Source organism: Scyliorhinus torazame, chromosome 1, assembly GCF_047496885.1.
Source record: "Scyliorhinus torazame isolate Kashiwa2021f chromosome 1, sScyTor2.1, whole genome shotgun sequence".
NCBI lineage: Eukaryota > Metazoa > Chordata > Chondrichthyes > Carcharhiniformes > Scyliorhinidae > Scyliorhinus > Scyliorhinus torazame.
Window position 1 is genome coordinate 169,729,459 of NC_092707.1, and position 288,358 is coordinate 170,017,816.

Here is a 288,358-nt window from a genome sequence, read left to right on the forward strand (position 1 = left end):
CCGCCCGTGAACTCTACCACATACAAGGCCAAGAGCAGCAGATGAATGGAAACAACACTACCTGCAAGTTCCCCTCCCAGTCACACACCATCCTAACTGGGAAATATATCGCCGGCCCTTCACTGTTGCTGGGTCAAAATCCTGGACCTCCCTTCCTAACAGCACTGTAGTTGTACCTACACCACGTGGACTGCAGCGGTTCAAGAAGGCGACTCCCCACAACCTTCGCAAGGACAATTAGGGATTTTCAATAAATGCTGGCCGAGCCCGTGGCATCCACATTCCATCAACATTCTTTCAGAACATCCAGCTGATGGATATTGATATCTAACTTGTTGTAGAAATACTAAATGAAGTCTCTGAGCGTTCATCAATTGGTAAACATTTTTCCATAGTGATGGGGAGGGGAAACTTGTCCCTTTTTAAGTGGATTTATTTGCATCAAGGTAACTTTAACAAAGGTTAAAAGGTACACCTCAGACCAACATGGAATGTTACTCTGGGGCTACAGCATTGAAGGCTAATAAACACCTGGGGCGGGGTTCTCGGGTCGCCGACGCCAAATCATGTTCTCCGATCGGCCAAAGAATACCCGTTTCCGACGAAACCGGGGGCAGTGCTGCTTTCGCGATGCAACGCTCCCTCCAAAGCGGTGTACTCTAGGAGTACGCCACACGCCATATCAACAGCCTCAGGATGGTGCCTGAGGCCCACCCCCCGATGCTCCGCCCCCGACTGGCCGAGTTTCCGATGGCGTTGGTTGCGTGTGCTATCATCCGTCCGGATCTCGGCGTGGCGGCTACGGACTCAGTCCAGCGCCGCCACAGTTGGGGGAGAGCCGATCGCGGGCAGGAGGGACATTGTCAGGGGGTGGCCCAGGGATTGCGAGCCGGCCAAAAGGGGGGCACTATTTTGCAGGCCGGGTCGGCGCGAGGCCGCCGCCGTGCACTTGCGCAGCCATGGACTTGACAATTCTCCGGGCCATATCGGCAGCTAGAGCCGGGTGCTCTACGCTGCCTTGATGCTAGTCCCCAGCCAAACGGAGGATCAGTGGTTGTTTTGCGCTGAATTTTCGGTTGTAAAACGCCACCGCTCCCACGCCAGCATCAGGACATAGCCTCAAAATTGGAGAATTCAGACCCTGTTGTTGCCCGCTAAAAGCCCTGTGGTTGTGCTTGCAAGACTCTGTACTGGAGATGTGTGTGTGAGGTGGTAGGCTCTGTTTGTTATTTGAGTTTGGTTTCTGTTACTTTAAGGCTCACATGAAGGAATAGTGAACTCTAGAAACTCTTCAGTGTTTTGCCCAGCTGTGATGGCCTTCCAACCGAATAAGCCATGGGCGGGATTCTTGGTCAGCTAATGCTGAAATCGGGGAAGGCGATTGGGCGGTGAAGCGGCCTTAACGCCAAAATTGGAGAAGGCGATTGGGCGGTGAGCGGCCTTAACGCCGAAATTGGAGAAGGCGATTGGGCGGTGAGCGGCCTTAACGCCGAAATTGGAGAAGGCGATTGGGCGGTGAGCGGCCTTAACGCCAGAATTGTGGCCAACACTGGGTTCACGCAAAATTGCAATTCACCAGTGACTCGACAGCGGCATTAATGCATTCCACTCTGCACATACAGTAAATGGCATTCGCATATCATTAGCAGGCCTATTCTCCGGGGCCTCTGTGACCCTCCGCCTCCACCAGGGGGAATTCCCGACGGCGAGGTTCTCTTGTACTTTCAAAAATCAGGAAACAGGCGCTGTGGCTGATGAGGGAGGGAGGAGGTAGGAGATGCAGAGGCACGACTGTGGGCTGCTGGTCCTGTCACTGGCCAGGCTGGCAGGGCAGAGGGGGTTGGTGATCAGGGGACCTGCTGTGGGGCTGTGGTGACCTTCCCCCTTGGGACCACGGCGGTGTCCAAGCACAGAACAGCATTGCCGCGGCCGGCATGGGAACCATCTTGCTGTGCACAACACTGACCATCCACCGTAGGCTATGGTTTTGCAGAGTGACCCAGCCATTTGGCTGCCCACAACCCACCACACCCTGCACCCCAGCCCCACCCCCACCCCCTGCTCCACCACCCCGCACCCCAATCCACCGCCCTCCACCTCACCACCCACACATTCCACTCCCCACCCATTACCCTGTCACCCCCCCACCCCACCCTCCGCCATAACACCTGGCCCCCCACAAACCAGCTGCCATCTGCCGGTGTGGCATCACGCGGCCCACCCAAGGGCAACACCCACAGTAGCCCCTACATGGAGGCGCCGGATGGAGGCCGTGCATTCTACCGCTGGCAAGGATTGCTCCAGCTGACGGTGTCACGGGCAGCAGGGACAGGCACCAGGGCCAGAGGCCCCCACGGTGCCGGACACCGACAGGGCCAGGGTTGAGGCAGATGGGAGGAGTGGGGGAGGGGAAAATGCGGGGGTAGGATCCGCTGTGCAAACCGGGGCCATCATGTAGCCCGGTGGACCTGGTCGGGCATGGGGGTACGCACCATGCTAACAAGTCGGCCTTTCACCCCCTGCAGACAATGGATATTGGATTTCAACCAGGAATAGGGCCTTCCTCCTAGTCGCGGCAGCCCTGGGAATGCCCTGCAGCTTTACGAGTGGGCACTGATCGAAGATGAGGACCATGTAACAGTGGAATCTGCCCCAGACGAATAGGAGGCAGCTGGTGAGCATAGGGAGCTGGCCATCCAACAGGCTGAAGAGGAGGTGGGAAGGAGGCACCGCAAGATCGCCTGTCATTCGAGGACCTGTCGGACCGGGTATGCTGTTGAAGACTCCAGCTGAGTAAGGGGACAGTGCAACATGTCTGCCAGACCATGGCACACCTGGCACCACGGGGGTATGGGGAGGACATCCGCTGCCGGTAGATGTCAAGGTGACGGTTGCCCTGAACGTTTACACCACAGGGTCCTTCCCGTCGCCAAGTGGGGACATATCTGGGATCTCAGAGAGCTCCGTGCACAGGTGCAGCCGCATCGTCATGGGAGGCCCTATATGTGTGGTGCCACCCTATTTTACCCATTGCCCACCAGATGCGCCAGGCACAAGGAGGGTGGGAGGAGGGTTGTCTGAGGTGCTGTGCTGTTCCGGCACCTCCCCTGTGGGAGTCACCGGCACGGCCCCAAAACCTCCTCCCTCCCTCATGGTGCCCTGTGGCCCCCGTGCTACTTCATTGAACGGGGGTGTGAGCAGAGCTACCTCCTGAGGCACCCCCGCCACCTGCCGCTGCCAGTCCTGGAGCCTTGTTCTGATTTCGACCAGTATCTGCATGCTGGCGGCCATGGAGCACAGGGGATGGACCACTGCCATCTGGGACTGTGACACATCACGCTGTGACCTTCTGGGTCTCTGCCACATCAGCCAGTGACTCCGCCATCTCCCTCTGGGACTGGGCCACCTCCCGCTGTGCCTGCGCCACGTCGCCCAGCATCTGGGCAATGCCACCGACGTTCTCAGCTTTGGCCCGCTGTGACTGGGCCACTCTCAGGAGCGCCGCTGTAATGCCCTGTCCTGGGTCTCGGCCAGCACCTGTACAGAATGTCCTTGGACTTGGACATACTGATCCACAGCCAAAGCCCTCACCCTCCCAAAGCCTCCACCGCAGACACCATCTGTGTGGTGTTGGCCTGGGTGCCATGCATGGTTGGCACTACCTCCTGCTCCTGCATGCGATTGGACACCTCCAACTGCACCTACACGTGCTGGATACTCGCTGACAAACGCTCATGTAGTCCCTGGCTCTGTGACTGCATCTCCACTGTAGATAGGACTGTCGTTCCAAAAGCTCGAAACCTGTCTGGACGGCAGCTCGTTCCTGAGGTCAGCCCACTCTCCGACCATCCGCCCCCTCGGGTATTCCTACCTCCACCTGATGTACTGGGTGGCACGGTAGCACAGTGGTTAGCACAGTTGCTTCACAGCTCCATGGTTCCAGGTTTGATTCCCGCCTTGGGTCACTGGCTGTGCGGAGTCTGCACGTTCTCCCCGTGTCTGCGTGGGTTTCCTCCGGCTGCTCCGGTTTCCTTCCACTGTCCAAAGATGTGCAGGTTAGGTAGATTGGCCACGCTAAATTGTCCTTAGTGTCCAAAAAGGGGTGGGGTTTCTGGGGTACAGGGATAGGGTGGAGGTGTGGGCTTGAGTAGAGTGCTCTTTCCAGGGGCCGGTGCCGGCTCGATGGCCCGAATAGCCTCCTTCTGCACTGTAGATTCTATGATTCTATGATATGATACCGGAGCAGCTGTGTGGTGCGCACCAGATAGTGCCCCAGGAGCCTCATCACTAAAGTGCCCAACCGAGTTGCGTGTCTCTGGAATGGTGGAGGGTGTTGGAGACAGCTGTGACGGGAAATCTGTGTCAATCCCGAACTCGAGCTCCAAGGTGTCTTGGGTCCCGCATCGAGGGCTCCCGTCCATGCTACTGTCCCCGTCGCTGCTCGGCACATGGGGAGGGCTCAGGCTGTGGCACTGGTTGGGGGTGGGGGATGCAAAACAGAAAACGACAGTGTTAGATAGTCTGATGCATGCAACCCTGGAGGTGGGTAGCTGGTGGCCTCAGTCGACAGGGCACCCGGCCATGGTGGCCAGTATGGGTCCCGGCCTGTGTTGCAGAGTGGGGGTTCTGCTGCCCTCCTGGTGGGGTAGGGGAGACGCGATGGGTGTTTGTGCCAGTTATTTCCTGCACTGCAGGCCGGTCTGGATGGTGGTCCTGGTGCCGCTGACCGCCTCTGCCACTTGCACCCAAGCACGGTGAACTTTGGCGGCTGACAGCCTCCTTTCCCGGCCGGGGTACAGGGCGGCTCGCCTCTCCTTCATGGCATCCAGGAGGGTCTTGAGATCAGCGTCTGTGAATCTTGGGGCCGCTCTCCTTGCTGCCACCTTGTTGGCTGGGATGGTGTGTGTGTAGGGAGTGCAGTGTGTACATGGGGCTTCAGCTTGTCAGCCTCCTGAGTGTCAATTGTGAAACCAGTGAATCGGCACCGTTTCTCATTGGAATCGATTGTGTTCCACGTGGTGCTGGTGCTAGACCCTTAACAGTTGCTGAATTGGTCCAGGTGTGATGCCAGTTTTGCTGTCAGGGAACTCCACGAATCCTGACCCAGCGTCAACACTGAGGGCTATGTCCGGAGAATGTGTCTAGTCTTACGCTGAAAAGGTCGGCGCGGCTGGCAGACGCGCCACGTAATACTCCCGGTGTTCCCGACAGAAACGGCCAGTGAATTGCCGGATCCGTGGCTGCGCATGCGCATGGTGACAATCTCCAGCGGTCACGCTGTACAACATGGCGCCGTCCGCGCGCAGATCTGGCCTGCCAGATAGTGCCCCTCTTAACCCCATTCGCCAGATAGTGCCTCCCTGTAACCCCCTGGACCACCCCCCACCAGTCCCCCCTGTCATAATATACACCAGTATATCATGGTGCAGATACACACACACTGATGGACACACAGGAAGACCAATCAACACACACAACACCGCAGCCAATCACCAGTTAGAGCACACTCACTATATAGACAGAGGGCATCAGAGTTCCCACTCATTCGAGCTGCAGCCTCCTAGTAGGACAGAGCTCACAGCTTACAGCACAGATCTTCACCATGTGATGAGTGCATAGACTGGTTAGGAAAAGGCATAGGTCTTTAGTTCAATCTAACATCGCGTTAACCCACAGTCAAAGTATGTTCAACAGTTTCTAACTTAATAAAATAGAGTTGTACTATTTTAAATGTTGGTGGCCTGTTTGTGTTCCACAGATCCAGAGCACCCAACACATCACCCCCAGCCCCTGCCGAAGCCCCCAGGCCAGCGGAATGCCCCCTCCCCCCCCCAGCTCCTGCCGAAGCCCCCGACGCCGCGGAATATCCCCCCCACCGCACTGTGGTGGCCCTGGACACAGTCTGCAGCCGCCATGAGAGGTTGATGAAAGCTGAGAGCACAAGTGATCCACACCGTCGGGAAGTCGGGCCATTGGGGGCGGAGCATCGGGGAGGGCCTTCAGGTAATGTCCTGAGGCCATCCCAAGGGTGTGCGGCGTACTTACCTATGATGCCGTTTTGGAGGGGGCGGAGCATCCGAAAACAGGCTGAGCCCCCACTTTCCGCGTTAAAATGGATTCTCTGCCCAATGGCCGAATGCGATTTCGGCATCGGCAATCAGAAAATCCCGCCCTTAGTCTCAGGAACAGAGAATCGAGCCGCTTGCCTTTATTTCACATTTCCAGCATCAGCAGTACTTTGGTTTTTTGCATTATTTGGGAATCTACATGAACAGGAAGTGGATGGAAAATGCTCCCAAAATGAGTTTCTTGCATTGAACGTGTTAAAAGGTGCTACTGTACGCAAAATAGTTTCCTATCTGACATTTTTTCTAAAAGGGGCAAGCTTTATGTTTGCAGTCAGTAGCCAGAATAATGATGAAAGCTTGGTGATCGAAGGAGGCAAACCATTTGCAATAAAAGCGTTCCCTCTGCAGGACAACTGCACACATTACACAAGATAAATAGACGGTGAGCTTTGAATTATATGTGCTGGTAAATATTTTCCAGTGCTTCCTACCCAGCTCAATAAAAAGTCAAACTAAAATTAATAACATCATTAAATCATTGAAAATAGTTACCTGTATTGGGAGGCAAATATTGTATGCACTGCTGCTGTAAAGGGAGACTACAAGAGCAGAGTGGGGCAACCACAAACTTTCGACAGGATGAATTAAACTCCATTTCCACGCATCATTTATTTATTTTACTTTCTTGTAATTGTACCCAAATGAATGTCTAGGTGGTAATTGCAACTGGTAAGTAAAAGCCAGTACATACTGCTGTGATTTGTGACACTTCAGACACTTTCAAAATATATTTATATTACTTCAAGAATCATTTCAGCAGTAACACAGAACCGTGGGGCTGTGGAATCCACCTCACTCAGGATGGGGCAGCACAGTGGTATACCATAAGACATAGGAGCAGAATTAGGACATTCGGCCCATCGAGTTTGCTCCGCCATTCAATCATGGCTGATATTTTTCTCACCCCCATTCTCCTGCCTTCTCCCCCTAACCCCCAATACGTTTATTGATCAAGAACCTATTTATTTCTGTCTTAATGACACTCAGTGACTTGGCCTCCACAGCCTTTTGCGGCAAGGATTTCCACAAATTCGCCACCCTCTGGCAGAAGAAATTCCTCCTCGCCTCTGTTTTAAAGGATCGTCCCTTCAGTCTGAGGCTGTGCCCTGGGGTTCCAGTTTCTCCTACTAGTGCAAACATCCTCTCCACGTTCATTGGGCTACTCAGCATTCTGTAAGTTTCAATGAGATCCCCCCCTCATCCTTCTAATCTCCATCGAATCCAGACCCAGAGTCCTCAACCACTCCTCATATGACAAGACCTTCATTCCGGGGATCTTGTGAAGTCAGGAGGGGGTTACACGAGGAGTTCTCAACATCAGTATGGACCTTATAAAGTCTCATGGCATCAGGTAATCAGCACCCCTGCTGATTATCGCCCCCTCCCTCCCCTCAGTAAGTGAATCAGTACTCCTCCATGTTGAAAACCACGTGGAGGGAGTACTGAGGGTGGCTAGGGCACAGAACATACTTGGGGTGGAGAACTCCAATATCTATCACCAAAAGTGGCTCAGTAGTAGCACTACTGATCCGAGCTGGCTGAGCCCTAAAGGACATAGCTGCGAGACGGGGTCTCCGGCAGGTAGTGAGAGAAGCAACAAGAGGGGAAAAACCTACTTGACCTTGACCTCACCAGCCTGCCTGCTGCAGATGTGTCTGTGCAAGATAGCATTGGTAGAAGTGACCACCACACTGCCCTTGTGGACATAAAGTCCCGTCTTCACATTGAGGATACCCGCCAACGTGTGGTATGGTACTATCATACCTATCATGACGTTTAAACTAATGCAGCAGGGGCATGGGAACCTGGATCGTAGTTTTAGGGTAAGGGAGAATGAGAGTATAGAGGTCAGGAGCACAGATTTGACGTCGCAGGAGGGGGCCAGTGTTCAGGTAGGTGGTTTGAAGTGTGTCTACTTCAATGCCAGGAGTATACGAAATAAGGTAGGGGAACTGGCAGCATGGGTTGGTACCTGGGATTTCGATGTTGTGGCCATTTCGGAGACATGGATAGAGCAGGGACAGGAATGGATGTTGCAGGTTCCGGGGTTTAAGCTCAGAGAAGGAGGCAAAAGAGGGGGAGGTGTGGCGCTGCTAGTCAAGAGCAGTATTACGGTGGCGGAGAGGATGCTAGATGGGGACTCATCTTCCGAGGTAGTATGGGCTGAGGTTAGAAACAGGAAAGGAGAGGTCACCCTGTTGGGAGTTTTCTATAGGCCTCCAAATAGTTCTAGGGATGTAGAGGAAAGGTTGGCGAGGATGATCCTGGATAAGAGCGAAAGTAACAGGGTAGTTATTATGGGAGACTTTAACTTTCCAAATATTGACTGGAAAGGATATAGTTCGAGTACATTAGATGGGTCGTTTTTTGTACAGTGTGTGCAGGAGGGTTTCCTGACACAATATGTTGACAGGCCAACAAGAGGCGAGGCCATGTTGGATTTGGTTTTGGGTAATGAACCAGGCCAGGTGTTGGATTTGGAGGTAGGAGAGTACTTTGGGGACAGTGACCACAATTCGGTGATGTTTACGTTAATGATGGAAAGGGATAAGTATACACCGCAGGGCAAGAGTTATAGCTGGGGGAAGGGCAATTATGATGCCATTAGACGTGACTTGGGGGGGGATAAGGTGGAGAAGTAGGCTGCAAGTGTTAGGCACACTGGATAAGTGGAGCTTGTTCAAGGATCAGCTACTGCGTGTTCATGATAAGTATGTACCGGTCAGGCAGGGAGGAAGGCGTAGAGCGAGGGAACCATGGTTTACCAAAGAAGTGGAATCTCTTGTTAAGAGGAAGAAGGAGGCCTATGTGAAGATGAGGTGTGAAGTTTCAGTTGGGGCGATGGATAGTTACAAGGTAGCGAGGAAGGATCTAAAGAGAGAGCTAAGACGAGCAAGGAGGGGACATGAGAAGTATTTGGCAGGTAGGATCAAGGAAAACCCAAAAGCTTTCTATATGTATGTCAGGAATAAGCGAATGACTAGGGAAAGAGTAGGACCAGTCAAGGACAGGGATGGGAAGTTGTGTGTGGAGTCTGAAGAGATAGGCGAGATACTAAATGAATATTTTTTGTCAGTATTCACTCAGGAACAAGATAATGTTGTGGAGGAGAATGCTGAGACCCAGGCTATTAGAATAGATGGCATGGAGGTACGTAGGGAAGAGGTGTTGGCAATTCTGGACAGGCTGAAAATAGATAAGTCCCCGGGGCCTGATGGCATTTATCCAAGGATTCTCTGGGAGGCCAGGGAAGAGATTGCTGGACCTTTGGCTTTGATTTTTATGTCATCATCGGCTACAGGAATAGTGCCAGAGGACTGGAGGATAGCAAATGTGGTCCCTTTGTTCAAAAAGGGGAGCAGAGACAACCCCGGCAACTATAGACCGGTGAGCCTCACGTCTGTAGTGGGTAAAGTCTTGGATGGGATTAACAGAGACAAGATTTATAATCATCTAGATAGGAATAATATGATCAGGGATAGTCAGCATGGCTTTGTAAAGGGTAGGTCATGCCTCACAAACCTTATCGAGTTCTTTGAGAAGGTGACTGAACAGGTAGACGAGGGTAGAGCAGTTGATGCGGTGTATATGGATTTCAGCAAAGCGTTTGATAAGGTTCCCCACGGTAGGCTATTGCAGAAAATACGGAGGCTGGGGATTGAGGGTGATTTAGAGATGTGGATCAGAAATTGGCTAGCTGAAAGAAGACAGAGGGTGGTGGTTGATGGGAAATGTTCAGAATGGAGTTCAGTTACAAGTGGAGTACCACAAGGATCTGTTCTGGGGCCATTGCTGTTTGTCATTTTTATCAATGACCTAGAGGAAGGCGCAGAAGGGTGGGTGAGTAAATTTGCAGACGATACTAAAGTCGGTGGTGTTGTCGACAGTGTGGAAGGATGTAGCAGGTTACAGAGGGATATAGATAAGCTGCAGAGCTGGGCTGAGAGGTGGCAAATGGAGTTTAATGTAGAGAAGTGTGAGGTGATTCACTTTGGAAGGAATAACAGGAATGCGGAATATTTGGCTAATGGTAAAGTTCTTGGAAGTGTGGATGAGCAGAGGGATCTAGGTTTCCATGTACATAGATCCCTGAAAGTTGCCACCCAGGTTGATAGGGTTGTGAAGAAGGCCTATGGAGTGTTGGCCTTTATTGGTAGAGGGATTGAGTTCCGAAGTCAGGAGGTCATGTTGCAGCTGTACAAAACTCTGGTACGGCCGCATTTGGAGTATTGCGTACAGTTCTGGTCACCGCATTATAGGAAGGACGTGGAGGCTTTGGAGCGGGTGCAGAGGAGATTTACCAGGATGTTGCCTGGTATGGAGGGAAAATCTTATGAGGAAAGGCTGATGGACTTGAGGTTGTTTTCGTTGGAGAGAAGAAGGTTAAGAGGAGACTTAATAGAGGCATACAAAATGATCAGGGGGTTGGTTAGGGTGGACAGTGAGAGCCTTCTGCCGCGGATGGAAATGGTTGGCACGAGGGGACATAGCTTTAAACTGAGGGGTAATAGATATAGGACAGAGGTCAGAGGTAGGTTCTTTACGCAAAGAGTAGTGAGGCCGTGGAATGCCCTACCTGCAACAGTAGTGAACTCACCAACATTGAGGGCATTTAAAAGTTTATTGGATAAACATATGGATGATAATGGCATAGTGTAGGTTAGATGGCTTTTGTTTTGGTGCAACATCGTGGGCCGAAGGGCCTGTACTGCGCTGTATCGTTCTATGTTCTATCATCACGTTAAATGGAATAGACTGCCAACAGATCTAGCAACTCAAAACTGGGCATCCATGAGGCGCTGTGGGCCATCAGCAGCAGCAGAATTGCATTCAACCATAATCTGTAACCTCAGGGCGTGGCATATCCTCCACACTACCATTACCACCAAGCCTGGGAATCAACCCAGGATCAATGAAGAGTACAGGAAAACATGCCAGGAGCAATACCAGGCATACGTAAAAATGAGACATTAACATTGTGAAGTCAGTGGTTCACAGAGCGCATCTGACGGGGGCGAGGTTGAGTAGGTTCTTTGGGGTAGAGGACAGATGTGAAAGATGTTCAGGGAGTCCGGCGAACCATGTCCATATGTTTTGGTCATGTCCGGCACTGGAGGGGTTCTGGAGAGGAGTGGCGGGAGCAATATCTCAGGTGGTGAAAGTCTGGGTCAAGCCAAGCTGGGGGCTAGCAATATTTGGAGTAGTGGATGAGCCGGGAGTGCAGGAGGCAAAAGAGGCCGGAATTCTGGCCTTTGCGTCCCTAGTAGCCCGGCGAAGGATCTTGCTAATGTGGAAGGAGGCAAAGCCCCCCAGCGTGGAGGCCTGGATAAGCGACATGGCGGGGTTCATAAAGCTGGAGAGGATTAAGTTAGCTTTGAGAACATGGGTGGGGGGATGGTAAGGTGTCAGATATATATAGGGAAATGAGGGACGAAGGGGAGACTATGGTAGATGAACTAAAAGGGAAATGGGAAGAAGAGCTGGGGGAGGAGATCGAGGAGGGGCTGTGGGCAGATGCCCTAAGCAGGGTAAACTCGTCGTCCTCGTGTGCCAGGCTAAGCCTGATTCAGTTTAAGGTATTACACAGGGCGCATATGACTGGAGCACGGCTCAGTAAATTTTTTGGGGTGGAGGATAGGTGTGCAAGGTGCTCGAGAAGCCCAGCGAATCATACCCATATGTTTTGGTCATGCCCGGCACTACAGGGGTTTTGGATGGGGGTGACAAAGGTGCTTTCAAAAGTAGTGGGGGTCCGGGTCAAACCAAGCTGGGGGTTGGCTATATTTGGGGTTGGCTATATTTGGGGTTGCACAAGAGCCGGGAGTGCAGGAGGCGAGAGAGGCCGATGTTTTGGCCTTTGCGTCCCTAGTAGCCCGGCGTAGGATATTGCTAATGTGGAAAGAAGCCAAGCCCCCGGGGGTGGAGACCTGGATAAATGACATGGCAGGGTTTATAAAGCTAGAGCGGATTAAGTTCGTCCTAAGGGAGTCGGCTCAAGGGTTCACCAGGCGGTGGCAACCGTTCGTCGAATACCTCACAGAAAGATAGATGGAATGGAAAAAAGAAGGCAGCAGCAGCAGCCCAGGATCGGGGGGGGGCGGGGGGGGGGAGGAGGAACCAGAAGGACCCTCAGGGTTGTTAATATATACTGTATAATATGTATAGGTCGTTGCTACAGATAATTATATATTGGACTGTTAAATTATATTTTTGGAGAGTGTTACTTGTGATAAGGCAGTTGCCAATTAGGGTTAGTTTTCATTTTTGTTATTTATTATTTATTCATTTTCTGTTTATAAAATAGGTCATTGTTATTTGTGTTGTTATAATATTGTGTAAAGGATGCACAATGTACTGTGTTGGTTGACCAAACATTTTCAATAAAATATTTTTTTTTTTAAAAGTTAGCTTTGAGAGGGTCTGCGCAGGGGTTCTACAGGCGGTGGCAACCATTCCAAGACTATCTCGCGGAGCGTTAGGGGAAGGTTGGTCAGTAGCAGCAGCAACCCTGGAGGGGGGGGGGGAACGAGAGATTGTTTGAGGGGATGGATGAGCGGGGGATGACATGGAGGGTGGGGGAAACTGGCACGTGCGGGCAAGAGCCAGTGTATAAAGCTATGTAAATATACCATTTTGCCATGTATATATCTTGCTCAGTGCGATTTTGTGTTATTTTGTTACGGGGGGGGGGGGGGGTGTATTGTTTGTAAGGGGAAAAAATTGTGTTGTTAAAAAACTTTAATAAATATATATTTTTAAAAAAACATTGTGAAGCCACACCACAGGACTACTTGTGTGCAAAACAACATAAGCAGCAAGTAATAGACAGAGCAAAGTGGTTGGACAATCAACAGATCAGATCTAAGCTTTGCAGTCCTGCCACATCCAGTCGTGAATGGCGATGGACAATGAAACAACTAACAGGAAGAGGCAGCTTCACAAATATCCCTACCCTCAATGATGGGGAACCCAGAACATCAGTACGAAAGACAAGCCTGGACCATTTACAAAAACCTTCAGCCAGAAGTGCTGAGTGGATGATATGTCCCCAGTATCACAGATGCCAGTCTTCAGCCAATACAATTAACTCCATGTGATTTCAAAAAACAGTTTAAAGCACTGAATACTGTGAAGGATATGCGCTCTGATAATGTTCCAGCAATAATACTGAAAACTTGTGCTGCAGAACTAGCTGCGCCCGCAGCCAAGCTGTTTCAGTACATCTACAACACTGGTATCTACCCAGTAGTCTGGAACATTGCCAGGTATGTCCCGTGCACAATAAACAGGACATATCCAACCCAGCCAATTACCAACCGTCTACTCTCGATTATCAGCAAAATGATGGAAGGAGTCATCAACAATGCTATCAAGTTGCACTTACTCAGAAACCACCTGCTCACTTTCGGTTAGTCCAGGGCCACTGAACCCCTTACCTCATTACAACCTTAACTGAACTCCAGAGGAGAGGTGAAAGTGGCTGCTTTTGACATGAAGGCCACATTTGACCGAGTGTAGCATTAAGGACCATAGCAAAACTGGAGTTAATAGGAATCAGCGGGGAAACTCTCCACTGGTTGGAGTCATACCTAACACAAAGGAAGATGGTGGTGATTGTCGGAGGTCAATCATCTCAGTTCCAGGACATCACTGCAGGAGATCCTCATGATAGTATCCTAACCACCTTCAGTTGCTTTATCTTTACCTTCCCTCCATCATACGGTCAAAGATGTGGTTGTTCGCTGATAATTGCACAATGTTCAGCACCATTCGCGACTCCTCAGATACTGAAGCAAACATGTCTATATCCAGTAAGACACAAGCAATATTCAGTCTTGGACTGATAAATGGCAAGCAACATTCGCACCAGGCAAATGCCAAGCAATGATCATCTCTAACAAGAGAAAATCAAGCCATCTCCCCTTGTCATTCAATGGCAATATGATTACTAAATACCCCCCCCCTCCCCGCCCCCCCCAACTATCAACATACTATAGGTGACCATTGACCAAAAACTGAACCGGACCTGCCGTATAAATAATGTGGCCACAAGATCAGGTCGGAGGCTGGCAATTATGTGATGAGTAACTCACCTCTTGACTCCCCAAAGTCTGTCCACCATTCAAAAGCAGATCACTTGAAAAACAGTGGCAGAAACAGAGATGGCACGGATTTACGAAAGGGAAATCACGCTTAACAAACCCACTGGAATTCTTCGAGGATGTAACTAGTAGATTTGATGAGGCGAAGCCAGTGATGTGGCTATTTGGACTTTCAGAAGGCTTTCGACAAAGTTCCACAAGAGATTAGCGTGTAAAATTAAAGCGCATGGGATTAGGATTGAGTGCATTGAACTGGATAGAAAACTGGTCGGCAGACAGGAAACAGAGTAGGAATAAATGGGTCTTTTTCCAAATGGCAAGAAGTGACTAGTGGAGAACTACAGGTATCAATGCGAGGACCGCAGCTATTCACACCATATATTAATGATTTAGATAAGAGAATTAAATGTAATATCTCCAAATTTGCAGATGTCACAAAGCTGGGTGGGAGGGTGAGCTGTGGGGGGTTGCAGGGATGCCTCAGTGTAATTTGGACAAGCCGAGTGAGTGGGTAAATTCATGGTAGATTCAGTACAATGTGGATAACTGTGAGGTTATCCACTTTGGTAGCAAAAACAGGAAGGCAGATTATTATCTGAATGGCCATAAATTGAGAGGGTGTAATGTGCAATAAGACTTGGGCGTCCTCGTACACCAGTCGTGGAAAATAAGCATGCAGGTACAGCAGGCGGTAAAGGCAGAAAATGGTATGTTGACCTTCATAGTGAGAGGATTAGAGTACAGGAGTACGACTATCTTGCTGCTATTATGTAGGGCCTTGCTGAGGCCACACCTGGAGTATTTATGTGCAGTTTTGGTCTCCTTATCAGTGTGCACCATACAAAAGATGCACTGCAGCAACTCACTAAGGCTCTGTCGTCAGTACATGTGACCATCTAGGACAGGGGCACCTGCAAGTTTCCCTCAAGGCACACACCAACCTGACTTCGAAATACATCGCCGTTCCTTCAGTCAGCGGGTCAAACTCCTGGAACTGCCTTGCAAAGAGCACTGTGGGTGCATCTACATGAACTGCAGGGGTCCAAGAAGGCAGTCCACCACCACCGACTCAAAGACAATTAGAGATGGGCAATAAATGTGTTGGCCTAGTTAGTGATGCCCATGTATGAATAAAAATCAATCTGGAGAGGACAAATTCCACAACCCTGATATAACAGAGAAACCACAGTGTCAAAAGATGGGGATGTGGGGTCATTTCAATCTTATTTTTTATAAATTTAGTGTACTCAATTCATTTTTTCTAATTAAAGGACAATTTGGCGTGGCCAATCCACCTAGCCTGCACATCTTTGGGTTGTGGGGGTGAAACCCACGCAAATACAGGGAGAATGTGCAAACTCCACACGGACAGTTACCCAGAGCCGGGATCGAACCTGGGACCTCGGCCCCGTGAAGCTGCAGGGCTAACCCATCGCACCACCGTGCTGCCCAGGGATCATTTCAATCTTAATTCATTATTTTATTTCTGGATTATTCATTACATTAGAACATACAAAATAGGGAAAGTAGGCTATTTGACCCCTCGAGCCTGTTCCGCTAATCAATATCATTGCTGATCTGTTGGTCTTTTCCCATCTACCCCTCATAACGATTGAGTCCCTTGCACAACAAGAATGAATCTACCTCCGCCTTAAAAAATATTCTATGACTACCCCCACCACCTTAACTGTGATGTTACAGGAGGTGCAAAACCACATTTCTGGCTTGTATAAAAATGCACAAAATAGGATAGCAATCACTCTCTGATCTAACTATATATATATATATATATATATACACAAAAAATATTATTCATTCATGGGGTATGGGCGTTGCTGGCTTGGCCAGGATTTATTGACCATCCCCAAGGGCTGTGTATCTGGAGTAACATGTAGGCCAGACCAGGTAAAGATGACAGGTTTCCTTCCCAAAAAGACATTAGTGAACCAGATGGGTTTTTATGACAATCGACAATGGCTGCATGATCATCAATAGACTTGTTAATTCCAGATTATTATGGAATTCAAGTTCTACCATGGTAGGATTCAAACCCAGGTGCCCAGAGTGTTCATAGAATCAGAATTTACAGTACAGGAGGCCATTCGGCCCATCGAGTCTGCACCGGTTCTTGGAAACAGCACCCTACCCAGGCCCACATCTCCACCCTATCCCTTTAACTCAGTAACCCCACCCAACACTATGCTATAGTGTTATCCTGGGCCTCTGGATTACTCATCCAGTGATAATACCACTAGCCATTGCCTCCCCCTATCTTGAAACCATCTCACTGACCTTGCAATACCAGTGGAATCAGGGAAGTTCTCAGCAACAACCTGATAAATGCTGAATTTATGTCTCTCTTTTAGCAAAATGGCCTCTAGTAATAGCATGCCCACACCTCCCCCAGACCTCTCTCTTCCAAACTAACAGCAATAGCTTCCTGAAAATAATTAGGAGCTGAAGGGGTAAGGACGATTATGCCTCCTATACTTACTGAACTTTCATATTGTCTTGAGCATAAGTAACCTTTCCCCAGTAATTTACTGGTAATATTCATTCACTTTCTACTCCATTAGGTTGTGCCAAACCTTATAATCGAGTGGGGAACACTGAAAAAAAAATCCATTGGCATCAATGGCCTCACTACCTTTTAATGTCCTGTAAACAGAACCCGTGTCTACACAGTGCATGTGAAGGCACTTCACACCTGTACAATCCACATTGACTGTCCAATTACTCATATACCAGCACATTCTGATTCATCATTGTCTTCCACATGAGCTCAGTAGCAGTGGTTCACAAATAACCTGTCCTTTAGATATATTTTTAAATGTCAGAATTTATTTATTTCAAATCTTTTTTTTTAAAATAGTCTTTATTGTCACAAGTAGGCTTACGTCAACACTGCAATGAAGTTACTGTGAAAATCCCCTAGTTGCTATGTTCCGGCGCCTGTTCGGGTACACGGAGGGAGAATTCAGAATGTCCAATTCACCTAACAGCACGTCTTTCGGGACTTGTGGGAGGAAACCGGAGCACCCGGCGGCAACCCACACAGACACCAGGAGAACGAGCAGACTCCGCACAGACTGTGACCCAAGCTGGGAATCGAACCTGGGACCTTGGCACTAATAACTTGTGACATTATATACTTTTATTATTTTCTTTTTTAAAGATCTAGACATCATCAGCTGTTAGGAGGTTTAGTTATAGTGTTTAAGTTTAATTTTGAATTTTTTTCGATTTGATTGTAATTTTTGATTTTGTACTCTTGCATTTTCACTGATTATGTAAAATCTCAATAAACACATTTTAAAAAAGCTTCCTACAGCAGTAACCTAAAAATTAAAGTCAATAGAGTATCTTTTGAAAGGAACTTCAATAGGTTTTAGCACTTCAAGAACAGTGATCCAATTTGTAACTGTTCCAAGCAAGTATCCACGTAGTATAAGCATGAACTAATTAAATAAAAATCCATGACACTAAAAAAAATTAAAAGACAGATAAAAAGTTAATTAAAATCAAAGTTATTTTAATTACAGATGGTGACTCACTTTAAAGGTGCATTCCAATAGACTGCACACCTCGGGCGGGATTCTTCCAGCCCTGGGACAGGCCGGAGAATCCCTGCGACTGGGCCACGCCACCCCGACGCCGGCAGGCGATTCAACGCAGAGCGGAGAATCGGCGCCATTGGCGCCGGCGTGGTTGGCCTCGTACCGGTCGCGGGCCGCTCTTCACGGTCCCCCCCCCCGCGATTCTTCGGCCTGGATGGGCTGAGCGGCCGTAAAAAAAGAGTCCCGTAGGCGCCATTTTAATCTGCTCTGAGCCGGCGGAACCTCGGCGTTGAAGGGTCAGCTGGCCGGCCTCTCTGGCTGGGGGTCTCCTTTCCTATGTTCCAGCCCCTGTAACCCTGCGCCATGTTGTGTTGGGGCCGGCACGCTGAAGGAGGCCACGGCGCATGCGCGGATCCCGCGGCATGCAGTTCGCACCGGGATTGCCAGCTGGAGCGGCGCCAACCGCTCCAACGCCGTGCTGGCCCCTGTAAGGGCCAGGGTTAGTCCTGGCAGCAGCCCGTTCACGCCATCATAAAATGCGACAGCGTTTATGACGGCGTGGACACACTGCCGCAGGATTAGAGAATCCCGCCCTTTACTTAAGCAAAATGCAGTACAGCTGCAATAACAAAAACTAAAATGTGCAGTCAGTTAGGAATACAGCTTTTTAAGTAGACAGAAGCCACATCAGTGGTTCACAACTAAGTAGCCTTTTCTGAGCCTGTTGTGTTCTACCTTCACATCTGCTTAAAGTAAAACATAGCCAATTGGCTGAGTTCAATAAATTACAGTAATGAGATCCTTAACTCTTATCAAATAGTCTGGAATTAGCTGAATATCTTTTGCATCTGTACAACTTCCAACATAATTACTCTGATTGCAATACTCCAGTGAGCTTCGAGATCAACAATCGATCAGAGTTGGAACTGCATAATTCTGCCCGTGTGTTTAGAAAATGCTGTTTAAGGTTCTTTTCTGATAACAGACCCAAAGTCCAGCGATCACTCCCTCGCTGAGCTATCATTCAGGAGCATAAATCTCACAAATGCGATTACTCATTATCTGATGAATTCAGTAAATGGCCATGGAAACAACTTAAATCATGTCTCAAAGAAAAAGTGTCATCGGTACCGTAGCTATTAAGAGTAAGGATTTTGAGAGTAAATGCATCCTAATTCAAACGGTTTGATAACATTGTTTACAGGGCTTGATTCCAAATTTGCAGTGTGACACATTGCGTAATTCAATATTTTAATACAAAAAAACAACTTCAAAGAAGCAAGAGCAGAATGCATCTGATGTTGCATTTTCCATCTCTCCATCCTATGCAACACAACCCATTCCTAAAAGGATGCTGGAATGGGCTGGTTTTGGAAAGCAGGAAATACGTGATTCAACGATAGATTTTCCCTTTTTTTCAGGAGAGAATGAATAGCAATTATAAAAACAAATTGTTAATTGAGGCATTGCTGTTACTAAAGTTTACTCAGCAAACTTTATGTTAGCATAACACAGTAATATAAACTGCATCAATAAAACAGAATTGCAACTGATCTCATAATGATTAATTTTCCTTCCTTCCACAAAAACTGCAAGTTCTCTTGTTGACAAGCTTATCTGAAGTTTTAGCTGTCCGAGATGTAAATGGCTTATTGAATGTGCACTGGTGGAGGTATACCCTTCAAACCAGACACTAATATGGAGCCCTCTCAGCTGGGTTAAAATAAATCCCACAGCACCATTTGAAGAATGCTCCCAGCGTCCTGGCCAATAGTTATCCCTCAATCAACACTTAAAAAGAATGATCTAGTTCATTACCACAGTTTTGTGATGTTGCTGTGCATAAATTAGCTGCGGCACTTCCTACAACAGTGACCATACAGCCTTCAAATCATTTTGAAGTGAAGTACTTTGACATTATAGTAATTCAGGTCCATCCTTCTTTGATTCTAAATCGTGATTTCGTAACAGTTCAGTTTTCCACAAACTGAAATGTGGGACTGCAGCCTCAAACATGTCAGGGACATGATTAAAAAACCCTCAGTATAGATAGTAAAGAGGCAGAGATATTTCTTCCTTTGCTTTATTTTTCTTGACTTCTCCCCTTCAAATAAGAACCCATTCATGCCCAATTCCACAATTTCTGGGAGGCGTGTGGTATCTTGCCTAAATGATTGGGCGGCACGGTGACACAGTGGTTAGCACTGCTGCCTCACAGCTCTAGGGTCTCAGGTTCAATTCAGGCCTCGGGTTACTGTCTGTGTGGAGTTTGCACTTTCGCCCCGTGTCTGAAGAGGTTCCTCCGAGTGCTCCGGTTTCCTCCCACTGTCCAAAGAAGTGCAGGTGGATTGGTCATAATAAATTGCCCTTAGTGTCCAAAAAGGTTAGGTGGGGTTACTGGGTTACGGAGATAGATTTATCATTAGTAAGGTGCTCTTTCCAAGGGACGGTAAATTCTATGATTCTTAGGGTGATAATCAACTGTTAACAGGCTATTCAACCAGCTAAGTTCAAAGTCACCTAATAAGAGTCAGGAATTGAAACACTGGCCAGTTTTTTCCCCAAATCTAGAGAATTATATTATAGTACCACCATGGTTGATCTGAGGCCAGCTAATCTCGCACAGTTTAAGAATTGTACATGAGACTACAAACTCGGGCAAATAAGCATGGCAAAGGTAAGTAGTGACTGACACAGTGCATTCAGATCTGATAATAACTGGTGCCATTTCAATGATATCCAGTAGGTGAAACGAAAGGTTCAATAATTTAAGTGCTGGACTGATTTTTATTTATAATGCTCGAAATCAAACGAGCACTTTGATAATAATAAGATTATGGTCTTGATTCTGATGGAGTTAGAGGTTAGAGCAATAAATGGAAGACTTGACAAGAGAACAAAGAAACGTACAGCACAGGAACAGGCCATTAGGCCCTCCAAGCCTGCGCCAACCATGATGCCCTTCTAACCTAAAACCTTTTGCACTTCTACGTTCTGTATCCCTGTATTCCCATCCTATTCATGTATTTGTCAAAACGCCACTTAAACATCACTATCGTACCTGCTTCCATCACCTCCTCTGGCAGCAAGTTCCAGGCACCCAAAGCCCTCTGTGTAAAAAAAACTTTCCTCGCACATCTCCTCTAAACTTTGCCCCTCGCACCTTAAAATTTATGCCCCCTAGTAATTGACTCTTCCACCCTGGGAAAACAATCTTTATTATTGTCACAAGTAGACTTACATTAACACTGCAATGAAGTTACTGTGAAAACCCCTAGTCGCCACACTCCGGCGCCTGTTCGGATACACAGAGGGAGAATTCGAATGTCCATTCACCTAACAGCCAGTCTTTCGGGACTTGTGGGAGGAAACCGGAGCAAACCTACGCAGACACGGGGAGAACGTGCAGACTCCACAGGCAGTGACCCAAGCTGGAATCGAACCTGGGACCCAGGCGCTGTGGAGCAATAGTGCTAACCACTGTGCTGCCCTGCCGTCCACGCCCCAAATAATTTTGTAGACTTCTATCAGGTGGCCCCTCAACCTGCATCATTCCAGCAAGAACAAACCGAGTTTATCTATCCTCTCCTCATAGTTAATGCCCTTCATACCAGGCAACATCCTGGTAAATCTTTTCTGTACCCTCTCCAAAGCCTCATTTTTCTGATGGTGTGGTGACCAGAATTGAACACTATATTCCAAATGTAGCCTAAGGTTCTATATAGCTGCAGTATGACTTGCCAATTTTTATACTCAATGCCCTGTTCGATGAAGGCAAACATGCTGTGTGCCTTCTTGACTACCTTCTCCACATGCGTTGCCTCTTTCAGTGACCTGTGGACTTGAACACCAAGGTCCCTCTGCCTGTCATTACTCTTAAAGGTTCTGCCATAAAATGTTTCTGTATTAGACCTTCCAAAATACATTACCTCGCATTTGTCCGGATTAAACTCCATCTGCCATCTCTCCGCCCAAGTCTCTAACCGATCTACATCCTCATCGCTATCTGCAATTCCACCAACCTTTGTGTCGTCCACAAACTTACTAATCAGACCAGTTACATTTTCCTCCAAATCATTTATATATGCTAAAAACAGCAAAGGTCCAAGCACTGATTCCTGTGGAACACCACTAGTCACAACCCTCAATTCAGAAAAGCATCATTCCACTGCTATCCTCTGTCTTATATGACCAAGCCAGTTCTGTATCCATCTTACCAGCTCACCTCTGATCCCTGTGACTTCACCTTCTGAACCAGTCTGTCATGAGGGACTTTGTCAAAGGCCTTACTGAAGTCACAACATCCACTGCCCTACCTTCATCAATCATCTTCGTCACTTCCTTAAAAAACATAATCACATTAGTGAGACACGACCTCCTCTTCACAAAACCATGCTGCCTCTCGCTAATACATCCACTTGCTTCCAAATGGGAGTAAATCGTGCCTCGAAGAATCCTTTCCAATAATTTCCCTACCACTGACGTAAGGGTCACCGGCCTGTAATTTCCTGGATTATCCTTGCTACCCTTCTTAAACAAAGGAACAACATTAGCTAGACTCCAGTCCTTTGGGACCTCACCTGTAGCCAGTGAGGATACAAAGGTTCCAGTCAAGGCCCCAGAAATTTCCTCCCATGCCCCCCTCAGTATTCTGGGGTAGATTCCATCAGGCCCTGAGGACTTATCTACCGTAATGTTTTCCAAGATGCCCAACACCTTTTTGATCTCAATATGACCCAGACTATCTACACATCCTTCCCCAGACTCATCATCCACCAAGTCCTTCGCTTTGGTGAATACTGATGCAAAGTATTCATTTAGTACCTCAACCATTTTCTCTGGCTCCATGCATAGATTCCCTCCCGTCCTTGAATGGGCCCTTTCCCTGGTTACCCTCTTACTCTCTATATATAAAAAGCCTTGGGATTTTCCTTAATCCTGTTTGCCGATGTATTTTCGTGACCCCTTTTAACCCTCCTGCCTCGTTTTTTAAGTTCCTTCTTACTTTCCTTGTATTCCTCATGGTCTTCATCTGCTCCCAGTCTTCTAGGCCTTACCAATGCTTCCTTTTTCTTTTTGACTAGGCTCACAATATTCCTTGTTATCCAAGGTTCCCGAAACTTGCCATTTATCCTTCTTCCTCACAGGTACATGCTGGTCCTGAATTCCTATCAACTGACATTTGAAAGCCTCCCACATGCCAGATGTTGATTTACCCTCAAACATCTGCCCCAATTCTAGATTCCTCAGTTCCTGCCTAATATTATTATAATTAGCCTTCCCTCAATTTAGCACCTTCACCCGAGGACTACTCCTATCTTTATCCAACAGTACCTTGAAACTTACTGAATTATGGTCACTGTTCCCGAAATACTCCCCTACTGAAACGTCAACCACTTGGCCGGGCTTATTCCCCAATACCAGGTTCAGTATGGTCCCTTCCCTAGTTGGACAATTTAGATATTGTTTCAAGAAGCCCTCCTGGATGCTCCTTATAAACTCTGCCCCATCCACGCCCCTAGCACTACGTGAGCCCCAGTCAATATAGAAGTTAAAATCACCCACCATAACAACCATGTTGCTTTTACACCTTTCCAAAGTCTGCCTACATATCTGCTCCTCTATCTCCCACTGGCTGTTGGGAGGCCTGTAGTAAACCCCCAACATTGTGACTGCACCCTTCCTATTCCTAAGCTCTACCCATATTGCCTTGCTGCACAAGCCCTCTGAAATGTCCTTCCACAGTACGTGTGATACTCTCCTTGACCAGTAGCGCAATTCCCCCACCCCTTTTACATCCCCCTCTATCCCATCTGAAACATTTAAATCCTGAAACGTTGACCTGCCAATCCGGTCCCTCCCTCAACCAAGTCTCCGTAATGGCAAGATCATAGTTCCAAGTACTAATCCAAGCTCCAAGTTCATCTTCCTTACCGGTTATACCTCTCGCATTGTATCAAATGCACTTCAGACCATCAGTCTGAAACAAAGAAGCTACATCAATTAAATGTCCTTCCAAATTAGATAAACGTATTTTCAATTTGATTTCCTGTTGATACAATAGTCTCAAGTAATCTGGAGTATTCAGTATGCCTCTTCCAATAATCAGATCATCAATCGCCCCAGAGTGAGAGTAACCTTCGAGGGGAAAATAGATTTTACTTAATGCTGGTGAATTAGGAATTGTTTCCTCTGGAGAGAGATTAGTGGATACCAGCAGTTTTCATGGAGAAAGAAGCAACTAATTTTTCCAGATCCCTCTGTCTATAGATGATGGGAAATTAGAAGGTGTGTGTGTGGGGGGGGGGGGGGGGGGGGGGGGGGGGGGGGGGCGCCTGTAGAATGATTAGCTTTTACCTGGACATAAACGGGATCCTAAATGACATAGTAGAGCCGAATGTCTCACATTTTGTGTTATGGATATTGAGGCTATGGAAGCTTGTACATCCAATAAGCTACCACTGGAGTTTTTCCTTCAAATTGTAAAGTCACATGAAAAAACAAAATGTGTCCTTAATCTGAACTTCAAATAATATTATAAAAATATTAAAATTCAGTAGCAAAATATTTCAAGGTAAGAATTAAAGACTACAATGTGAGTTTTTATTCTTTATTTATAAGATGATGCCAATTTGTAAGCAGACTTTTGTAAAATGTTTAATTCTCTCACACTTCTGGATACTTGTAGGGCTCCTTGTAGCTGTTCAGATTTATACAAAGGTAGCTTAAAACAATGTACTGGGTCTTGCAATCTTCTCAAAGTACATTTATTCATCTATCATATTTTCTTTAATCATCAGGGAACTATTTTATTTGTCTATCCTTTTTGGACAAGTCCTAAAATAACTTTCACCGATCGTTTTTTCCTCAACTGGTTGAGAAAAAGAAACCTTTTTGACAAAAGATTCAAGTGCGGAACCGTCCCCAAAGATCAAAACTGTTGGTATAATATCATGATCAAACTAATGATGTTTAAGAGTACCACAAACATCTTAACTGCAACCTGCTTTAAACAAAAGTTCCTTTCTCAGAGGTACAAAGCCAATGCGCAAACTGGATGGGGCAAGCGCTTAATTCATCTCCTTGCTTGCTCCAAAAACCAATTCAAATTCAAATTGAATCCAATTCATGGTCCCCACGAAAGAGACAAACTAGATGCACGCTGACATGAACAGGCATTACACCGGACCTCCGGCGTGATCTTAGCCAGAATGCCGAGAACCTGTTTTATAAAGAGAACTGTACTCTGTACTGGAACTGGAGGTGCCCCAATTACCTTGCTTGGCTAACATCTATTTAGTACACATCTTACATAATTAACCTTTGATGAGGAGTATTCGATGAAATAACTTAAAGTAGAAATTGGACAGTGTTTGCCTGGACTTCCCATCTGGACAAACAATCTATAAAGATACATTTAAACAATCCTAGTGACCATAGTGGAGGCTGGGAACTGCGATCTAGATATTCTGCATGTCGTTCAAATACAGCAATGGGACTTACTGGCAGATAATGTTGTACGTTAGAGATGATGGCACCAAAACTGAGGAAGCGCCAAACAAATCCTCTGGGCGCAATTCTCACAAAAGGGAACAAAGTCTCCTAGCAAGCACATTTAGCCGCGTGTTTCCTGGCACTTGCTGTACCGAGAAACATGTGGCTATTCAATGCAACGCGTGTTGAATAAGGGGCCTGAACAGGGAATGTGCTGCCGAGGCTGCACATAGCCCCATTTTGTATAGTGGGGTGCTCCACTTGCCGCTGCTCCCCATTGTGCGAGAGAGGGTGTCCCTGATCTCCGAGGCCCCTGAAACAATCCCAGACTTACCCCAGCACGAACGCAATAGGAATCTCCCTCCCACCAACACCCATGCCTGGCAACTCCGACCCAATCGCGCACGTGCTAAAAATGTCAGCTTGGCAGTGCCAACCTGACAGTGTTCATGCCAGCTGGCAGTGCCAGGTTGGTACCCAGGTGGCTGTCTGGGTGCCCAGGTGGCACCAGCAGTGCCAAGGCACCATCCTGCCCAAAGGGCATGCATCTGGTGGTCTCCGATCCCGAACCCCCACGAGTTCCGTTCCGTCTGCTACCCGTTTGTGGGGACCATTGCTGAATGGCACTCAACCGAGGTCTCTGAGGCGAAGGGGTTGAATCCCAAAGCCTCAGATACCTCAGGCCGTCTCCCTCGCTCTAATATGCAGATTTGCTAAAACGTGATCCTGCCCAATGTGGGCGGGATTCACATCACAAAGTCTCGCAAGATTGCATTGAATCTCGCGAGGCGTTGCAAGTCGGACATATCCCAGAAACGGGGTCTCCCGGCTTAAACGGCCACGCTGTGCTGTGACGAGCTGCTTTTCGGGTGCAGCATGGCCGTTGATCACGCCCTTTTGTTCTCATTCGAGGGGCAATGATGTGCAGTTTGGTAATGCTCGTGTGTGGTATTCCTGACTGCTCCATTGTTTTTTTCAATTTACCTGTGGTACATATTAGAATTCAGCCTAGAATACTCCACTGCACAGAATGTCCTCCAAAATAAGACTACGCATTAAACAATGGTAACCTTGCGATATAAAACAGTCCCGTTGATTACATACATCGTGCTAACTTGAACCACACATGATACAAGATTATGAGCAGTTGAAAGATTAAACATTTTCCAGTATAAAAACACCTGAAAATTGAATGGCTCATTTATTGGCAGAAAAGAGAATTTCAAAGCAGGGCATACTAGATTTTATCCAGATCGCAGTACGAAGACTAACACTCTTTAATAAAAAAATGCAGTTACAGACATGAATTCATACAAAACAAATTTTACATCAAGTTTCAAATTTGGCTCAATCAGAAATATTTGGTTGACACAATTTAATGAAAGGAGACCATAGCTTTAAAATAATTGTTTTGAAGCAGTTTCAATAGAACCAGGGCAAATACACGAATGCTAAATTTAATAGCTGTTCTCAACCCTGAACCTCCATTTTCTATATCCCTGTCATCCATCTTTTTTCAGGACTGATTAAAATGTTTTAATTGTTAATTCTCAATTTACCTTCCATTCGTTTAGCACAGGGCAAAATAGCTGGCTTGCAATGCAGAATAATGCCAGCAGTGCGGGTTCAATTCCCGTACCGGCCTCTTCGAACAGGTGCGGAATGTGACGACAAGGGGCTTCTCACAGTAACTTCATTGAAGTCTACTTGTGACAATAAGCGATTATTATTATTCAGTGTGTTATTTTCAAATCACAACAAGCCAGCGACCTTTGCTGAGAAAGAGAGGGCTAAATTTTATGTGTCCCCGGCAAACATGTTCCTGCTGTATGTGTGTGTGGGAGTGGAGGGAGGGGGGGGAGCAAGTAAATTAGGACAGGGCCCATCCCAACTACCCTTGAGTTAGCCCCGATAATACCTTGGGGCAGGCAGGTACCAAAGTCGACAACCCGCCCACCATATTTAAATGAATAATTGAGGGTCAATTAGGTTCGTTATCAAGCCAATTGAACCGGATATGCTGCCCACGCCATAAAAGGTTTAGCATGGCCAGCCAGGCAGAAGCAGGAAGCCTGATTTTTAAAATTAGATGCTTCACTCTCGGGGGGCTGCCCATTGCAGATCACTGAGCAGTCCCCTCAGGTTGAACCCCCCCCCTCCCTACGTTCCTCTATCCACTCCCTCCCTTGAACCCTCAGCCTCAACACGGCTCTCCAAAGCCCCTCTCCTTAACCTACCCAAATCTTCCTGGCCCAAGTCTTACCTGCTCCTGAAATCCATGGGCCTTGATCATCTTCTCCTGCTGTAGTCCTGGCAGTTGCCACTGGTACTACCAGGACTGATGGAGCTGATGATCAAACAAATTGGCTAGCAGCTTCAGTGGGTGGGACATCTGCCCCAGTGAGGGGGGGGTTAAGTCTGCCCAGCACCACTTTGTGGGGCAGATCAGTGTTGATCATGTCTATCCACGGCGGGGGGAGGGGTGCCACCTCTGCCCCCTATCCCTCGTATTATTCAGCTGTAATGTACTGATAAAATAAGAAATCTGGGTTTAATTGAATTAAGTCATGTGCGATAACTATGTTTTTAAGCTTCTGGCTTAAATTTTATGAGATGTTTCACTCTATACAAATGATGCAATATAATGATGCAATATTTCTATTGAATAAAAGTCTATTGGTATCTAAACAGCCAATGGACAACAAAACCTTTGATTGCTGCATGCAAGTAAGAAATGTTTTAAACTAGAAAAATACAGTTTTACAGCACAGAAAGAGGCCCTTCGGTTCATCATGTCTGCGCCGGCCATCAAGCAATTATCTATTCAAATCTCATTTTCCAGCACTTGGTCTGTAGCCTTCTATGCAGAAATCCAATAGGTGGCTAATGACAGCAGTCATTTTTTAAAAATCAGTAGCAGTCTTAAGAACATTTGGACAACTGGGTACAACATAATAAAAAATGGGAAATTAAGGGTTAGAAAGTTCTGAAATTTGGCTTTCACGTGTAATGTGGATTTCTTTGCAATTGTCGCAGTTCCATTCAACCTGCCTCAAACAATTAAAAAAATTAGCTTTAGGCATCAAAACCGTTCACGAAGATCGTTAATTCCTTTACTAGCATGAGCCTTTACATGAGTCTGACAAAATGTTGCTGGAATATGATGTTAAAATCTATTTCCTCGACCCTTTATACAAATAACATAGGGTAGAATTCTACCCTTTCATCTTTGCATAGACCATCTAAATTAATGAGGGAATGGAGTACTGTTACCGAGATATAAATTTAGTACCGATGCACATCTATACTTAAAAAAAAAAATCAATACCCAGGCAAAAAGAAAATTCTGTGGAGAATGTCAGCTATCAGCGCAGCCAAACTCAATATCTCCACATGCGAGGTTGAGTGGATAATCTTTATTGTCATCCCTCATGAGATATTATTTGTATGACGGGCAGCATGGGAGTACAGTGGTTAGCACAGTTGCTTCACAACTCCAGGGTCCCAGGTTCGATTCCCAGCTTGGGTCACTGTCTGTTGCAGTTTGTACGTTCTCCCAGTGTCTGCGTGGGTTTCCTCCGGGTGCTCTGGTTTCCTCCCGCAGTCCAACTATGTGCAGGTTAGGTCAATTGGCCATGCTAAATTGCCCTTAGTGTCCAAAAAGGTTAGGTGGGGTTACTGGGTTCCAGGGATAGGGTGGAGGTGTGGGGTGTTTTTTCCAAGGGCTTGTGCAGACTCGATGGGTGAATGGCCCCCTTCTGCACTGTAAATTCTATGACAGGCCACAACATATATATTGGAAAATAATTTTGATAATTCATAATGAAAACATTAATAAATTGAAATCAAATGACAAGGCATCAAGATGGCATTTTACTGGAAAATTCAATCCACAATCCGCTGTTATTTCCCCATAACATTATGCAATGTCACATCAATCAGGCCTTGCTGGATGCCTGCTCAGTAAACATAAAATGCCAATGAAGGAGCTAACCATTTCTAAAAATTAAAACAGATGTTTTTTAGTTTTGGAAAATAAACCTCAGGCATTGGCAAAATTTAACTATTTGAGAGCTTGTTACTTTAAAAAAAAAATCCTTACTTTAACTGATCAGCTGCTTATTCCCAGAAACTAGCCAATTACTTTTGAAAGCACAACTTGTGCTTCACGGAACAAAAAACCCGCTGAGCTCAGTCAAATTTCTCCAGTGACAGACGCTGGTGCATAGTGCAACTATCCAATACAATGTAATGCTATACACAAAATGGTGAACGATACAATTGTTGTCATTCCATACAACGGTGTAAATTTACTCGATGCATATATGCAATGAATGGTTAATTCCCAAGTATCCCTTTTAGTGCAAGTTTACTTTCATGTACATGGGTTCAGATACTGGGTGTTCAAGAGTACTTCATGATCACCATTCCATCTCTCCAAGTGAAATACAAAAGACTTTACTTCAAATCTGGTTGGGTGTGAATTTTCGTGAAATATCTACATGCCCATAAGACTAATTTCCCGCAAGTTTACTGTAAAATGATAAGTGCTGTTCAAAAAAAAAAAAAAAAAATTTGTCCAAATGTCCTACATCTGCTGGAAAAACGATAAATGGACTGATGTCTTTCTGTGCTACTCTGTGGCTTACTCAAAGGGGTGTTTCATATAAAGGATGAGAAGGTTCAATGCTAATCTGTTAGCCAATTCAAACTGCTCTCCCATCAACCCCACCTGGAGAAAAGCTATTTCTGGTAACTTGGTAGAGGATGAATACAAATAATTGTGGTTTGCTATATCCCACTAAATTTAATCAATTAAAACGTATATTTCATATAGGTCTGCTAGTTACCTTCTTCAGGCATGTGCTAAATCAAAGTACAAATTTGTTTTGAAACTATTGATCCACTTCTTCCCGCCCACACTTAATGGTAAACGGATAGCAGTGCTGCCAACCATGGCTCAAAAGACATTCCAGAGAATTGAGGACAGAATTAGCCCAGACACATCAGTACAGTGCTGACCGAGTGCTGTACTGTCAAGGATGCCATCTTTTAGATGCGTTTTTAAACTAAAGTCCCACCTGCCCCTCAAGTTGTGTAAAAGATAATACAGCATTTTGTGATGATAAGCAGAGTTCTCCTAAATCTGAATATTTATCTCATCAATATATTTTTTTCATTAAAAATTTTTTCCCCCAAGACTACAGGATGAAAAGCTTTGATAACCGGTCTCTCATTTGGTTCCAGTTCTGTAATACCAAGTAGCAATTTATCCCATTGTTGTTTTGTGATACGTATTTGTGGACAATTGGCTGGCAATGTTTCCCCATACTACAACGGTGTGTGCACTGGAAAAATATTAAATTGACCATGAAAGTGCTTTGGGACATCAAGTTAATGAAAGTTCTTTCCATCCTAAATATTAGTTTCTAGGCCTTCTCTCATTGCACTCAATTGCCACAGAAAGATGAACAATAGCAGGCTTGGGTGACCAGTTCATTGAAATTTCCTCCTGAGCATGCATTGTTTCCTGAAGTCAATGAATCATGTTATAATATAATTCAATTGATGCCAGCAACCTTTTGGGTATATTACTCAGGTAGCCATTTGTTATGCACAAGCAGGCTACACGACAGCTCAAGGTATCATCGCTAAGTTCAGTCCAATCAATACATATGTGCTTTTCCAGCAGGAATGAATGCTTGGATAATTTTCCCTTTCCCAGAAGGTAACTTAGGCAAGTTTTCACAAGAACTGGAATATCAGTAGCACACCACTTGATGCATTTAATTCGCTAAGCCTGCATGAACCCCACCCATGTCTTTTTAAACCAGCTGAGCAGCTTAGTGCATAGATGCTCCAAAAATTCTGCAAATATGCCCAAAAGGCATTGATATCAGATTCTGAATTTGGTTTCAATTTTTCTTCGAGAGAGTACGTCACTCACTATTATAATTCAGACACAATCCAATTTACATCATTATTTTTACAGGAATTGTTTTAGCATGCAATTCTTTTGGGTATATTACCCTGAAATAATTGCTAGAATGTTTACTTACAGCAGTACCCAGTAACATTTAAAAAAATGATAATACAGCATGAGAAAACTTGGCTGCTTGTAGTCCTTATTTAATAGTGCAGTCTTGCCAATGATGAAAGATCAGATTGACAAAATTATTTAAAGGTTTTTTTTTTGCTTTTGGACACATTATCGAAAACTGATCCAGTTATCAAATTTTTCAATGTTTTGCCATTTTAAATTATGGTACGTAGTTCCTTTAAAACCTTTTTTATTTAATTATCAGTAGCACAGCATTTTGCTTTGCTCGTGGACAACAGATACATTTCAAAAACGGTTAAAATATTTCTATTTCTGGAAGGCACTAGGCGGGGGAAGGGGCGGGAGGTGTCGCTAACACCTTGCTCATTACACCATTTATTTGTCATATTAAATTATCACCAATTGGACCGTTCACCAGTATCAAGATATGAAGTCAGGTGCTAGAGTATTTAAAAGGAAGACACTGTTTTTAATAAAGGAAAAACAAATCAGCAACAGATAAAGACCTACATTCAGTGGAAGGGAATCACATTGCAAAGCAGTTCATTCCCAAAGAATAAATTAAAAACACCCAATTAATACTTCACACTAATAAAAGGTTTTAAACCAACACATTCCCAATATTAATACACAAAAAAAAAATCAGTAGTGAGAATTATTTTTTTATAAAACTAAAATGATCCAGGGTCATCACTGGATGTGGAACATTTCTGCACAGGAGTCAACTCACTCTAAATAACAACAGGCGAGGACCAAAAAATCCCTTTGTGTCCACCTGCATGACAATTCTTCAACAGGAGAAAGGTAGACGTTCTTCACAACATTTCCAGAATTATAGGTCAGTGCTTAGTTTCACAGTATTCAGCTTTCCATGGGTTTCAGCAGATTTATACAGTTGCTGAACTGAAGGAAATGGTCATATCCAAGCCTCAGGTAAAATGGTAAAAGTTCACAAGACATCCAGTGTGTTCCCACATCACATTTTTGGCTTCAAGATTTTTAAAAAAAGATTTCCCGTGGACATCTGACAGGAAACACAGGACGTCAGAACCACAATACTGCAGACAGGGCTGCACTCGATGCTTCAGCTTTCCAAATTAATGAATGCAAAGTTATATTTTGGCCAATTTGCACCCCTCCCGAGTCTCTTTTTTGGCCTTCAAGTGAGGAACCAGTTCCGATAATCTCACACAAGTGGAACAGTTTAAGCATGAGACTGCTGAACTGACTCATTTCACGAGGATTGTGTACACTCTGCATGCAGCACAACAGTCACTATTGCTTCAGATCAATCTTCATTTTACTGTGCAGAGATAATACTGGGAGACGGTTTCTCCCCTAGATCTATAGCTTCTACAAATCTGGCAGCTAGGTTCCAGTTATAGGATTTCTTCCCTTTGCTTCTTGATTTTCTGAACGACCTGGCCATTGTGAATTGATCCATTCTGGTTTCGCAGTAACTTCCCTTTCTCTCTGTCTGGCCAAGTGAAGATAGCTTCATCACTGTCAAGTTCAGATTCTGAAACCATTAAGCTGGTGTTCTGTGCTGGAGCTTTCAGCCTGCCAACTACAATGAAACATTTATCAGCAATACTGCAATTCAGAGTGGGGATGGAAGTATCAGCTTGAAAGAACCACCCTGAAAGAACATCTTAGTCGGCAATTGGTGTAATTGCCATTAGTTTGATGATAACACTTACTTGGTAATGGAAAATAGAATTTTAGAAATTTAAGCAAAGTAACTACCACACCAAGGTCACAGTTTAACAGTCAGCAGCTGCATTTTCCTATTCGCCGACAGCCTAGCCCCATTTTGTAGATAACGTGATGTCAGTGACAAATTCACTATTATCTGTGTTCCTTTGGCTGATCAGCTGAAGTAGGAATGCACTATAGTAAATCTGAATATATCAACAAAGACTCTGAACGTTGAACGTTCATTAAGAATAATAAATGACCAAAATGAATATAGGAGGAGCATCTTCATGTTTATAAGAGCAAAATTTAAGAGCCCCAGCTCCTGAGGGCATAAACAAATGTAACAAAATAATCTGAAGAAGGGACTCAACTTGATATATGCGCATTATTATAATAGACATTTTACACATCAAGTATTTGCCCTGCAATTCAATTCAAATACCAGGATCCCCCGTATTTGTGGATAGTTAAATTTTCTTTATCCCTGTTAAATATTGAATATTTCAGAGGTTGGGAAAGGCTCAAATCCCATTTTTGTGTGGATGGAGGTGGGGAAGAGAACTTATTAAATAGGCTGGAATGCTGTTCCACTGGGCTTCTACCTTGTTTAGACTAGACCTTATAGCCCAGTCAGGGAGGGCTAGAGAAATATATTTTGCACACCCCAAATATCAATGGCACAAATTGGGGAAGCAGAGTTCCCTGGGACAGCCCGCCGTGCATGTCCATAAAAGGCCTTCGCAGTCAAGACCAGGTATAAATCCCTTCTGAAATTTCCAACCCATAGTTTATGGCCCATGCAATAAAGGCCTATCACCCCTCCAATAGACCCCTCTTGTTGGCCAGTATTTCTTATTGAACTACACCGTTCACATTCTATTTGACTTGTGATGAATGTAAGAAATTGATATTTCATAGATTATCATAGATTATATTTCATAGATTATCATAGAATTTACAGTGCAGGAGGCCATTCGGCCCATCGAGTCTGCACCGGCTCTTGGAGAGAGCACCCTACCCAAGGTCAACATCTCCACCCCATCCCCATAACCCAGTAACCCCACCCAACACTATGGGCAATTTTGGACACTAAGGGCAATTTATCATGGCCAATCCACCTAACCTGCACATCTTTGGACTGTGGGGGGAAACCGGAGCACCCGGAGGAAACCCACGCACACACGGGGAAGATGTGCAGACTCCGCACAGACAGTGACCCAAGCTGGAATCGAACCTGGGACCCTGGAGCTGTGAAGCAATTGTGCTATCCACAATGCTACTGTGCTGCCCCTATACAACAATTTATATTTATGTAGCAAATTTTATGTAATAAAACATCCCAAAGCACCTCACAGGAACAGTAAAACAAAACAAGATACCAAGCCCAAGCCACCCAAGGAGACATTGTCAGATAAACAAATGTTTGCTTAATTGGAGTTAGTAGCAGATATAGACGCAAGTTCACATTTTCGTTTTGTTTAAGAACTGTTTAACTGATAATGGTAAAGCTATTTCTTTAATGTTAATGTGGTTAATTTGGTGTTTAAATTAAAGCATGTTTTAACATACAAGATATCGATTGGTCAGAGTCATCACTCCTGGGGTGAAGTGTCCTTTCCTCTCAGTTTTACAAATTGAACAAAAACGTTTGGGGTTCTTGTCTGGTATCCTAACAGACTCCTGAGTTTAGCTTCCAAACACAATCTCTTCATCAAAAAACTTAATCTGGGGCAATGTCAGTTTTTGCACTGTTTTAACCCAACTACCGAAACCCTAATCTATGCCTCAGTCATGCCTCGACTTATTTGGCCTCCCAGTTCCCAAAACTCCAAATTTAAAATTCTCATCTTTGTATTGCATCCAAATGCTTTTATATCAAATCACCCATCATTATCCCTGTAATCCTCTCATCCTCCAACCTAACGTGAATTTTGTTTTCCTCCAGTACTATGTGCTGCTTCTTTCACCTCAGTATTGTTGGCTACACTTTCATGTGTCTCAGCCCGAAGCTCTGGAACTCCCACCCTAAGCCCTACCTCCCCTCCATTAAGATTCTTAAAGTTCAACTTCTTATCAAAGCCATTAATCAACACCCGGATGTCTTTTTCTTTGGCTTGGTATCAGTTTTTGCTTGATTAAGTTTCTGTGAAGCAGCTTGGATGTTTTTCTACTGTAAAGGCAATATATAAAATGCTAGTTGTTATAAGTAAAGTAATTCTCTTGGGCCTAGTGGCTTGAGTCAGAGCCAAAGATTATAAATTTGTTTCAAACTCGCTGATTACAGCCTTAGTGGGATTTCAGGCAGAGCGATCAGGTACTGCTATGTCCCAAAACAATGAAGTGGCTCAGACTGAATCAGCTGCTGCTTAAACATCCTTGCCAATACCATAAACCTGTCCCATATATTGTTCCTGTGATTGGGTAAAGGCAGGAAGGATTTCCCAGATCTGTATCTTAGTAATGCTGAAAGGTCATCAACTTGAAATATTAACTTTGTTTCTTTCTCCCTATATTCTGCCAAACTGCTGAGTATTCCCAGCATTTTTGTCTACATTTCAGATTTCCAGCATCTACAGTATTTTATTTCTGAATCTTTTTTTTTTTTTTAATTTAGAGTACCCAATGTACTTTTTCCAATTAAGGGACAATTTTACCGTGGTCAATCCACCAAGCCTGCATATCTTTGGGTTGTGGGGGTGAAACCCACGCAGACACGGGGAGAATGTGCAAACTCCACACGGACAGTGACCCAGAGCCGGGATCGAACCTGGGACTTTGGCGCCGTGAGGCAGTGGGGTTAACCATTGCACCACCGTGCTGATTTTTATTTCTGAATCTTAATTCTGCCTTGTTCCAGCTGAAATGATTGTCCATGGAGTTCTGGCCTCAGCAAAAATACACCAATCAGTTTAACTGTGATCAGTTTAATTTGCTTTTTCATTGAGTACAGTAGGTGCAACAACAGCTAGTCAACCCATTAATGACAGGAAATCTGCTATGTGCTCTTGTTTCTGTACCTTTATCCATTTAAAAATAAGGGAAGAATGTATAACTTTTAAATGGGGATTAAATGATGTTTGCATGCTGCTTTGATCCAAGATCAGATTCCCAAAATTTGTCAGTATGATCCTTTTTTGTTTAAAGTAGACAAACTAATAGAAAAAGCCACAAGATTCTACAAATTTTGAACAAACAAAATAAACTTTACTACATCAGGTTAGAAAGTTAAAACAATTTACAATATCATATTCTCATATAATGAGAGATACATGTGAAGTTACAGGCAGATTGTGGTCAAACACACCACACTGCACAATTAATCGCAAATGTGACCAAGACAGAGTCTGCAGATTTCTCAACAACCCACCCAGATGTCAGTAACACAGTCAACCAATCTCAATGCTACTCTTCGTCTCGCTCTCTCACAAGAGATTCTAGTCTTCACCTTTGAAGATTTTGTCTTGGAACTCACTCCACTCCAACTTGGAGGGCATCAACAATGGTCCAACTAACAGAGTTTCAATTTCACCTCCTGGGATTCCGTTCCCCTGGATTCCCGAGTATGCACTCAAAGTACCAAATCACAAGCACAATTTCAGATCTTCTGCCACGTCGAGCAAAACACACTGCTCCAAAGGAAGTGCCTTTGGCCCAATGGCCACCGCACAGGGTCACCGACCTTCCGCTGCCTTCTCGTATTTCCACAGCTTCTCCTGCGCCATCTTCTATTATCAGACTCTGACGGCACCAGCGATGGCCCACCTTACAGGGTTTCAATATCGTCGCCCAAGATTCCATTCACCTGGATTGCCGAGTATGCATTCAAACACCAAATCACAAGCAAAACTTCAGATAACCTGCTGTGTTGAGTCGAATGCTACTGCTCAATCCTTGCCCCAATGGTGTGCGGTCACTAACCCGTTTCACTTAAAGTCTGCTCCTTGCAGCCCTGTGTGTGTTTGGAGCCAATTTCTCTCCTCTCTTTTAACCGAACGATGACTTGTAATTATGGTATTAGTACATTAGAAAGGGATTACCTAGGTTCAGGAAACCAGGATGTAGAAGCAGTTTGGGTTGAGATAAGAATCGTTGGGCAAATGTTCCAGGGCTAGTTTGCTGCAGGCGCAAATCCTGTTATGGCTGCTAACTCTCACGAGAGGCAAAAAACGGGATTTGCACTGGTGAGATTTCAGATTGTGATGTTCCCAGGCCTCCCTCGATGACACACAATCAGATTAACGCCCTGATCAGAGAACCTGATTTGAATGCCATTAGTGAGGTGAACGTCAAATTCACAGAATCTAACCGCCCATCAACGTGATGTCACTTGGGTGCAAATTACTACCTTTAAAAACAGGGGCCTGGCACCATTGACTCAGAGGGAGGAAGGAGGTGAGTATCCCTCTCCATGTTGTACCTCAGTTAACAAGGGGAAAGTATCCGCTAGCCAGCTGCAGGGGGGTCCCGTTCAGAGGTCTTGGGGGTCTTCTTCTTTCTTCTGCTGTGGCCGCATTTGGAGTATTGCGTGAAATTCTGGTCGCCGCATTATAGGAAGGATGTGGAAGCATTGGAAAGGGTGCAGAGGAGATTTATCAGAATATTGCCTGGTATGGAGGGAAGATCTTATGTGGAAAGGCTGAGAGACTTGAGGCTGTTTTCGTTAGAGAGAAGGTCAAGAGGTGACTTAATTGAGGCATACAAGATGATCAGAGGATTAGATAGGGTGGACAGTGAGAGCCTTTTTCCTCGGATGGTGGTCTAGCTCGAGGAGACATAGCTTTAAATTGAGGGGAGATAGATATAAGACAGATGTCAGAGGTAGGTTCTTTACTCAGAGAGTAGTAAGGGCGTGGAATGCCCTGTCTGCAATAGTAGTGGACTCGCCAACACTAAGGGCATTCAAATGGTCATTGGAAAGACATATGGATGATAAGGGACTAGTGTAGATGGGCTTTAGAGTGGTTTCACAGGTCGGCGCAACATCAAGTGCCGAAGGGCCTGTACTGCGCTGTAATGTTCTATGTTCACCTGTCTTCTCCCATTCCCTTCTGTTGTGGGCTATCTTCTCCTGTGGGACATACAAGGGAACATTGTGAGCTGGATTGAAGACAACTGGCGTTCATGGGTACCACGTCTAGGCAGAAAAGGGTTGTGATAAGGAGTGTTGTGGGACTTTGAGGAGGATGCTGGAAGGATGGGAGGCTGCGAGGTGGAAGCAAGTGGGTTGGCAGTGACTTTCTGGGGTGACAGAAGACATGTATGCCGGGAGAGACAGGCGGTAACTCACCCATGTAGGAGGTCATTCATCTTTTTTTAGTACTGTTTGCACTCTCAGCTGCTGCAACCACCTCCCAGGAGGTATTGGTGACATTGCTCAGGGGTCACTTGCCAACACGTGGGTACATAGTGGCTCACCTCTCCTCCATGACATCATTAAGACTGGTGAGGGCCGCCTCCGCGAACCGAGGATTGGGTCTTCTTCCTGCCATCCTCCTAGCTTGACTGAAAGGGAGTACTGAGAATCCATTTAAATGTAGTGCCCCAGTGATTGCTGTGCATAGCTGTCCCTCACCAGTACGAATAAGATGCCTGGCAACTCAGGTGTGGCGTGTTTCAGGTGTAGAGAAAATTGTTTTACTAAATGGCTGAAGATCGCGATCCAGATCACACCACTGTGTGCCATCACAAATATCACCAATTTTCTCACCCAAAATGAGTCATTTTGGGGGAAAATCCCACCACCCAATAAAGACACGTCGTCTTGGGATAGTTTCGTAAAACAGCACGTTCTGGAGCCAACGAGAGAGCAAGCTCTACTAGACCCGGTATTCTATGACGAGATAGGAGTAATTGATAGTCTCAGTGAAGGCACCCCTAGGTGGCAGCGATCAAAATATGATTGAATTTTATATTCAGTTTGAGGAAAAGGTGAGTGGGTCCAAGACTACTCTATTAAACTTAAAAATGGCAATTATGAGGGCATGAAAGCGGAGCTAGCTAAAGTAAATTGGCAAATAAAGTTGAGGGATAGGTCAATTGAGATGCAGTGGCCGAGATTTAAAAGGATATTTTAGAGTACATGGAATTTTTCTTTCTCATTGGAATATATCTATTCAAAGGGAGGACTACCATCCATGGTTAACTAAAAAAGTTAAAGACTGTATCAAACTTAAAGAAAAAGCATATAATTGTAAAAAGACAGGTGACCGGTCAGAAAATTGATCAGAGAATAAAAAACAGCAAAGAATGACAAGATTAAGAAGGGGGTGAGGGGAAATTAGAGTATGAGAGAATGCTGGCATGAAATTTAGAGACGGATAGTGAGAGTATCTGTAGATAATTAAATAAGAAAAGTTAACAAAATGAGCGTTGGTCCTATAGAAGGGGTTGGGGGAATTAATAATGGAAATTGAGGAGATGACAGATTAATTGAACAGGTATTTTGCTTCAGTCTTCACCACAGAGGATATAAGCAACATCCCAGAAATACCTGTAAATCAGGAAATGGAAAGGAGGGAGGAATTCAGGAAAATTACAATCACCAGGGAACTGGTATTGAGCAAATTGATGGAGCAGTGGGCTGACAAATCACTGGTCCTGATGAACCTCATCCTGGGGTCTTAAAGAAGTGGCTGGTGAGATAGTTGATGCATTGATTTTTCAAAATTCCCTAGATTCGGGACGGTTTCATTAGATTGGAAAATAGCAAATGTAACTCCTTTATTCAAAAGGGAGGGAGACAGAGAGCAGGAACTACAGGCCAGTTAGGCTAACATCTATGATAAGGAAAATGTTATAAGCTATTATTAAAGATGCTATAACAAGGTATTTAGAAAAATTCAAGGTAATCAGTCAGAATTACTGATTATGGTTTTATGAAACGGAAATAGTGTCGTCAATTTATTGGTGTTCTTTTGAAGGAGTCACATATGCTGTGGATTAAGGGGAACTGATGGATGTACTGTATTTGGATTACCAGAAGGAAGTTGATAAGATACCACATCAAAGGTTATTGCGGAAAATAAAAGCTCATGGTGGAAGGGGGTAACATTATAGGCATGGACAGAACGTTGGCTAGCTAACAGGAGAGAGCATCATTTTCTGATTGGTAGGATGTAATGAATGGTGAGCAAAGAGTGCTGGGCCCTCAACCTTTTACAATTTATATAAATGATTTGAATGAGTGGACTGAGGTATGGTTGCTAAATTTTCAGATGACAAAGGTAGGGTAAGAAAGTAAATTGTGAAGAGGACAAAATAAGGCTATAATTAGATATAGTTTGGTTGTGAATGGGCAAAGATATGGGAAAATGCAAAATTGTCCATCTTGGCAGGAAGAACAAAAAAACAGCATGGTTTCTAAACAGAGCTCAGAATCAGTGGGATCTGGGTGTTCGAATGCATGAATCACAAAAGGCTTGTATGTAGGTACAGCAAGTAATTAATAAAGTTAATAGAAAGTTGTTGTTTATTGTGGAGGGGAGGGATGAAATACAAAAGGAGGGAGATTATGCTTCAGTTGTACAGAACACTGATGAGGCCACATCTGGAGGACTGCGTACAGTATTGGTCTCCTTATTCGAGGAGGATGTAAATATGTTGGAAGCATTTCAGAGACGATTCACTCGACTAATATCAGGAATGGGTGGGTTGTCTTATGAGGGAAGGTTCAACAGGCGAGGCTTGTATCCACTAGAGTTTAAAAGAGTAAGAGGTGACTTGATTGAAACTTTTAAGATCCTGAGAGGTCTTGACAGATGGATATGGACAGGATGTTTCCCTTTATTGGAGAATCTAGAATTAGGGGTCACTTTAAAAATAAGGAGTCACTCAGAGATGAGGAGAAATGTTTTCTCTCAAGAGGGTCATGAGTTTTTGGAACTCTCTTCCCCAAAAGGTAGTGGAAGCAGAGTTTTGAATATTTTTAAGGCAGAGCTAGATAAATTCTTGATAAGCAAGGAGGGCAGTGAATAGTTATCAGGGTAGGCAAAAATGTGTGTTGAGGGTACAACCAGATCAGCCATGATCTAATTGAATGATGGAAAAGGCTCGAGGGGCCTTTACTCCTAATTTCTATCTTCGTTTGACCTATTCCTCGCCCTTTGGAACCTTATCCTGTTGCCTGTATCACTGGCCTTCCATGCACTCAGGTTTTCACACAGTTTTTCCTTCCCCACAGGTGCACCAGGCCTAAGGAACATGAAAATACCGATCTCTGCATGTGTAGCCCACTCCCAGTCTACGCAAAAGCAAAAGTCCCGAGGTCCGTCGAGAATTGAAGTTCCTGCTCTCAATAAGTATAGTTTTCATTAAAAAGGCTCTGGTCCAAATATCACCTGGCCTTTAGAACGACTACACTTGGTTCTCATGTAGCATAATAGCTAACTGATTAATATATTTAATAGTTAAGGTAAATCCTGGATATTACTTTGAAATGAGACAAAATTGCCGCATAGGTTAGAAGTGCAAACTTCTGCATATCAATCTAGATAAGATAACAGGAGGAATTCTCGCAGTGTTTTATATAATCTGAACTATATTGACGTGGCTGCAGACTGTCGACTATTCAAATGAAGGTTTTAAAAATTATTTCATGGGATGTGGGTGGCACACTATCCCCGATTGCACTTGAACTGTCCTTTTTTAAAAACATAATCTTTATTGTGACAAGTAGGCTTACATTAACACTGCAATGACGTTACGAAAAGCCCCTAGTCGCCACATTCCGGCGCCTGTTCGGGTACAGAATGTCCAAATTACCTAACAGCACATCTTTTGGTACTTCAGAGCAATTTCAGAGCGCAGTTAAGAGTCAACCATATTGCTGTGGATCTGGATTCACATGTAGGCCAGACTAGATAAGGATGACAGATTTCCTCCTCTAGAAGGAAACAATCGATGATCGTTGCCACAGTCACCATCACTGGTGATCAGTTTTATATTCCAGGATAATTGAATTTAAATTTCACCAGCTGTGGTGGGATTTGAACCTCTGTCTCAAGAGTATTTGCCTCTGGCTCTCTGAATTACTAGTCCGGTGACATTATCACTATACCACTGTCTCCTCACCTGATAAGAGTATTTGAGAGATGTGTGTTGATGAGACATCTACCTATTCCTGTCTAAATCTTATTATCGGCAACAAAAAAAACCCTCTACAGAATAAGTTGCAGTAATTCCTTATTCCAAACAGGGCTGTAACTAATGCTGTAAATTCTGGCACGGGATAGCAAATTTTCTTTGAATATACATCCTGGTGTACAAAGAAACTGAAGGAAACAAACTCACTGTCTACACCAATTCTATATTTTGGATCTGCAATGCAAGCTTTATAAAGTAGGTGAAAGCTGCTGCTCCTGCCAGCCAGCTGAGTAAGCCAATTGAGATTTGCAAACTATTGTCCGTATTTCAGATTTTCTCATCCCTGCTGTGCACATTTTTTAATCAAGGTAGCTCTGACCAATAGTTGCCTCACTGAAAAATATTTTTAAATGGAAAAGTTTTGATGCTGTCATTCAAAATATTTAATTTTACAGATGATCAGCAACACACATTTATGCCGGTAAGGGCAGATGCAGAGCAACACTGTATTCTATCCCAAAAATGTGCCTTATCCTAATTTCAGAAGAGCATCTCAATGTGATGACATTTCAATTTTTCATTCCATCTATCATTCTGGACTGAGGATGGCAATTTATGTTGTAGAGCTATATCCATTAGAATTTGGTTCTCATTCTTCAACATATCACTCAGCATTTTTACAATTAGCACAGAATAGCCTTTTATTACCGTAGTCTGGGCTATTATTGAACTGAAGAACAAAGAGATGAGGGGGCAGTGAAACGTCAATGCCTGCTCTTCACATGTTAAATAATGAAGCTCTATTCTAATAAATGAGTCCAGCTCGTCAAAGTGTGGAGAACCGGCACAACAGATTCATGGAGTTCAGAATTTGCAATGGAAACTAGGGTCAGCTCCACTAAGAGCTGACTCAAGTACATCATTTCTGAGATCGCAGTGGGCACTAGGGCTCAGTAAAACAAAATATTATGTGAATGAGGGGCAGAACCAAATTATCTTTGTAATTTCTGCAGTGTTGCAAGACTAAAATGCTTCTTGTCTGTATACATTGGAATTCCAACATGATGTATCATTCAGTGAGAGCAGAAAAGATCTGGCTCTGTCACCCCATGTTACAGAATGGCTTTGGTCGAATACTAAGAGTAGGAAGGCATCCTACTAGTCATGAAGGATGCCAAATGATTTGGCAAGGCTCAAGAAGAAATAAAAAATTAGTCAACCCCTGAAAGTCAAAGTCTTAACGCTTCTTTCGCATCCCAATACCTGGCTTGGAGCTAGACTTCAATTCCAGACTTTCATGATCATCTGTAGCATCTAGTATTTTATATCTGCTTTTTCTTCTAGGTTTTCCTTTGCGTCTGAAACAACAATCCATAATATTTAGAAAATTATGTCAACGGAGTTGCGTACCAATATTACAGATATAATACAGAAGAAATAACATTGACAGATAGATCATGCATTCATAAGAGTGATATTTCCTGGTTAGTATCCCCGCCTGTCACGTGGGAGATCGGGGTTCAATTCCCCGACGGGGAGCTTTGTAGCTGTCCGGAAGCTCCACTGGAATCTTGGGCGGCACGGTAGCACAATGGGTAGTACTGTTGCTTCACAGAGCCAGAGTCTCAGGTTAGATCCCTGGCTTGGGGCACTGCCTGTGCGGAGTCTGCAAGTTCTCCCCGTGTCTGTGTGGGTTTCCTCCGGGTGCGCCGGTTTCCTCCCACAGGTCCCGAAAGACGTGCTGTTAGGTAAATTGGACATTCTGAGTTCTCCCTCTGTGTACCCAAACAGGTGCCAGAATGTGGCGACTAGGGGCTTTTCACAGTGGCTTCATTGCAGTGTTAATGTAAGCCTACTTGTGACAATAAAGATTATTATTTTTATCATTTGTCCCCACTTCACTCCAAAGCTTAATATTTCAGACTTCGCTTTAAGTGATGTGTCGCTCAACAATGTCCTCCCACATCTCCTATTTTTATTGCAAGAAATCAATTGATTCAAATAAATAGATTACCAAGCTGAAACAAGCAAATTGGCAAACATTTAACAGATGATGATCTTGCAGGAGTAAAATATTAAAAAACAATTTTCTTTTAAAAAGTGTTGAGAAGATACACTGATAGCCTGCTTTTACACACTTGTTTCAGGTCCAAGTGGACATATGATGAAACCAATACAGATGGACAATGGGACCCATAGGTAGTTTCAATCCCTCCAAGGTTATTTCTTGTGTACATCTAGGAGGCACAGGTAGTGTATGCTCACTAATATTAACCAGTACCTTCCTACATTTTGGTTCTCTTTCTCTGTCTATAATTTCCCATATAGATGACTGATAGTATAAATGAATGGGAAAATGTTTTCTGTTCTCCTCCCCCACAGAAATCAAATATTTTTCTTAACTCCAAAAACAGATATCCTTGCATTTGTATACAGTACTGTGGTGCCTTTGTATACTGTAGGTCCTTTTATGGAATCTCAAAACACTTTAAAACCAATTAAGTACATTAAAAATGTAGTCACTGTGTTTTGTAATGTAGGAAATATACAGTGCAGAAGGAGGCATTTGGCCTGCCGTGTCTGCGTCCACTCCCTCGCAACCCCACCTAACTTGCACATCTTTGGGCTCGTAAGGGGTAAATTAGCTTGGCCAAGCCACCTAACCTGCACATCTTTGGATTGTAGGAGGAAACCCACGGAAAGAACACACACAGTCACCGGGTTCATGGTGCTGTGAGGGAGCTGTGAACCAGTGAGCCAGCGTGCCTGCAAAACTAAAGACATTAAATCAAAATGTACTTGATGCATTGGTCACACTGGCGGCTTGGGTTAAATCAGCTGCACAGTATTGATTCTGAAATGGAGATATTCAAGAATTCATTCCTTGTAGTGAACAGTTGGGGTTTAGCAGCCCACCAGAAGAAACTATGCACTAATGCAAATATTGATGCTCAATCACGATGGCAAAAGAGAAGGATGTTGCACTTCTCAGTATTCTACTCTCGAAAGCCAGATGGTAAAGATTAGAACTGGACCCTAATCTTTATACAGTATTAAAGTTTTTATTTAGAAATACACATTATAAATATACACCACCAAACCTAACAACCACAGTTTGTCTGCATCAACATATACCCTTTTGAATAAACAATTGTACTCTTTTGAGCTGCATCTACAGAAAGGAACACAAGTGTTAATGTCCAATACCTCAATATAGTTAAAGACTAAATTCATATACAATCAACACATGGAACCCCTCCCTCAACCTAATGAACACTAAACTTCTTCTACGTTAAAGAAAAATTAAATTACTACCATTGGATCTGTAATTTCAGGAAAATATTGAACTGCAATTTTTGATACAAACTACAATTCCCTATAACAGATCTAGCACCCTGCCCTCCCCCAGCCACCTTTTCACACTAAAGCAGACGGTGGGAAATTTGGTCTTTCACTGAATTGCAGAACAGATTTGATGGGTAAACAACCTACTCTTGTTTCTCAAAGAGACATTAGGGGCAATTCTCTGGGGCCTTTAGCCCTAGCCAGGATTCCTGCTGCCCCGCTGAATCGGACATGAGGCCCAAAATGGAATTCTCGCCAGGTGTCAAACCCGTCGCGAGTCTCCTGGCCCGCTCCCCATGGCGAGATCAGATTCTCGCCCAGAAACGATGAGAACCTGATCAGAACAAATCAGCATCCATTTCAACCCCCGCCCCCCCCCCCCCGCCCCGACAAATCACTACTGATCCCCAAAAGTGGGATCAAGTGAGAGCAAAGGGGTGAGTACACTCTTTAGACTACCGCCAAGGTGGTGAGAGGGGGTTCTTCAGGGGAGGTGGAAGTTGGGACGGTTAGGGGGGTGTGGGGGGAGGCTTCGGGGTCATGTGGCAAATCTTTCATGTGTAGCCTTGTAAATATTTAACTCTCTTATAGCATGTCAATTTCAATGATCTGTCAGATTAAGGTGAAAGTATTTCCCTCTGTAGCCCTAAAAGCTTTTGATGTCTCTCACAGCATTTCAAGTTCAAAGATCTGTCAGGTGAAGGTAAAATTCTTCCATTGAATGTGTTGGAAACCTTGCTTTTTTTCACAATCACCTTCATTCCCCTTTAACTTTTTCAAGCCTCTGGGACTCCTGAGAAGTCTAAGAGCTTTGAACCTCATTGTTTACATTAAATTTCACCTTTTACAAGCCTCTTGATTGACAAGTGCAGGCTATTTCAAAGGAGGGATTAGCTTTGTTTGTTTTCATAGCTCTTTACAATACATTAACTCAGTTCAAAGGGTTAGGTGGATTGGCCATGCTGAATTGCACTTAGGGGGTGGCACAGTGGCTAGCACTGCTGCCTATGGTGCCGAGGACCCGGGTTCGATCCCGGCCCCGGGTCACTGTCTGCGTGGAGTTTGCACATTCTCCCAGTGTCTGCGTGGGTTCCTCAAAGATGTGCAGGTTAGGTGGACTGCCCCTTAAATGGAAAAAAATAATCGGGTACTGTAAATGTAAAAAGAAAAAAAAAAAGAAAAAAATCACCCCTTGGTGTCCAGGGATGTGCAGGTTAGCTTACCTTATGGGGCCTTATGGGGATAGGGCAGGGTGGACATGGGCAGGAGTGCTCATTCAAAGGGTCGGTGCAGACTCGATGGGCCGAATGGCCTCCTCGTACAGTGTAGGAATTCTAAATGCTTCCTCTTTTGAGCAGACGTTGTTTCTAACTGCAGCTTGTTCAGAGGTGTTTTCTTTGTTCAAATGTGTTTCCTAGAAAGGCCTGCTGTTATTTCTAGCTGGCGTCTCCTCTGTTCTGAAGTTCTTCCTGGAAAGACGAAGTCTGAAGTGCAGGTTGGCACTGCCGAGGGGTGGGCCAGAAGGCAGGAGGGCCTGAAGGGGGAAGGAGCTTGACGGTGGGGACGAGCGAGGCCTTTGGCAAAACCATAGCAGGGTGTCGCTCACTTGGGGGGCCTGGCCAGTGTTTGGAGGGAGTGGTCGCCTTGCCAGTGATTGGGGGGGCAGCCTTGCCAGCAATTTGCAGGGGAGGGGGGGGGGGGGGGGGGGTGTTGCTCAAGTATAGTCTGAGATCGGGGCACGCTTTGGCACCCCGATCTCAGAGGTTCCGGCCTTGCCAACTTCTTCAGATCACACAGCGCGAATCCCCTCAGCTCCAAAAACATTTCTAAGTGTGGGTGGACTGCGATCTGGATTGCGTGGATTCACCTGGTGGGAATCACACCTTATTCATTGCCTGCCTGATGACCACAGTTAGAATTGTTTAAGGCAAATTGCGCCCATTATATCTTGCCATGAAAAGCATGCATGGATAAAAATGAGATTAATGAGGCCCAGTCAACAAACCAACACTTTTTGTTTGGAGCATCAAGGAGCTATTCATCTTGCCCTACATTAAGACTGCATTTTCATGGATGAGCTTGGAAGAACAACGGAAATGTTGTGGGAAAGAGGAAAGGTTACTTACTTTGAACGAGATGTGGGCTGTGAAGAAATAACCAAAAAAAAGGCTAGGGAAAAAGCTCATTTAGATTTGCAGAGTATTCCTGATCATTTACCTTTTACAGAAGCAGAGGACCATCCAAACTAGAATTCCAATGGTGACCAATATGATAAATGCAGCTATCACAACATACAGAACACTCCATTCTAAAGGGAAAAGCAAAAAGCCAGGAATACATTCTTAGTTGCTTCATAATGGAAAATAATTTGTTTGTTAGTGCTCGGCACATCACATAAACAACAATTGACTAACTCCATTATGGTGATGAAAATGTAGACTCCAACTAAAAGATATTGCCCACACACTGTATACATAACTTACAAGGCAAGTTTCTGTATTTGAAATAAAAACAAAGTGCTGGAAAATCTCAGCAGGTCTGGCAGTATCTGTGACGAAGGAAACAGAGTTAATATTTAACGTAACATTATGACTCTTCTTGGGAGCTGAACAACAGAGCCAGTTCTGAAGAGGAGTCATATTAGACTCAAAACGTTAACTCTGTTTTACTCTCCACAGATGCTGCCAGACCTTCCGAGAATTTCCAGCACTTTTTAAAAATTTCATCAGATCTCCAGCTTCCACAATATTTTATTTAAGATCCTGTATTAAGCTTGTTTGAGCCTGGCTAACTCTGGTGTCCTTAAATAAAATAGTGGTGAATCATTTCCAATGATATCAGCTAATAAATTGTGTGAATTTTATGTCACTGGTATTAATTAGTTCAGCATCTATTCAGATTGATTGTAATATATTATCCTCCCTCTGCCAAAATATTTGAGGCAATTTTGCACCCTACAAACAAAATCTCAGTGGTAACAGAAGGGCAACATAAAGATGGCTCAGTGGACAGGAAACATATACATCAATGACAGTAACTGAAAGTGTTTTGAGGGGATCTGTTTCTAAATGGCAAGCATTGAAATAGCCCACTCCCCACATGGTTAACCAATGAGAGCATCCTTGTCAAATTGCCCAGCTCCACTGGGATGGTCCATCCATCTTCAAACAGCTGTCTGCAACAGCAGCCTCTTTTCTAGTTTCTGCATGGTCACCTCCAACATTTCTCCGCGGATACATCCTGGACTCTCTCATCTTTGCCTATATACTGCTCCTCAGTGACATGATATGCAGCACGGGATCAGGTGCCAAATGTGTTGATAACCATCCCTCTTTCACTTCCCTCTACCAACTCTGCCCGTCCATCAGTTATTGATTCCCACAATGTGAATGTTGGAAGGATCAAAGCCATTATTTCGACCCCTCATCATAGTCTTTGGCTCAATCCCACAATTCCTATCCCACTCTACTGATTGCTCAAGATGCGCACACCCTTCATTTTATTCAATGCAGAGCTGAGCTTTACATAACCTCTCAGCAAGACCACACTTACGTCAAACCCCTCTTGTCCAACCCCACTTACTGTAGAAACCCTCATCCATGCTTTCATCACTAAAATCCATTTTCATAAGTACATTGGTTCACTATCCCTCAAAACACTGAATTTAAAACCCTAAATTTCCCTTATTCCACCCACCCCAGCTCTGCAAACTTCTCCAATTCTCAGATCATTTCCAATCTTTCTCATCTAACCGCTCGAACATTGGTAGCCAAACAGTTTGCTACTTTGGATCTATGCTCTAGAACTAGCTTTCTTTAATATTTCACCTCGTTACTCTTTAACCCATCTTAGGGGCTTTTCACAGTAACTTCATTTGAAGCCTACTTGTGACAATAAGCGATTTTCATTTCATTTCATTAGTCTTATTTTCAACTATGTTTGCAAGCACCTTTTGTGACCCTCCCCTACCCACCCCGAAAACCGGACGTTTAAAAAAAATCTGCCAAGACCTGAACTTTCCCTCCCCAATGACACATTTGGTCTAACTGCATGGCTGGGAAATTTCTTGGAACTGCTCCCGCTCCACCACCAGCACTTCATTGAAATGCAGTGGGATTTAGAAATACTTAACATAATCAAACAGAGTCAGCATGGCTTAATGAAGGGGAAATCATGCCTGACAAATTTGTTAGAATTCTTTGAGGTGGTAATAAGTAGGATAAAGGGGAACCAGCAGATGTGATACGCTTGTATTTCCGAAAAGCGTTCGAGAAGTTATTGCACAAAAGGCTACTTAATAAGAGAAGAGCGCATGGTATAGAACATAGAACATACAGTGCAGGAGGCCATTCGGCCCATCAAGTCTGCACCGACCCACTTAAGCCCTCACTTCCACCCTATCCCCATAACCCAATAACCCCCCCTAACCTTTTTGGTCACCATGGGCAATTTATCATGGCCAATCCATCTAACCTGCACGTCTTGGAATGTGGGAGGAAACCGGAGCACCCGGAGGAAAAGCACGCAGACACGGGGAGAACGTGCAGACACCGCACAGACAGTGACCCAGCGGGGAATTGAACCTGGGACCCTGGAGCTGTGAAGCCACAGTGCTTGCCACTTGTGCTACCGTGCTGCCCAATTGGGGGTAGCACTTTAGCATTGATAGAGGATTGGCTAACTAATAGAAGACAAGAGGGCGAATTCTTACCAAAACTGGCCAATTGTCAGGTCCGGCAAGAAAAACGGTGTGAATCCCACCAATCGAGTCAAGGGGCTCTCTCACGGAATTTTCAGCCTCTTAAAGAAAAATGATTTTCTCCATGTGAATCATGCTGCCCTCTTGGCAGCCTCCCAGTGATTTGCTCGTCCCGGGGAAATGTAATCACTGCAATGACTGGGGAGCTCCATTTAAACACCTCCCCAGCATCCTGGGACCACTGGAAGGCTGGCAGCCAGGAAGCCTGTGCCAAGATTCTCAGAGGGATCCCTAATCAGACTTCTGCATGGAGTGCAACAGAGGCAGGATGTCCTGTCTCAGCATCCTAGGAAGCGTCCCACCAGCAAGGTGACCACCCCCGCCTCGGAGGTTTTAGCTGCAATAGTGAGTGCCAGATCACTCCAGAAGAGGATGGGGCAGCAGTGTAGGAAGAAGATGAATGAACTTCAAATGGCCTGGGTAAATCTGCCACCTCCTGGCTCTCACTGTACCCCTTTACCCACCACTCGCACCTCCAAGGTGACCTCTCACCCAGCCATCTTGTGGGTTGCCTACCTATCACAAGGCCATCTTCCCCACTCCACCCCTACCAATCCATGCATTAGATGACAGGATAGTTGAATGAAGGCATGGGACCCATGCGCGCATCCGCATGGGGCACCTCAAAGACACCCCCCGTCATGACCGATAACGGGGTGAGTAAAGAGAAACATCAACCATGAAGCAGTGCATTGGGGTTTACATGAATGAATCCTGTGTGATATTAATTCTTGTGACATTAACTCTTGTATGAGCATAGAGTTCAATGTTTGTGACTCAACTATTTTGATGGAAACCAAATAAACTTAATTTATTAAACTGAGGGACAAATTAAAAGGGGCAGCTCCTTAAATGAATATCTTAAACAAAAACAAATGAAGCTTAAAACGTCAAACTTAAAATGTGGTTAAAAGGGTCAATAAAGCACCCTAGTCCCTGCAGGGCCCAGCGTGCAAGGAAGGCCTCGATGATTGGGTTGTTAAGTATGTTCAAGTCTGAGATAGACACATTTTTAATCAGTAAGGGAATCAAGGGTTATGGGGATAAATTGATAAAGTGGAGTTGAGGATTATCATAACAGATCACACAAGATCCCATTGAATGGCAGAGAGGACTCGATGGCCTACCTCTGCTCCTATGGTCTTATGAACCCTATTTACATGCATAAACACAGCTTCTATCAAGATTCCGGCAAATTAACTGTGAGGGATCGGAAACAGTTCCAAAGCATTTCCTGTATTATCTTGCAGCATTGTCTCCATTTCATTTAAAACTGACCGTTGCAATTCTTACTTGAAAAACATGCCCTCAGCATGCAACATGCCTAATCTGGCCCAAACCGCTCGACCTGAAAACCGGCAAGTTCTGAATTCCAGCATGGTCTCAGTCCCAAATACTACACCTGATTTTATGCTGCAAGTTGGTTTGGTATATGCTTCTTTCCCAAATATTTTTAAAAACCTATTTAATGTTACGACTGCAGTGTCTGTTGGGCCAGCACATATTTATAATTCAAGTTATAGATATTTTTAAAAGGCTTTTTGTCCAGAAAACATGGAGATGTTATACGTGATAACTTAGACACAAGTTTATAAAGTATAATTTTTTTTTAAACACCAAATTTTGTCTGCAACCCATTCCCAAAAACATTTATACATATTCTGTTACGTATATTATGCATAAAATGTATATTATGTTCTGTTTAGATTTCGTTAAAATGGGCAATTTGATTTGTTTTAATAATAATTTTCTTCAACTTACCACAGTTCCTTTCTCCATCTCCCAGCTGAACTCGAATGAAGTTCTCCATCCAGAATGGGTCACACAGACAACGCTTATTGAAAGAATCACACCGACCATGGTCTGAGCAATTCAGTTGACAGACTTTAATCAGGAGACAGCAGAATAGAAGTGAAGGAGATTAGTAACTGTTAGCTGTAAAGACATATTTCTAAACTCTAATGCCTTGCGAGTTATGTTGCAAACAAGTACCAGATCATTCCTCCACCACCACTTTTCTCCCCCCACGTACAAACACACAAAATGTAAGCACGAGTGCCTGTTAAAGATTCTCGATATTTTTCATTCCTCAGGTCAAAGTAACGGGTGTTCATGAAAATGGCCAAGCCACTTGTGCGACCATAAGAACTTTATCTTGATTTAAATGCAAAATCAATGAGGATGTGTAGTCCCCATCTGAAGTAGCTCAATACTTAAGTGAGAATACCATCACAGAAGGTATGATTCCCTGAATTTCAATCTATTTCTAATTATTGGCAGGAAACAGGTATGATGACAAAGCAAGGAGCCTCAACAACTATGTACATGGCATTCTCAAAAGAGGGATAAAAAATAGTCAAATTGCAAAGTGAATTGATGGATGGTAATAAATAATTTTATGCAAGGAAGAGAAATGAGAGAATGAGGTTCTTCCCCATTAAAGGCAACTCTTTGTGATAAACTGACATATGGAAGAGGAAGAATTCCCCTTTTTTCCACTAAGCTGAGAAAACAGTATGATGGCCATAATGGACATTAAACAACTTTAAACAATTTTCACAGTTGTTTATGGACAGTTTGAAAAGACTTACCTGAAAATGCTATAAGCTATTTTGTCTCGAGAACAAAAAACATAATTTATGTTGATACACTCGAGACTGAAATAGTTCCCTGCAAATAGAAATGATATAACGTTCTATTCTCAAATCTGTAAGGATAGGAAATGTGTGACAGAATCGTCATCAGCATAATCAGTCGATGTAGACATCTGAAATGAGCAGACCTGAAAAATGAATGCCTGAATTGTTCAAAGCACAGATTCCTACCAAAAGGCTGTAATATTGCGTGGATAACAAAAAGTTTATAAACTTTAATAAAAGGTTAATAAATGGATTTAATTTTTGAAAGTTTTTCCAATATGAGCATTTTTTTAACTTTGTGAAAGAAAGTAATTCTAGTAGGCTTTGAATAGAACCATCTTGCACAATTTTAAAAGAATGAAATCACATACATCCTCTTGGCCATGATGAGGCTAGACCTGTCAAGCTGTTTTTCCTTCTTGATAACTGGTAGAGCGAAATAAATGGATTCTAAAATTTATTCTACGCTGTTCATTTGTAACACAAGCACAAGACAGTATAGATGCTAAAGCCACCCAACCCATAAAGTAAATGCAAATGTTTTTGGCTATAGCTACCATTAGAGGTAATATGCATGCAGTAACAAAATATACCAGTCCAGTCAGACTTTCTTTTTAAAGAAAGAACTTGACACAAATCAAACTTATAAACTACTGTAAAAAAAAAAAAAAAAGGTTGTGGGGGAGCCTTATGCAAGCTCCACAGCTGGGATAATTCCATGACATTGAGGTGTCAACCTGATGATGCGACAACACAGGGCGACTTGTGTGCCAAACAGAATAAACAGCAAGAAATAGATAGAGCTTTTAAAAATAAATTTAGAGTACCCAATTATTATTTTCTGATTAAGCGGCAATCTAGCGTGGCCAATCCATGTAACCTGCATATCTTTGCGTTGTGGAAGTTAAACCCACGCAGGCATAGGAAGAATGTGCTAATGTGCAAACTCCACACGGGAGAGGGACCCAGAGCCGGGATCGAACCCGGGTCCTCAGTGCCATAGGCAGCAATGCTGAAGTAATAGACAGAGCTAGCGATTCCACAACGAACGCATCAGATATAAGCTTTGCAGTCCTGCCACATTCAGCTGTGAATGGTGGTGGACAATTGAACAATTCACTGGAGGAGGAAGCTCCACAAATATCCCCATCCTCAATAATAGAGAAACCCAACACAAAAGGGCAAAAGACAAGCCAGAAGTGCCGAGTGGATGATCCATCTCGGTCTTCTCTGGAGGTCCCCAGCATCACAGGTGTCAGTCTGCAGCCAATACGATTCACTCCACATGATATTAAGAAATGGCTGGAGGCACTGGATACTGCAAAGGCTATGGGCCCTGACAATATTTCAGCAATAGTACTGAAGATTTGTGCTCCAGAACTTGCCGCGTGCCTAGCCAAGCTGTTCCAGTACAACTAAAACACTGGCATCTACCCAGCAATGTGGAAAATTGCCCAGGTGTGTCCTGTACACAAAAAGAACAAATGCAACCCAGCCAATTACCGCCCGATCAGTCTACTGTCTATCATCAGCAAAGTGATGGAAGAGGTCATCAACAGTGCTATAAAGAGGAACTTACTCAGCAAAAACCTGCTTAGGGATGCTCATTTTTGGTTCTGCCAGGGTCACTCAGCTCCTGACCTCAATACAGCATTGGTTCAAATAAAGACAAAAGTGCTGAATTCCAGAGGTGAGATGAGAGTGACTGCCCTTGACATCAAGGCAGCATTTGACCGAGTACGACATCGAGGAGCCCTAGCTAAACTTGAGTCAATGGGACTCGGAGAGAAAACTCTCCGCTGGTTGGAGTCATACTTGGCACAAAGGAAGATGGTTGTGGTGGTTGGAGGTCAATCATCTCAACTCCAGGACTGCAGGAGTTCCTCAGGAACATGTCCTAGGCTCAACCATCTTCAGTTGCTTCATCAATGACCTGCCCTCCATCATAAGGACAGAAGTGAGGATGTTTGTGGATGACTGCACAATGCCAGTGTCATGATATTCAAACACACACATCATGATAGACACACCAACAGACAAATCAGAACACACAACACCACAACCAATCACAGAAAGATATAAAAGCACAAACACGACACCTGGTGGTCAGTATTAGCTGGAGACAAGGACAAGGACAGACCTGCTACATGACACACTCAGGGAGACAGCACGTGCAGAGTATCCAGAACAAACTGTATACAAGAGTTAAAATAAAATAGAGTTGTACCACATACAACTGTGTTGGCTCATCTGTGCACCAGAGCACCCAACACCACAGCCAGCATCATTTGCGACTCCTCAGGTAATGAAGCAGTCCATTTCCAAATGCAGCAAGTCCTGGACAATATCCAGGCTTGGACTGACAACTGGAAAGTTACATTCACGCCTCACAAGTGCCAGGCAATGACTATCTCGACAAGAGAGGATCTAACCACCATTCCTTGACATTCAATGGCATTACCACCACTGAATCCCCCACAATCAACATTTTGGGGTTTCCACTGATCAAACTGAACTGGACTAGCCATATCAATACTGTGGCTACCAGGGTAGGTCAAAAGCCAGGAATCCTACGGTGAGTAACTCACCTCTCGACATCTCAAAGCCTGTCCACCATTTACAAGTCACAAGTCAGGAGTGCAATGGCATACTCTCCACTTGCACTCCAGGAGTGCAGCTCCAACAACAGTCAAGAAGCTCGACACCATCCAGGACAAAGCAGCCCACTTGATTACTCCCCCTTCCACAAACATTCAAACCCTCCACCACCGATGAACAGTGATAGCATGTGTACCATCTACAAGCAGCATCTTCCAAACCAACGACCATTACCATCTCGAAGGACGACAGCAGCAGATACCTGGGAACCCCACCACCTGAAGGTTCCCCTCCAAGTCACTCACCACCCTGACTTGGGAATATATTGCCGTTCCTTCACCGTCGCTGGTGAACATCCTGGAAGTCCATCCCTAACAGCACAGTGGGTATACCTACACCTCAAGGACTGCAACGGTTCAAGAAGGCAACTCACCATCACCTTTTGAAGGGCAACTAGGGATCGGCCTGACCATCGACGCCCACATAAACAATTAAAAAAAAAAAAATGACCAATACAGATCTGGTACCAGAATAAATGCTAGTGCACAGCATTAACAGAATTAGACATCTGCTTTTCTTGCCTTAGTATCCACAATACTCATATCTAGTCTATGCAGCAACCTTTAGGTGGCGATTTGAGTTAAAAAAGGCACTTGAAAAAGCAAATCATGAGGCATACAACTTCATCTGCTGCATTACAACAGGCAGTGCCTTATCCCAGTCTTTAAATCACAAGAGTATGTTTGCACATACGTGGGAGTGGAAATAAGCAAAAGTCTAGAAAATCTATACAATAACAACCAAGTAAAGCGAATATGAATTCCTTTACAAATAAATGATGTGCTTCACGATGACCTCATCGGTTAGTGCAAAGAAGCTACAATGATAGTTCTGGAGGAATATTCACGAAAGAATCAGCATCAAGAATATTACTCTTAACTGTGACCCATTAGACAAAAAGAACAAGATGATGAATGGCTAGACTTGTCATGGTCAATTATCTGAAAGTTTTAGAATCATAGGTGTTTACAGCATGGAAACAGGCCCTTCGGCCCAGCTTGTCCTTGCTGCCCAGTTTCTATCACTAAGCTAGTCCCACTTGCCCGCATTTGGCCCATATCCCTTTATACCCACCCTGCCCATGTAACTGTCTAACTGCTTTTTTAAAGGAAAAAATTGTACCCATCTCTACCACTGCCTCTGGCAGCCATTTCCAGACGCTCACCACCCTCTGTGCGAAAGAATTTCCCCTTTGGTCTCTTTTGTATCCCTCCCCTCTCGCCTTAAAACTATGCCCTCTAGTTCTAGATTCCTCTACCTTTGGGAAAAGACTATCCAACTTATCTATGCTCATTATTTTATAGACTTCTATAAGATCACCCCTAAGCCTCCTACGCTCCAGGGTAAAAAAGTCTCAGCCTATCCAGCCTCTCCTTATAACTCAGACCATCAATTCCTGGTAGCAGCCTCGTAAATCTCCTCTGCACTCTTTCTAGTTCAATAATATCCTTCCTTTAATAGGGTGACCAGAACTGAACACAGTATTCCATTTGTGGTCTTACCAATGTCTTCTACAACTTCAAGAAGACGTCCCAGCTCCTGTATTCAATATTCTAACCAATAAAGCCTAGCATTCTGAATGCCTTCTTCACTACCCTGTCCACCTGCAACTCCTGCTTCAAGGAGCTATGAACCTGTACTCTTAGATCTCTTTGTTCTGTAACTCTCCCCAACTTTCTCCCATTAACGGAAAAGGTCCTGCCCTGATTTGGTCTACCAAAATGCATCACTTCACATTTATCCAAATTAAACTCCATCTGCCATTCATCGGCCCACTGGCCAATTGGCCAAGATCCTGTTGCAATCTTATATAACCTTCTTCACAACTCATTATGCCACTAATCTTGGTGTCATCTGCAAACTTACTAACCATGCCTCCCACATTCTCATCCAAACCATTAATATATATAACAAATAACAGTGGACCCAGCACCGATCCCTGAGGCACACCGCTGGTCACAAAAACAATCCCCCACAACCACCTTTTGCCTTTGAACGTCAAGCCAATTTTGTATCCAATGGGCTACTTCACCCTGAATTCCGTGAGATTTAACCCTTTGCAACAACCTATCAGGCGGTAACTTGTCAAAGGCCATGTAGACAACGTCAACTGCACTGCCCATATCTACCTTCTTGGTTACCCCTTCAAAAAGCTCAATCAAATTCGTGAGACATAACTTTCCCCTTACAAAGCCATGCTGACTTTCCCTAATTAGCCCTTGCCTATCTAAATGCCTGTAGATCCTGTCCCTCAGAATACTCTCCAACAACTTACCCACTACAGAAGGCAGACTGATTGGTCTGTAGTTCCCAGGTTTATCCCTACAGCCCTTCTTAAACAAGGGCACAACATTTGCTACCCTCCAATGTTCAGGCACCTCTCCTGTGGCTGTCAATGATTCAAATATCTCAGTTAAGGGGCCGGCAATTTCCTCCCTAGCCTCCCACAACGTCCTGGGATACATTTCATCAGGTCCCGGAGATTTATCTATCTTGGTGCGCTTTAATACCTCCAGTACCTCCTTCTCTGCAATATGTACATTCCTCAATACATCACCTGTTATTTCCCCAATTTTCGTGCCTTTCGCAACAGTAAATCTGACAAGAAATATTTGTTTCAATTCTCTCACATCCCTTGCGGATCTGCAGATAGATGACCTTGTTTATCCTTAAGAGGCCCTATCCTCTCCCTAGTCACTCTTTTACCCTTTATGTATCTGTAATGCCATAAGAATACCAAATGTATAAGTAGAATTCAGTTATTCATACTCTTTCTGTTTAAAAGCATTCCACAGGGGAATAGACAGGAAAAGGAGACATTTTAAGGCAAGGGGGATTTTTAATGAGAATTTTGAAAACTGGGAGGCAATGAGTACAATTCAGCAGACTGGAGTTAAAGTCCGCTTAAAGGTGCATTTAGCGGAGTATATCTCGGCTCCTGCAGTGCAGAGAAACATCGTGCATTTCAACGGTACTTCGCCGTTTCTTTTGGCCTCAGGAAGTTTCTCTTAGAGGATTTCCTGCGGGCAGGTTTGGCTGCCCCAATCTTCTTCTCCCCCCCCCCCCCGCATCCTTGGCGAGAATCACAGGAACGGCCCCCCCCCCCTCCCCACTCTACCTGGTAAAGCCCCCCTGGGCCCGATCACTGGCAGTGCCAACCTGGGGTACCCAGGCATCCTGACACTGCCAGACTGGCAGTGTCACTCAGCAACCAGGGTGTCCAGGTGGCACTGCCAAGGTGGCAGAGCCCATATGCCCAGGTGACAGAGGGAGAGGCAGGGTGCTACCCAGCCATGTACCAATGGCCTGGGAGACCCCCTGGGTGGCTTCACCATTATTCCAGGTTTGTGTGGACCAGTACTAAATGGTGCCCTGGTGAGGTCTCCCAAGCATAGCCAGTGAGTCCCGGCCGCTGTGTGAAATCAGCGAACGTAGACTTAAATGCTCTGTATGGCTCATTTAAATACGCTGATCTGGATCATGTCCAGTGAGGGAGAGATCCAGATCGCGAGGTCTCTCGAAATTCCGTTGAATCTTGGAAGATGTTTTGGCCATGCAAATCTTGTGAGCGGCCTCAAGCCAGATTCCTTGTCCTGATACCAAGACGGGCGCGATGAGGCCGCTGAATTGCGCCCAATATTTTTTTCTCTTCCTAACAATGTTATTAAGGGAAACATTTTGACTTGAAGAGCACGCACTGTTGAGGATGGATTTGGTGTTCTGCCAATAATAATTCACCTGTCGTATAGATACCAGTGAATAGGGTTCAGCAGGTATGTGAAATACACATGAACACAACTCAAGGCATTCAGTAAAAGCCAACATGTTATCTGCATGTCTCCTCCATTAAGAGATAAAAACTTGCATGGGAATGGATTTTCGTGGAAGTTTCACCCTCTTATCCCAGAACTTCTCCCAGTTAGGGTTGGCTGCACCTCAATCTCTGTCCTTCTAAATTAAAGCCTTGGAGGGGCTCTTTGCAAGCCTGGAGGAGCTTGGTGGTGGGTGGGGGGGGGGAAAGAGAGAGAGAGAGAGAGAGAGAGAGAGAGAGAGAGAGAGAGAGAGAGAGAGAGAGAGAGAGAGAGAGAGAGAGTATGGGCTCCAGCTTGAGAAGGGTTTCAGGTATATGTAGGTGCGGAATTTTGCAAGAAAGGTCTTCCCCAACATTCCGGTGGCACTGTCCCCCTCATTGTTGGAGGAGGCGCTGTTGGTGGGCGGGTGTGGGCGGCAGGAGAGTGCGATTGTTTTGGTGATCCACAGTAGGATTATGGGGGACAAGGTGTCCATGGAAGGGATTAAGACCAAGTTTGGGGGGGGGGGGGGGGGGGGGGGGGAAGAGTTGGGGATGATGATGGAGGAGGGATTATGGTGCAATGTGCTGCAATGGGTTAATTCAATTAAAAGTGGTGTACAGGGTGCACTTAACGAAGGCGAGGATGAGCCCGCTGTTTGAGGGGTGGAAGATGGCTGCGAGCAGTGTGGGTGAGGCCCAGTTAATCATGTCCATATGCTCTGGTCCTGCCCAAAGTTGGGAGATATTTTGGGGGTTGTTCTTCAGCATCATATCGGAGATTCTGCATGTGGATGTTGAGCCGGGTACCCTGGAGGCCATATTCGGGCTGGCATATCTGCCGGAGCTGCAGGTGGTTGCGGGGGAAGATATCTTAGCCTTCGTCTCGTTGATTGCTCGCAGGCTGGTCCTGTTGGGGTGGAAGTCAGCTTCTTCCCCCAGAGCCTCGGCGATTCAGGGAGATCTACTGGAGTTCCTGTATTTGGAGAAGGTGAAATTTGCTCGGAGAGGGGCAGATGAGGGGTTCCAGCAGAGATGGGGGTTTGTTTGTCTTATAGTTTGGGGATCTGGTTGCCGTTGATGGGTGGGGGATTGTGTGTTGTAAAAATGTTGAAAATTTGAATAAAAATATATATTTTTAAAAGGATGGAGTTCCAGAGTTTAGGTTCTGGGTGAATAAATGTGAGGCTGTTCACAGTGGAGCTATTTTTTTTAAAAGCTGATTCACCAAGTGGCCAGAATTAGAGGAGTGCAGATACTTCAGAAGGTTGTGGAGCGAACAATTAAAGAGATAGAGAGGGCGAGGCCATGGAGGGATTTGAAAATATGGATGAGAATTTTAAAATTAATACATTGCTTGACAGTGAACCATTGTAGGGTGGCAGGTACAGGGGTCAGAGGTTTAAAGTATTATAAACACGATAAAATCAAAATAGTCAGCCTAGAACAAATCTGAACAAAACAGTTTACTAATTAATTCTCACTCACTGACTGTACCAACTTGAAGAGCTCGGAAAACTAGGAAGTCCGATTTCTGTTTCCGGAATTTATTCTTCAGTATCCGAGCAACATCCTGCCCCTTCAGTACCTGTTGTGCTTGCGTATTCCTTACACAAAAGATAATCTGTGTGCTGTGAAAATAAATGAGAGGAATTACAATTGAAGATATTGTGTGACTCATAATGAACAGCTGCACACTGACCATGTTTTGCACAACTCGACCACATGTTCTTTATGCCACAAAAAAAAAATTTACTTGAAAAACACTTTCCTGTGAGCCAACAAATGTTGAATAAAGCTACCAGAATTAGAAAGTTTATTCTAAAATATAATCCAATTGTGGACTTCAAATGGCCAGTGTCAAATTGTTAAATAAAATTATGAACTTTATACATTCTAATTGATGCCAACTAGATTTTACATCAAGTACGATGAAGACCAATGTGGAGGATTACGGGCAACATTTCAGAGCTTTCTTTGGCCTCAAAAACACCTGATGTAAAATGGGCAATTATTATTCCAGCACAGTCACCCACAGTAATGCTGTCTCTTTCATATGTAAAAAAAATCTCCTCACCTCTGTTCAGTGTAAGGCTGAATTTTCTGTACAGCAATATCTGAATCAAGGACCCCAAGCAAGACAGCTATTTGCCGAAGTAACATGCCCTTTTGCCTCTCCGTTAACTGGCTGACACTGACATCCAGGATAATTTCTATAAGATCATTCTTTCTGGGATCTGAAAAAAAAAGGGATTTTAAAATTTCAACTGTCAAATCTTCTTAAAATCTTTGATATTTATGACGACTCAGTTTGTCCAACCTCAACCCTTCACCCTTCAAACAATGTTCCGCGTAACATAACATTAAATTAATTTAAATTGAGCTAGGGCACTGTGATGCTTTAGAAATTGTGCAACCGAGGTTTGTAATATGCATGACCCAGCAGGATTAACAAAAGATACACGATAATGAAGCAGGCGTAATAACATACTGACTTTAAGATGAATCGAGCCATCCGCAGTCCTTACTAATAAAAAAAACCCAACCCAACTGGCATGAGTTTTGATCACCTGTTCCTCAAGCTGTGGACAATTGCAAGCCTCTCTTTTAAGTAGAATGTAAATAATTTAGCATTGATCACATTACTGGATTATTTCATTCCATTTTAAAATGAAGAGCCAAGATTTCAGTATTTGGAAACTAAGATCGGGATTCTCCATTGCGAGTCTGCCCCTCTGCCGCTGCCAGCAAGGACGGTGAATTTGGTGCTCAGTCCAATCTCAAATTCACTGCAGCGGGAACGGAGAATCCCACCCCAAGTTACTAATCAAGGGCGGGATTCTCCAGTCACCGACGGCGAAATCGCGTTCGGCGATTGGCCGGAGAATCTCCGGGGATGGCACACTTTTGCGATGCGCCACCCCCCCAAAGCGGCGCACGCGCGCCGTACCGGCAGCCTCAGGACATTGCCTGAGGCCCAACCCCGATGTCCTGCCCCCCACGACCGGCCGAGTTCCAGACGGCGTCGTCTCATCCGTCGAGAACTCGGCGTGGCGGCTGCGGACTCAGTCCAGCGCCGCCACAGACGGAGGAGAGCGATCCGCAGCCAGTGGGGACTTTATTAGGGGCTGGGGCAGTGTAAGGGGTGGTCTGGGGTGATTGAGCTAGCCAAAGGGGGGGCCACTATTTCATAGGTCGGGTCCGCGAGCGGCCGGCGCCATGTTGCACGGTGCGGCCTCTGCAGGCCGCTGCCGTGCATATGCGCGGCCACGGACCCGGCAATTTTCCAGGCCGTATTGGCAGCTAGAGCCGGGTGCTCTACACTGCCTTGATGCTAGCCCCCAGCCAAACGGAGGATCGGTGGCCGTTTTACGCCATTTCTTCTGTCGTAAAACACCACCGTTCCTCTGCTGACGTTGGAACATAGCCTCAAAATCGGAGAATCCAGCCTCAGCTCTCTAGATTAACACAAGATTCAATATCACAGCAAAATAACATGCTAAAAAAGCACTAACACATATGGCATGAAGACTGGGTGGAGAGTAAAGGAATGCACAAAAAGTAAACCAGAAATAAAACAAATGATTCAACAACATAGCCAGTCAGACATGGGCACACAAGTGTTGGACATAATTTATCTATAATGCAAATGACTTTGGTGCCTGAAATTGTCTCCGAATGTAGTAGTGATTGAAAACAATATAATTCTCTGCTAAACTCGGTGCTTCGGCACATTTTCTCGGCTTTTAGCCTCCCAGCTTTTGTTTACAATTCATCAGACTTATGGTCACAATTATTTAATTTATATGGAAGGAGACAGCTCCAGGAACTGAAAACTTGAACTGCCCCCCCAGCAAAATAAACCTGAAGCATATCCAATTTTCTAGCTTGTCAAATTCATCATAGTGGGATGTAAAATGGGTCCACAGTGGTTGCTGTGCATTCCTTATATCATCATAAGCTTGGATTAGTTGATTTCACTCTTACCTCTGTCAGATAGTGCGGGGACTGTACACTGGGGCAGTATTTTGTCTGCAGTGGAAAACTAGATCAGACCCTCAAAGATTGGGGCGCCATTTGAACGGGTGCACCAATCTCAAAAAGAGCTTGCGGGTTCCCCACGGAAGATGCGAACCGCCCCCCCCCCCACCCACAGACATGGGAAACAGCTCAACTCTCAAGGGGCAACCTTCACCCATCAGTAAAAGTTACCGTGAGCCACCCCCCCCTCACCCAGGCATGAGGGTGACCTTGCCCCACAGCCATCCATCCTTGTAGGTAATGGGGCACTGCCCCCCATCCCCTCCAAGTGAAAATATCCCGCTATGGGGTCTCCGAGGGCCTCCAACCCTTTAGGCCCCCCCAACCTTCATGACGTCCCTGCATAACCCCCTTCACGGCCCACCCTTCATACCCCCCTTCAATGCTGCCCCTCACCCTTCATCCCCTTTTCGTAGGCATGGCTCCCTCAGGATCCACCCCTTGTCAGTGCCAACCGGGCACCCTGGCACATGGGCAGTGCCAGGTCAGCACCGCCAGGATTCCAGGGGCAGTGGCCTTCTGCAGGGCTCCAATGACCTCTGAGACCCCTAGAGTGGCCATCACACCTGCTTTCCACTTGTGGAGACCAGTACTAATCTGCTCTCGGGTGAGGCCTCGCCGGTGACTCCCAGGAGCCAGGAGAATGCGGCCTCAAACTGTCCACTCATATTTAGATGAGCCTAATCACTCGTTTAAATATCATTACGTGGATCACAGCCAGCAAGGGCATGATCAAGATCACACCAAGAGTCAAGGGACTCGCGTGCAGTTTATGCCTGGCGCAAAGCCTGTTTTGGGCCTCTCCTGTAATGCAATGCAATCGGCGCCGGGTTAATATGGTGGGGAAAATCGCGCCCACAATCTTACTGACACTTAATTGTCATACTCAGACTTTCCATGTTGGTGATTTCTTCCTTTGAATGAGATGTTAAGCCAGGTTCCTGTGTGCCTGCTTTGTGCTTTAAATGAATATTAAAGGTCCCAGGATGCTCTCTGAAGACCAGCAGGGAATCCTCTTCCTACATTGATTACATTCCTCCCTCAACCAAGCCCAGATTTTAGGACGGCACACTTTTTAATAAAAGAAAACATTTTACGTATTTACTGGCTGGAAATCACTAATTGAATTGTTAAATTGACATTCCAATCCCAATGACTTGATATCACAGTCAAAGGTGATTGCACATTTGCACCACTGTACCTCCTACATTCCAAGGCTATTGCTATGGAGGAAACACGCCTGCAAAACTTCAACAGGAACAACTGCCTTCAGGAAGTATGAAACGGGGCCATCTCCTATCTATCCCTTGAGCAAAGAATCCATACAATCACCCGAGTACTCTACTGGTTGGAGACAAATCATTAGATGTAATCATTTGGATAATGGGACTCTGGCTACCAAAGGGGTGTTCCTAGGACTAATCTAATCATGTAAGCTCGGTAACTGGAATCCACTAGCCATGACCATATTTCAGCCACCGGGAAGTTCAAGGGAGAAGGGTCATGAGATAAGCCAGCTAACCCTTTGCGTATTTAAACACCTGTTCTATCTGCAGACCAGCACAAGTAAATAAGATGCTGAAAAAGCAAGAGTCGTGTGTAGGTCTCTCGCTCCATCTAATTTGACTAAACGCAGTAACCCATTGGAAGACTGGACGGAAGGCCAATTTCTACTCACCAGGTCTGACTTCCAATGTTGCCCTGTCAATATGATTTTCTCCTTTTGCATCAGTTACTTTTAGGCAAAATGTATATAGTCCTTCAACCAAATTAGACAGGAAAAGCACAGGCTGGTGATCAGAGTTATTCAGCACATCCTGTTACAGATTGGTGGAAAGTACATAAGAAATTTCAAAATAATTGAACTTTTAAGGAGCAAATTTTGGAATAAGGTCATGTGTATGATCAATTTTCAAATATACTGAAGTGTATCAAACATTATATCATAGTTGGACCACAGTATATGCAAAAAAAGTCCATTATAAATAGTCCAGAAAATTGAACATTTAGCAGCATTTTTCTGGATGTGGTTCAGAAATATTGCCACTTTTCTCTTCATTCGGAGGAAGAAAGCAAATGGGAAACTTTTTGAACACCTTCTTGCTTTGCAATATTGGACCTCAGAACAATTATCAGAACATTATATTCCAGTATCTACAGAGTTTAACGTATGTACCGCCTCAGATTTGTTGGATTAACTCTACACGGTTCGATTGCTGTGAGAATATTTACAACTGGTAATTATCCCAATTGTTCGAGTTTGGTCAAAGCAATGGTGAAGAGGACATTTAGTAAGTGGAAGATCATTTTAACAAACAAGAATTTTTTTAAAATGTGATTCAATATATAAATACAATGCTCTAATGGAGGGCTTTGCATTACAATTGTATTTCTCCATGAATCTTCAAAATTTACATATTCCTGTGATATCTTGGCCTCAATATAAATCCTGCCCACCATTCCCCATGACGACCTGGAGAGGTGAGACACTTCATTACCATACCAAAACTAGGCTCCCACCATGTATTTTGGAGCCCAATTTGAATTTACCCCTCCCTCCACCGTCAAATCGTACCCGAATATCAGTGTCTGTCCTTGGCAACAGCTTTGTGGTGTTGGTATTCCTGCTGAGCAGCCAGCCAATCTTTCAGTTGGCCAGTGTAAAACAGGAAGAAGAAAATGATAACAAGGTCCTGTAACTGATATTGACAGGACCACTGTATCCCTGAGCTTGCCCCACACCACCCTTCTCCCCCCAATACTTCTCCGCCAATGGTGTGGATCAAGTTCACTCCAATACAGTCTCCCTCTAAGTAATTGATCACTTATATATCTTTGGAACTCATTAAACAATACCACAATAGAATTTGTTCTATTTTTTATAGCTCACTTAATTTGTGAAGTGAACTACTTACTCCAGCTGCTGGGCTGCTCTCGTCTCTCATCCACAGGTAACTGACAATTCCCTTATCATCTGATGACTTCGACCCATCAAGCACAGCTGTGTTACTGGGTAGGGTGATCACTACATTCCTTGCTATCTTAGCAACTGGACCCTTGTTGACTTCTGTAAAACAGAAATACATTTGTTATCTATATCATAAATCTTAGAAAATATTAAAATTCAAAATGTAATTCACCTATCAGACTAGAATGCAATGCTGCAATTGAAAGCAGAGTCAAAAGATCATTCATACATGTAACCCAATTAGTAACATTACCAGTTTCTTCAATGTTCTGGCTTTAGTAATAATTTCAAAGACTTAACCACTGACATAAACTAAACTGTCTTTGAATTATAACCTTCATCGACCAGGGTTGTGTAAAAGTAAGCCCCTGTGCTTATTCATTATCACAAAATGTGGTAACGAGTTTTATTCAAAGTGCAGTGACCCATTTTGTGACCAACAAAGTTATCACAGTCGATCTACATTTTGGTAACAATTTGTTGAGCACACTTTAACACCTTCATCCACATTATACTTTCTGACTGGACATTAATTCCAAAGAAATTAAGTTGCTTGTTTGTCATTAAGAGTTGTAGACTACAGTGTGCTCCTGGAGCTTGCCTGGTGACCATTTCTTCCGGAATTGGTTTTTTTCTTTCTGTACATTACATTGGTAAGTCAAAACTTACCGAGCAATTTCAATAGAGGTCAGCATGTCAGGACTTCCACAGGGTCCCAAAATGAATCTTCAGTCATAATCCAGAAATCAGAAAATTTGGCCCATTATTAACTGAAGTGTCAAGCTCTGTGCTACTTTAAAATATGACCTCCAATGGCATTAATTTACTCTAATAAAAATTCTAGAAAAAATAAGTAATTAACAAAGAACAATACAGCACAGGAACAGGCCCTTCGGCCCTCCAAGCCTGCGCCGATCATGTGTCCCATCTAGACCAACTGCCTGTATCCTTCTATATCCCGTCTGTTCATGTGCCTATCCAGATAAGTCTTAAAGGTCGCTAACGTATCTGCCTCAACCACCTCACTTGACAGTGCATTCCAGGCAACCACCGCCCTCTGTGTAAAAAAAACTCCCCCGCACATCTCAACTGAACCTTTCCCCCCTCATCTTGAACCTGCGCCCCCTTGCAATTGTCATTTCCGCCCTGGGAAAAAGCCTCCAACTGTTCATCCTATCTATACCACTAATAATTTTATAAACTTCTATCAGGTTGCCTGCGTCTCCCTGGGGAGAACAATCCCAGTTCTCCTCATAGCTAATACCCTCCATACCAGGCAACATCCTGGTAAACCTTTTCTGTACTCTCTCCAAAGCCTCCACGTCCTTCTGGTAGTAACACGAGAGAGAGAAAAGTATCAACAAGCGTATACTTTTAAGGTCACAATTAACATCATTATTTTAAACGGGTACTTTTTATCCCTTTAGTAATTGATTTAAATCTATTGCTACCCAGTACATATGTAAAACGTACATACCCTCTCTCACAATGATTCTAACAGAATCATGACTTTGCAGGTTTCTTTCATCCTTCACGGTCAGTGTAATCTCATATGACCCAACTTGAAGACCTGTTACTGTGGCAATGGCGCTGTCTGCATTCTCAATTTTCACTCCGATGGGGCCACTGAAAGACAAAACTATCAAACGTCACCTTAGGTTTGAATTAACAGGAGGTAATGGCAGCTAGCTTGGATTCAGATTTAATAATATACATTGCCAAAACACACAGGTTTCACAATGCTCACTTCATAATCCTGAGTTTGCACATAGATGTTGCAAGGCTGCTAGATATTGAAATACATTGGACTTGTGTCTGACAAGTCTCACCAGTGACAAGTCAGATGCCGTACAGGAATAGTATTGGGAGCGGCGTCTTCCGGCTTCTTACGGCAACATTGCATCGCGGCGCGCTGTTTTTTGGGAGTAGCGTGGCTGATCGATTGCGTCCATAGCCATTCTTTTGGGGGGCTTGGGGAGATGGGAGATTCTCATAGAATTTGTTTTGGAGCGGGAACCTAAAGACCCCAGCAAGACCGTCTCCTCAGAGATTAGTGCGTCATTTTTTAAGTGTTCTTGGATCTCATGGTGAGGTTGAAGATAGTCTCCCCTCACAGCTCCACCCCCCAACAGATATTGTGACATGGGCATCACCCCAACCCTTGACCCTGGAAGAGCAACCTCCCCACCATCACAAAATGTCCAGGTCAACTCCCCACCACACAGACATGAGGGTGATCTGGCACCCCCACCGTGCATCCTCGTCAGCATCGGGGCATTACAACCCTTCCCCGCCCACACTGTGAGACCTCCACCCCCCTTTCAGACCCGTCCCTTCATATTACTCCAGCACCAATGCCAGCGCACTGCCCTGCCACCAACTACTCAGGGGCTTTTGAACCCCCGGCGTGGCCATCACGACTGGTTTCTGTTTTTGGAAACCATTTGTAATTCCCGCTGGCCTCATGCTGCACCAGCGAGTGCGGAGAATCCCAGTAGCCGGAAGACTCTAGCTTTGAATGGGCTGAAGTTATTGAAATGCTCATTTAAATGCTCAGCTGGTTCACGTCCACTGAGGGCCGGGATCATCGCACTCCATTCAGCGCCTGCCGTGAACCCCATTTAGGGTCTTCTCCTGCTATTCGCCAGAATAACAGGAGGTGCGCCGAGTGCAACCTGTTGGGGAGAATTGTGCCCACAGAGTGCAACTTGGTTCCACTGGGATTCTGCCCCTTGGAGAGAAGGTCAGATCTTGCACCCGCCACCACGGTTTTCACCCAGCATGCACAGGGGGATACACCAGTGGTTGCTCCTTTGCTTCTCCATGAAATCCTACAGTATGCCACCTGTTAGTCACAAGAAAATCCATGCTAACTGAGAGCAAGCATATGTTCTGCAATGGGCAAACCAAAGATCCCAAAATACTTGAGAAAAGGTATCAATTACATGGTGGCATAGTGGTTAGCACTGCTGCCTCACAGGGCCAGAGACCCGGAATCAATTCTGGCCTTGGATGACTGTGTGGGGTTTACTCGTTCTCCTAGTGTCTGCGTGGGTTTCCTCGGGGTGCTCTGGTTTCCTCCCACAGTCCAAAGATGTGTAGGTTAGGTGGATTGGCTATGATCAATGCGTGGGGAGAGGGTGTAGGCAGAGTTCAGAGGGTTGGGGCAAACTTGATGGGCCGAAGGATTCTACATTTAAAGGCTAATCTTGGTAACGGGTTGATGCAAAGTAGGGAAATGTCTCACTTAGCTATTCCAATAGATAAGGGCCTCTGACTTACTTGAGGTAGCCACTTGGTGGCACTATGGTTTTGTCGGACAGTTGAACTGGGCACTGCTGATGTTGTCTCGACAGACAGAACCCGCCTGCCTCAAATAAGTGGAACATCCTATCACTGGGAGATATGATGGGACCTACATCTTTGCAAGTAAATTCACTTACAGCTTGCTCCAATGCACAACCACTAGGTGGGTGAGGTAAGTGCGCTGATCACATTTCTAGGCTGTAGGTGTGAATAGAACGGAATTTTCAATCGCTTCACAGGTTTCGTTCAGATCTGGTGTCTTCAAAACATCAGATTAATTATGTCTGCCAATAGTTATGCGATTAGAGAGGAGAAACAAATGGAAGGCAAACACTCCTGGATAGAAAAATTATGTAATACTTGGCAGAGTGCAATCTCAGTTCTGCCAGCACAAACACTAAAGGGAATCATTCGGGATGACAATATCGTAGCACATTTACTTAACTCTTAATCCTGAAAAGGTTGGAAGTCAATCATCTCAGTTCCAGGACATCACTGCAGGAGTTCCTCAGCCCAACCATCTTCAGCTGCTTCATCAATGACCTCCCTTCCATCATAACGTCAGAAGTGGGGATGTTTGCAGATGACTGCATAGTGTTCAGCACCATTCGCGGCTCCTCAGATAATGAAGCAGTGTCCAAATATAGCAAGACCTGGACAATATCCAGGCTTGGGCTGACAAGTTACATTCGCACCACACAAGTGCTAGGCAATGACCATCTCCGACAAGAGAGGATCTAACCATCAGCCTTTGACATTCAATGAAATTACCATCGTTGAATCCCCCACAATCAACATCCTGGGGGTTACCAAGACTGTCAAACATTTACAAGGCACAAGTCAGGAGTGTAATGGAATACTCTCCACTTGCCTGGATGATTGCAGATCCAACAACATTCAAGAAGCTTGATACCATGCAGGACAAAGCAGCCTGCTTGATTGCTCCTCCTTCCACAAACATTCAAACACTCCACCACCGATGAACAGTGGCAGGTTTGTGTACCATCTACAAGATGCACTGCAGGTACTCACCAAGGTTCCTTCGATAGTACCTTCCAAACCCACAAACCATTACCATCTAGAAGGACCAGAGTATCAGATACCTGGGAACCCCATCACCTGGAGGTTCCCCTCCAAGTTACTCACCACCCTGACTTGGAAATATATCGCTGTTCCTTCCTCTGAAGCTGGGACAAAATCATGGAATTCCTTCCCTAACAGCCCAAAAACCCGAAGGACTGCAGTGGTTCAAGTAGGCCTCACCACCACCTTCTGAAGGGCAACTAGGGATGGGCAATGACCATGACCTGACCTGACCAGCGACGCCCACATCCCGTAAATGAATTTAAAACATTTAAAATAGTGTCTCAGAGGATGAAAATGCCACGGATTTACTGGAGCAATCAGAGTGAACAACTGTTAGTGATAATACTTATTCAAAGCAAGAGATCAGAAGCATTTTGTCATGCTTTTTATGTAACAGAAGTTTTAACCACGCCTTTGTTTGAATTATGTCCATTTTTAACCAACCCATCTGAAAGAACAATTAAATTTCATATGTTATCTGTGATTTACCTTGTCTTTTCCCACTGGTAGGAAATGATCTTCTGGTCATCTGTGCTTTTGCTGCCATCCAATATTGTGCTGTCTACAGGGAGAGTCAGTTCTTTATCAGGTCCTGAATCAGCCACTGGAGCTTTGTTGTTTTCTGGGAAAGCAAATCGGTAAAATAAGGGAAAATGAATTTCCAGACTTAGAGGGTGTTGCATTATTGAAAATGCTGCCCTTCACTATGTTTATATTTGTACTGTTTACTGTTATTATTATAAATACCTTAATAAAATGATTTAAGAAAACAAGGAAAATGCTGCCCTCAAGCTAAGGGAAAGATATCATGACACTTTTCTTTGAAAAAATAAACAGCAGGGAGTTCTTCTGGCATTCTGACCCCCTATTTACCTGTCGGCCAACATCACCAAAACAGATTATTCAGTCATTGGACTCATTGCGGATTGTGGAGCTGTGAGAACACAAATTGCCCACCTCAGTAACTGATTGGGAGCAAGAGCTTTGGGGGACATTCCAGGAATGTGAAAGGAAGTATAGAAATTGTTACCCCTGAAAACCTACTTCTTTGAGCAAACATTTGTTTATCTGACAATGTCTCCTTGGGTGGCTTGGGCTTGGTATCTTGTTTTGTTTTACTGTTCCTGTGAGGTGCCTTGGGATGTTTTATTACATAAAATTTGCTACATAAATATAAATTGTTGTATAGGGGCAGCACAGTAGCATTGTGGATAGCACAATTGCTTTACAGCTTCAGGGTCCCAGGTTCGATTCCGGCTTGAGTCACTGTCTGTGCGGAGTCTGCACATCCTCCCCGTGTGTGCGTGGGTTTCCTCCGGGTGCTCCGGTTTCCTCCCACAGTCCAAAAGATGTGCAGGTTAGGTGGATTGGCCATGCTAAATTGCCGTTAGTGTCCAAAATTGCCCTTAGTGGTGGGTGGGGTTACTGGGTTTTGGGAACAGGGTGGAGGTGTTGACCTTGGGTAGGGTGCTCTTTCCAAGAGCCGGTGCAGACTCGATGGGCCGAATGGCCTCCTTCTGCACTGTAAATTCTATGATAATCTACCATTTCTATAATTCACTGGGTCAGTCCACATATATTTGTAGAAATTAAAATGGGGTGACACAGTGGTTAGCACAATTGTCTCACAGCACCAGGGACCCGGGTTTGAACAAAGAACAATACAGCACAGGAACAGGTCCTTCAGCCCTCCAGGCCTGCGCCGACCATGGTACCTGCCTAAAGTAAAACCGTCTGCACTTACCGGAGTCCATACCCTTCCATTCCCACACAATTCATATATTTGTCTCAATGTCTCTTTAATGCCACTATCGTACTTGCTTCCACCACCTCTCCAGACAGCGCGTTCCATATGTTTACCACCCTCTGTGTAAAAAAAAAAAAAACTTGCCTCGCACATCTGTTCTAAACTTTTCCCCACGCAGTTTAAACCCCCATGTCCCTTAGTACTTGACTCTCTTACCCTAGGAAAGAGCTTCTGACTAGCCACTCTGCCCATGCCACTCATAATCTTGTAGATCTTTATCAGGTCGCCTCTCAACCTCTGTCGTTCCAGTAAGAACAGACTGAGTTTATCTAACCTCTCCTCATAGCCAATGCCTTCCATACCAGGCAACATGCTAGTAAACCACTTCTGTACCCTCTCCAAATTCTGACTTTGATTCTGACCGTGTGAAGTTTGAACTGTTCTCCACGTATCTGCGTGGGTTTCCTGCGGGTGCTCCGGTTTCCTCCCACAGTCCACAAGTTGGATGGATTGGCTTACTAAATTGCCCCTTTGGTTAGGTGGGGTTATATGGGGATTGGGCTGGGGAGTGGGCCTAGGTGGGGGGCTCTTTCTGAGGATCAATGCAGACAGGATGGGCCAAAAGACCTCCTTCTGCACTGTAGAGATTCTATGATTGCAATTTGTTACAACACTCCCCAGGTGAAGTTCCCCAAAGTTGTTGATCCAGGAGAGACCCCTCAATCTGTCGCCATCCAGGGGCAGCACGGTGGTGCAGTGGTTAGCACTGCTGTCTCACGGCGCTGAGGTCCCAGGTTCGATCCCGGCTCTGGGTCACTGTCCGTGTGGAGTTTGCACATTCTCCCCGTTGATGCGTGGGTTTCACCCCCACAACCCAAAGGTGTGCAGGGTAGGTGGTGCACGATTAGTGGATTGGCCACGCTAAATTGCCCCTTAATTGGAAAAAATGAATTGGACACTCTAAATTTACTTTTTTTTTAAAAATCTGGCGCTGTCAGTTGGTATGTTACAATCCCAGATGAGGGATGAACCAGTTCCCTGTCTTTATTCAACTCCCTCTGTTGGTCGCAACAAGATTCAATCTAAAAAGGATCGCTTTTCACAGATAACTGTTGGGTCTGGAAAAAAGGGTGTGTTTTAAGAGGGGCCAATTTAACCAGGCTTGAGTTAAAGATACAGTGAGTTTATTAATTACTACAAGCAAGAAAGTGGTAAAACACTTCTACAGATTAGAAGGGAGAATTAGGTTCAAAATAAGTAAACATTTTTTAAAAAAAGGGGACAGGGAACAGTCCTTGACTCGTGACGAGTGGATTGAGTGATGCAGACATGGCAATTTGAGCATAGATGACTTCAGTACGCGAATGGTTAGTTTTGAGTCATAGATGATCACAGCATAGAAACAGGCCCTTCGGCCCAACTTGTCCATGCCGCCCAATTTCTATCACTAAGCTAGTCCCACTTGCCTGTAATAGCCCATATCCCTTTATACCCACCCTGCCCATGTAACTGTCTAACTGCTTTTTAAAAGACAAAATCGTACCCGCCTCTGGCAGCCCGTTCCAGATGCTCACCACCCTCTGTGTGAAGAAATTTCCCCTCTGGTCTCTTTTGTGTCTCTCCCGTCAAACCTATGTCCTCTAGTTCTAGACTCCTCTACCTTTGGGAAAAGATGTAAATTATCTACCTTATCTATGCTCCTCATTATTTTATAGACCTCTATTAGTTCACCCCCAAGCCACCTACGCTCCAGGGAAAAAGTCCCAGCCTATCCAGCCTCTCCTTATAACTCAGACCATCAAGTCTGGTGGTATCCTCGTAAATCTCTTCTGCACTCTTTCTAGTTTAACAATATCCTTCCAAAAATAGGGCGACAAGAACTGAACGCAGTATTCCATGTGTGGTCTTACCAATGTCTTGTACAACTTTAACAAGACGTCCCAACTCCTGTATTCAATATTCTGACCAATAAAACTTAGCATGCTGAATGCCTTCTTCACCACCCTGTCCACCTGCGACTCCACCTCCAAGGAGCTATGAACCTGTCCGCCTAGATCTCTTTGTTCTGTAGATCTCCGAAACTCCCTGCCATTAACTGAATAGGTCCTGCCCTGATTTGATCTACCAAAATGCATCACCTCACATTTCTCCGAATTAAACTCTACCTGCCAATCATTAGCCCACTGGCCCAATTGGTCAAGATCCTGTTGCAATCTTATATAACCTTCTTCACTATCCACTATGCCACCAATCTTGGTGTCACCTGCAAACTTACTAACCATGCCTCCTTCATTCTCATCCAAATCGTTAATATATATAACAAATAACAGTGGACCCAGCACTGATCCCTGAGGCACACTGCTGGTCACAGGCCTCCATTTTGAAAAACAATTCTCCAAAAACACGCTTTGGCTTTGGGCAGCAAGCCAATTTTGTATCCAATTGACTACCTCACCCTGAATTCTGAGATTTAACCTTTTGCAACAACCTACCAGGCGGTACCTTGTCAAAGGCCTTGCTAAAGTCCATGTAGACAACATCAGCTGCACTGCCTTCATCTATCTTCTTGGTTACCCTTTCAAAAAACTCAAACAAATTTGTGAGACATGACTTTCCCCTTACAAAAACATGCTGACTTTCCCTAATTATCCCTTGCCTGTCTAAATGCCTGTAGATCCTGTCCGTCAGAATACTCTCTAACAACTTACCCACTACAGAAGTAAGGCTCACAGGTCTGTAGTTTCCAGGATTATCTCTACAGTCCTTCTTAAACAAGGGCACAACATCTGCTACCCTCCAATCTTCAGGCACCTTTCCTGTGGCTGTCGATGATTCAAATATCTCAGCTAGGGGGCCGGCAATTTCCTCCCTAGCCTCCCACAATGTCCTGGGATACATTTCATCAGGTCCCGTGGATTTATCTATCTTGATCCACTTTAATACCCCCAGCACGTCCTTCTCTGGAATATGTACAATCCTCAAGACATCACTTTCTATTTCCCCAATTTCCCTAACATTCACGCCTTTCTCAACAGTAAATATTGACGCGAAATTCATTTAGGACCACTCCCATTTCTTGTGGATCCGCACATAGATGACCTTTGTTTATCCTTAAGAGGGCCTACCCTCTCCCTAGTCACTCTTTTGCCCTTTATGTATCTGTAAAAGCTCTGTGGATTTTTCTTTGCCTTATCTGCCAAGACAATCTCATGTTCCCTTTTTGCTCTCCTGATTTCTCTCTTAACTCCACTACGACAAGCCCTATTCTCCTCCAGGGATCCACTTGATCCCAGCTGCCTATTCTTCCTTTTGACCATGGCCTTAATATCACAAGGTTCCAGTAGAGTTAATTTCAGCAGGCAAATAGTGGGTTTTGTGATGCCAGTGTTTTGTGGTTTGACAGAGAAGCTTTCCAGTTCTTTTCAGTTGCAGTCCTTGCTTACTTGGCTGACTTCCACAGTCAGAGAGAGAGATTTGAGATATATCTGCAACACTGGTTATTTGCAGGGGTATTGCAAGTGTGCTTGTTGGCTTTTACTTCTGTGTCAAACTTCCAGCACTTGTTCTCATAGAACACACACACACCAACAGAAAACCTGGGGCTGTCTCCAGCTGGCTTTTCTTTGCACATTCTAAGTAAGAAGGCAAATCCACAAAATCCATCTGGGAATTACACCGGCAATTTCTCGATGAGATGGCTATTATGCCCCTTTGTCTCCACTAAAGATAGCAGTTAGCTTTTGGATGCTTTTTAGAAGTACCTTGTCTGGTAACAGGATGGAGCTCCATTGTCCCTTAGAGAATCACCCTGCAGCGATTCAGCTTGTGGCTTGTGTGTCTATGTTTTTAAAAATTCAAGTTTTATTTAAAGTTATTTAAAGTTCAGTATTTTCAGACATAATTTGGTGCTTCTGCTTCATTATTGTGACAAAATGCAAGTTTGTTCTTTTGTAACTTGGATGTTGAATCCAAATATCCTTCACCTATTAGCCTAATGAGAATGAGTGGTGGGTTCTTCTGACTTCTGTCAGAGACTTCTAAGCAAGTTTACTTTTACGGATAGTCACATTGTTGCAGAATGATAAATAGAAATTTGATTGGAGGAATTCCAAAAAGGGGGAAAGATTTAAAAGGTATTTTGTCACCTTTCTTGAACGGTACTTACAAACATTCTCTTTATAAACACACACCTGGTTGTACTATAACCATCACCTCAGCAGTAGCCTGGCGGCCTGCTGAGTCAGTCACCGTTAGTTGAAAGATGTAATCCCCTTCCTGCATTGCTGACAGTTGAAGAGATGATGTTCGCACACCCTAAACAAGAGAAAAAGATGTTAAATTAACTATGTATTAAATAGCCCCTCCTGCCTAGACCTGCTGCTTGGTATAAAATGAATAATCACAGCATATTAGCAACAATGAAAATTTAGATTATTTTCCCATTAACAAATAGCTGTCATGGGTAGAGCAATTCGATTTTACCCCTCCCCATTTCAGTGGAAGGAAACCAAGTGACTAATTTTGCTGAACAGAGCTGCAACACTGGATTAAATAGCATAATCTCAATCTATCCTTTATTATCCAGTCTGACTGTGAACTTGGAATATTGGTGGTTATGGCCTTTCCCCCACTATATATAAGCATTCCAAGGCTCCGTTACTGACATTATTCCTTAAGTATCATACTCGTTCAGTTCCTCAAAATAGAACATTCTTTATTTTGGATGTTGGGAGTATAGTATAAATGCTTTCCTACCTGCATTTCAACTACTTTGCCTTTACTCTTTGGGCTCAAGGACCATTCATAGCTGACAATTCCATGATCGTCTGTGCTTTGGTTGCCATACAGCATGATGGAGTTCTTGGGCAGTGTAAGGACTTGATTTGCACCAGCATTGGCTACAGGTGGATAGTCCACTGCTTTATGCACAGTGACGGCTGCTGTGGTCGAGTTACTGGCACCATCAGAATCCACCACTGTCAGGCTGAAAGAGCAAGAAAAATAAATAAATTGGATAAACCTTTCAAACATATGTCCTGGACTACAATAGCAACAGCTAATTGAACAGATAGTTTACTGTCACCATAACAAATGCTGTAGCTAACAAAGGCTAGGAAGATGGGACAAAAAAGCTTCAAACATATTGCATTTAAAATTATTCACCTAGCTGAAAGCACACTATGTTGGCACACTAAGATCCTGCAGAATATTATTCAAACAAACACAACTACAGGAAGTGGAGGGATTCTATTCAGTCAACAAAAGTTTTTTTTCCTGAAAAACAGCATAGGGCAACTGAGGCTTTTAATTAAAACTAGATCATGATGAACATCTGTATTGTGATTGGGTTATATTCTTGTAGCAAATAAATATTACACTTATTTTAGGTAGTGCATTGCAATCTTCCAATACAACATCCAGTCTCTTCCATACACCAGTTGTGGAGTGATTTAAAGCTATTGACATTTAAAGCTGTACAAGAATTTCCAAACTACAGCCATGGGTTGTATACAGCCTCCATGCTCAGGTAACTTGGCCCACACAGCAACTCAAGCACCAAGTTTACTTTTATTAAACTTTACGCATGACCTGCAAGGGTTCATGTTACCCACACAAGAATCAGAACGATGGTTTGAACACGATTGTTTTGCAGTTTGGGTAAAATATATACTTAAAACAACTCATCAACTCGTACAATTTTCTAAGTATACCCCACACAACAACATGTAATCACAACAATCAAGTCAAAAACCTTTTTATTAAATATCTTGGCTGTGCACATTTTATGTCTACAAAACCTAAATTCCAGTCAGTGTCAATTTAAATTCCAAAACCACTGTTATAATGGAAACTGCTTATGGAGACTGGTCATTGTAATTGCTAAAAACCCACACAAAATTATAAGTCAAAATTTAAATGCACTGAATCGGAGGTAACCTTGTGGTTGATTTCTTTTGCCCTTTTACATGTAGTCAGGCCTTCAGCTGTTCAGGCTCATAATTTGGAATTTACTCCCTGAACCTTTTGCCCCATGTAAGGCTCTTCTGAAAGCCGACTGCTTTGACTAATCTTTTGCTCACCTGCCCAACTTGTAGGGTTTGGCATAAAATTCTGTCCGATAATGTTCTTGGTAAAATGTTGCGAGCTGCTTAACCTTTGTAACGCTATATAAATGAAAATTGCTTTGATGATAATTGGTTGACAAGTAGGACAAAACAACACTCACTGGTTGGTGGGATCTGTAAAATGACGTGCCCCAGAGATGTGTGCTGGACCGTCAACCTTTCACCATCTATATCTTAATGACTTGGATGAAGAGATAGAGAGTTCTACACCAGGGTTTTGCAGGTGATACCAAATTAGGAAGTACAGCAAGTTGTGCAGATTGGGCCAGGAAATTATTAAAGGAACAGAGACAGACTGAGTGAGGGGGAAATCACTAGGGCAGATGAAGTTCAACATGGACAAACATGTTTACCAGGATCAAAGAAAGACAAATCATCGCATTATCTGAATGGTGACAGACGAGTTGCAGAGGGAATTTTAGATCTCCAGATCCAAAAATTGACAAAAGCTAAAGCACAGGTACAAAGAAATACTAGTAATTAAAGAAGGTTAATAGAAAGTTTGCCTTTGAGCAGAAATAGAACCGCAACACCGCAGAAGGTGGCCCTGAGTCGGCACTGACCGTACGAAGGGCACATTACCTAGGCCCACTCCCCTGCCCTATCCTCGTAGCCCCACCTAACCTTTGGACACAATTCACCTAAATCTGCAGATCTTTCGACTGTGGGAGGAAACCAAACACTACAGGAAACCCACGTAGACACGGGGATAAAATGCAAACTCCACATAGGCAGTCACCAGAGGTCCGATCAAACCTGGTCCCTGATGGTTTCTGCCTCCTTGAATTTGGATTGTTGAATGGTAATCCAAATAGAAGTCCTTAATTGGTAACGGTTTCCAAATTATTTAGAGAAAAAGTACTAAAGAATTCAAAATGGGGAGGGGGGGGGGGGGGGGATAATCATAAAATCAGAGCAAGACCATTGACGAGTGAAATTAGGAAACACTTTTCCCCCAACACAAAGGTAGTGGAAATCTGAGACACTCTCCTCAAAAACACTGTGAACAGTGGGTCAATTGAAACTTTCATGATTGAATTTGATAGCTTACTGTTCGGCAAGATGATGTCAATCAAAGGCAAGTAAATGGATCCAAGGTGCAGATCAGCATGATTTTATTGAATGACAGAATGAGCTCCAGGAGCCAAATGGCCTCCTCCTCTTCCTATATTCCTGTGTAATTATACCCTCCCAGTAGAGGTGTAGCTGCAATACCTCAGTTTTTCATTTCCCAGTTCCTTAACTTGAACTGCTTCAAACAGCGTCAGTAACCTACTTGCCAAACATTGCTATTTACCTATAATTATATCGAATACAAGGATTGTATGAAAAGATTAGACTATATTATTTCAAAAGGGGCACTAAATGAGATCTTTAAGACCATGCCGAATTATTCCAGTTGCCTCAAAGCTGCTGCATCCAAATCCTAAAACTGGTTTAACAACCGTAATCAGAATTTTATGTCCCTGTTTTGTGTGAAAACAAGCACTGATTTTCCAGAGTCAACAAGTACAGAAGCTTTTCTCATTCATTACTACCTAATGATTGTGATTTCACCAATAAAACAAGAAATATATCAACTGCATGAGCTAGTGTTAAAGTCAATTTTTAGCACATTGGGACATATTAAGTTTGCTCACATTTATACTGTTTGCTGCAACACTGATCCAGATCTATCGAGGAATCTTGTTGAAATGTGCCAAACAAAGGGAATTGTTTTTCACTGTAGGGCCATTGCCACATAAACATTGATCAGTTTTGTATTTTCAGGCTGATATTCACAAACTTGGGAATTACAATAGTTCATCTCACAAAACAACAAATAGTGACCAGTGAACAGGTTAAATTGCTTTGCACAACTTGGACTAACTTCTGAAAAAGCATTCAATTGTTGCGAAACAAAATAAGTCTGTTAAGAATGGGGAACTCCAATTAACAGCGCATAGGATTTTTAAAAAACCGGTTAGTGCTAACTTGTATTTGAGCATGGCTGGCTGAACAAGAAAATAGATTAAGACCAAGTTTCTACGTAGCATGCTCTATAAATTCAAACCACTAGATGGCATACTAAAGTTCAGATTGAGATGTTTACAGTCATGGGCAGAATCTTTTAAATTATTTAATTTTGTATTAACTTCGCACTCAGGGGATGTGGGCATCACTGGCTGGGCCTGCATTTATTGCCCTTCCCGAACTGCCCTCCATTTCGGAGGATATTCAAGAGTCAACCACATTGCTGTGGATCTGGAGTCATAGGTAGGCCAGCCAGACTAGGTAAGGATGACAGATTTCCTTCCCTAAAGGACATTAGTGAAGCAGGTGGGCGTTTACTACAAATGACAATTAGAATTTCAATTTCAGATTTTAAAAAAATATTGAATTCAAATTTCACCATCTGCCGTGGTTGGATTTGAATCCAGGTCCCCAGGTCTTGTCCTGGGTCTCTGGATTACAAGTCCAGTGATAATACCACTACACCATTGTATTAACTTACTTTCATCAGTATAGTTTATTATTTTTGTTCATTTTACTTTAGTGCATAAGCTGAACTCATCTTTTGTCCCATTAGTGAAGTTCCTCTCCATTTAGGTGCAAAAATAACGAGCTACCACTGCAATCAACTGCTTCCAACCCGTATTTTATAAGAAGACGAATATACAGTGGATTCTCCACTCTGAGTGTATCTACTTCTGCATTTATAGTTCTGCATCCTTAAGCTTGTAATTTTTCGCCCAATCTTGACACAGTACAATGCAGTGGTCACCATACTGAAATAGGAATTGAAAGTTCAAATCCTAACAGGGTGTTGTACCAAGTACAACAAATACCAGCACCAAAGAAGAACAAGGTAGCCTGCCTCAACGACTACCGACCAGTGGCCCTGACGTCTGTTACCATGAAATGCTTCAAGCGGCTAGTCATGCGGCGGATCAACGCCAGCCTCCCAGATGGCCTCGATCCATTGCAGTTCGCCTACCGCGGCAACCAATCCACAGCAGATGCTATCTCTCTGGCAACTCTCGAACATCTCAACAACAAGGACACCTACGTCAGACTGTTGTTTATAGACAACAGCTCCGCCTCCAACACAGTTATCCCGACAAGACTAATAACCAAACTCTGCAACCTTGGACTTGACTCCTCCTTATGCAGTTGGATCCTTGACTTCCTCACCAACAGACCGCAATCTGTCAGGATAGGTAACAACACCTCCTCCACAATAGTCCTCAACACCGGGGCCCCGCAAGGATGTGTGCTGAGTCCTCTACTGTACTCCCTGTACGCCCACAACTGTGTGGCGAGGGTCAACTCCAATTCAATCGATAAGTTTGCAGACGATACGACTGTGGTGGATCATATCACAAACAACGACGAATCAGACTACAGAAGGGAGATAAATCACTTGGTTGCATGGTGTCCCGAAAACAACCTCTCTCTAAATGTTGGAAAGACCAAGGAACTGATCATCGACTTCAGGAAGCATAGTACGACAAACACCCCGTCGACATCAATGGCTCCGAAGTAGAGATGGTCTATAGCTTTAAGTTCCTGGGGGTCACCATCACCAACAGTCTGCCCTGGTCCACTCATGTTGATACAAAAGTCAAGTAAGCCCAACAACGTCTCTACTTCCTACAGAAGCTAAAGAAATTCGGCATGTCTGCATCGACTCTCACAAACTTCTACAGATGTGCCATAGAGAACATCCTATCCGGCTGCTTTACAGCCTGGTATGGCAACTGCTCAGTCCAAGATCGCAAGAAACTGCAGTGTGGTGAACTCAGCCCAACGCATCACACAAACTTGCCATCTTCCCAGTGATACTGTCTACACCTCCCACTGCTCGGAAAGGCACAAAGCATTGTCAGAGACCCCTCACACCCAGGCTTTGCCCTCTTCCAGATCCTTCCATCTGGCAGAAAATACAGAAGTCTGAAGACCCGCATATCCAGACATAGGAACAGCTTCTTTCCCACAGTTACTAGACTCCTCAACGATTCTCCCTTGGATTGATCTGTTCCCTGCAAGAACACTATTCACAACACCCTATGCTGCTCTTGTTTGGCCTTGTTCCGCACTGTAACCAATCACTATTTGTTGATGCACCATTGTCAATGTACTCTAACGATTATTCTTTTGTCTACTATGTACATACTGTGTACTTCCCTTGGCCGCAGAAAAATACTTTTCACTGTACTTCGGTACATGTGACAATAAATATCAATCAATCAATTGTGAAATCTCCACCTTTGACTCGTCTTGACTGCCTGATTTCAGTTTAACACTATTTAGTTGACTCTTAAGCAAGCCAAACAGTTGTAAAACCATGCTATAACAGCAGAGTAATACCACCAAGGAGACACAAACAGCGCAAGGAGTCAGTGATGTTCTGGATAACCAAGAACAGACGATAAATGTGGCATTGGCAAGCATTGTTCACATTGAAAACTAAAACAAAAACATTTTTTAAGAACCTATAACAACTGAAATTGCTCAAGGGTGTGCCATGGCAGATCTATTCATTAGTCTTGCTATTTCCAAGGCGATAATATTAGGAAAAATGTGACAGAATTTGGGGTGACTCAGATTTACATCATTCAATTGCATGTTTTGATGAATAAATATATCCAATCTTATTTCTAAGAAAATTCAGTTGGTAATGACAACACACAATCACATCCTAAGTTACGGGTTTGCACCTGTAATTGCCACATGGTCCTCAATCTCAACCACACTATCCAAGAGGTACAAAACAATTCTCAAAAGAGCAGGAGCAGTGCAAAGCATCCAGAGTTGTAGCTTACTATCTCCAAGCACTCATTGTACAACCAGTTCTGAGAAGTGGCTGAAAGCATGCAGCCTGCCTGCTTCTGGCTGTGGAATGGAAATGCGGAATGGGGAGAGTTATAGGAAGGGAGTAAAAAGAAATGCACTAAAAGAAGAAAATTACAAAGTTATACCTGGTATACAATTACATCAGCCAATAACGACATGAGCTGTACAATTTCTGGTCGCTTTGGCACATCCAAAAAGGTTCGGCAAATAGGGTAGCACTGCTTGCTTAACTGGACGTTGTCAGGTAAAAGTGCCAGGAGTCATTATCACAGAATTGTTACAGTGTAGGAGGCCATTTGGTCCATTGTGTCTGCACTGGCTCTTCAAACAAGCCACTGGCCATAGTTGGGGGAAAAAATTGACCTTTGACACGGCCACTGACGGAAGCACACAACAAAAACAGAGTACTCGACATCAGTGGGATTTAATCACATGCGCCATCTTAATTATTTTCAAACAGAGAGCCTTACTTAAATTTATGTACCTGAATGTGTAATTGCCTGGAACCAAGTTGGTCAGCTTCAGTATGGCTGTACTTGCAGACACCTTCTCCTCTCGCAATGGACCTTTCTCCTCCTCCCATTGATAACTTACGATTTTATCATCATCTGTACTTTCTGCAAATGCAACAGCATTTATTTTTTTTAGTTTGACAGCTGTATTATGGCAAAACTACTCAATGGTACTGCAACAGATTATAAAGCACAGGCATACACTATTGAGCTTTAAACAGAAATTCAGAAAAGCAATTGATTGCAGTTGACCCAAGGGAGATGGATGTCTATTTTAGCACAAACCTTCCAAACTAACAAATTTAGTCAAGCAGAAGAATCCTGGTCAAAGCAGGATATAATCAGTAATTATTCAGATTTATCAATGCTTTGTAATGTTAATCCACTTCATAGTTTCACCTGAAGGCATGCTTAAGATCTAACTTTACATATTAAAATTAACACTTTATTAAACATTGTTCATTTTTTAATATTTTCCTTTAGTAAAAATAAAGTGCACGGTTTAGATGATGGGATCTTGACAATTACATTGAATTTCTTAGCAAGTTATCAGGATTTTCAAAAGGAAATATATTAACCAAATTCTAACTGCAGCCGAATGGTAGACCGGTTATGTAAAAATAAAGCTGTAAACTTACGGCTCCCATCAATAAAAGTGGATGTGGTAGGCAATGAGATCTCTTGGAATTTTGGAGAGACAATAGCCACTGGAAATTGATTCACACGAGGTGCTGCAAAATAAATCAACTGGGATTAAAAAAAAATTTTTTTTTAAGTAGTTAATTTGTGGAAGCAACAATCACTTAAATAAAAGGTAGGTATCCAGCATTGGCAATCAAGACCACTGCTTGAACAATGCAGCAACATATGCAGATTTACAGAATAACCTTCACAGCATTAGAATGGATGTAAAGAGCCATCTTTGTTTCAGTATTCCAAACGTAAACTATTTCAAGAACTATTCAAATAATGATGTAAATATAAACAATGCTCAATACCTATGCAAGGGCAATTAGGGATAGGCAATAAATGCTGGCCTTGCCAGCAATGCTCACATCCCAGAAATGAGTAAAACAAAACCTGGAAATAGAATTAGAAAGATTGTGAACATTTTGCAGGTGCACAACTTCACATGTGCCCCTCGACTTCTTGATTCCATGCTTTTGTCACAATAGCCCCAGGTTCTGCAGTCAGTGCCAAAAGCACTAATCATTCATCGCACTTGCACTTTTGCACAGATTTTGCTGGCATTTGTACTTGTAGCTATTAGATGGCCAAAACAGCATGGCACTGTCTACAGGGTAACCAGGATCTAGGTGAACAGTGTTGCTAACTTTTCGGTTGGTTCAATTGCTCTGTTTTTATTACCTTTGCTCTCGAGTCGCCAGGTATCTTTATACCGCCACGAGGTTCAAGTCCAAGTAATGATCAATAACTCAATACACCGATTAGTAAGATTCAAATCAAAGCACATTTATTATACACAGTAATCGCTACTCATGCACAAATTCTACGTCTAAGCTACTTCTACAACTAACAGGCCTATACTTAACTTTGGACTGGCCCACCAGGTCAGGGGAACAAATGGCCTTTCGTTCGGGTTCTGAGTCTGCGGGATTCAAAGTTGGTACGGATTGGTAGCTAGGAGCGCCTATCTCGTAGCGAGCGTTGAATTAAGACTTACGGTCTTTCGGCGGTCACTGCACCGGTCACGGTTTGTTCGCGTTGCTGGGTGACTCGGGCAGGAAGAAGAGAGCGAGTTGAACTTGGGGGCTTAACTTTATAGTCCCCAGGGGCTTCCCGTCTTTCGGGGCGGACCCTGTACTTGGTTCTAGGTGATTGGACTTCGTTCCAATCGCTTGGTTAGATTTCTCCAATACTGGAGCGGTTCCCTGATCGATGGGCGGTCTTGAGGTGTTCGTTAACCTCTTTTGTGTTGGCTCCTGCTGACGCCGGGGAGTCTGGCTTAGTTTTGTGTGCCCCAAATGTTGCTATTGTTCCCGGGGATTGCTCATTAGGATGTAGATGGCTGCTACATTATTATGCTGATGGTCACTGGTATCGATGCAAAGCAGAGTTAAATACACAGCAAACCTGCACCTGCTGTGCTATGTCAAACAGGGACATGCATTACAAAACAAGAAAATGGGAACCTCTAACTATCCTTAATACACTACACTCACTTAAACATTTCATCACTCTAACTTCCTCAACCATACAAACAAAATCATAGCAGTTTATACATATTTTTCCTGGCTTGGCAGATTTGGTTAGATTTCTCCAATACTGGAGCGGTTCCCTGATCGATGGGCGGTCTTGAGGTGTTCGTTAACCTCTTTTGTGTTGGCTCCTGCTGACGCCGGGGAGTCTGGCTTAGTTTTGTGTGCCCCAAATGTTGCTATTGTTCCCGGGGATTGCTCATTAGGATGTAGATGGCTGCTACATTATTATGCTGATGGTCACTGGTATCGATGCAAAGCAGAGTTAAATACACAGCAAACCTGCACCTGCTGGTTTCTGCTTGTGTTGGCTGAATTTCCCTTCAGCCTTTGCCGTTCGCCATTTTAAATCGGGAGTTGGCCAATTTAGGTGGCTACACTCCCTCCTTGTGATCCTAATGCTAAGCGTGAAGGATCACATAACTGCGTTGTTTTCATTCCCTGACCCGGTGAGCACGTCTTTCATGGCCTCTAAACTGACCATAACTATGCAAAAAAAATTTTAACTAACAATTCTAAGGGGCGCTATGTCAAACAGGGACATGCATTACAAAACAAGAAAATGGGAACCTCTAACTATCCTTAATACACTACACTCACTTAAACATTTCATCACTCTAACTTCCTCAACCATACAAACAAAATCATAGCAGTTTATACATATTTTTCCTGGCTTGGCAGTCAAGCTCAGGATCGTACAATTGCTCATGAACATTTCTTTATTTACAACAAAGAAGCAAACAAATGCTCTTTATTATAGATCGCGGGGGTCTGGGGTCTGTTCGTATCCAAAAATAGGGGATCTGATCCTATATACTGGGGTGCGAGCGCGGTAGGCTCTCCTGTTCCATTTTCACAGACGCATAGTCTGCACGATGCAGCAGAGTATCGCCAATACCAACAAGGATTCTATTACGTAGGACAGGGAATGCCAGGTTATAAACCTGTCACACCAAGATGGAGTGGTGTCGCTGGTGACTGGGCTCTGGGTACTGTGGGGAAGTGAATCATTAACGGCTGGGGGGCTTGAGGTCATGGGGTTTGCGTTCGCGCACAACCAAATGTCCATTATAACGATGAACCACGCGGAGGATGTCCTCATGGTTCTTCTTCTTTCACTTCTCTTCTCTTCTCCTGTCCTGGAGCTTCTGTGGAAACAAGCATAGTGTCTGTTACTATCTTGGTTTAACATCTCGTATGATAGCCTGTCTGTCCTTTAGTGCTAATTACTCCCTTTGTAATTGGTCACTATGTGTGACTCCCTCATTTTCTATTCTTCAAAAACCGAATTTCAGGACAAGACACACTTACAAATAATGAACCAGTGTGAGCCGTCTCGCAGACTGTGCGATTTACCATCCAAATGTTTGAGGATGTAAATAGCATATGGTTGGCAACCTAAAGGTTACCTGAAACAAAACAAAACTTTTTGAACTAAAACTTTCCAAAAAGAGTTGGATGGAGTCCCCGGGTAGGACGGCGACCAATGCAGTGTGTCCCCTACCTGAGCGTAGCTGACCAGAGGGGGGGGTTCCCAGGCAGAGCGGGTCCCAAGCCGTTTCTCCACTGCCTGAGCAACCGACAAGAACGGGCAAGAAATGTAGTCATCGTGGGGGGGGTTGCCGTATTGGTTCTACCTTCGAACCAGAAGGGCAGTTATGAACGGGCGTCTGTCGACAGACGAGTTCCTCTGACCTGGCGTCTGGGACAGTAGCAGGTCTCTGTGGGCAAGTCCTCAGAGGTTTCTGCTGAAAGGGCGTGGGGCTGTGGAAAAAAAAAAATCCGATCTGACATACATTTAACAAAACACTACAAACAACATAAAACATGCTGCAGGTTCCATCAGAAAGGACACCGTTTTCTCCCAAGCGGTTCCTTTTTAAAACATCATCTGGACACCTCAGTTATCAGTTGCGAACAGGGTCGCAAAGGGGTTCTCGTTTTGGGAGTCAGACTCAAGGTCATCATCTTCTCTCGGATGCCAAACTCTTGAATGTATCAGGGCTGATGGGGCTGCTTGGTATGATTTCGGATCGCTCTCGTCATTCCGGACGAGTCTGTACGAGTTATCTCTGTGCCAATAGGTGGTGTCTAGTTGTGTGGGGACGGAATCGGGGTCGTCATGGTAGGTCGGTGGTGGGGTTTGTGTAGGAAAGTGATCGTGAAGGGATCACTCGAATCGTGGTCAGATTCGCTGGGTGTGGGTCCTGTTGCATGGGAATAGTAGGGAGGCGTGCTGTGGCTATCGTCCGAGTCACAGTCGCTGTCTCTGCTGCTGCAGTCTGTGGGCGTTCCGGGGCGGAGTGCATATTTCGGGGGTGGAGTCGAGGTTGAGTCCGTGGCTGGGCGTGTTGGGGGATGGCAGGGTTACGTTGGCTGTGGGCGGGGTGTGGTGTGCTGCGTCGAGCATGACGTGGTGTGCGTGGTTAGACTGTGTTCCATATGCCTTCAGCTGGTTGATATGGAACCACGCAGTCTTTCCGTTGGGATACTTTATCTTGTAGACGGAAGGGCTTACTTTGTCCGCAATGGAGTACGGACCCGAGTACTTTGGTGACAGGAATGTGCTGGGGTTGTATACGGAGAGCATGACTTGCTGTCCTACACTGAACTCAGTCGCATGCACTGTCTTATCGAAACAGGCCTTGCTCGGTTTCTTTCTTGTGCCCAATTTCACTGCGGCTGCTAGCTGAGCCGTTCGAACATTATCCACTAATTGTTTGACTGCGTTCTCGTGTGTGAGGGCTGTCACTTCGGGGCTGGTCAAGTCTAAACCTCATAAAAATTCTGTGCCTTTCATGGGGCGTCCGGTCATGAGAGTGTGTGGGGTGCAACCTGTGGAAGTTGAAACTGTATTGCGCAAAAACATCAGCGCAAAAGGGTGGACTGAGTCCCAAGTGGTGTTGTTTTGCTGGACAAGTTTTTGGAGGGTGGATTTTAGGGTCCGATTCATGCGCTCCACGATACCACTCAACTGGGGGTGGTATGCAATGTGGAATTCTTGGGTAATGCCAAATATCATGAGGATGTTCTTCATGACACGCCCTGTAAAATGGGAACCTTGGTCGGATTCAATGCTGCGGGGGAGTCCCCATCTCGTAAAGATGTGGTGGGTTAAAATCTTGGCTGTGGACTTTGCCGCGTTTGTTCTGGATGGGAATGCTTCCACCCATTTGGTAAACGTGTCTATCACCACGAGTACATATTTATAACCATTCCTACAAGGGGACAATGGTCCTATAAAATCAATCTGGAAGTTAGTCCAGGGGCCATTAACGGGTCGGGTGTGACTGAGTTGAGCCTTTTTGGTACATCTGTCCGGATTATTCTGGGCACAGATAAGACAATTCTCAACGTATTGAGTAACATCTTCTTTTAAACTCGGCCACCAGCTGAGCTGCCCGAGGTTGGCTGTAGTGGGATCGATTCCCTGATGTCCATGACTGTCATGGAACAAACAAATCAGTTGATTCCTGTCCTGTTCAGGAACCACATAAAGGGTGTCTTTTAACACCACACCGTCATGTGTGGTCAGAGCATTTTTAAACCTCTCGGAGGGTGCTGGATAGTTTCCTTTTAAAATCTCCGAGATTGCTGTCCTGCTTCTGGGCCTGCACTAAATCCTCGATATTAGTCTGCGAGACCTGGGGCGAAATTCTCCGGTATCGGCGCGATGTCCGCTGACTGGCGCCCAAAACGGCGCAAATCAGTCGGGCATCGCGCCGCCCCAAAGGCGCGGAATGCTCCGCATCTTGGGGGGCCGAGCCCCAACCTTAAGGGGCTAGGCCCGCGCCGGACCAATTTCCGCCCCGCCAGCTGGCGGAAAAGGCCTTTGGTGCCCCGCCAGCTAGCGCGGAAATGACATCTCCGGGCGGCGCGTGCGCGGGAGCCTTAGCGGCCGCTGACGGCATTCCCGCGCATGCGCAGTGGAGGGAGTCTCTTCCGCCTCCGCCATGGTGGAGACCGTGGCGAAGGCGGAAGGAAAAGAGTGCCCTCATGGCACAGGCCCGCCCGCGGATCGGTGTGCCCCGAGGGCCAGGCCACCGTGGGGGCACCCCCCCCCCCGGGGCCGATCGCTCCGCACCACCCCCCCCCCCCCCCCAGGACCCCGGAGCCCGCCCGCGTCGCCTTGTCCCGCCGGTTAGGTAGGTGGTTTCATCTACGCCGGCGGGACAGGCATTTTAGCGGCGGGACTTCGGTCCATTCGGGCCGGAGAATCGCGGGGGGGGGGGGGCGAATATCCGGTGCCGGAGAATTTGGCAACCGGCGGGGGCGGGATTCACGCCAGCCCCCAGCGATTCTCCGTCCCGGCGGGGGGGTCGGAGAATCTCGCCCCTGAACTGCATCCACTGGTGCGCTCTTGGGGGATGTCCAAGAATATCCATGCCTGGAACCTGCTTTAGCCAGTGCGTCGGCTTTTACATTTCCAGGGGGGGGGGGGGGGGGGGGGAAGAGAACGATGGTGACTTCGAACTTTGACTATACCAAAAGTCCTGTTCTGTGCTCTCTCTAAAATGTGACGGAGTAATGGGGCTGAGGGGAGGGGTTTTCCGTCTGCGGAAACAAATCCTCTTGCTTTCCACAGGGGCAGGAATTCCGTGAGGCTGTTGCAGACATAGAGGCTGTCCGAGTATATGTCTGCTGGGCTGGGGAAGGAATCTGGGTGTTCCACTATATACAGGATGGCCGCCAGTTCTGCTGCCTACGCGCCTAAGTGTCCTGGAAGTTTTATTGCTATTTCTTCTAGGGCACGTCCCTGACATAAATGCCGCATCCTGTTATGAGCTTCCCTTCTAATATTGAGGAAGATCCATCCACATATATCTTTATGGGTTGGCACGTGTCTGTGTGCTTGGGGCTCTGGGTTGAACTACCTATCTTTCTGGGGGGTGTTTTAGCAATGAAGGGGCCTGTGTTGTGGTGTGGTGTGGAGAGATAATTTCACATTCATAGGGGGTTCCGGGGTACTGTAGGTTGTCGGCTAAAAAAGTGTGGGTCTTTGTCCGTTTCACAGTGATGTCCCGTCCCTGCAAAAGAAGGGTCCATCTGGCTGCTCTTATTTGACTGACTGTACCGTCCTGGAGTCGTCCGTCCAGTAAAAGTTGGGTGGGGGTGTGTTTTGTGAGGATTGTGATGGGGTTCAGTCCGGTGATGTACGAAAAATACTGAACTGCCCAAAATACTCCGAGCAGGTGCCTCTCACAGGCTGAAAATCCCTGTTCCACAGCATCTAAAGTTCTGGAGGCGTAAGCTACGGGCCTTAACTGTTTGTGCCGTTCCTGGAGGAGCACGGCCGAAAGGGTGCGTCTGTGGTTGCTACCTCTATAGCGTAAGGGGAAAGAGGGTCTGGAACTTGTAGTGCGGGGGCTGCTATGAGTGCCTGTTCTAAAGAGTCCACAGCATCCGTATGCTGCGGAAGCCATTCCCAGGGGGCTCCTTTCTTTAGGAGGTCTGACAGGGGTGCTGCCTTGCTGGCGAAACCGTCAATGTGGTTTCGGCAGTAGCCAACCAGTCCTAAAAATGACCGGAGAGCTGAAACGTTCTGGGGAAGGGGCAATTTAGCAATCGAGTCAATCCTTTTATGTTCGATCTCACGTTTACCGTGCGTGATAATTGTTCCCAAATATATCACCTTGTCTTCCAAAATCTGGGCCTTTTTGGGGTTAACTTTACAACCAATTGAATGTAAGAGTTCCAGGAGTTCGGACAGAAGCTCGATGTGCTCTTCCTTGGTGTCTGTCTGCAGTAGTAGGTCGTCTACGTACTGGACGAGACATTCGGGGCGAGAGAATTTGGCTAAACCATTTGCCAGCTGTCGGTGGAAAATGGAGGGGGAGTTGTGGAATCCTTGTGGCAGGCATGTCCACGTGTACTGCTGATTTTTAAAAGTGAAGGCAAATTTGTACTGCACGCCTTTGCCAATGGAATGGACCAGAATCCATTACTGACATCCAAAACCGTAAAGAATCGGGAATTGAGTCCCTGCTTGAGCATGGTCTCGGGACTTGTTGCTACTGTGGGGGTGATTTTGTTGAGTTCCCGGTAATCGATGGTCAGTCGCCATGATCCATCGGGCTTTCTCACTGGCCAAATCGGGGCATTATTAGTGGAGGCTACTGATCTAAGTACACCCTGCTCTAATAAGCTTTCAATTACTTTTGCGATTTCTCCCTCTGCGTCTTGGGAAATCCATATTGTTTTTGGGGTCTAGGGTCAGGTCCTGTGATTTGTACGGAGCCAGCCATCCGGCCACAGTCATGATTGTGAGTCGCGAATGCTGTCCTGTTTTTTTTGCAGAACTGCCCTAACCTGCTTGTCCGTGCTAAGCGTGGTCGGGTTGAACCAAAATTCGCCTACTGCGCTAATTTTGTTCGCGTATTCTCCTATGTTGAGCGTTGCGGGGGCTTTTGCAGATTTTGCCATTTTCCAGACACATTGGTTGACTGGATGAAATGAAAGATTGTGGGAATTCATGAAGTCTATTCCGAGAATGTGTTCTGCTGTGTGGGGCAGGACAACTAAAACCATGGGGTGCTTGGTGATGTTGCCGATTTGAATGGGTACAGGGGCTGTGATGTGTCCCTGCTGTGAGTGGCCTGTAAAGCCGCTGAGGGTGATGGTGGCTGTAGTGGGCCACGTGAAACAGGGTGGAGGAATTTATTGTGGTGCGGGACCCTCCTGTGTCCCATAGAAATTTGATGGGCTGTCCCCGAATTCTTGCTGCAACTACCGGTCGTTCGGACCTATCCCAACGGGTGTCACAGACCCAACTGGGGGAGCCCGAACACAGTCAGTCCGTCTGACCTGAACAGGTGCTAACACTATGAATGGGCTCTGTCTTATTCATACTTAGAGTGCCCGTCTGCTGGGCTCTCTGTGGCTTTCGTGGGGCATTGCATTCCCTTGCAAAGTGTCCTAACTGTCCACAGCTGTAACACTCCTGTGACTTTGGTGAGGGGCTGTTCTTGCTTTCATTTACCCATACGGGGTTCTGGTGTGATTTTACTGCTTGTATGTCTGCTTCTGCCTGCTTTTCTTCGGGATTTTTAACTGCGGGTTTGTTTTGTACAGACTGCTCCCAGGCGAGGGACAATCTTTTTACAACCCATTTCTCATTATGAGCCTTCTCTGAGGGATCATAACTCGCGCAAGGTTTATGTCCTGTTTCTGTGGCATGGGAGATAAGGGTGCGGGTCCATTTGGCCACGTTGTCTGGGGACAAATGGGCATGGTCTAAGTCTCCAAAAACTGCTGCAAAACGGATCCACAGGCGTCCAGCAAACGCTGTGGGGTTCTCGGTTTGCTTTTGCCTGCATTTGTTGAGGCCATCTACGGGGTCACCCCGGTTATACCCGATCGCGTCTAGGACCGCGGTATGCATTTCTGCAAGGGTGCCTCCTCCTACATTCTGTGGGTCGGGAAGGGCTGCTACGACCGAAGGGTCTACACTCAAAACTGTGAGCTTTACGTGCTCCCGCTCATCCAGGCCGTACATGGTCGTCTGCTGCTTTACTCTGGCAAAGAAATGGTGGGGGTCTGAGGTGGGAGGAACGGTGTGATTTTCTCGCACGCATCCCGTAATTGGGTCACTGTTAAGGGGATGGTATACAAAAATTCTGTGTCGGCTGATGTGGCTGTGCGGTGGGTGGTGACTGAGTTCATTGGAGCCTGAACTCTCTGCTCTGTGGGGGGTTGGGGCGCTTTTCTCTTTTGGGGCTTTCCCTGCGCACATGTTCCCTGAACATAACTCTGTGCTGTCTCGTTTAATTCTTCCCAATCAGGGCCGTCTTCCTCATCTAATTTTGCTCCAAAGGATTCCTGGAATCCTTTTTGGACTGAAAGCAGCGATTGCAGCTCTGCAATCTGCTTCCGGCACTTTGCGTGGTCTAACGAACTTTGTCCTTGCTCCGTGGTGGCAGCATGGAGTGCTCTTAACGCTGCCTTCAGGTCACTACACTGCCTCTGCAATGCTTCTACCTGCTTCTCGGTTTCCTCTCGTACCAGGACTGCATGTTGTGTGTCCGGATAGGCCTTTTCGTACTGGGACTGGAAGCTGCTTAAGTGCGCCCGACAAGACTGGTGAGCCCTCTTGGCCTCATCCAGCTCTCCGTCTTTTGCTGCTAACTTCCTCCTCAACACTAGGTTCTCTCTCTCTACCTCATTTACATCAAACTTACTCATGCGATGTATGCCTTCTATCTCTTTCGGGAGCGTCCTAACGACCTCCTCTGTGCCTTAAACTGTGCCAAGCAGGACACGATTGCCATCGGTTTGCGAGCTTTTCCGAAGCTCTTCTTGTGGATCTCGCTCACGGTCTCCCACCAAGTATGTCCTATACTCCCGGGGCCTGATTCCTCGTTGTCACAGAATTCCAAAGGGGCCATCCTTTCCCTTTGAGGCACTTCCTGATTTCTTCCTCCCAAATGGGACACTGTCCCACTCTACTGCTGCTGGTCGCTGCGACCACAAATTCCTCGGGGTTTATGAGGCGTTGCATTGCCTGCATTGCCATCTTTCCTATCCGAATGCTGCTCTTCAAATTTGGGACAGGGGTATTAAGGCGGTGCTGTAAATACGGGTATGGCTTTCGCTACTTTCCGAAATACAAACTCCCGACAGTTTTGTCGCAACAAAAAATCTATCAGTTTTACCTTATCGCCCTGTTAGTTACGCATGCATACACACACTTCCGAATTATGAGGATTGATCAGAACTGCTTGAACGCTTGTGGTTTTCTGTTCCCAATTGGATCTTTATTTCAAATTCTGGGTTCTGCCGCAGTGGTTATGCCACTTCTAGATCGGGTCCCGGCGGAGTCGCCAATAATGTTGCTAACTTTTCGGTTGGTTCAACTGCTCTGTTTTATTACCATTGCTCTCGAGTCGCCAGGTATCTTTCTGATACCGCCACGAGGTTCAAGTCCAAGTAATGATCAATAACTCATACACCGATTAGTAAGATTCAAATCAAAGCACATTTATTATACACAGTAATCGTTACTCATGCACAAATTCTACGTCTAAGCTACTTCTACAACTGACAGGCCTATACTTAACTTCGGACTGGCCCACCAGGTCAGGGGAACAAATGGCTTTTCGTTCGGGTTCTGAGTCTGCGGGATTCAAAGTTGGTACGGATTGGTAGCTAGGAGCGTCAATCTCGTAGCGAGCGTTGAATTAAGACTTACGGTCTTTCGGCGGTCACTGCACCGGTCACGGTTGGTTGGCGTTGCTGGGTGACCCAGGCAGGCAGGAAGAGAGTGAGTTGAACTTGGGGGCTTAACTTTATAGTCCCCAGGGGCTTCCCGCCTTTCGGGGCGGACCCTGTACCTGGTTCTAGGTGATTGGACTTTGTTCCAAACGCTTGGTTCGATTTCTCCAATACTGGAGCGATTCCCTGATCGATGGGTGGTCTTGAGGTGTTTGTTAACCTCTTTTGTGTTGGCTCCTGCTGGCGCCGGGGAGTCTGGCTTAGTTTTGTGTCCCCCAAATGTTGCAATTGTTCCCGGGGATTGCTCATTAGTATGTAGATGGCTGCTACATTATGCTGATGGTCGCTGGTATCGATGCTGTCTGGGCTTTTGCAGAGTTAAATACACAGCAAACTTGCACCTGCTGGTTTCTGCCTGTGTTGGCTGAATTTCCCTTCAGCCTTTGCCGTTCGCCATTTTAAATCGGGAGTTGGCCAATTTAGGTGGCTACAACAGGATAAGCAATAGTGTGGTTTCTTATCCAATCAAATTTAGGAATCCTGACAATGTCACACAGAGTCTAAACAGTTAAATGTTAAATCATACAAACAGACATATTATGAGCAGGAGTCGGCTGCTCAGCCCCTCGAGCCTGCTCTGCCATTCAATAAGATCATGGCTGATCTGACTGCAGCCTGAACTCCACATTCCTGCCTATCCCCCGATAACCTTACGCTCCCCTTGCTTAACAAGAATCTATCTACCTTTGCTTTAACAATATTCAAAAACTCTGCTCCCACTGCCTTTTGAGTAAGGGTTCCAAAGATTTACTACTCCCAGAAAAAAATTCTCATCTATTTTAAATAGGCAATCCGTTATTTTAAAACAGTGACCACTAGTTCTAGATTCTCCTGCAAGAGGAAACATGCTCTGCACATCCAACCTGTCTAGACCCCTAACGATCTTAAGTTTCAATCAAGTCAACTCTTGCTCTTCTCTCAAGGGTGACTTGTTAAATTATACCCTGATTTCCACGTTTAACTGCAAATGTGCAGATATTGAAAATTGCTGTTTATTCCTCAATAATGGTGAGCACGGATATCCCTACAGCAAAATGTGGGCCAATGGGAACAGGAAATTAGAACTCGCAGTAAGAATTCATGAGGCTAGGTTTGATTTCAATTATTTTATCAGTTGAAATAAAAAAATATACATAAAATGCAAGAAATGGCCACCAATAGAATAGAAAACTGGGATAGATAACATCAACTAGGTTCGTCATGACCATCACTGGATCAGTCTTGGTTCTCTTGTTTTTAGATTGTAGGATCATAGAATGTTTGCAGTACAGAAAGAGGACACTTAACCCATCGTGTCTGTGTTAGCTGAAAAACAAGCCACGCAGCCTAATCCCACTTTCCAGCGTCTGGTCTGTAGCCCTATATTTTACAGCACTTGAGGTGCATAGCCAGACATCTCTTAAATGAGTTGAGGGTTTCTGCCACAACAACCCTTTCAGCTAGTGAGCTCCAGACCGTTACAACCCTCTGGATGAAAACACTTTTTCTCTGTCCACTTTAATCTTTTGACCAATCACTTTAAATCTATGTCCCCTCGTCACTGACTTAAAATAAATAGACTCTTCCCATCCATTCTATCTAGGCTCCTCAACTTGCACATCTCAGTCACGTGTCCCCCTAGCCTCCTCTGTTCCAATAAGAACCCAACCCCAGCCTATCAAATATTTCCTCATGGATTGGATTTGTTTATTGTCATGTGTACAGTGAAAAGTATTTTTCTGCGAGCAGCTCAACAGATCATTAAGTACATGAGAAGAAAAGGGAATAAAAGAAAATACATAATAGGGCAACACAAGGTATACAATGTAACTACATAAGCACTGGCATCGGATGAAGCATACAGGGGTGTAGTGTTAATGAGGTCAGTCCATAAGAGGGTCATTTAGGAGTCTGGTGACAGTGGGGAAGAAGCTGTTTTTGAGTCTGTTCGTGCGTGTTCTCGGACTTCTGTATCTCCTGCCCGATGGAAGAAGTTGGAAGACTGAGTAAGCCGGGTGGGCAACATCCTTGTAAACATCCTTTGTACCCTTTCTAATGCAATTATCCTTTCTGTAATGAGACTACCAGGCCTGCACAGTCCTCAATTTGTGGCCAATGTTTTATGTTGTTCCAGCATAATGTCCCTGCTCCTATATCCTATGCCTCGGCTAATAAATTAAAGTATTCCATATGCCTTTTGCACCACCTTATCAATCTGTGATCTGTGGGCATTCGCTACAAGGGTCCTCACTTTCTCTCCACCTCTGTATCCTCCCATTTACTGTACACTCATTCACCTTGTTTGGCCTGCCCAATGCGTCACCTTACACCTCTCTGGATTGAATTCCATTTGCTGCTTTTCTGTCCAACTGACCAGTCCATTGACATCTTCCTGCAATCTAAAACAATCCTCCTCAATATCAACCACGTGGCTAATTTTTATGTCATCTGAATTCCCCCTACATTTATGTCCAAATTGTTGATAGTAAAAGCAGGGGGCCGAGTACTGAACCCTGCGGAACCCCACCAAAAACAGCCTTGCGGTCACAAAACATCCATCAACAATTACCCTTTGATTGTCTGCCACTTAGCCAATTTTGTATCCGGCTTGTTACATTCACCTGGATCCCACAGCTTTTATTTTTTTAACCCAGTCTACCATGTGGAACCTTGTCAAAAGCCTTGCTAAAATCCATCAAGACCAAATGAACTGCACTACCCTTGTCAATACACTTTGTCACTTCCTCAAATAATTCAATCAAATTAGTCAGACACGATAATTCCTTTAATAAATTCATGTCGACGGTTCTTGATTAATCAATGCCTTTTTAAGTGACAGTTTATCTTGGCTCTCAGTATTGATTCCAATAATTTTCCCAGTGCAGAGGTCAGACTGACTGGCCTCCAAATTCTCTCCAAAAACCCTGTTCTCCTGTCTTGTTTTAAAACAATATTACGCACTTTTAAATCAAGTTACATATATACTTTTTAAAATTGGCCGTATCGTCTTACATTTTCTTAATACCCGAGAATGCCTCTAATGGCCTCTGTTCGGTTTGTCACTTCTTCCGCCCGATAGCCTCAGCTATGTTTGTTTGATTAAAAATCACTCCATTCTATTTTTAAAAAAAAAATCTTATTTGTCCTGCCTGCCTTTACGTATGTTTAAAAGCCCAGTGGTGTTTAATAATGCAATATTTTAAAATAAAACAACAATTCTGCTCTTTTGATTCCATACCTTGGTATCACTCCATTATATATTTTGAAAATAACCTCAGTTGTCCCCACATACTCCCCAAACCACTGTTTTAAAAATAAGCTTCTGTTTTTCCATTGAATCCGTTCAAGATAGTCACAGTTTCCTTTTCTTTAAAAAAAAAAAATAGCCTTGCAATCAGAGTAATGAGAAATTGATTGGTCTTATTTTTAAAAAATCTAAACACATTTCACATTATTGATTCCTATACACACATTTACAATGGAAACTGGCATGTTAAGTTCAACACATTGTAACTGCATCCTAATGTCAATGGATTAATTGTGTGATAAGGCTACACAGGTAGTTACCATTATAAATAGGGTCACAGGAATTTATAATGAAAAGTTGACTGGAATTTTGTACTGTTACTAGGTTTTTAATATAACTATAATACCAACAGAATGTATGACTTCACAGTGGGCCTGAATTATATTTCTGTTCCTGTTCACCAGAGGACAGAAATATACTTAAGTGTTGAAATCTGTGGGCAATGCTGTGCAAGATAAACGGGTAATACATTTAGAAAATCATACATCTGCATGCATTTCCTCTGTACCTAAAAATAAAACATCTAAAATCTCCAAGAGCAAGTCTGAGCTTTTCACTAATGGTAACTCGAAATTACTGCAAATTGATTGCATAAAATGAACTTGTGAGATTAACGCAGATCCTTCACTTATTGATTTTACTGAATACTCTAAACAGGAAAAGACTCTCAGTTTACAGTATGTGGTCACATTTTCATATCTGATTGTTCACAATTTAATTTGTAATCTGAAAGCACTCTTAATGTCACGTAATTGGTTACAACAAATAGTCAGCAGGTTCTGAAAAATATTAAAGGATATTGTAAGTTAGCACCCCAAAGATATTAACACACAACTGGATATACAATTTTGGGTCATCTCAATTTACGTTCTCCTCCATTCAATAACTTAATTTTTAACTCATGCCTTCACTCTCAGCATACATGGTCCTACAATAAGGCACCCTGGCTTGGCTGTGCATTGCTGCAGAGAGCACCTTGCCAGTCAACTTGTTTACATTAAAACATACACTTGTGCTGTAATTTCTTTTTGCTCTTACTCTGCATCTCCTGCTATACCTGGTCATATTTAAAGACATGAATACTAACCTGGTTTAACAGTCACATTCACTGATCCCTCTCCATATGCATTATCTCCTTGAACAATTACTTTAAACATGTAGATACCAACCGGAAGCTGAAAAATTGAAGTATCGTTCAGGTTATGATGTGGCACACCACATAAACATTGCATTTGTGCTAAAACTACATATAAAAAGTACTTCCCATTGTGTAAAGCAACAACGTTTGTTTCAGAATAGGATACAATACGATGGACGGGATTCTCTGGCTAATCCGCCCGGTGACCGGAGAAGCCCGCCCGAGGTCAATGGACTTGTCCATTGTCCGCGACTCTCCTGTGGCATTCTTGTAGCGGGCGAGGCAGAAAAATCCAGCCCGATATATCCAAAGCATATCTGTATTATAAATATCAAAACGTATGCTGCACTTCACACCCTCCTGATTTGTTCCAGCAATGCATAAACCACTAAAATAGTTGGTTAGATCAGTCAGCACATCCAGACACCAGGAACAAATTAGATCCCAACAATGTTCAATAGATGAATGTTTAACACCAGAAAACCAGACTGCTAGAGGATAAAAATAAATCATCCCTTTTTACTGACATTAAACTGTCATGATCCCATGTGATAACTGAATGGGAAGATCTCAGAATGGGACCCTAGCTCAAAATACCATAACTTTTATTTTATAACGTGGAGGAAGAGTCACAGTACCGCTAATTCATTTTCACAACAACAAAAAAACATTCAACAAGTTGGACTATGATACAATACTCCTTTTAAGGTCAACATAGATTACAAAATATATCTTAAACTACAGTGATCTCAGCAACACAAAGGACGGGATTCTTCATCCCGCTGCACCAGTTTTTTGGTGCGGCGCGCCCCCGCCGGGATTCTCTGTCTCGCCAGCCGGCCAATGGGGTTTCCCATTGTGGGCAGCCCCCGCTGTCGGGAAATCCCCAGGCATGAGTTTGCTGCCGGCGCAATGGAGAATCCCAACAGCAGAGAATCCAACCCAAAGATTTTATAAATTCACAAATTGGCTGTGGTCAAATACATTCTACACTCTGAACCCAAGTGAATGTCTGTGGATTTCCCCTCAAACTCTTTCCAGATGATAGTCACATGAGAATTTTCACACTCCATTCCTCAAAAAACATGCTTCAGAATATTCTTCCAGAATATTCCTTTCCATCAGCGATATGCATTCCGAAATTCAGTCCAGGTTTTCCAAATTATTCTTTCAAAGCTTCTGCTCCACAATGAATTCAGTATCCAGGTTTGCACCACCCCCCCTTCAGGATTTTGTTGCCTTGACTGCTATACAACTATCACAATTGTTTTCATTCTCGATTCCCAGACTCTATTAAAATGGCATCAAATTTTTGTTTTACCTCTGAAATCTGCTTTCCCACTTTAATTCTGGTTATTGCAAATGTCTCCTTAGCTCAGAACTCTTTGTATTGTTCAGGAGAATTCAAAGGAAGAGTAGACAGTGGTCTCTGTTCTCTTACTTTCCTTGATTATCTGGATTTTGGGAAGCCTGCCTCTTTGCAGCTCTTCTATCCGGTCTAGTTTCTCCCGTCACAGTTGAGAGATGTTCACGCCCAGGTGTCCTTCTTCAACTGCAAACACATTCAGCTAAAAAACTAAATTCAAAAGCTTTTCTAAAGTAAAACACCCCAAGTTGCTAAGCAACAGCTGCTACTTCTGCCGGCCCTTATTTACTCTTCACGCCATAACCCTTTCGAAGCATAATAGAAGCAGTTTGAATTCAACCAACACCCACATAAACAGCTTCATCCTGCATGAATCTAACTAGAGGTGCTATCTTTCCTTCCAAAGAAACATTACATTAAACCCACTTAAAACTATACCTTATCTCTAATGTTTACCAATACAAATATAAATCACTGAAAACTACCTTTGTTTGCCCCAAAATACTCTTCTATCCCTATCCCACTGTTAATCTTCTACTCTCCCCCTTTTTGTATCATCTATCCTCAAAAGAAGCCATTTTACAGCTACTGTTATTATGTTACACCACTTAAATTTAGATTCTGAGAGACAGACATCCTTCAGATGATTCCTGGCAATTTAACCACCAAATATTTAGCTTCCAGATCTCTGCTGGAATGAAAAGATTTAGAAATATAACCACCAGGCATCTGTAATATAAAAATGTTAGACATGCAGATATCAAGTGGAAAAACATACTAAGAGACAAAAATGAAATATAAAGGAACAGCCAATGCAAATAGAAATGTGGTAGGCAAACAGAGGTAGAGTTGACGAGAAAGTACATGGAAGAGAAAGCATAGTAGAAAAATTAGAGTGTGAAAAGCAATAGAAGGATATTAAAATCTTCTTCAGCAAACCTACAAAAGGACATATGGTATATTTTAAAAAGATAAAGATTGCGTTGGGGTAAGGATTATAAATTGTTGCAGTGAATCAAAAATACTGCATCAATTAACTTACAAAATGTACAATAATCTTTTGCCAAGTCAGCCATTATTCACATTTTACTATTCGGATCATATAATTTAGGTCAACTACAAAAGTAAATTAACAACTGAAGTATATACTTCGGTTATTTATTTACTGGGAAGCTGGCATGCTTAGTGACCCTGATGGGATAAATGGGTCTTTTTCCGATTGGCAGGCAGTGATTAGTGGGGTACCGCAGCGTGCTAGGGTCCCCACTTTACCATTATATAGTAATTAATTGGATGAGGGAACTAAACGTATTATCGCCAAATCTACGGGTCGCACAGTGGCACAGTGGTTAGCACTGCTGCCTCACAGCGCCGAGATCCAAGGTTCAATCTCGGCTCCTGGTCACTGTCTGTGTGGAGTTTGCACATTCTCCCCGTTTGCGTGGGTTTCGCCCCCCCACAACTCAAATATGTACAGGGTAGTGGATTGGCCATGCCAAATTACCCCTTTATTGGAAAAAATGAATTGGGTACTCAATTTGGTTGGGAGGGTGAGCTGTGAGGAGGATGCAGAGATGCTTCAGCAGGTTTTGGACAGGCTGAGTGAGTTGGCATATGCATGGCAGGTGCAGTATAATTTGGACAAACGTGAGGTTATCCATTTCAACAGCAAGAATAGGAAGGCAGATCATTATTTGAATGGATGTAAATTGAGAGAGGGATACTCAGCGAGACCTTGGGTGTCCTTGTGCATCCGTCTCTGAAAGTAAGCACGCAGGCACAGCAGGCACTAAAGAAGGCAAATGATTGGCCTTCATAGCAAGAGGATTTGAGTAGAAGAATAGAGATGTTTTTCTGCAATTGTATAGGGCAGGCATTGTCAAACTCGGGGGCGGGTCGCGGAGCCGTCCGTCGCAGCGCTCCCGATCGCGCAAATCTGTGCGTAACAGCCGCAGCAACCGGCTGTTAATAACGCCGGCTGCAAGCGGCCTTCAAAATGGCCACGAACATGTAAGAAAAATGCGGCTGCACTGCGCATGCATGATCGGGCATGCATGCGCAGTGCAGCCCCTTTTTTAAAAAAAAAAATGGTCGCAGCTTTTCGTTTTACAGGTTCGGGGGGGGGGGGGGGGAAATTTATTCATTTTATTTATTTATGTAGTTATTAATTTTTTTTTACAGGTTTGGCAGGGGGGGGGTTATTTGATAAAATTTTACAGGAAAAAAATGCAGAACTTTGGACAGATGGAGACTCCATAATTTCTGACACCGGAAGGCTTCACCTTCATCCAACAGGTTCCATTGGAGGAGCGTGTATGAGGGCCAAAGGGACCCAACACCAGTTGCTCCATTTTTGTCAGCAGCAAACAAGAAAGAGAAAATGGTGGGTCGTGCAGGTAGGCTGCCGTGGGTCGCGAAGGTCGGCCAGGTTGTGTCCCGGAGGTTGGCCGGTTGGTAAAAATGGGTCCCCGTAAAAAAAGTTTGAAGAACACTGGTATAGGGCATTGGTGAGGCCACACCTGGAGCTGTGTGTAGTTTTAGTGTCCTTATCGGAGGAAGGATGTTCTTACTATGGAAGGAGTGCAGTGAAGGTTTACGAAGATGATTCCTGGCATGACGGGACTACCATATGAGGAGAGATTAAGTCGGTCAGGATTATATTCATTGGAGTTTAGCAGAGTGAGATTTTGAAACTCATAGTATAAGGATAAGGGGTAAATCTTTTAAGACTGAGGTGAGAAGAAATTTCTTCACCCAGAGAGTGGTGAATCTGTGGAATTCACTACCACAGAAACTAGTTGAGGCGAAAACATTGTGTAATTTCAAGAATGAAGTAGATATAGTTCTTGGGGCTAAAGTGATCAAGGGGTATGGGGGAGGGTGGGTGGAGGGGAAGGCGGAATCAGGGTACTGAATTTGATGATCAGCCATGACCATAATGAAAGGTGGAGCAGGATCGAAGGGCCGAATGGCCTCCTCCTGCTTTTATTTTCCATGGGCAGGATTCTTCCGCCGTGCCAGCCCGGCGACCGGAAATTCCCACCGGAGGTCAATGGACCTTTACATGGTCACGTCCCGTCCGTGGCGATCATGCAGCGGGCGCAGTCGAAGAATCCAGCCCAATGTAGATTCCCATTTGTAACCTAATTCACATCCCGGTAAACTGTTAAATACCTAGCATAATTCTTACTGATACAACTGCATGAAGGCCATGTTCTAAACCTAATCACTTTGGGTGTAACGATTTCCAGTCACACCCTGCTGTTCATGGGGTTAGGTTCCCATGAAACCTCACAAACAGTGAACTCGCGAACGATGAACGTGCTTTTCAACGGGAGTCATTTTGATAGGTTCCAGCAATGTGAGGCCAGTATTGATTTGTGCAGCTATTGTACAGAGAATTGTGGTACTTGTACACAACAGATGGGGGAAGCGTCTGAGCAACACAAGACACCCCTTGAAGATCTTGAAAAAGAGACAGTCCTCATTCAAGAAAAAAATGAATGACCTCAAAACTGGCAGATAAAATCTGAGAACATTTCAAAATTGCACAGAGCCATTATTACAGCTATGGAACGAGAGATTTGGACATTTCCAGATTAATCTCTCAGTTTAGGCTGCACTTCCGCTGCAACCAATATAGTCACCGTTTCTTAATCCTGTCGGATTAAGTTTAAAAATAAGAGAATTAAATGTCTGCGACCAGGACTAATAGAATGAATCTGCTTCCAGATACTTAGACACCATCTCCCCACTATGTGGTTGAGGTCTATGTTTCGCTAGGGTAGCCATCTCTTCAGGAGAAACAGGAGAGAGGGGATCAAGTATGCCGATAAGCGAACATTGCTCATTCAATGGGTGATTTGGTGTACAAAGTACAAGCATGGGTAAGCAAATTTGTAAACAAGGAATTCGTGAAAGGCGGGACTTTAATGTAGTCATAATTTAATTCCCAATTCTGTAACAAAGAACACCTGCATAATCTATCTACCCTTGTTCTTTTCTTCATTAATTAAAAATGTATGTTTCAAATCATCATTCAAGGCCCACATCTGCTATTTGTGGTGCTAGCACAAATCAAGTCTCATGCCTGTCCCAAGATTTGGTCACAAAGAGAGGTACTGGACCAACAGCAATGTTTTCCAAATTATTCATAGATACGGATTCCTAATCACTTTTAATAATTAACGAACATGGTCAAATCATGGGGCTTCATTTGAGAATGAATTGTGTAAAATTGGATCAAATAAACATTTGTCAAAAATATGGTCCTAAGCAACATACTGTGTTCATGCACATCATGATGTTAGAGCAGTCTATGCACTATTATTCCTGGTGTAGCACATTAAGAAAGAACCCACCCAACATATCTGTCATTATAATAACAACTTGATCACTTGGGCAATTAATTATTTTCCTCCACTTACTCTGGAGAGTGTAAGAGTCTTTGAGTGTTGGCCTGCCATCACTCCCCTATAATCCTGTGGGTGATGTGTGATAAGTTGCCATTCATATTTATAGCTCGATCCTGGAAAACATGAACAATGCAGAATGAAAGTGGTGTTGCATTGTAAAACTAGTGCTTGCTATAACCACAATTCTTTCAGGGCAACATTATATACATTAGAACATGGAGCAGGAATGCTTTGAATAGTAAGTAGCTTTCCACCAATGTTGTTTAAAAATATTTGAACCCATTGAGTGATTTACATTTACTAACCGTTCCTCTTTTCTGTTTCACCAAGGAAATCCTCAGCCACAGATCAAGTGATTTTGCTTACACTAGAATTGTTGGATTGGCATAATTACTAATGCTTGGCGTTGACTTGGAAGAATCTGAACTGGGAAGCTCCAGGGTCAGCAGCCACTGAGCTGCTCTTAAACTTATTTGGTTTAAGTCAAGTACAGAGAAAGAAAAACTATTACGTTGTGAGATTTTACAGCTGCAAAAGGGTATGGGACTCTTTAGATTGGAAATATTCACAAAACCACCTGAAGAAAACAACAGACTTTCTTAATTTTGTACAAGAAAAATTAAATGATAAAAATCTCACGAGGATTGTATGAATTATCCTTTGATACACATGAAATATTCTTCAGCTTTGCATTTCTTCAGCTTCATTTTAAGTTGTAAAAAAGTAACCAAACTACAAGTAATATGAAAAATGTTTTATACAACTCACAAAATGTAGCAACCAGACTTTTAAGCTACTATATTGTATACAGCACACAATTAATACAAATGTCCAAAAGGTTATGGAAGTTTGAAAAAATATTTTTAAAACTGTAAATAATAATAATAATAATCTTTATTGCCACAAGTAGGCTTACATTAACACTGCAATGAAGTTACTGTGAAAAGCTCCTAGTCGCCACAATCCGGCGCCTGTTCGGGTACACGGAGGGAGAATTCAAAATGTCCAAATTACCTAACAGCACGTCTTTTAAGACTAGTGGGAGTAAACCGTAGAAAACCCACGCAGACACGGGGAGAATGTGCAGACTCCACACAGACAGTGACCCAAGCCGGGAATCGAACCTGGGACCCTGGCGTTGGGAAGCAAGAGTGCTAACCACGGTGCTACCCAAATCATCTCTGTATTATAAACCATATTAGATGATGACATTGAATTATAGACAGACAATCTCAGTTTACTCCACAAAGTACAAGAGCTCTCATCCAGTTTTGAATTCCTGTATGTACTCTCCAGCACAGCATCTTCAATGTTCAGAATGAAGGCAAACTTATGTTTAAAAATGCCTTTTGAGGATTTTAAGACATTCCAGAACAATGGAATTTTATAACAAAATTCTCAACTCCGGATGGGACTAAAAATGGTTGACTTTTTTGAAGGACGTGACTTGAAGTTAAATTAGATATGAATCCTTGTACACTATTTTGACTACTGTGTATAATTGATAATGTTACTATGATTCTAATTACATAGCCAGCTTCAAATGTTGCTGACTGAGTCATATGAAATGAAATGAAATGAAAATTGCTTATTGTCACAATTAGGCTTCAAATAAAGTTACTGCGAAAAGCCCCTAGTTGCCACATTCCGGCGCCTGTTCGGGGAGGCTGGTACGGGAATTGAACCCGCAGTGCTGGCCTGCCTTGGTCTGCTTTAAAAGCCAGCTATTTAGCCACTGGACTAAACCAGCCCCATATAGTAACTTGGTTATCGCTATTCAATCAGGTCCCAACATTTGTTCATCTGCACCAGGTGACAGCACAGATTCATCCTATCCTTGGAGAAGAAATTTTAACCTGTTTTCAGAATGAGTGTGAAAAAGGTGGAGAATCAATGAAAGAATTTTAATAAAATTATCTCTGAGAAATACCATTTAAAAAAACAAATATTTTAAGTAAAGATAAACTGATCAAAATTTCTCAATGAAGTCTTCCATTCTGTAAAGTCATTTGAATGAGGTAAAAAAAATTCTAAAATCATATTCTCATTAATGTGCTACTCATTTCTTTGCCATCTTAGTATCTAATTAGCTATTACATCTAATTTACTGCCAACTAGATCATGACACACCTTTTACAAATATATTCTGTCTTGCTGATTTGAATGAGTTACTTTGACTTAGTTTGTTGAAATTATGTTTCTCGAGGACTTCCGGTGATGGTGATGTGTTGAGCGGATGCACATCAGGCGCTCTCCCCCAAACCAGGACAAAAAGAAGAGACACTTTTAGTCAAATTTCGCCCAAATTTAGAAGAAAAAAATACCTCAACAGTAAAAGGAGGGCAACTAAGAAAAGATGCCAGCAAACGGGAGCTCGAGGGGCCAAAGAGACGGCAGAAGCGGCAGAAAGAACCACGAACATCAAGTGGACAAGACTGCAGACCCACAAGGCGAAGGGGCCCCGGCCATCCAGGAGAGAGGGCGACCAACGACCCGAGCACAGCCCCCCCCCCCCCCCCCCCCCCCCCGCCTGTCCCAACCCACCCCACCTGGAGACATGGAAGAATTTCCTTATGAAGAAGCTGAACGCCATGAAGGGTACGACCAGGATAGAAATCCAGGTGGCGGTCAAGATGGCAGCGGAAAGGCAATGGCCACCATGCAGAAGACATTCAACGGGCTGGGAAAGAAAGTAGAGACTCAGGAGAGGATGATCCTCAACCTGGAAAAGGCCTCAATGGACCAGAGCGGCAGAATAGTCACCCTGGAGGCAGGAGTGAAAAGGTTGGTGGAGGAGGAAAGTTGAGGACCAAGAGAACAGGACTGGACCACAAAATATTCCGATCGTGGGCCTGCCGGAAGGCATCGAGGGCAAAGACCCAGTGAACTACGTCGCCGAAATGCTGGGCAACTTAGTTGAGAGAGACAGCTTCCCCCAAACCCCCATCACTCGACAGAGCACACAGGTCACTCAGCCCAAAACCCAAAGCCGGGGAGCAGCCGATTGTGATTATCGCAAAGCTCCACCGATATCACGACCTTGAGAGGATCCTGCGGTGGGCACGGCAGACAAAAGGAAGCACCTGGGAAGGACACAAAATCCGAATCTACCAGAAAATTGGGGCAGATCTAGCAAAACGAAGGGTCGAGTTTAATCAGGTGAAATCGACCCTGTCCAAGAACGGGGTACGTTTCGGTTGCTGTTCCCATCTAGGCTCTGGGTCACGTACAAAAAAAAAAGAACACTACTTTAACACCCCAGAGGAAACAAATGAATTTGTCCGAACCAACGGCCTGGACAAGGGTCAGACACAGCAACGATGAGGGTTTGGCAGAGAAAGAGTGCGAAAGAGCAAAAGGCTCATTGGACTGTGAGCATATTTGCGTGGGACTGTGCTGCCTCGTTCTGACCATAAAGGGAAGATTGGGTCGCAGAAATAAGCGAGGACAGGGGAAGGCAGGTGAGGGATTAAACAGGGGGAACGGGCAGTCAGCGGGCATAATGAAGGGACTAGACCAGCCCCGGGAGGGGGGGTCACCATACTAACAGAAATAGCTAGCACGGGAAGACAGACAGCATGGGGGAACCGTGGCGCACCTCCCAGCAGGGAGGGAGCACCTGGTGATGGTCGGGGTGGGAGGTGGAGAGAGAGATAGAGAGACGAGAGAGACGGGGAAAGGGTGATGCAGGGAAGGGGAGGTGAAGAACACAAAAGGAACAGAGCAGGATAAAAAAAGATCCAGAGTCTTCGCCCACCTGAGAAGCCTGAAGGCGGATAGTCTTCCTGCAGGAAACACACCCGAGGGAGAAGGACCGACTGCGGGTAAGAAGGGGGTGGATGGGACAGACATACCATTCATGCTACAGGACAAGGACTAGGGAAGTAGCCATATTGATTAGTAAGAGATTCACGGAGACAAGGATAGTTCCAGACCAGGGGGGGAAGGGAAGGTAGGTTATGGTCAGCAGTGTCCTAGACGGGGCACCAGTAGTTCTGGTAAATATGTACGCACCCAACTGAGACGACACAGGCTTCATAAAAAAGACCATGGTGGAAATTCACGCGATCGGGGAAAAGGATGGGCATGGCCAGGGTACAGGTGGGGGCGATGGACCAGTGGTGGTTCCTACACCCCGGTGAGAAGGAATTCTAGTTTGTTTCGCCGGTCCACAAAGCATACTCAAGGATAGACTTTGTTGCAGTGAGGAAAGCGGTGCTTCCAGGAATAGTAAGAGTGGAATACTCAGTGATAGTTATCTCCGACCACGCTCCACATTACATGGATGTGAGGTTGGAGATTGGCCATGCCCAACGCCCCACGTGGAGGTTGGACGTGGACCTACTGGACGATAAGGTCACAAGCCATAGGCGTGTATGTTACAAATAACCGGAACGGGGAGGTCTCACCCTCCATGTTCTTTTGTAAAAATAAATTTAGAGTACCCAATTCATTTTTTCCAATTAAGGGGCAATTTAGCCTGGCCAATCCACCTACCCTGCACATCTATTTTGGGTTGTGGGAGAATGTGCAAACTCCACACGGACAGAGACCCAGAGCCGGGATCAAATCTGGGACCTCAGCAGCGTGAGGCAGTAATGCTAACCACTGCACCACCGTGCTGCCCCCTCCATGTTCTGAAGGTGGTGATTAGGGGGGAGATTATAGCCTACAAGGCACAAAGAGATAGGGAAGAGAGGGTCGGCAGGCAATTAGAGCTTCTGGCCGAGAGGAAAAAGCTGCAGATGGATTTTAACCTGCTGTCCACCAGGAAAGCAGTGCACCAACTTCACCAGACACAGGGAACCTTCTACGAAGATGGGAAAAGGCTGGCTCACCAGTTGAGACACAGGCAGCCATGGGGGAGATAGCGCAGTTGGATAGCAGAGGCAGACTGGTAATCAAGCAAAAAGAGGTCAACCGAGCATTTGAGACCTTTTGCCGAGGGCTGTGCAGCACCGAGCCCCCCGACAGGGATGCGGGGATGAAACAGTTCCTCGATGGACTGTACATGGCAGTTGTGGGGGGGGGACGATAGAAAGGAAGACCTGGAAACACCAATAGGACTGGAAGAGATCATGGAGAGTATCAGCTTCATGCAGGCGGGAAAGGCATTGGGACCTGATGGGTTCCAGACGGACTTTATAAGAAATTTGCACCAGCCTTTGACCCACACCTACAGGACATGTTCGCAGACTGGCTAGCAAGGGGCACCCTGCCCCCACGCTAACATAATCCACAATTTCGCTGATACACAAAAAAGTCCAAGGACCCGTTAGAATGCGGATCACACAGACCCACTTTGTTGTTTCGTGTAGACTCGAAAATACTCGTGAAAGTCCTTGCCAAGAGACTGGAGAACTGCATACCAGAGGTGGTCGCATAGGTCCAGACTTGCTTTGTCAAGGATAGGTAGCGAATGGATGAAACTCCTGTACAATGCCCCTAAGGCGAGCATTCGGACCAATACCACCAGCTCTAAATACTTCCAGCTTCACAGAGGCACAAGGCAGGGATGCCCACTGTCCCCGCTCAGGCAGCACGGTGGTGCAGTGGTTAGTACTGCTGCCTCATGGCGCCAAGATCCCAGGTTCGATTCCAGCTCTGGGTCACTGTCTGTGTGGAGTTTGCACATTCTCTCTGTGTTTGTGTGGGTTTAAAGGGCTGGTTCAGCACAGGGCTAAATCGCTGGCTTTGAATGCAGACCAAGGCAGGCGACCAGCCTCCCCGAACAGGCGCCGGAATGTGGCGACTAGGGGCTTTTCACAGTAACTTCATTTGAACCCTACTTGTGACAATAAGCGATTTTCATTTTCAATTTTCATTTTATGTTTGCCCTAGCAATCGAACCCTGGTGATTTTTCTGTGAGACGCGAAAAGCTGGAAAGGCATCCAAAGAGGAGGCAGAGAGCACAGAGTTTCGCTCTGTGTGGGTGACCTGCTCCTCTACGTCTTGGACCCACAGAACGGCCTGAAAACAATCATGCACCTTCTGAGAGAGTTTAGTGCCTTGCCGGCCTACAAACTCAACCTGGGCAAGAGCGAGGCATTCCTGGCAAACCCGAACGGGGGAGGGACAGAGCTGGAGGGACTACCATTCAAACTAGCCCAAAACAAATTCTGCTACCTGGGAATCCGAATAGCCCTTGACTGGACACAGATCCAGAAGTGGAACCTGACCAGTCTGATGGAGGAAGTTAAAAAGGACCTACAGAGATGAGATGCACTCCTACTTTCCCTGGCGGGAAGAATGCAGATGATCAAAATGAACATTCTGCCGAGGTTCCTCTTCCTGTTGAGATCCACACCGATCTTCGTTCCCCAAGGCCTATTTCCACCTCTTGGCCACAGTCGAGAGGGTGAAGAAATGGATAGGAGAACCAAACATGGAATGGTGAGGCTGGAGGAGTCCTGCTGCAAGGGAACGACCCTCCGGGTCCTCGCCACGGCAGCGCTCCCATCCCCCCATCAACGTACACATCCAGCCAGTGGTGGTCGTCACACTGAAAATGTGGAATCAAATGAGGCAACATTTTGGTATAATCGAGATGTCCTCCATTGCCCCCGCCTGCACGAACTACAAATTCCCGCCAGCCATGCTTGAAGCCACCTTTAAAAAAGAGACAGGATGGGGGACGCTAATGGTCAGGGACCTTTACATAGGGGACAGACATGTGACATTGGACGAGCTGACGGAGGTCATGGACCTGTTGACGGGACAGGAACTCAGTCTCCTCCAAATTAAACATTTTCTCTGCAAGGAGACGGCAAGGTATCCCAGGGCCCCGAGAGACACTCTACTGGAGAGTAGGGCCAACTCCTCCTCCTTCTGCGCTCGGCTAAGCCTCATGCAGTTTAATGTGGTGCACATAACCCACCTTACTCGAACCCGAATGAGCAGTTTATTCCCAGCGGTGGAGGGCAAATGTGAACGGTGCCAGGGAGGCCCGGCCAACCATGCCCACATGTTCTGGGCATGCACAGTCTTGTCGGGTTCTGGACAGCCTTCTTCGAGGCGATATCCAGGTTTGTGGGGCGAGGGTGGAGCCGTGCCAGACTTTGGGGTATTGGACCAGCCAGATCTTCATTTGGGGAAGAGGGCCGATGCCCAGGCTTTAGCTTCCCTAATCGCAGGCCAGCGAAGCCTGCTCAGCTGCCGATCAGCAGCACCACCCACGGCACAGACTGGCTGGCTGACCTGGCGGAATTTCTCCACCTGGAGAGGATCAAGAACACCATCGGAGGGTCGGACGAGGGCTTCCACAAAGCATGGGGGCCATTCATCAGCCTGTTCCAAGAATTGTTCGAGACCAACAGCGACTGGGAAGAGTGTTGGGGGGGGGGGGGAGGAAAGGGAGGAAGACAAGGGAATGTACACACAAGAGAAAGGGCAGAGGGGGGAGGGGAGGCAAAAGGAATCCAAGGGAAGCACAGAGCGAAGCACGGTGGGGCAAGGGAAGGGGGTGAGGGGGCATGCAGGACAGTAAGTGGCGCCCAGGGCAGAATGCAACACAAAGAGGGAAACTAAATTACCACCGGGGGGGGGGGGGGGCATTAAAGGTAAAAAGGTCATTACATTTCTCATCGGATCACTGTTAGCCAGTCAAATGATTACATTGTTGAATGGGAATAGGACGCCATTCAGGGGATCGATGCAGACTCAATGGGCTGAATAGCCTCCTTCTGCACTGCAGGGATTCTGTGGTTCTGTTCTATGGACATTCATTTCAACAAGTTATATTTATATAGCACCTGCAGCAAAACGGTTCAAAGTGCTCACAGGAACGTTATTAAACAAAATATGACGCCAGGTCACCCAAGGTGGTACGGCAGATGACAAAAAAACTTTGTCAAAGGTGGAGGTTTTAAAGAGCGTCTTGAAGGAGGAAAGAGATAGGAAGCCAGATTTAGGGAGGGAATTCCAGAGCTTAGGGCCGAGGCAATTGAATGTACAACTGCTAGTAGTTGGGTGACTGAAAATTGGGGATGTGCAAGAGGCCAAAAAGTGCAGATATCTGCAGGTTATGGAACTGGAGGCTGTTACATGATCAGAAGGGAAGAGACCATAGATCTATTTGAACTTAAAACGAGAATTTTAAAATTAATTAAAAATTATTCATAGAATCTCTACAATGCAGTAGGAGGCCATTTGGCCCATCGAGTCTGCACCAACCCTCCGAAAGACGGCCCTACCCTTATAAGCCCACTCCCCAGCCCTATTCCTATAATGCCACGTACATTCCTGAACGCTAAGGGGAAATTTTATCATGGCCAATCCACCTAACCTTTTGGACTGCGGCAGAAAACAGGAGCACCCGGAGAAAACCTATGCAGACACGGGGAGAAAGTGCAAACTCCACACAGACAGTCATCCAAGGCTGGAATTGAACCCTGGTTCCTGGCACGGTGAGGCAGAGGTGCTAACCACTGTGCTGTCCTTGAACTGGGAGCCGATGTGGATTAGCAAAGACAGGGTGATCGCTGAACAGGATCAGTGCAAGTTAGAATACAGGCAGTTGCCTGGAAATTTTTGAGCAGGCCCAAGCAATTCAGAGACTTGCCGTTAATGGTGCTTTAACAAACTGCAAATGGGGGAATGCGTTGGCCTTTCTAGTTATCCTAATGGTCCTGCTTCTACTGAAAATTAATGAACAACCTTTGGCTATTTCGGTGGAAGCTTCAGGAAAGAGAGAGAAGGAGGAAGAAAAAATTATACATGGACTACAGGGGTTAAGTTATGAGGAGAGATTTTACAAATTAGGACTGTCTTCGCTAGAATTTAGAAGGTATGGGGATAATCTGATCGAAGTCTTCAAGATATTAGTAGGAAAAGACAGGGTAGATAAAAATAATCTATTTGCACTGATTGCAGATTCTAAAACTATGGGCATAGTCTAAAAATTAGGGCCAAACCATTCCAGAGAGATGCTAGGGAGCACTTCTCCCCGCAAACAATAATTAGAACAGTTGTGAATATTAAATCTGAGATTTTTGTTCAACAAAGATATTAAGGGATATAGGTCAAAAGCTGGTATATGGCATTAGGCCACAGATCTGATAATGATCTCATTAAGTGGCAGGACAGGCTTGAGGGGCTGATTAACAGACCTAAGGTATAGTTTGGTTTTTTAAACCACGGTTTCTAAAAAGGTGCAGAAAAAAAGGTGCAGAAAAATGTCAGCATGTTATTTATTTTTATTCGAGTTTTATGCTTCGGCATTGTTTGATGTCACAGGTACAAATTTCTATCCAGCTCAGCCACTTGCGGTTAGGCATTCTAATGTTATTCCATGATGTATAAAATTCAAAAATCCAGAAACTCATTGGCCTCAAGCATTCCCAGACTAGAATGTTTACAGCGTATATGAACAAACATCAGCCAATTTTTCCGCATCAGCTAACATTTTCGAACCCATAAGGGGATATCCAAGAACATATGGCTTGTTAGATATCAGACTTGAAAAGGTAAGTGGAAGGGGTGTTTGACTGTTTTTAAAATCTGAAAGTGAAGACATGAATGCTTTGAATATTAACCAAGATAACACAGTTCATCCAGTGCTTTAATTCCTTAGAAACTAGAAATTCAGTCCTCTTACCTTTAGATGTTTCCGGTACTACATATGCATTCAGCTCAACCTCATTCTTTGGCAGAGTGACCTCCACACTGTCTCCCGCAGAAACAACCAATTCCTTCATCACTAACACAGAAGACAAACAATGCTTTAACACAGAGAATCCAAACGACCATCCTATATCAACCAACCACTCAGCTTCAGCTCAGCACACTGAATAATGATTGCCCTTGGCATGTTGAAAAATGTGAATATGCTTTCTATTCTCATTCAAAAGCTAACCTGTTGCTAATCCTCATTAACATTTATAGCTTATGTAAAGAGTCAGCCTAAACATAATTGATAAAATTGACTCAGGCAATCTGTGATTCAATATCCTTAAATACCTAGTTAATGGCCCAAACCTTCCAAACGGGGTCGGAAACCTCTTCTCCAACCCTGACCTGATAAACAATGAACTCACTTACTTTCCCTCGATTTTTCTGGGCAATCTTCCGATGGAGAACTCAGTCAGCACCGGAAACCTCGGAGAGATCAGTAAAGGGAATCCACACTGAAGCCACACTCCCTTTTTACAGTACTCGAGTTCTAGTAAGTGCTCCCTAACACACTGAAAAGCTTTGGGACATTTAAACAGCTTTTAAGTCTGTTGGTGATTGAGCGTTGAAGGGCAGATGACCTAGTTGGTGAGGGGGCCGGGTGCCAACTGGACAGCAAGGTAGGGTCGGGTTGGATTGAGTTAGCTCGGAAGATTTGAGGCAATATTTTAAATCATTCTCATTCCATCGTCAATTCTATCACATCTACTGCTCAGCTCAATATTCCATTACGTATTATTTGTTTTTAAAAAGTGTAATTTTAATTTTGTTTTTTGCTGAGTAAATTTGCTTTTTGTATGTAGTTGGTAAACTGGTTTTGATAATTGCTATACTGTATTCTGTGAGTGATCCAGATAGATGACTCTCTCTGAATATATGTCACTCTCAAACCATTAAAACAATATTGAAGGACACTGAGTTTGATCCTTCTGGACAAGTAATAATTTTTTTCTTAGTTAATGACCATCCCTCACTCTCAAATTAATAACATTTTTCCTGAGCTGTTAGCTTGTGGTCAACAAATTTGGACACCAACATGGATTTGGATTTAAATTTCCAGTGAAAATCAGGATTTTGATTATAATGTGGGGGAAAACAGAGTAAAGATACAAAATATGCATTTTACAGAGGAATTATTTAGAAACGTCAATGTAGACAGCAAAAATGCAAAATATAGCCCAGGAATAAATAATATGGTGTTTCATAATGCTGCAATCATTTACAGGATGTGGACGTTGCTGGCTAGGCCAGCATTTATTTCTCATCCCTAGGTCCTCTTGAGATGGTGGTGGTGGTGAGCTGCTTTCTTGAACCATTGCACTCCTAAGTGTAGGTACACCCACAGTGCTGGGAGGGAGCTCTAGGATTTTGACCAGGCGACAAGTGAAGGAACATCGATATATAAGTCAGGATGGTGAGTGACTTGGAGGGGAACCTCCAGAAATGATTCCTTCTAGATGGTATTAGTCATGGGTTTGGAAGGTACTGTCTAAGAAACCTTAGTGAGTTCCTGCAGTGCATCTTGTAGATGGTACACACAGCTACCACTGTTTGTCGGTGGTGAAAGCATTGAATGTTTGTGGAAGGGGTAGCAATCAAGTAGGCTGCTTTGTCCTGGATGGTGTAGAGCTTATTGAGTGATGTTGGAGCTGCACTCATCCAGGCAAATGGAGAGTATCCCATCACACTTCTGACTTGCGCCTCGTCAGTGGTGGTCAGGCTTTGGGGAGTCAGGAAGACTTGCCGCAGAATTCCTGCCTTTTGGCCTGCTCTTGTAGCCACTGTGTTTATATGGCTAGTCCGGTTCAGTTTCTGGTACATGGTAACGCACAAGATGTTGATAGAATTGTACACATAAACAAATCTGAGAAATTGGGAACATAATATTTAAAGTTCAACACCTGATCCTTGGTGAGACAAGTGGATTAGGTACAAGACAATTCCAGTTATATGTAAAAGCTTGTGCTGCAAGTTCAACAGATTTCAAAACATTTTTAAAAATCAATACCGCATGAAGAGCTTACTTTTAAATCAAGAACACATATCGGGAAGCTATAGGCTGGAAACCTAATTTCAGGTGTTAGCCTTGGCTCAATGATAGCATTCTCACCTCAGGGTCAGAAGGTTAAAACCACCAAGACACTCGAGAGCTAAATCTGCATGTACACTTCAGTGCAGTACTGAGGGAGTGATGCCCTGTTGTAAGTGCCATCTTTTTAGATGAGACATTAAACAGAGGTCTTGTTTGCCCTCACCTCACAGTGGATGCAGAAGTTACATTTTTTTTAAATTTAGAGTACCCAATTCAATTTTTCCAATTAAGGGGCAATTTAGCGTGGCCAATTTACCTACTCTGTACATCTCTTGGGTTGTGAGGGCGAAACCTACTCAAGTACGGGGAGAATGTGCAAACTCCACACGAGCTGGGATCTCGGCGCAGTGAGGCAGCAGTGCTAACCACTAAGCCACCGTGCTGCCCCTAGGATGCAGAAGTTCCATGACAGTATTCTAGAGGTGCAAGGAAGCAAGATTAATGCACAGCCAACATTTACCGCCCCCCCCCCCGCCCAACCAACATCATGAAAAAACAGATTCTGTTATTACTCTCATTGCTGAATGAGAGACTGTGTTAAATTAGTTACCGGGCTGGATTCTCCGCCGGTGTGATGCTCAGTTTTGCCGGCAGCCCGGGGGTTTCCAGACAGCGTGGGGCTGCCCCACAATGGGAAACCCCATTGACCGGCCGGCATAACAGAGCATCCCACCAGCGGGGCGAAACAGAAACGTGGCATGGAGAATCCAGCCCCATGTGTTTCCTTACATGACAGCAGTGGCTATAATTTAAAAGTAGTTCTGATGAAAGACCATCAATCTGAAATGTTAACTCTTGTTTTTTGCTCCACAGATACGGAATATTTCCAGCAGTTTCTGCTCTGATTTCAAAAGTACTCCATTGGCTGTGAAGCACTTCAGGGTAACCAGAGGCTGTGAAAGGCTCTTTATAAGTGCAGGTTCTTTCTGTCCTTCAAATTAGTTTCTTCTTCCCTCCTCCAAAAGATGATGATGAAAACAAAAAGCTCCTGTACAAGATGATAGTTTCCTCTTTGGTATTTTAAAAAGCAATTTGGTCAAGACAAACAGTAAGGTTAAATTTCACATAAATTCATGACCAATAATTTGCTCGGGCAGACGACCCTTCCATTGCAGGTTCTGCCCAATTTTTATGTGATTAACATGGATAGGAAGAAAATTAGTTGAGTACCAGTTACAGTGGGTGAATGGCTCAGTTGGTGATGGCAAAATACTACCCGTCACCCCTCCTGGTGACTTGATGTGATTATGGATTTTGTAGTCAGGCTTCTGTTGACCGTCATTAAATTGAGCAGGAATCAGTGCTGCAATATTTATTTTTGCTGGTCCCCCACCCCACTACTGGAAGCGTCAATGAAACAATGGGCCCGATTTGCCCCCAAAATTTCAAAGTTAATTTGTGACGGGTTTTTCAGGGAGTTTCCCGCCGGCTCTACTGACAAGTTCCCCACTGCTATTCAATGGCACTTAGTCACCTTTTTGGGACCTGGGGGGTTTCTCGCCGGTTTAGCCCACACTTTTTTAGCACTGGGGTGCTGACCGCAAGAGATCAGGCCGCCATTTTGAAATGGTGCCCCGATCTCTAAGTGAGCGTGTGGGTCCACCCCCACTCATGGTCAATGTCACCCTCCACACACGTGGACACGACCCCACATCCCCCAAGTGAGTACGCACCGCTATGGGGGTCTCTGGTGGGCCCCCCTCTTCAGGTGCCCCCCCCCTCTTCAGGCGCCCCCCCCCCTTCACGCGCCCCCCCCCCATCCTCCTCGTCAGCACCCCCCCCCCCCATCCTCCTCTTCAGGCCCCCCCATCCTCTTCAGGCCCCCCCCCCTCCCTCCCTCTTCAGGCCCCCCCCCTCCCTCTTCAGCCCCCCCCCCCTCCCTCCCTCTTCAGCCCCCCCCCCCTCCCTCCCTCTTCAGCCCCCCCCCCCTCCCTCCCTCTTCAGGCCCCCCCCTCCCTCCAGGCCCCCCCCACCCCAAGACTCCTCACAGCACCCCCATCCTTTTAGGACACCCACCCAACCTCCCGGATGCCCCTACGTACCTACTCTGCACTTCCCAACCCTTCAACATCCCCTCTACCCTCATTTCATGGGCATCGCCCCCCTTGCCCCGACAGTGCCACCCTGGCACCCTTGCACTGCCACCCTGGCAACGTTCCTGCTGGCTTGGCAGTGCCACCCGGATACCTTGGCAGTGCCAGGGTGGCAGTGCCAAGGTGCCCGCATTCCAGGGGGTGGGCAAGGGGCCACGCTGCACTTACCCTGAACACCCTGGTGTAGCCGATGGCCCGGGAGACTCCCCAGGTCCCGTTCTGCCTGGTCCACGTTTGCATGGAGCAGCTCTTGATCGGTGCCTGGCTGCGGCCTAGCTGGGGAGGCCAAGGAATCGCGGGAGGCCGCTGGATCCCAGACAGGAAGGTCTTAAGTAGGTTTATGACCTACGTCCACAAGCATCATTCGGTCCCACCCATTTGGGGCATGGTTCCGACGCAGAGGTCTCACGGGACTCCGGAGAATCTCAGGAGGCATGGAGGCTCGCTGCAAGTTTCTCTCGGTATTCTCTAGCCGCGTTGCATTCAAACGAGAACCCGACACGGCTGGAAATTCACGCCCATAGAATATTTGTACTATCCACACGTCAGAGCAGGTCAGCTAATGGATTCAGCTCACCTGGTTTCTCTGGGACACCTCTGGTTGCAGTTGTAATGTTGGATATGGAAGCAGGAGTTATAATTTGTGCCGTCGCAGTGGTTTTCACTTGTGCTAGTGGAGTGCTCAGGAGCAGTGTTGGAATGCTAGTAACTGGCACTGTCCCAACCATGCTGTCATTTGTTGTATTCAGTTGCATCCATTTCTGTTGGGTTGACAGACTGGACAAATTGGAATTAGATAGAGGACTAATCAAAGGCGCTGCATTTGGCATCGAGGTTCCTCCAGGGACCTGCAGAAATTGGCAAGAAAATTAATGCTTTAATTATACCTACACTATGGCAAAATCAAAATGAGATTTTTAACAGATAATTTGAAAATTAATCTGAAGCGGAACTGTTTCAAAATGTATTTGTAAAATAAAGCTTTCAAACTATTTGTGCAGTAACCCAGAAACAACAGTGTTGAAAAAAATAAATAGAAATACAACAGAAGCATTAAATTACTTATTAAGTAGGAATGTCAGTTTTAATATGCAATCTCAAATGATACTGTCTCAAGTTTAATTTATACAGTCCTTCTAACAAAGCAAAATGTCCTAAATAAGGAGGAAGTGAGCAGGGAAGAAATTGGAAGATTTGAGAGTCAGTGGAGGGAAAATGCAGCTCCGCTTACATCAAACATTGGCCTGAAACACAATGGATATTATAATCAAGACAAGTGATGTTTGGCCACTGTCTGGACCTGGAGAAATACAAGAAATCTAATGCTCATTCGCAGAGATTCGCTCAACACAAACCACCCAGCCAATGACCATGAAAGTTTGAAAGCAACCATTAAGATTTCCAGTAGACAAAGCCCTTCCATCAATCCACATGTTCCATCATCACTTAGATACCAAATTTAAAACTAGTTGACCCACATCAAGCACATTCAATGCAATCTTCCCATATGCACAGCAGTCAGGATGCACGATAACTTCATACGTCACGTACAAGAACACGTACAAGAACACATAACTAAGTATACAGTGGCCTCAAAATAACTTCAGAAAATATGCATATTAAAAATGTTCCTAAAATGTACTTTCCTGAGAATGTAATAAAGAGAGCATGTGGACGTACATTCACACAAACATGCACACAACGGATCACTGGACAGACAACAGGAGCCCTGGCTGATTTGTATCTTCCTAAACCAGGGCTTGTGGGCTAACTGAAGCACTCTGGGCGGGATTCTCCATTAGCCGACGCCGAAATCGGGAAAGACAATTGGGCAGAGAGTCGGTTCTGACGGCAAAATGGTGCAGGCGCCAAATCGCAATGCTCCATCACCTCGACAGCGGCGTCAATGCGTTCCAGAACACTCGTACAGTAGACACCGTTTGCATATAATTAGCGGCCTGACCTGGTATTCTCTGGGGCCTCCGCGATTCTCTGCCTCCAATGGCCCGAGTGCCCAATGTTGCGATTAACTTGTGCTTTTAAAAACCGTGAAACCGGCATGATGCTGTTGAGGGAAAGAGAGGGGATACAGAAAGTGTCGACCATCGTCATAGTGTGCTGACAGTTGTGCCACTGGCCGGGGGCTTCTGCCAGGGCCGGGGGTTTCTGCCAGGGCCGGGGGGGGGGGGGGGGGCGGGGGTGTAATGGGGGGTGGCCAGGTGGTGGGCTGTGGGGTTGGGGTGGATGAGCATGGAACACCATTGCCGCAACCAGCAACTAACAGCCCACTTTGAACTTAGTGCCACCGGTCGTACAGGAGTTCCCCAGGGCACCCCCTCCCAGGTGGCCTCTGGCCCCATCGACCCATCAGCTGTATGCTCCAGCAAAACCTGTGCCATCTTGTTGGCTGGGATACGTGTGTGTGGGATTCGTCATGTGTATGTGCGGCTGCAGCTTGTCAGGCTCCCAAGTGCTAATCATGGACCCGGTGAATCTTGTACCGTTTTTCATTAGAATCGATTGTGTTCCACCCGGCACCGGTGCTAGCCCCTTAATAGTAGCGGAATCGGTCAAGGTGTGGCATCAGTGTTTCTGTCGTGAAAGTCCATGAATTCTGCGTTGGCGTCAACACTCAAGTCTCAGAAACGCAGAATCCCGCCCCCCCGACTGCCAAGCGAAGAGAGATCTGCTAAATTAGCATAAACTATGGATCAAACCCGACACCCACCTGTTTCTTTACGCCTCTGCTACTCACTCGGCAAACTTACTGAATCAACATCGCAACAAAACAATGCAGAACAATGAAGAAGCTCTTACAACTTTACTCAATATCACCATGAAGATTAAATTCCAACGATTCTAAATGTTTTTATACAAATTTGAAGATCACCCATTTAAAATAATTATTTTCTCTTGGAAACACTTTCCTTCCAGATTACCTCCGCGTTTAATAATAATTGCTTATTGTCACAAGTAGGCTTCAATGAAGTTACTGTGAAAAGCCTCTTTTCAGCAGTGTTATTTCATTGCTATTTTCAGATGGCCCTGAAGTTACAACCAAAAAAGATTTGAGAACCATTCCCCAAAAACTTAGCACGTAATGATAAACTTGATCTTTATTTAATCAACAAAATCCCAACCACGGAGCACAAAGTAACCAAATATAATCAGAATATTAGATGAATGACATTTATTAGCTTCTACGAGGAGGTTTAATATCTTCTGAGAAACTCCAAGACTGAAGTATGCTTAGTGTATCTTAGCATTAAAACATTTCAAATGTCACTCAATACGTTGCACAGCTTGTCATCAAGTTCAAAGGGTAACTGCAATGTGGAGAATGTGCCAAGCAAAGTTTAATTTTAATCTGCTGCATCAATTTATATTATTCAAATTAAATTCAAGAAAACTGGATGCTTGAAGTGATAAAGCAGAACTGTACAATTCCAACTCACCCTGCTCGCTCCATCCTACACTGTGTAAGGTGAAATGGCAGATGTAACATGAGGCTAGCATGTATGTACCACGTGCTCAGATAAGATTGCCAACCCTCCAGGATTGCCTTGGGAGTCTCTACCTTGTTGCAAGCAATAAGGAAGAAAAATGCATTGGGACATTGTTTTTGTTTAATTTTCTTTGAACATATTACTAATAGACTAATGAATTTATTGGAAATGGGAAAATATAATATTTGACTATGTGGGATGGTTGGAGATCATTCAATGGAATACATCCAAAGTTCATTGCTGAATACCAAGTCCACATTATAACTGCACTTGCTTCAGTTTCTCACATTGAAATTGGCAACTTCAATATGGCAGGGAGAACATAATTCTGGCCTGATTAGTACTTTTATTAGTTAGATTATTGACAATACATTTACCCTTAAATGTTGGAGGTAAAATTTAGCATTCCATTTTTCCAAAATGTAAGAAAAATACCCACAATTGTAAAAACATTTTATAGTAAATAAAGTATTCTATATTTTGATAAGAATTACAGCAAAATATTATTCCTCGTCAGGATGGCGACTTTCCTCTGGGCCAGTTGCAATACTACACTGGTTGAATGGAAGAAGAGTGGCCTAAGGTGACATATACAGTGATACTCCATTGCGGTGAATTACCCAACGTGCACTAATTCCAATGTCTTCACTGGGAATTTACCGTGTGAAAATTCAATGAACATCTGTGACACAATTCAACACACGAACATGGTGTGCCCCCAATTGCTTTCAAATGTAAACTACACATTTAAATTAAGAATACAATCACTTAACGCTGAAGAAAGATATTTCTGCACCTATCGTTTTTAGTTAAGCATTTGGTCAGATGGGAAGGGTTTGTTCAAAAAACAAATTCAAGGTTTACCTTTGGAGGTAGAGTCTGCACCTCTATCGAGTCTCTCCCATCTGACTTGGATGCAGAATGTTTAGTCATTTGATCATTTTCAGTTTCATTTTCCTTAGGGCTTTTCCCAGAGGTCTGTCGATCTTCATGCAAATGCTGTGTGTTTTTAGACCGATTTAATTTCTTGTTGACATTGATAGGTGGTGTGGTTGCTGACTGTTCAGAAGTTGATTCTTTACCTGTTTGTGGCAACTTTGCAGAACTTCCACTTGGTTGAGATGCCTCACGTCTTGTCCTGGAAAATATTTTATTTTGTTTTGCTATCAGTGGTTTTCCAGATAGCTGACCTTTAACCAGAGTTCTGTCAATAGTGTCCATATCAAAAGTCCTAGGCTTGGCTTTGTAATGAAAATGTTCTTCTAAAATTCTGAGCACAGGACTCTGTGAATCCCCACAAGGAGGAAGTTTATGAATAAATATTAAAATAGAATCTGATCTACCCGTTTGGTTTAGCTGACAGTTTCCTTGCAGGCTGCAGTCTAAAAGATAACATTTCCCCTCCAGCAGCCATGCAACATTACAGTGACATTTCTGACAGCAGGCATCTCTGCAAGCCCAAATGGAATCAGCGTTCTCCACTCGTTCCACAAATCGACTTTCCAGTCCAACTTGCATAAGGACCCCACGATGACTTGCTGATGTCTTGCAGTTCTCTGTATTTGCACCTGCATCAGAGAACACAGGCAGAAATGCATAAATAGTGGGGGTTGATATATCCCAGTTTTACATATACTATTAATACAGAGCAGCACGGTAGCATAGTGGTTAACACAATTGCTACACAGCTCCATGGTCCCAGGTTCAATTCCTGGCTTGGGTCACTGTCTGTGTGGAGTGTGCACGTTCTCCTAGTGTGTGCGTGGGTTTCCTCCGGGTGCTCCGGTTTTCTCCCACAGTCCAAAGATGTGCAAATTAGGTGGATTGGCCATGCTAAATTGCCCTTAGTGTTGGGTGGGGTTACTGGGTTATGGGGATAGGGTGGAGGTGTGGGCTTGGGTGGGGTGCTCTTTCCAGGAGCCGGTGCAGACTCAATGGGCCGAGTGGCCTCCTTCTGCACTGTAGAGTCTATGATTAATTAGCTTGGTCACTCCCATTTCATTTTTACATCAATTTGAAACTTTCCTTTGATTCCCGGTATTCGTTTCAAAGCACAAATTATGGTCTAATAATTCACATTGCCAAAATGTAAATGTTCTCTAACTGTATTATTATGAATGTTGTATTCAAAAAACATTTGCATGGGCCAAAGATTAAAAACGAAAGTCAAAACAGAGTGTTTGGCAATAGAGACAGAACCTTGCTTTACCACAGCAGTCGTATCTTTTCAGCTTCCCAGTAAAAATAAACTGGAGGAGTTTAGTAGTCAAACATTACTGGCAAATTCCTCACATTGCTCAAAATGAGAACATAGATATGTAATTAGCCGTTACAAAAGGCAGAACTTTCACTAAGAGGAGCAATTGAATCCTAGCCAGTCAAGTGCCAATCTTCAAATTGGGTAGATATTGGAATGAAAAAAAACAAGGTTACCGTCTACCATTTTGTAATCACATGATATAACATTTAATTCAATTGTTTCTTTTAAATATGTTTATTGAAATGTTTCATTATAAACAAAATACTATAAAACAATTAATTCAAGTTACAATGGCAAGAACACGACAATCAAAACACAACCCCCCCCCCAACATTAAACTAAACCCCTTAACAACTGACAGTGACTAGCTCTTTAAAAGAGAAAATGAATGGCTGCTATCTGAGGTGGAACCTTTTCACCGACCCCCTAATAGTGTTCTTGGCCTTCTCCAAATGTACGAACAACATGAGGTCACCCAAACATACGAGGCACTTGGCGGAATAGGAAACTTCCACTCGAGCAGAACCCGTCTCCTGGCTATTAACGAGGCAAAGGCGAGGACATCTGCCTTCACCCGTCTGCAGCACTGGCGTGTCTGACGCCCCGAAAATGGCCACGAGCAGACATCGCTCCAGATCAACATCAAGTATCTCTGACATGGTGAAGAAAGAGACCCAAAAGCTTACTAACGTGAGACAAGAACAGAACATATGCGTGTAGTTAGCCAACCCGCGAGAACAACACTGCCATCTGTCCTCCGCCCCAGAGAAAAAAAATGCTCATCCTCGCCTTGGTCAGATGAGCCCTGTTCACCACCTTGAATTGGATCAGACAAAATTAAGCACAATAGGACACGGAGTTGACCCTGTGAAGAGGCTCGCTCCACATCATCCAGAATAGGGCCCAATTCACCCTCCCAATTCACCTATACTTCATTCAAGGGAGCCGCCTCCACTGATAGGATTTGGTTCTGGCCAATATACATGAAATAGTCTCCCCAACAGACCTGGCCAGACCAATATACATTAAATAGTCTCCCCACCAGACCCAGCTAAAGACAAAATCCTCTTCAGCACGGGGGAGGGTTGTGCCAAGGGGAAAGACCTTCAGTGAAAAATCGTGAATCTGAAAGTAACTAACAGATTGGAACCAGGGAGGTGAAATTTCTCCGACAGCACCTTAAAGCTGGCAAATTTTCCCTGCATGAAGAAATCCCCAACCTCTCCAAACCCTTCCCCTCCCATGACCTAAATATTGAATCCAAACCTACTGGCAAAAAGAGATGAATATTGCAAATACAGTCCAGCAAAGACATGGAACTAAAATGCTGTCTGAACTGCTTCCAGATTCTCAAGTGGTCACCACTACCGGATTCAAGGAAAATCTTGACAGAGAGAACGGCAGCGGTGTGGTTACTAATGCTCCAAGGCTAGAATCCTTACAGGAATTCGCCGCCATTTGGCCCCATATGGAATGGAACTGTATCATTAAACCACGCAACTACCTTCTCAATATTGGCTATCCAATAATAAAAAAATAAATTGGGTAAAGCCAAACCTCTATCTATCTAGAGGAACGCCCTACAGATCCCGGAGGTCTTACCCACCCAAATAAAAGAGGACACTAAAAAGAGGGACTTGGGGAGAAAAGTGGGGAGACACTGAAAAATAAATAAAAATCAGGGGGAGCACATTCACCTTAATAGTCTGGACCCTGTCCACCAAGGGCAAGCGAAATAGGTCGATAGGACTCACGTTCTGTAAGGTCCTTGTTTTTCTTGTGGATCAGGGAAATAAGAGGCCTGTGCAAGTGTAACAATTAAAGAACTTTGGGACAAGGAGCTGTTAAACATATCTAAAATTAGAGAGACCAATTGTTCCGCAAACGTCTTATAAAACTCAATGGGAAGCCATCAGCACTAGAAGCTGCAAAACCCAATGCATTTCCTAATTTCCTCTGGGCCTAACGGGGATTTGAACTCTTCACGCGTCTCCTTCCCCACCACTGGGATAGATAACCCATCCAAAAAATCCAGCATGGCCGAACTTTCCGCCAGGGCTCCGATCTAGAAAGATCCCGATCAAATGCCTCAAAAACCACATTGACCGGAGGCGGAGCAGAAACCAAGCAGCCACTCGAGTCCCGTATCTGCACAATCTCCCGGGAAGCCATCCGCCATCTCAGCTGGTGAGCTAAAAGGCAATTGGCCTTCTCCCAGAGTTCATAAAATACACCCCTTGAATGTTGCAGCTGGCCCACCGTGGTGTCCATTGACAACAGTACAAATATGTCTGCAGCTTTTTCATACTTGCCAGCAATTCCGGGTTTGGGGCAAGAGAGTGCTGATGGTGCACTCTCGAGAATGGAATCCACCACCCTCTGCTGCTCCGCCCTCACAGTTTTTTCCATGTGTACTCTGTAGGAAGTTATTTTCTTCCTGATAACCACTTTAAGGGCTTTCTGCAGCATGGAGGGCGAGACAGGTTCACTTTTATTAAATTTAATATATTCTCCAATAGCGGTGGACATCTGTTCACAAAATCTCCTCTCCACGAATAATGCTGCATCTAATCTCCATGGTGGGCACCAGGAAGAACCTGACTCTAGTACCAAATCAACAAAATGTGGGGCATGGTCTGAAACCATAATTGCCGAAGAACCAGCCTCCTCCACTGACGGGAGGAGATCTATCCACTACAAAAATGTCAATATCCGAGTCTACCTGGTGGACATGGGAGAAAAAGGAAACATCTTCATCACTCGATGCAAAAAGATTTGTGCCTGGATCGATCCATCCTGGGGTCCAGAACACAGTCTGAGTTACCCCCAAAATAAGCTGAGGTGATCCAAATCAGGGATGGAGGCTAGCAGCTTATTAATAAAACCCAAATCGTACCAGTTTGGACCAAAGACATTAACCAGGACCACCAAGGCCCCTGCCAAAGACCCACAGACAATAACATGCATACCATTGGGGTCAGCCAACATCTTAGCAGCAGAAAACGGAACCCTTTTATTGATTAATATTGGCACCCCGGGCCCTACCATAAAGACACGAATGAAAAACCTGTCCTGCACCCCCATTCTGCAACCTTGCCTGATCTCGGAGTCGCAAATGAATCTCTTGCAGAAACACCACATGGGCATTTAAACTTCTACGGTGATCAAATACCCTTGACCTTTTCACTGGGCCATTCAACCCCCAACATTCCAGGTGACCACTCAATCACTCAAGTCTCCCACTCCAACCCCCTCAATCCAGAGTCGATCATTTCCACCAAGTGGCATTATCCAACAGTTACATAGAAAGTACAGCAACCAAGCCCACCTAAGATGGCCATCAAACACACAAACAAGATCAAACAAAGAAAAACATGCAGATTATTGCTCGCAGTGGTTTGTTGGGACGGGGCTTCTGTCAAGAGTGTTCGGTGGTCACAATTCTGCTCGGGAGTGGACGGGAGTCCACCCTCCCTGTCCATCTTCCCAAACTACTGTGGGAGTTCGGCCTTCCATACGCACTGGCAACACCACAATTCAGATATTTTGCCTCCTTGAGCAATTCTTCAATCATTAGTTTTGGCCTTCAGTGCATTATTTGCATCAACCATCATAGAACATAGAACATAGAACAATACAGCGCAGTACAGGCCCTTCGGCCCACGATGTTGCACCGAAACAAAAGCCATCTAACCTACACTATGCCATTATCATCCATATGTTTATCCAATAAACTTTTAAATGCCCTCAATGTTGGCGAGTTCACTACTGTAGCAGGTAGGGCATTCCACGGCCTCACTACTCTTTGCGTAAAGAACCTACCTCTGACCTCTGTCCTATATCTATTACCCCTCAGTTTAAAGTTATGTCCCCTCGTGCCAGCCATATCCATCCGCGGGAGAAGGCTCTCACTGTCCACCCTATCCAACCCCCTGATCATTTTGTATGCCTCTATTAAGTCTCCTCTTAACCTTCTTCTCTCCAACGAAAACAACCTCAAGTCCATCAGCCTTTCCTCATAAGATTTTCCCTCCATACCAGGCAACATCCTGGTAAATCTCCTCTGCACCCGCTCCAAAGCCTCCACGTCCTTCCTATAATGCGGTGACCAGAACTGTACGCAATACTCCAAATGCAGCCGTACCAGAGTTCTGTACAGCTGCAACATGACCTCCCGACTCCGGAACTCAATCCCTCTACCAATAAAGGCCAACACTCCATAGGCCTTCTTCACAACCCTATCAACCTGGGTGGCAACTTTCAGGGATCTATGTACATGGACACCTAGATCCCTCTGCTCATCCACACTTTCAAGAACTTTACCATTAGCCAAATATTCCGCATTCCTGTTATTCCTTCCAAAGTGAATCACCTCACACTTCTCTACATTAAACTCCATTTGCCATCTCTCAGCCCAGCTCTGCAGCTTATCTATATCCCTCTGTAACCTGCTACATCCTTCCACACTATCGACAACACCACCGACTTTAGTATCGTCTGCAAATTTACTCACCCACCCTTCTGCGCCTTCCTCTAGGTCATTGATAAAAATGACAAACAGCAACGGCCCCAGAACAGATCCTTGTGGTACTCCATTTGTGACTGTACTCCATTCTGAACATTTCCCATCAACCACCACCCTCTGTCTTCTTTCAGCTAGCCAATTTCTGATCCACATTTCTAAATCACCCTCAATCCCCAGCCTCCGTATTTTTTGCAATAGCCTACCGTGGGGAACCTTATCAAACGCTTTGCTGAAATCCATATACACCACATCAACTGCTCTACCCTCGTCTACCTGTTCAGTCACCTTCTCAAAGAACTCAATAAGGTTTGTGAGGCATGACCTACCCTTCACAAAGCCATGCTGACTATCCCTGATCATATTATCCCATCAGAGATATCTCTGCATCCAGAGAGGCAATCTGGTCACCATGCCACAAAAGAACCACCTCCATGGCTTGAATCATGTCACCATCCGCTTTTATCATTTTGGTGGTCCTCTCCACTGCCAAACAAATGGAAGCCAAGACCTCTGCCATCGATTTGCAGAGGTCCCCCGACAAAATCCGCCAGTGTTGGTCAAACTCTGCCGCCAAGGTGCTGGTAAGCACCGCGGCCGTTAGTGGAGTGGCCAGCGTCACAGAGGCTGCCTCCGCCATTTTTTCCACGAGCAGCCCCAAGAAGCCTCCGATTCAGTCGACCAACTTCTACTCCCTTGGTTTTCCAGGTATTTCACCTATGTAGGCATCTTATTCCATTAACCAAGTGGGTTTTTTAACAAAAATACCCGTTAAAACTAAGCAAAAAGGACTTAAAAGACCAGTACCCTAGTGGGGGCCACCTCATGCATAACCTCCCCCTACATAATGCCACAAAAAGTCCCAATAATTCAATTGTTGGCTAATAAAAGTAATCAATCTTGATCAATTTGTCTTCAACAGACCCAAGACAGGAGGTGAGACAAGCACCAGGTGGAACCATAGGTCCAAAAACCATATCACCTGCCTCTCCAAACCACATTCCATTTGGCATACATATTATCTCAAGTATTCATATACTGTATTCCAAATTAGTACTTCAAAAAACAATCATTTGAATTTGAATGAATCAACACTATTTGCTTCCACTATCTCCTGAGGGCAGGGATCAGCAAACTTATTTTCTATTCATTCAGGGGATGTGGGCATCGCTGGCTGGGCCAGCTTTAATTGCCCACCCCTAACTGCCCTTGAACTTCAAAAATTTTTTTAAAATAATTTACAGAATGTGGGCATCGCTGGTTAGGTCAGCATTTATTGCCTAAGCCGAGTTGCCTTCTTGAACCATTGCAGTCCATGAGATGTAGGTACAAACACAGTGCTGTTAAGGAGGGAGTTCAGGATTTTGACCCGACGACAGTGAAGGAATGACGATATATTTCCAAGTAGGAGTGGTGAGTGACTTGGAGGGGAACCTCCAGGTGGTGGGGTTCCCAGGTATCTGCTGCTCTTGTTCTTCTAGATGGTAGTGATCATGGGGTTGGAAGGTGCTGCCTGAGGACCCTTGGTGAGTTCCTGCAGTGCATCTTGAAGATGGTACACACGGCTGCCACTATACGTCGTGGTGGAGATTGAATGTTTGGAGTTGCATTCATCCAGGCAGTGGAAAGTATTCCACTGCAGTCCTGACTTGTGCCTTGTAGATGGTGGGCAAGCTTTGGGGGTCAGGATGGGAGTTGCTCGTTGGAGGCTTCCTAGCCTTTGAGCTGCCCTGGTAGCCACTGTATTAATATGGCTATCCCAGTTCAGTTTCTGATCAATGGTAACCCCCAGGATGTTGATTGTGGGGGATTCATCGATGGTAATGCCATTGAATGTCAAGGAGCGATGGTGAGATCCTCTGTTGTAAGAGATGGTCATTGCTTGGCACTTGTGTGGTGTAAAGGTAACTTGCCACTTGTCAACCCAAGCCTGGATACTGTCCAGGTCTTGCTGCATTTGGGCATGGGCCGCTTCTTTATCTGAGAAGTCACGAATTGTGCTGAACATTGTGCAGTCATCTATGAACAACCCCACTTCTGACCTTATGATGGAAGGGAGGTCATTGATGAAGGTTTTGCCTAGGACAAGGCCTCATGGGCTACTTATCACAAATGATGGTTTGCCAGCTGATGGGACGGCACTCGCCAGCCACCTGCCAACAAGGTCGAGCAGCACTTTTGCTCAGCCAACTCCAGCCAGTTCGCAATAATGGCACCCAGGAGACCGGCCCCAAGATTCAGGGATGCCGTCCTGAGAGGCTGCTAGACGGCATGGAGGCCAGGAGGGATATCATGTTCCCCCGAGGGTCCCGGAGGGTGAGCCACAAGGCAGCCAGTGCTGCTTGGGATGAGGTGGCGTCAGCTCGGGGAGTATGACCAGGAGGACTGGCCTTCAGTGCAGGAAGAAAATCAATGACCTACACCTGGCAGCAAGAGTGTGTAGACATCAACTGCCACCCTGCCCCCTCCCCCTCCAGGGAGCGTTCAACTTCAAATGGCCCATGCAACCCCCCAGCCCTTCCTCCACTCCCACTCCCATCTCCCTCAACACCCAACTCCACCAACCCCTCCTTCACACCCCCTCTCCCACCACTGTGAACTTCACTTGTGGCTAACAATGCCCCCTCTGTGTCTCCTCAGGGAAAGCTCTTCAATTACTGTCGGGAAAAGGCCCAGACTGGTGGAAGGATGCCGGATAGAAGAATCCTCACCTCCTTCGAGGAGCATGCCCTGGAGGTAATGGGGGTGGCCAAGGACAGATCGGTTAGCCACACTGAGGCTGGCGGAAGCTGCAGAGGTGAGGAACCACTGGGCACCACCCAGGGGACCTGTCAAACGTGAGTAGTGATTATCTTACTGACTGACCCATCCCTCGCACTGACCACATGTCCATTTCCCGCAGATCCTCCAGCCGACAGCGCCGGCCTAAATCGAGCGACACTCTCTCCTGAGTCCGAGACCACCTTGGAAGATGCCACCGTAGCCGCAACATAGCTGTCATCCCGACCCCCCACCAGGGCAGGTACACACACCTTGGTGGGACATGTTAGGGGTCACAATCCGGTGAGCACCACACTGCTGACGATGCACATCAGGGACGCAGGAACTCGCAGACGAGACAGCAGATGGAGGGCTGCTGGATCCCAAGACCCAGCTCGTTCCGTCCTGATGCTGAGCCTGTGCTACAGAGGTACCCAGAGCTGATGGAGACGATAGGGACCAACCTGAACGTTCAGAGGGAGATGTCACCATCATTCCAGCAGGTCCGTAGCCACTTGGAGGAATCCCAGAGGCTAGGGGCGCAGGAGTTGGCACCGGCAATGAGTGGCACCGAGGCCAACACTGCATGGGTGACAACCGCAGTAGAGAGCCTAGTATACGATGTTGGCAACATAAGTGAAGCTGTCCATGGCGTCGCGATCGGTGACAGCCAATGCTGAGGGTCTCGGCAGAATGTCCGACTCGCTGGGGTATGTCACCCAGTATCAGGCCGACCTTGATGAGGTCCTGTGGGACGTGTCCCGCTCTCAGATGGGCATTGCCAAGGTGTTGCGGAGATTGCCCCAGTCACAGGTGAGCATGACTGAGGTCCTGCAGAGCATAGCCCAGCCACTGAGGAGCATCGCTGAGGGCGTCGACACGATGGTGCAGACAATGGGGAACTGCCAGATCTGGCAGAGCCAGATGATGCAGGGGCAGCCAGAGCTCGAACCAGCCATCCCTCCATCCCAAGCTGAACCCCAGGGCCCTATGGGCACCAATTGGGAGGGGGCGCTGGGTGCCAAGCCGGATCCCTCCCATGGAGTGGCGATGTTGGATACCAGCTACCCCAGGCTCCACCCCTCTGATGGGGCCGCGTCTCACAGACAGCACACGGGACAGGGCGGCTCGACTGTGCATGTGCCATCGGCAAGTGAGCTGGGGCCCTCTGGCCTCAAAGCCCCCAGAGGATGCCCGCCAGGGGCATCAAAGGCCATAGGACGAGGTAAGCAGCTGACTGCGTCCACCTCAGATGTGCACCAAGGTGCAGTGGTAGAGCTAGGAGAGCCAAGCACTTGGATCACCAGGGTAGGGGGAAGAAGGGCAAGTAGGGAGTGGCGGGAGGGGGGGTGGCACCATCGGGAGTGGGGTTTGTACAAAACATTAAACACCTTTTTGCACAATCATTATGATGCCTCGGTCACTTCCTTCCCCAATGCAGGCTGACCCCTGAACCCTTGGGCCATTCTCCCCCCTCGCCATAGCGCTCACCCACCCTTCAGCGGTGGACGGGTCCCCGGAGCTGTGTCCCATCTCCTGTGTTTTCAGATGTTGCGTGTGTGGTGTTGCCTCCCGCAGTGTTCAAGCACAGTTTCCAGGCATCAGGGTGTGATTGAGATGTTAGGCAATGACTCCCACATACTACATAGTCCGCACACCCACGGAAATCTACCTGACTTGTGTGAAGTGCTCACTTAACCATGATTACCAATTCCCTATTAGCAATAGCCTTCAACCACGCAACCAGTGGCCTCAGCAGTCGTTGGGGGTTATGGGTGGTCATTAGGGCAGCGACAGGAGTTGCCCCCAGAATGGGTACACATGTCTAGCGCCCCCGGGCTCTTTCCCAGTGAGCAGCGATGGCTACTCACCTCCTCAGCTCCTCACAGAAGCCCTCCCACCAGGTTCACGTTTTTAAAAAGGTGTAGTAATCGGCACCAGCATGGCCACTTGCTGGGATGGCCAATGAATCACAGGAGGCCGTTAGATATGGGGTGGCTCTTGTTAATTGTATGGAAATGGGGCGTAAGTGGTAATAATTGGGTTCTTGCCACGCCACAGCAAAATCCCGATTTCACCCAAGGGAGCAGGCCGGTTGCATTGCAAACTGTTTGGTGCCTGGCACGGATTCCGTTTTTGGCCTTTCGCGCTATTCACCGGCCCGTTACAATTGAGCGAGAGCGCAATGAGGCTGGAGAATTGCGCCCATGGTCTACATCATCTAGTCCCTTTAGAAAGCTAAAAACAGCAATTATATCACCTTTCAACCTTTAATTTTCCAGTAAGAATAAACAATCCCATCTCACATTTAAATTCTTTAACATTCTGGTTGTTCTCTCTTGTATCATTTCAATGGCTGCAATATCCTTTTTATATTGTAGCGACCAGAACTGACCACAATATTTTAAATACAGGCGTACCAAATTTTTTTTTAATTTTTTTTTTGAGTAAATGGATTAACTCAATTTCAGCTCAATAATTACCTTTATTTACTACATCCAAAAATCTGATTTGCTTTACTTATTTCCAGAAACATTGTTACTGTAGCATCAATCTGACAACCAGACATCCGGATCGCTTTCATTTACCATCCAAATGACTCATTTCCATTTGATCTACCCTTATTAAATATTTATCGATATTTGTGCAACTTATTCTGATCTGCCACCTTCATTAGCTTTGCACCATCTGCAAACGTAACCATTTCCCTTGTGATTTTGAGCTCCAGATCATTCATGAAGATTTCACGTGAGGCCACAAAACAGACTTTGGTGAAAACCCACTGGTAACATTTTCTAAGATTAGTTACAGTTCCCATATCACAACCCTCTGGGCTCTATTGGCAACTAATTATATATCCATTCTTTTTTAAAATATTTTTAAAAATAAATTTTAGAGTGCCCAATTCATTTTTTCCAATTAAGGAGCAATTTAGCGTGGCCAATCCACCGAACCTGCACATCTTTGGGTTGTGGGGGTGAAACCCATGCAAACATGGGGAGAATGTGCGAACTCCGCACGGACAGTGACCCAGAGCCAGGATCGAACCTGGGACCTCGGCGCCGTGAGGCAGCACTGTGCCACCATGCTGCCCCTATATATCCATTATAAACCATTTCTACAGATTCACATTCTATTTTCAGCACCAGCCTTTCCAGGTGACCTGAATGAAAAGCCTTATTGAAATCCAAACACATCAATCCCCACTGCCTTACTCCTATCAAGTTCCTTTGTCAAACTCTGGAAAAAAAAACATCAAGCTAAAATGACCATTTTATATTGTTTTGTTTTGATCCAGGCACACTAGTCTTATCTTTAATAAAAGTATAACTTGACTATATCGGGCAATAAATTTATTGTTGCGTAGTTCCCCAGCTCACTGTTGCCGCTACTTTAAAAATAGAACAACACCTGCCTTTCTCCAGTCCCCAGTGATTTCTGGAAGAATGTGCCAGTGTTGCATAAATTCTTCTTCTTTTCATTAAAGAACATTGGATGCGCCTTATCTGCCAGAAGTTCATTTATCTCAAAATTTGCATAGCTGCTCAGCAACCATGCTGGTAGTAGTGCGCCACAGCTTTGCAGATCAAAAAGGTTATCCGTCTAATTTTTTTTTTAAATCACCGATTTTGCGCAGAGTTTTTATAATAATCTTTTTTGTTGTCACAAGTAGGCTTACATTCACACCACAATCAGGTTTATGCTCAAGGTGAGAGACTTCAGGCAGTTTTGCTAGGATTAAAGCTTGCCTTTACACATTAATCAAGATGCCTCACGTTGTGCAGATGTATATAAGTCTTTAATCTTCAAGACTTGTTTAGATGCACATCATGGAACCACAGCCAATATGTCTCACGTTTACAATCCATGAACGCTTGGTATTCCGATTTAGTATTAAACTATCAATAAGGTGATTGCACCTGGCTAAGCGTCCAAATCCATTAAAATTCCAATTGAGCAAATTAGAAATATAAGCTCAAATAATAATAATTTGCCTGCACTTTCAGGGACAGATTCCAAGCACTGCAGGTTCAATGTGCTTTCACAACTGTACCAGTGCAATATTTCTGATCTAATTACCAATTCCTTGCAAAATTATAGACATACACCCAAGCCCATTAAAAACTGGTTTAAGACAGCCCAAACTGTGTCCCCTGGCTGCATTCATTATGAGTCAAATTAAACCCAACATCCTGTTCAACAAGTTTGAGACCAATGATACACAACTTCCTCATTCTTTTAACAAGATATGAATATCAATTTAAATGTAATTCATTGTCATATGAAGAAAATACTTGAAATAACACCTCTTTCAAGAAGAGTTGGGTTATCCCTCACCCGTTATAAATGGTTACTCAATTAGTTTTTAATGTTTCATACAGATTATGAAGTTAACCATATGGGGTAGGAACATTGTTACAAAACACATGAATGAGTTATGCAAAGTCTCACAGAAATATAACAGCACAGGGCGGCACAGTTTCTTCACAGCGCCAGGGTCCCAGGTTAGATTCCCGGCTTGGGTCACTGTCTGTGCGGAGTCTGCACGTTCTCCCCGTGTCTGCGTGGGTTTCCTCTGGGTGCTCCGGTTTCCTCCCACAGTCCAAAGATGTGCAGGTTAAGTGGATTGACCGTGCAAAATTGCCCTTAAGTGTCCAAAAAGGTTAGATGGGGTTACTGGGTTACGGCGATAGGGTGGAGGTGTGGGCTTAGGTAGAGTGCTCTTTCCAAGGGCCGGTGCAGACTAGATGGAACCGACTGGCCTCCTTCTGCACTGTAAATTCTATGATCACAGAAATAAATCTGCCATATACAGAAGGTTTGGAGAGATCTGTGATCCATCCAATTATTGTCATCCATATACAGAATGGTTTTTGTTATGTGCACCAATATCTAGCTGTGTGGGTGTGCGCCTCCAGTAGAAACAAAAAAAACCTATTATATATTGCATATATACTTTTTAAAGTTACCATAGGTACGGAAGAAGAATGTCACTTACAGCCATTGATGGGCTGAAGGGCCTCTTCTGTACTGTATGGCTCTATGACAGTAACATGCTAGTTCTCAAATAACCGATAAGATTTATTGAAGTCAATTTTAAATTTGTATCGCTAGCTCAAAAGAAGGTTCTTTTGTTTCAATTTGACATGCTCAAAATAGAAAGCACGTGTTCTTTACTTTAAACTGCTACAAATAGTGAGGAAAATAGTTCAGTAATTTCTTCACATCAACAAACCATCAGGCAGAGATAATGTGTCTCTAAATTTGGAGAGGTTGGCTCTTGTGAAGTGAAGGGTGAAGAAACAGTGCCTCTGTAAATGAATACTAAAGGGGGAATCAACATCTGGGAACTGGGAAAAGAGCTTGTAGTAAAGAGAGAACAGAATCCCAGGAGGAAGAATGATTGTTGCGGCAATTTTTGAGGAAGTAAAGACATTTATTCCACCAGATTAAAAATCGATGAGGTAAAAAGTAATGATCAGTTCACCACTTTTAAATAAAACTGTCTCCCACAGTGTATACGAACGCGAATTGGGGAGACGAGACATAGTGCTGGATTCTCCGATTTTGAGGCTATGTCCAGAGGAAATGTCTGGTTTTACGCCGAAAAAGTTGGTGCCGCCCCTGCACCGATGCTCTTGACCAGTGAGGAGCTAGCAGCCACGCCCGTAAAATGCATGGCCTGGAGAATTACCGCATCCGCACATGTGCGCGAGGACCTGCAGCGGTCATGCCGTTCAACATGGCGCCGGCCCCGCGCGGACCCAACCTGCCAGATAGTGCCCCCCTGGACACCCACTCGCCATGCCCCCCCCCCCAGCACTCACCGAAGCCACCCCTTGGCCAGCAGCACGGCTCCGCCCCTCCCATCCCCCGACTATGGTGGCGCTGGACACAGTCTGCAGCCACCATGCCAGGTTCACGAAAACTGAGAGCACACGCCCCTGCGCCATCGGAGACTCGGAGCATCAAGGGAGGGCCTTCAGGTAATGTCCTGAGGCCATCCCAAAGGCTCCTTGATGACGCCTTGTTGGAGGGGGCAGAGCACCGAAAACAGGCGCCATCCCCGATTCTGTCATAAACAGGGCTTCTCCGCCTGATCGCCGATTAGGATATCAGCATCGGGCAACGTAAATACCGCCCACACAGTATTGGGAAGTTTTGAGTTTAAAATGTCCGATAAGATAACCTCACAAGAACCTGTGTTCTAAGATCTAGGTTAGGAATCCAAACAAACTCCCTAGAAATGCTCTTTCCACGTGTCGAATGTCTTTGGAGTCAATCCTTTAATAATGCTACAAAACCAGCTACAGCAGAATGACAAAATCAGTGGTATTAACTGGCCTAACGATCTTCTTAGGTCTTGTGGCGCAGTGGGTAGCCTACCTGCCTCTGAGCCAGAAGCTCTAGGTTCAAGTTCCTCCCCAAGATTTGATGATGTTTAAGGAAGGTGCCGTCAAACAGGTGGGGTGTGTCAACCTGCAAGTCCTTCCAAATACGCCAATGGCTGGTGGCAAGAGTGGGAGAGACTCCTGGTCAGCCATGCTTGATGTGGACTGGCACCCTTCAAACTATAAGCTCCTGGTGACAGACTAGCAACCTGTTCCGGGAATTAGTAGCTACTGAAAAAGACAAAAGTCTGCCTTAGTGCACCACTAGGTGCGGGAAGAAAATCGGAATAGAAAAATCCTCTTTGTAGCTTACTCTTTCAACTTAGCTCCTGCTTGCCAACCCTCCTCACTCACTGACCCTCCTGCTCCGCGGCCCTTCCAACTCTCCACTACTCTCAGCTCGATGTTTCCTGCTCTGCCTCCCTCGACTTGCCATTTCCCTCCTTGACCCTTCTACGCGCTGTTTCCTTCCCCAGCCTCCTGTCTGCCACTTTCCTCCATGCCACTCCTGCTTGTCGCTGACTCCTATGTCCCTCTCGTGAACCTGTGTTGAAAGCACTGCACATGGAAGCATTAAAATACAAAGAGATATTGATAGACCTGTGAGTGAAAGAAACCCATTTTACTAAATTTTGTCCAATGTAAGCAAATATCTGGTCACCCACTTTGGATCGAAAAAGGATAGAAAAGGGCATTTTCTAAATGGTGATGGTCCAGGCTTTTAATTTTTTTTTTTTAAAACGGGACTTTCCCTACTCTGACAAGTTTGCTTTGGTGTTGCTGCCATATGCACAAGGCCTGTGTGTTAAACAAACACAGCAGCATCGACATAACAGAACATCAATAAATGGTCCAATATTCAAGGGCTCAACTTATCAGTCACAAGTTTATCTAGTTCAAATGGGCAGACTATTTTTTTGTTCTTCAATATTTACTTGCTCCTCAATTCCTTCTGTTCATATAAAGTCTGTCCTCAATCTTTACATACTCTCTTTCAGCCTTGACCATAATGACATTTTGCACTTAATTGAACAGAGCTGTGTCAAATGCTGCCTATAGCAATCACATGAACTGCCACAGCCTATCCCATTTAAACTCCTGCGCAGCATCGGTGAAAGTTGCAACTTGAGAACCTCAATCTCATTTGCTTTATTCCGCATCCTCACTGGAGTTTCACTGAATTTAATCACATTACCATTTTGTGGGCAGTACGGTGGCACAATGGTTAGCACTGTTGCCTCATGGCGCCAAGAACCCCGGTTCGATCCTGGTCCCAGGTCACTGTCCCTGTGGAGTTTGCACATTTTCCCATGTCTGCGTGGGTCTCGACCTCACAACCCAAAGATGTGCAGGGTAGGGGTAGGTGGATTGCCCACACTAAATTGCCCCTTAATTGGAAAAAAAAAAATTTTAAATTACGATTTCGAGAGAATAATTTGATGGTTGCTGAATTTATGTTTGGGGATGTGGGATTCGAATCAGATTTTTAATCTGTTTTTGTAGCATTTTAGGAAATTACATGATTGTTGGTGGACGAGGCTGGTGTGAATCTTGATACTTAAAAGCTTCACGACTATGGAACAAGGTTTTTTTTCCCCTGCCAACTCGCTTGTATGTTTTTGTATAGCCCAAAATCTGCAGCAATATATACACGTGTATGGATTAGCTTGTCCAGACTTAACAAGCAGCCTCACAGGATATACCTCATCAGAGATCATATAAGCTATGCACATTTTCTTTTCCAGATTAACTCAGTGGTAGCACACTCTCAACTCACCATGATCTTTAGTTAGCCCTGCTCCAGAGACTAGGCGAAGAGTTCAGTGCAGTAGTTAGGGTTGCTGCATTAATGCTGTTTTAAACGGAGGTCCTATCACCACACTCAAGTAGACATAAATGACCAATGGATCCGAGTGAACTTGCCCGAATACAAGTGGTTTGACTAAATAATTTCAAAGGAGTCTGGAGCCGGACGGGGGCCCCTGGATAAGGACGAAAGAATTCCTTTCCAACTACATAACCATTCTGCTACCAATGTTAAACTTGCATAAAAGCAACTACAATTCAAAAGTGATACATAGTGTGACAACCACAGGAGATGTTATTTGCTGAGCAAGCCAAATCCCAGAGGAAAACTAATCGTACTGATCATAAACTTTTTAAAAAATGTATTCTGAAAACGACGAGAAACCTCCTGGGGCGAAATTCTCTGTTATCGGCGGAAAGTCCGCCGATCGGCGCAAAAAACGGCGCAAATCTGACCTGCGTTACGCCGGAAAAATCGTCGCGAAGTCTCCGGCCCGAAATGGGCTAGCAGCGACGTGACGGGATCCGCGCTTGCTCACGTGGTTCATGCCGTGCAGCGTCATACACGCCGCACGGCGTGACGGCTCATAACGACGCGCTTCTCCCCCCCACCCGACCGGAACACCCGACCGGATGGCTGGCCGCCGCTCAGCCCAGAGGTCCAGTCACGGGATGTGGAGGCGCTCCTGGACGCAGTGGAGCAGAGGAGGGAGGCCCTGTATCCCGGGCACGGCCGCAGAGTTGCCCCACGCCACAGCCGGCGTCTGTGGAGGGAGGTGGCAGAGGCCTTCACCGCTGCGGCCCTGACACCACGGACAGGCACCCAGTGCCACAAGAAGGTGAACGACCTCGTCAGAGCAGGCAGGGTGAGCCTCCCCCCCCCACTCCGCCCGATATCCATATCCCCCCCTCCCCCATATCCCCCCTCCCCCATATCCCCCCTCCCCCCCATATCCCCCCTCCCCCCCCATATCCCCCCTCCCCCCCCATATCCCCAAGTGAATCCAGCCCTAATCTTAACCTCTGCAATACACGCGCAACCGATGGCGTGCATTCATATACCTGTCTAACACTGTTGCCTTTTACCCCTGCCACGACCCCCAGCCCGCCCCCCCGCCACAGGAGAAACGCGCACACAACACCAGGGAGCATGTGAGGACTGGAGGAGGCCCAGCTGATGAGAGGCCACTGACCGAACACGAGGAAAGGGCCCTGGAACTGGCTGGCGGACCTGAGGACCGGGAGGTTGCTGATGCAGAGGTCAGGGGCGTACTAGCGAGTGAGCCACCGACAGCCCATCCCCATATGCACCCTCCCCTATATCCCCCTCCCCCATATCACCTGATCACTGCCTGCGTGTCTAACCATGCATGCTTCATTGTGTATCACAGGAGCAAACGTCGAGGCACACATCCCCGCAGATGCAGACCGCCCGCAGGATGCCCCTCGGAGGCCACGGGAGACGGAGACACCCGGACCCTCCGGCATGCGACGCCCGCAGGATGTCCCTTGGAGACCACGGGAGACGGAGAGACCTGGAGCAACAGGGAGACGACGCCAAAGGGATACTGTGTCAGAGGGCAGGAATCACAGGAGTCCACCTCCAGTTCTGCTGTACCGTCTGGGGAACCACGTAGGCGTATTCAAAGGGCCCGTAAGGCCAAACAATTAGACACTGAGTAAGTTGGCATGGGTGCAGGGCACAGATGAGTTTTAGGGGCTAAGGCACGTGCATGAACTCCTTTGGTTATTAAAGTCAATGTTACACCTACAGAAGCTGCCTTTGTGCTCTGTCCAAAGCGGCGGGGGTGTCATGTACGTTGAGCGCAAGTGTGTGTGTGAGGGGTGGTCTTACCTCAGCCCCAGGTGAGACTGCCCCCTTCCCCCTGGGCCGCCATCAACATCCCCCCGGGCAGAGGACGGGACCGTGCGCTGCAGTGTCACAGCCGCATGCAGGGATGGTCCAGTGGATGGTGGTACTGTGGCCATGGATCAGACATAGTCCAACGTTGTGGAGCCAGGAGCTCATCGCAGGGCAGGTTGTCATCATCCTCCATGGCCTGCAATAGACACGCGTCCACCCGCAACTGTGTGAGCCCGGCCATTGTGCCGTAGGTGGATCGGTAATGGGGGGGGTGGTGTGCATGCGGGTGGGGTGGGTGGGGTTGGGAAGGGGGGTGAGGGTGCTGGGTGGGTGGATGGGTGGGGGGTGTGGGTGGTCGGCTGTTGCCATGGTGTGCGGTCTGTGGCCATACTACCCGATTCCCACGCCCATCTGTCAGTGAAGCGGGCGGCTATCAGTCTGTCCCGTGCCCGCTGGGCCAGCCGGTAACGGTGGACAGCCACCCGCCTGTGTCTAGCCCGTCTGCCCTGACCATTGCCCCCATCCCCCTCATCTGGGGAGGACTGCGCCTCTTCCTGCTGCTCCTCCACTCTGCCCTCCTCTGCCTGCGGCACATCGCCCCTCTGTTGGGCTATGTTGTGCAGGACGCAGCACACCACAATGATGCGGCCGACCCTATCGGACCGATACTGGAGGGCGCCCCCAGAGAGGTCCAGGCACCTGAAACGCATCTTCAGCACGCCAAAGCACCTCTCTATCACTCCCCTTGTCGCTACATGGGCATCATTGTAGCGGTTCTACGCCTCATTGCGTGGCCTCCGTATAGGCGTCATCAGCCACGATCGCAATGGGTAGTCCCTGTCGCCCAGCAACCAGCCCCTCAGCCGGGGATGGACTCCCTCGTACATGCCGGGGATGGATGACCGCGACAACACGTATGAGTCGTGTACACTGCCTGGGTAACGGGCGCAGATGTGCAGGATCATCATGCGGTGGTCGCAGACCACCTGTATGTTCATCGAATAGGTCCCCTTCCTATTGGTGAACACGGCCCTGTTATCTGCAGGTGGCCGCACGGCGACGTGCATCCCATCAATCGCGCCCTGGACCATGGGGAACCCGGCCACGGCAGAGAGGCCCACAGCCCGGGCATCTTGGCTGGCCCGGTCCACAGGGAAGCGGATGTAGCGGTGCGCCATGGCACATAGGGCGTCTGTCACTGCCCGGATGCACCGATGTCTGCGATATGCCGGACAGGTCCCCACTCGGTGCCTGGAATGACCCCGTTGCATAAACGTTCAGGGCCACCGTAACCTTGACGGACACGAGGAGAGGGTGTCCCCCGCCAGTGCCACGCGGTGACAGGTGTGCCAGCAGGTGGCAGATGTGTGCCACGGTTTCCCGCCTCATCCGGAGTCTCCTCCTGCATTCCCGGTTCGTGAGGTCCTGGTATGACTGCCGGGGCCGGTACACACGGGGCGCCCTCGGGTGCCTCCGTTGCCGTGGGGCCGCGACGTACTCCTCCCCCTCCTCGTCCTGTTGGTCAGGTGTCCCTCCAGCCTGGGCGGCTGCCGCCTGCCCCTCTGTGGCAGCCTGCGCCGCCTCTCTGGCACGCTCCTCCTCCTCCTCATCCAGGGCTGCCGCCACGGCAGCCAACATCGCTGGATGATCGTAAAACATGACGGCCTGGTTTGGGGTGGGGGGGGGGGGGGGGGGGGGGGGGGGGGGGGGGGGGGATCGACGACATGTCATCATTGCCCATACCCCCTCCTTCCCCCCCAGCCAGGTGGCATGGACCGCATGGGTCCAACTGTTGGAGGCTGGCACCTGGCCAGGTGGACCAACTCACTTGCCCTCGCATCCCCCTCCCCGGCACGGACCCCCCGCACCCCCCCCCCCATCCCCGGCACGGACCCCCCCCCCCCATCCTCCTCCCCGGCACGGACCCCCCATCCTCCTCCCCGGCATGGACCCCCCATCCTCCTCCCCAGCACGGAACCCCCCCCCTCATCCTCCTCCCCGGCACGGACCCCCATCCTCCTCCCCGGCACGGACCCCCATCCTCCTCCCCGGCACGGACCACCCATCCTCCTCCCCGGCACGGACCCCCCCCATCCTCCTCCCCGGCACAGACAGCCCCCCATCCTCCTCCCCGGCACGGACCCCCCCCATCCTCCTCCCTGGCACGGACCCCCCCCTCCCAATCCTCCTCCCCGGCACGGACCCCCCATCCTCCTCCCCGGCACGGACCCCCCATCATCCTCCCCGGCACGGACCCCCCATCCTCCTCCCCGGCACGGACCCCCTCATCCTCCTCCCCAGCACGGATCCCCCCATCCTCCTCCCCGGCACGGACCCCCCCCCCATCCTCCTCCCCGGCACGGACCCCCCTCCCGGCACTCCCCCGGAGCCCAGCCCTCTCTAACCACCCCCCCCCCCCCCCGCCGTGCACACACAACCCTAGACACACCTCACCCCACACATTCAGACTGCGGCCACGCCATCGCTTGCCCAGCGGCCAACGCCCCAGGCCGTCACTCACCTCCACGCTGGTCGGCGTGAACCTGGAGCACAGGTTCACGCCGATGAAAAGGAGGTTTGATTTACGTCGACGTGACCAGTCATCACGTCGACGGGACTTCGGCCCATCCGGAAGGGAGAATATCGGCAGGCCGAAAATCGGCTGCCTTGCGCAGACCCGTGACATTCTCCGACGTCTGCGGCGCCATTAACGCCCCGCCGACTTTTCTCCCTTCGGAGACTTCGGCAACCGGCGGGGGCGGGATTCACGGCGGCCAACGGCCATTCTCCGACCCGCTGGGGGGTCGGAGAATGACGCCCCTGATCTCAGAAGCAGAGAATCCCAGTAAAATTTTGGGAATTTTAAATACTTACGTATTTATTAACAAGAAGCACACATGATCAAATTTATAGTTAAAAACAGTCTTACAAAACAACCCCCCAAAAAATTTCACTTGGTCAGAACACACAAATAAACACCTTCTGGCAACACTCCCTTGCAGATGTTTAACTGAAAAATCCAGTAATATTACCCAAGGCAAAACTGCTGCCACTTTAGTAAACGTATGCCAAACAACCTCTGAAGCTCTTTCACTGCTGTGAATATCCAAGGAAACTCAGAAACAAGACTACTTTCTGACACAAGGACTTTCCTGGTTGTTGGATGGCTGCTTCGGATTTTACCACCTTCTCTCAGCACAGAGCTAGTCTTAGGATATCTTCCCCACGTAGCCAACGCAACACAGCTTAACGTATTTCCTTAAATATCCTTTTTTCCTTTCATCTTCAATTCTATAGTCCTCAGCACTTCGTTGAACTCAACTTTTCCAAATATAAATATCCATCATGTTTTCCGACTGCTTCCCCTTGCAGAGCAGACTCAATGGGCCGAATGGCCTACTTCTGCTCCTACGTCTTATAGGCAAATAAAATTGAATAATCTCCCCTTGTTAACTTATGAAGCCTTTGTAAGTTGAAACGGTCCCTTACTCCCCATTGAAATTTAACAGCTGAGAAGCCAAGTTTGTATTTCTCTCAATGCAAATATCTAAACCCAACCTATTTACATATCAATTTACTTCACCTTGGCCTTATTACAAATGCATGCATTTAGCACCTTTACCCATTAACTCTCCTGGACATATTTTCCTGTTAACCTTTCCCCAGCTTAATTAAATAATTTACACACACACACAGGCACACAGTTTTGTTTAAAGAGCACAATATTCCCCCAAAATATTTTTTAAAATAGCATTCATTCTCACAACAACCAACAGGTGGGAAATATCACAAGACCAGAGCAATTCTTGCCAGATAAGAAAAAAACATCAAATGCACATGTAAATTAATTAAGATATACAGAAGATACTAATAAGAGCACAATAAGCACAGCCACACAAGTCTTAAAACAGAATCAGTCTTATCGAGCTGAAACATACTTTTAGAACATATGGAAGCGCTGTATTGGATGAGATATTAAACCAAGTCCCCTTCTGAGCTCTCAGATGGATGCATAAGATCCTGTGGCACTATTCTGCAGTTAGTCCCAGTGTCCTGGCCAACAATTATCCCTCAATTAACATCACAAAAGAATGGATTATCTGGTCTTTATCATATTGCCATTTGTGGGCGTTTGCAGTGTGCAGATTGGCTGCTCTATTTCATACAAGTGATGCCATTTTAAAAATATTTCACTGGGTCTAAAGTGTTTTGAGAGGTCCGGTGAACATGAAAGACACCAAGTAAAATGAAAGTCTATCCTTCTTTCTATCACAGGATGCTACTGAATAGTTTCACATAGCTTCAGAGTTTCAAATGCCTTGACCATGTACAATTAACCTGCTTCGGAATGGCGGCGCAGTGGTTAGCGATGCAGCCTCACGGCGCCAAGGACACGGGTTTGATCCCGGCTCTGGGTCACTGTCCGGTTGGAGTTTGCATATTCTCCCCGTGCTTGCGTGGGTCTCACCCCCACAATCCTAAGATGTGCAGGGTAGGTGCATTGTCCACGCTAAATTGCCCCTGAATTGGAAAAAAAATGTAATTGGGTACTTTAAGTTTTTAAAAAAGAACAAAAATTAAACCTGCTTCAAAAGTCAAGCTCCCGTACCTTGAACAATTTCCAAATCAAAGGAACTGTCCTGTTGGCAAATCGTCTCACGCACTTGACCTTGGGAGTGTTCCGTTTTAGCTATTTCAATATGGTGTGAAATAAAAGGCGATACTTCCATATTTTGGCATACGAGAAAAAAAACGTTCTGAAGAGTCTGCCATCAAAATGTTGGCTTGGTTGTTCTTTTCACAGATGCTGACTGATGTTTGCAGCTTTTGTTTCAGATTTCCAGCCTCAGCAATACTTTGCATCTCGGTACCAAGTCAAAATTCATTTTAAAATTCAATGTGGAAAGACTGCTATGGACACCTGTTCAGAATTAGAATTGATTTGTTTTTTTTAAAAAGAGCTTAAACTACGCTCTTCAGCGATGATATTTACATTGACATGTAAAATAGTACTCCAATATCTTGAGCTATGCGACAATGGGCACTTCACGCCTCCCCAAGATGGCCATGATGTGGAGATGGCGGCTTTGGACTGGGGTGGGCACAGTAAGAAATCGTACAAGAAACACCAGGTTAAAGTCCAACCGGTTTGTTTCGAATCACTAGCTTTTGGAGGGCAGCTGAGGAAGGAGCAGTGCTCCGAAAGGTAGTGATTTGAAACAAACCTGTTGGACTTTAACCTGGTGTTGCAAGGCTTCTTACTGTCCCCAAGGTGACTATAACAACTAGTTAAATTAATATTCTAGGCAGATTATCAGTGATGTGAGGAGTTTCCAAGGACATGGAGACTGCCAATATAGGTGTTATGGTGCTGGAATCAAGTTAGTTGGAGGGAGAACAATTAAAAAAAATTAATTTCCTGTAATTTGCCCAATTCCTTCCTTGCGAGCCTCTAGACCTCCACGAGCACGAAATTATTCAAAACTACACTGCACTGGAAACCCTATTTACTGGTTATCCCTAGCCTCATCGACCTACAATGGTTGGCTGTCATCTAACAGAAGGTAATTTAAATCCTCATCACTTACAAATCACTCCACAGCATCTCTGTAACATGATCCAGGGTTCTTTTTCACTTCTCTGGCCTCCCCATTCGCACCCTGTTGCACTCCCCATCCCACCACTAGTGGTAAAACCTTCAGTTGTTTCCACTTCAATACCTCCTAAAGTGTCTTTAAAAGCTTTCTCAAAACCCATCTTTTCAACCAAGTTATCTTACTAACTTCCCATTCTTCTTGATTTCCTTTGTGAAGTTCTTTTTCCATGCTGAAGGCACAAAGCAAGTACAATGTATTATACAAATATATACTTCTCCTGGTATTAAGAGTGAAAATGTGAATTTGGACCTTTCAAAAAAAACAAAAATCTTTTTTTAAGTTATAACAAAACAACCACAAAAGGTGCATTTTGAGAAGTATGGATAGTGCAATGTAACAATTTAAAAAACTGTTGAAACACACTTAGGAATCCCTGATAAAATTTCAATCTGCATGAAATAGCTTCAGCAAAACATAGCCTCAGCAATATTTCTCATTTTTCCCAATTATTTAGTTATGTATTTGTAATACACTGCAGAAATGCCAATATATTCTTTAAACAAACACTAAATATCAACCTAGTTACATTAAATCTGTGCAACTTGCCTCCTACTGTACACAGTCAGCACAGTAAATTGCCTCAGGGTACAGAGTGACCTGAATAGACTCCAGTGTCCTGCAGCTTTGGATACAAATTACCAGTGTGCGTAATTGTACTCCAAAATTTTACACTTGAACAATAACATACATTCACAGCAAAATGCCACAAAAACAATTGTGAGGGAATTTTATTGTACATTTTAAAACTGACCAACTCCTTCAACGTTTAAATGTCTGTCAGCAAATAAGCTGCTACAAATCCAGGACAATCTTATACTCCATTTTTCCCCACTGCTCAATGATAGCAGGCTTGAAAACAAGATCAAAAATATAGGTAAATATGAAATTCATTTTACTTTTAAGATAGAAACAGTTTAAAGTAAAATAAATTAACATTGGAATACTCAATGCAAGCTGCAAAAAAACGAAATGATTTTTAAATTTCTTGCTGCTATTTCCCATTGAGTCACTCCCAGTATGCGAAGTGGTAAAACGTTAGAAGCATAATTCTTTCCAGAATTTAAGAGAAAAGATCAATTTCCTGATTGTAGTGCTTGAAGCGACTAACGACATGGGCAGGAAGAGCGCTGAGGTCCTGCAGAAGGAGTTCAGGGAGTTAGACAGTAAACTAAAAAGCAGGACCTCTAGGGTTGTAATCCCAGGATTACTCCCTGTGCCACGTGCCAGTGAGGCTAGAAATAGGAGGATAGTGCAGCTAAATACGTGGATAAACTGGTGGTGTAAGAGGGAGGATTTCAGATTTCTGGACCACTGGGATTTCTTCTGGGGCACGTGTGACCTGTACAAGGAGGACGGATTGCATCTAAACTGGAGGGGCACCAATATCCTGGCTGGGAGGTTTGCTAGTCACTCGGAAGGATTCAACTAGTATGGCAGGGGGGTGGGAACCAGAGCGTTAGCTTAGAAGGTATACTAACTGAAGGGGAAAGAGAGAACAAAAATAAGAGAACAACTGCTCAAATGCAGTGATTTGAAGTGTATTTGTTTCAACGCCAGAAGGAGAGCAGGTAAGGCAGATGAACTTAGAGCACTTATTAGTACTTGGAACTATGATGTTGTGGCTATCACAGAAACGTGGTTAAAGGAAGGGGAGGATTGGTAGCTGAACGTTGGAGGATATAGATGCTTCATAAGTGATAGAGGGGTATGTAAAAGGGTGGGGGAGTAGCATTACTGGTTAAAAAGAATATTATAGCTATACTGCAGGAGGAGTGCTCAGAGGGCTCATACAATGAGGCAATCTAGGTAAAGCTCAGGAACAGGAAGAGGCAATCACAATGTTGGGCATTTATTACAGGCCCCCCAACTGCCAGCGAGAGATAGAGGATCAGACAGGTAGAGAGATTTTGGATAGGTGCAAAAGTAATAAGGTTGTTGTGGTAGGGGATTTTAATTTCCCCGATGTTGATTGGGACTCATTTAGTGCTAGGGGCTTGGATGGGGCAGAGTTTGTAAGGTGTATCCAGGAAGCCTTCTTGATGCAAGGTGTAGATAGTCCAACTAGGGAACGGGTAGTACTGGATCTGGTGTTGGGGAATGAGCCTGGACAGGTGGTTGAGATTTAACATTTTGGGAGTAGTGACCACAATTTTGTAGGTTTCAGGGTACTTTTGGACAGGCATGAGGGCAATCCTCACGTTAAGGTGCTAAACTGGGGAAAGAAAAATTATGATAACATTAGACAGGAATTGGAGAATTTGGATTGGGGTGGCTATTGGAGGGTAAATCAACATTGGACATGTGGGATTCTTTGAAGCGATTGTTGATTAGGATTCAGGAAAGTCACGTCCCTGAGAGAACAAAGGATACGTATGGGAAGTTTAGGGAGCCTTGGATAATGAGGGATATTGTGAACCTCATCAGAAAGAAAAAGGAGAAGAGGTCAAGGGGGGGGGGGAAGGGTTTTTTTTCTGAATGGAAAGCTGTGACTAATGGTGTTCGGCAGGGATCTGTGCTGGGGCCTCTGTTGTTTGTAGTGTACATAAACAATTTAGAGAAAAATATAGCTGGTCTGATTAGTAAGTTTGCGGAGGTTGGTGGAGTGGCAGATAGTGTTGAGGATTGTCAGAAGATACAGCAGGACATAGATAGGTTGGAGACTTGGGCAGAGAAATGGCAAATGGAGTTTAATCCAGACAAATGTGAGGTAATGCATTTTGGCAGGTCTAACATAGAGGGAAAATATACTGTAAGTGGCAAAAAATCTTAGGAATATAGAAAGTCAGAGAGATCGGGGCGTGCAGATCCACAGATCTTTGAAAGTGGCAACACAAGTGGACAAGGTAGTCCAGAAAGCATACGGAATGCTTGCCTTCATTGGACGGGGCATTGAGTATAAAAACTGGCAAGTCATGCTGCAGTTGTATAGAACCTTGGAACGGCCGCACTTGGAATACTGCGCACAAAACAACTGTGGTCGCCACACTACCAGAAGGCTGTGGAGGCTTTAGACAGGGTGCAGAGGAGGTTTATCTGGATGTTGCCTGGTCTGGAAGGTGTTAGCTATGCGGAGAGGCTGAATAGAACGACGGAGGTTGAAGGGTGACCTGATAGAGGTCTACAAGATTATAAGGGGCATGGATAGAGTGGATGAGCAGGCACTCTTTCCCAGGGTGGAGGGGTCAGGCACCAGGGGGCATAGATCTAAGGTCTGTGGGGCAAAGTTTAGAGGAGATGTGGGAGGGTGGTGAGTACCTGGAACGCGTTGCCTGGGGAAGTTGTTGAAGCAGATATGTCAACGGCATTCAAAAGGCATCTCGATATGAATCGAATGTGTATAGGAAGTGCTGAGGGTTTTGGCCAACGGTGGCATTGTGACCGGTACAGGCTTGGAGGGCCAGAGGGCCTATTCCTGTGCTGTATGGTTCTTTGTTCTTCAGCTACCACATTAAAGAGAATGATTCACTTGTACTCAGAATAGTGCCAATAAAGATAATATTATCGCATCCAATATGAAAAATGAAAATCGCTTATTGTCACAAGTAGGCTTCAATGAAGTTACTGTGAAAAGCCCCTAGTCGCCACATTCCGGCGCTTGTTCGGGGAGGATGGTACGGGAATTGAACCGTGCTGCTGGCCTGCCTTGGTCTGCTTTAAAAGCCAGCTAATGAGCCCAGTGTGCTAAACCAGCCCCTAGATTAGGGGATAATAGAGATGGAGTGGCTATTATTTGAAGCTTCTGCAGGACATCTCCAAATTCTGATTATGTTGTTTTACTTTAGAAATATAAGTATGCCAGAGTATATAGATTAGACAATTTGAAACATGGACTTTATACATGGGTTATTAGGAGATTTGGTACTCAAACAGTTAACCCACTGTAATCTTCTGAACTGTGTACTCAGCGCAAGTCGCATTCTGACAGCTGGCAACCAGCAAATGAGAATAAATATGTCAACATTATCCACAAACAGAACATGCATGATTCAGTCAGTTGATTTGATGTTGTTGGTGTTGATTCAGGAATAAGCAAAGGTAGCTGACACCTACACTAAAATGCTTAGCTACAATTGCTGGTGCTTTTAGTCTGAAGTTCTAGTGGGAGAATAGAGAGCGCAATAGAATGCCTGTGAGCTTGTGCATTGAATTTGCATTATAATAGGATTGTGGTCAAGGTAAATAGCCTACAAATATTCAGGGTCTTGCTGCACACATGAAGAATGGTCACTTGGAAGAGGCACTTCAAATGTCATAATGTGCACATGCTTTAAAGCTTCAAGAGTATTCCTTTTATTTTCCACAAAGTGTTCTTGTTAATTAAGAGAGCAGAGTGAATTGGCAGGCAAAAAGATCAAGTCTAAGCTTTACAGAATAAATCAAGGAACTAGAATTCAACTGAAATTTTGTCCCTCTCAAAAAGGACTAATATAGCACAGCAGAACCCTTGTTGTAAATAGAGCTTCCACATTACTCCTACAAGCTACTGGAAAATGTGCTTTTCTGCACACACTGCCTAAATATCTGAAGACATTATAAATGTATTGTCCCTAACTTATTCAATTGAGAAACTCATGTTGAATTAAGCAATAGCAGTCACACGCTAAATGAGAATTGACAAAATTGATCAATTTCAATAAAAGAGCTCATGTGTTGGATGCGTTTTTTTTTAAAACTCAGTGTACAATAGAATTAAAAACCCTTCCATAAGTGGTTGGACAGCTTTGCTTCAGAGATACATAAGTCACACCCATCATAAACCAAACCTTCGAACAACTACCTTCCAGTGTAGAAGATTGTAGTTTAGTCGGGCAGTATGGTCGGCACGGGCTTGGAGGGCCGAAGGGCCTGTTCCTGTGCTGTACATTTCTTTGTTCTTTGTTTGTTCTAACTGACAATTAAAGTGCAAACTGCAAACATCATTGACTTAAATGTTACGTGCAACCCAGTCATCCCTTTTTCCTCCCCTTTTAATGCCGCTGAACAATACGACTGACATTACAGTGTATTAGATACTCAGTAACAAAATTAAATACTAAAACAATGTGCTCAAAGTAGCAGGATGTGAATCTTCATCTTTGCTTTTTCCTGTCAAGTTTAGTCTCAACAAAATTATCAGGAACAGGGAGGAAAGACAATTTTAATACTTGCCCAAAGAGAAGGAAGAATACAACCAATGAATGGGGTACTCAGGACCCATTTTGATCATCTAAGGTTAGACAGCCATTTTCCTTCTCTGGAGACATATATATATATATATATATTGGTTTTACAAACCTCCAGGCTAAAACTAAAAATATTACAATGGCACAAACTAATAGTAAAGGAATGATCCTGCATGCCGTCTGTAAAGCCCAGAGCAAACATCAGACTCTGACGATACTAAAACAAATTCTCAAAAGTAGACTAGAGTTATGAGTTTCTCTGAAGTGCTCTACACAGAATCAGGATTTACCACTACCTGTCAAGGATGACAAGTCAATTTCCATGCTATTGCCTTTCTCCTCCATAATTCCACATAGAAATCAAAATACCTTTTATAACATCCAAGTTTCCCATTTAAAATTTTAATAACTTGGGCCAATGCATAAATAAATTACATGGTCTCCAGTGGAATTTATTTATAGAACATCTGGATCCAACTGAATATTACATGAGCATGGATCTGTCATCCATGCAATGCAGCAGTGTTCACTTGTTATTTAAATACCATTTTAGATTAGAACTTCTGTGGTATACTGTACATGAACAAATCATTGACCGAGTCCCTTAGCTGGCTCACAAAGGAAAATCTAACGAGGAGCAGCACAACAGCAATGGCAGAATCCTGGGAGCAGTTCAACTACCCACCATCTCAACTCAACTAAGGAATGCTCTAAGATGTGGGAAAAATCAATGCAAATCCCTGAAAAATGGGAATTATTGGATATCCGCAGTTAATTATGAATACCTTGTACATGTAGACCTACAGTGTACATAAGTGTACATAGTACATAGGTACATAGATTCGTGCAGACTTACGGTATATTCCTCAATTAATGTAGAGACCAGTGTGAATGTACTTATATGTTTTTGCCAACTATTTTCTATTGGCTTTCCTTAAGACACCAATAATGATTCTTTCCTCAAACATACTGAAACTGGCTTCTGACAGTACAAACAATTTCAAACATCACATCGATTAATTAGATCATGAAATCCAAACTGGATGGAATTAATATTTTGGCAGAAATTTGACTGCATTGCAATTAAATGCCCACAGTTAGATTGGATGGCTTAACTTACTAGTAATTGAACTCAATGTAGTCAGACAGAAACTGCCATACAACAGGACCTTAAGCTTTGAAACACATGTCCACCGATGGAAAATTCCAATTATTACAGAAGAAATCACAGGGACAAATAAACTTTCCAGCCTCCCGTCCATGGCTACAATGCTACTGAAGACGGTCACCTGTGGAGAACAAAAATACAGATCAGACTCTAGTATAATTCTAATCTGTTGTTGCACCTTCCTTATTTAATGTTTAATCTAGTAACAGTAATCACATTAAACCATAACTGATGTTTGTATGATGGATGAGAATTAACAAAATAAATCAATTTTCACAATGGAAATGATTGCACGAGGATTTTTTTCTCAGTGGTACAATAGGATTAAAAACCCCTCCATAAATTGTTTATCTGTGTTCACCATTGTATGGTACAACTGCATCAGAGGAATACTATTAGTTGGGCCTTCAGAAGCTGTACTTACTTCTATACACTTGGAGGCCAATTCATCTAGTCATGATTTTCTTTGGGATGACCCACAGGAAATCCACAATATGCTAATAAATTGCAAGTTTGTGTTTTGTTGCTTTTAGTATTTATTCATTTTGTGAATGCAATATATAATCCACATAAGAAAGGATCAAGTCAGGCAGTGCAGAAAAACTAACGGAAAATGTTCCCTTGAAAACAGTTTCAAAAATAGATCACTGCAAAAACCATTAATTTTGTCTCGCACGTCTTTCCACATTCCTATTTAAAATGGAAAACAACATGAACACTCCTCACTGATTGCCAGTCCAGCCACCGGCTTGCACAATCTTGCCACTGGGTTCCAACAATCATACCATGTTTTTTGAATTTCTAATGTCCAACACAACCAAAAAGAATGTAATTGTGTTATGACGAAATGCATAAATTATCCAAGTTGCAATTTCTGTCTTTTAATGCCATTGTTAAAACTCACTTCAAGAACACAGCCTGTCCCAAAGATCTTGACTTTAAATTTGACATTTTTGTTGTGAGCTGCGTTTGGATTCTGGAACCCAAGCATGAACAGTGCACCTCTAATTTTCTACGATTTACCAGTCAGCTGTACGGAGGGATATTTTCCATTGGTTTTTCGTAGCTTCTGCTCAAAGTTGATTTCAATGATTTGCAGAAAAGCTAGAGGACAAATTTCAAAAGCTTTACTGAGGTAAAGTTTGTTGTGTTTTTAGTTTTAAAAAAAAATTAATCTCAGTGCTAGCTCTTTGCAAGGTGGACTCAATAAATTTGACACCTCAACCCCTTCCTGATATCCCTGCAAACTTTCCCTCCTCAAGTACCATCACTGAAACTGACTCCACCACAGTCCCAGGCACTGCATTCCAGATCCTATCCTTCTCTCTCATGCTGTTGTTGGTTCTTCTGCCAATCACCTTAAATTGGTGTCCTTTGGTTCTCGACCCTCTGCCAATGGGAAAAGTTTCACCCCATCTACGCTGATTAGACAATTCATGATTTTAAATACAGCAATGCAATCTTTTCTCGGTCTTCTCTTGGGTAACAGATTACTCTTCGGTAAATACTTAACAAGTTAAGAATATTTTAATGTTTTAACTGGATAGTATTTGCAGATGAAGAAGTCATGTGGTGCAGTTCAGCATCCCTGTCTCTGAGTCAGAAGCTTCACGTTCAAGTCCCTTCACAGGATTTAAATGGCCAAGGTAGGTGCATACATAACGTGGCCAAACAGATCGAGCATCAATCTGCAAATCCTTCCAATATACACCGATGGCAGGTGAGAACAGCAGAAAGGATTCCTGGTCAGCCATGTGATGGAAAGAGGTTGGAGCCTCTACTATCACTATCCATAGCCCCATGCTGCACCATGCGCGTAATGTGTATGTTGCCACAGCCACTCCGACTCCTTGGGACAGGTTGGCAGGATGGCCAGTGTGGATCAGACCAGTACCAACATGGGCTTCAATTCCTGTTCCGACTGAGGTGGATTTAGGACCCGCCCCCTTGCCCATCTCGTGATGGAGATCGCGGCACTGTGAGTCAGACCTGGCTTCAGGCAGAGAACTGAAGAATAATTGCAGATGGTAAAGCAACGGCTACTTAAAAAAAAATATCAATACACTTTTAGTAACAGGCTTCCCAATTAATTGGCATGGGGGCCAGTCTACCTGCCTCAAATTAAAACTATGAAGATCTGTCTTTGAAACTGTAGTTGTAACAAATATACATTACTTACAAAGGATATCTAAGGATCAAGGAAGCTGATGTGCCTAAGCAGTTTTCTATTTAAATGCCGTTCACTGGAAAATCAGTTATAAATTTCTGCAATGCAATGTACTTTGCTTGCACACTGAACCATCACCGATATCCCACACTGAACCATCACCGATATCCCACACATGCAAAGTCAGACAATTGGCAAAGCCTAGAAATCAGTCGTGCAAATCAAACGTGCTTAAAGTTGACCCTGGACCATAAAAATCTAAATATATTTAGAGTACCCCTGCAAGAAAATATTTCAATGGGCTGACTATTAATCCTTTGCAACTCATCAGCAGAATAGTTTGCAACAGTTGGGATCATTGAATTTTAATTGAGAGAGGAACAACTACAAAAAAATCATAATGTTAGTATTAAGAATCTGAGCGCAAGATTTCAGACTGCATTAGCAGCCCATTAATCGCGACACCAGTTATTTTTAAATTTTAAGTACCCAATTCTTTTCCCCCCCCAGTTTAGGGACAATTTAGCGTGGCCAATCCACCTGCCCCGCACATCTTTGGGTTGTGGAGGGGAGACCAATCACAGACATGGGGAGAAGGTGCAAATTCCACATGGACAGTGAGCCGGGCCCTGGATCGAACCCGGATCCTCGGCACCGTGAGGTAGCAGTGCTAACCACTGCACAACCATGCAATTGTAACATCAGTAACCAGGTCAGGCTTGTATTACACGGAATTCACCAAATAAACTGGCCAGACAAAATACTCCTGGAATTCATATTCACAGCACTGTGGTGGTTGCACATGGAAATCCACATATGGACTTCCGGTGGCGGCCATGGAGGGGTAGGTCGCACATTTGATAGCTCCCACCTGTTACGGACTTTTGGACCATTTTCCCCCATTTTTTTCAGATTTTATGGGATAAAGCAGTGAAGAGTGAGACAGTAAGGAGAAATCCCCCTCCGGTGAGAATTGGACCAGAAGTGGCCGTGTGAGACAACAAAGTCCTATAAGGGAGACGCAAGAAGAGCTGGTAACATGGGACAGCATGGTGGAGGGCAAGGGCCGCGGGGAGATGGCACAGTGGTCGACGGAGCAGCTGGTGAAGTTTTGAGGATTGCTTCGCCAAGCTGAAGAAGGACACGCTGGACCCAATTAAGGCTTCGATTGATCAAGTGGTTCATAATCAGAAAACCCACGGGAGAGCGATCCAGGAGATCGAACAAAAGTTGTCCGAGCACGAGGAGTATATAACCGTGCTGGAAAGCAAGGTGGGGATGATGAACGACCGCCAGAAAAGAATGCAGGAGAAGCTGGAGGACCTGGAGAATGGGTCCAGCTGGCAGAATCTCAGAATTGTTGGCCTCCCTGAAGGCAGTGAGGGTTCGGATGTGAGGGCCTATGTGACGGACATGTTGGAGAAGTTGATGGGGGCTGGGGCGTTCCCTCGGCCACTGGAATTGGACTGAGCGCACAGAGCCCTCGCGAGGAAGCCCAGAGCGAACGAACCGCCGAGGGCCATGGTGGTACGTTTTCACCGTTTCATGGACAAGAAACATGTTTTGCGGTGGGCCAAGAAAGAACCGAGCAGCAAGTGGGAGAACTGTGAGTTGCACATTTATCAGGACCTGGGAGCAGATTTGGCCAAGAGGGTTCAATCGGGCAAAAATTACACTTTTAAGAAGGGAGTGAAGTTCGGGATGCTGTACCCAACCCGCCTATGGGTCACACATGAGGAACGGGACTTCTACTTTGAAACGCCAGACGAAGTATGGACCTTTATTAAAGAAATGAAGCTGGAGGCAAATTAAAAGACACTTAAGCCTTGGAGAAGTACTGTAGCAGTGATTTGTGGTGTGGATTGTAAAATTTTAAGTAGCTCTATGTGAAACAATGGGCTGTGTGGATGGTTAACGGTTGATCTGTCTTGCAGGGACCTTGTTGGGGGGGGTGGGGGATGGCCTTTGAATTTAGTTCTGTTTTTTGGGTGACTATTTTTCTAAAGTGATTGTTTCTTCACTGCTTTTGTTTTCTGTGGTTTGTTTACTGGGGAATGTAATGCATTAAAAATATTTATTCATGTTGGGGGGGGGGGGGGGGAGTGGGAAGAGTACAATAGGGAGACAGACTGCTTGGTGCCAGGGGCGAGAGCTATCGAGTCAGCATGGGTCAGCTGACTCTTGGAAGTGCAGTGGGGGGTGGACAGGTGTTAAGCTGGAGCTTGACTTGGGGGTTTGGGTTTTTAGTGTTGCTGCTTGGGGGGGGGGGGGGGGGCGGGAGCTGCTTTGCTGACAGGGGAGGAACTGTTACTAGGGGACAAATGGGAGGTCGCGAACAGCGACAGCCCGAGTGGGGACTCGAGGAAGCGGAGGGCGCAAGCTCGAGCCTAGCCTACAAAGGGTGATGGCTAGTCGGCCTCATCCAGGCTGATCACATGGAATGTGAGAGGACTGAATAGGCCGGTCAAGAGGGCTCGCATGTTCGCGCATTTGAGGGAACTGAAGGCGGACATGGCAATGCTACAAGAGACGCATCCAAAGGTTACAGACCAGACGAGATTGAGGAAGGGGTGGGTTAGCCAGTGTTCCATTAAGGACTGGACTCAAAGACCAGGGGGGTAGCGATCTTGATCAGCAAACGAGTGGCATTCGAGGCAGGGAGAATCGTGTCAGACAAGGGGGGTAGGTACCAAAATGGCAAGTGGGAAGCTGGAGGGGGTGCGAGTGCTACTTGTGAACATATATGTTCCGAATTGGGACGACGGGGAATTTATGAGGCGGGTGTTAGGTAAGATCCCAGACTTAGAGTCACATAACCTGATCATGGGAGGGGACGTCATCACAGTAATGGATCTGTAATTAGACCGGTCAAAATCCAGGACAGGGAGGAGGCTGGCTGCGGCAAGGAATTGAAGGTTTTTATGGAACAGATGGGGGGGGGGGGGGGGGGGAAGTAGACCCATGGAGGTTTGCACGGCCGAGGACGAATGAGTTTTCCTTTTTTTCCCACTTGTCCACAAGGTATACTCTCGCATCGACTTTTTTGTTCTGAGCAGGGCGCTAATACCGAAGGTAGTGGATACTGAGTATTCGGCAATTGCAGTGTCGGATCATGCCCCACACTGGGTGGATCTACGGGTTTGTGTGGAGAGAGGGCAACGCCCGCTGTGGAGACTGGATGTGGGGTTGCTAGCAGACGAGGGGGTCTGTGGGCGGGTTAACAAGTCCATCCAAAACTACCTGGAAACAAATGATACGGGGAGGTCTCTGCAGCGACGGTCTGTGAAGCTTTGGAATTAATCTCGATACGGGCCCACAGAGAAAAGGTGGAACAGGCTGAGAGGGATAGATTAATGGAGGAGATAATCCAGGTGGACAGGAGATACTGGGAGGCACCGGACGCGGAGCTACTGAGGGAGCGGCGGGGGTTACAGGGGGTGTTTGGGCTGTTGACCACAGGGAAAGCAGTGGAACAGTTGAGGAAGGCAAGGGTCTAAGAGTACGGTGAAAAGGCAAGCAGAATGTTGGCGCACCAGCTCAGGAAAAGAGAGGTGGCCAGGGAGATAGGTAAAGTAAAGAGTAGAGATGGTAGTACGGTCCTCGACCCAACAGGAGTGAACGAGGTGTTTAAGGACTTTTATAGTAAATTATATGAGTCGGAACCCCCGGCTGGGGTGGAGGGGATAAGGCAATTTTGTGATCAGTTGAGGTTCCCGAGAGTGGAGGAAGACCTGGTGGAGGGGCTGGGAGCCCCAATTGAGATTGAGGAACTAATCAAAGGACTGGAGGGCATGCAGTCGGGCAAGGCCCCAGTGCCTGACGGCTACCCGGTGGAAGTCTATAAGAAATTTTCAGAGATATTGAGCCCACTGCTGGTGAGGACATTTAACGAAGCAAGAGAGAAGGGAGTTCTCCCCCCCAACAATGTCGCAGGCCTCGATTTCATTGAAACGGGAGAAGGATCCGGAGCAATGTGGGTCATATATCTCACTCTACGCAGATGACCTGCTCTTGTACATTTCAGACCCATTGGAGGGGATGGGTGATGTAATGCGAAGCTTGGGGGAATTTGGCAATTTTTCGGGGTATAAATTGAACATGGGGAAAAACGAGATGTTTGCGATCCAGGCAAGAGAAGAGACTGGGAGAGCTGCCGCTTAGAATGATAGGGAAGAGCTTTCGATATCTGGGAATCCAGATGGCCCGGAAATGGGAGGTACTACACAAGTTAAACCTATCCCGGTTGGTAGAACAAATGGAAGGGGACTTTAAGAGATGGGACATGCTCCCGCTATCACTGGCGGGGAGGGTACAGACCATGAAAATGACGGTCCTCCCCAGATTTCTGTTCGTCTTTCAGTGGCTCCCCATCTTCATCCCAAAGGCCTTTTTAAAGCGAGTGAAGAAGAGTATTTTGGGTTTTGTGTGGGCGAGTAAAACCCAGCGAGTGAAGAAAGTGTTGCTGGAGCGTAGTCAGGGGGAGGGTGGGTTGGCGCTGCCAAACTTCTGCAATTACTACTGGGCGGCTAATATAGCCATGATCAGGAAGTGGGTAGTGGACAGGGGGAGGCATGGGAGCGGATGGAGGCGGTGTCACGTAAAGACACCAGTCTGGGAGCATTGGTAACGGCACCTCTGCCGTTCTCGCCGGCCCGATACTCCACAAGTCCGGTGGTAGTGGCAGCTCTGAGGATCCGGGGACAGTGAAGGAGATATAAGAGAGTGCAGGGAGCATCGATTTGGACCCCGATTTATAACAACCACAGGATTGTACCGGGTAAGCTAGATGGCGGGTTCCGGAGTTGGCAGAGGGCAGGAATTAGAAGGCTGGGGGATCTATTTATAGATGGGCGCTTTCCCAGCTTGAAAGCTTTGGAGGATAAATTTGAATTGCCAGCAGGGAATGGTTTTAGGTATTTGCAGGTGCGCGACTTCCTGAGTAAACAAGTGCCGGCCTTTCCACTGTTGCCGCCATGGGGGATACAGGATAGAGTAGTTTCCAGTACCAGCGTGGGTGAGGGGAAGGTATCGGATATTTACCAGGAGCTTTCGGAGGCGGAGGAAGAGCTTAAGGACAAGTGGGAGGACGAGCTAGGAGAGATAGAGGCGGGTTGATGGGCGGATGCCCCAAGCAGGATTAATACCTCCTCATCGTGCAGCAGGCTTAGCCTGATCCAATTTAAGGTAATCCACCGGGCAAACATGACAGTGGCTAGGATGAGCAAGTTTTTCGGGGTAGGGGATAGGTTTGCAAGGTGCGCGGGAAGCCCAGCAAATCATGTCCACATGTTTTGGGCATGCCCGAAACTTAGAGGGTTTTGCTGAGGCAATGTCCGCGGTGCTAAAAACACGGGTGGTGCCGTGTCCGGAGGTAGCGATCTTTGGAGTGTCGGAAGATCCGGGAGTTTAGGGGGCGAAAGAGGCCGACGTTCTGGCCTTTGCCTCCCTTGTAGCCCGGAGACGGATCTTGTTAATGTGAAGGGACTCGAAGTCCCGGAGTGTAGAGACCTGGGTTAGTGACATGGCTGGGTTTCTCAGTCTTGAGAAAATAAATTTTGCCTTAAGAGGGCGGATTGTTGTTGTATGGTTGAGGTGCGTGAAGATTGGGCTGTGGGGAAATGTTTATTTTACTATGTTGATGTCATTGTTTTTGTTACTGTTATAAAAAATTTCAAATACCTGAATAAAATATTATTAAAAAAAGGAAATCCACATATGCATGTGACTGACAAAGTACCTAATAACAGAATCTACTTTCTGAGGCCGTATCTGTTCTCTCAGGTGGGCACAAACAATCCGAGGCACTTTTTAATGAGGTTCTCCCTGACCCAACTGATACCTATCCCTCAACCAACATTACAAACAAAAAACATTCACCTCCATACAATTTGTGGAACCATGCTATGCCCAAGCTGGCTGTCGCGTTTCCTACATTACAACTGTGACCAAAGTTCCAAGTGCATTACTGGTTCTAAAGCACTTTAGGGGGGTATCCCTAATTTGGGAAAGGCGGTATTTAAATGAAGCCTTCCTTCTTCCTCCTCTTCTGAGTAGATACTTAAAAAAAAGTGACACAATTGTACTGGACCAGTAAAATTGACACTAAACAATGAAAATCTTACAATCCATAATTTAAAAATGTCCTCCCTTTATTGAGAGCAGAACTTCAAGCAAAGATATGGTATGCTTTTTGCAAGAAATTTAATTTCTTTAAAAAAATTTGTATTTCAAAAAAATGCTTTTTCGCATCACTTTTTATGCATACAAGTTGATCATTCTCCAGCAGCCCTTCTATTACTTTAAATAGATAGTACGTCCACAAGTGTCTTCTCATATCAGAATCTCTTAAATAAAGCAACAGTTCAGGACATAATAAAACAACATTGCTTATTTTTATTAGGCAATTGCAATTATCACTGATGAGTAAAAAGCATCAAAATGTCTTTGCTGAGTTAGTTCAAGACAGAAATTTTTTTTAAACCACCAGCTTGTCACATCATCTGCTGTGACTGGGCTCACTGGACAAAGACTACACAGTTCAAATTCAGCTCATCGCAGAGCTCAGAGTGACGTAAAGATATCAAGAAGAAATTTTGTTTGTAGCCTTATTTTGATTATTAGAAATTTCAGTAACTCAACAAAAGAAAATGGCAGATAAATAAGATTTTCAGAAAGAACTATAATGATATTCAAAGCAAGATTATTCTACTCTCACTATAAAGTAGCAGCTATTGTGTCTTGCAGGTGGAGTAGGAGCCATGACACCATGAATATTGAAAAGTTACAAAACTTGAAAGTCTCTTAGTTAATTGAGGCATGTATTGTGTATTTGTGTCAGTTGTGGCTTTGAGTTATGTCCAATCCAGGCGTTGAACACAAAACTACAGGCTGACACCACAATGAAGTACTGAGGGAAGACGGTGCCATTGGAGGCGTCTTGAAACATTAAACCGAGGACCCAGTTATCCTGTCAAGTGATAATAAAAAAATATAATGGCACTATTTTAAAAAAAGAGCAGGTATGGTATCCCCAGGTCGGGATTCTCCAGCTCTGCCCACTAAAATTGTGATTTGCGATCAGGCAAAGACTAGCACGCCGGCCCAAAATGTGGATTTGCGTAGGCACCAGACCCATCCCAGGTCTCCGGGCACACCACATTGGCCAAAATAGACAAGAACCTGATTATTGTGCAAATCCTCTTTTTTACATGTCATTAGTGGGCTTGAAGCCAGATTCAAACCCTCCCACTTGGTAAACTGCACTGGGGAGGCGATGGTGCAGGTCCTGACAGGCGTGGACCTGGCAGGTTTGACCCCAAGCGGGTCACGGAAATAGGTCTAGTGTCCATGTGCCCCTCTACCACTGCAAGGCTGCAGGGGGAGGGCCTCCCAGGGGTCGTCCTGCACTCGCTGGCAGGAACACTTAGTCTGCAAACAGGAGAATCGCACCCCGAGTGCCCTGGCTAATATTTATTCCTCAATCAACATTACTAAAACAACATTATCTCAGTGTCACATTTCTGGTTGTGGGAATTTACTTTGTGCAAATTGACTTCTGCAGTTCTTACAATAGTGACTATACGTTAAGAAGCATTTCACTGGCTGTAAATTGTCACGGTAGCACAGTGGTAATCACTGTTGCTTCACAGCGCCAGGGGCCCAGGTTCAATTCCCGGCTTGGTCACTGTCTGCGTGGAGTCTGCACGTTCTCCTGGTGTCTGCGTGGGTTTCCTCCGGGTGCGCCGGTTTCCTCCCACAAGTCCCAAAAGACATGCTGTTAGGTGAATGGGACATTCTGAATTCTCCCTCACTCCCTCAGTATAACCGAACAGGCACCGGAGTGTGGCGATTAGGGGATTTTCGCAGTAACTTAAGCTTACTTGTGAAATTAATAAAGATTATCAGTATTAAGGCACTTTAGGACATACTATGGGCATGAAAGATGTTACATAAATCTTTCTAGTTTTCTTGTATTTATACTGTAATTGTCAACACTCCAAGCTTTTTCTATTAACATTGTTAATTCTAAAACACCTTCACTGTTGAAACAGCGCCCAAACCAATATTGTTTGGAACACTATGTGCAAGAGAAACTTGTGGGTTGACCTTATTCATCTTTTGTAGAGATTGTAATTTTGCCCGCAGCTCAGATCAGGATGGAGGGCAACGCATGACAGAGTCTGTCAAATGAATTACATGATTGGAAATGAAGTTCCATTTCATTTTACTTCATGTGACAGGCCAACAGTATTCTCTGTAAATATCACAGCACTTTCTCAGTCTTCAACAATTAGAATTTTAGCTTTACCCTTAACTAATAAACCATCTATGACAAACTGCACTAATGATATATTCTGTGACTAATAAGGGAAGCCAAAGTATTTTTCAAATTATTTGAGTCCTGAAAACCATTGCTATTGGAGTTAGTTTACAAAGGTACAGCAAAGGATGTAGTTTTAACCTTAGGGATCTGACTCACTATGCTCTTGTAACTCGACAACACATAAACCACAGTACACCACGTTCACTCCCAACAATTGGACATGTAGCATTTATATCTCTACATTGTGGTATAATCAGTAATTGAACCAAGTACCGTTAGTGGAATTACCATAAGGAAAACAGGATACTGGGTTGAGAAACAGGAAAACTTGAAATTATATTCTAAATAGGTATTTATGCAGCTTTACTCCAATTTAGCCTGTTCTTTCAAAACATATTTTATGGAATCAATACAGAAGGTGCATTCCCTCTCACTCATTCACACCAGGAATTTCCAGTCAAAGGTATAATTCCAGGCCTTGTTCATATCATTCCCATTTACTCCTAATTTGCTGGAGTTAGTTATTGGTATATGTTTAACTTGACTTATGTTTTTCTCCTAAAAAGTGGAAGATCAGAAGAAGCCCAAATATCCATCTGGTACACCATAATCAGGATTTGACATGGCACAAGAGTCACTTTTTGCAGGATTTAAGCATAATCGAGTTCTGCTACACAAACATGCTGCTTTTTGGGTTTCTTATAGTTTCACAACACAAAGGTTTTCTGTTATGATATTCAGTAATCCATGCCATAGATGCCATTAAAGTACCGTACCTACTTAACAAGATGAGCTAGCCAAGATAAACCGTCAACCATCTTCTATTGTAATAGGCTAAAAAGAGATTTAACCTATTAGAACGCAAGAAAGAGATTAGCACTGCAAATAATCCACATTCATAATATGTTTTAAGTTTCACATTTTGATATTAAGACTGTACTCCTTCATGTTTTCTCACCAGCCCTAAGGAGTGAAAGCCTGAAGGAACCAAAAATGATGCAAAAAAACTTTCTCGAGCTCTAATTTTCTGTAGATTTGAGGGTTGAATGTTCTGATAATGCAGCAACTTGCTCTCAAATACCATTTAGATAATGAACATCCCAATGCAATTTACTAATTGTACAAGTATTGTTTGCTAAATATGCATTGTTCCTGCATTTAAGTACCAAGCAATGATTACCAAATGTGTTCTGTACAGCAATGAAACTTTAATATTCACATTACTGGCTTGCTTTTCAAAAACGTAACCCATAATAATATCAATAATTAATTTTAAGCAGTTAGTATCATGTATCTTTAGAAACCTTTGCAAAATGCTATTCATGGTCAAGTTTCTTTTTTAAAAGTTCACTATTATTACAAGACGCTTCTTACCATTAGTTTATAATAACTTGCAGAATGATATATCCAACAGAATTTGCTAAAGACAACTACAGGGAATTGTTAGTTACCCAAAAAATTCCATGGGGATAATTCATTTTATATTGATTATTGGTGAAACATCGGAGCCTGTACAATACATCTACATGAAAAAATGTTCCTTTAGATTTTCTATCCATCGGTTAAAATTATAAACACTAAAATGTTTCCATTCTAAAATCAATTTTAGCCACTATCTATTAAATTCAAATGTAATTAAATTTACATAATTTTACACTAATTTAATTTAAAAAGTTAAAGCTGTCGCAAATATAATGCTGAAACCCGAAAGGAATCAATTATTTCCCTCATGTCAGCTTGCCTCAGTTGCCCCAATCTCACCTCAGTAAGGAAGCTGGAGATTCAAATCCCAGGCGAGTATTAGTAACTCGTTTAACCTGATCCTGTGGCACAGGATTGAAGGAGCACTGCATCGTCAGAAGTGGCATTTTTTGGCAAGACCCTATGCCAAGATTAGTTTGTCCAACATCACTCAAAAAGGATGAGGGCAGTTCCCTGTGCTGGACAACATTTACCTCTGAATTTGCTTGTGCGCGAATCAGCAGCTGCGTTAAAGCAATTTGATTATAAAGCACGTAAGGCACACTAAAAATGCAAGTTATTTTCTTTCCTCGAACATAAAAACCATCTGTTATTGCAAATATTAGGAAAAAAAAAGGTTTGATCACCCTAGCGATCACACAGGCTCTATCATACCTAGAAGACAAAACTGTCTAACGCTTTATTGCTCATCGCGGTTTAAGACTTAAAACTACAATCAACTGAATCATAATGACAACACTCGTATAACGGAAGGTAAATGATCAAAGCAGATTTCCCAAATGTAGGTACTTTGCGGCCGCTACCAACTTCCAGCTGGTACCGGCGGAAAATTCAGCGACCATATGGTAAAACCGGACAGAAGGAGGGCAGGTTAATAAACTCGTCAGTAAAGTCTGAACCGTCTCCCTGCTCCTGCTGGAATGTGTGAGGAAAAACACATCTGGGCAATTAATTTGAAAACAAATAAAACGTATCGGGCACCTGCCGCTCGGGCTCCACAAACGCCTGGTCAGAATCAGTCTCGCCGGAACAATATCCGGCTGTAACATATCTGGCACATATTACTGTTGTTTACTGCCCCGGGGGATGTTCTGGTCCAGATCCTGACTCACCTGCTCTCACGATCTCTTTCTGTCCCGATCTCTCTCCCGTTTTTCCTCCTCGGTCTCCTGGCTGTTTCTTTCCGCTCTCGCTCCCCAATCTGTCTATTTCTCTGCCCGCCTTCTCCCTAACCCCGCTCTCTCTCTCCGTCCCTGATCTCGCTCTCTCCCCTCCACTGTCAGTTCTCCCTTCTCTTGATGCCTAGTTAGCTGCTACCACCACCCCCATCGTTTCCAAGCTATTCCCCTCTCCCACTAATATTCCTTCCTCTCCATCCTCTTTCTCTCCCTCCCTCTTATCCTCTCACTTCTGTATCGATCCCTCTCTCTCTGTCTGTAACTCCCTCCCCCTTTCACGATTCCCGGTGGCGGCCCCTCCTCCACTCCAGCGTCTTAAAACACACCGCTCGTCACTTCCGTTTATTGCCCCGCCCCCCCCCAATTATAAATAAATGAGTCACGCCCATCGATACCCAACTCCCGCCGTTAACAACCCGTCAGTAAAATACCCACCAGCAAATCAACCGGGAATCAAGTCCTCCTTCGCGCGTTCAATCCCCTCAGTGAGGTCGCCATGAGTCCGAACACAAACAGGACTCCGGCGGAAACGGGAGCCGGGTACATTGGTTCCGAAGCGGCCGTGGGCGTGAATAATTATAGCAGCCAATTCAAAACAAGCCGTCTGAATCAGGCGGGACGAACTTAAATGTTACAGAATTTGGCGAGAAAAGACACACAATAATCCCACTTTCAGGCGCGTTGGTTTGTGAGATCCATTCGCCTCCAGCGCCGCAGTGCGTCCAAGTTGGGAACTCCGCTGCCAATGTCAGGATGAACAGGACACACTCCTCAGGCTGGGCCGGGTGCCCCCACGTGACACCTCGCTTCCCTATTGGTCTGCCGGGCGCCTAGCGACAGTTGCTTGGGGGATGAGTCGCCCTCCTATTGGTCCGCGGTGCCGCATGCATGCAGGAGACGGTGATTGGTTGATGTTGGTGGGGTTGAGAGTTCATTGTTTGTCCGGATGCTGGTGAGGTGCGAGGTGAGTTGGTGTTCGCGGGGTGGCTTGTCCGTTTCGTTTTGTCGCGGACGTCCAAGCGTCTCCATCAACCGAGACACTTTCGAGGCCTCTCGACTAACTGTGCCGCTTTCACTTATTTGTTGGCTTTCGCTTCAGGTGCGCCGCTGTGAGGCTCCAGCCTAATTTAGCTGGCACGCCATCCAGTGTGATAGTGGTGCCGCTTTGTTGGAGCGGTGCTCAAACCAGAGCCCCATTGGGCGATTTTAGGTGGTTGGCGTGGAAACTAAAGCTTCTCTGCCGCTGTTTTAACTGCATAGGATCCTCCCTACCCGACATCGGAGAAAGAATCGTAGAATCCCTACAGTGCAGAAGGAGGCAATTAGGCCATTGAGTTTGCACCGACCTTAGGCCCAAGCCTCCACCCTGTCCCTGTAACCCCACCTAACCCTTTGGTCCCTAAGGGACAATTTAGCACGGACAATCCACTTAACCTGCACACATTTGCACTGTGGTAGGAACCTGCTCCTGGACAACAATGAGCGTTATCCATCAGAGTCACCAGCGGTATTTGAAATATTTTGAGGTAGTGTATAAAAAAAAAAAGCAAGTGGTTCTTTTGTTTAAACATTTGTGGTACCTTCGCCACCCACTGTGCACTGGTTCTTAGCTGGCTTTCTACCCTCTGCCTAAGCCCACAGCCAATTTACTAGGATGCTGCTTGCACCCATGGATTTTGTCATGAATAGGTTTTCTAATAGTGGAAGCATGCTGCTTTGCGGTGCGGTGTGTGTGTGTGGGTGGGTGGGGGGGGGGGGGGGCACAGCTGTTCGCAACTTTTAACACTATGAAAAATGAAATTGCAAACCATTCCAAAATATGTCACATTCTCAGTCTACATATCTCATCAAAACTGTTTATACTGATCTGTTAATGTAATATTTGATATAAACATTAAAATACTTATTTGTCTCCCTCTTTTGATCTATTCTGATAAATTCTCTAATTGTAACATTGAAGTTAGCTGTAATTGAGCTTGTATCAATAGTGTGGGATATCTTGCAACTTAGGTGATCAAAGAGACTCTTTCAGCAATATGGGATCTTGGAGATAGAAGTCACTGTTTATCTTGTGAACACTTTGGAAGACCTGGAATGTACTTTAGGGATAAATAAAAATTGCTTTGAAATTTCTGACTTTGCCTCCTGCTTGAGAGATCTTTTGTTTAACTTCTGCCAATGTTGTGAAAAAGGTACTTTGTTACAACATGTATTTTCACAAAGTGATAGTATTTGAATTGTTAGGAGACCAGACCAGACCCCAACATTTGTGTAGATACCAGACAAGAATGCCAATTTTTAATTTGTAAAACTGTGAGGAAAGGACACTTCGCCCCAGTAGTGAAGACTCAGACCAATAGGTATCTTGTATGTTAAAACAAGCTTTAATTTAAACACCATTAACTGCATTAAAATCAAAGAAAATAACTTTTCAATTATCAGTTAAATAATTCTTAAAGAATTAACCTGCTATGAACTCAAATTAAGCAACCCAATATAGCTCAAATGTCACTTTGGCAAAACTGCTTTTCAACTTAAAATCCTACAGTTTTGTCAGACTCTGATCCTATGGCAAAACTACAGACTAAACCTGGCCAACCCCTCCACCCATTAATTACATCAGCTGTATCTCACTAGGATGTCACATGCCTTGCTTAGCTAGGACAAAATACAACTAATAAATTATCCACTCTCCAGCAATCATAACAATTTTCCATTGTCCCTCTATGTAAACATGTGAATGGTTAGAATCAACCATGATCACCTTTTATGACTTCCTAATTACAGCTATTACTGCAACAAATGGAAACCTTAACTCCGGCTTTTAAAAACAATTCTGCAACAGATATAGAATATAACAATTTCTACATTCATTACAGAATATTTTGTATAAAGTTAGATTATTGATCGCATTGTGCTTAGCAGCTTTTGCAAGGTGAAGTTATTTATGTTGGAAACAACAACTTGCATTTTATTATCTTCCATTAAAACATCCAAAGACACTTAATCTCTAGTAGGTTAAATGTCCAGCCAAAATCTAGGGGCACTGGTCTGCTGGTGTAAAGGTCCTTTTGGCAGTCTAATCTGTTTTCTAAGGAGCAGTGGCATGTGGATCAATTTTGCCTCGAATGCAGCACTTGAGGATTGGATATGACTAACATGGGAAATGTTACAAGAGGTGGGTTTTATTCTGAAATTGGGGTAGTAAAAGTTTTACTCTCCATCTGACCTGGGTACTGAAATGGAAAGCATTCCATTCTCAAACAGCAAGATTAACTTGCTTTTATCCTAGCACTTTTAACATTGTAAAACATCCCAAGATACTTCACAGGGGTGTTAGAAAACAAAAATTCACACTAAACCACATTAAATTAAATTCCGACGGATGCCTAAAGGTTTGGGCAAATAGGTTGTTTTAAAGGCTGAGAAGGAGTGGTTTCGGAAGGAAATTTCAGAGCTTGGACATAGGCAGCTGTGGTGTAATAAAAATCTGTGATGCACAGGAGACCAGAAGTGAAGGAATGTAGCGATCCTGCACGGTTAGAGATTGGGAGGGGAGGAGGAGTCCATGAATGGATTTGAAAACAAGAATGTGCATTTTAAAATTGAGGTATTGCGGGGCCGGAACCAATGTAGGTCGCAGTGTGTGGTCTTAATGGATAAATAGGATTTAGTTTGAATTAGAATATGAACAGTAGAGGTTTGGATCAGCTCAAATTTATGTAAGGGGGAAGATGGAACACTCGCCTGGGAAACATTGAAACAATCAAGTTGGGTGAATAAAGATTTCAGCTACAGAGGATCAAAGGCAAGGGCAGACTCAAAACAGAAACCGTTATAGTGGTGGAAGAGCCGGTCTTGATGATGGAAAGGATGCATGGTTGGTAGTTCATCTTGGTGTCAAATATGACACGGAGATTTTGACTAGACTGGTTCAGCTTCTGAGAATTGCCAGGGACAAGGATAGAATTGGTGGCTTGGAACTGGTTTGCTACTGGAGATCAATAGCATCTCTCGCTTTAATAAGCATAAAGTCCTGAAAAATCACACATTATCCAACCTCTGGCAATACTTGTGGAACTGTTACAATTGCACAAAATTCTTCATGGGGAGATCGATTTCTTTCCTCTTTATGACATTCTTGGAGAACTTTATTAATTGATCAGTTGGGTGTCTACTTCCTTATTTTAGTTTGTCATAAGTTTTTGTTCCCATTCAAAGATGTTTGTGTCTATGTAGTGGAACATTCTTTGGACCATTATTTAAAATAAAGTTAAAGTATCCACATTTTTTTCCAATTAAGGGACAATTTAGTGTGGCCAATCCACCTACTCTGCACATCTTTGGGTTGTGGGGGTGAGACCCACTCTGACACGGGGAGAATGTGCAAACTCCACACAGACAGTGGGCCAGGATCAATTCGGGTCCTTGGCGCTGTGAAGCAGCAGTGCTAACCACTGCACCACCATACCACCCTTGGACCATCTTTAAATGTTTGTTTGCCTTTAATCAATTTATTTTTGAAGATTGCTTCTCCAGTCAAACTAAGTTTTGTGTCTGCTAACAAAAGAATAGAATAATATGCACCTGTATATGAATTGAGATGTTTATAGATCACTCTCTCATCTCCTGAAGGTTACTACATATGCCCTGGGCAGAAAAAAAGACTATTGGTGTTTGGAATGAATATGTATCAGTTATTGTCACCCAGATACAAAAGAATCCACAGCATTTGACTTTTACCAAAGGATTGGTATTGGGTGAAATTCTGCCATCTTTGTGCTTACCCAAATATTTAAGTGTCTTTGTCAAGCTTTATTTTCATTAGCAAAGCCTGGATTTGTTCTGCAGAAATTCACCATTTTATTGAAATGACGGCTCAGAGTTTGTTCAATATTTTATTGCAGTTAGGATTGCTCTAATGGCATCAAATTCGGAACATCCATATGGGACTGAAGATGGGGCAAGGAACAAGGCACTCGAGCAATGTCTTCAGGTTCTACAAGATGCAAAAAATGATAGTGAGCAGTTTGCAGCTCTTTTACTGGTAAGAATGTTTTAGTACTCCAATCTAATGCAGATATACTGGTGGGGGTGGGGTCCTGTTCAAACTAGCTGTAAACATCCAATGACAATTTTACACCCCAAGTTTCCCAACATATTAAAATAAATTTATATTTCAATTTATTTAATTACAGCATTTATTTTACCTGCTGCGAATTGCCACTTCATTCAGCACTTAATTTTCATTATTTTAAACCTATTTGAATAGCATTTAGTGGAAATATTCTCTGCTAACCCTAACCCCTGAAGAATAACTGCAATTGGAATATGGCTTTTTAAAATACAAATGTTTCCATTTTAAATGAACATTACTGACTGCTGCAGTAAGTTTAGTACAGTGTTCTTCAAACTTTTTTTCCGGGAACCCATTTTTACCAACCAGCCAACCTTCGGAACCCAACCCGGCTGACCTTCGCGACCCACGCCGGCCGACCTTCGTGACCCACACCAGCCGACCTGCGCGACCCACCAAAAATGGAGGAAATGGTTTTGGGTCCCTTTGGCCCTCGTACACGCTCCTCCAATGGAACCTGTTGGATGAAGGTGAAGCCTTCTGGTGTCGGAAAGTATGGAGTCTCCATCTGTCCAAAGTTCTGAATTTTCTTTCCTGTAAAACATTATCAAATAACCCCCCCCCCCCCCGAACTTGTAAAGAATTTTTTTTTTTTTTTAAATGAGTAAAATTAATGAAAAAAATGAATAAAACCCCCCTGAACTTGTAAAACAAAATGAAAAAAATAAAAATTAAATGAATAAAAACCACTACAGAACTTGTAAAACAAAAAGCTGCAACCGTTTTTAAAAAATAGTGGCCGTACTGCGCATGTGCACCGATCATCATGCGCAATGCGGCCAATTTTTTTTTTTTTTTTTTTTTAACATGTTCGTGGCTGCTTGCAGCCGGTGTTATGAAAAGCCGGCTGCTGCGCGGGGATTTGCGCGATCGGGAGCGCCGCGGACAATGGCTCCGCGACCCTCCCGACACCCGCCCGCGACCCACCCGCGGGTCGTGCCCCCGACTTTGAAGAACACTGGTTTAGTACGCTCTTGAGTCAACTTAAGCCATCATGATTGAAGCAGAAAATCTTCATCTTGCGTAGTTATACATATAAAATGAGTGTTTTGTACTTGATGTTGATCACCAGTACAAAGTAGGAACATCGAAAAAGGAGCAGGACATTCAGCTGATCCGAATCATAACTCTTATCTACCTGCCTTGGTCCAATAATCCTTTATACTCTTGTCGAACAAAAATCTCTCTGCCTCTGTTTTCACTAAGCCATGAGAGTCAGTGCAGACCAATGGAACAAATGGCTGCCTCCTGTGCCATAACAATTCAGTGATTCTGTTTTGAAATTTTCAACTGACTTAGCCACAATAGCTTTTAGGGGAGAGAGTTCTGGATTTCCGCTACTCCCTACACGAAGAAGTGCTTCAATAAAAAAACAAGGGCTTGTGCTTATCTTGTAGATTTATTTGGCGAAGCCATGTAAATAGCTGTGTGAGAAAGAAAATTGCACTGTAACATGCTTCTGAGATTTGATTTGTTTTTACTTTTTCCAATTAAGGGGCAATTTTGTGTAGCCAATCCACCTACACTGCACATCTTTGGGTTGTGGGGGTGAGACCCATGCAGACATGGAGAATGTGCAAACTCCACACCAACAGTGACCCGGGCTGGGATAGAATCTGGGTCCTCTGCACCATGATGCAGCAGTGCTAACCACTGCACCGCCATGCCGCCCTATGAGATTTGAGTTAAGCAGATGGTTGCGAAATAAGAAAGGGATTGAGTTCTTCAACAACATTGAGCACACAAATGAATAAAAGTAATTTAATTTTGAAGTGGATGAATTTGTATAACAAGTAAGAGACTTTCATTTATATATCATTTCACCCGCAAGAGATCATAGACAAAACTAAAAGCAACCAGAATTAGAGCGAACTCTGCGATTATGGAATGGCAATTGGTTGTATGGTAGGAAACAGTGTGTGGAATTAATTCTAATTGGAGCCTCCATTTTGTACCATAAAAATCAGCAATGTGAATGAACGAATAGAGAATCCAAGTTTGCAGATGACACTATTTAAAAAGCACAGTAAATTGTGTCCATGCGAGCAAGAGGCTTCAAAGGGACATGGACATGGACAGCTTAAGTTCGAAGCAAATCCGTAGCTGTGAGGACATCCACTTTGGGTCCAAAATTAGACCAAATTTGAATATTTTTTTAACCAGGGACTATGGACTATCGAAGGGAATTGTGGTTGTCTTGTGCACAAATAATTAAAGATTAATGCACAGGTATGGAAGTAATTAAGAGATTAATGGAATGATCTTTCTTTCAAGAGGGCCAAAATGGGGAGAGTTACTCTGTATTTATACAGAGGGTTGGGCAGATCCCATCAGGAATACTGAGCAGGTTGGGCCTATTATATTCATTGGAGTTTAGATTGGATTTGAAACATATGGGACTTGATAGAGTAGATGCTGAGAGGATGTTTCCTCTCATGGGGGAATCCAGAACGAGGGGGCACAGTTTTTAAAAAGTTCCCAGTTTAAGATGGAGATGAGGAGGATTTTTATTTTTTCTGAGGGTCGCTAGTCTTTGTGATTAACGTTCCCAGCAGGCAGTGGAGGCAAGGTCATTGAGTCTATTTGATGCCGTTAGAAAGATTTTTGATTGGCAAAGGAGACGAGAGTTATGGTGGATAAGCAGGGAGATGGAGTTAAGGCCACAATCAGATCATCCATGGTCTTATCAAATAACAGAGCTGGGCTGATTGACCTACACCTGCTTCTTTTTCTTGTGAGCAAACGGTAGTGTAGCAATAATATCACTGGATCAATAATCCAGTGGTCCAGGCTCTGGGGACATGGATTTGAACCCCACCATGGCAGCTGTGGAGTTTAAATTGAATTAAGAAATCTGGAATATAAAGTTAGTATCAACAATGGTGACCTGTTCGCTAGTGTCCTTTGGACAGCACGGTAGAACAGTGGTTAGCATTGTTGTTTCACAGTGCCATGTACCTGGGTTTGATTCCTGGCTTGGGTCACTGTCTGTGCGGACTCTGCACGTTAACCCCTTGTCTGCGTGGGTTTCCTCCAGGTGCTCCGGTTTCCACCCACAAGTCCCAAACACGTGCTTGGGTTTGGTGATTTGGACATTCTGAATTCTCCCTCTGTGTACCCGAACAGGTGCCGTAGTGTGTCGACGCCGTAGTGTGTCGACTAGGGGATTTTCACAATAACTTCATTGCAGTATTAATGTAAACCTACTTGTGACACTAATAAAGATAATAATAATTATTATTGAAGGAGATCTGCCCTTATCTGGTCTGGCCCACATGTTTCTCCAGATCCACAACAATGTGTTTGAATCTTAACTGCCCTGTGAATTGGCTGACAAAGCCACTCAATTCAAAGGCAATTGGGGTTGGAAAGCAAATGTTAACCTTGCCAGTGATGCCTACATCCCATGAAAGAATAAAGAAATAAACTTGGAATTTGTATTCCATTTATAAAAAAAAAAAAAAAAAAAAAATCTGGAAGTAAAATTCACTACCACTGAACTAATTTGACAATTGAAAGACTCTTCCTGACCATTTTGTGCAACAACTTCCCAAATATTTGACATGCATTGAATAAAATGTGTTTATTTTAGGTGACCAAGGTGGTGAAGGCTGGTGAAATTGATGCTGGAACCCGTCGACGGATATTTGATGCAATTGGATTCTCTTTCCCAAACCGACTGCTTGTTACCAAAGAGTCACCACACGGTTGCCCCAGCCAAATTTTCCGAGCTCTCGGCATGACTCTTCTTGCATGTTTTTCCACAAATCCAGAATTGGTTACTCACCCACAAATCCTCAACAAAATTCCCATTTTTAATGAAATTATTAGTTCAGAAATGGACACTGGAGCAGATGTTGCCACCTTCACATCGATGATTGATGACTGTTACCAATGTCTCCATGCAATTTCTGCCCATCCTCAGGGTCAAAGACATCTAGTAACTCAAGGAACAGTGTCTGCATTATGTCAGGCTTATCTAAACCAAAGTCATGGCCATGAGCAGGCATTGTGTCTTCTTGTCAGTCTCCTGATCGCAATGGAAAACAAGTGTTGGAAAACTTGCAAGCTCGACCTTTTGAAGGTACTGATCAAGCTCAGTGAACAGTTTGCTACAGAAGAAGATAACCGGAAATTTAAGCTGTGCAATGTATTGCAGCATTTTCTGCCTGCTGTACCTATCCTAACTGAGGACCCATCTCTCACTGCATGCTTGAAAAACTTTCACACTGGTCTTTTCAGCATACTCAGCAGTAAACTGAGTATCTCACAACGGGACCCAGCTCTGAAACTTGCTGGCTTATTATTGACTGTTTATGGTTCAGACTGGATCCTGGCAGAAAATACTGAAACAAGGAGTAAATTCCTGGCACTGATGGTGAATTTAGCCTGTGTGGAAGTTCGGATTTGTTTGGAGGACCCAGACCTGGATGCAGCTAATTCTAAACCAGATGTCATCACAGCATGTTACAGTATCATTGAATTTGGGATGATGGTTTGTGTGCTTGGGGATAAAGTCTGTCTCACGGAAGCTGAAAGTAACCAATTAGTACAGATAATGGTGGAAGCTTTTGGAGCAGTCATTGGCTATTTTAAGCAGGTGAAGTGTGGAAATGTGATTATTAATGCACTGCATATTTGTATTATAACCACACTTTTGTGTCAAAATGTACAGATTATTTTGCTTTGGTTTTGAATCCCCCCCCCCCCCCCCCCCCCCATTCAGACATTCACTATAATGCTGCAGGTTCCATTATCTGGCTCATTTAATATTGTTCACAAATGGGAAGCCTGGGATGGTCGGTTGGATGAATATAATCATATTTATGTAAGAATAACATATCGTTCGGAGGTCTCTGTATATTTGATTTGTGTAGTGCAGGCCCTTAACCATTTCACTACAGCATTTCCCACTTGTTTAATATTTTTTGTTGTCACTAGTGGGTGTGGACTTGAAAGAGTGCATATCTCACTTCTGAAAGTATATTTTGTATCATGACAATTCTCTTATCATGAAAATTCTAACTGCTGTTATTTGAAGTTCTAAGAAATAATATACAAGCTGTCACACACTGCAGTTGTTTTCACAACAGATAATAAATTCTTGATCTCGGCCAGTTTGGGGTGGGGTGAGGGAGTTGCACTATTGTATTTAATAAATTCTTGAGGGTCCAAAATTAGTGGTGTTTCGTCCTGCATTAGTCTATACTTTTTCTGAGAAACACCTGGTACCATTTCAACTATTCAGCCCTAGTGGTGCAGACCACACTTGCTTCTTGCAGTCTTATGGTGTGGGAAGCTTTGTTTCATAATCTCTTGCAGCGAGTGCAGTGACAATTTGCCTAATCCCACTGGTCTTTTCGATGTGAAATTATTTCACCTAGTTTAAAAAGCAAATTTAGCTGTTTTAGTTGTCTCAGTTTACATTTGTTTACTCCTTCCTTAACTGTAGGTTACAGAGGAACAGCTGTGGAGCCCATTCCTATTTGCCTCAGTCCGAATCCTGGGTGCGTGGATGGCTGAAGAGACTTATGCGCTCAGACAGGAAATCTGTGATGTACTGCCTTTTCTGATTCGTTATGCTCAGATGCTGTTTGAATGTCCAATAAAATCCGATGACCTAGACAATCAAGTGAAAGGTTTATCGCTGGCTGACAGCTCCGAGGCAACTACCTGGCCTAAAGACGCCTTGAGGTAAGAATGAAAATATGATGCAGCATTAAGTACAATCTATTTATTGATCACTAATATTGTGCATTTTTACCTTGACCTCTCAACCTGATGGGCCATAGCTTGACTTGGGTTGGTGTTCTGTTCCTATTGTTCAGTGGCCAAATAAACTCTCAAATTACTTGGGGAATGGAGTGGCGATGCCGGTGTTGGACTGGGGTGGGCACAGTAAGAAGTCTTACAACACCAGGTTAAAGTCCAAATTTGAGTCTCACCTGATGAAGGTGCTGCGCTCTGAAAGCTAGTGATTCGAAACAAACCTGTTGGACTTTAATCTGGTGTTGTAAGACTTGGGGAATGGAAGGGTGGGGGGGGGGGGAAATGTGTGATTATTTGCTGCAAAGGATAATTACAGTTACACTTTGCTAAACCGATCTCACAGACAAAATTGTAAATTATCATGTTGAATCAGTGAACATACCTCCTCGGTGTTTTCTATTCCAAACCTAATTTCTTCAGACTTTCTGGCAGAGCTGAACTTTTGAATGTGTGATCTCATAGTCATTGCTAAATTTGGAATCCAATCTCCGGAATGATCTCCTTTTGGGCATTGATTCTTTGTATATTTTGTATCATGTTCATGTGAGATCTTTAGCTGGCAGATTAACCAAGTTTGAAACTAAGTGATGAAACAGAGTAGTATAACTGTATCCTTTAAACATTGGAGATCACTCACTCATTTAGCAACTTTTAAGCTCGTTGTGGCTAAAATTTATGTTGAGGATTATAGGTAGAAAGTTGCGTCTTATCACTTGGATGCACTTGCAATATTTTGCTAATGGTATGTCTCTACTTATAGGTTCTTGTTACCAGGATTTTGCCACCTTTCAGCTGAGGACATCCCTCGGAGGATCTTAATTTCGCACGGGTTTCATGTTTTGCTTCTTCGTTATTTTACACAACAGTGGGAAGTCTTCAGTTCTTCCCAAAATTCACTGATTTTGCCAGATGATGCAGAGATGAGTCTTCGAACGGCCTGTGGAATTTTTCTAAACCTTGTGGTGACAGAGCCTGCATTGATCAGGTATTCAGTATTACAAGACCCCAACATTTGCTAGGGTACCAAACAGGAACCCCAATATTTTTTTAATTTGTACAACTGTAAGGAAAAGAATACTGTGCACCAGAAGTGATTCCATGCACAAATAGGGATATTGTTTACCAAAACAAACTTTATTAGTAACACAGTTTTAAACTACTATAACAGCAGAGAAATATAGCTTATAGTTACCAGTTTAAACAATGCTTAACAATAAAATGAAATACTTTAACTTCTAACTGATACCTTATTTATCTCCAATCAAGCAAAACCCATCACCGGTCAAAAACCTCTTTTTAAATGGGGTTAGCAAATACATGATTATTTGCCAATCTTTGGACAGAGAGATCTTTTGAGAGACTACTTGAAGAGAGAGAGAGATCCTGTTAGTTTAGTGCTGAATCTCTGACCGCCTTCTGCAGAAACTGCTGTTCAGCTCACAGCCAAAACTAAAACTCTGCCTGCTACAACCCTGCTCCTCCCATTAATTACATCATCCCCATTCCACTCAAATCCCATGACCTACTTGCTAAGTTTAAACACAATGGGCTGGATTCTCCGCCGACGGGATGCTCCGTTTTGTCGGCAGCCTGGGGGTTTCCTGACGGCGTGGGGCTGCCCCACAATGGGAAACCCCATTGACCAGCCAGCGTAATGGAGCATCCCGCCGGCGGGGTGAAACAGAAATGCGGTGTGGCGGGACAGAGAATCCAGTCCATTAGGCCCCTCATTGTGAACATAAGCATAGCTTTTACGACATTTTAATTGCACCTTCTGCATCCACAAAGTTTGGCCGTCTTTCAAACCGGGATTTTTAAAAAATGTTACTGCAGCAGATGCATATATCCCCTAATCTAGGCTTTTAAAAACATTACTGCAGGAGATACATATAATACAATATATATACCAATTTTGTACATTCATCACATCAGCACCTCACCCTGGTCAGGAGGGTCACAATATTTAGTATATAATTGTTTAGGCTACTTTGGTAGGGCTGTGGGAACCTGAGGGTGAATTCAGATGGGACAAAATCAGAAATGGAAAAGGAAGGCAGAAGGTTACTGAATGGAATCTAATTGGAAAAAACAGTTTGGTAGTGCTCAAGACTTCAATGCAAGGAATATTGCAAAAACGCAGATGAGCTCAGGGCATAGGTAGCAACTTAGCAGTACCATATTATAGCTATTGCAGAAGATTGGCTTAAAGCGAGACTGGAATGGCAGCTCAAAGTTCCTGTTTACAAGCCTTTCAGCCGAGATAGAGGGGGTGATGACACTTTTGGTCAAATAAACAATTACATCTGAGAGGAAGGATTATACGTTAGAAGCAACATCAAATGAGGCCATATGGATGGAGCTAAGGAACAAAGAAATGTCCGTCTAGTTACTGGGAGTGTACCGTAAACCCCCAAAACAGAAGGAGATGGAAGAGCAAATATGTAGGCAAATCTGAGAAGTGCAAAAACAATAGGGCAGTAATAGGGTATTTTAACTACCCCAATATTAACGGGGATAATTTTAGTGTGAAAGAATTGGAGTGAACAGAATTCTTGAGGTCTGTACAGGAGAATTTTATGGTCAGCATATAATATACCCAAGAAGAGAGATGCAGCTCTGGACTTGATTTTAGGAAATGAAGCTGTGCAGGTTCAGTTAGTTTTAACATAATTATGGAAAATGGCTAAGATAGAACAGGAGTTCAAATTCTAGACTGGGGTATGGACAATTTTACTAGAGTGAGGAGTGGTTTAGCAATAGTGGAGTGGAAATAGCTACTTGAAGGTAAATTATAGAATGTACAAAAATGAGCCATCCAGCCTAGTCCCACTTAACCAGCATCTGGTCTATAGCCCTGCACATTACAGCACTTAAGGTGCATACACAGACACCTTTTTAAATGAGTTGTGTTCCAGCCTCTATTCCCCTTTCAGGCAGTGAGTTCCAGAGCCCCATGACCCTCTTGGTGAAAAATCAATGTTAGAACAGTGGGAGGAGTTCAAAGGGGTGGTTCAGGTAAGCATGTTGCCACAAAGAAAAAGGGTGGATTAGTCAAATCTAGAGCCTGTTGATATCAAGAAACATACAGGTCAAGATCAGGCAGAAAAGGAAAGTTTTCTGACAGACACTGAGAACTCAATACTTAGAAAGCTAAGAGGAGTTCGGAAGGGCAGAGGTGCAATTAGGAAAGCAAAGAATATTGGCAAGTGAAATTAAGGAGAACCCAAAGATGTTTCATCAATTCACGCACCCCCCCCCCCCCCCCCCAAAAAAAAACCTGGCAAGGCTGCCCCTCCCTGCCTGAACCCAGGCACCCTGCACTGCCAGCCTGGCACTGCCAAGGGTCCAAATGCCAGAGAGAACCAGGATGTTCCGTTGACTCTCTCTCTCTCTCTCTCTCTCTCGAGACATTTCGAGAGTTTCAAATTTTATGAGAGGCCTCTTGTGAGATCCAACGAATTTGGCCTGACACCAAGTTAGGTGCGATGAGGCTGCTGTGATGGTCAGACCTGGAGTGGGAGGATAGTGGAGCTATTTCACCCCTCAGGTGGTCAGAACAACAGGTTTAAAGGTCGTACAGAGTTCGAAGAAGGTAATGGGTAGCAGGGTGAGAGGGTAAAAAGGTAAGTCTGATCGCAAGGGAGAAGGAGGAGATTAAATGTAAAAAGGAATGAAGATGTAATGGAAAATGCAAAAGATGGGTCTCAAGGAGGGGTAAATGGGAAAAGCAAAATCATTGCCAGCTGTCAACGACAAAGAAACAACTGACAAAACTATGGTTATGATCTAAATTATTGATCTTGATGTCGGTCTTAATATGCACGGTGGCACAGTGGTTAGCACTGCTGCCTCAGCACCTGGGATCCGGGTTCAATTCCAATCTTGGGTGACTGTCTGTCTGGAATTTACACTTTCTCCCCATGTCTGGTGCTCCGGTTTCCTCCCACAGTCCAAAGCTGCGCAGTTTATATGGATTGGCCATGCTAAATTTCCCCTTGGTGTCCAAAAGGTTGCGTGGGGTGGGGAGTGGGACAAGGTACAGAGAGGGTCGTTGCAGGCTCGATGGGTCGAATGGCTTCCTTCTGCACTGTAGGGATTCCAAGATATAGAGCCAAGGGGTAACTATGGAAAGAGTAGGGCACATAAAAGACCAAAAAGCTAATGTGTGTGGGGGCGAGAGACGTGGGTATAGTTCTTCATGAATACTTTGCGTCTGTCTTCAAAAAAAGAGGAGGAGGATGCTGACATTATAGTTTAGGAGGAGTGTGAAATATTGAATGTGACGAACATCAGGAGAGAGGAAGTATTAAGGGGACTAACATCCCTGAAAGCTGATAAATCATCAGGGCCAGATGAAATGTACCCCAAGTTGCTAAAATAAGCCAGGAGGAAATTGCCGATGCGCTGAGCACTATTTTCCAATCCTCACTGAATGTAGGTGTGGTGCAGGAGGATCGGAATACTGCTAACCTTGTACCTTTGTTTAAAAATGGAGTGAGGGATAGAGCAAATAATTACAGGTCTGTCAGTCTAACCTTGATAGTGGTCAAATGATTGTGATCTATTCTGAGCGACGGATAAACTGTCAGTTAGAAAGGCACAGAGTAATTGACGTCAGTCAGCGTGAATTTGTTAAGTGATGATTGTGTCGATTTAATTTTTGAGGAGGCAAGAAAAAGGATTAATGAGGGTAGAGCAGTTGATATGGTCGTGATAGCAAGGCTTTTGACAAGATCCCACATGGCAGACTGGTTTAAAAAACAAGCCATAGGATCCAGGGAGATCCAACGAGCTGGATACAAAATTAGCTGAGTGGCGGGTGTTTTTGTGATTTGAAGGTTGTTTCCAATGGGATTCCGCAGGGCTCAGTTCTAGATCCTTTGCTCCTGTGGTATATATTTACAATTTGGACTTGTATGCATTTGGTTTGGGGAGGTCAAACAAGGCCACAGAATACATTGTAAATTGCAGTATACAGAGGTGTCGAGGAAGTGAGGGACCTTGGCGTGCATGTCCACAGATCCATAAAGGTCGCAGGACAGGTTGATAGGTAGTTAAGGTGGCAGATGGAATACTTTCAATTATTAACCAAAGTGTAGAATATAAGAGCAAGGAGGTTATGCTGGAGTATAAAGTATTACTTAGGCCACAACTTGAGTGCTGCATGCTGTTCTGCCCATTTCATTCTAGAAAAAATGGAATTGCAATAGAGTGTACAGAGGAGATGTAGAACGATGTGGCCAATACTGGAAAACTCAGCTGTGTGCAAAGGTTGGTTAGGCTGGGGTTGCTTTCATAGACATAGAAATTACAGTGCAGAAGGAGGCCATTCGGCCCATCGAGCGCACCGGCTCTTGGAAAGAGCATTATACTTAAGCCCATGCCTCCACCCTATCCCTGTAACCCAGTAACCCCACCTAACTTTTTTGGACACTAAGGGCAATTTATCATAGCCAATCCACCTAATCCGCCCAACCTGCATATCTTTGGATTGTGGGAGGAAACCAGAGCACCCAGAGGAAATCCACGCAGAAACGGGGAGAGCCTGCAGACTGCACACAGACAGTGCCCAAGCTGTGAATCGACCCTGGAGCTGTGAAGCAACTGTGCTACCGGGCTGCCCTTGGAACAGTGGAGGCTGAAGGGAGATTTGATTGAAGTATATACAGGGTTGTGAGGGACCTTGTTAGAGTGGATGGGAAGGACTTATATCCTTAAGTAAAGAGGTGGCTGACCAAGGGGCATAGATTTAATTTGATTGGTAGCAGGATTAGAGGGGAGATAAGGAAATATCTTTTTTAACCTGGAGGATGATAGGAATCTGAAACCCTCAGCCTGAAAGGGGAGTAGAGGCAGAAGCCCTCAACTCATTTAATAGGTGCCTGGATATGCACCTGAACTCCCGTAACCTCCAAGGCCAAGAACCAAGTGCGGAAAATGGATTTAGGCTGGTGGACCTTTTCTTTGGTTGGCGCAGACATAATGGACAGAATGGCCTCCTTCTGTGCCTTATATTTTTCTAAATATCTGAAAAGTAAGAATGTGAGGTGAGCACGGGAGAGTGGCAGTACATGAATGGCTCCTTGGAAGAGCCTGCATAAACACAGTGGGTTGAATGACCTGTGTTTTAATGATTCTATGAATATAATGTAGATTCAGTAGAAATGGGTAGAATTCCATGTCAGAAAGCCAATAGAAGGAACTTGGGTCTGCCTGGTTGAAATGTCCACTGGACTACCAAAATAGGTTTCCTTTTAATTTGATACAAGCCACAATATTGATGACTAGTTTAAAATGTTATGTTTGCCAGAGTGGGAAGATAGGAGAGAGAAGGTTTTAATTTTATATGAAATGTATTTGGGAGTAATTGCAGTTGCAGTTTATGTACAAAAGTAAGCTGCTGCAAATTGGTTGTTTTTAAGTTTGGTGCTAGAGCTGATCAAATTGTGCTTATTAAGCTCCATCAGCAGCTGGAAAACGTCTCTCACAGACCCATTGCTATAGCTACATTTAATTTTTTTCCATTTCATCCGGCAAAAGGCACAGGCTCTGGACCAAGTTCCAGGATGGGCAACAGCAATGCTCCTCTGGTTGGGCAGGCACATGTACTTTGGATATGTTTTCCCTGTCCAGTGTTTGGGCAGAAACAAGCCAGGAAAATCAACCTCTTTGAGTTTAATGCTGAGACAATGCAAGAGACAGATTTGTTAGTATAGTGACATTTTGTTTTAATTACTCCAACCATGAATGCCCTGTCTGTGATACTGGTTATTGATGGTACAAACATGGATTATAAATATCCCAGGGCTGGTGAGGTCTGTTTCACTGTTACCATTCCTTTTTTTTTCTAAACATTTTATTGAGGTATTTATGGTTTTACAACAACAAAATAAACAATGTATATGAATTTATAAACATCGTGCAAACGCTGTCTTCCTCCCTTACAGGTCCCACCTTTACTAATCCCCAACTCTAAATTAAGCTAACCCCCAGCTCTTTCCCCCCCCCCCCCCCCCCCCCAACCCCACTTTCTGCTGACGGTTAATTTTCCAGAAAGAAGTCGACAAACGGCTGCCACCTCCGGGCGAACCCTAACATTGACCCCCTCAAGGCGAACTTGATTTTTTTTTTCCTAGCAGAGAAAGCTAGCCATGTCAGATAGCCAGATCTCCAATTTTGGGGGCTTTGAGTACCTCAAAGCTAATAATATCCGTCTCCGGGCTACCAGTGAAGCAAAGCCTAGAACGTCTGCCTCTTTCTCCTCCTGGATTTCCGGATCTTCCGACACTCCGAAAATCGCCACCTCTTGACTAGGTGCCACCTTTGTTTTTAACACTGGACATGACATCCGCAAACCCTGCCAGAATCCCCTCAGCTTTGGGCATGTCCAAAACACGTGGACATGGTTCGCTGGCCCTCCCGCACACCTTGCACACCTGTCTTCTACCCCAAAGAACCTGCTTCCAAAGATGTGCGGGTTAGGTGGATTGGCCATGCTAAATTGGCCATAGTGTCCAAAATTGTTGGGTGGGGTTACTGGGTTATGGGGATAGGGTGGAGGTGTGGACCTTGGGTGGGGTGCTCTTTCCAAGAGCCGGTGCAGACTCGATGGGCCGAATGGCCTGCTTCTGCACTGTAAATTCTATGATTCTATGCTCATCCAGGCCACTGTCATGTGAGCCCAGTGAAAGACTTGAATTGTATCAGGCTGAGCCTGGCACATGTTGTGGATGCGTTGACTCTACTCAACGCTTCTGCCCAGAGACCATCCTCTATCTCTCCTCCCAACTCCTCCTCCCACTTGCGCTTCAGCTCCTCCGTCTGCATCTCCTCTGACCCCATGAGTTCCTTGTAAATGTCAGAGACCCTCCCTTCTCCCACCCACACTCTCAAAACTACCCTGCCCTGTATCCCCCTTGGTGGTATGTGCGGGAAGGTTGAAACATGCCTGCGTAGGAAGTCCCGCACCTGCATTTGTTTCCTCTCGCCAATCCAAATTTCTCCTCCAGCTCCCTCAGGCTAGGAAAGCTCCCCTCTATAAACATATCCCCAATCCTCTCAATCCCTGCTCTCTGCCATCTCCGAAACCCTCCATCCATTCTTCTCGGGGCAAACCGGTGATTATTACAGATTGGAGACCACACCGATGCTCCCACGTGCCTCCTCCATTGCCCCCAGACCCTTGGGGCCGCCACCACACGGGGCTGGTGGAGTACCGTGCCGGCGGGAACGGCATAGACGCTGCTATCAACGCCCCCAAACTGGTGCCCTTGCATGAAGCTGCCTCCACGCGCTCCCATGCCGACCCTCCCTGTACCACCCACTTCCTGATCATGGCTATGTTCGCCACCCAATAGTAATTACTGAAGTTCGGCAGCACCATCCCGCCCTCTGCCCTGCTCCGCTCAAGCATCCCCTTTTTTACTCGCGGTGTCTTGCCCGCCCATACAAAGCCAGTGATCACTTTGTTGACCCCGTTTTTAAAAAATGGGGAGACACTGAAACACAAACCGGAATCTCAGGAGGACCGTCATTTTCACTGTCTGCACCCTCCCAGCTAGTGACAACGGGAGTGCGTCCCATCTCCGAAAATCGTCCTTCATTTGGTCTACTTGTCGGGCCAGATTTAGCTTGTGCAGCCATTTCCACTCCCACGCCACTTAGATGCCTAGGTACCAAAAGCTTCCCCCAACCACTCTAAACGGCAGTTCCCCCAGTCGCCTCTCCTGCCGCCTTGCGTGGGCCGCAAACATATCACTTTTCCCCATATTTAGTTTATACCCCGAAAACCGGCCGAATTCCCCCAGAATCCTCAATTTCTTCCATCCCCTCTAATGGGTCTGATACGTACAAGAGCAGGTCGTCTGCGTAAAGCGTGACTCTGTGTTCCACTTCTCCCCCCACCCCCGGACCTGCCCCTTCCAGCCCCTTGAGGCTCTCAACGCAATTGCCAGCGGCTCTATGGCTAACGCAAACAACAGTGGGGAGAGGGGGCATCCCTGTCTCGTCTCCCGATGCAGCCTAAAATAGTCCGATGTTGTCCTATTCGGACGTACGCGCGCAACAGGAGCCTGATACAACAACCTGACCCAGTCAATAAAGCCCCGTCCAAATCCGAACCGTCCCAGTACCTCACACAGATATTCCCATTCTACCCGATCAAAAGCCTTCTCTGCGTCCATTGCGACCACTACCTCCACCTCCCGACCTTCCGGGGGCATCGTGATCACTGTTACCATTCTTCAATTATTCCCATCATTATGTCCTTTCCACTTCCCCAGAAGGCGTGACTTTTTGTTGAGATGTAGTACTGTGCCCAAATTTTTGTGGTTGATGCATAAGTTTGAACAGTGACTGCTGGCAGTTAATTCAATATTGGGGGAAATACAGCTGAGCCTTCCACCCTGAAGTTCTTTTGCCTATCCTATTTTTTTTAATAAACAATTTTATTGAGATATTTTTGGCATTGTAAACCGTTACGGTGTACAGTAATGTGGAAATATCAACACAAAGCAGAAACATAGTGCAAAAGACCACTCCTCTCTCTAAAACAGTACCTGCCCATTTATCCCTCCTATTCTACTCTAATCTACCCCCCCCCCTGCGGGCATTTAATTCCCCGCAAAGAAGTCGATGAATGGTTGCCACCTTCGGGCGAACTTAATTTTTTCCAGCCCTAAAAAGCTCGACATGTCCGAGAGCCATGCTTCAGTCTTTGAGTCCCTCCATGCCAGCAGTATACGTCGCCGGGCTACCAGGGAAGCAAAGGCCAAGACATCAGCCTCCCTCTCCTCCTGGACTCCCGGGTCTTCCGAGACCCCAAAAATTGCCATCACTGGACTCATCACCACCCTAGTTTTCAGTACCTGAGACATGATGTCCGCAAATCCCTCCCAGTATCTCCTAAGTTTTGGGCATGCCCAGAACATGTGGACGTGATTCACTGGCCCTCCTGCACACCTAGCGCATTTGTCCTCCACCCCAAAAAATTTACTCATCCGGGCCACCGTCATGTGGGCCCGGTGGGCGACCTTGAACTGAATCAGGCTAAGCCTAGCACATGTTGCAGTTGAATTTACTCTACTAAGGGCTTCCGCCCATACCCACTCCTCCATCTCCTCGCCAAGTTCCTCCTCCCACTTGATCTTCAGTTGCTCTGTCTGGGACTCCTCCCCTTTCATAAGTTCACGGTAAATATCCAAGACTTTCCCCTCTCCCCTAGACACTACTCTGTCCTGGATCCCATTTGGCGGGAGGTGTGGGAAAGTTGGGACCTGTCTACGTATGAAGTCACACACTTGCAAGTACCGAAAGTCATACCCTCTTACTAGTCCGAATTTCTCCTCCAAGGCCCTCATGCTCGAGAAGAACATATCGCCCGTCCTTCCCACCCCCGCCCACCGTCCATACTCCCAGGGGCGAATCTGTGGTTGTCGCATATTGGAGACCAGACCGATGCTCCCACCTCCCCTACCTGCTTCCTCCACTGGCCCCAGATCCACAGGGCTGCCACCATTACCGGGCTGGTGGAGTACCTGGCCGGCAGGAGCGGTAGGGGGGCCATGACCAGGGCTGCCAAATTGGTGCCCCTGCACGAAGCCGCCTCCACTCGCCCCCAAATAGACCCCGTACCCACCATCCAACTCCTTACCATAGCTATGTTGGCCGTCCAGTAGTAGTTGCTGAGGTTCAGCAGCACCAGCCCCCCCTCGCTACGGTTCCTCTCAAGCATCGCTTTCTTCACCCGTGGGGACTTCCCCGCCCAGACAAAGCCCACAATCTTGTTGACTCTTTTGAAGGACCGTGGGATGAAAATCGGGAGGCACTGAAAAATAAACAGGGATCTTGGGAGGATTATCATCTTTACCGTCTGCACTCTCCCTGTTAGTAATAGTGAGAGTGCATCCCATCTCCTGAACTCGCTCTTCATTTGTTCCACCACTCTAGTCAAATTTAGCTTATGCAGCCTGCCCCAGTCTCGTGCCACCTGAATCCCTAAGTATCGGAAACTTTCTCCGACCATCCTAAATGGCAGCCCCTTCAACCTGTTCTCCTGGCCCCTCGCCTGCACTACAGACATCTCACTCCTAGCCATGTTCAGTTTGTACCCTGAAAACCTGCCAAATTCTCTCAATATTCCTAGTATACTGTCCATCCCAGCCAGCGGGTCCGATACGTACAGGAGCAGGTCGTCCGCGTACAGCGATACCCTGTGTTCCTCCCCTCCCCTAATCATTCACTTCCACCCCTTCGCAGCTCTCAGGGCAATCGCCAGCGGCTCTATGGCCAATGCAAACAGCAACGGGGAAAGTGGGCATCCCTGTCTGGTCCTCCGGTGTAATCTAAAGTAATCTGATGTTGTCCTATTCGTCCTCACGCTAGCTCTTGGGGCCTGATACAATAGTCTACCCAGTCAACAAAGCCCTCCCTGAACCCAAACCGTCCGAGTACCTCCCACAAATAGTCCTACTCCACCCGGTCAAAGGACTTCTAGGCATCCATTGCCACCACTGCCTCTACCTCTCTGCCCTCTGGGGGCATCATGATCACATTGAGTAGTCTTCTCAAGTTGGCTACCAGCTGTCTGCCTTTCACAAACCCTATTTGATCTTCCCTGATCACCTCCGGGACACAGTCCTCAATTCTAAGCGCCAAGACCTTAGCCAGGAGCTTGGTGCGACGTTGATCAGGGAGATAGGTCTGTATGACCACAGGCTTCTGGGTCTTTATCCCGTTTTAATATCAGCGAAATGGTAGCTTGTGACATCGTCGGGGGTAGCGTCCCTCTGTCCCTCGCCTCGTTAAATACTGTAGTCAGCACCGGCCCCACTATCTCCGAGAACTTTTTGTAGAACTCCAATGGGTATCCATCCGGCCCTGGGGATTTACCCGACTGCATGGCCTTCAAGCCCCCCAGTACTTCCTCAGCTCTGTTCGGGGCCCCGTGTCCGTCTACCAGCCCCCTACCCACTTTTGGGAAGGTCAGTCCGTCTAAGAAACGCTTCATCCCCTCCGGCTCCCCAGGGGGTTCTGAGGTATAGAGCTTTTTGCCTATCCTATTTGGCGACAAGCATTAAGATTAAATCAGTATAGGACTGGAGTAGTGTATCAGTTTAACCAGGTAAAGTTGGCAAATTCCAGTCTGAGTTCATGGATGAGCCCTGAATTCTTAGGTGGTATGATTTGGCTATTCGCTGTGTTAATCTGCTGAGCTATCGGAGAGCTGAATATTGACAGATTTGAAATTCACTATTAAACTATTTACTCAATGTTTCAATTCTCTAAATGTTCAAACATTTTTTTCTGTATTTAATATTCGGCATCAATTTTTCACAAATGTACTGCTGATTATAGGCTGGCAATTTATTGATTTCTCTCTCAATTACAGGACACGAAATGGTAATTTAAAGAATTAAATTGTTGAATGGATTTCACAATGATTTTTGATGTGACCTGATGCGAGGAGAGACATGATGGGTGTTGTAAAGTCTTTTTTTTTCTTCACTGTTTTAAACTTTGCTTACCCTTATCCTTTATATCTATTGCTGCAGGCAGGAAGAATGTTTTTCATCTTTACTTAGTTTGTTAATGGAATCCCTGCAGTCATTGCTTTATAGCCAGCGTCACTTGATTCTTGCTGCGAACTTCACTACTTTGGGGCTGATGATGAGTCGGATACTCGCTGGCACACCAGGTACAAAAAGTGAATTATTAACCCACCCATCCCTCGGCCCTTGCACCCCCTGCCCCAGTCATCATTGAACAATCTTAAAACACTGCACACAATGTAAAACTAAGACAGTTTTGTGTAGTTTCTAGAGGGAATCTTGCAGAACAATTAATGCTATGCATCTGTAAAAATGCAATGCTGGAGCAAAGAATAAACAGGTTGATATAAATTTGCATACAGTGTTGGGGATAGCAGAGGTCCTTGTTCAAGGGCAGGAGGAACAGCCATCTTAAGATATACACTGGGACTGATGGGAGCAGGATGATGAAAAAATTGGCATCACTAAAGTTAGCATTAAAGGAGTTGGGTTTCATGGAAAGGGATCAAATGAGGCTGGAGGGTTTGGAGTCTGGGCTGGTTTGTTCGACACTTGAAAAGTTCAGGAAAGATGGTGAATGGGAAATGATGATGTGGAGATGCCGGCGTTGGACTGGGGTGAGCCACAGTAAGAAGTCTTACAACACCAGGTTAAAGTCCAACAGGGTTTGTTTCGAATCACTAGCTTTAAAGCTAGTGATAGGAAATGAAAAAAGGACATTGAGGCACGCAAATGCATATTCTCTATTTTGGAGGCCAACAAGTTGTTGATCTCTGATTTGGCATTAAACATCAATTTGTAATGATCGCATTTGTCTCAGGTTATATATTGAAAATAATGCTTTTTTTTTTCCAGTGTTACAAGGAACCACCGTATCCAGGGGCTTTTTCCGAGGGACAATTCATTTTCTGTCAAAAGCACATACAACTCAGCTGGAAGAGGTTGTTGACCGAACGCAGATCGTGGTGACCGAGAGATACCAAGAAGCATGGGAACAAATCTCCGAGCTTTGGTTTTTGGGAATGCAGGCTTTCGGTAGTTGTATACCCTTACTGCCATGGCTACCACAGAGTGTAATTGAATCAGAATGGTTGAGTGACATTTTTGATTTGCTAAGTAAGGCTTCACCTGTGACTGTGGAGTTTGATCTTGTTGCTGCCTTCCAGTGTGTTTTAACTGAACTGGCAAAGAACAGCAAACCATGTAAAGACATTATATTGCTGAATAATGGTGAGGAGAAAGCAAACCTTTATGGAATGTCAGCTTTGGGGCAATGTCTCTGTTAAAATTAGTAACTAACCGCCCTCCTCCACCTAAAATGGCCAAGTAAAGCCACCAGCACAATGATCTTAAGAGGCCTGGCGCTTGGTAGTGCTTCTGGAAGGTGACAAGTTTTAATGGTGATGAATTTTTTAAACCAGTTAATATTTTACTTATGTTTTGAAGCATTTAATATTAGTGGGTTAAAGTTGGAGCACTCAGTTATTTTGATAACTTGATTTACTTGGGAGATTCAGCAAATGCATCCCTGTATATTCTTGCAACCGGGAAATCACTTGCTCGCTCTCGCTGGCACTCACTTTTGCCCTTGGTTACAAAAATCTTGTTTGAGAGATGTATTAAGATCCTGCCCACCTCTTGAAGATGTATTGTAATCAGTATAATACTAGAAAAAAAAACCAAATTGTTAACCTGAATTGTGAATCTGAAATAAATACAAGATAAAATCACCTTTGATTTTTCAGCATGGAATTAACTTGAGTTAACTGTGCAGCTGTAAATATTGGATTAATAATCCAACCCACTTTCAAAAGAAAATGTCCCCATGGCTCTGGTGACTAAATCAATTTGGACAATTTCAATGCAGTTCTTAATGTGAATGAGTCCATAAAACACACCCAAGTCCCAGGATGTGGCATAACTTGTCTTATCAGAATCATCCCTGCTGAAGTGATATTCTGAGTTTGGGATAAAGCCATGGGGATGGGTCATGGAACATAACTCTCATCAGGCACCTGAAACCTGACAATGAAAAGCAGAATGCTTTTGATGCTCTTTTTTTTTTTTTTTTTTTGCAGAACCGTCTGCAAAGTGAAAAAGGAACTGAAAGTAAGACTCTTAAAGTCATTCAGGTTCAATCAAAATACCGTTTAGATGTCTCAGCAGATCTGGTAGCATCTGTGGAGAGAGAAACGGCGATTCATGTTTCAACTCCATGTGAATCTTGAGAAGATCACTCTGAAGAAGAGTATATGTACTCAACGTTAACTGCTCATATTTTGTTATTAAACAGTCTATAAGCATTCAAGGACAAAAAACAATCCACCTAAACCACGAGCCATTGATCATCAAAGAAAAGAAAAAGTGCTGTGCCAGACACAGTCAAGCACCATTGCGTGACCGAAGGATGTTGCAAGACACAAAACATCATCAGAGTATCAACGCCATGAAAAATCCAAGTACAAGTCAACCAGCAACTGTGTAACTACACACATAGGTCAGCAGCAGTTCACAAGAGCATGCCCGTAATACCCGCCACAGGTTGCTCTTTGGGCGAAGCTGCCTCACTTTTCCCCTCCCGCAGTTCCGAACGGCGAAGTCCCATCAGTAGAAAGTGACACCAATGCAAAACATGCCGTAGGAGCAAGAGGGAACCTCGTCCAGTCACCAGTGCTGGTCGCAGGGCACTGTCCATTCACTCTTCCCATGTTCCAGGCCGCAGAAACAAAACAGCGGCAGCAATCAAGCTTACGATTTCCAGGTAGCAATTCCGCCAAAGTATTCCTCCAATATCACCGGCAAACTGCATAGTCGAGCTGGCCCGCCTCCAGCACTGACAGCAGGTCGGCTCCCATGCTCTTGATCCTCCCCCCAGGTCAAGAAAGCAGGAAAGGCAATCGCAATCTGGCACACTGCCTCCAGGTAGCGACAGCCTCCAGCAGGAACGGGCAGGTGAGAAGAGACCACGGCCACCCGCAAAAGAATGGGAAGCACAACCAAGTAGACGAAAATAAATAAACCAACGAATAACGCAAAAATGGGCCACCCCTGATAGGAGCACTGCTTAAACTAAAACAAAGAGCAATGAAAGCTTATAAAACCTCAAATCAGAACGTAGTTAAAAGGGTCAAAAAAGCATCCCTGACCCTGCGGCGCCCACCGCGCACAGACCATAATGGTGCCAGTGGACACTACATGTTCCCTCTCCAGGGCCACCCGGCCGCGGATGACGCTGCGGAAGAGGGGCAGACAGTCTGGCTGAACGACCCCCTCGCTCACCCACTGCTTGGGCCAGAGAATGGCAATTTTGCCAGGAGCAAGTTGACTAGGAAGTCCTCCTCCTTCCCCACTCCTCTCCGCACCGGATGCCCATAGATCAGAAACGTGGGACTGAAATGCAAACAAAACTTCAATAAAAGGTTAGACATAAAACCAATAAGGGGTGCAGCCTACAACACTTTACATAAAGATGGTCCACGCACTCCACAAGGCCGCAAAAGAGGCAGGCATCAGGGGAGTACATGAACGGTGCAATCGGTAATTGTATGGTACTGCTGCGTGTAACACCCTCCACCCCAGGTCCCCAAGATTGACGGGGAGAACTCCTCCGTGGAGGGATCTCCAGTGGGGACTTCTGCCGCCAGATGACAAGGTGTGTGAAGGCAGTGGAAGGAGTGCAGCACCAGCCCATGCAGGAAACTTCCGTGCAGTATAAAAGGGCATGGAGGGCATTTCCGTAAGGTGGTTGTTGTGGGGCACCGGCTCCCGAGGAAGGTTTCAGGGCTTGGGGCCAGTGTGGAATTCTGTCCGAGCAGTGGTCTGCTCAGACAGGAGTCCACCACACACCTGCGCGTCCTCGAGACTGTGTGTGCCGTCTGGTCCGAGCATGACCGTTTTGAGATGATGGATGGCTGCAAGCTGGACACCCACCGCCGGTCAATGTGCCAATTCGCGGGGTGTCATCCAACCCACTCCTCCCCCACACAGCACCTCCCCGACCCTGGTCACCCCAGCACCCACAGTTCTCTGCTCCACCAGCCACTCAATGATACTATTGGAGGTACGGATGCATGAAATGAAATGAAAATCGCTTATTGTCACAAGTAGGCAGCAGCTCCTGGACAAGAACCACGACTCCTGACAGGGAGAGCTGCGGTGCGAGGCGACCATGTTCCAAACTTTAAGTAGGTCCTGGTAAAAGACGGGCACTATCTGCAGGGTGTAATGAAGAACCTGCATATCAATGAACAGGAGCAACATGTCATAGTTCAGGCCGTGCACCTGGCGGAAGAAATGCACTGCCAGGGCACACCATCGTGGAGGAGGCTCAACATAGACGCATCGCTGAAGGCAGAAGGTTACCACCTGGATGCGAAGGCACACCAGCACCTGACCGCCCTATCTAAGTGCGATATTCAGAACCTCCGCAACAGCCTAGTGCAGTCTCCTGACCCACAAGCATTCTTTGACTTTTGTGACAAAGGCAGAGGGAGGGATCAAAGTGACTAGCCGGTACCACAACATGGAGGCAATCAGTTCATTTATGACAAGAGCTTGACCCCGATAAGACAGCACTCGGAGTGCTGTCTTATGCATGCAACCGGACATCTTGGCCTCCAGCTATGTTTTATAAATTTGGAGTACCCAATTATTATTTTTTCCAATTAAGGGTCAATTTAGAATGAGCAATACACCTAACTTGCGCATCTTTGGAACGTGGGGGTGAAACCCACGCAGACACCGGGAGAATGTGCAAACTCCACACAGACAGTGACCCGGGGCCGGGATCGAACCCAGGTCCTCCGTACCGTAGGCAGCAGTGCTAACCACTGTGCCACCCCTTGGCCCCCAGCTCTTAAGATAAAGATAGATAGTTTTTTGAAGAATAAAGGGATTAAGGGTTATGGTGTTCGGGACGGAAAGTGGAGCTGAGTCCACAAAAGATCAGCCTTGATCTCATTGAATGGCGGAGCAGGCTCGAGGGGCCAGATGGCCTACTCCTGCTCCTTGTTCTTATGTTCTTGCCAGTTAGCTGGCCAAGACGCCTCTGCCGGGCAAAGATGTACTCCCAAGAAGAGGATGCTAGTCCTGCTCCAGGCGAAAGACCTAAGCTCCTCTGGGAGGAGGTCATTCCGCCACAGATCGACCAGGCATCCAGAACACTTGGCCCACTTGATCCTGGCAGAGGACGTGGCAGAGTTCACAGCCTGGCACTCCGGCATCCTCCACAGGTTAGCAGGGTTCAAAAACATGAGCCCGGGCCAGCACGATGGCGCAGTGATTAGCACTGCTGCCTCAAGGCACCGAGGACCCGGGTCACGGTCCATGTGGAATTTGCACATTGTCCCATGTTGCGTGGGTCTCACCCTCAACCCAAAGATGTGCAGGGTAAATGGATTGGCCACGCTAAACTGCCCCTTAATTGGAAAAAAAAGAATTGGGTACTCTAAATTTATATTAAAAAGAAGAAGGATAATAATGGCACTGCACCACGAAAGGGGCATCTCCCCGGTCGCGATACGTTCCCCCTGGATCCCTGCGTGGTTGTTCCCCAGGAGATCCAAGAACACCCTGAAGAACTCCATCCAAAGAGAAAATGCTGGAAGACCTCTGCAGGTCTGGCAGCATCTGTAGGGAGAGAAAAGAGCTAATGTTTCGAATCCAAAAGACCCTTTGTCAAAGGACAAAGGTGTTGCCAGACCTGCTGAGACTTTCCAGCATTTTCTCTTGGGTTTCAGATTCCAGCATCCGCAGTAATTTGCTTTTATCCTGAAGAACTCCAGGGTCAGCCTGTCTCGCCCTGGGGTTTTGTCCCTGGAAAGGCTGTTGAGAGTGCTGGCCAGCTCCCTTAGGCTTATAGGGGCATCAAGCCTCCGGGCCGACCTGCAGCAGATTCTCTCACAAAATACAAGCATTCCTGCTGGACGGATCCGGAGAGAAAAGGACATTAAACGTTTTGAGTGTGTGCTCTTATGCTCTCCGGATCTGAGACAAGGGATCCTTCGTCAGCCAGCAGTATAATGAGCTGCTGGCGGACCCCGCACCTTTTCTCCAGCGAGTAGAAGAGAGGGGAGCCGTGGTCCATGTGGTGAGGAGATGAATCCGTGATGACTTGCAGGTCCACCAGAGTTCCCTTCTCTCTCTACACCAGCCACACTGCTGGCTCCTCATCAGGCTGACCAAGCTGTAACTCCAGGTCAAGCACGTCCTTCTCCAACTTCTCGACCCTGGATTTCTGCCTGTTTGTCGACCCCATTGCATACTCCTGATAGAAGGTGCAGACGTGAGACTTTCCCACACTTCATTATAGCCTCAAGGAGAAACCTCCCTAATTCCTTCTCCAGCCGACCCAGACACAACAAAACAAGCCAAGGAGCTACTCGCCCATCAGCAGCCGGTTGTTAAAATGCCAGTGCACAGACCGTGCCTGAGCATAAGTCGGGGCGAGCCCCGCCCACTCTAGACGGTGGTCCGAGCACGGCACCTGCTGCACTGAGGCCAACGGAACACTGGGCAGTTATGCCCTCAATGTAAAGGCGGTCGATTCTGGACGTGAGTCAGAGGGGACCCCCACCTCCATTTGGCTCAATATTGAAACATGCCAGTCAGTGCATCCTTTACAGGTCCTGTTGTTTTACGGAGACTTTAGATTGGGCTCTGCTAACCCCACCAAACCTTTTGGACACTAAGGGGCAATTTAGCATAACCAATCCACCTAACCTGCACATCTTTGAACTCTGGGAGGAAACCGGTGCACCCGGAGGAAGCCCATGGACACAGAGGGAGAAGGTGCAAACTCCACATAGACAGTCCCCCAAGGTCGGAATCAAACGCAGGTGGGTCCCTGGCACTGTGAGGCAACACCACTGTACCACCGTGCTGCCCATGTACACTCGGAGCGTGGAGGATGGTCTGTCAATTAGAAGGGAGATCTAAACTGATTTCTGCTCTCCCGTTTAAGGCAAATACCAGGTCTTATGGACCATGGATTTGAAAAGAGAGAGGCATTTGTAGGCTAGGAGATGAGTTCACTGGAGCCTCCTTGTCATCCTTTGAGCAGCTATGCCAACAATTTGACATTCCGAGACACTCCTTTTTAAAATATCTGCAACTTTGGGGAATTTTCCTTCATAAGACAACTATGCATCTTAACAATTGTTTCCCCAGTAAAAAACATTCTGACTTCTGCAGAGCCTAAACAGTTAATTAGCCTAAACAGTTAATTGTTAGGGTGTGTGATACCTTGTGTTCTCTATCCTGCGAGAGTACATTGGTTGCCTTGCAGCCTTGGGAAAGAAACTTGGGAACCAACTTTGATGAGGAGACATGGATGAGTTGTACACCGCTATAAATAATAACGAAACAGAATACCCAGAGGCCTTGTCCATCGTGGCTGGCGACTTCAACAAGGCCAACCTCAAGAGTGTACTGCCAAAATTCTCCTGTCCCACCAGGGTGCCAACATCTGTGACCACAAACATCAAGGGTGCCCACCGATCCATCCCCTGACCGCACTTAGGCAAATCGGACAATAAGATGGTGCTCCTTCTTCCGGCATACAAGCAGAAACTTAAGCAGGCGAATCCAGTTGAGAAGGTCGTGCAGTGCTGGTCTGAGGCAACAGAAGAGCTCCTACACAACTGCTTGGAGTCAGGGGACTGGTCCATATTCAAGAACTCAGTGAGCAACCTAAAGGAGTTGCCACCACCATCACAGATTTCATCAGCAAATGTGTCGAAGATTGCATGCCAAAGAAGGTAGTATGTACGTTCCCCAACCGGAAACTATGGTTTAATCAGGAGATTCATTCCCTACTGACGGCCAGGTCTGAGGCGTTCAAGACAGGCAACCCTGACCTATACAAGAATTCATCCAGGTACGATCTCCACAAAGTGATCAGGGATGCCAAGAGACAATACCAGACTAAGCTAGAGTCACAGGCTAAAGGCACGGACTCTCGTTGGTTGTGGCACGGCTTAACATAATGAGCTACAAAGCAAAGCCGAGTAGAATCTCCAGCAGAAGCGCACCCCTCCCAATGATCTCTATGCATATATGCCCGTTTTGAGCAGGAAACCAACAAACCATTGTCACCTGCTCCAGCAGCCTCGGACTCACCCACACTTACCGTCACAGCTTCCGAAGCCAGGTTGGCCTTCTTGAAAGTGAACCCTCAGAAAGCAACAGGTCCTGGCAGAGTCACTGGTCGTGCACTCAGATCCTGCACGGACCAACTGGTGGGTATATTCACGGACATCTTCAACCTCTCCCTACTCCATTCCGAGGTTCTCACTTGCTTCAAGAAGACCACCATCATACTGGTGCCAAAGAAGATCCAGGCAACATGCCACAATGACTACCATCCGGTGGCCTTGACATCTATCATTATGAAGTGCTTCTAGAGGTTGGTCATGAAACATCAACTCCATACTCCCAGAATGCTTTGATCCACTGCAATTCGCATACCGCCACAAACGGTCCACAGCAGATGCCATCTCCCTGGCTCTACACTCATCCCTGGAGCATCTCGACAACAAGGACTCCTACATCAGACTCCTATTCATTGACTACAGCCCTGCCTTCAACACTATAATCCCAGCCAAGCTCATATCAAAACTCCAAAACCTAGGACTTGGCTCCTCCCTCTGCAACTGGATCCTCGACTTCCTGACCTATAGACCACAATCAGCAAGGATAAATAACAACACCTACATGATAGTCCTCAGTACTGGGGCCCTGCAAGGCTGAGTACTTACCAACCTACCACACTTTCTATACACACACGACTGTGTGGTAAGATTTGGCTCCAACTCCATCTACATGTTTGCTGATGGCACGACCGCAGTGGGGTGGATCTCAGACAATGATAAATCAGAATAGAGGAGGGAGATAGAGAACCTAGTGGCATGGTGTAACAAAAACAATCTCCCCCTCAACGGCAGCAAAATTAAGGAGCTGGACATTGACTTCAGGAAGCGAAGTATCATACACACCGCTGTCTGCATCAATGGTGCCGAGGTGGAGATGGTTGATAGCTTCAAATTCCTATGTGTGCACATCACCAACAATAGTCCTGGTCCACCCACGTCGACGCTACAACCAAGAAAGCACAACAGCGCCTATACTTCCTCAGGAACAAAATTACGGCATGCCCACATTGACTTTTACCAATTTTTACAGATGCACCATAGAAAGCATCTTATCTGGCTGCATCACAGCCTGGTATGGCAACTGCTCGGCCCAAGACCATAAGTAACTACAGAAAGTATTGAACACAGTCCAGGCCATCACGCAAATCCACTTCCCATCCTTTGACTCTGTCTACACCTCCCACTGCCTCGGGAAAGCGGGCAGCATGATCAAATACCCCTCCCACCTGGATTATTCTCTCTTCCAACCTCTTCCATCAGGCAGAAGATGCAAAAGTCTGAGAACACGCACTGAAAGGTTCAAAAACAGCTTCTTCCCCGCTGTTACCAGACTCCTGAATTTACCCTCTTATGGACTGACCAGATCTCTCCAAACTCCTTCTCTACTGAGTCGTACAACACTCCTTGTGCTTCACCCAATGCCTGTGTCTTTGTATTTACATTGTGTATTTATCGTATGTCCTATGTTTTTTCATGTATGGAATGATCTGTCTAGGCTGTAGGCAGAACAATACTTTTCACTGTCCTTAGTACACATGACAATAAATCAAATCCAATCCAATCCAATATGTGGAAATTTGCCAATAACGTTTTGGTTTGTAACAGAATGAAGGCGACTCACTTCAAGATACTGCCCTGTTTGCACATTACACCGAGTTTGAGACCCAGGTTTGACCCTGTTATTTCCCTGATGTGCCTAAAGTGGCTGGTAGTCGAGGGTTATTATATACACTGTGTAATCTGGTGTCAAGATTCAATCCTATTGGTCTGGTGTAATTAAGGAGCTTGAGAGCATATTTGATATGGCCTTGGAATTTGACCCTTCATTCCAAATTCTGGGCCTTTCAGATAAGAGAATTATTGACGCTAATGATAAAAGGCTATATAACATAACGTTTGCAGCTCGGAAAAATATCCTCTACTCCTGGATTAGTGGCAAGTATCATTGAATCATTGACTCATAGAATTTACAGTGCAGAAGGAGGCCATTCAGCCCATCAAGTCTGCACCGGCCCTTGGAAAGAGCAACCCACTAAAGCCCTCCACCCTATCCCCATAATCCAGTAACCCCACCGAACCATTTTGGACACAAAGGACAATTTATCATGGCCAATCCACCTAACCTGCACATCTTTGGACTGTGGGAGGAAACCGGAGCACCCGGAGGAAACCCACGCAGACACAGGGACAACGTGCAGACTCCGCACAGACAGTGACCCAAACTGGAATCGAACCAGGGACCCTGGAGTTGTGAAACAATTGTGCTAACCACTGTGCTACCGTGCTGTCCATTTAAATCCTTTGATTCAAAATTGGCATAAAATCGTTATGGGTTGTATTCCAATGGAATTCTGTGCTAAGTCGGATACATTCCTTAAATTGTGGGACACCGATCTCAAATTTATAGACTCCACTCTGTCTGACCTCCTGTAAGGTATTCCGTGAGCCATGTTGCAAGTGTTGATCTCGCTATACATAGGGGTGCATCTTGTGTCATTTCACCATATCCTCTCCAGCCCCCCCCCCCCGCCGCCACCCAACCACCATCTGATCTGTTGTGTAATTAAAGGCACTAGTTCTTAAAGATCATAGTTCCTGTCTTTCTGTTCTTATGTTTGCAGAAATAATTGTTCTCTATTGTATCAGTTGTGTTTTGAAAGTTTGTTGCGTTATCTGTAAAAATTATAAAACTAATTTTAAAATAAAAAAGGGAAATTAAGATCGCTTTTTTTTTAAGAATGCAACTATTAATTAAAAATATTCACTTATTTTTAACTTTAACACTTAAATTAATTAAGATTTTTTTCTGCTCATTATTCTTGTTTGATGACTAAACTTATCCACTGAATGCATATCTTGTGCAGGACCTGTTTTCATAAAGTGTTATGAAGGTGTTCGATCAATAATAATTTATGTAGATTTTAAAAATCACGAGTTAAAATGTCAAACTTCACGTTTACAAATATGAGAATTGTTCACTGTTATAACCTGCCTGAATACTACTGGCTGGGGACTATTGGTATCCCATAATATATTTTAGTTTATTGACAACTCAACAATACAAAAAAGAGTCAGCAACATGCAAAAACAACATAGTCACAAAAAACAGTAATATGCCAAAAGCATTTACAAGATACAAAAACCACCAGCTTTCAAGCCAGCACACACACACAACCACCCCCCTGTCCCCAATGTTGGCCCCACATCAGCGGAAAGCCCAACGAGCAGCATCGACCACCAGAAAAGAACACACCGGTATAGGGCACAGTTTAGAGAGAGAGAGAGCACCCCTCCCCTCCCAAGAAGGGGCCACAGTTCAATCCAAAACAGTTCCTTTAAACAGGCCGCCAGCGTACGGCCACTTCTACCCCCACCCAACCTTCCCCAATAGTAGCCCCACATTGGCGGAAAGGCGCCCAAATGAGCAGCACAGACCACCAGAAAAGGACACACCGATACGGGGCATGGCAAAAGAGAGGGAGAGAGGGAGGGATCTCCCTTTACAAAAACAAATACAGAGCAACCACAAGAAACCCAACAAACAATTAATTATACAAGTCAAAGCTGCCAGAGCTCAAGCCAGCGCCCGGCTCTAGCAACAGCCCCATGTCGGTGAAGAGGTGTCCGCAAGCAGCTCAGTTCACCGTAAAGGGACAGGCAGCGCACGGTTTAAGAGAGAGAGAGAGAAAACACCACTCCCCGCCACTAGCACCAGGAAGGACCCCTCAACCTCCAGTGCACAGAAGCAGGAGGGGCGCAACTGGCGAGCACCCAGCGCTAAGCCCTAAATAACTACACAACAAAAATACAATAATAACCATGCAATCGCCCAACAATAAAACACAACCAACATCAGTATAAACAGTGTCCACATAGTCAATTGGGCCACCGCCCTATTGCTCTCACAGTCGTAGCATCCAGCCTCCAGACACCATCCAGTCTCAAACTGAAAAAGCGAGTCCATTCCACTCCACTTTCAGCCCCACAGCAGGCCAACGAAGATCCGCTCCTCGCTCCACTCCAAGCCAGTAATCAGAAAGGCAGCCAGTGACAAGTACGAGTCCCAGGCGTGGCAACTGCAGACAAGCACTCTCCTCTCTTTCCCCTGTGAGCAACTGGCAGCAGCAACAGGCTCCCCTTTCTCACCATTTAACCAATCGCAGCACCTTGCCATAGTCCAGGCTTCAAAGTCCAAAAAAGGCAGCCAGCATGCATAATTGCACACCAGGTCCAGAAACAGGGTTCCAGACAGAGGCAGCATTCCCCTCCTGTACCTCAGAGCATGAGCTAGTCAGGTGGAGTGTGAGCTCCCCCAATGAGGGAGGCGGAGAAATCATTTGCAGTTTACCTGCATAAATCCAAAGATGTGCAGGTTAGGTGGATTAGCCATGATAAATTGCCCTTAGTGTCCAAAATTGCCCTTAGTGTTGGGTGGGTTTACGGGGTTATGGGGATAGGGCGGAGGTGTTGACCTTGGGTCGGGTGCTCTTTCCAAGAGCCAGTGCAGACTCGATGGGCCGAATGGCCTCCTTCTGCACTGTAAATTCTATGATCTAAATAGAGCTGGCCAGTGTGGTACCAGCTAGAATAGTGAAGCAGTGGTGAAATACCACTGCTGCTGTGTATATATAATTGTAAATAAAGTTATTTTCTTTTGACTCTGCAAACTCATGCTGAATTCTTCATCCCTCACAAAATTCACTTTATAAATGAATGAGTTTGTTACTGCAGTTGTTGATAACTGTTCGAAACGTATGCATTTGAAGTTTATGAACCATTCTCCTCAATCCATGTCATACATGCACCACTAATCCCACCACAACATTTATACACTAATCTGAAATATTAATATATAAATCTAAATTTAGAAAATTGCTGTTAACATCAGCTAATGTATGATAGCATGAGATGTTCTTGGATGATTGGCGTCATATAATTATACAGGAATTCAAGTGCCTCTAAATTGTCTTATAATGCAAAAACAGCTTTTTTCTAATTTCAATTCTAGAATTTCAGCATTCAAGATAAATGTAGCAAAATGATTATCCATTTATCAAGAATGCAATAGGGCTTTCATAATACACCTCTCTCATTTATTTACTCTTTTAAGGACTATATATTCCCATTGGCCATTTGCTGTTCATGTCAAGGATGAGAGCAGGAATAAGGATAAGGAAAACACTGACTTATGTATTTTTCGCAAGCCAATATTTATTTGATGCATTTTCTACGCCCTACACAATATATCATAAAATAGACTGGTTGTTTCTGCAGTGCCAGATTTTTTTTTTGATCTATTCTGTCAACTGGGCAGAATTAAAATAACATATTAAAGTAAATATGTGCACACAATTCATTCTAACAATATTTGTTCCATAACAAATCCTGTGCCATAACTCATGGTAGAAAGCATCTTCTTTTCAGTAATTCTCCCGATTTCTTTTCCATTCTCAAATGAATTTCTGTCTTTCATATTGTCTTTGCATGCTATTGGCACACCTTTTTCTTGCCACTTTTTATGTCTGCATTTGTCTGTTTTGTATGGCCATTGTTTCTTCTGCCTCTCACTTTCTTATTGTCTCATTAGCTTTCTTAATACCAAAAGAAAGTTTTGTCATCCGTAAGCCACACTTTGTGCATGTGACACTTAAAAATTATGATAAATACTAAGATAGATACCAACCCATTCAATTAAATATTGTAATGGCTGCTGGGGCTGGTTTAGCACAGTGGGCTAAAAGCTGGCTTGTAATGCAGAACAATGCCAGCAGCGCGGGTTCAATTCCCGTACCAGCCTCCCCGAACAGGCGCCGGAATGTGGCGACTAGGGCATTTCACCGTAACTTCATTGAAGCCTACTTGTGACAATAAGTGATTATTATTATTAGTTCTGAGCCGCAAGAGTGCTTAGACCTACTATTAAACGAATTCAGGGAGGCCGAGGTCCCAGGTTCAATCCCGGCTCTGGGTCACTGTCCGTGTGGAGTTTGCACATTCTCCCCGTGTTTGCATGGGTTTCACCCCCCACAACCCAAAGATGTGCAGACTAGGTGGATTGGTCACGCTAAATTGCCCCTTAATTGGAAACAATGAATTGGGTACTCTAAATTTATTTTTAAAAACAAATTCAGGGAGAACGGTCAGGAAACATTTGGAAACCTAATCTGTTCACTAATGTATTTTAGGGAGGTGAACCGCCATCCCACCATTTGGCTCCACTTCCATATTATTTAGTTTTTAAAAATAAATTTAGAGTACCCAATTCATTTTTCCAATTAAGGGGCAATTGAGCCTGGCCAATTCACCTATCCTGCACATCTTTGGGTTGTGGGGGTGAAACCCACGCAAACACGGGGAGAATGTGCAAACTCCACACGGATAGTGACCTAGAGCTGGGATCGAACCTGGGACCTCTGCGCCGTGAGGCAGCAGGGCTAACCCACTGCGCCACCGTGCTGCCTCCATATTATTTAGTTGATCCTTAATGCTCTTGGGGCAATTGGGGATGGACAATAAATTCTGCCTCGCAAATGTCAAGTCACATACCCAAAACGTATTTTTAAAATGTCATGCCAGTGATCTGCCTTGCAGTCAGGAATGTAGTTTGGTAGGGGCAGCAGTGGTTAGCACTACTTCCTCATGGCGCCGAGGACCCGGGTTCGATCCCGGCTCTGGGTCACTGTCCGTGTGGAGTTTGCACATTCTCCCTGTGTTTGCGTGAGTTTCGCCCCACAACCCAAAGATGTGCAGGGTAGGGTGGATTGGCCATGCTAAATTGTCCCTTAATTGGAAAAAATGAATTGGGTACTCTTAATTTGGAAAAAAAAAGGAATGTTGTTTGGTAGTTAGTGGCATTCTCACCTCTGAGTTCAAGTTCCATTCCAGTGACTTGACCATTAAAGTTGAGGCTAACACTCCAATGCATGACTGAGGGAATGCTGCATGGTCATAGGTGGTGTTTCGGATGAGATGTCGAGTAAAGGCCCATTTTATCTGTTGGGTGGATATAAAAGTTACTGTGGCATTATTTTGAAAAAGAGCAGGGAAGTTATCCCTGGAGTCTTGGTCAATATTTATCCTTCAATTAATATCTTAAACACATTATCTGGTCATTATCACATTGCTATTTGTGGGGGTTTAGCTGTGCACACTATTCTGCCAAATCTCCTACTTTGCAAGTGACTCCACTTAAAAGTTTTTAGTTGATTGTGAAGCACTTTGGAACATCTTGAGGTTGTGAAAAGTGATATATAAATGCAAGTCTTTTGTTTACTACTGTTGTGTTTCTATTGCCTGTAGGGTGGGTGATTACCGAGTTTTTTAATCAACTGCATGCTCCTGTTGCTCTGTTCCCATAATTGTAAAGCAAATGGTGATGTGTTGTAAATTATGGTTTAAGATATAACTCTAATAAGATAAGATATCTTTATTGGTTTATGCTTAATGCAATCTAGTTGATGGGTGATGTGCTAACATTGTTAGATATACTAATAACAATGTTTATTTATTTTTTACCTTTTAAAAGTGCAAATTAAAATAGAAAAGGTTGCTTCAGGTCGATGCATTTAGAACTCCCAAGTATGAGCCTGCGATAAATTTTCAGTTTAGGTTCAACAAGTTTGCGTCAAGAGGAAAAAGCTATATAAAATTAGGATTATCATGGGAGTGTCCCTTTAAGAAAGTTTTTTGACTTATCACATGGCTTCAGTGATGTCACTTTTGTGGGTGGAGCTGAGATGTGGCTGTGAGTTTTCTTTCACTTTCAGTTTTGACTGCTGTGGACTCAGGGTGAAAGATGTGTTTTGTTCTTGTTTTTCTATTTTCATTTTAAATATCTATTCCAGTAAAAATCACCTTGGTGGTGGCTTTTAAGATATAGTTTGGTTTCCGGAAGGGTTTAAATCTGCTGGTGAGACGGGGTCAGAATCTCAGGAAAAGCCAGTCTTATTCAAGTGAGAATGCAGAGTGCCGGGTCACACCCTTGAAAAGGGTTTTTTGGTTTATGGGATTTTGTTATTGAATTGGAACAGTTAAGGGGGAATTCATTAAGTGTTACATATAGATTACTGTAGCTGTGGAGTGTCTTTAGGTTTGTAATTGATAAAAATTCTTGGTGAGTGTTTATATAAATGTTAACTAAGTTCTTAGAATAAAGCTTATTTTGATTAAAATGTCTGGGGAGACTGTTGAATCACACCTGAAGGAAAGCCTCCTGTGCTCATCCTAACCAAATTCATCAAAATGTTGTAGGTCAGGTAAATACCATAATACACTTTGGAGTTTTTAAACCCTGGCCCATAACCGGATGAGGAACTTGAAGTATATGGACAAGAAGCATGTATGTGGGACTGAGCATAACTGCTCTTTCAAAGAGTCTGTGGAGGCAGGATGGGCTGAGTAAGCACCTACTGTGCTGTGAATTCCTCAGAGTCATCTGCGTTTATGTAATCACTTTTGCACCTTCAGAATGTCCAAAGCATTTTGGAATGTTGTAATGTAACATAAGCTAATTATACACTGTAAGGTCCCATAAACAGTAATGTAATAACAACCAGATCATCAATTTTACCAATTCAAAAGCAAAATATAATTGATGTTGGAAATCTGAACTGGGACAGCACGGTAGCATAGTGGTTAGCACTATGGCTTCATGGCTCCAGTGTCCCAGATTTGATTCCCGGCTTGGGTCACTCTCTGTGCAGAGTCTGCACATTCTCTCCGTCTCTGCGTGAGTTTCCTCCGGGTGCTCTGGTTTCCTCCCACAAGTCCCGAACGACGTGCTGTTAGGTACTTTAGACATTCTGAATTTTCCCTCTGAGTACCCGACCAGGCGCCGGAATGTGACGACTAGGGGCTTTCACAATAACTTCATTGCAGTGTTAATGTAAGCCTACTTGTGACAATAAAGATTTTAAAAAAAAAATAATTATTAAAACAAAGAATACTGGAAGAACTCAACAGGCAAGACAGCATCTGTGAAGAGAAATTAACATTGCAAGTCTGATGCTCTCCGACTCGAATCCTGGCTTCGGTCACTGTCCGTGCGGAGTCTGCACATTCTCCCTGTGTCTGCATGTGTTTCCTCCAGATGCTCCGGTTTCTCCCACAGTCCAAAGATGTGCAGGTTAGGTGGATTGGCCATGCTAAATTTAGCAATTGCCCTTTGTGACCTGAAAAGGTTGGTTGGGGTTACTGGGTTACAGGAAAAGGGTGGAGGTGTGGGCTTAAACGGGGTGCTCTTTCCAGGGGACGGTGCAGACTCGATGGATCAAATAGCCTCCTGTGTACTGTAGGTTCTGTAAATTCCAGCATTTTGTGTTTCTAATAGTTTTATAGATTTTGGTTGCGGGAAAATGTTGGCTAGGGTACTGGAGCTAACAATCCTACTCTTCTAAATAGTGCCATGAGAGCTTTAATTCTTCTGAGGTATGGCTTGGAACCTGCTAACTGAGGGGAGCGTGCAGCCAGCAAGTTATTGCAGAGGAAATTATACATCAGCAGTCACCTCTTCTTCATTTGTGTTTCTACCCAGTCAAATGGACTTAACTTCGACCAGCATCAGTGAGATTATTGAAAGATACAGATACCCTGTAATCTGCAGGGAACAGCAGTTGAGTGAAGGAAGGTGAAAAACTTTACATAGTATTATATAGGACATATGGCACAGAAACAGGCTATTTGGCCCAACCAGTCATTGCAGATGTTTATGCTCTACTCAGGCTTTCTCCCACCCTCATCTAAATCTGCCATTGTTGCCATCTATCCTGTTCTTTAGTGATTGTTTTGTTTACCCTTAAATGCATCTATACTGTTCACATTCCTGTGATAATGAATTCCACATTCTTATCACTTCTTGGGTGAAGAAGTTTTTTTCTGAATTTCCTATTGGATTTTTTTGGTGACTAAATTTGGTGGCCCCACAAAAGGAAACAATCTTTCTGTGTCCATGCTTATCAAAATCTTTCATAACTTCAAAGATCTCTATTAGGTCATCCACAGCCTTTTTTGAAGAGGCCCTGACTGTTAATCCTTACCCGATGTACATAGCCACACATTTCTTGTATGAACCTTGCAAATCATCTCTGCACTCTCTCCTGTGCTCTGTATACTTTTTATAATAGGGTGACCAGAACTGAATGAAGTACTCACCAAGATCCAATATAGGTTTAACATAACTTCTTTACTCTTCAATTCCCCAGAAATAAAGCTGAGTGCGTTTTTTTTTTATGGCCTTGCTGACATTTGGTGCAACTATTTCATTTTTTGAACGTTGCTCCTATCTGGTACGTTTATATATTTAAACTTATTGTTTATTTATTATATTAATGGTGCCCTTCATGGGAACTTGCCATTTTGATCTTGTGTCTCAATCAGAGAAGGTCCATTTCAAATTTGCCTCTGCAGCCCAGGGGGGGGGAGGAAAGCACCAATCAAAGCCGCCAGCTGCCGCTGTGATCACGTCAATCATCGCTAAAACGGGGAGGGATCTCACCTCTGACGTACTTAGCCAGGGCGGGGACACAGTACGAACACCCCGGGGGGGGGGCATTATAGCGAAGGGGCGTGGCCTTTCCGGTCGGCGCCAATCAGGGGCACCGCGCGGGACGGCGGGGCGGGGGCCCTGATCGGGGCGCGTGCGCAATGCAGCTGAGCGGGAAGGCCGAATTGGGCGAGCTGCTGAAGTTGTTTTTGCGGCAGAAGCTTTCCCGCTGCTGGCGAGTGGAGTTACATCGTTTTCATGGCTGCTGTGAAGTGACTTTCAATCCGACTCTCTGAAGCCAACGGCACTTCGCGACCGTCTCTCTATTATTTTGTTGTTGCTCTCTCTCGTTTACAAAGCCACTGGTAACTCCGCTATGTCTCTGTCTGAGCCGCGCACAGAGGTAAGAACAAAATGGAGGCGGCCGGTCTGGCGGGGGCCTCCCAGTGTGCCCCCCCCCCCCCCCCCCCCCGGACTTTCAGCCTCTGCCGGTGGGAGGAATTATTCCCACAGACAAGGCTTCTCGAGGCTTTTGTCTGTCGGGTGGCCCGCTGCCCCCTTCCCGAGAGTTATACAACTAAACTTGTGGGGCCGTTGGTGTTTTCGAGCCTGTCAGCCGCTGGGTTTTTTCCTGTTTCCAGTGGGTTTAAATTTGTCAGTTGCTGCAGTTCAAAACTCCATCGTTTATTGAATGGCTGTTTATATATCGAGTAACTGAAGTTTCTCTCCGCTGTGTGTGTGCCCTCGATTCTGATTTTGGCGGGGGAGTTGATTTAGGTTAACAGAAGATGATCATTGTGATGCAAGGGTGGCAGATGGCGGTCTAATCCCTAAACTGCTCATTGGTGCAGCATTTACTCGCTTTCTGCACCTTAAAAGTTTCCCTCCTCAAATCTAGCCACCACCCAATATCCTTGACATCACCCACTGCTGTTCATGCTGCGAATCTTTTTTTTCCACTTGTTGCACAATTTTGGAAACATTTGTTTAATCTAGTTTCATTTTTCAATATTTTCGCCACCTCTAGAAAACATAACTGCGGCATAAAGCTTATTGCCTGATGCGAGGAAAGGTTAACTAGATTAAATAGTGGTTAGAGAACTATTCTGCATTTTTTAACGTCTTGGGCGCTCACGTTGTCCTTCTTGGACTGTTTGCTTCTCCGAGTAGAGTAGACCTGTAATCTCATTAAGTTTTTAGAACCATGAGAAGTGATCTCATTGACATTTAAAATTCTTCACGGCTTGGTTGGGGCACTTGTTGAAAGGTTCTGTAGGCAAGAACAGTGGTTGTCGTCTCACTGTTAAGGGGCTGGTTACATAGAACTGGGGCGAGCAGGAACTTCTCCACTTGGGGGTTGTAAATCTTAAGAATTATCTGCCCAGAATGCTGTGGATATTCAGTTATTATGTATCTGAACACAGTAAGAAGTCTTACAACACCAGTTTAAAGTCCAACAGGTTTGTTTCGAATCACTAGCTTTCGGCGAAACGTATCGTATTGCATCTTTGTCTATATATATATATATATATATATATATGTGTGTATGTTTTTGGAACCCACCTCTTCATTCAGCTGAGGAAAGCTAGTGATTCGAAACAAACCTGTTGGACTTTAACCTGGTGTTGTATGACTTCTTACTGTGCACACCCCAGTCCAACGCCAGCATCTCCACATTATGTATATGAAGACTAAGATCGACAGAATTTTTGGATGTTAAAGCAATGCATGAAAGTGGAGTTAATGCAGTCATGATCTTATTGAACTCCGATGGGTTATGTTCCATTCACACTCCTATTTTTATGTTCTCATGGATTCCAGAAGGTTCCCAAACCAGTACATTAGTCGTTGTCCTTTGTATCTGACTTGTATGGCTCACTGTATAAAATGCTCTGCACAATGTACTGAACTCAATCTGCACAGTCTCAGATTCAGTATGCTGAGTCTGAGCTAGCTTTCTTACTTAAACTTGTTATCCAGTGATCTGTGGTGTAATGTGAATATTAGATAAGAATAAGGTGGGGGCTTAATTGACTTCTGGAATGACTTTATTTTGAGTTATTGGTTATGTGGGCTCTAGAGATTTGGATCAAGCATTTAGTACTCCTGATCTCTGGACAGCGTTTGCAATTCTATTGACAATACCAATCCTGTTCTTTCCAAATCGACCAGAAAGCTTAAAGTTTCCATGTGCAATGGCTGGTGTGTGTCTCCATTGTAAGCTCTTGCACAAGTGCAAAATGCAGTATTGAAATCACTTTTGTTTCTCATGTTGGTGCATGAAGCAGTTAATCATTGATCTTCCTAGCATTGTTGAATTGCATTGGTAAAATGGGTTGCTGTTATTTGTCTGAAAAACACTGGCTTTACTGCTGATGCAGTCTCTTGAAGTCCAGTACAACAGTCACATTTCAATAGCTGTTTAGTTTTTGAACATTTTTGTTTTGTACACGTGTCCTGTATTGTAGCTGATTTCTCATTTATCTAGTTGCTAGGCTGTGATAGGTGCTCCAATTGATGGGGAAACATAAGAAAGATGCGTTCTATAAATATTTTGTATCTTTATGATTTACTGATGTACAAGCTGCAGGTTTATATCTGTGCATATTGGTACAAACTCAATTCTGGTTATTCATCCACGAGCAGTTTTGAATGCTCAATTGCCATCGGCAAATTAATTCCATGTCCTGACTGCCAAAAACAAAAAGATGCAATTACCCACAAATCCTTAAGTTAGCAATGGAAATAGTTTACTTGCAATATGCTGTGGGATGAAATTGGCTGTAAATAGGGTATTAATCTGACTTGTTTTTTGAACTACTTCCCCCAAAACTATGATTCACAAAAATGAGTAATAGATTTCAAAAGTTACTTTTAAAACAATCCTTGGTTGAAGTACTCTTCCATGGAGATCAGCAGACAATTCTATCAAACAATAGATGAAGTGGAATGGGCCCACTTAATATTGAGCACAGTCTGTTAGGAATAGGTTAGGTGGATTGATCATGCAAAATCGCCCCTTAGTGTCCAAGGTGTGCAGGTTAGGTGGATTGGTCACAATCTGTGTGGGGTTCGTGTTCTTTCGGGGGGTCAGTACAGACTCAATGGGCCGAATGGCTTCCTTCTGCACTGTAGGAATTCTATTCTATAAATTCCTGTGAAAGGCTGTTGTAAACTTTCAACCTTGTGCTGAGTTTTAAAATATCCTTCTTGGAAATTGAAGCTCCATGCTTAAATTCCGATACTTATTAATTTTAGTTTTTTTTTTGAGTTTCACATTAAGTATCAACCTCGGGAATGTAATATTTAAACAGTTTTCCCCTGAATATTCCCACTTCGAAGAAAGCTCAAGATTGACACATCGGTACTTAATCCAACCAGGTATCTGAATAAGTTGAGTTTGTTAAAAGGATATTCAGGTCCTGGAGAAGGTGCAACAAATAACTACATGAATGATATAAGCATTGTGCGGTTGTAACTATAAAGAAAGATCAATAGGTTGGGACACTCTTCTAGAAAAGAGAAGACTGAGGGATGATGTAAAATTATGAAGGGGTTTGACACAACAGATGGTTCAAGCTGTTTCCCTTGTTACAATTAGTATATGGTCATCAATGTTAAATTCAACAAGGAATTTAGGGGAAACTATTACCACCCATCTTAATATTGCATCTGTTCCCCTCAACTGCTCTGCTTTGGTATTTTAAAAGGTGCTAGAGGACCACAAGAGGGAGAAAGGAATAGAATAATATACTGATGTTATATTAAAGTTGGGTGGAAGTAGGCTTGAATGGAGCATAAATGTTGGCATGGATCGATTGAGGCCAAGTAGCCTATTTCTGAGCTGTAAATCCAATGTTATTTATTTGTGAATCTGTTTTGTTAAGACTGTTAAAAATTATTTCTCAAATCAATATGTAGGAAAGAAACCTTTGTCCTCACTGGTCTGAATTTATAACCAAAGTGGAACCCAATTGTTCTCTTCCCTTCCAACTTTGAAATATTGAGAAGATTCAGGGAAAATCAATTTGTACCTAATGAGCTGTGACCAAAATAGGATCTGTTTTTGTATTTTCTTTGCAGTTAACTTTTGGTGAGGAGAAAACAAATTACAGTGATACTGACAGCGGCAAGGGAAGTTGTGGAATGGTCTCTCCGAGTTTGAACAAAAAAACATGCCACTCTGACAGAGGTTTGTGTTCTTTCCTGTGTGGTCGCCGGTAATTTGTTCTCAATATCATCAAATCTGATGTTTATTGTCTTGAGCGCTTTGTCAAAAAATACTTGGTGCGTCAATTGCACAAATCTAAGTTACCTGTTTTTTGCGTATATTGAAATTATTCCCATTATCAGGTGGTGGAAAGCATTGCACTCTGCTTCCATGTAATTCTCTTCTCTTGGCTTATCTGGCAATTTTGTAATGGAAATGGTTGAATGAACTTGACAGACAATGAGATCCTTGGCTTTATGAATAGAAACACAGGAAACAATAATAAACTTTTCCCAGTCACTGGTTAGGCCCAGCAGGAGAATCCGGTATAAACCTGGGTACTGCATTTCAAGGGGGATGTCATGGTCTTGCAGGGGATACAAGGTGAATTCTTTGGAGACGTGGAATGGTTATCCTTGAAGCACAAGGAGGTCTAATGAGATTAAATTGGACAATTTTCAAAGGCACGATGGGTGGTATCCTCCAGTGCTAGATTCCATGGTTTTTTTAGACTTTCAAATCTCAGAATGTAAACTTGAACATTGGTTATTATGTCAGTGAGCCATTTGTGATTCAAGTTTTGATGCGGCTTGAATTGATAGTGGTAGATATTGGACGTGAGTTGTGCTTCCTGACTGAGGTTGGAACATGAAAATATGGGTGATGAAAACGTATTTAAGTTTTAAACAAAAACTACTACAATTCACAAGTTTGCTTGTGTCCTGGCATATGGTCAGGTTGCTCTGCAATGTGAGGATTAATATGCCTGACAAACGGCAGTTGAATAATACACCAATATTCAAATTACACTTCTCCCCAATGCTCCAGTGTTACGTTCATGCTATGACAATGTGCTTCTCTTGTGCGATATCATTTAGGCTGTTTCCTAGTTGAGTAGCAAATACTCAAATTTGTTTATTTTTCTGTGATTGTTTAAATGCAATGAAGTTGACATGTAAGTACTTCAGATAAATTGACAGTGTAATATATCAATTTGTGATTCAATCCCTTTTTGTTTCCTTCCAGACTCCGAAGAGGAAATTTTTACTTGTAAGAAAATTACAAGAAAACCTCTACAGGAGAGTGATAGTGATGAGGAGGCAAGCAATGTGAACAAAATCGGCAATTTAACATCCGAGGGCGAGAGTGAGAACGAGAAGCAAAGCTTGAATGTTAATGCTGGAGACAAAAGCAAAAAATTACGACGTGTTCGGAGAGTGGCATTAGATAGCGATGAAAGTGACTTGGACATTCTCAACAGTAAAGACGAAGCGAGGATGATAAAATCTAGTTGTGTTGGGAGTGAAGATGAAGAACTATCCACAACAAAAAACCATCACAAAAACTCTGATTCAGACAGCTCTTCACTTAGCCAAGAAAACTCAAAATGTTCAAAGTATCGTAAAGAACGGGCAAATCGAAAGGACAAATCCCAAAGGCAGCGAGAGAAAGCACAGAAACAACTTGCAGTGATTGAGAAACTGAAGAGAAAAAAGAACAAACAGACAAAACCGGTGTGAAAAATAGATATTTAACATGGTGCCTTAAAACAGCGTAAACTTGACCACCTGAACTATTTATAATAATCTTTATTGTCACAAGTCGGTTTACATTAACACTGCAATGAAGTTACAGTGAAAGGCCCCTAGTCTCCATACTCCGGTGCCGGTTCGGGTGCACAGAGGGAGAATTCAGAATGTCCAATTCACCTAACAAGCACGTCTTTCGTGACTTGGAGCACCCGGAGTAAACTCACGCAGACACTGGGAGAACGTGCAGACTCTGTACAGACAGTGATCCAGGCTGGGAATCGAACCTGGGACCCTGGCACTGAAGCAACAGTGCTAACCACTTTACCACCATGCTGCCCTTTATTTGACATAAAATACTTTTAAGTCTTATTTATTCCAGCACTCTGAAGATAGTATGTAGTAGTAATTACATTAATCGCTTTTGTTAGTTTCTCTGAACTTCTTTAACTCTTCTGTTCAGGAAGCGTCTAAGGAATTCAAGGTAGCAGATGACAGTGGCTGCCTGCTGAGCAACAGCGACCTGTTTGAGACGGAAATGGATGATGAACATGAACTCGATGCAGAGGACGATGAGTTATCATTGGATGCCATACGAGCAGCAGTAAAAAAGAAAGCAAAGCAACCCAAAGTGCGTGTTATCTTAAACTTTTTTAATTGTGGAAATCTTTTGCCTGTTTTGTGTCATAAAAGGGGTAATTGTTGTTGCGAGCAGTAACATGGGCTGAAGCAGTCCTCCCACTGCCTGGATTTTACAATCTAACCTTCGACCCTTTGAGTACAGTAAAGTCCTGTCTTTCGCGACATCCTTGTTTGTGAATTTGCTTACCCACGCTACCGTGAGGGACTACACCTAAGTGCTGCAGCCACAGGACAAGATGAGTGTACAGGGACCAAGGAAGGCCTGGTGGATTGGGAGGGGATGATCAGGGCCACTGGGGAGAGGGTGGGTTGATGGAGGTGAGGCCTTAAAGGTTATCAAAGAAAAGTACAGCACAGGAACAGGCCCTTCGGCCCTCCAAGCCTGCACCGACCATGCTAAACTAAAATCTTCTACGCTTCCTGGGTCCCTATCCCTCTATTCCCATCCTATTCATGTATTTGTCAAGATGCCCCTTAAATGTCACTATCGTCCCTGCTTCTACCACCTCCTCCGGCAGCGCGTTCCAGGCACCCATTACTCTTGTGTAAAAAAAAAACCTGCCTCGTATATCTCCTAAATCTTGCCCCTCGCACCTTAAACCTATGCCCCCTAGTAATTGATCCCGCTACCCTGGGAAAAAGCCTCTGACTATCCACTCTGTCTATGCCCCTCATAATTTTGTAGACCTCTATCAGGTCACCCCTCAACCTCCGTCGTTCCAGTGAGAACAAACCGAGTTTATTCAACTGCTCCTCATAGCTAATGCCCTCCATACCAGGCAACATTCTGGTAAATCTCTTCTGCACCCTCTCTAAAGCCTCCACATCCTTCTGGTAGCGTGGCGACCAGAATTGAACACTATACTCCAAGTGTGGCCTAACTAAGGTCCTATACAGCTGCAACATGACTTACCAATTCTTGTACTCTATGCCCTGGCCAATCAAGGCAAGCATGCCGTATGCCTTCTTGACTACCTTCTCCACCTGTGTTGCCCCTTTCAGTGACCTGTGGACCTGTACACCTAGATCTCTTTGACTGTCAATACTCTTGAGGGTTCTACCATTCACTGTATATTCCCTACCTGCATTAGAGCTTCCAAAATGCATTACCTCACATTTGTCCGAATTAAACTCCATCTGCCATCTCCCCGTCCAAGTCTCCAAACGACCTAAATCCTGCTGTATCCTCTGACAGTCCTCATTGCTATCCGTAATTCCACCAACCTTTTGTGTCGGCTGCAAACTTACTAATCAGACCAGTTACATTTTCCTCCAAATCATTTATATATACTACAAAGAGCAAAGGTCCCAGCACTGATCCCTGCGGAACACCACTAGTCACAGCCCTCCAATTAGAAAAACACCCTTCCATTGCTATTCTGCCTTCTATGACCTAGCCAGTTCTGTATCCATCTTGCCAGCTCACCCCTGATCCCGTGTGACTTCACCTTCTTTTGTACCAGTCTACCATGAGGGACCTTGTCAAAGGCCTTACTGAAGTCCATAATAGACAACATCCACTGCCCGACCTGCATCAATCATCTTTGTGACCTCTTCAAAAAACTCCAAGTTAGTGAGACACGACCTACCCTTCACTAAACCATGCTGCCTCTCGCCAATACGTCCATTGGCTTCCAAATGGGAGTCAATCCTGTCTCGAAGAATTCTCTCCAGTAATTTCCCTACCACTGACGTAAGGCTCACCAGCCTGTAGTTCCCTGCATTATCCTTGCTACCCTTCTTAAACAAAGGAACAACATTGGCTATTCTCCAGTCCTCTGGGACATCACCTGAAGACAGTGAGGATCCAAATATTTCTGTCAAGGCCTCAGCAATTTCCTCTCTTGCCTCCTTCAGTATTCTGGGGTAGATCCCATCAGGCCTTGGGGACTTATCTACCTTAATATTTTTCAAGACGCCCAACAACTCGCCTTTTTGAATCTCAATGTGACCCAGGTTATCTACACACCCTTCTCCAGACTCAACATCCACCAATTCCTTCTCTTTGGTGAATACTGATGCAAAGTATTAATTTAGTACCTCGCCCATTTTCTCTGGCTCCACACAGATTCCCTTGCCTATCCTTCAGTGGGCCAACCCTTTCCCTGGCTACCCTCTTGCTTTTTATGTACGTGTAGAAAGCCTTGGGATTTTTCTTAACCCTATTTGCCAATGACTTTTCGTGATCCCTTCTAGCCCTCCTGACTCCTTGCTTAAGTACCTTCCTACTTTCCTTGTATTCCACACAGGCTTCGTCTGTTCACAGCCTTCTAGCCCTGACAAATGTCTCATTTTTCTTTTTGACGAGGCCTACAATATCTCTCGTTATCCAATGTTCCCGAAATTTGCAGTATTTATCCTACTTCCGCACAGGAACATGCCGGTCCTGAATTCCTTTCAACTGACATTTGAATGCGTCCCACATGTCAGATGTTGATTTACCCTCCGACATCCGCCCCCAATCTCGGTTCTTCAGTTCCTGCCTCATGTTATAATTAGCCTTCCCCCAATTTAGTACATTCACCCTAGGACCACTCTTATCCTTGTCCACCAGCACTTTAAAACTTACAGAGTTGTGGTCACTGTTCCCGAAATGCTCCCCTACTGAAACTTGTACCACCTGGCCAGGCTCATTCCCCAATACCAGGTCCAGTACAGCCCCTTCCCTAGTTGGACTATCTACATATTGTTTTAAGAAGCCCTCCTGGATGCTCCTTACAAACTCTGCCCCGTCTAAGCTCCTAGCACTAAGTGAGTCCCAGTCAATATTGGGGAAGTTGAAGTCTCCCATCACAACAACCCTGTTGTTTTTACTCGTTTCCGAAATCTGTCTACCTATCTGCTCCTCTATCTTCCACTGACTGTTGGGAGGCCTGTAGTAAACCCCCAACATTGTGACTGAACCCGTCTTATTCCTGATCTCTACCCATATAGCCTCGCTGCCCTCTGAGGTGTGCTCCCGTAGTATAGCTGTGATATTCTCCCTAACCAGTCGCGCAACTCCGCCACCTCTTTTCCATCCCCCCTTGATCCCGCCTGAAACATCTAAACCCTGGAACGTTTAGCTGCCAATCCTGTCCTTCCCTCAACCAGGTCTCTGTAATGGCAACAACATCATAGTTCCAAGTACTAATCCAAGCTCTAAGGTCATCTGCCTTGCCCGTAATACGTCTTGCATTAAAACATATGCAATTCAGGCAACCATACCCGCTGTTTTCAGCAAAATCTCCCTGTCTGCTCTTCCTCAGAGCCATACTGGCCCTATTCCCTAGTTCTCCCTCAATGCTTTCACCGTCTGACCTATTGCTCGGGTACCCACCCCCCTGCCATACTAGTTTAAACCCTCCCGTGTGACACCAGCAAACCTCGCGGCCAGGATATTTATGCCTCTCTAGTTTAGATGCAATCCGTCCTTCTTATACGGGTCACCTGCCCCGGAAGAGCTCCCAGTGGTCCAGATAACGGAAACCCTCCCTCCTACACCAGCTGTTTAGCTGCTCTATCTTCCTATTTCTAGCCTCACTGGCACGTGGCACAGGGAGTAATCCCAAGATTACAATCATAGAGGTCCTGTCTTTTAACTTTCTGCCTAGCTCCCTGAACTCCTGCTGCAGGACCTCATGCCCCTTCCTGCCTATGCCGTTAGTACCAATATGTGCAACAACCTCTGCCTGTTTGCCCTCCCCCTTCAGGACGCCTGCTACCCGTTCTGAGACATTCTGGACCCTGACATCAGGGAGGCAACATACCATCCTGGAGTCTTTTTCACGTCCACAGAAACGCCTATCTGTGCCCCTGACTATAGAGTCCCCTATTACTATTACTCTTCTGCGCTTTGACCCTCCCTGCTGAATATCAGAGCCAGCCGTGGTGCCACTGCTCTGGCTGCTGCTGTTTTCCCCTGATTGGCTATCCCCCCTGACAGTGTCCAAAGGGGTATACCTGTTCAAGAGGGGGACAACCACAGGGGATTCCTGCACTGACTGCCTGCCCCTTCTGGTGGTCACCCATTTCTCTGCCTGCACCTTGGGTGTGACCACATTTATATAACTGCTATCTATGACGCTTTCTGCCACCTGCATGCTCCTAAGTGCATCCAACTGCTGCTCCAACCGAACCATTCGGTCTGTGAGGAGCTCTAGTTGGGTGCACTTTCTGCAGATGAAGCCATCCGGGACGTTGGAAGCCTCCCGGAACTGCCACATCTCATAGTCAGAGCACTGCACCCCTCTAATTGACTTTGCATTAATTAATTAGTAAATTAAATTTTAAAAATTATTTTTTTAAAAAGCAACTGACTGTTAACTATATGTTTCCTAGCACTAGATTTCTACTATTAATGTGAAAGCTAAAAAAAAGTACTCTCCGATCTCTGGCTTAGATACCCCTCTAAATTATAATTAAGTAATTATGTTTAATTAGTTTAACAATGTTTAATTTTTAAATTTAATGTAGATTTCCAATCAGGTCACAGCTTTTCTGTGATGTCACTTCAGTTTCTGCCGCCCTCCTCTCCCCCCCCCCCCCCCCACACAATTTGAAACGGTAATAAAAAATCACTTGCCTTCCCAGAATGCTCTCTGGTTCTCTCCCTGCAGATTAAAAGTTACAGGCCAGAAGAAAGACAACAAAACGGTAGGGGAAAAGCACCTTCTCCCACTTCACACCGAATTACCTCACTGCACCAAATTACCAAGTTCCAATTCCCACTCTGGATGTGTCGCACTCCGGCTGTGTCTCCTTGACCTGCGCATCCAGTCAGGAGGGGGCTTCTGATGGAGGGGCTGCACTGTGGTTAGCACTGCTGCCTCAGCACCAGGGACCCGGGTCAGTTCCAGCCTTGGGCGACTGTGTCTAGAGTTTGCACTTTCTCCCCGTGTCTGTGTGGGTTTCCTTTGGGTGCTCCTGTTTCCTCTTACAGTCCAAAGACGTGCAGGTTAGGTGGATTAGCCATACTGAATTACCTCTTGATAAAAGCAAATTACTGCGGATGCTGGAATCTGAAACAAAAGAGAAAATGCGGGAAAATCTCAGCAAGTCTGGCAGCATCTGTAGGGAGAAAAGAGCTAACCTTTCGAGTCCGATGACTTTGTCAAAGCCCATCTTTTCGGGAGGCCATATTCGGGGTGTCGGACCAGCCGGGGTTGAAACGGGCGCGGAAGCAGATGTAGCCTTCGCCTTGTTGATCGCCCAAAGGTGGGCGGATCCTGTTAGGGCGGAGATCAACCTTTCCACCCTGTGCCCTGGCGTGGCAGGGGACCTGCTGGAATTCTTGACGTTTGAAAAGGTCAAATTTGAACTGAGGGGAAGGATGGAGGGGTTCATGGGCATTATTCATTATGCACTTTCGAGAATTGGAACACATCGAACATTGGGGGGCAGAAGGACTTTGTGTTAATGGTGACTATGGATGATTCCTTTTTGTCATTTGTTTATGTTAACATACGGGCTAATGTCTGGGGTTTGGTGGGAGGATGGGCTCGTTGCTATTGATATGGGGATTGACATTACATTCGTTACTGATTATTGTTTATTGTTGGGTGTAAATTTGGGAGAAAATTTGAAAAAGGAGGAGATTTAAAAAAAAAAAAAAATTCATGTGCAGGTTGGGTGGATTCCCCATGCTAAATTGCCCCTTCGGGTCCAAAGGTGTTCAGGTTGGGTGGGGTTATGGAGTTACGGGGATAGGGGAGTGGGCCTAGCTAGGGTGCTCTTTCAGAGAGTCAGTGCAGACCCGATGGGCTGAACAGCCGCTTACACTGTAGGAATTCCTTGATTCTATCTATGATTTCAATCTAGCATGTTTTCTCAGTTGCATTTATTTCTGATTTTAGAGTACAAAACCGATTCCATCTGCTGAAAATCTCCAGGATTATGACTGTGAGAAGCCTTCGATGCAAATACAAGACAAAAAGGTAATATTGTACTAAGAATAGGTCAATATTGATCATTTATCGCATCACCATTTAAAATTAAATATTGTATCGAATCTGTCGGAAAAGCCTCTTCAACGTTGTATTAGTGACTGAATAATTTTTTGCCGCTTTCCCCTGTTCTGCTTTCCTTGGCGTCATTAAAAAAGTTCAAGCTTTACAAATGTTTATTCTTAAAATTCCTTTTATAAAAAGAAAACTCAACAAACTTGTTGGGGTTTTTATTATAAATAGCTTTTACAGAAGTTTCCCAGAGCAGATTATGTTCACTGCTATCTGCATTCTTTTTTTAACCAATCTGTCCTTTGATGGCTTAGTTCAGTTGATGGTTATTTGCTGCAAACATTTTATGGGATTTACTTATTATTACATGCTCACCTGTGGCAGTTCATGAATACCTCCTTGCTTGATGCAGAATGGTACCCTTCAAGCTGTGTAACCACTTATTTCTCTCTGAGAGAGATGCCAATGGCCTCATGGACTATGGCAAATTGCCCTGTTTACTGCACCTTGAATTGATTTGTATTTTAGAACTCAAACATATAAGAAGAGATAGACATTTGGGAAACTATGAGCGAGTTCTGTATTAAGCTAAATTTCAATGAGGGAATTCACCTTGCTTAATTCACTCTAATCAGGCATTTACAAGTAAATCAGTAAACCCTTTTGAGTCTATCAGCAACTCTGTTCTGGCCTATTTTCTCTGGCGTTTAAAAGAATGAGAGGCTGTCTTATTCAAACATGCAACATTTTGAGAGATGCTGAGAGATTGTTTCTGCTGGTCTGGCAATCTAAAACACTGGGGCATATTCTCAGGATAAGGGGCCAATCATCTGAGATGAGGAGAAACTAAATTTAAAGGGTGTGATTCTTTGAAATTCTCTGCCAGAGATTATGGATGTTTCACCATTGAATACCTTTCAGGCTGAGATAAACTCTCAGAATCAAGGGATATGGGCAGTGGGCAGGAAAGTGGAGTTGAAGCCCACCTTATTGAATGGTGGAGAAGGCTCACTCAATTGGTCATTTGGTTGTCTTATCCTTGCAAAGGAGTTAAACAGATATTTGCAGACCACACAAAAATAGGTGGAAAGGCAAGGTGTGAAAGGGAAAAAAACTGCAGAGATGTTGGCAGGTTACATAAGTGGAGGAAAAAGTTGTCAAATTATTTTTTTATTCATCTACGGGATGTGGGTGCTTTTGCTTAGGCAAACATTTATTGCCCATCCCTAGTTGCCCTTGAGAAGGTGGTGGTGAGTTGCCTTCTTGAACTGCTGCGGTCCTTTAAGTTTAGGTACACCTATTGTGCTGTTAGGAAGGGAGTTCCTGATGTTGTCCCAGCAACCGTGAAGGAATGGCGATATATTTCCAAATCAGGGTGGTGAGTGACTTGGAGGGGAATTTCCAGGTGGTGGAGTTCCCAGGTAGATAGATATAAATGGGTACATTATAATTGGGATGATGGAGACATCGCTGCAGGGTGACCAGGGATGGGAAATGAATGTCCCAGGGTATTCAGTATTTAGGAAGGACAGGCATAAAAGAAAAGGTGGTGGCGTGGCGCTGCTGGTTAAAGAGGAAATTAACAAAATGCACAATGGTGAGAAAGGATATTGGCTCTGACAATGTGGAGTCTGTATCGGTAGAGTTGAGAAATACCAAGTCTCAAAAAACATTAGTGGTTGTCATATATAGACCCCCAAACTGTAGTGGTGATGTTGGGAATTACATTAAACACAAAATTAGAGATGCATGTAATAAGGGAACTGCAGCAACAGTTCATTCCTCTCTGGCACAAAAGCAAAATGGGTAAGAGGGCCAATCCATGGCTTACAAAGGAAATTAGAAATAGCATACACATTGGCCAAAAAAATAATAGGTCTGAGGATTGGGAGCAATTTAGAATTCAGCAAAGAAGGACCAAGGGATTGATTTAAGATGGGGAAATTACAGTACGAAAGTAAGTATAAGAAACTAAGAGTTTCTATAGATACGAGAAGAGAAAGAGATTGGTAAAGACAAATGTAGGCCCCCTACAGACAGAAACAGCGGAATGTATAATAAGGGACAATGAAATGGCTGAGCAATTGAATACATACTTTGGTTCTGTCTTCACAAATGAGGACACATCAAATACCAGAAATATTGGAAAATGAAAGGTTCAGTGAGAGGGAAGAAGTGTGTGAGATCAATATTAGTAGAGAAATAGTGCTGGGAAAAATGATGGGATCGGAGGTGGATAAATCCCCAGGGCCTGATAATCTGCATCCCAGAGTGCTTCAGGAGGTGGCTCTGGAAATAGGGATGCATTGCTGGTCATCTTCTGGGATTTTATGGACTATGGAACTGTCCCTGCAGATTGGAGGGTAGCTAATGTCACACTCATATTCAAAAAGGGAGGTAGAGAGAAAACAGAATTATAGACCAGTAAGCCTAACATCGGTAATGGGAAAAATTCTTGAATCCATCATCAAGGACTTTATAGTGGAACATTTAGAAAGCAGTGGCAGGATCAGTCAGTCAGCATGGATTTATGAAGGGGAAATCATGCTTGACAAATCTGTTGGAATTCTCTGAAGATGTAACTCGTACAGTTGACATGGGGGAGCCAGTCGATGTGGTATATTTGGACTTTCAGAAGCCGTTTGACAAAGTCCCGCATAAGAGGTTATTGTGCAAGATTATTGGGATTGGGGGACGTATATTGAGGTGGATAGAAAACTGGTTGGCAGAGAGGGAACAAAGAGAGTAGGAATTAATGGATCCTTTTCAAATTAGCAGGCAGTAACTAGTGGGGTGCCACGGGGATTGGTGCTGGGACCCCAGCTATTCACAATATATATTAACGATTTGGGTGAGGGAACAAAATGTAGCATCTCAAAAGTTAGCAGATGATACCAAGTTGGGTGGGAGGGTGAACTGTGATGAGGATGCAGAGATCCTACAGCATAATCTGGACAGGTTGGATGAATGGGCAAATCAATGGCAGATGCAGTATAATTTGGTTAAGTGAGGTTATTTACTTTGGAAGCAAAAACAGGAAGGCAGATTACTACCTGAACGGTTGTAAATTGGAAGAGGGGACCTAGGTGTCCTTGTGCACCAGTCACTGAAGGTAATCATGCAGGTGGTAAAGAAGGCTAATGGTATGTTGGCCTTCATTGCAAGAGGTTGCAAATACAGGAGCAGGGATGTGTTGTAATTATACAGGGCCTTGGTGAGGCCACATCTAGAATATTGTGTGCAGTTTGGTCCCCTTTTCTGAGGAAGGATGTTCTTGCTCTCGAAAGTGCAGCGAAGGTTTACCAGACTGATTTCGGGGATGGCGGGACTGTCATGAGGAGAGATTGAGTAGGTTAGGATTGTTCTCGCTGGAGTCCAGAAGAATGAGGGCGGGGGATCTCATAGAGACTTATAAAATTCTAACAGGACTAGACAGGATAGATGCAGGGAAGATGTTCCCGATGATGGGTGTGTCCAGAACCAGGGGTCACAGTCTGAGGATTCATGGTAAACCATTTGGGACAGAGATGAGGAGACATTTCTTGACCCAGAGTGGGGAGCCTGTGGAATTATTACCACAGGAAGTAGTTGATGCTAAAACATTGAATATATTCAAGAGGCGGCTAGTTATAGCACTTGGGGCAAATGGGATCACCGGTTATGGGGAGAAAGCAGGATTTGGCTATTGAGTTGGATGATCAGACATGATCGTGACAGTGTCCTTCTGGATGGTCATGGGTTTGGATGGTGAGTTACTGCAGTGCATCTTGTAGATGGTGCACATGGCTGCCACTGTTCATCGGTGTTGGAGGGTTTGAATATCTGGAAGGAGGAACAATCAAGTGGGCTGCGCGGTCCTGGATAATGTCTAGCTTCTTTGGTGTTGTTGGAGCTGTACTCATTCAGGCAAGTGTAGAGAATGTCATTGCACTCCTGACTTGTGCCTTGTAGATGGTGGACAGGCTTTGTGGGTCAGGAGGTGAGTTATTTGCCTTAGAATTCCTAGTCTTCGCTGGTAGCCACAGTATTTTTTTATTTTTTTTTTACAAATATTTTATGAAGGCATTAATTTTTTATAACCACACGATACAATTCGTTTACATTTTTATAACACCCCCCTCCACCCCGGCCAGCCAACAACCATGCCCCACCGACATGGCCGATACAAACACTCCCCAAGTCTCCATCTCTTCTCGCTGTTCCCGTAAACTAACCTCCCCCGTTCCGCTACTGCTAACAGTTTAGTTTCCCCCAAAGAAGTCGATAAACGGCTGCCACCCCCAAACGAACCCTAACACTGACCCCCTTAGGGCGAACTTGATTTTCTCAAGTCTGAGAAACCCATCCATGTCACTAACCCATACCTCCGATTCCGGGAGTTCCATGTCCCTCCACGCCAATAAGATCCGTCTCCAGGCTACCAAGGAGGCAAAGGCCAAAACGTCAGCTTCTCTCGCCCCCTGGACTCCCAGGTCTCCCGACACTCCAAAAATCGCCACCTCTGGACTCAGTGCCACCCTATTTTCTAACACCGTGGACATGACATCTGCAAGTCCCTGTCAGAATCCCCTAAGTTTCGGACATGCCCAAAACACGTGGACGCGGTATGCCGGCCCTCCTGCACACCTCACACACCTGTCCTCTACCCCAAAAAACCTGCTCATCCGGGCCACCGTCATGTGTGCTCAGTGAACCACTTTACATTGTATCAGGCTGAGCCTGGCACATGATGAGGGCGCGTTGACTCTGCTTGGAGCATCCTCCCACAGACCTGCCTCTAACTCCTTTCCCAACTCATCCTCCCATTTACGCTTTAACTCTCCTATCTGGGTTCTTTCCCATTCCATAAGTTCTTTATAGATTTCTGACACCTTCCCCTCTCCGACCCCCATTCTAGAAACTACAGTGTCCTGTATGCCCTGTGGCAGTAGAAGCGAAAGGTCGAAACCTGCAATCCCTTACCTGCAGATAGCAAAACCCATTCCCTCCCGACAGTTCAAATTCCTCCTCCAGATCCTCCAAACAAGGAAAGCTCCCATCAATAAACAGATCTCCCAGTCTCTCAATACCTGCTGTCTGCCACCTCCGAAACCCCCCATCCATCCTTCCCGGTACAATCCGGTGATTACCACAAATTGGAGCCCACACCGACGCTCCCTCCACTCCCATACGCTTCCGCCATTGACCCCAAACTCTCAGGGCTGCCACTACCACCGGGCTTGTAGAGTATCAGGCCGGCGAGAACGGCAGAGGTGCCGTTACCAGTGCTCGTAAACTTGTGTCCCTACATGATGCTGCCTCTACCCGCTCCCACACCGCCGCTCTTAGCAACCACTACCTCCACCTCCCTCCTCTCCGAGGACATCATGATTACATTCCAGAGCCTTCTAACGGCCGTTAACTGCCTGCCTTTGACAAATCCCGTCTGGTCCTCCCCTATCCCGGGTGCACAATCCTCTATTCTCGAGGCCAAAATCTTGGCCAGCAATTTGGTGTCAACATTTAGTAGGTAGATTGGTCTGTATGACCCGCAATGTTCTGGGTCCTTCTCCTGCTTCAGGATCAATAAGAACGAAGCCTGTGACAATGTTGGGGGAAGAACACCCTGCTCCCATGCCTCATTAAATCCCTTCATCAGTGTGGACCCAGCATCCCAGAAAAGTTCTTATAAAATTCCACTTGCTGTCCGGTTCCGAGGCCTTGTACGACTACATAGCCTCCGATCCCTCTACTACATCTACAATCCCGATTGGGGCTCCCAGCCCCTCCACCAACTTTTCCTCCACCTTCAGAAACTCCAACCCCTCCAAGAACAGCCTCATTCCCTCCACCCCAGCTGGGGGCTCTGACTCATACAACCGACTATAAAATTCTTTGAACACCCCATTCACCCCACTGGGTCCAAGACAGAGTTCCCCCCTCTGTCCTTCACTCTTCCTATCTCACTGGTCACCTCTCTTCCTGACATGGTGTGCTAGCATCCTACTGGCCTTCTCCCCATACTCGTATACCACCCCTCTCGCCTTCTTCAATTGGCCACTGCCTTCCCTGTGGATATCAGACCAAACTACATCTGCAGCTTCTGCCGCTCCTTCAACAGCGCCGCCTCCGGGGCTTCAGAATACCTTCTCTCCACCTGGAGTATCTCCCCAACTAGTCTATCCATCTCTGCCCGCTCCACCGTCTCCCCATGAGCCCGTACCAAAATCAGCCCCACCCCTAACTACTGCCTTCAGCACCTCCCATACTGTTGCTGCCGAACCTCCCCTGCGTCATTTATCTCCAAATAATTCTGGACGGCCTCCCTCACCCGCCCGCACACTTCCTCATCCGCTAACAGTCCTACATCCAATCTCCATTGTGGGCGCTGACCGATCTCCTTGCTCAACCGTAAATCCACCCAGTGTGGGGCGTGGTCCGACACAACAATCGCTGGATACCCGGCATTGGCCAGCAAAGCGCTGTTCAAAATGAAAAAAAATCAATCCGGGAGTACACTTTGTGTACATGGGAGAGAAAAAAGAAAATTCCTTCGCTCTTGGTTGTCCAAATGGCACAATTCTACACCCCCCAAACCACCATGCCAAACTTCACCCCCTTATCTTCCCATTTGTAGCTCCTTGTCTGCCTGGCCCACTTCGAGATCTGTTCCATGTCCAGGAACAGGTGCATTCATACCACCATTGCCCTCAGCGGCTGCCTCACAAGTGCTCTGTGCGCCCTGTCCACCTCCAAGGGTCCAGTAAACACACCCTCCACCAGCAGCTTCTCGAACATGTGCGCCACATAAGACCCTGTTTCGATCCCTCGCTGCCCTCCAGAGGCCAACAATCCTCAGGTTCAGCCTGCGCGACCTGTTCTCCAGATCCTCCACTTTCTCTTGCGGCCTCTGTTCTTTCTCTGGTGGTCCTTCATCAGCCCCATCTCCGCCGCCATCGCGGTTAGCTGGTTTAGACCAGAGGCTGGTTTAGCACAGTGGGCTGAACAGCTGGCTTGTAATGCAGAACAATGCCAGCAGCGTGGGTCCCATTCCTGTACCGGGCCCCGCGAACAGGCGCCGGAATGTGGCGACCAGGGGCTTTTCACAGCAACTATTGAAGCCGACATGTGACAATAAGTGATTATTATTAGCTGGCCATCATGCTCAGCAACTGCCTCTTCCACCTTCTGGATCGCCTGGCCCAGGCTTCCAATCTGCATCACCTGGTCAATCCCTGTCTTAATCAGATCCAGATACTCTTTTCTTTGCTTAGCAAAGCTCTCCTGGAGAAAGTCCACCAGCGGCTCCGTTGACCACTGGGCCGTCAATTCCAGTCCCTGAGCCTCCGCCATGTTTTTCTCTCCTGCAGACTCCATTCCTTTCTTCGACCAAAGATACCTCCTTTTCAGACCACTTCTGGTCCACAAATCCATACACTAGTGGGGAATCCTTCTCCTCTACTTCACCAATCTCCTGTTTTGTCGATCAAATCCCCTATAAATCGGGGGGGAAAGGTCCCAAAGGTCCACCATGAGCGGGAGCTACCAAATAAGCGACCACTCACTCCAAGGTGACAAAATGAAATGCTGCACGTTGTGATAGGTGCACCAAGCTCTCTCTTGTACACAACCATCAAGGACTTTTTCAGATTTGAAGCATGTCTTTTTAGATATTGTTTTGTGATTCAAATGAAATTGCAAACTTTTATTATTGCCTTATAGCACTAGCTGAGCATAGATAAAACCAGTTATTGATGATGACATTAGGTTACCACTGGTGGTATGCTGCATCCTGTGCAGGTTCCTTCTGGTAACCAGTGCTCAAAAATAAACATTTTATAGTTACTTTGGATGTTATATTTCATTTGCTTACTGTCTTTGACTATGTGCCTTTCCATCTGATACAATTCTTATTGCTTTTGTCCTTTAAAGGTACGTACAGAGAGGAAAGCAGCTAAACAGAGTAAGGAGGCAATCCGTCAGATTCACAGTGAAACTCAGCGATTGATGCGAGGTGAGGTTTAAAGAGTCTGAGTTAACTCCTTGTACAGGCAGTCCTCAACTTTAGAATTTACAGTGCAGAAGTAGGCCATTCGACCCATCGAGTCTGCACCGGCCCTTGGAAAGAGCACCCTACTTAACCCCACACTTCCATCCTGTCCCAGTAACCCCACCTAACCTTTTTTGGACACTTAGGGGAAAATTAGCATGGCCAATCCACCTAACCTGCCCATCTTTGGACGGTGGGAGGAAACCGGAACACCCGGAGGAAATCCACGCAGACGCGGGGAGGACGTGCGGACTCCGCACAGACAGTGACCCAGCCGGGAATCAAGCCTGGGACCCTGGAGCTGTGGAGCAACTGTGCTAACCACTTTATGATGTTTGAGCTACAGTGTGGTTTTTGGGAACCAATTGTGTTGCAAGTCTGAGGACTGCCTGTACATGTGTTTCCTTTCGTTACTTCCTGCTGCTCAGTTTTAGCAATTTGATGTAGAATTAGTCTTTCGATAAAAGAAATACATTTGATTTGGTGTACATCTATTACGTATATGGTTGAGGAGTGCTGCAAATTTAAGGAAACTGGTCAAGAGGGTAAAGTAGCATGGATCCACAGATAGATATAGGGTTGCACAGTGGCTAGCACTGCTGCCTTACAGTACCAGGCCCCCAGTTCAATTTTGGCCTTGGGTGACTGGAGTTTGCACATTCTCCCGGTGTCTGCATTGGTATTGATTTCAACAATTTCAGATCATAACCTTTGCCTGATTTTTCTATTCCCATCTGCGCTTCCTCAGACCCATCTTTGTACCTTTATTTGTGCCACTGCAATTTCCTTTTGCCTTGTGTTATTAGATCTTGTCATTTAATGTCTCCTGTCCTTAAGCCTATTATAAAGTTTCAAGAATCTTCAAGTTCATGACGGCAGCTCACCACCATCTTCTCGAGGACAACTAGGGATGGGCAATCGCTGGCTTGGCCAGTGACGCCCACATCCCGTAAAATTACTTATGTTTTGGAGAAAAAAAAATGTATTTTCATTCTTCTATGCCTATGCGCTTGTCCTTAACCTGTTGCACATCTAAACTTACACAGTTTTTAAAGAAGGTTATCCAACTGAAACATTAAGTCTGTTTCTCCACAGGTATTGCTTGACTTGTTGAGGATTTCCAGCATGTGTAGTGACTGGGTTGGGGGCAGTTGTTGAACTATTTAAATATTGAAGGGCAAGTACATGTTTTTATACATTTTTTAAAAAAGCAACTGAGGTTGGTATCTTGGGCTTTATAAATAATGGTGTAGTTTGAGTAGGAGTTAATTTGAACGCTACATTTATTTTTAAAAAAACAATCCCTTTGTGAACCACAATTGCATTGTCATGCTCAGTTTTGGGTGTTTTGATTTTGGAAGGATGTCCAAATGTTGGAGAGGATCATGAAGCAATTTACTTAGATAATACCCAGGATGAGAGGCTTTAGTTTGGAGCGAGAGATAGAGCAGGATGGGCCATGGGATGGAGCAGGGAGCAGTGGTGGGGAAAGTACAGACCGTTGCCCCGCCATGCAACAAAAACATTCTGACCTGGAATGCCAGTTGTTGAAAAACCTGTAGCCCTGTTAGTAACATTATGCATTTCTTTACTCAGAGGCAAGTTTATCTCTACCATATCATCTGCCACAGCCAAAAACCATTCATGACTTCTTCAAGAAACGACCACGACCAAATTGCCAAGGAAGTGCCATGTCCTTGCTCAAGTAAGAGAACAATTTTAGAGACATCTTCTGTGTGATAACTTGTAAATCTAGAGTAAATCTCCTGAGGGTTTTGGTAAAGGGTAGTAGGGCAGCACGGTAGCATTGTGGATAGCACAATTGCTTCATAGCAATTGAAGTTAGAAACAGGAAAGGAGAGGTCACCCTGTTGGGAGTTTTTTATAGGCCTCCTAATAGTTCTAGGAATGTAGAGGAAAGGATGGCTAAGATGATTCTGGAAAAGAGCGAAAGTAACAGGCTAGTTATTATGGGAGACTTTAACTTTCCAAATATTGACTGGAAAAGATATAGTTCGAGTACAATAGATGGGTCGTTTTTTGTACAGTGTGTGCAGGAGGGTTTCCTGAAACAATATGTTGACAGGCCAACAAGAGGCGAGGCCACGTTGGATTTGGTTTTGGGTAATGAACCAGGCCAGGTGTTGGATTTGGAGGTAGGAGAGCACTTTGGGGACAGTGACCACAATTCGGTGACGTTTACGTTAATGATGGAAAGGGATAAGTATACACCGCAGGGCAAGAGTTATAGCTGGGGGAAGGGCAATTATGATGCCATTAGACGTGACTTGGGGGGGATAAGGTGGAGAAGTAGGCTGCAAGTGTTGCGCACACTGGATAAGTGGGGCTTGTTCAAGGATCAGCTACTGCGTGTTCTTGATAAGTATGTACCGGTCAGGCAGGGAGGAAGGCGTCGAGCGAGGGAATCGTGGTTTACCAAGGAAGTGGAATCTCTTGTTAAGAGGAAGAAGGAGGCCTATGTGAAGATGAGGTGTGAAGTTTCAGTTGGGGCGATGGATAGTTACAAGGTAGCGAGGAAGGATCTAAATAGACAGCTAAGACGAGCAAGGAGGGGACATGAGAAGCATTTGGCAGGAAGGATCAAGGAAAACCCAAAAGCTTTCTATAGGTATGTCCGGAATAAGCGAATGACTAGGGAAAGAGTAGGACCAGTCAAGGACAGGGATGGAAAATTGTGTGTGGAGTCTGAAGAGATAGGCGAGATACTAAATGAATATATTTCGTCAGTATTCACTCAGGAAAAAGATAATGTTGTGGAGGAGAATGCTGAGCCCCAGGCTAATAGAATAGATGGCATTGAGGTACGTAGGGAAGAGGTGTTGGCAATTCTGGACAGGCTGAAAATAGATAAGTCCCTGGGACCTGATGGGATTTATCCTAGGATTCTCTGGGAGGCCAGGGAAGAGATTGCTGGACCTTTGGCTTTGATTTTTATGTCATCATTGGCTACAGGAATAGTGCCAGAGGACTGGAGGACAGCAAATGTGGTCCCTTTGTTCAAAAAGGGGAGCAGAGACAACCCCGGCAACTATAGGCCGGTGAGCCTCACGTCTGTAGTGGGTAAAGTCTTGGAGGGGATTATAAGAGACAAGATTTATAATCATCTAGATAGGAATAATATGATCAGGGATAGTCAGCATGGCTTTGTGAAGGGTAGGTCATGCCTCACAAACCTTATCGAGTTCTTTGAGAAGGTGACTGAACAGGTAGATGAGGGTAGAGCGGTTGATGTGGTGTATATGGATTTCAGCAAAGCGTTTGATAAGGTTCCCCACGGTAGGCTATTGCAGAAAATACGGAGGCTGGGGATTGAGGGTGATTTAGAGATGTGGATCAGAAATTGGCTAGCTGAAAGAAGACAGAGGGTGGTGGTTGATGGGAAATGTTCAGAATGGAGTACAGTCACAAGTGGAGTACCACAAGGATCTGTTCTGGGGCCGTTGCTGTTTGTCATTTTTATCAATGACCTAGAGGAAGGCGCAGAAGGGTGGGTGAGTAAATTTGCAGACGATACTAAAGTCGGTGGTGTTGTCGATAGTGTGGAAGGATGTAGCAGGTTACAGAGGGATATAGATAAGCTGCAGAGCTGGGCTGAGAGGTGGCAAATGGAGTTTAATGTAGAGAAGTGTGAGGTGATTCACTTTGGAAGGAATAACAGGAATGCGGAATATTTGGCTAATGGTAAAGTTCTTGGAAGTGTGGATGAGCAGAGGGATCTAGGTGTCCATGTACATAGATCCCTGAAAGTTGCCACCCAGGTTGATAGGGTTGTGAAGAAGGCCTATGGAGTGTTGGCCTTTATTGGTAGAGGGATTGAGTTCCGGAGTCGGGAGGTCATGTTGCAGCTGTACAGAACTCTGGTACGGCCGCATTTGGAGTATTGCGTACAGTTCTGGTCACCGCATTATAGGAAGGACGTGGAGGCTTTGGAGCGGGTGCAGAGGAGATTTACCAGGATGTTGCCTGGTATGGAGGGAAAATCTTATGAGGAAAGGCTGATGGACTTGAGGTTGTTTTCGTTGGAGAGAAGAAGGTTAAGAGGAGACTTAATAGAGGCATACAAAATGATCAGGGGGTTGGATTGGGTGGACAGTGAGAGCCTTCTCCTGCGGATGGAAATGGCTGGCACGAGGGGACATAACTTTAAACTGAGGGGTAATAGATATAGGACAGAGGTCAGAGGTAGGTTCTTTACGCAAAGAGTAGTGAGGCCGTGGAATGCCCTACCTGCTACAGTAGTGAACTCGCCAACATTGAGGGCATTTAAAAGTTTATTGGATAAACATATGGATGATAATGGCATAGTGTAGGTTAGATGGCTTTTGTTTCGGTGCAACATCGTGGGCCGAAGGGCCTGTACTGCGCTGTATTGTTCTATGTTCTATAGCTCCAGGGTCCTAGGTTCGATTCCGGCTTGGGTCACTGTCTGTACGGAGTCTGCACGTTCTCCCTGTGTGTGCGTGTGTTTCCTCTGGGTGCTCCGGTTTCCTCCCACAGTCCAAAGATGTGCAGGTTAGATGGATTGGCCATGATAAATTGCCCTTAGTGTCCAAAATTGCCCTTAGTGTTGGGTGGGGCTACTGGGTTGGGTGGGGCTACTGGGTTGGGTGGGGCTACTGGGTTGGGTGGGGCTACTGGGTTGGGTGGGGCTACTGGGTTGGGTGGGGCTACTGGGTTGGGTGGGATAGGGTGGAGGTGGACCTTGGGTAGGGTGTTCTTTCCAAGAGCCGGTGCAGTCTCGATGGGCCGAATGGCCTCCTGCACTAAACTCTATGAATCATGACCGGTACAGGCTTGGAGGGCCGAAGGGAAGGGCATGTTCCTGTGCTGCATTACATAAGAACGAGGAACAGGAGTAGGCCATCTGGCCCCTCGAGCCTGCTCCGCCATTTAATGAGATCATGGCTGATCTTTGTGGACTCAGCTCCACTCTCCAGCCCGTAAAGGTATCTATCTTTTTCTTAAAAACGTTTAAAGAAGGAGCCTCAACTGCTTCACTGGGCAAGGAATTCCAGAGATTCACAACCCTTTGGGTGAAGAAGTTCCTCCTACACTCTGTCCTAAATCTACTTCCCCTTATTTTGAGGCTATGCCCCTTGGTTCTGCTTTCCCTGACCAGTGGAAACAACCTGCCTGCATCTATCCTATCTATTCCCTTCATAATTTTATATGTTTCAATAAGATCCCACCGCATACTTCTAAACTCCAATGAGTACAGTCCCAGTCTACTCAACCTCTCGTCATAATCTAATCCCCATAACTCTGGGATCAACCTAGTGAATCTCCTCTGCACTCCCTCCAGTGCCAATATGTCCTTTCTCAGGTAAGGAAACCAAAACGGAACACAATACTCCAGATGCGGCCTCACCAACACCTATACAATTGCAGCATAACCTCCCTAGTCTTGAACTCCATCCCTCTAGCAACGAAAGACAAAACTCGATTAGCCTTCTTAATCACCTGCTGCACCTGCACACCAACCTTTTGCGACTCGTGCGCCAGCACACCCAGGTCCCTCTGCACAGCAGCATGATTTAACATTTTACCGTTTAAATAATAATCCATTCTGCTGTTATTCGTCCCAAAATGGATAGCCTCACACTTGGCAACATTGAATTCCATCTGCCAGACCCTAGCCCATTCATCTAACCTATCCAAATCCTTCTGCAGACTTCCGGTATCCTCTTTTTGCTTTACCACTCATCTTAGTGTCGTCTGCAAACTTTGACACGTTGCACTTGATCCCCAACTCCAAATCGTCTATGTAAATTGTGAACAACTGCGGGCCCAACACTGATCCTTGAGGGACCCCACTAGTTACAGGTTGCCAACCAGCGAAACACCCATTTATCCCCACTCTGCTTTCTGTTAGTTAACCAATCATCTACCCATGCTACCACTTTACCCTCAATGCCTTGCATCTTTAGTTTATGCAGCAACCTTTTTGTGTGGCATCTTGTCAAAAGCTTTCTGGAAATCCAGATATACCACATCCATTGGCTCCCCGTTATCTACTGCACTGGTAACGTCCTCAAAAAATTCTTCCAAATTAGTCCGACACGACCTACCCTTTGTGAACCCATGCTGCGTCTGCCCAATGGGACAATTTCCCTCCAGGTGCCCCGCTATTTCCTCCTTAATGATAGATTCCAGCATTTTACCTACAACCGAAGTTAAGCTTACCGGCCTATAATTACCCGCTTTCTGCCAACCTCCTTTTTTAAACAGTGGTGTCACGTTTGCTACTTTCCAATCCTCTGGGACCACCCCAGAGTCTAGTGAATTTTGATAAATTATCACCAGTGCGTTTACAATTTCCCTAGCCATCTCTTTTAGCACTCTGGTATGCATCCCATCAGGGCCAGGAGACTTGTCTACCTTTAGCCCCATTAGCTTGCCCAATACTGCCTCCTTCGTGATTACAATCATCTCAAGGTCCTCACCTATCATATCTTTATTTCCATCAGTCACTGGCATGTTATTTGTGTCCTCCACTGTGAAGACTGACCCAAAAAACCGGTTCAGCTCCTCAGCCATTTCCCCGTCTCCTATTATTAAATCTCCCTTCTCATCTTCCAAAGGACCAATATTTACCTTAGCCACTCTTTTGTCTTATATATTTTTAGAAGCTTTTACTATCTGCTTTTATGTTCTGAGCCAGTTTACTTTCATAGTCTACCTTACTCTTCTTTATGGCTTTTTTAGTAGCTTTCTGTTGTCCCCTAAAGACTTCCCAGTCCTCTAGTCTCCCACTAATTTTTGCCACTTTGTATGTTTTTTCCTTCAATTTGATACTCTCCCTCACCTCCTTAGATATCCACGGTCGATTTTTCCCCTTTCTACAGTCTTTCTTTTTTGTCGGTATGAACCTTTTCTGAACACTGTGAAAGATCGCTCGGAAGGTTTTCCACTGTTCCTCAACTGCTTCACCATGAAGTCTTTGCTCCCAGTCAACCTTAGCTAGTTCTTCTCTCATCCCATTGTAATCGCCTTTGTTTAAGCACAAAACACTAGTGTTTGATTTTACCTTGTCATCCTCCAACTGTATTTTAAATTCCACCATATTGTGGTCGCTCCTTCCAAGAGGATCCCGAACTATTCTTTGTACATCAGAAGCATCTCATTCTGTACTCGTGTAGCGCACCAGTTTCTCACATTTGCCATCTTATTTTTTTTTTTAGCAGATAGGTAGTTTTGTAATCCAGACTTGCGCAGCCCAGAAAACTGGTTTTCTCAATTACTTTAGATGCTTACAATTGCTGAAACACAGATAGACTTTAGTTTGATCACCAAAGTGTAAAGAGCAAACGCCATCAGCTGGGTGACCAGCTAGTGAATGTATGGACTTTTGCAAGAATTAAATTAAACAAATGACTTTGTACTGAAATAGTTAACCAATCTGTACAGAGGGCAGCATGGTGGCACAGTGGTTAGCACTGGGTCCCGGGACACTGTCCTTGTGTAGTTTGAATATTCTCCCCATGTCTGCGTGGGTCTCGCCCCCAAGACCCGAAAGGGGTGCAGGGTCACGCTAAATTTCCCCTTAATTGGAATTTTGTTTTTAAAAAAAGAAAGCATTCTCGACCGAAAATTTCCCTGGACATATTCAGTATTCTGAAACCTATTGGAAAAAGTGCAGGTAGTAACTGCTTTCAGCAGCTAGATGTCGCCATGTGCTTCACATTGGTGTCTAGGATATGTATAGTCTGTTTATTTGCCATGCAGCGTAACTATTGTACTGCAGCAAATTTTTATTTTATTCTCTTCACCAGAAATTAGAATTTTAGAGAGTTCATTACATACACTAGACGACTGATTAAAAGAAATAACTATGATGCCTTATTTCCTTTGGCATTGCAAAGTGCTTCATAGTTGATTATTTTTGAGGTGTAATAACTAAAATTTGCTGATTTCAATGCTGTAGTTTCAGGAGTCTGTCATAATGTGTCAGCCTTAGCACAGCGAAAGCATGCCCATCTCTGATTCAGAAAAGATCATGGGTGTCTGAAGCACATCATGAACACAGTGCATTATCTGTTCTGACACTTCAGTACAGAACTGAGAATGTGCTATCCTGTTGGCAATGTTGAGATGGAAAACAAAAGGTCCTATCTGCTTGTTCAGGTGAATATAAAATACCTTGTGGCACTAATGAAAGTTCACTTTGTTTGAGATTTGGCTGTCACATTTCCCGACACTACAGTGAAAACGTTTCAATTGTCCTGCATTGGTTGTGAAGGATTTACTGATTTGCATAAAGATAAGTTTTTCTTAAATGGGGGCTCGGGAGTAAAATATGATAATTGGATGTTATAACATCTTTTAATTCTCCATGTAACTAGGATGGAGAAATTTATAACTACTGGATTTACTTTTCAGTGAGCTGGATTTAAAATGTCTAGCCAGGGGGGTGCGAAAAGAGACGGGATCAAGACAGTGTTGAGCTTTTTCAAATTTCAGGGTTCTGCATATTTTTTTCCCCTGCTGCTGAAAATATGAATAGGTTTTTTTTCTACTGTAGTTGTGCTTCTGTATAATATAACTAGAAGTATAACAATTTTGTACAAATCACCCCTCTGGACCAATCCTCTCCATCCTTGCCAAGTCCCAAAAATCAAACCACTGCTTCAACATAAATTACTTATTGCTTCCCAGTGCTGCTTTTCGTCCATGTGTTGTATTAAAAAGCTCTAATCCTAAAAAGCACATTGTTTAAATAATATAGAAATGTCTTAAACTAAACTAATAAGAGAGAAAAGCCACATGTAAGGATATAAATGTTCTGCTCCAGTAGAACAGCTTGTTAGTGCACAAGATAAGTATATTTTATGCCTGGAGTAACTGCTTTTGTGTTCTGAAGTTATGCAAAGCATTACTACATTTACAGGACTTGCCTAATTTGTAGTAAGTGTTATCCTCATTAACAAAAATATTCTTTGTAGAAGTGTGCTTTATTTCAAAACTGTTCCTGGTTGAAATTGTTTCTTTGGCTGCGAAATTAATTTTTGATTGTAACTAAACTATGCACAATTTTCTTTAAGGTCATCTAGGTATCAACCTTGCTTGCTGCAGAAAGCCTCAGATTCCACAACAGAGATGGAAATATTAAATGCCATTCCTCCAGATCCTGGACTGATCAATCAGTTGATTCTTAACAATGAAAATGTCACAACCACAGAGATTCCAGAAATAGAAGAACCCAACTTAAACAATTCAAATAATAAAGAAAATACATGTCCTTATTCAGCTGGAAGTGACATTCCAGTGGAAAAGAACGAAGTACTGGTTGAGACAATAGAACAGCTTGATATTTCCACTGACCTGGAAAACAAAGAAAAAGACTATGTCAATACTGAACCTAGCGTGGTACCTGACAATTACTCTTTTTGTTTGGAGCTAGCTGAGGAAACTGGGTCCAGTGACACGCTAACAACTGTGCACGAGAATCCTCGTGTAGAGCTTGGAATGGTAATACCTGATGCTGTGGTAAAACCTCCCAATGATGTACCAGATGTCACGGAAGAAGAGCAAAAACAATTTGAGACAACTTCAGTAACCAAGCAACGGAAATCCAAATTGGATAAATTACGGGTATTGGGCGTAGACCTAACATTGAAACCTCGCCTTTGTGCAGATGAGGGTGCATTTGTAAACCTGGAAGAGCCCAAAGAAAACAAAGGTTGTCTTTCTCGGATGTTATATTTACTAAGTAGTATTGAATTTTAAGCCAACAGGCATTTATGTTGAGGAACACATAGCAACAAAATGATTGACCTGCATTTTGTGGTCAGTGGTGAAGCAATTTGCTCTTGCCTCTGGCCTTGAAGAAAGAAAGCTGCACACAATGACATGTCAATCTCTCTGGCATGAATTTCCCCTTTTCTGACTGTGGTTTGAATATGATGTCAAGTCACAGGGATCTCGTATGAGGAGAAATTCCTTCACCCAGAGAGTGGTGAGCCTGTGGAATTCACTACCACAGAAAACGGTTGATGTCAAAACATTGTATGTTTTCAAGAAGGAGTTAGATATAACTCTTGGGTCTAAAGGGATCAAAGGATGTGGGGAGTAGGCAGGACCAGGCTGTTGAGTTGGATGATGAGCCATGATCATAATGAATGGCAGAGCAGGCTGAATGGCCTCCTCCTATTTTCAATGTTTCCAAATGCCCAGCAGGGATGTTCATCAAGCAGGGTAATCAACTAGTCACACAGAAGTGTTTCCATAGATAGCAAACCAGGGAGTAAAATGTACCAAATTTTTCACTTATTAATTTTATGGAATGAAACATACAAATGGAATTGAGGTGGAAGCTGAAAATCAAAACTTTAAAATATATTCCAAAAATGTGAATTTGATCATATTGGAGCAATTTGTAGTCACACATATCAACCTTTCTTCGGAGTCAGAGATGCTGTTCAGCAGTAACATTGAACGTAGTACACCATTTAAAACACAGTTGCATCTCATTCAAGACGATGCACCGTTTATGGTTTATACAGTGAGACAAATAGCATGAAAGGGCAAGTTTCATCAGTTCATTGATTTCTGATTGACCAGCCTTTGTTGAGGTGGGGAGGGCAGTGGGCAGTCTTCAAAAGCACACCCTATGGTGAAGCATTGAATCACTTGGCAGCAGTTTTTTTGAGTTCCATGTTTAACTGCACATGTGGAAACTCCAGAAATTGCTGTTGATTTTAGTGGTGTAACAGAAGCACATCCAGATAACAGTGCTGCAGTGTGAGAGGAAACAAATTGTTGTTTCTCGATTTCCCCACATCAAGAATTAATGATTACAATAAACCATTAATTGGGGCTGTTTCCTTCACAAAAAGGAAGGCACATTCAGAAGATGAGTAGTTCTGGATTATTTTGGGAGTAATCTTGGGAGGGTTAGACTTCGATATTGTAAAGTATGTGGTGTCAAAAGCTATTTGAGAAAAGCAAGAAACGTTGAATATTTAGTCATTTTCAATTGTCTCTTTGGAATGAATGAATCCAGAACCATTCAAATGAATACTGCATGTCAATGAAGTGACAACAGTGATTTGAAATGACCGATCTCTCAGCCATGCAATGATACAGCACAGAGGGAGGCCATTTAAATCATTGTGCTTGTGAAAGAGCTATCCAATTAATTCTTCTCCCCACAGGACTGAAACATCATTCCTGCTAATATTTAATTTCTCCTTGAAAGCAGATTCAATAATATTCACATTTTTAGGCTGTGTATTCCAAATCTTCTTAACCGGCTGAATTTTAAAAACAAAAATCTATTCGTCCTGTTTCTTGTTCTTTGCCAAGTACCGTAAATCTGTCTTTGACAAGTCATGGTTTCAGATTTAATCTTAAACCGTAACTTTTTACATGCATGTTAAGCGAGTATTTCAGTGTTTTTGTTAAATTAGCCAAGCAAATTTCTGTCCCATGAAAGCAAATTTAAAAAGAGATTGCTTTGGTGCTGTTAGTGCAACATGTCCAATATCTATGTAAAGGTGTTTCTTTCTCCCCCCCCCCCCATTTCAGAGCTTCAAGCATTAAAGGAACGATTTCTGAAACATAGCATCAAGCCTGTTAAACAGAACCAAGAGCGGCATGTGGAGCTTAGTATAATTCGGAAAACTTATGCTGATGGGAAGGAAGAACTTAAAGCAGATTCGGTAGCAGTAACCCTGGGCACAAAAGAAATGGAGGAATTTGGACCTACAAAACCAGGCAGGTGTTTCAATGATAAGAGGTGCATAGGAATTAAGAGCATGGTAGGTCACTTGGCCCATCGAGCCTGCTCTGCAGTTTGATAAGATCACAGCTGATCTGATTGTTGTCCCAACTCCACTGTCCTGTCTACCTGCTACACACTTGGAGCCCCTTGTCAATCAGGAAGTCATCGAACTGCCTTCAAAATATTCAATGACCCTGCCTGCACTGTTCTCTGCGGAAGAGAATTCCATAGGCTAGGAACCCACTGAGAGAAAGAAATTCTCCTCCACCATTTTAAATGGGATACTCTTTATTTTTAAACTGTCCCCAGCTCTAGTCTCATGAGGGGAAATATCTTCTCCGTATCCACCCTATACAGCATCTCAAATCTGGCCATCTGAGAACAAGCCATGTCCAAAAATTGAACAGCTTTTTAAGATGACATCACCTGACTTTCCCTCATCATCAACAACCAAAGACTGCCGCAAGAGGTGGGGGATGAAGCTGGCGAACAGGATTTTGGTGGACGGGGGGTTGGTGCTAGACTGACCTTGCCCCAAACCTATGGGAAAGGCCTCCCGAGACATCCAAAATCTGGGACAAGACACGTTATACCCCATCTTTAATATATGTTATAATATGCAGATAACTGTTGCCAGTACATTATTATATATGGCTGTTGATCAGTCTGTAGCATTGATTTTCCAACATGGAGCTTTTGTCTAGATCTGCAATTATTACTAACTCCTCCTCTGGCCATAAGATCGACTAATAATAATCTTTATTGTCACAAGTAGGCTTACATTAACACTGCAATGAAGTTATTGTGAAAAGCCCCAAATCATAATTCATAGAATTTACAGTGCAACAGGAGGTCCATTGAGTCTGCACCGGCCCTTACAAAGAGCACCCGACTCAAGCCCACGTATCGACCCTATCCCAATAACCCCCACTTAACCTTTTTGGACACGAAGGGCAATTTAGCATGGCCAATCCACCTAACCCGCACACCTTTGGACTGTGGGAGGAAACCGGAGCACCCGGTGGAAACCCACGCAGACATGGGGAGAACACTGACCCAGCCGGGAATCGAACCTGGGACCCTGGAGTTGTGAAGCAACTGTGCTAACCACTATGCTACGTGCTGCCCCTGTGCTCGGTGCAAAATGGTAGTTGTAGTAAAGTAAAGCATTTAAAATTAATGACTTTGGTGGCTACCTGGGCAATAATCACTGCATGGAGTCCACTGATTAATTCCAAGACGCTCATTTGTAAACTAGTCTCTTTACTGCACATCATGGTTACTTGATTGTCACTGCAATCTGTAAAACGTGTCTCAATTATTTATGGTGAGTTTGAACATGTTAAGTTAATCCCACTTTTAAAATTTAATATGAATATATTTGGTTCCGTTCTGGTTGCAAATCAAAGCTTTTAGCTAGGTTAAATGATTAACAGCTTATGAGAAGAGATGATGAGAGAATTTTTAAAAGCGCGAATAAGATTTGTTGACCATCAAAAGTCTGCAAAATTCAAGCTGTATTGTATGTGAAAACTATATCTTGTACCAGCAATCTGCACTTAGTTTTCACAAAATAGTGTACACCAGAAACTAGGCAAAATAATCAAGTGCCATGCAACTTTTGGTCTAGGACCGTAGAATTGTAAACGGCATAAGAGGGTAATCAATTTGTGAACCAAGTTTTATTACAAAATAGTAAGTTATTGTAGTTGTACGTTGCTGTACATTTAAAAATGATCTTGCAGGGCAGCACAGTGGTGCAGTGATTAGCACAGCTGCCTCATGGCGCTGAGGTCCCAGGTTCGATCCTGGCTCTGGGTCAGTGTCCGTGTGGAGTTTGCACATTCTCCCCTGTTGTGTGAGTTTTGCCCCACAGCCCAAAGATGTGCTGGGTAGGTGGATGGCCACGCTAAATTTTTAAAAAATGATCTTGTATTTTACGGTTGTATCTTTGTATTGTACAGGGGAAAAACTTCAAGTTTTGAAAGCCAAACTCCAGGAAGCCATGAAATTGCGTCGCATGGAAGAGCGTCAGAAGCGGCAAGCTTTGTATAAACTTGATAATGAGCAAGGCTTTGAGAATGAAGAAGAGGAGGAAGAAGAACTGACTGAGTCTGAAGAAGATGACAACCCTGAGGTATAATCTTTAAAACATTTTAACTTGACGACAGTTGAAGTACTGGTACAAGGAAAATGGTGAAAGGAGAGTACTTCCTGTGCAAAGTATTTTCCCATTTGTGTTGATATAAATGAGATATTCCCTGTATATTGCCCCCCCCCCCCCCCAAAACCACTGGAGGGACCTCACTGCGGTCTTCACTCAAAGTTCTGACCAATCTGTTATATTTTGCAGCGGGGTAGAGAGGCGAGGTCTTCATGCATCCCAGGGCAACACTTGTCCTCCATTCTTGCCTAAAAGGAATGGAAATGCTCTGAATTATTTGGACCAGTTGAATGTCTGAGGCATCAAAATACTAAAATGGAGGGAGTAAATTTTCTTTGATGGAATGGGAATTATGCATAAATAGGGTGATTAAACATACTTAAATGCTCTGGTTGCCCTGTGGTGTGGTCTGTATTTGTCGAGTCACGTTGTATTTCATTTGGGTTGACACTGGTGCTTTTGCATTTGTCTTAGACTGTAGAATTCCTGCTTGGTGATGGAGAGGAGGCTGTGGAGGGAGCAGACGATGACACACAATCCACTGATACAACACCAAGTAAGAGAACCCCTAAAAAAGCAAGCTTCTTTATTAAAATGAATTCAGATACCCATAGTGCAGAAGGAAGCCATTTGACCCATTGAGTCTGCACAAACCCTCTGAAAGAGCTCTACCTAGGTCCACCCCCCACCCTATTCCCATAACCCACCCATTTATCATGGCTAATCCACCTAATCTGCGCATTTTAAGGCTGCAGGAGGAAACGGGAGCACCTGGAGGAAACCCATGCAGAAACGGGGAGAAAGTGCAAACTGTACACAGTCACCCAAGGCCAGAATTGAACCCGGGTCCCTGGCACTGTGAAGCAGCAGTGCTAACCACTGTGCCGCCGTAAAGTATTAATTTTCTATAGTGTATTATAAATTGTCTGAATTGGCACAAACCTATGATTATATGTGGCACAACTCTGATCTGTATACCCAGTGGCACTAGATACTGCCACTGAGCTATGTGAGGGGGCGACAGAGGAGGACTTAACCATATCAAGCATGATAAATTTATGGGAGGGGGGAAAGCCAACTTGTTTTGATAGACACACATTTGTTGCAATAAATCTACAATTCTTTTTTATAATCTTTATTAGTGTCACAAGTAAGCTTGCGTTAACACTGCAATGAAGTTACTGTAAAAATCCCCTCGTCGCCACACTACGGCACCTGTTCAGGTGCACTGAGGGAGAATTCAGAATGTCCAATTTAACCTAACCAGCACGTCTTTCGGGACTTGTGGGAGGAAACCTGAGCATCCGGAGGAAACCCACGCAGACACGGGGCGAACATGCAAACTCCACACAGTGACCCAACCAGGACCCAACTGCTGTGAGGCCGCAGTGCCAGGCGCTGTGAGGCCGCAGTGCCAGGCGCTGTGAGGCTGCAGTGCCAGGCGCTGTGAGGCCGCAGTGCCAGGCGCTGTGAGGCCGCAGTGCCAGGCGCTGTGAGGCCGCAGTGCCAGGCGCTGTGAGGCCGCAGTGCCAGGCGCTGTGAGGCCGCAGTGCCAGGCGCTGTGAGGCCGCAGTGCCAGGCGCTGTGAGGCCGCAGTGCCAGGCGCTGTGAGGCCGCAGTGCCAGGCGCTGTGAGGCCGCAGTGCCAGGCGCTGTGAGGCCGCAGTGCCAGGCGCTGTGAGGCCGCAGTGCCAGGCGCTGTGAGGCCGCAGTGCCAGGCGCTGTGAGGCCGCAGTGCCAGGCGCTGTGAGGCCGCAGTGCCAGGCGCTGTGCCACCGGGATGAATGTTTCAATACTGGTGTTCTGGTCTGACTAGTTTTTACATGTCCTAGGATTCGATTTTGTTCAGTTTTTCAGTTGAAGAGAAACTGAGTGAAAGTGAACGTAATAGAATTTTATTGTTTTCACTAGTGTAAAATATTGAACATCTAGTTTGCAATAGCATCTGTTTTTTCCATGCCATATAACAGTTCATGCAGATTTTGGCACCGTACAGTGACTGTACAGTGAGACAAGCATTTGTAACATGCTCATTATTTTAGCTTGAAGACTTCTGTGAATAAGAGTTTTTGAACAGTGACTAATTGAAGTAAGATTTTTAAAATCCTAAGTATATCATGGAATCGCCATTATCTCCTTTCGACTTTTTATGGGATAAAGGTTTGAAGCCTCCTTGCAGAGCTTCCTAAAGTCGATGTCTCAGCCCAAGAAAAATTCTATTCATTTGAATTTATACATTGAAATGCACTTCTTCCAAATCTTGGTTACAAAAAGGTTGCAGTTTTATGTTCCAATAAGTGGGTTGATTAAGGTGTTCAGAACGCTGTTAAACTTGCTCAATTCCGCTGGAAAAAGGTGATGGCTAATCGACAAGGGGGGGGGGGTAGGAAGCCCCCCAACTCTGCTGATCACGTGGAACGTGAGAGGGCTGAACGGGCCGATAAAGAGGGCACGGGTACTCGCACACCTTAAGAAACTTAAGGCAGATGTGGTTATGTTACAGGAAACGCACCTGAAACTGATAGACCAGGTTAGGCTACGCAAAGGATGGGTGGGGTAGGTGTTCCATTCGGGGCTAGATGCGAAAAACAGGGGGGTGGCTATATTAGTGGGGAAGCGGGTAATGTTCGAGGCAAAGACTATAGTGGCGGATAACGGGGGCAGATACGTGATGGTGAGTGGCAAACTACAGGGGGAGACGGTGGTTTTGGTAAACGTATATGCCCCGAACTGGGATGATGCCAATTTTATGAGGCGGATGCTAGGACGCATTCCGGACCTAGAGATGGGAAAGCTGATAATGGGGGGAGATTTTAATACGGTGTTGGAACCAGGGCTGGATAGGTCGAAGTCCAGGACTGGAAGGAGGCCGGCAGCAGCCAAGGTACTTAAAGATTTTATGGAGCAGATGGGAGGTGTAGACCCGTGGAGATTTAGCAGACCTAGGAGTAAGGAGTTCTCGTTTTTCTCCTATGTCCATAAAGTCTACTCACGAATAGACTTTTTTGTGCTGGGTAGGGCATTGATCCCGAAGGTGAGGGGAACGGAGTATACGGCTATAGCCATTTCTGATCACGCTCCACACTGGGTGGACTTGGAGATAGGGGAGGAAACAGGAGGGCGCCCACCCTGGAGAATGGACATGGGACTAATGGCAGATGAGGGGGTGTGTCTAAGGGTGAGGGAGTGCATTGAAAAGTACTTGGAACTCAATGATAATGGGGAGGTCCAGGTGGGAGTGGTCTGGGAGGCGTTGAAGGCGGTGGTTAGAGGGGAGCTGATATCAATAAGGGCACATAAAGGGAAGCAGGAGAGTAAGGAACGGGAGCGGTTGCTGCAAGAACTTTTGAGGGTGGACAGACAATATGCGGAAGCACCGGAGGAGGGACTGTACAGGGAAAGGCAAAGACTACATGTAGAATTTGACTTGCTGACTACAGGCACTGCAGAGGCACAATGGAGGAAGGCACAGGGTGTACAGTACGAATATGGGGAGAAGGCGAGCAGGTTGCTGGCACACCAATTGAGGAAAAGGGGAGCAGCGAGGGAAATAGGGGGAGTGAGGGATGAGGAAGGAGAGATGGAGCGGGGAGCGGAGAGAGTGAATGGAGTGTTCAAGACATTTTATAAAAAATTATATGAAGCTCAACCCCTGGATGGGAGGGAGAGAATGATGGGCTTCTTGGATCGGCTGGAATTTCCCAAGGTGGAAGAGCAGGAAAGGGTGGGACTGGGAGCACAGATCGAGGTAGAAGAAGTGGTGAAAGGAATTAGGAGCATGCAGGCGGGAAAGGCCCCGGGACCGGATGGATTCCCAGTCGAATTCTGTAGAAAATATGTGGACTTGCTCGCCCCGGTACTGACGAGGACCTTTAATGAGGCAAAGGAAAGGGGACAACTGCCCCCGACTATGTCTGAAGCAACGATATCGCTTCTCTTAAAGAAGGAAAAGGACCCACTACAATGCGGGTCCTATAGACCTATTTCCCTCCTAAATGTAGATGCCAAGGTCCTGGCCAAGGTAATGGCAATGAGAATAGAGGAATGTGTCCCGGGGGTGGTCCACGAGGACCAAACTGGGTTTGTGAAGGGGAGACAGCTGAACACGAATATACGGAGGTTGTTAGGGGTAATGATGATGGCCCCACCAGAGGGAGAAACGGAGATAGTAGTGGCGATGGATGCCGAGAAAGCATTTGATAGAGTGGAGTGGGATTATTTGTGGGAGGTGTTGAGGAGATTTGGTTTTGGAGAGGGGTATGTTAGATGGGTGCAGCTGTTGTATAGGGCCCCAGTGGCGAGCGTGGTCACGAATGGACGGGGATCTGCATATTTTCGGCTCCATAGAGGGACAAGGCAGGGATGCCCTCTGTCCCCATTATTGTTTGCACTGGCGATTGAGCCCCTGGCGATAGCGTTGAGGGGTTCCAAGAAGTGGAGGGGAGTACTTAGGGGAGGAGAAGAGCACCGGGTATCTTTGTATGCGGACGATTTGCTACTATACGTGGCGGACCCGGCGGAGGGGATGCCAGAAATAATGCGGATACTTGGGGAGTTTGGGGATTTTTCAGGGTATAAATTGAACATGGGGAAAAGTGAGTTGTTTGTGGTGCATCCAGGGGAGCAGAGTAGAGAAATAGAGGACCTACCGTTGAGGAAGGTAACAAGGGACTTTCGTTACCTGGGGATCCAGATAGCTAAGAATTGGGGCACATTGCATAGGTTAAATTTAACGCGGTTGGTGGAACAGATGGAGGAGGATTTCAAGAGATGTGATATGGTATCCCTGTCAATGGCAGGGAGGGTGCAGGCGGTTAAGATGGTGGTCCTCCCGAGATTCCTCTTTATGTTTAAGTGCCTCCCGGTGGTGATCACTAAGGCTTTTTTAAAAAGGATTGAAAAGAGCATCATGGGTTTTGTGTGGGCCGGGAAGACCCAGAGAGTGAGGAAGGGATTCTTACAGCGTAGCAGGGATAGTGGGGGGCTGGCACTACCGAGCCTAAGTGAGTATTATTGGGCCGCTAATATTTCAATGGTGAGTAAGTGGATGGGAGAGGAGGAGGGAGCGGCGTGGAAGAGAATAGAGAGGGCGTCCTGTAGGGGGACTAGCCTACAGGCTATGGTGACAGCCCCATTGCCGTTCTCACCGAGGAACTACACCACAAGCCCGCTGGTGGTGGCTACACTGAAGATTTGGGGACAGTGGAGACGGCATAGGGGAAAGACTGGAGCCTTGGGGGGGGTCCCCGATAAGAAACAACCATAGGTTTGCCCCGGGGGGAATGGATGGGGGATATGGAATGTGGCAAAGAGCAGGAATAACGCAACTGAAAGATCTGTTTGTGGATGGGAAGTTCGCGAGTCTGGGAGCGCTGACCGAGAAATATGGGTTGCCCCAAGGGAATGCATTCAGGTATATGCAACTGAGGGCTTTTGCGAGGCAACAGGTGAGGGAATTCCCGCAGCTCCCGACACAAGAGGTGCAGGACAGAGTGATCTCAAAGACATGGGTGGGGGATGGTAAGGTGTCAGATATATATAGGGAAATGAGGGACGAACGGGAGACTATGGTAGATGAACTAAAAGGGAAATGGGAAGAAGAGCTGGGGGAGGAGATCGAGGAGGGGCTGTGGGCAGATGCCCTAAGCAGGGTAAACTCGTCGTCCTCGTGTGCCAGGCTAAGCCTGATTACACAGGGCACATATGACTGGAGCACGGCTCAGTAAATTTTTTGGGGTGGAGGATAGGTGTGCGAGGTGCTCGAGAAGCCCAGCGAATCATACCCATATGTTTTGGTCATGCCCGGCACTACAGGGGTTTTGGATGGGGGTGACAAAGGTGCTTTCAAAAGTAGTAGGAGTCCGGGTCGAACCAAGCTGGGGGTTGGCTATATTTGGGGTTGCACAAGAGCCGGGAGTGCAGGAGGCGAGAGAGGCCGATGTTTTGGCCTTTGCGTCCCTAGTAGCCCGGCGCAGGATATTGCTAATGTGGAAAGAAGCCAAGCCCCCGGGGGTGGAGACCTGGATAAATGACATGGCGGGGTTTATAAAGCTAGAGCGGATTAAGTTCGTCCTAAGGGGGTCGGCTCAAGGGTTCACCAGGCGGTGGCAACCGTTCGTCGAATACCTCGCAGAAAGATAGACGGAATGGGAAAAAGAAGGCAGCAGCAGCAGCCCAGGATCGGGGGGGGGGGGGGGGGGGGGGGAGGAACCAGAAGGACTCTCAGGGTTGTTAATATATACTGTATAGTATGTATAGGTCGTTGCTACAGATAATTATATATTGGACTGTTAAATTATATTTTTGGAGAGTGTTACTTGTGACAAGGCAGTTGCCAATTAGGGCTAGTTTTCATTTTTGTTATTTATTCATTTTTTGTTTATAAAATAGGTCGTTGTTATAATATTGTGTAAAGGATGCACAATGTACTGTGTTGGTTGACCAAAAATTTTCAATAAAATATTTAATTAAAAAAAACTTGCTCAATTCCACTTTAAAATGTTCCTCCAAACACCAGATCATCTCTGTTACTTCTAATGTAACAGTTTCATTTATCATGCTTAACCAATACTGCATCTCACACTGACCTTCTGTTGATGTTTTATTTCAGATCGAGATCTTGTAATGCAAAAGGAATCTACACCTACACCAAAACCTATTGCCTTGGAATATTCACAGTCCTTAAAATCTGGAACTGCTTCCTCCTTTAAATTTGGGTAATTTAAAGATATTTTCAGCTTAATTCATTCTTTGGAGCTTTTTTAAAAATATATATTTTATTGACATTTTTCAAACCGAGATTTTCCGTTTTTACAACTTAATAAAGGAATATGCATTAAACGTTATTTAAATAATATATTAAACTAACAACAAATGAAAAAAAAAGAGAGATAAACAAAAAGCAAATATCAACAACTGGCAACTCTGGAGCTTTAAACCAGAGGGAACCCTAGAATTAACTGTCAATATAGTTTTTTTTTTTCTATCTGTGGTTTGTCTACGAAATTTATCTTGTACTTAACATTTTGCACTTTGAGCTTGTCAAAAATACATTCTACGTTTTTTGCTTGGTTGCAAAAACAGATTAATGTTAGTGCATTTGTAACTGCATCTTAGTTTTAAATTGGTAAGTTAGTTGAGGTTAATGATTTATTTGAATTGTAACTATGTTTATAGCCAGTCGGATCTCCCAAGAATACCTTTGTATAGCAACGTTATCCATGTAATAGGCCAGTGTAGATTTTGTCGGATGACAGAGTATTCATAAGACATAGGAGCAGAATAGGCCACTCGGCCCATCGAGTCTGCTCCGCCATTCAATCATGGCTGATATTTTATCATTCCCATTCTCCTGCCTTCTCCCCATAACACCTGATCCCCTTTATTAATCAAGAACCTATCTATCTCTGTCTTAAAGACACTCAGTGATTTGGCCTCCACAGCCTTCTGCGGCAAAGAGTTCCACAGATTCACCACCCTCTGGCTGAAGAAATTCCTCCTCACCTCTGTTTTAAAGGATCATCCCTTTAGTCTGAGATGGTGTCCTCTGGTTCTAGTTTTTCCTACAAGTGGAAACATCCTCTCCATGTCCACTCTATCCAGGCCTTGCAGTATCTTGTACGTTTCAATAAGATCCCCTTCTAAACTCCAACGAGTACAGACTCTGAGTCCTCAAATGTTCCTCATACGACAAATTTTTCATTCCAGGGATCATTCTTGTGAACCTCCTCTGGACCCTTTCCAAGGCCAGCACACCCTTGGATATGGGGCTCACAATACTCCAAATGGGGTCTGACCAGAGCCAATGTACAGCCTCAGAAGTACATCCCTGGTCTTGTATTCTAGCCTTCTTGACACGAATGCTAACATTGCATTTGCCGCCTTGACTGCCGACTGAACCTGCACATTAACCTTAAGAGAATCATGAACAAGGACACCCAAGTCCCTTTGTGCTTCTGCTTTCCGAAGCATTTCCCCATTTAGAAAATAGTCTATGCCTAGATTCTTCCCTCCAAAGTGCATAACCTCACACTTTTCCACATTGTATTTCATTTGCCACTTCATTGCCCACTCTCCTAGCTTGTCCAAATCCTTCTGCAGCTCCCTTGCTTCCTCAATACTACCTGTCCCTCTACAGATCTTTGTATCATCTGCAAACTTAGCAACAGTGCCTTCAGTACCTTCTTCCAGATCATTAATGTATATATGTACTGGGCAGTGAATTTTGGATTTGGTTAACTGAGAGATGGAGAGAAACTCCGAGATGACATTCTCTGCCAGACCTTTTTAAATTAATTTGCGCTCCTGACCACTCAAAATAATGAGAATTTGACGCTGTCCTCTAACATAGTTCTGGTGAAATATTGAATCAAATCTTAGTCAAGGAAAGTTCCTTTATGTTTTTAGTCAACATTTGTGAAGTGCCTGCTTAAATTACTAATAAATGTACTTGGTTTAACTGAGTTGTTGTAATCTCTTCCAGTGAACAGACTTCTGGCAACAAATTGAGACTGCAGCTTCAACAAAGTCCACCCAAAGGGGAAAGCAAACTTGGTAATAAACTTTGGTTTCTGTCTGACCTGTTACTGTTATAAATATCACACATATCAGTGTACTGTTAATTCAAAGGAGGTACTTTCAACATCTGTAACCTGAAGTCTTTTTCTCCCTACTCCATTTATTAAATCAAAAGTAGTTTTTAATGTGTGCAGAAAGAGAAGCAAGGCTTTTAGCCCTTTATCTTTCTTCTGGTGGAATTCAACTTGATTAGCCTTCTTGATTTTTGTAAATTTAACAAAAAAATGATTTGAATGCAAACTACACTTGTAGATTGCAGCTACCTTGTCCAACTGATGATTTGTGCTAGTGTAAATGGCCAGTATTGGTAACTTGTCAACTGTGGCATGAGTTAACTCAGCAGCACCTAAACCCCTCTGGAACACATTTTTAGCAAAGTTGCCAAATTGTAATTAGATTTTTCTCTCATGGGTTTTCCTTCCTAGCATAGATATTGAGGCAATTCTAACATATTACTAACCAAACTAGTTTATTTTACCTTTATGCTGTAACTCAGACTATCTGTGCCTGGTGATTTTGTGAACTTCTACTTCATTGCTAAGTGCTAGTTTCTCCTGAAACTGAAGAGTCTGAAACTTGGAACTACCTATGGTAGCTAAATGTACTTTAGAAAACCTTTTGTAATAGTTTTTTAAATTTCGGAGAAACTGGTCACTGCTTCAGGTAAGTTAAGCAATGTGTTTTCAGAAATGACAGGGCAGTTTTGGCCTAGAATCGCTAGTCGTTATTGTAGATTTCTTAAACAATTTAATATGCGTTTCAGATGAAGATGATTCCACTTCACAGGCCTCAACGACCAAGGAGAATAGTCACAACAGTAGCTTTGAACTAATTGGGTCAATGATTCCCTCATACCAACCATGTAACAAACAGCCAGGCAGATTTGGAGTTGCTCTGCTTGGTGGATTCCGATCACCATCACCTAACATCTTTAATCCAAACAGTCAGTTCAAAACAAGCTTCATGAGTTCAGCATCTAAGGTAAACTTGAATTGCAAAACTTGAGATTTCAATTTTAAAACGAACTATTGATGTCTTGGACCAGAGTACTGGCTTTAGTGTAGCTCCAACGTCAGCAGTTCTGAAATTTAACAAATTAAAAGGTACATTTTTAAGACTTGGACCTTTCTATCTATCTTGCCTGAAGAAAAGTAACAATGGTGATTGGAGAGACCTACTCAAAACAGTGTTGAGAAGTTGACCTTTTTAAAAATATAGGTGGGATTGGATATTGTACATTTGACAGTAAACAAACAAAATTTTGCCAAAAGATGGTCATAAATACTAGCCCACCAGTCTTTTCTACTGACATTTCAGGTTTACAAAATGGACACTATATATTGGAGAACTACAGTATAAATTGCCCAAAAGTAAAATGTCCATGTATCTTTCATACTAACAGAGTTCTGGAAAGCTATCTGAGCCCTCAATGCCAGTAGAAGATTCGCAAGATTTATACAATACATCTCCAGAACCGAAAAACTCAACTGGTGAATCTCAGTTCAGGTTCTCTCTTGAAGATGAAACGCAAAGTCAGTTACTAGATGCAGATGGGTGAGTTGGATCTATTAGATGTCTGAGGTAATGGGAATAGTAACTTAGTGAAAGTTATTATTTTCTTTTGCTCTGACTGTACAATTATTTTTGACACTGCAAGCCGCAACGGGCTCCAGGATAGGCGAGCCTCCATGAACTCCAGGGCAGGGTATCTGGGTGGGAGTTTCCCCAAAGATGCCCTAGGGAATTCCCCCAGGGAAGGATTGCATGACAATTATTCAGGAAGTACAAGCTTCCTTTGGGCAATTGCTCTGCACTGAGAACCATCCGAAAATGCAAATCAAATCACAAACTTCAGAAGGTTCTGACTCATGCAGAAGTAGTGACCCAAAAATAGAAGAATGAAAACCAGCTGTGCTGCGCAGTTCTTGTCTGGCCTGAGTTGAAAGATTGGGCAAGATAAGATTGGCTGGATTTCCAACTTCACCAGAAGTTACAGGGACATTCTTTCCCAGTTATAAAGATTGTAACATATGATGAGTGCTGAAGCAGCATTGTTGAAGTGCTTGTGCATTTTACTATCAAGTTACTTTCCCCAAATAAATATTGGGCTACTTCAATCTGTTTCTTGCTACGTATTAGTGAATGTATTTTTTCAGTTTGTCTGCAGTATATGCATGAAAAATTATGTATTTAAAAATAGTAATTAAATTGAGAACCGGTCCGACTTGTAACTAAACTTTGATTTTTTTTTTTAAATTGTAGGTTTTTGAATGTAGGTCATCGCAGTAATAAATGGCAGCTATCAAAACGTCAACTGCTCCTGGATAATATGGATGAAAATGCAATGGATGCAAACATGGGAGAGTTGCTGGGTTTTTGTTCAGGAGAATTTAAATCTCAAAATCTTGATACACTAAAGGAAAAGAACAAAGAAAAAGAGGAAAATATTGATGAGTTGCTTGGACTTTGTTCCGGCAAGTTTGTATCTCCAGGTACTTGTAGTTTTAAAAAATATATAAATTTTAATTGTACTCTGCTTATATTTTGTGCGTGTGTTTTGGGAGGGGGTCAGGAGATTGGTGCATGAACTGATACGTAATGTTTCTGCCTTTATCCTTATCTCATGACATAAACTTGGCAAATATAAATTTGACAGTTTCTTGTAACAATGCCGCCCAAATGAATAGAATTAAAATTTTACTACTTCCTTCTCTATAGCGGAATCCTCGTGTTCCATCTCTTCTGCTGCAAAGCAACCAAAACCAACCACGGCATCTGATGATCTTATGACTGAGGTGCTTGCACTTTGCTCGGGCTCTTTTCCAACAGACAAGTAAGACTAAACTTCAATTTTGCAACGCTGAATCTTGATCCAAGCTCAATGTTGTCTAGATCAGGAGTCCTTTTTTTAAAGAGCTGGAATATTACTCTTGAATGAAATGTGCATCTTATTATCTTTAGCACTTTTTTAAATCTCTACTTAGGGAAGATGATGAGGAAAATGAAGATGACCAGTTTCAGCTGCTAACAGACGATGAAGTCTTTGAAAGTGAGGTGAGAGATTGTAGATTTGAAATTTTAGGAATGTGATTTGGTTCCAATTCTGAATGTTAAGGCCATTTAGCAGCATTGTAGGTTCAAATACAACCTTCAGCTAAGGCAATAAACACACTTGGTTTACTGAACCATAACATTCATGGTAGAGTAGGATAGATGCAGTCCAAGACATGGTCATTTCCTTTTGACGTAATGGTGTTTTTCTGCTGTGGTGTGCAGGATGGAGGGTTGAAAATAGTGTGAACAGCTGAGACTGCCTTGCTCATGTAGGAGTGGGTGGAGCGGCAGAGGAGAAAGGGAGATTGGATAATTATTCAGTGGGGGTGGGCAGAGGAAAGGATTTAAAGTGCTAGTTTCCTGTGAAATAAGCAAAGACCCACCTTTTTATACGTTTTGGTTGTAACAACAATCGAGCCTCAGCGAACAGACAAGGGCAATAAGTAGAATGCAACTAGAGATTTAAGGAGATAATTCCAGTGTGAGATCTGAGGCAATTGAAGGCACAAGAGTGAACAGGGTGGTGATCCGTTTGTAGTGCAGAGGCGGCCAAGAGATATGCAAAGGCGAGATAATGGATTGAGTTTAACATCAGTACGAGTGCTTTAAATAATTATTGAGACATTGAAGGACTGGAAGTTAACGGAGAACAGTGAAGAAAAGGTTAATTAGTGAGCAGCACTAGAGTACCATACAAAGTGGATGCTGAGTTTTGCTTGATCTTGGTGCTTAATAGGTGATGGATAGGGGAAACTGGGCTGGAGGGCATTGTGGATAGTATCTGTAGGTAATAAAGTAATTGATAGGTTTTCAGTAATGGGTTTACAGAAGTAAATGTATGATGGAAAGCATGGCTTCAAGGCTTGTATGTTTTGTGACAGACCCTCGCTGAAAAGGCAAACAACCTGGGTTTGAGGGATATTAAATAAACAAAGTCTGGAAGCCAAAAATTCTCAGGAAACTGAGACTGGTTGAAACTGGTTAAAAGGATCCTGAGCCATCCGAGCTCGGGTGATCCCAATGATGAAATGCAGGCAGGCTGGAGAAGATGGAAGCTCGGAGTAGCCAAATAGACGGTTTCTACAGGTGTTTCAGTTACATGAAGAGAACATTAGTGGATCTTTGCCATCAAGACTGTTGTAAGCCAAGTTGAGGCATAACATTTTGATGAAAATCATGACCATGGAACTCATAGTTGTGTGCTGCTGTCAGCTGTAGATTAGACAAAACCCTTTATGTAAAGGGAGCTGGAATTCTACCCAAAGTGGTTCAACTCTGAACGATTTGGGCTGAAATTAGCACTGTAAATGCTGGGTGGACTGCTGAGTAAATCTGCAAGATCTGTCTTGGTTGTAACTGACATTTAGTGTGCAAGTTCGTTTATAATCGACTGCGTTTGGCCGATATGAAATCCATTTGGGCAATCTCAACAGAGTTCCTAGTGGTTACTGGACCAAAGAGCAAAATGCAACTATAAATTGGCAGCCCTGCTTAGAAGCTGGAAGGGTGTCTAGTGAAATGAACAGAACAGTTCACACTGGTTTTGTTAGGGGTGCCCTTCCAGGATTGAAGATTGCTGCCAGAGGATGTTGCATTTGTGTCGCTTCCAATATGCCAAACACTACTTCTAATAAATTTCTGCAGAGAATATGATGTAATTGAAGTCTTGTGTGGTATTTTTGTTTCTGAAATTGATAATGACAAAAAGATGAATTTGTCAAATTTCTGTAATCAGGATGAGAAAAGTGATAAAGAGGAAGATAGTGAAAAAGAGGAAGATGAAGAGGAGCAGATGGCCCGGGAGGTTCTCATGAAACGCAAACTGTGAGCACAATAAAGATTTTCTCTCTCTTCCTTCCCCGAACCACAGCTGCTCCTTTGATTATATTTCTAATGTGTATTATAATCTAGAACTGGGGATCACTGTTTAAAAATAATGGGTCACTTGTTTAAGACAGATGAGGAGAATTTCTCTGAGGTTAGAGAGTCTATGAAACTCTTCAAATGGCAGATGGAAGAGTCTTTGTGAATGTCTTTGAGGCAGATCTACATAAATTCTTGACTGACAAGGTATCGGGGGCTGACGCGAATGTGGGGTTGAGGTTGCAATTTGATCAGCCATGATCTAATTGAATGGCGGAGCAGGTTCAAAGGGCTGAGCGACCTACTCCTAATTTGCATGTTCGTATTTCCAACAAATATCTCCTTTGATCATTATTTGACTTAATTGGAAAAGTTTTTTGTATTCAGTTAAATATTGTAACCTGTGATCAGCTGAATTCTCTACATCTGTTTTTTATTCCATTTATTGGAAAATTAATTAAGACTTCAGAAAGAGATAATATCTGGCATTTTGCTTTTGACTTCTGGTATGGTATGGTTGTGATGCCCTTTGGTCAAGTGACCCTGAGATGCACGCTCCAGACTCCATCTGAAAAGTCACCATTTGACTGATGTATGCGGGTTGCTGCTGGCCAAAAAACAATACCCCAGCCTTCTGAAGTAATAAATATAGAGAATATATCTTCATTAAGATACTGCATCAGATTATTGGTTAATTTAGTCCCAAGTGTGTCTCTGATCTGAAATTATTTTATAGGAAACTAAAAGATTTTGTAGAGGATGAGGCTGAACTCTCGGGTAGTGAAGTGGCAAGTGATGATGAATATGATGCAGAATCTGATGACTATGAAGAGGACGTAATTGAAGAGGATCTGCCATCAGATGAGGAGCTGCAGGAACAAGTGAACAAAATTCACATGTGAGTACTTGCCCAACATGTAGGCCCATTTTTCTATGTGTAATACTGCAGAAAGGCCAAGGATGAAATAAAGGATTTGATTATTTCACTGGATTACCTTTGTAGAACTTTGCTGCCTTTTTGCCAGATGACGTAGTACACTGTTTAAACTGTAAGAAGTCTTACAAACCAGGTTAAAGTCCAACAGGTTTGTTTCAAACACTAGCTTTCGGAGCAGCACTCACCCCAGTCCAACGCCGGCATTTCCACATCATGTTTAAACCGGATTAACCAGGAAGTGTTTCGGGACAATGAAACCTATTTCCTGATCTAACAATTCAATGCAGATTTAGATTGAATATAGAGAATAAGACCAGCAGAATTGAAATGTAAGCTTTAGTTTAATTGCATAAAAGCAGAGGCCTGCATTTTGCAATAATAGGGAGGCTAACCGTGCTAACGAATAAATTAGGCAGCAATTTGAGTATGCTCTTGTGCAGGCCAGAGTGGAAATCCAGACATCATGGTCCAATTTACTCTTTTTCTTCATAAATTGTAGTAAAACAGAAATTTGGCAACAGACTCTGCATTGAAATGTGTGTAACATTTGAAGTTGGGGGACATATCTGTAAAGAAAAAGTTAGGGCTGATGCATTTTGGAGTAATTTTTAATGTCACGATAATTAGTAATTCTGACAACTTCTCTGGTTCTGAAAACTAAAATTGTATATAAGTATGGAGTCTTGAGTCCTTCAGTAGAATATTCTTAGAAGTTTAAACTTTTGAACTTTACTTTTTCAGTCTCTCATTCTTCTTTGTAGTTCATCTCTCTCATTGTTTTTCCGTGTATATTTAAATCTACTTTTATGCTACTGGCTTTATACATCCTAATTTAAGCTCTGCATGGCTCATGAGAATTCTTCAATCTAACATATGGACCCTGGACCTCGCACTGCACTCAACCAAGCCCACAAAGTTTGTGGCAGCTGTCCGTATCTGGCTGCAGAATCTGGGCCATTTATGTTGCCTGGATGCATCTTTTTCTATGCACTGATGATTCTCCCAGAATTTATGTTCTGCTTTTTTTCCCCCATCTTTTGAAATATGGTTACTTCAAGAAGATTCCTGGTCAGCAATTGTGGATTTTTCTTGAAATATGAAGAAGCTTCTTTAGAGTATTTGTATAATGTAATTCCAAAGGACAAGTTTACAGTTTGTGTATTTTGGTTGTATATCTGTTTCTGGAAATCCAGTGATCAAATTACACAGTAAATCAAATTAAAGAGCTCATTGTCCCGTTAATTAACCAGATCGATACTTGGCAAGGCCATATGGAATTAAACATAACCTGAGAAACCGTTACCGTCCTCTCGACTTGTCCTCCAAGATCTTCAGTTAAATTCCACGCTCAAATAAAAAATGAATGTTGGAGGTTAACTCTCAAGGAGAAGAAAGATACCATAGATTTTACTGCTTAGCACTTGGGAGCAGATTGTATTTTCTGTTGATTTTTTTTGTTATCGCGAAAGTACTGATTCCTTTCTTCCATTTCATGACCCCACCACTTGCAGGAAGGTATTGATGGATGAAGACAAGCGACAATTGCGTCTTTACCAAGAACAATACCTAGCTGATGGGGACCTGCATAGTGATGGACCAGGTCGTGCACGGAAATTCCGTTGGAAAAATATTGGTATGTTTATTCAGTGTTTTTCCAATTATCAAAATGTTAAGATGAGATCATCATGGGGTTATCGTGGGAGTTTTTTTTAGTCTGAAATTTTCTTTTTTAAATAGGACTTCCATTAACTAACTATCAACGAACATTTGTTTCTAAAATATGTTGTTTGATATGGGGCTTTTACTTTAACTTCAAAGTACACGATCCTCAGGGGGGATGTGAAGAGCGAGTCATAATGGCTCGTTACATACAAAAGAAGTGTTGCTCAAATGTGGGTAACTTGGTTAAATTCTAACATTTTAAAATATTGACAGATAACTTTATGCAATACAAGCTGCATTAGTGCAATGCAATTTCCTTTTAGGACAAACCAGATTGGTGATCTTTAACATCATTTGGGTTGAAGCAGCTGTAGCTTTAATCTGTTGGTCATGTTGGTGACTCTTTCACTGTCTTGAGCTAAGAAAGTCACCATCTATTTATTATAGTCTCCTTTTATTATTGACCTGAGATGCAGTATCCATCTTCCAGTGGACTGTGACCAGATCCATTGTGTTGTAGGTAACAGAGTCTGTTTTGAAAGGCAGACAGAGAAGGAGGGGAATGTGAATTGCTCCTGGTTTAATTTTAAAACCTTCATTATTTTGAGTAATGTAACTTTGTTTTATTTTCAGATGATTCTTCTCAGACTGATTTGTTTCGTGGAGATTCTGAGGATGAACCAAATGAGGAGGAAGTAGATGAGTCCGAAGTAAAATGGCGAAAAGATCGGTTTGAACGAGAGCAGTGGCTTCGTGAGCAGGTATTTTTTTGTCAGCTGGTTTTCTGTTCATCTGTTAGATGCACTTAATTTTACTGTGAAATGCCAAAACTAAGGGCGTAATTCTCCAGAAAGATTTCCAAGTGTGGTAGCGAGCTGGAACTGCCGGGAGCTTCGCGGCACTCTGCCCAGTGAGGCCGGAAATGCTATTCAACGTTAATTGGTCCACTTAATGAGGCTCCATGGGCTTTCCGTCGAAAATTTTTATAATTTTTAAAAATAATCTTTATTGTCAGATGTAGGCTTACATGAACACCGTAATGAAGTTACTGTGAAAAGCCCCCAGTCGCCACATTCCGGCGCCTGTTCAGGTACACAGGGAGAATTCAATGTCCAAATTGCCTAACAGCACGTCTTTCGGGATTGTGGGAGGAAACCCGTGCAGACTCCGCACAGACGGTGACCCAAGTGGGAATCGAACCTGGGACCCTGGCGCTGGGAAATACCATGCTAAGCACTTTGCTACCGTGCCGCCCTATTTGAGGCTCAACAGCTGACTCGCTGGGACCGTGCTTGCCAGCTTCCCCATTACCTTGCACAGCCAGCCCTGCTCAGCTCGCAACCATGGCACCGAGAAAAACGGATCCACGATTCAGGGATGCAGAACTGGGAAAGCTCCTCGATTTGGTGAAAGGCAGGCTGGATGTCCTGTTCCCCCTGAGGGTCACGGTGAGTGAGCCACAGGGCAGCCCGAGCTGCTGTAGTAGTCAAGCTTCTGGGGCACAATCTTCTGAGCACCACACAACTGCTGATGCATATCATGAGGTGGGAAGAACCCCAGGCGAGACAGCCTCTGGTACAGGGTTACCCGTAGTTGATGGAGGCATTTGGGTATGGCCAGGACATTCAAATGGAGCTGTCAGCGACACTCCAGACGTCCATATCTGCTTTGAGGAGTCTCAGAAGCTATGGGCACAGGCGATGGCGCCAACAATGCGTGGCACCGAGACCAACACTGCTCGGGTGGCGACTGCAGTGGAGAGCCTGGTGCATGACATCGACAGCATGTGTCAAGGTGTCCAAGGAGTGGCGCAGTCGGTGACTACCATGGCTGAGGGCCTCGGCTGGATGTCCAACTCGGTGAAGGACATGGCCAGGCTGGCCGTGATGAGGTGCTGTGGGAACATGTCCCGCTCTCGGGTGGGAATGGCCGAGGTGCTGCGCAGCATGTCCCAATCAGTGAGGGGCATCGCTGAGGGCATCAACACCTTGGTGCAGGCATCAAGGAGCCGCCAGGGCTGGCAGAGCCAGATGGTGCAGGGGCACCCGGGGCTTGAACCAGTTGCCCCTTAGTCCCGCGATGAACCCCAGGGCCATCTGGACACCAAGTGGAAGGAGGGGGAGCCAACTTGGACCCATCCACCAGCTCCCCCGAGTTCTGCCCCCTCTAATGAGGCCGAGCCTCGAAGTCAGCACATGTGACAGAGCGGCAGGGCTGTGCTTGTGTCATCAACAAGTGCCCTGGGGCCCTACAGCCCCAGAGGACGTCTCCCAGAATCATCGAAGGCAACTGGGCAAGCTAAGTGGTTGAGTTAGGAGGGTTAAGCACATTGAGGATCACTGGAGGAGGAGAGGGTTGGGAGCTAGGGTGTTGGGGAATGCGGGTGTGGTGGGGAATTGTTGGACACCTGCGACACATTAAAAACCCCTGAGCACAAGCCGTATGACTCCTCTTTGTCACTTTCTTCTGCAATGCGGTCTGACCTCTGAACCCTTGACCCATCACTCCAGGCATCCCCCGCCCCGGGCGCACTATGCAGATGGTGGGTGTGAGCGAGCACTCAACGGATAGGCAGGGGCCAGACTATGGCATAGACAAAGGAGCACCAGCACTCGGCCTACTGCAGATTATCACCACCCCCTGCCCGCGACAGTGTTCCGCTGACAGTGCCGACACAGTCCCAGCACCCTGGAGTGATGTAGCACATACCCTGGGAGGGTGAGAAATGAAGATTGGCACGGCAGCGATGACGGACCAGGCCATGTCTTAAGTGAAGCGGGAGAGTATAAGGGCCTCTCTGGCCATTTGGGTGCCGGACCCTCGTCGCTGCCACCTGTCCTGCAGCCTCCTTCTGGTCCGGCGCCACCTCATCATCCTTGTCGGCATCATCCTTGTCATCCTCCTCCTCTGAGGTGGCCACATGTTCCTCATCCCAAAACTCCAGCATGTCGCCTGCTGCTGTGCCAGGTTGTGGAAGATACAGCAGACCACCACAAAGCGGGCAACCCTCCGACATTATACTGCAAGGCACCACCGCAATGGTTGAGGCATCGGAACCACAGTTTGAGCACTGCTCAATGACCGTTCAAGTGGGCACATGGAGCTGGTTGTATTGGATTTCTGCCTCGGTCTCCGGCCTCTGTACTGGCGTCATTAGCCAGGTCCTCAGCGGGTACCCCTTATCCTCCAAGAGCCATCCATCCTGGGTGGTCCTCAAAGAGGCTGGGGTTGACTAACTGTGCCAGAATATAGCTGTCGTGCACACTACCTGGGAAGGGTGCACCCACGTTTCTGATCTTCATGTGATCGCACTTGAGCTGTATGTTGAGGGAGTGGAACCCCTTTCCTGTTAACGTGGGGCATTCCCAGATGGCCAGGTGAGCGCAGGGCAACATGCTTGCAGTCCATCAACCCCTGGACCTGGGGCATCCTGGCGATGCTGGAGAATCCTACTACCCGGGCATCTTGGGCTTGGTCCATGTCAAAGTTGATGTTTTCCATCTGGGCAAACAGGGCATCCGTGACCTGTTGGATGCACATGTGGCCTGTGACCTGCGAGATTCCACGCGGGTCCCCACTCGAGCCCTGGAAGGATCCTGGGGCGTAAAGTTCAGAGCTGCAGTTGCGGGTGTCCTCATCCTGTGGTGCTAAATCCACGACGACATGGCATTGGTGCCGCACCATCTCCTTGTTGAGGCGGCACCACCTGTGGCACGTGTTGTCAGTCATTTGTTCAAACTACCAGTGATGCCTGTACACTCTGGGCAGCCGCAGGACTCCAACTCTGGGTCCCTCCCTGGCCTGATGGGCGGCCGAGTCCTCTGGGTATTGGGTGAGATCCGGCACATGAGCCACCATCTTGAGCATCTGCAGGTGCTGCTGTCGGCGCCAGGCCTAGCAGCCGCTCCACTTGGGCAAGTTCTGCAGGGTCCGAAATACTGTCTGTACCCTTCAATATCTGTAGGGAATTGGGAGAGGGTGTTGCACTGACAAACAGCAATGGCTCCCACCCCAGGACCCTCCATTCCCCCATTGATCCTCTTACCCCATGCCCGGAACGCCCTGCCCAAGCACATCCAGCCGCAGCTGGCTCCCCTCACTGGACCCCAGACCCAGGACACCCGCTCATACCTCCTGGACCGGGAGCTGGTGCACTCCCCATTGCACTCACCCACTCTCCGGCTGTGGACTTGTCTCTGGAGCTGTGTCCCATCCCTTGGGTGTTCGGAAGTTGGCTGTTGCCTCTGTGGTGTTGCCTTCCACAGTGTTCAGCTTAACGGTCTGATTGGGATGCTAGGTAATGATTACCCCATGCTACATGGTCAGCCCACCTACGGGAATGAACTTGGGTTGTGTGAAGTGCTCGTTTAACCACAATTGCCAATTCCCTATTAGCCATCGTCTTCAGCCTCCGGGCTCTGTGCTGAAGCCCTTCTGCCAGGTTCATATTTTTAAAAAGGGAATATTAATCGGCACCAGCATGACCATTTGCTGGGGAGGTCGCTGAATGATGGGAGGCCATTGGATATGGGGTAGCTCCCATTAATTGTATGGAAATAGGGCTTTGGGGCAGCATGGTAGCATAGTGGTTAGCACTAGGGTCCCAGGTTTGATTTCTGCTTGGGTTACCCTGTGCGGAGTCTGCACGGTCTCCCCGTGTCTGCGTGGGTTTCCTCCGGGTGCTCCTGTTTCCTCCCACAATCCAAAGATATGCAGGTTAGGTGGATTGGCCATGCTAAATTGCCCTTGGGTTAGATGGGGTTGCTGGGTTACGGGGATAGGGTGGAGGTGTGGGCTTAAGTAGGGTGCTCTTTCCAAGAGCAGGTGCAGACTTGATGGGCTGAATGGCCTCCTGCACTGTAAATTCTATGATAAAGTGGGGATTTGGTTTCTCGGTGAGATCCCGATTTTGCTTGCCGGTTGCATCGCAAATTGTTTGGCACCTGGCACGGTTCTCTTTTTCAGCCTCTCTCTATTCACCAGCTTTGTTTTGCTTGAGCGAGAGTACAGCTAGGCCTGAGAATCACGCCCTAACCTTTTGCATTCTTGCAGCAACCATATTTAGTAGTGCTTAAATCAACATTGCTACATAATTTGATATTTTGGGATCTGACACTGTTCCTTGGCCAGTTATTTACTTATCAGGTTTTTGCAGAATTGGTGAGGGGAGAAAAGGGACCACAATAATAAGGGTCATTTGCTTACATGCTCATGTATTAGGTTAAGAGCCCCAAGAGTGGTTACGAAGTGATTAAAGACTTATGATTCAGCATTTTTGGCTCAGCGATACTATCGGCAAGTAGCTTTTTATAAGATAATGTTTTGATGGGGCTTTGATCAATATTAATTCAAACTGGCTGAAATTCCAAATTCTGTTTGACTAATCAAATCTCATTGCAGAAGTCATCAGTGTTTTAAACTAAATCTATTATTTTAATTCTATTGCCTTAATAAACCAACATATATTAGTTAGGTTTTAGAAGATCTGTAATGTAACGGCAGGATATCTTTCAAGGTGTAATATGCTGCTATAACAGGCTGTGACTTTACTCAGTCAACATATCAAAATGAGGAAGAACTCCGACCCTCCCTCTCCCCCCTCCTTCCTTCCCTCCCTCTCTCTCTCTCTCTCTCTCTCTCTCTCTCTCTCTCTCTCTCTCTCTCTCTCCCCCCCCCCCCCCCCCCCCCCCTCCCCGATGCTAAGGCAAGGAGATGTGAAAGTCTGCAGCACTGAGGTGTAATTTTAGTTCAAATGCAATTCAAGGCTTCTTTTGCCCTCTACTTTGAAGATAGGAGTCAGATAAAATTTCTTATTCACTTAGGAGCATAGTCCAAAATAAAATGTTTTGATCTGCATGCAACTTTAACATACTGGCACAGTAGTTGGCACTACTGCTTCACAGTGCGAAGGGTGACTGTGAAGTTTGCACTTTCTCCCCGTGTCTGCGTGGGATTCCTCCAGGTGCTCCGGTTTCCTCTTGCAGGTTAGGTGGATTAGAACATACAGTGCAGAAGGAGGCCATTCAGCCCATCAAGTCTGCACCAACCCACATTAAGCCCTCACTTCCACCCTATCTCCGTAACCCAATATCCCCTTCTAATCTTTTTGGACAGTGAGGGCAATTTAGCATGGCCAGTCCACCTAGCCTGCACGTCTTTGGACTGTGGGAGGAAATCGGAGCACCCGGAGGAAACCCACGCAGACACAGGGAGAATGTGCAGACTCCGCACAGACAGTGACCCAGCGGGGAATCGAACCTGGGACCCTGGCGCTGTGAAGCCACAGTGCTATCCACTTGTGCTACCATGCTGCCCAACGATTGGCCATGATCAATGCATGGGATTACGGGGATAGAGCAGGGGAGTGGGCCTGGTTGGTGTGCTCTTTCGGAGGGTCAGTGCTGACTCGATGGATCACATGATTCCATTTTGCACTGTAGGGATTCTGTGGAAGCAAATGTTTATTTAGATCTTTCCAATTTAAGGTTAAATCTACTGGATTTCATCAGATTGAAGTATAATCTGTCTTCCTTTCGCTCCAGTCACAGGATGCAGGAAGTGAAGAAGAGGTTGGTGAAGACAGCCAATTCATGAAACTGGCAAAGAAAATTACTGTGAAAGCTTTGCAGAAAGGTATTGTGAAATGTTGAAATGTTTGTCACAGCATTCTATTACTTAGCAAGAAACATTTTCTGATTTAAATGAATAAGTGAAAACGAAGTGCCATGTCACAAGTGGGACCAATTTTCATTCTGTTCTTAAATGTATTTTAGTTATAGTAACGTAATCATTACACCAAATTTTATCAAAAGTATATCTTGTGTGGAAACATGTGGATACTTGTCCATTTGAATAGGGTTGAGATTACACCATAAAATGTAGAACTAATCTTCAACTGTTTGGATTACTTGTGTAAAGCACACCTCATTAGAAGGAGGCTCACCCTAATGCTTGCCATATGTGGGTTTGCAGGTAGCTCCATGGAAGCAGTTACAGAAAGGCAGCAACAGGAATCGATGGGACTCCAGCCCCAGAAATCCTCCTCTGTCCTTTGGGTATGTGTTGATTATTGAATTGGTTGCTTGCACATGAGTTTCAGAAAATGCTCCCAAATTTATGTTTTCCAAAAATGCGGTAGGGATATGAGAGTTTAAAAAATAGTGTTCTTGGGTTAATTTCTAAATTTTATTGCCTTTTTGTAACCACTTAAATAAAACCCTTCATTTTATCGAATCATTACAGTTTTTTTGAACTCCTCTTGTATAGAGTCTGCATCCGTGAACTAATGCTGAAAGTTGAATGTAGTTTGTTGCATTTAATTTCGAGTTGGTGTTTTTGACCAGTCTTGGGAAGTAATCTGGAACAGTCCAACTCTGAAAGTCCCCAGCCATCAGTAACTCTCTGCTTAAGCGTATATGAATGTCATCATAAGACTCTTTTTTTATTATTATTCATCACAAATATTCAGGGATCAGCTTAGTTCGACTGAGTAGGCAATGACTGCATTTCGTTCAACTTTTTTTATTCTGCAGGATATTTTGTGAGGTTGTACCACAAGGTATACCAGTGTGCAGCCATTGCATTAGAGTGAGACTTGACTTTAGAACTGGTATTTCCACTGAGAACAAGTTCATGATAGATGTGTACTGGTAATTTGGTGAAGGGAAGGGATACATTATGCAGGCAGGATATATTTTCTTTGGAGTAAAGGAAGAGGAGAGAATTAGGTGATGTTGGCGTCAGTTATTATGCAGTGCCAACTGACCACTGCCAGAGCCGCAGGACAGAATCTAGCAGCAATGGTTTACCCCCTACCCTTTTTCACAAGCCGGTCAAAGCCAAAGTACTAACGGGGAGAGTTTCCAGTTTGGTTTTTTTTAAGTCCGGTTTTTCTGTAAGAATCGGCTTCATCAAAGAAATAAATTTAGTGAAAATAAGAAAATCCAGTCCCATCAATAGACTTCCATGCCAATTGAATTTTAAGCAGTTTCCCACATATGAAAATTGGGTAAGCTCAAAGGCATTTCTCCTTCAGTTTGTAATGGGGTTCTTTTTGAGATGGTTGACAGCAACCATTTCAAGGCTGCCAGATTCAAGAATGTCACTTTATCGGACTGTTGTAATTATATGTGTAAATACTAAAACTTCAATTTCTCTGTGATACAGTGGCTTGCTTCATACCTTCAGAGAATCAAAAGTCTACATGGCGGGGGAGGGAGATGTTACTGACTTTTCATGGCTTTTTTTTTAATATATATTTATTAGATGAAAAATGGATCCCTATTAAATCGACCCCGCGAAGTACTACAGAAACTAGCAGCAATGTCAGATGTGAATCTAAATGCTCCTCGTGCCAGCTCCCGTAACTTTGTCTTCCATACATTATCTCCAGAAAAGGCTGAAAAGAAAACAACAGCATCAAAGCCACAGGTAAGAACAGAAAAATACGAGTATGCCGGATATGAATACCACTGCATTCTTTCTATCTCTGATGTCACGTGGTTCACTTTCAGATTGGCCATCAATATTTTGTCAATGGTGGTAATGCTGCAGCTTGCCGTGTGGCAGCATGTAGATGAGAAATATGAGGGGACAAAGGATCGATCTCTTGGTCACCGAGTGCTTCTGGATAATTAACTAATAACATCTGTGAAAGACAAATCAGAATATTTGTGGAAGAGCAAAGTACTTGGGTGCACAGGTACGCAGATAGCGAAAAGCCAATGCAAAACATAATCTAAAAGACAAATGGAATGTTGGCCTTTACCAGAAGGGGGTTGGAATTCAAAAGTGAAATGCTAGTTCAGTTGTACAGATCCTTTGATAGACCCCCTTCTGAAGTATGCTTTTATTTTGGGATATTTAATCTTGGGAGGTATATTGACCTCCATGAGGGGAGCACAGTTCATATTCACCAGAATTCAACCAGACTTTAAGGGTTGCTTGAGGGCAACGTGCAAATATTTTGTTCATATTCCCTTGTGTTTAGAAGGTTGATGGGTGATCTAATCAAGATGTTGTACGTTCTATAAATGGACGTGATAGGACAGATGCATATACTTCCTCTGGAAGGGGAAACCCAGAATAAGGAAGGAAAATTTAAACTGGAGGTGTGCATCAGAAATCGCTTTTCCATTCAATCGGTAATGGAAAACTGGTACATTCCCAAAAAAGCAGCAGAGCTGGGTCAGTTAAAATTTTCAAGACTTGATAGTTTTTTTATTGGCTAATGGTATTAAAGATGAAGCCCACATTCTCCAATTTGGTTTCGGGCAGCACGGTAGCCTTGTGGATAGCACAATTGCTTCACAGCTCCAGGGTCCCAGGTTCGATTCTGGCTTGGGTCACTGTCTGTGCGGAGTCTGCACATCCACCCCGTGTGTGCGTGGGTTTCCTCCGGGTGCTCCGGTTTCCTCCCACAGTCCAAAGATGTGCGGGTTAGGTGGATTGGCCATGATAAATTGCCCTTAGTGTCCAAAATTGCCCTTAGTGTTGGGTGGGGTTACTGGGTTATGGGGATAGGGTGGCGGTGTTGACCTTGGGTAGGGTGCTCTTTCCAAGAGCCGGTGCAGACTCGATGGGCTGAATGGCCTCCTTCTGCTCTGTAAATTCTATGATGAGTAAATGGAAAAATACACGTTAGGAGCTGATGGGACAGACTTGCACAATTGTGCTCCATTGTTCTTTTTTTTAAAAAAAAGTATTTTAATTCAAGTTTTTAACATTTACGAAACATTACAACACAAAATAAACCCAGCACAAACACCCCCCTCCCCCACCCCCGCCCAAACAGTTGACTAACTAGTTCCCTGAAATGCAGAATAAACAAACCCCATCTCTTGTGGAAAGGGGTTCGTAGGGCAAACTTCACCTTCTGTAAATGCAGGAGCTCCATTAGTCACTGTGTGGAGTTTGTACATTCTCCCCGTGTTTGCGTGGGTCTCGCCTCCACAACCCAAAGATGTGCCGGTTAGGTGAATTGGCCATGCTAAATTGTTCCTTAATTGGGGGGGAAATAATTGGGTACGCCAAATTTTTTTCTTAAATGAACTCCCATTATATCCCCCAGCCATGCCGAGGCACGGGTGGAGAAGCTGACCTCTACCTCAACAGAACCCGCCTGAGTGATCAGCGAGGTGAAGGCTATAACATCTCCCTCCAGCAGGTCTGACACCATGATTATGACCTCCAGGGGATCAGGCTCCAAATATGGTGCTGAAGAACGACCTCCAAAATGTCTATAACTTTAGCAGGGCCAGAACATGTGTACATGATTAGCTGGGCCCCTCTCACACCACTCTCAAATATCCTCTTAAACCCCCCACCCCCCTCAAACAGCCGGCTCATCCTCGGCTTCGTCAGGTGCACCCAATGTACAACCTTCAGCTATATCAACCTAGCCTTGCACACGTGGTTGAGGCATTCACCATCCGCAGCACCTCGCACCACAACTCCCTCCTCCAGTGCCATTCCTAACTTCTCCCACCCACCCCTCCAGAGACCCCTTCTCTTCCAAACTCCGACCATAAATTACCAAGATGACCCCATCCTCCATTACCGATAACAACACTTCCAGCAATGAGGAGGAAGCTACCGGAAATGTCGGAAAGACCTTTTTCACAAAGTCCTGCACCTGCGGGTACCTAAAATTCTCCCTATGCAGGAACCCAAACTTTGCTCCTTACTCCTCTAAACTCGCGAACCACCTTTCTAAAAGCAAGAGCTTCATCTCCTTCACCCCTCTTTGCTCCCATTCTCTCATCCACTCACCCCGGCACAAACCCATGATTCTCTCCGATCGGCATCAACCTAGACCCCACCCCGAACCTAAAGTGCTGCCAAAGTTGCCTCTATATTTTCAGCATGGCAACCATCACAGGACTTCCCGAATACCTCACTGGGGCAAACTGGAGCGGCGCCGTTGCCAGCACCTCCAACCCCGACCCCCTACTGGAACCTGCTTCCATCCTCGCCCACAAAGCCTCCGTCTCCCAACTCCTACCTCTTCGCAGTCACTGCCCTGTAATAGTACAACAGATTCGGAAGGCCCAACCTCCAAGACTGCCACCCCCTCTGAAGTACAGTCTTCCTAATCTAGCTACCATACTGCATGGACAAATGATGAAACCAACCTATCCACACCCTTAAAAAAATGATTTGGGCAAAAAGACCGTCAAGCACGGAAATACAAATGAACACCGTGGCAAAATATTCCTCACTGCCTGCACCTGACTTGCCAATGACAGGGGAATACTATCCCCAACTCAGTAGATCTGCCGTAACCCTACCTACGAGACTAATAAAGTTCAACTTACAAAGCCGTGTTCCATTGTTCTACCATGTTTTTTTCGTTAATGGGATGTAGGTGTCGCTGGCTAAGCCTTCATTCATTGCTCATCACTAATTGCCCTTGAGAAGGTGGAGGTGAGAAGTCTTTTAGGACTTTTGCAGTCCTGTTATGTTGTTAGGGAGGGGCTTCCAGGATTTTGACCCAGTGACAGTGATATATTTCCAAGTCAGGATGGTCAGCAACTAGGAGGGGAACTTCCAGATGTTAGTGTTCCTAAGTGTCCTTGTCGTTCAGATAGTAGCAGTCATGGGTTTGGAAGATGCTATCTAAGGAGCCCTGGTGAATTTATGATGTGCAACTTATAGATGGTACACACTCCTATCACTATGGATTGATGGTGGAGGGAATGACTGTTTGTGGCGTGGATGCCAGTTAAGTGGGCTGCTTGTGTTTGGTGGAGCTGTACTCTGGCAAGTGGAGAGTATTTCATCACACTCCTGACTTAGCCTTGTAGATGGTGGCTAGGCTTTGGGGAGTCAGGTGAGTTACTGCAACCTTAAAGTGCAATAGTTGGATTCTCTCTAGTTGGAAATGGTTATTTCCTGGCACTTGTGTGGCACAAATGTTACTTACCACATGTCAGCCCAAGTCCGTTTGTCCATGTCTTGCTGCATTTGGACATGGTACTGCTTCAGTATCTGAGGAGTTGCGAATTATGCTGAACATTGTGCAGTCATCAGAGAACACCTCTGCCACTGACCTTATGATGGAAGGAAGGTCATTGTTGAAGATGGTTGGCTCTACAACACTATCCTGCGGAACTCCTGCAGTGATTTCCTGGGGCTGAGATGATTGACCTCCAATCACCGCAACCATCTTTGTGCCAAATTTGACTCCAGCCAGTGGAGAGTTTTCTCCCTGATACCCATTGACTCCACTGGGGCTTCCTGATGCTGTACTTGGTCAAGTGACAAGGGTAGTCACTCTCGCCTCACATCTGGAGTTCAGCTCTTTTGTCCATGTTTGAAACAAGGCTGTAATGAGGTCTGGAGCGGATTAGCCCTGGTGAAACACCAACTGAGTGTCCATGAGCAGTTTATTGCAAAACAAGTGCCACATGATAGCACTGTTGATGACCCCTTCTATCACTTTACTGATGATGGGGAGTAAACTGATAGGGTGATAATTGGCCTGTACTTTGTCCTGCTTTTGTGTGCACAGGACATGCCCAGACAATTTTCCTCATTGCAGGGATGTGGCAGGTTCTGAAGCACAAGCCTTCAATGTTATTGCCAGAATATTGTTAGGGCCCATAGCCTTTGCAGAAAACAGTGCCTTCAGTGAATTGAACTGGCTGAAAACTGTGATCTGTGATGCTGGGGACCTCCAGAAGAGGCCATGGTTTTCATCCACTTGGCACTTCTTGCTGAAGGTTATTGCAAATGCTGCAGCCTTATCTGAAGATGGCTGTTTTTGCTGAAGCCGCTGATAATGTGTGGAAGTATATCATCAACAGAACTAATGAATCCACTTTATTTTGCAGACAAAAAGAAAGGCAGCTGTTACTCCAACCACTTCATTAGCAAAGCGCCCACGGACTGAGAAGACACCAACAAATAGCACCCAAAACAGAAGTATATTCCGATATCTAGAGAAATGATTATTGTAATTATAATGTAGTTTCCACTTGTATTCAGCTTGTGTGATTGTAAATTAGCTGTGTTGTAAATGTATGTGATATAAATGCTCTTTTAGATTGTTTTATCCAAGAAATAAATTACACATTTTTATAATTCTCTGGATTTTTTTTTACATTTTCACTCTTTTAAAAATGTTTGGATGTTTGATGTTGGGGTTAAAAATATCCAATGTGCTGTGAGTATTTGATTCCAATTGCATCAAATTATCATCTAAGTGGAAACGTGATATTCAAATTTGAAAAAGGAGCAGTAAACAAGACCAACATCTACAGAGCAAACACTTATGATCGTTGCACATATATCTGTTGTGTGATAAAGACCATCAGAAGAATCCTAGTAGAGTTTGAAGAAATGGATATACTTCAATCTGTAGCAGTCCCTTAAACAGCTAACTAAATCAGTGACAACAAATGGCCAGTGAATAAACCGATTTTAGGATAAAAGAAAATATGACATTTATCCACTCCCACTCGTGCAGAGATGCCAATATATGGACTAAGCTGCTTTAATCATAGAAAGTAAAAGGCGCTTCAGCTCATTGTGCTGTGCCAGCTCTTTAAAAGTGCTCCTCAATTTGTTCTACTCCCCTGACCCTTTCCAATAATTGTGAATTTTTCCTCATTAAGTATCATCCAATTTTTTAATGCAAGTTATTACTGAAACTCCTTCCAGCACCCTCTCTGGCGTTGCATTCCAGATCACAATTTTCTGGAAAAATATGTTCCTGATTCTTCTGTCTGTCACTTTCTATACGTGTCCCCTGGCTGCTGACTCGTCTGCTGGACACAAAGTAAATGAGGAAAAACTGAACTACTTAATGCTTTTAAGCACCTTTAGCAAATCTCCCCTCCACCCTCCAAGGCTTTGGCAGTTTCCCATATGTGTCCCGAATTGACCACAATACACCAGCTGGGAAGGTGGTGTATAAAACTTTAGCCTAACTTCCTTGCTTTTGTATTCGATGACTGTTTATTTAGCCACTGTTCTATACTTTTTAAAACTCGGCTCCCAACCTATCCTGATGCTTTTGAAGGTTACACATGGTCTGTGTTTTAAAAAATATATATTTTATTAAAGTTTTTCGATCAAACAAAAATTTCCCATTTTACAACTTTGTAATAATATATACATTGATTGTTTTTTAAAAAAAAAAAAATAATATGCTAACTAACGGCAACTGCCAACAACAAAATAAGAAACAACAGAAATAGTAACTAAAATAGTAACTCCGTAACATCTAATATAAATAACTAATATATAAACACACAAAACCCTGAGGACCCAAATGAGCCCTCCCTCCCCCCCTGGGTTGCTGCTGCTACCTTTCCTATTTTCCCTTATTGCTCTGCGAGATAGTTGAGGAACGGTTGCCACCGCCTGGTGAACCCTTGAGCCGAACCTCTTAGTGCGTACTTTATCCGCTCCAATTTTATGAACCCTGCCATGTCATTGATCCAGGCCTCCACACCCGGGGGCTCAGCTTCTTTCCACATAAGTAGAATCCTTCGCCGGGCTACTAGGGACGCAAAGGCCAAAACATCGGCCTCTCTCGCCTCCTGCACTCCCGGCTCATCTGCAACCCCAAATATAGCCAACCCCCAGCTTGGTTTGACCCGGACCCCCACCACCTTCGAGATCACTTTTGCCACACCCACCCAGAACCCTTGCAATACCGGACATGACCAAAATATGTGGGTGTGGTTCGCCGGGCTTCCCGCGCATCTCCCGCACCTATCTTCCACTCCAAGAAATCTACTCAGCCTTGCTCTCGTCATGCGCCGTGTAGAACCTTGAATTGTATCAGGCTGAGCCTGGCACACGAGGACGAAGAGTTTACCCTACTTAGGGCATCTGCCCACAGCCCCTCCTCAATCTCTTCCCCCATCTCCTCCTCCCATTTTCCCTTCAGCTCCTCTACCATCGTCTCCCCCTCGTTTCTCATTTCCCTATATATATCTGACACCCTACCATCACCCACCCATGCCCCCAAAATCACTCTGTCCTGGATCTCTTGTGCCGGGAGCTGCGGAAATTCCCTCACCTGTTGCCTCACAAATGCCCTCACTTGCATATAGCGAAATGCATTCCCAGGTGGCAACCCATATTTTTCTGTCTGCTCCCAGACTCGCGAACGTCCCGTCTAAGAACAAGTCGTTCAATTTCGCAATTCCTGCTCGCTGCCAAGATTTAAATCCCCCATCTATCCTTCCTGGGATGAACCTATGGTTGTTCCTTATCGGGGACCACACTGAGGCACCCATCACTCCCTTATGTCGTCTCCACTGCCCTCAAATTTTCAGAGTTGCCACCACCACTGGGCTTGTGGTGTATTTTTTCGGGGAGAACGGTAACAGCGCCGTCGCCAGTGCTTTTAGACTAGTTCCCTTACAGGACGCCATCTCCAGTCTTTTCCACGCCGCTCCTTCCCCTTCCCTCATCCACTTACATATCATTGACACGTTGGCGGCCTAATAATAATCACTTAGACTCGGCAGTGCCAGTCCCCCTCTGTCCCTACTGCGCTGCAAGAACCCCCTCTTTACCAGTCGTGCCAAGTTAAGCTTATGCAAGGTTCCCCACCTGGCCACCTGGATCCCTAAATACCGGAAATCCCTTGTTACCCTCCTCAACGGTAAATCGTCTATTCCCCAGCCCTGTTCCCCGGGGTGCATCACAAACAGTTCACTCTTCACCATATTCAATTTATATCCTGAAAATTCTCCAAACTCCCTGAGTGTCTGCATTATCTCAGGCATCCCCTCCACTGGGTCCGCGACATACAACAACAAATCATCCGCGTATAATGACACCCGATGCTCTTCTCTAAGTACCCCCCTCCACTTCCTGGAGCCCCTCAGCGCTATGGCCAGAGGCTCAATTGCCAACGCAAACAGTAACGGGGACAGGGGACATCCCTGTCTTGTACCGCTATATAGTCGGAAGTGGTCAGATCGTTGCCTATTTGTAATCACACTTGCCACCGGGGCCCTGTACAGGAGCTGAACCCATCTAATGAACCCCATCAAATCCAAATCTCCTCAGTACTTCCCACCGGTAGTCCCACTCCACTCTATCAAATGCTTTCTCTGCATCCATCGCCACCACTATCTCCACCTCCCCCTCCGGTGGGGGCATCATCATCACCCCCAGCAGCCTCCGTATATTAGCATTCAATTGCCTCCCTTTAACAAATCCTGTTTGATCATCATGCACCACCCCAGGGACACAGTCCTCTATCCTCGTCGCCATCACCTTGGCCAAAAGCTTGGCATCTACGTTCAAGAGGGTAATAGGCCTGTATGACCCGCACTGCAGCGGGTCTTTGTCTCTCTTCAGGATCAGCGATATCGTCTCCTACGACATCGTCGGGGGTAGTGTCCCCCTTTCCCTAGCCTCATTAAAGGTTCTCGTCAGAAGTGGGGCCAGCAGGTCCACTTATTTCGTATAGAACTCCACTGGGAACCCATCCGGTCCCGGGGCCTTCCCTGCCTGCATGTTCCCAATTCCTTTTACCACCTCCTCCACCTCAATCTGCGCTCCCAGTCCTGTCATCTGTTCCTCAACCTTCGGGAACTCAAGCTGGTCTAGGAAACGCATCATTCCCTCTTTCCCTTCCGGGGGTTGAGCCTTATATAGCCTCTCGTAAAATACCTTCAACACCCCGTTCACCCTCTCCGCTCCCCGTTCCATCTTTCCCTCCTCGTCTCTAACCCCTCCGATCTCTCTCGCCGCCCCCCTCTTCCTAAGTTGTTGGGCCAGCAGTCGGCTCGCCTTCTCTCCATATTCATACTGCACTCCCTGTGCCTCCGCCTTACCTGTGGTCAACAAGTCAAAGTCCGTGTGCAATCTCCGTCTTTCCCTGTATAGCCCTTCATCTGGAGCCTCCGCATATTGCCTATCCACCCTCAAAATCTCCCTCAACAATCTCTCCCTTTCTTTACCCTCTTGATTCCCCTTATGGGCCCATATGGAGATTAGCTCCCCTCTAATCACCGCCTTCAGCGCCTCCCAGACCACTCCCACCTGGACCTCTCTGTCATCATTAATCTCTAGGTACCTTTCAATACATCCGCTCACCCTTACACATAACCCCTCGACCGCCAACAGTCCCATATCTAATCTCCAGAGTGGGCGCTGTTCCTTTTCCTCTCCTACTTCCAGATCTACCCAATGTGGGGCATGATCTGAAATGGCTATAGCCGAATACTCCGTTCCTGCCACCTTCGGGATCAGCGCCCTTCCCAGGACAAAGAAGTCTATCCGGGAGTACACTTTGTGGACATGGGAGAAGAAGGAAAACTCTTTACTCCTTGGCCTAGTAAATCTCCAGGGATCCACTCCTCCCATCTGCTCCATAAAGCCCTTAAGCACCTTGGCCGCTGCCGGCCTCCTCCCTCCCGGTCCTAGATCTGGACCGGTCCAGGACAGTGTTGAAGTCCCCCACCCCCCCCATTACCAACTTTCCCATCTCCAGGTCCGGGATGCGCCCCAACATACGCTTCATAAAGTTCACGTCATCCCAGTTCGGGGCATATACATTCACCAGCACCACCGCCTCACCTTGCAATCTGCCACTCACCATCACGTATCTACCCCCACTGTCCGCCACTATGGTCTTTGCCTCAAACAATACCCGTTTCCCCACCAGTATTGCCACCCCTCTATTTTTCGCATCCAAGCCTGAGTGGAATACCTGTCCCACCCATCCTTTTCTTAATCTGACCTGATCCGCCAGTTTCAGGTGCGTCTCCTGAAGCATAGCCATGTCTGCCTTTAGCTTCTTTAAGCGCAAGTACCCTTGCCCTCTTAATCGGCCCATTCAACCCTCTCACGTTCCACGTGATCAACCGGGTTGGGGGGCTCTTTACCCACCCCCCCCCCCTCGTCGACTAGCCATCCCCTTTTTTAAACCAGCTCCTCACCCGGTTCCCACGCACCCGCTTATCCCCCCGACGGCGCCCTCCCATCCCGACCATCCCATCCCGTAACAGCTCCCCCTTCCCCTTAGCAGCAGCAAGCAGCAACCCAGTTAACCCCCCCCCCCCCCCCCCCCCCCGCCCCCCGCTAGACCCCTCTCTAGCTTAGTTGCTCCCCCCATATTGCTTCCGGAAGTCAGCAATCTCTGGCTGACCTCGGCTTCCCCCGTTTATCCTTAGTCTCCCATTATGTGAGGCCCCCTCCTTCCTGCGCCCCCTTTTCCCGCCACAATTTCCATAGCGCGGGAACAAAGCCCGCGCTTCCCTCTCGGCCCTGGCCCTGATGGCGCAGCTCCCTCTCTCCTTCCCCCTCCCCTTCCCCACCGGCGCCCACATTTCTTCGTGTGTGTCCCCCTTCGAGGGGAAAGAAAATTTTCCCCCATCTGATTCACAGTCCCTTACCACCACCTCACTACTTCATTTCAAACACTCTTTCTCCAATCTAGTCCAACTTCTCCTCTTCAATAAATGTCCACGCCTCTTCTGCCGTCTCGAAGTAGTGGTGTTTACCCTGGTATGTAACCCACAGTCTTGCCGGCTGCAACATTCCGAACTTCACTTTCCTCTTGTGGAGCACCGCCTTGGCCCGATTGAAACTCGCCCTCCTTCTCGCCACCTCCGCACTCCAATCCTGAACACGCGGATCACCGCGTTCTCCCACCTGCTGCTCCGTGTCTTTTTCGCCCATCTCAGGACCATCTCCCTGTCCTTGTAGCGGTGGAACCTCACCACTATTGCTCGAGGTATTTCTCCTGCCATTGGTCTTCTCACGAGGACTCGATACGCTCCCTCCACTTCCAGGGGGCCCGTCGGGGCCTCAGCTCCCATTGATGTATGGAGCATCGTGCTCACATACGCCCCAACGTCGGCTCCCTCTGCCCCTTCGGGAAGACCCAAGATTCTTAGGTTCTTCCTCCTCGAGCTATTTTCCAAGGCTTCCAGTCTCTCCATACACCTCTTATGCAGTGCCTCATGCGTCTCCGTCTTCACCACCAAGCCCTGTATCTCGTCCTCATTTTCGGCAGCTTTTGCCTTCACTCCACGGAGCTCCATCTCTTGGGTCTTCTGTGCCTCCTTTAACCCCTCAATCGCCTGCAGCATCGGCGCCAGCACCTTCTTCTTGAGCTCCTCCACACATCGCCGGAGGAACTCCTGCTGTTCCAGGCCCCATACCAATTGGCCTCCACCGCCATCTTGCTTCTCACTTCCCTTCTTTGCCGCTGCTCCAGAGGATCCTCCGCAATCTGGCCACTATTATCTCTTCTGTCCATTCACATCCGGGGGGACTCCCTTCTATGTCGCCTCACAGTTTAGCCTTCGAAAATTGCCGTTGGGGCTCCCGATAAGAGCCCAAAAGTCCGTTAAAACAGGAGGTGCCGAAACGTGCGACTTAGCTGGTCATCGCCGCACCCGGAAGTCCATGGTGTGTGTTCTTGTACACCTCTTCCTCTCCCCTTCCCCCCCCTAAATATTATATTGAACTCAATTTTGATTTAAAAGAACACTATTCCAGCCCTGTAGTTACTTTTTTTCTTAAGATATTCTCAATGATCTTGGAAGCTCTTAACAGGATTTTATTTTTGTCTTGGGATGTGGGTGATGGTGGAAAGGCTGCATTTATTGATTAGCACCTACTGCTTTGCGAAGGTGGTGGTGGACCTTCCCTTTGAACAACTGCAGTCCTTGTATTGGCACGCAAGAGAGATCCAGGATACTGACCCAAAGGTAAAAGAACAGCAATCTATTTCCAACTTGGGAAGGTATGTCATTTGGAGGTGACAGAACTGCTGCTCTTGTGATAAAGAAAGAATTTAAGCATGAAATCAGAAATGACCATTATTCCCATGAAATCCATTCCTTCTACAAATTATGTATAAAACCATTGCCACCTTCATATACTTTTCAATATACCTAGCCCTCTTGTGATGACAGGTTAAACTTCCACAAAGGTGAAGCAAAATCCAACCTGCAGCTTCCATTATTTAATCTAACAATTTAATTTTAACAATGCACTGATAGCGCAATAACATTTGACTATCTGCAAATATAGTATACTTACAACTTGCAACTTACTATTAAAATCGGCTGGAAGATTTAATCTTTAAATCAGTAGGTGCACTGGCATCACTTGCTCCGTTCCACCCTTTCCATCTTTCTCGATAACTGCATCCTTGTTCATCATCAAATATTTTAATATATTTGTAAAATTTATCAGATTACTAGCCTTTCCCAATTCAATATTGTAGGACCGTTTCCAAGGCCTCAATATTAAGCAAGCCTTTACATGGGGTTCCTCCCTCATTAGCTTAATAAACAGCAGACACAACCTGGTTAAGATGGCTTTATTAACCCAAGCTTGAATTTGTGTACACGAGAGATGGACCTGGATAATGTCAAGATTGATCTGCTGAACACTGACAAAAACACATCAATTATACGATTTCCAAAAATGAATAGCCCACCCCAGTTGGACTTGATCCAATCCCTGTCATGTTCAAACTATCCAATAAAATTGTGACCAACCCATGATTTACTCCCATCCTGCCACCTGTTATTTACCAAAGTGCTGTGTCAATTGTAAGTTGTTTTTCCCATCCTAATATCGCAATCCCATCCTGTCCACCCATTGTCCAGCTAGGGACAGGATGTCAGAACAGGCATCCTCTTTACTCCATGGATCATTTCAGAGAGGCAGGGTATCAGAACTGGCATCCTCTTTACTCCATGGATTGTTTCAGAGGATATTGGGGACACTGATAAAACTTGTTTACGAAGTCCACTATGTAACCTGCTGACCACACATCTCGTGTATCGTGTATCTCAAAAACATGGGCAAATTAGTTAGCCTAAATCCCATCATGCATTGTGGCCACTGCTTGTAGCCAGAGCCTACATGATTATCATTGCTATGTCCTAAAGTACAGGTTTAATGGTTAATGATTACTGGGTATACTTTCTATAATTAATCTCAATCCTAATTTATGCAGAACTACTCTAGTGGCATCCTAGCTATTCAGTTTTAAGAGGTCTCATCGCTGGACATGCCCTTCAAATATTACAATAAGTTATGGTATGATATTTACACTATTTCAGTTCTTTGCGATCACAACAGAACTACCTACTCATTGGTTTTTTAAAAATCTTTTTATTGCCGTTTCTCACATTTATAAATAGTTGTATGTATACATTACATTTTCTTGCCCACACTAACTAACTTTATTTACCTACTCATTGTTAATTTTGGTTATTTATGAAATCTTGTATCTGCATGTTACATAACAATTAATTCTTGGAATTTGATTGAACCTAATAAATAGGCCCATCAATCGATTAATATTATGAAAGGATGTGATTGCCCCTATAAGGAAAAGCAACATGAGACTGTTTGTAAATTTTAATTCAAACCCACAAATCCTAAAGGGCTTTATACAATTGAAGACTGACCATGCTAGAGTCCTGGTTACATCTCTAAAATGGTCATAATGTGGGTGTCTCCGTCTTTATTTTAAAGCAGTTACAAAGATGGAAATGTTTGCATATTCTAAATCTGAAGTATCATAAATTCACAAGTGTGGTAATTTGCTCCTGCCATCTCTTAAGAGTTTTGTAACATCTGGTAACTTTGAAATTTTGCCTCATGAAGCCTGGATCCTTAGATATATCGTGGGGAAGTGCACAAGCCTGTTGCTCTCTTGTTTATGCTTCTTATAGAGCACGTGCAGTGATTTCTGTAGAGGAGATTGTTAGAAAAATAAGAAATGGCAGATTGAGTTTGCTTTGGAAAATGGAATACACTGGTACAGAATGCAACCGGGTACATATGTTGTAGACAGTTGAGAGGTCGATCGAGATTGATTCTGCAACTTGGGTACATTAGGAGGATAATTTAATTTCTGGTGAATTGTGGGTGTCGGAGCAAAAGTGATATTGGTAAAACGAATGTTTGAAACTGAAATTTTAACTCTGCTAGTTACCAACTAGCCACGATTGGAGTCAAACGGGTTGGGGCTCTCTTTCTTCACCACCCATTGGAGAAACTGCCTGCAAGTTTCCTTTTTAAATAAATTTGGAGTACCCAATTCTTTTATTTCCCAATTAAGGGCAATTTAGTGTGGCCAATTCACCTAGTCTGCACATCTTTGGGTTGTGGGGGTGAGACCCACGCAGAGACGGAGGGAATATGCAAACTCCACACAGACAGTGACACCCAGAACCGGATCAAACCCGCGTCCTCCGCTGTGAGGCAGCAGTGCGAACTACCGTGCCACCCCTGTCTGCAAGTTTCCTGATGCCTGGATGATATGTGTAGTTGTAAGAATATTGGGGAAAATTAGGTTACATGTGGATCCAGATGCAATAAGGGATCTGTGTCAAATGGTCTTTTAATGCGACCAGAGCTATTGTAAAATAGAATGAGGTGTCAGGACAGTTACATTTTAAACAAATACCATAATTTCCTTGTACGTAACCTTGTTCAGACCACATTTAGAATAGTGCCCAATTTTACCCCCCTCGAGTAGTGGCAGATATCGAGGCCCTTGAAAAGTTTAGAGGGCCACAAGGTTGACATCTTGCCTAAGGGTCCATTGTTACCAGGACGAGTTTGTAGACTTTGACCATTTCTAGACATGGAAGGAAGGGGTGGGGAGTTGGGGGCTATGCCTAAGCTACAAAGTGATGCAACTAAATTGGATGCAGTGACTATAATTGTGCAGACAGCCAGTAACATTCCGGAAAAATGTTGAAAGGTCGAAAGCAATAGGTAGGCAGATAATACAATGTTTTATTTTTATTAAGATAAGTACCCAAGGAAATATAGTGAAGAACAATGTTTGCTAAAAGCTGATTGTTAAAGAGATATTTTAGTATATTGCATTCAGAAGTGGTTGACCTGTGTCACTCGCTTGATTATGGTACTGGCTGTCTCAACAGGGAGCTAAACTGAAAATGTAGAATGTTCCCTTAAGTAAAGTTTTATAACGTGAACTGAGCAGTTGACTCTTTAACACTAGAGGGAGCCCTTGCAGTGCAGTGTTCCAGCTGCTGAGCAGGTTGCACTTCACCAGATCATGTGAAGATAAATATTCCTGCTAAATTACAACCAAAAATTAAATGGCATCCATCTTAAATATCTCAAAGTAAATTGTAGCTTTGCATTGTATTAGACTAAAATACAGCAATTTGTATCAATTACATTTTTCCTCATTAAACAAAATGTCAGGTTATTTTCTGTGTGCAGTCAGGCTGGAGAAAATTATTCCTGCTGTGATGGAATTGAGTGTGGGAGTATGCTAATGGAAATAGTAAAAAGGTGGTTATTAATGTGCTTAATGGGCTGAACTATGTCATCACATATACCTGCTGCTTGTTAGCAAGAAGATGCATTAAACTGAATTTAACTCTGTTTCGAATGCTGAGCACATCATTAAATCAAGGCAGATTAGTACAAATCGTTAATCTCGCTCTGTGTACGCAATACTGATAATAGGTAATGCCCACTTGCTGTGTATGTTTAACGGGTGAGTATTGCTAATGTTGCTCTTACACTGGCCCAGATTTTCAGCTTTGTTTTTAATATGACACATTGTGATGTAAAATATACAGACAGTTTTAATCTGCATTTGAGTCCATACAAAATTATATTGAGACTTTATTTTTCATCTATTAGCGGTAATGGGATGGAAGGAGATTTTATCCAAATGTCATTAATGTGAGAAAATAATCTTACTGTAAGTTTATTCAGCCACAGATGTTGCACAAATCTGTACAAGTAGTGCATTGCTCTACTGACAGCCAAATCCTGCATCACTGCCTCTTAACGATTCCAGAGTTTCTACTTCCATTTTATTTGACCGCATCATTCCATGTATTTTTTTTAAATAAATGTTTTTTATTGGATTTTTGAACAGAGTATATTTTGCCGTTATGTATACAGGATATGATAATACATATAAGTAGGCATCCGTTTGTGCCAGCGAGGCACTTCTGGAGGGCAATCCTCGAGTGCGTCTAGTGCTGGTTTTGCCCCTCCTCTCCCGGGCGGATTTTGGCGCCGTTGTCTTCTTGTGCACGCTGCCACTTCAGCCGGCCCTCCCGTCTTCCGCCTGTATTTTCCTTTTTCTCTGTTCCTGTGGATGTCAAGTTGGCTAATGTTTCCCTGCCCCCCCCTCCACCTACCTCCCTGGCTCTCCTCTATTGTTCCCTGTCCCCGACACCTGGTGGTTCGCCTTTCCTTCCTCTTGGACTGAGTTGTGTCGTCCCCCCCCCCACCCTCCCGGTCTATCTCCCCCTCTCATGCTTTGGCTACTGTCCCCTGGTACCTGGCTATTCTTCTGCTTGTTTGTTGGCCACAAACAGGTCCCGGAACAATTGTGTGAATGGCTCCCACGTTCTGAGGAAGCCGTCGTCTAACCCTCGGATGGCGAATTTAATTTTCTCCATTTGGAGAGATTCCGAGAGGTCAGACAGCCAGTCTGCATCTTTGGGTGGTGCTGCTGACCGCCAGCCGAACAGGATTCTACGGCGGGAAATAGATCTGGCTGGTCTGAAACCCCAAAGACCGCCACTTTTGGGCATGGCTCCATCCTCACCCCCACCACTTTGGACATTGCCTCGAAGAAGGCAGTCCAGTACTCCACAAGTCTGGGGCAAGACCAGAACATGTGGGCGTGGTTGGCTGGGCCTCCTTGGCACTGTTCACATCTATCCTCCACCTCCAGGAAGAACCTACTCATACGAGTTCTTGTTAAGTCGGCTTGATGTACCACTTTTAGTTGCGTCAGGCTGAGCCTTGCGCAGGTAGAGGTGGAGTTGGCCCTATACAGTGCTTCGCTCCCGAGTCCCCACCCTATCTCGATCCCCAGGTCCTCCTCCCATTTCATTCTTGTCCAGTCCGGTGTCGGCCCCTTCTACCAGTCGGTCGTACATGCCACTACAGTTTCCTCTCTAATATGCTTGCGTCCAGTAACTCTTCCAGTAATGTCTGTCGTGGCGGTTGTGAGTAAGTCCTTGTCTCCTTTCGTAGGCAGTTTCTGAGCTTCAGGTACCTTAGCTCGTTCCCCCTGGCCAGCTGGAATTTCTCCGTCAGTTCGTCCAGTGTCAAGACCCTGCCGTCAGTGTCTAGGTCCCTGACTGTGTCCCCTCGTGCTGTCTCCACCTTTTGAAGGTGGCGTCAGTCAGTGCTGGTGTGAACCTATGGATGTTGCAGATGGGAGCTTTGACTGACATTTTGGTCAGGCCAAATTGCTGCCATAGCTGGTTCCAGGACTAGAGGGTGGCTATCACCACCGGGCTGCTGGAGTATTTTTTGAGTGGGGATGGGAGTGCCGCTGTGGCGAGGGCCCAGAGGGAGGTCCCCTGACAGGAAGCCTCTTCCGCGCACACCCACTCGGCTTCTGGCTCCTTGATCCATCCCCTTATTCACTCGGCCGTCATCGCCCAGTGGTAGAATTGTAGGTTTGGGAGGGCTAGCCCCCCCCTTGATTCTGTTTTTTGTAAGACCTTTGTGATCCCCCCTCCCATACGAACGCCATGATTAGTTTGTCTAATGCTTTGAAAAAGGCCTTGGGGATGTAGATCGGGATGGATCTGAATAGGAAGAGGTACCTGGGCAGCACGTTCATTTTGATCGTCTGGACTCCCCGCAAGGGAGAGTGGGAGTGTGCTCCATCTTCGCAGTTCCTTTTTTACTTCCTTTGTCAGACTGGTGAGGTTCCAGTCGTAGGCTATTTGGATCCCCATGTAGTGGAATTTGAGTCGGGCTTGTTTAAACGGCAGTCCCGTTAGTGCTGCCCCACCTATTTGTGGGTGTACCGGGAAGATCTCGCTTTTGCTCATGTTGAGTTTGTAGCCCGAGAAGGCGCCAAACTCTTTCAGGAGCGCGATGATTCCGTCCATGCTGCTTTGTGGGTCCGAGATGTAGAGGAGCACATCATCTGCATAGAGTGAGACTCTGTGCTCTCTGCCGTCCCTTCGGATTCCCCTCCAGCTCTTTGCCGCTCTGAGCGTAATTGCTAGTGGCTCGATCGCTAGGGCGTACAGCAGTGGGGACAGTGGGCATCCTTGTCTGGTGCCCCTGTGCAGCTGGAAGTATCGGGAGTTGGTGTTGTTTGTCCGTTCTCCCACCATGGGAGCGTTGTATCGGAGTTTTACCCAGGAGGTGAATCCTGTTCCAAGCCCGAACCACTCCAGTACCTCGGAGGTATTTCCATTTGACTCTGTCGAAGGCCTTTTCTGCGTCTAGGGAGACGATCACCTCTGGTGTTCTCTCCCCAGAAGGGGTCATTATCACGTTCAGCAGGCGCCTGATGTTGGAGGTAAGCTGTCTACCTTTGACAAAGCCCGTCTGATCCTCTGCAACCACCTCAGCTACACAGTCTTCTAGCCTTTTGGCTAGAATCTTGGCCAGTATTTCGGTGTCTGCATTCAGCAGTGAGATGGGTCTGTATGACCCACATTCCATTGGGTCTTTATCTTTCTTAGGTATCAGCGAGATTGAGGCCTGTGCTAGCGTAAGTATCAGTGTGCCCCTAGCCAGCGAGTCTGTGAACATCTCCCACAGGTGCGGGGCCAGTGCTGTCGCAAATTTTTTGTAGAAGTCCGCCGGGAATCCGTCCGGTCCCGGTGCCTTCCCCGCCTGCATGGAGCTAATGCTGTCCATGATCTCTCCCTGTGCTAGTGGTGCTTCCAGGCCCCGTTTTCTGCCCTCCCCCACGACTGGTATGTCCAGTCCATCAAGGAACCGTTTCATCCCAGACTCCCCCATTGGGGGCTCTGAGGTGTACAGCCCTTGGGAAAAGGCCCTGAATGCTTTGTTGATCTTTTCTGGCTCTGTTTGTAATGTGCCTCTAGTATCCCTGATTTGTGCAATTTCTCTGGTGGCTGCCTGCTTTCTCAGCTGGTGTGCCAGCAGGCGGCTGGCTTTGTCTCCGTGTTCATATAGGGTCCCACGTGCTTGGCGGAGTTGAAGCACTGCTTTCCTGGTGGAGAGCAGATCAAAGTTCCTTTATAACTCTTTCCTCTCCGCCAGGAGCTCTACGGTCGGGGCCTCGGAGTATTTACGGCCTATGGAGTCAACTAGTTGCTGCCGAGCCACCCTTTCCTTCCTCTCTCTTCGCGCTTTGAAAGCGATGATTTCCCCTCCTAGTACGGCCTTTAGCGCTTCCCAGAACGTGGAGGGTGAGACCTCCCCGTTCTGATTGTTCTCCTTGTATTCTGCTATGGCCCGCGATATCTTTTTGTTGAAGGCCTTGTCAGCTAGTAGGGCGACGTCCAACCTCCATTTCATTTCATTTCATTTTCATGTGGGGCATTGGGTCCAGCCCGTCTCCAGCCTCACGTCCATGTAGTGTGGAGCGTGGTCTGATATCACAATTGTGGAGTATTCCACTTTGTATATCCCCGGAAGCATCGTTTTCCCCACTAAAAAGAAGTCAATTCTGGTGTATCCGTTGTGTACTGGGGAGAAGAAGGAAGACTCCTTGTCCCCTGGGTGGGTGAACCTCCAGGGGTTCACCACTCCCATCTGTTCCATAAAGTGACCGAGTTGCGGTGCGTCGCTATGTCAGGGATTTCTGCCCTGGTCTTCTTGATGAAGCTCGGGTCGTCCCAGTTGGGCGCGTTTAGCACACTGGGCTAAATCGCTGGCTTTTAAAGCAGACCAAGGCAGGCTAGCAGCACGGTTCGATTCCCGTACCAGCCTCCCCGAACAGGCGCCGGAATGTGGCGACTAGGGGCTTTTCACAGGAACTTCATTTGAAGCCTACTTGTGACAATAAGCGATTTTCATTTTCATTTCATTAACTAGTACGACCGGTGCCCCATCCAGGGTCCCGCTAACCATGACGTACCGTCCCCCTGGGTCTGTAACCGTCTTTGTCGCCCTAAACATCGTCCATTTGCTGATCAGTATTGCCACCCCCTTGGCCCTCGTCCCGGAACAGGAATGGTAGGTCTGTCCCATCCAGCGCTTTCTTACCCACAGTCGGTCCTATTCTCTCAGGTGTGTCTCTTGAAGGAAGATTATGTCTGCCTTCATGTTTCTTAGGTGGTTGAGGACTCTGGATCTTTTCACTGGGTCATTGAGTCCCCTTGGTGACTATCCTGGTGGGGGGCTTTTGTCCCCTCGCTCCTGTGGGATTAACCATATTCATCTGGTGGACGCGCCCCTGCCCTCCGGGGTTCCCCCTTGTTAGGGGGCCGTCCAGGATGGCCACTGTCACTGCTCTCTCCGTGC

General features: G+C 45.0%; 3 protein-coding genes across 6 annotated transcripts; 2 read left to right on the plus strand and 1 right to left on the minus strand.

Annotated features, from left to right (window-relative positions):
- Nucleotides 1-26,465: 26,465 nt before the first annotated feature.
- Nucleotides 26,466-168,550, minus strand: LOC140416604 (dyslexia-associated protein KIAA0319-like protein). 4 transcript variants are annotated; one of them, XM_072501139.1, is made up of 21 exons: nt 168,165-168,550; nt 154,532-154,700; nt 123,853-124,556; nt 120,060-120,330; nt 115,224-115,325; nt 105,640-105,740; nt 99,796-99,883; nt 84,572-84,664; nt 83,906-84,038; nt 77,216-77,444; nt 76,651-76,774; nt 71,203-71,335; nt 67,799-67,947; nt 66,269-66,420; nt 65,032-65,170; nt 61,390-61,549; nt 60,801-60,943; nt 51,987-52,109; nt 47,684-47,774; nt 43,385-43,479; nt 26,466-32,909 (listed from the first exon to the last, which is right to left on the minus strand). In XM_072501139.1, exons 2-21 carry the CDS (start codon nt 154,671-154,673, stop codon nt 32,722-32,724), a joined length of 3,360 nt encoding a protein of 1,119 aa, XP_072357240.1. In that variant the 5' UTR covers nt 154,674-154,700; nt 168,165-168,550; the 3' UTR covers nt 26,466-32,721. The 4 variants fall into 4 exon arrangements, with proteins under 4 accessions (XP_072357240.1, XP_072357239.1, XP_072357241.1 ...); XM_072501138.1 differs by lacking the exon at nt 168,165-168,550 and adding an exon at nt 167,664-167,963; XM_072501140.1 differs by lacking the exon at nt 168,165-168,550 and adding an exon at nt 165,846-165,860.
- A 48-nt stretch (nt 168,551-168,598) lies between these two features.
- On the plus strand, nt 168,599-192,913 carry ncdn (neurochondrin). The gene is given in 8 exon segments (XM_072501142.1): nt 168,599-168,670; nt 168,672-168,693; nt 172,637-172,776; nt 176,459-177,466; nt 178,319-178,560; nt 179,396-179,620; nt 191,187-191,329; nt 192,039-192,913. Coding segments are annotated over 8 exon segments (2,268 nt in total). The 5' UTR covers nt 168,599-168,613; the 3' UTR covers nt 192,470-192,913.
- A 17,055-nt stretch (nt 192,914-209,968) lies between these two features.
- LOC140416666 (claspin) lies at nt 209,969-273,241 on the plus strand. Its single transcript, XM_072501143.1, has 26 exons — nt 209,969-210,216; nt 213,897-214,005; nt 215,050-215,537; nt 216,016-216,183; nt 222,029-222,109; nt 230,042-230,123; nt 231,756-231,864; nt 239,222-239,859; nt 241,707-241,895; nt 243,867-244,039; nt 244,541-244,622; nt 250,676-250,781; nt 252,548-252,618; nt 253,406-253,623; nt 254,045-254,196; nt 254,905-255,134; nt 255,361-255,475; nt 255,627-255,696; nt 257,432-257,520; nt 258,296-258,457; nt 260,008-260,129; nt 260,792-260,919; nt 266,701-266,791; nt 267,131-267,213; nt 268,424-268,588; nt 272,992-273,241. Exons 1-26 carry the CDS (start codon nt 210,190-210,192, stop codon nt 273,106-273,108), a joined length of 4,065 nt encoding a protein of 1,354 aa, XP_072357244.1. The 5' UTR covers nt 209,969-210,189; the 3' UTR covers nt 273,109-273,241.
- The last annotated feature ends 15,117 nt before the right edge of the window (nt 273,242-288,358 follow it).

Coding starts and splice junctions, on each gene's coding strand:
- LOC140416604 (XM_072501139.1), bottom strand. CDS start 154,673: ATGGACGGGAGGCTGGAAAGTTTATTTGTCCCTGTGATTTCTTCTGTA. Junction 105,741..115,223: donor AGTACCGGAAACATCTAAAG/GTAAGAGGACTG, acceptor CATGTTTTCCAG/GATCGAGCTATAAATATGAA. Junction 47,775..51,986: donor AGATGGAGAAAGGAACTGTG/GTAAGTTGAAGA, acceptor TTTTCCCTTTAG/AATGGAGTGTTCTGTATGTT.
- LOC140416666 (XM_072501143.1), top strand. CDS start 210,190: ATGTCTCTGTCTGAGCCGCGCACAGAG. Junction 215,538..216,015: donor AGAACAAACAGACAAAACCG/GTGTGAAAAATA, acceptor TCTTCTGTTCAG/GAAGCGTCTAAGGAATTCAA. Junction 254,197..254,904: donor CAGTTACTAGATGCAGATGG/GTGAGTTGGATC, acceptor TTTAAATTGTAG/GTTTTTGAATGTAGGTCATC.